Genomic DNA, 273,932 nt, shown 5'->3' on the forward strand with positions numbered 1-273,932 from the left:
GAAATCCAGCCAAATGGGTGGGGTATAATAAATAAATAAATAAATAAATAATAATAATTCCTCCAAACAGCTCACTCTATCTATCTATCTAATCATTCACCCATCTTTAAAATTCACATTCTGCTTTCTCATCATAAGAAAAAAGAGACTTAAAACAATAAAATCAACAATTAAAGCAATGGCCATCAAATGATCAAATCAATAAGAAAAAACAACAAGGCAGGAAGTAATGGAAATAACCAGATAGCAAGACATAGGGTGCCCCTCCAGGCTGGCAGTATTTTGCAAGAGGGATTCAAGCACATACTGTAAATTTAGATTTGCACAATTAAAGTGGATTAAACCGTTCTCTTGCTCTGGCACAACAAATGCAATTTTTTTAAAAAAAATACTGATTTTTTTTTTTTGCAGTTTGGGAAGTGACAGGGAAATGTGTGTGGTGAATGAATGATGAATGGGAGGATGTGTAAACAGCCCGTAAGGAAATCAGGATGAATGCAGAACAAATGTTCCTTATCATCTTAAGTTCCCCACTAACAAATCACAAAGACCAGGCATAGTCTAATGTCAGCATAAGCTTTGTGGAAGCAAACAAGGATGAATGCTGAATAAAGAGGACATCTGAAGGAGGCTACAATCCCATCAAAGCAACACAAAAGAGGGCAAAGAGGCCAGCCATAGAGGTAACAGGGGTACACAAGCACCAGTGTTCTATGCATGTGTTTCTACACATGTGTAACTGAAATAACTTTATAATGCTTCCTCCGCTTCCATCCCTTTCCTCTGTTCTTTCTCTGTCCTGGACTAGTTCAGTGTTAATAAAGTACATTAAGTGTAGGCAAGGCCAGAGAGATGCGCTTCACCAAAGGCACAGGGAAAATGTATTCCATTTGCCTCCACTGCTGGAGTCTCATATATCACATTGCAGGGATAGCCAAGCCAAGGCAACTCAGGAAATGCTTTAAGATCCATTTGATGTTCAAGGAAAGAGAAAGAAAATTCCTGATCTTTATCAGCTCTGGGGAAGGAGGCAAGCTCAAAAACAGGAGGGGGAGAGCTTTTAGAGGCAGAGTCTATAATTAGCAACCCATCAGAGGTGAAATTTGTCTTTCTACTCATTAAAATGAAGACATTTGTTTTGAGATGGGTTTTTTGTTGCTGTTTCGCTCCAGTGGCATTTTTACATCCTGATAGAGTCTTGAGGACTGTAATATTCCCACAACTTTTCTGCCCAACAAACATTTTAAACAACTTCTCCGAATGGAGTTGCTCCAAGGCATTTTGGTGGAAAACATCTAAATGGTATTCCTTTCCTAGGGACAGATGAAACTGTCGTTTTTTTGTTTCTCTTGTTTTCCCAGTCTTAAAGTTTGCCACATTTCCACATCAGTTTGCAGCAAAAAAAAAAAAACCTCACAAATATTTGTCAGGGTTTTACTGTGCATACCTCCTAATATACACAATTTAGATGCAGTTTTGCCTGATACACAAATTTTTGAAAGCAATGTTCCTAATAAAAATAAAATTTTATTAATATAATCAGCTTATTTGTTGCTCACTTTCCCCTAATATATGAATTTTGTACATTTCTGTGGTTGGAGAACCGCATCACAAAATTTAGAAAGGTGCAAATTTGGAAACATATTTGCATTTTACTTCACATATAGTTTAAAAGTGCAAATGTGGGAGGTTTGTATTAAAAATGGAACCAAATCTCACCCCCACCCCAATCCCTCCTCTCCCCTCCTTCTAATTCACATGCGGCCTCATCTATATGTTTTCCAGCTAAAGTCCCAATTGAAATGAAAGGGGGCTTTCCCTTATTTCAGTGGTGTCAATAGATTGTGCCCTGTGTGTCTGATTGGAATGCTGCCTTTAAGGGACCCACAAGGGACAGCTGTGTCACTCTGCCTTGCAGCAGAATTGCCCACTCCCCTCTGCTGTTACTTCTCTAGCACTCTTTTGCTTTACACAACCCAGAGGGATCTTTAGACATGGATTCCACTGGTAACAGGTTTCACTAGTAACAGGAATGAAATTGACTTAACACAGAGAGACATCTATCCATTCAGCAACAATGCTGTCATGAGCCTTAAGGCATGACTCAAGATTTCTATTGATAAGCAGCAGCCTTCCTTATGAACGGAAATAAGATGCAGTTCCCTCTGAGTCTGTCCATATGTTCTGACTCCTTATTGTCTTTTGGGATGGCTGACACAATGGGGTGGCCCATTGTAGGAAGCAGCCTAATACCAGGGTCAGACTCTTTGTTCACATAGTTCAGAACTGTCTATTCTGATAATGGCTAGCTATTCTCTGGAGTATCAGGCAGAGAGTCTCCCATCACCTCCAATATAATAAACTGGCGAAGTTAGGAACAGAACCTGAGACCTAGCTCAGTGGCATGTAGAAGGCATGTAGTGGCATGTAGAAGGCATGTAGAAGGCCTCAGCTTCAACATCCTGGTAGGGCTAGTCCTGTGAACTTCTACATGCAGAGCACTTGCTTTAACACTGAGCTATGTCCCTTCCCAGAGTGAAATAAATCCTGGTTTTGCAGTCTGCTGGAAACTGCAAAAATATCGGTGTGTGTGGTTGTCACACAATGGGACATGGCCAGTGAGTTGATTTTGTCTAGGCCTGCCATTTGTTTGTTGTTGTTTAGTCGTGTCCGACTCCTCGTGACCCCATGGACCACAGCACGTCAGGCACTCCTGTCCTGCACCCATGTTTGTAGCTTCGAGAACACTGTGCTTGATTGTTATTAAAGGATAGATCCTTCTATCCTCTCAGGATCAGGCTCCACCATAGTTGGAAGGGCCACCAGCTGGTGTTGAACTTTAACATTTGAAGAACCTACTAGGGTAGTATTCTATTCTCACAATAGCCAAACACTTCCCCCTCCTGTGGTTTCCAACAACTGGTGCCAGGGATTCTTGGAAAACAAGAAACCTGAATTGCACACTCAAATCAGTGGTCTCTCTCTCTCTCTCTCTCTCTCTCTCTCTCTCTCTCTCTCTGTGTGTGTGTGTGTGTGTGTGTGTGTGTGTGCTCCTTACATCAATTCTTGCTCAAAACCACAGCTTTTGGAGCCAGGTGCACATCCATTTTAATGGAGATGATAGGAATGGGAAAGATTTCTAGGTTAGTAGCTGAAAAACATGATCATAATGAGTGAAGTAATTGAATAAATGCTGACAATTTGATGTGGAAAATGCATAATCAGCTAGCTCTACAAGACGGTTGAGTTATACTTTTTCTCCTTCCTTCCTGCTTTCCTTCCTCTCTCTCTCTGTCTGCACTGGGTTGAACATTTATTCTCTACTGAGCAGGTGATCTGCTCAGCTAAAAAGCAGCCAGGGGCGGGGAGAGAGGAGAAATCTGGATATTTACACACACACACACACACACACACACACACACACACACACACACACACTTCCCTCCAGTGTTCATGCGCCAGTTCCCAAATAATTGACCCAGTTATGAATATATTCTGTGCACATCATGGGAGTGTGTGTGTATATATCACACACACACAAATACACGCCCCCCCCCCCCCCGCTCAACATCCTCCCTAGTTTCTAGGTAAAATCCAGTGGAATACTTTGTCCACAAATTGGCACATGAGAAGAGTAGCAGATTGGGTGGCGGAAGGTGGTGAGAACCCAATCAAACTCTTCTCACACAGTACTAATATTTCAGATCCCATACTTTTGAAACCAGAAATAATCACTCAGTCAAAAAAACGGTTTACAGAACCTATGAGAATGCTTATTCATCCAGTGATCCTGAAGCTGTGTACCACAGAGAACCTGGATGCCCTACGTGCTTGAAAAAGCACATGTTTTGCATGAAGAGGGACCCAAGTTCAATCCTTGGCATCTCCAGTTTGGGAATATGCCTCTCTGGAACCCTGGTCAGTGTAGGCCATGCTGAGATAGATGGGTCTGTGGTCTGGCTCAGTATAAGGCACCTTCTCATGTTCCTAAATGATTTACTAACATCTGAATTAAGGCTGGTCTGTTTGTGTGTTTCATTCCTATATTTTTGTCCTAATCTTCATCCATGGAGCGAGCTAGGGTAGCATACTGTACATGATATTGTTATACGTTTGTGGGTGCCAGAGTTCCTCGATTTAGTAAATGTTATAAATTAATCAATGCTTGAATTAGAATGTATGCAACGTAAATTGTAATATAAGAGTCAAAGTACGGGTGAGCACTGGTGGAGGGAAGACACTAGGTGGGTAAAGTGAGTGTAATCTTTTTTTCTAACTTTTGATTGTAAGTTTGTGTAGTGTCATATCTTCCTTGTTTTCTTTCTGTATATGTATATGAATGTTGGATTTTCCTTGTTTGTAAATAAAAACTAATAAATAAATAAATCAGTGCTTGGAGAGTTAAACTGGAAGTCAGTCTTTTAATAGCTAGCTAGACCAAGGGTCTCCAAACTAAGGCCCAATCGTCTTCTAAATCCGGCCCGCGGACGGTCCGTGAATCAGCATGTTTTACGTGAGTAGAAGGTGTCCTTTTATTTAAAATGCATCTCTGGTGGGTAAGGTGAGTGTAATCTTTTTTTCTAACTTTTGATTGTAAGTTTGTGTAGTGTCATATCTTCCTTGTTTTCTTTCTGTATATGTATATGAATGTTGGATTTTCCTTGTTTGTAAATAAAAACTAATAAATAAATAAATCAGTGCTTGGAGAGTTAAACTGGAAGTCAGTCTTTTAATAGCTAGCTAGACCAAGGGTCCCCAAACTAAGGCCCAATCGTCTTCTAAATCCGGCCCGCGGACGGTCCGTGAATCAGCATGTTTTACATGAGTAGAAGGTGTCCTTTTATTTAAAATGCATCTCTGGGTTATTTGTGGGGCATAGGAATTCGTTCATATTCCCCCCCCCCGAAATATAGTCTGGCCCCCTACAAGGTCTGAGGGACAGTGGACCGGCCCCCTGCTGAAAAAGTTTGCTGACCCCTGAGCTAGACTTCCTGTGTTCAGTAGAACATTGGAGAGATGGGCCATTAACAGAGAGCAAAGGCAGGGAGATAGGGCCATCAGCAAAGCAAAGACACAAAGCTGGAGAGAGGTTGAGCCATTGCTGATCCCAGGCTGAATCCCAGGCAGGCTGCGGTGATGGGAGAAGTAAGACCCTCTTGGGATGTTAATGCCGTGATCCCCTCCATCATAGGTTCAGGTTGTATATACAGTGGAACCTCGGTTTATGAACACCTTGGTTTATGAATTTTCGGTTTATGAACGCTGTGGACCCATCTGGAACGGATTAATTCATTTTCCATTACTTTCAATGGGAAAGTTCGCTTCAGTTTATGAACGCTTCAGTTTATGAACAGACTTCCGGAACCAATTACACCCATGCTTCAGTTTATGAATGCTTCAGTTTAAGTACTCCGCGGACCCGTCTGGAACGGATTAATCCACTTTCCATTACTTTCAATGGGAAAGTTCGCTTCAGTTTATGAACGCTTCAGTTTATGAACAGACTTCCGGAACCAATTACACCTATGCTTCAGTTTATGAACGCTTCAGTTTAAGTACTCCGCGGACCCGTCTGGAACGGATTAATCCACTTTCCATTACTTTCAATGGGAAAGTTCGCTTCAGTTTATGAACGTTTCAGTTTATGAACAGACTTCCGGAACCAATTGTGTTCATAAACCGAGGTACCACTGTATGTGTGTAAATAAACCAGATAGCATAAAGATACCACAGTCTCTATTGTGCTCCATTTCCAAAGGAAATATGAACCCTGGGTGAACTCCTGGACCACTGGAATCTCACACTGCTCAGAGACTAGGGTGCCGTGAAACACTATGTAAGGCCCCGCAAAAGTTTTATTTTCACAACAGTCCTTGGATTAGGCTGAGAGATAATTAGAGGCCTGAAGTTACCGAAAAAGCTTCTGAGCTATGTAGGGGTTTGTTCTGCTTGCGGGGGAGGGAGGTTTACCATGAAATGGGTGGAATGCAGCACTCTGCTGTTGGGGAGGTAGCAAGGTTTCCTCACTTCCCTTTTAATTCACTTTAAAATCAAGTTAAAGAAAAACTGTCAATGCCACAGCAGGATCGAAGCCCTGTCTGCTGCTGTCACCCTTTCTCCCTGGAGATGATGCCACAAGGAGAAAGGAGTGCTGGTGGGGGTGTGGGGCAGCTCCACCATTGTGATGGTATAGGAAGAAGGAGTGAGAGGTGAGGAAGTTTCACTGTGACTACAGTAAGTCATGCTCCCAAAACATTTCAGGACCTGAATCACAGCTCACTAAAGTAGAGATGAATGGAACGGTCTATTTCCAGTCTACCTAAGTTCTAATGAATTAATTCATTAAGTTCATCTAATCATGATTCTGCATCAAACTACCAAAAAAACAAACAAACAAACAAACCCCAACCTGCATGCAAATTTGCATTTTTCATTTTTTAAAAAAACGAAGTGCACATTTTTCTATGCCTTACTGACAGATATGCATTTGGGTTTTTTTTTGGGGGGGGGCATCATTGAAGTACAATTTTTTGTTTGCATTTTACTGTAAAATATAGAGTTTTGTTTGCATTTTTGTACTTTTTCCAACCAGAAATGTGCAGAAACTTAAGGATAGCTACATTCCAATCCTTGTTTTAGAGTGGAAAGTGAAAATCAGACTAGTTCAATTTCTTTAAATGCTGAGTGGAGGGAAAAAAACTTTTGAGGGTTCCTACCGTGCTCTGCTCTGGTTTGCCAGAAGTGGCCTAGTCATGCTGGCCACGACCCAGAGACTGTACGCTGGCTCCCTCGGCCAATAAAGCGAGATGAGTGCCACAACCCCAGAGTCGGTCATGACTGGACCTAATGGTCAGGGGTCCCTTTACCTTTACCTGAAACTGGGCACTGAGACAGCCATAAACTGGGTGGTGAATGCAGGCAGCTCTTTTGACTCAGGTCTACGACTGCTAGCTTTAGGCTCCATGTGTGCTATATATTTTAACAGTGCCATACCACTTTAAATAGGCATGGCTCCCATAGAATCCTGCAAACAGTAGTTTAAGGATACAGTGGTGCCTCGCAAGACGAATTTAATTCGTTCCACGAGTCAATTCGTTTTGCGAAAAATTCATCTTGCGAATCACGGTTTCCCATAGGAATGTCTGGAATTTCTTTTTTTGCCCATAGGAACGCATTAATTAAATTTCAGTGCATTCCTATGGGAAACCGCGATTTGCAAGACAATTTTTTCGCAAAACGAATTCGTCTTGCGAGTCACCATCAGATTGCGAAAAATTCGTCTTGCAGGGCATTCGTCTTGCAAGGTACCACTGTACTGAGAACTATTAGGAGATCTCTATAACATCCACACGTTCAAGTGGTTGAATAGTCAATCCATCTTCCCAGGTAATCTGGGAAGGTCTACCCAATCTGGAAATGCTGGGAAGAGAACCTGGGAACTTCTACATACAGATGCTCTAACACTGAGCTATGGCTCCTTCTGGGAACATGGGAAGCTGCCTTATACTGAGTTAGACCTCCACGGAGCTCAGTATTGTCTACAATGACTGACAGTGCTTCCCAGAGTGGTTGTTTTTGTTATGATTATATTTATCTATACTCTGCTTCCCCCCCCCCCCAACAGGGACTCAAGATGGCTTACAGATAAAATAAGAACAGCTAAAAACATAGAAGGAAAACAATAATTAAAAAATACAACAATTAAACATTAATATAATTAAAAATATATATAAAAATATATTAAGAACATACAGAGAATCACAACAGAAACAGCATGGCATCAACCCACTCATTAAAAGCAGTTCCTAAAAACCTGTTGGAACAAAATGGTCTTAACCTGCTGGTGGAAGGACAAGGAGGGAGCCAGTCTAACTGCTCTAGGGAGGGAATTACAAAGTCTGGGAGCAGCTTGGGTTTCAGCCTGGAGATGCCAGGGGGTGGGTGAACATTGGTTGTTTTGCATGCAAAGCAGATGCCCCACACCACTGAGGTACAATTTTTCTCCAAATATTGGTGACGTAGGAGGGAAGGTGGGAGAATGGGGAAGGTAGAGTATATTGCTCAGGACTGGCTCAGGGTATTTTGCTGCTTGAAGTGAAAGACAAAACAGCACACCCTTGTCATGTTCCAGATACAGAAGCCAAGCCGTGGTTGAATGATAGAATCACGTCTTCCACCACATCTGATGTGGCATGAGAAACTAATCCAAAGTTTATAGGCTACAGTTTAGAACAAACAAACTCTGCATGCCTCAGTAGTATATGTTGGCAGATAGCATACGTTTCCTAAGAAATGTTCACAAGAACCAGATGCAGAAAATTGTGGACAACAAATGCTTTGTTTCGCATCCCTGTGGATCTGCAAATCAAATAGGAACATTGAGAATATTGAGGCAGACCTGGCAGATTTGTGCTTTATAAAGCAAGGGTAGGAGAACTTTTACAGATTGAGCACCACATTCCCTTCTGGTCAACTTTCCAAGGGCCATATACTAATGGTTTGTGGGGCAACAAATGCACAGTGGTACCTTGGTTTGCGACCGCAATCCGTTCCGCGGAGGCGGTCGCTCCCTGAATCGGTCGCTCACCAAAGGCACGCTTCTGCGCGCACACACGCTGCACAGATCGCTTCTGTGCATCTGAGCGCCGCAGAACCCGGATGTAAACACTTCCGGGTCTGCGGCGGTCGGAAACCGAAGCGGCCGCATACGGAGGCGGTCGCAAAGCGAGGTTTGACTGTAATGTTTTTGTTTGTACAGTGTGCTTCTTTCTACACACAACACATACACTCTTCTCTATCCTCCATCCAGACAAACAAGAGGTATTCTCAGAGTTCAAGGACACATTCTACCCAGTCTACAATACCCAGGGTGTGAAGTAGGGCCATGAGAAGTGTGGTCTGGGGAGAATTCTAAGGACCAGACAGAGATCTCTGGAGGGCTGCATTCAGCCACCAGGCCTGGGTTTTCCCATGTCTGCTCCAAGACAACCTGCAAAACCCAGGCCATCAATACAGAGAAGTGGCCATGCCTCAATATTTGGGTTGACAACAACGACATGAAAATGTATTTGTCTCAGAAGGACAATCGGTCAGGATTTAGAGTGTGTGGGATTTTCCTCAAACAAATTCTGTTCTTTGGTGATGACTGAAGCATTAATTTCCAGATCGGCTGTAGGGTAGTGGTGGAGGAGGGGAATGATGAATGTAAAACACAAATAAAAGGAGTTATTTTTCCTTGTCTTGTAACTTGCCTGTCGCTCTGTGCATGAGAGTGTATTGCATGGCAACTGCATTCACACTTCTCTATAATAAAAGATTCTAGCAGATGGGCCCACTATTAAAGTCTATCCCCGTATTTGCATATTTATTATTCATGCCAAGATGGTACTAAGTGCACACAGGGAAGAAACACAGCCGATGCAAACACAGTCGTTGAGATTAATGAAGAGAGGGAAAGGGGTGTAAAACTAGAGTTCCCAAACGATTAGATTAACAGTCTTTTAAATCAGCATCAAGGCATCAAGATAATTCCATGTCACACACTGTACAAGGTCAGAAACTGGCAGAGGGAAGAAGAGAAGACTTCTCTGAGGAGTGGGAATCTCTTCTGGTTGCTGGACCTCACAAAATTTTTGTAGTGCTGGAAAAGGAAAAGAGCAATCAAGATGATCAAGGGATTGGAGCAACTTCCCTACAGGGAAAGGCTCAATACTTAGAGCATTTGTTTTTCTTTAACAGGGCAAAGGTGAGAAAGTGAGGATACGAAAGATGTGTATAAAATTATGCATGGTGTGGTGAAAGTGGATAGAGACCAGTTTATTTCCCTTTCTCATAATACTAGAACCCCAGCGGGGTCATCTAATGAAGGTTAATATTGGAAGGTTTAGGACAGACAAAAGGAACACTACTTCAGACAGCACATAATTAAACTGTGTACCGGTAATTCTCTATCACATGATGGAGTGATAGTTGCTAGCTTGGATGCATTTAAAAGGAGATTAGACAATTTTATGTAGGATAAAGCTGTCAATGGCTACTGGTCATTATGGCTAAATGTTGTCTCCAGTATCAAAGGTGATAGGATAGGCCTCCAAAAAAACAAACAAACAACAACACAGTTGCAGGGGAACACAAGTAAAAGAGATCAATTGCACTTGAATCTTGTTTGTGGGCTTTCCATAAACATCTGTGTGGTCACTGTGACTGTGACTTGATTTCAGTAAGGCTTTTGACAAAGTCCTCCATGATATTATTGCAGAGAAACTGGTGAAATGTGGGATGGATGAGGTTACTGTTAGGTGGATTTGTAGCTGGATGACTAAGCGAACCTGAAGAGTACTCACTAATAGTTCCTTGTCATTCTGGGAAAAAGTGACAAGTGGGGTGCCACATGGTTCAGTCCTTTATAAACTACTTGGATAAAGGATTTGAGGAGATGTTCAGTAGATGACACTAAACTGGTAGCTAATGCCACAGAAGACAGAATCGGGATTCAAGATGACCTTAACGGATTGGAGAACTGGGCCCAAACTAACAAAATGAATTTTAATAGGAAAAAATGTAAGCTTCTACAAAGAACCAGCCACACAAATATAAGATGGGGCTTGCCAGTAGTGAAAAGGATTTAGGGGTCTTAGTAGACCACAACCTTAACAGAATGGTACAAATGCTATTCTAGGCTGCATCAACAGAAGTCTAGTGTCCAGATCAAGGGAAGTACCGGTATTAGTACCACTCTTTTCTGCCTTGGTCAGAGCACACCTGGAATACTGTGTCAAGTTCTAGGCACCACAGTTTAAGAAGGCTATTAACAAGCTGGAACATGTGCAGAGGATGGCGACCATGATGATCAAGGTCTGGAAGCCCAAGCCTTATGAGGAATAGTTGAGGGAGATGGTCATGTTTAGAATGGAAAAGAGATGACTAAGAGGAGCTATGACAGCCATCTTCAAGTATCTAAAGGGCTGTCACATGGGAGATGGAGGAAGCTTGTTTTCTCCAGCTCCAGAGGGTAAGACTCGAACCAATGGATTGAAGTTACAATAAAAGAGATTCTGACTAAACATCAGGAAGAACTTTCTGATGGTAAGAGCTGCTCAACAGAGGAATGGACTTCCTTGGGAGGTAGTGGACTCTCCTTTGGTGGTTTTTAAGCAAAGGTTGGTTGGATATCTGTCGTGGATGCTTTTATTGAGATTCCAGCAGGAGGTTGGACTAGATTACCCTCAGGGTTCCTCCCAACACTAGAGTTCTGATGCTATGAATTCCAAAATGTAAGGTAGACGGGAACCTGGCTAAAAGTTGAATCCAGTAGAAATGTGAGCCACTAGCACTAGCGCTTGGTCACTTCTCAACCCCTCCTCTGGATCAGTCCCCCTGCCCTGTGAGAGACAGAAAAAAAAGTGCAGAAACACACACTTTACTTTTCCAGGTGATCTATATAAAAGTTGGATATGGCTGAAATAATCTCAGCCTTAAAAAGCACATAGAGATAGAAGAGGAAATGGGAAAGAGTGTCAGTCTTCTAACTTCCTCCTTCAGCTCTGTATATTCCTGGAATACATGCTTGCCACACTCAAGCTTAATGAAGGGCAAGACACCAGGCCTTTTCTCTACAGCTCTCACCACCTTATGGCCATGGAGGCAGGAGGAGGAGAGGCTCAGAGAGTGCCAAGGAAAACCTCAAAGGTGCACCGAGCCCTTCAGCACCATGTTGACTACCTCTGCAAGACCCCTCATCTGGCAAATCTCCAGAATGGGCTTATGCCCTAAGGCACTTAACTTTGTCTGGGTTGTAATCAAAATAAACCAGAAAATCTTAATGCCTCATCCCAAATTTTCTGCTTGTATTCTCCCACTTGCTCTGCAAAATTATTTTGTTCTTAGGAATTATTCTAACATTCTCATTTGAGAATTCTGCTTCTGGAATTCTTCCCCAAGGATTTTCAATACCAGCAGGTCATTTCCCACCAGTTATTTATTCAAAACCACCTCCATGAAGCACTTCGTCACATCAGAATCAGTTCTTCCATCTCCCCTTGACTGGTGAGATCGAAGGAAATGTTTGAGTAAATACATTTATAGCTGCAAAAAAATAAACTAAGGCAATGTCAAGTACTGTATATAACAATCTTTAAAAAGAAAATGTCCTCATTTCCTTGCATGCCTTCCTTGCATATATATATATATATATATATATATATATATATAAGAGAGAACCAAGGGTGTCTCCTTAAACTTTGGTAATTTTCACTTTCTCTGGAATCCTGTTTCTCTGGAATGCAAGTTTCAACTTGCAATCACATTTGTTCTATTACATCAAACCTATTAATGGCACCAGCTCCTTTCTGATAAAATAAACACTCCAGTATATTTTACTGGCTAGGAGGTAAGGTGGGGGGAACGTCTCTGTTTAAATATTACTGTGGTTAGGAGAGGACAAGTACAGTACAGGAGCAAGCAGTGGCCCATGTTAAAAAAAACACAACTTATTAGGGACTGCATGCAAAGCTAGGCTGGGTGTCAGTTCTTAGGGTAAGGTAAAGGTAAAGGGACCCCTGACCATTAGGTCCAGTCGTGACCGACTCTGGGGTTGCGCGCTCATCTCGCATTATTGGCCAAGGGAGCCGGCGTATAGCTTCCAGGTCATGTGGCCAGCATGACAAAGCAGCTTCTGGCAAACCAGAGCAGCACATGAAAACACTGTTTACCTTCCCGCTGTAGCGGTTCCTATTTATCTACTTGCATTTTTGACCTGCTTTCGAACTGCTAGGTTGGCAGGAGCTGGGACCAAGCAACGGGAGCTCACTCCGTCACAGGGATTCGAACCGCCGACCTTCTGATCAGCAAGCCCTAGGCTCAGTGGTTTAACCACAGCGCAGTTCTTAGGGTAGGGTAAAGCAAACTGGTCCAAGGGCCACAGGCAAATTTCATGCAGGTGACAAAGAGACGGTATATGTAGGAGAGAGGAATGGAAGGAAAGTAATTAGCAATTGAAAATAAAACCTGAAAGTATATTGTTGTTGCTTAGTTGCTTTCCTCAAAAAGAGACGTACAAGCATAATGTAAACACTACAAACAATTACAACTAATCCATCAATTGCTAAAACTGCCAATTTCAGATTGCCATTATACAAATCTATGGTGCGACCACACTTGGAATACTGTGCACAGTTTTAGTCACCTCATCTTACTTAAAAAAGAAAAGAATATTGTGGAGCTAGGAAAGATTCAGAAAAGGTTCAAGGGGATGGAACTCTCCTAGAAGGGAAGGTTACAACATTTGTGGCTCATAGTTGTTGTTGTTTTTTAAAAAAAGGTGTATATATATAAAAAATAGAGGTGTTTAAATGATGCCTGGCAGAGCTGTAGCTACGGGGGTGGGGGAGGCTCTCTACATGTGTGTGTGGGAAAATTTGTGTGTTGTGGGGTGTGTGCCAAACTGGGTCTTTGACCTGGTTGAAATAAAGCCTAGTTTGGCCCTGATGCATGATATGGATATAAAGTGGATAGATAGAAGCTTTTCCTCATCCACCTTCTCTCATAATATTGGAACTTGAAATCGAGTGTTAGAAGATTCAGAAACTCATATAACAGATCGATGTACCAGCTCTAAATAGTAAAATGCACTCCTAGTAGTCACTGAGGCTACCTGAACTTTAAGTGATAGAGATGGGTCCACAAGCAGCCTCAAACTATAAACTAGTTCTAGGCATAAGAGGCAGCAAGGGAGAAAGGCTGAGTTGTTCCTGGGGGGAACAGGAGAATGTCAGGCAGCTGGTGGTAGTGGAGTTAGGCAAACAAAGGTCCCAGCCATGGAAGTGTTGGGATAACACAGCAGAGAGATAAAGGAAGAGAAGGCATGGGGGAGGTGGGCATTGCATGTAGGAATGAGAAGTTGCCATGGGCAGAGCCAGAATTTTTGATAGGGGGACACAGGCCTTTTGTTGGGTGGGAGCAGCTATGTATTTTTATTGATTTTCATTGATTTAGAGGGGGAAGCTGCCCCCTCTCTGCCCTCCCCCTTGGCTACGCCCATGGAAGTTGCTGTATCTGAGAGCAGACAGGAAGCTCCTGTAGGGATTTAAGAAGGGAGTATTCCATGCTAAGATGCAACAAGAGAGTGGATAATTTTTGCACCAGAGTTCTCAATGGGTGTGGGTACTAACACGTAGAACTGAGTGTGAAAGACATTTGGATAATTCACTACATCATTAGGGTTGCCTCCAACTTAAATTCTACTCAAAATAGATCCACATTAATTTCAACAGTTCTGAGTTCTAACATAGGATGCAACCTTTAATAACTATGTTATTAGAGCAATTTAGCTCTTTAATGAATAGGGAAGGCTTGCTTTGCTAATGTTTTCCAAACGAAGCAGAGTTATTTCTCCCAGCTGTTGCTGAGTTTGGATTATCACTTGACATTAATTATGAAAAATTATAAAGACATGCAGTGGTGACAAATACTCAAATGGTCACGTGGCCTTCCATGGTTTTATGCTTTTGTGGCCTTTTCTTAATTTGTGCTTTTCCCTTAACCACATGCTGATGGTACACAGCATAATCTGCTAGTAACAGCATCAAATTATTTAGCATGCCTAGCCAATGTCTGAAAAAAATTCAATTCAGCTGACGGCTTTGGATACAAGTCTTCTCTGGGGTGGATCTAAACTTGCTGAGGTCAATAGAATAACTTTGCTAGCTTGGTGGAAAATTGTGGGAGGAATTGTAATCGCAACAATGAAAAAATAACACAAAAGTCTATCATGATTGTGCAAGGTAGAGAAGAATCTGTTGCTGCTTTTGCTTTTCCCATTTTAGAAGAAAAATAGGTAAACTTTTTGTGTGTGAAAAAGATAAAAAATAAAGCATTCCTTTCCAGCCTGATCCTACATATGTAACTAGCCATCCTAGGAATGGCACCTTTTAGGTTCATAATGAGATGCCTTATATCAGGTCAGACTATGTGTTCATCTAGTTTTAAAAGATCAAATAGTCGGTGACTGGGAATAGCCCTTGTGTGGAACCATAAACAGCTGCAATAACTCAGAGTAGACACTGGGGGAAAGAATACACACCTAGGAATAAATCTTACTGAACTCAATACATATTTAAAATGTGATTTTTCAGGCATCTTTTTCAAGACCTAGAGATTAACATAGAAACTGACTCGCCCATGCCTACACATGGGTGCATTTGAATATAACAATAAAATGTGGCTATTATTATGTGAGTGAACCTAGGTGAGTTTTGGGTTCATGCATTTCCCTTCCTTGGCCCCTAACCAGTCATGGCTGTGAAGAGGAGGGGAAGGTTTTCCTTCTGTTTGCAATAAACAATGACTGAACTGTGATGGGCTAAGATCAGTCTTAACTGTGGCCTAGCCCTAGCCATCTCTAAAATGTGGTTTATGAAACGGCTTATTGCAATAAACAGTAGTTAAGATTAATCACAGTTTAGGATTTGGACATAACACTAGACTTTGGTTAACTGAAGAAGAAAAAGCTTCCTACTCAGCTTCTCACAGGCAGACCAGAGGATGGGGTTGCCAGACCCAATAGAGGACAGGACTTCTGTGACTTTAATTGCCCTGCTCTCTTTTGAGTCTGGAAACCTTAAAGAGAAACCAGCAGACCCTTTGTTTAATTTCCAAGCTCTCAAAAGAGAGCAGGGCAATTAAAGGCACAGAAGTCCTGTCCTCTATTGAGTCTGGCAACCCTACCAGTGGAAGAGGGCAGACTTGTGTTCTAAAGTTTAGAACACATAGTTTAGTGTTACATCTGAACTCTGCCAGTGGCAATCCCCATAAATTTGTCACATTTAACTCTCAGCAGAGCAGACCATGGAGCAAGATGAAAGAGAAGCTAAGGTGGATTGCCACAGGGAAGAAGAACAAGAACAATCATGTCGCTATGTGGCTCTAATCAGTGACAAGTCTAACTGGAAGATTTTATAGGTGTAAAATACAACACTCACGCTACTCTGGCCTGCTGGTGTTAAGAAGCCCATTTGCTGTTCTAGCTAATTTCCCTCTAATTCCACCCTGAGGTTGAAGTCTGCATCCCTGCCTGATATCCCTCAGGTTCAAAACATAACAGCAGTTTAAGCCTAGAAGAAGGTATTATTACGAACCACTATTACGAACCACTATTATGTAACACTATTTCTGCATGTTGTAGAAAGTAGTTAGTGTACCCAGTCCTCCTTAACCTCATACCCTTTGGCTCCAAAGCACTTGGTGTCACTGTGATACGAGTCAGGAGATTCCAAAAGTGCCAGGCTGCACAGCTACAGTGTCTCCTCCCTGCATTCTCAGCTGTACAAAGTGTTTTCACAGTTGTAAATGTGTTAGAACAGCTGTGAAAAGTAGATGCACTTACTGTTAGGTGTAGAGACCATTATGCAGGCTGCATGTATTCCATCTGATGCCCATAAATATTCAGAGATAGTCTAGCCATGGTTATCCATGCCCCAACTGCCTGGTTGGATTACTGCAAGGCTATACGCATGGAGCTTCCTTTGAAGACTGTTCAGAAGTTCCAGTTAGCACAGAATATTGCAAACAGAATTTTAATAGGTAAAACTCATTTGGTCACATCTCACCCCATCTAGAAGAGCCTCACTGGTTCCTGTTTGCTTATGAACACAATTCAAAGTGCCCAGTTGAAACTCTAAATGGCTTTGGAACTCAGTACATGAATTAGTGCCAACTTCCATATCAGCCTGCCCAAACTTTTAGGCCATTTGCCAATGCTCTTCTTCGGGCACCTCCACCAGTAGAGGTGAGGCCAGGTCAGGTAGGCTGGACCTACCTGTACGCAGAGCAAAGCAACTGTTTCAAGCAGCAAATACTGGGGGGTGAGTAGTGGATGACAGAGCTGCATGTGTTATGTTGTCTGCCCAGCATCTCCAAAGTTAGCATGCTGCCCTTAGATACAGTGGAGAGTGTCATGTTGTTGCCAGTATTGATGAAGTACCGTACTTTTCCATGTATAATACTAGGTTTCCCCCCTTAAAAATCATGCTTAAAAAGTAGGGGTCGTCTTATACGTGGGTAGTACATAGGGTGGACGTTTGATTGGTTGCTGTTGTGGCTGTCAGCGGGTATTGTGTGTGTTGTTGGCTGCGTCAATGGGTGTTGTTGATTGCCCGACGCTGTGGCAATTGGGTGGGTGATCTGCTGCTTCTGCCAGTGAGGGAACAGACAAGAGGTGGATTTAGCAGCACATGTGGGTGAGTGATTTTCGGCATTCCCACTTGGAAAAAGCTCAACAACCCTGGGTAATCCCTCCCCCAAAAAAGCTCAACAATTCTGGGCAATCCTCCCCCAAAAAAGCTCAACAACTTTGTGCCATCTCCTCCCATTTTCTTAAATGTGAATCTCCCAAAATAGGGGGTGTCTTATTCATGGGGGCATGTTATACACGGAAAAGTACAGTAATATTTGGCTGAATAGAGATATCTTTCTTACTTGCAAGTAAGATGCTAGTGTGTTTTGGGGCAGGAGCCAGGACACAGTCAGGCACTATTTCTATTGCACACAGCACACAGAGTGTAGCAAGGACTAAGAGATTGGGGGGGGGCTCATTTAATCTCACTGTAAACAAGTGGTACAGTGACAATAAAGTATTTCTATTGCCTTTTCAGCACCTATTGAAGACCTTCCTATTTCAACAATCCTTTTAAGTGGAGTTATTTTTAAATCCCAGTCTGTATCTGTATTTGATTTTAAATTGCTTTTATCTATTTAATTGTTTTAAGAATTTTTCACATAAGGAATTGTTTTATATATGTTTTAGTACAGAATAGTGAAGAAAGGAAGTATATGACCCGACCGTGCTAAAAGTTGGATAGGGAAGGGAGGGGATCCCATTAAGGGGACAAAAATCTAAATCAATAGTAATAGCAAATAGTAGGAGTTTAAAAGCCTTTCAATGAAGTCAGGCAGAACCCGACTAGTCAAATCAATGCCTACAATGGAAGTGGGGATGAGGGGTTCATCTTAGGGAGGCTCACAACTGTCAGTTTCCTTGATATGGCATAACATGTCCTGGTACATAAGTTGAAAAGCTCACTTGGTTTGATGAGGTAGGAGAAACAGCACAGCCAAATGAGCCATGGTAATACTGATGAGCACAGTGGGAAAGGGGCCAATTGTGTGCCCTTGCCATTTCTTTCTTTTCTTTATAATCCTTTGATGTACAGTAGCAGTCTAAAAAGCACTTCTCAATAAAAATGATACAGCGTGAGCTGGTTTGGACATAACACCAAGCCATAGTTTAGCATTGCATGCACGAACCTGCTCCCCTTTCACCTCTCCTCCTCCAGTGTGGACACAAGGAGGATACTGGAAGGATTTGCTTCCACCCTCAACTAATTTTGTTATTATGTCTGAACATGGAATGGTAAATTTGTTTTAACTATGGTTTATCCCGCAGGTGGAGAACCTGTGGCCCCCCTCCAACGACTCCTATCATCTCTAACCATTGGCCATGGTGGCTGGGGCTGTTAGGAGCTGGAGTCCAACAACATTTGAGGGGCAACAGGTTTCCCATCCCCAGTTTGTCCTACCAAGCCAGGATTATAAACTGTGGTTTGAAATTGGCATGATCGGACACACTATAGGTAAAACCAACCACAGTTTATCCCAGTTCAGACATAACACAATGTTAGTTGAAAGTGAAAGCACATGCTTCCCATCACCTCCTTGTAGCCACATGCAAAGAGAGGAGGGGGGGGTGCATGAATCCAAAGCTTAGTGTGTTGTGTCCAATTGCAGGTAGTGTTTCAATGCATAGCCTGCCCAGAGGTGATGGGGTTGCTGAGTATTCTTGTCTTTTGTCCTGTGCTTGCATCTCTCATAAATTATGTTACGTCAACTTGACTTCTTTTTACCTTTCCTCATTGCCAATAATCAAGATTCTACCGACAGAATGAGGCTGACAATCTTGCTGAAGGATGGAACTGAAGGGAATTCAGCTCGACATCCCATATATGAACCAACTCTGTGTGTGATGAAGAATAAGTCAATTGTATGTCAGGGAGAAAAAGAGCAAAGAGACTCGATTCTGACATCTATGAATCAGGAGCTCATAAGAGACCCTTGTATGTAGTCTCATCTATAAAATAAATGGATCAACTTCAAAATCCATAAAATACTGTTTGGAATTTTTTTAGTTAGTTGTGCAGTCATTTCTCTAATTTAGCAATCAAGCCAGGATGTTAATGAACTGCAACACCCAGCATTCCCAACCACTGGCCATGCTGGTAGGAGTTGGAGTCCAACAACACCTGGAAGGCCAGAGGTTCCCCACCTCTGTTTTAAATGCCAGATTAAGAAGCTAAAGTTACACAGCTGAATCCTACATACCGGTATGTTTACTTGGAAGTATTCCACTGTCTTCAATAACACTTAACTCCTCAAAATGGGGGATGCAACCATAACGCCTTACACTAAGCCTAATCTATCTTGGTATTTCCTGTAGCAGAGGTAGTCAATGTGGTGCTCTCCAGAGGTTGCAAACTACAACTCCCATAATCCTTGACCATTTGCTGTGCTGCATAGGACTAATGGGAGTTGTGGTCCACAACATCTAGAGAATACCACATTGGTTACCCCTGGCTTACACTGACTGGTGGTGGCACTCCAGAGATATGGGAGAGGACATTCTCAGCCTTACCTGGAGATGCTCCAGATTGAACCTTGGACCCTTTGTACCCAAGCATGTTCTCTATTATTAAGATATGATCCCACTAGGAGGAAGATGCCTTCACACAGTGCATAGTTAAACTATGGAACTTACTTCAACAGGAGGCAGCAATAGCCACCAACTTAGATGGCTTTAAAGGAGGATTAGACGAATTCACAGCTATCAATGATGGCTAGCCATGATGGCTATGCTCTGCCTCCACAGCTGGAGGCAGTAATGCTTCAAAATACCAGTTGCTAGAAACCACAGGAGAGGAGAGTGCTCTTGTGTTCAAATCTTGAGTGCAAGTTTCCCATAGGTATCAGTTTGGACACTGTGAGAACAGGATGCTGGACGATGAGCCACTGGCCTGATCCATCTCACCCTTTTAACATTGTTATGCCTTATATTGAGTCAGATCATTGGTCCATCTAGCTATACTAACAACTTCTTAGGGTTTCAGACAGGAGGCTTCCTCAGCCATTCCTAGAGATGCCATGGGTAGAACCTAAGACAATTTCCACGCAAAGTGTATGCTCTGCCAATGAGCTTTGGCTATTGTCCAGTTTTTGGCAATGTAGCACAAACCTAGTCATGCTTAAGAACACTCTTTAAATCAACAACAACAACAACAACAACAACAACAACAACAACAACAACAACTCTGTTCCTTTAAAATGAGAATGAGAAAATAGAAATTAGTTATGAAATAGTTCTTCCTTCTAACAAGGGTTAGTAATTGTGGTATAACTTAGAATTGTTCTTAGGCTTCTTTAAGTATCTCAAAAAGCAATTATATTGAGGTACTATGAAAATTTATTTAAATTTAATGAATTAGATATGAGGCAGATGACCAACTCAACTAAAAATTATTTAATCAAACAATGACAATGAGAAATTTAAAAAAGAATGGGAAACGTTTATTGTATATATACAAAAATATTGTAAACAAATAGAAACATTGGCGGGCTTTGATTAAACATTTACAAGTGTTAAATAATGAGATGAAGTCTAACATAGGCAATTTGAAATATTATGGTATGGTGGTAATTAGTTAAATATTGATAATATAAGGAAAATAAGAAAAAGGTTTTATAATTATGCAGAAAATGTACTTCAATCACCAATCAAGCTTTATTACGGTCGTATACCAGCTATTAAAATAAAAATGCTTTACAGGGCTATGGGGGTTGTCATTCGGGGTGGATATAAGAGTCTATAAGTTTGAAGCGGCTATGTTTCCAGAAGGGGGTTATTTAATGAACCAGAAAAGGAACTGGAAGGAAGTCAGGAGGTTAAAGAGAACCTCCAAAATATGTTTATATATACTGAAAATGTTTTATTTATATTCTCTGTTTTAATTTTTTGTTTTACTTTTATTTTATTCCCCCCCCCCCAGAATTGCATGAAGAATACTTGGTGAAGTTAAAATTGTAAAATCAATAAAAAATATTTAATAAAATAAATAAATTTAAAAGTGAAAAAATAAAAATTATTTAATCAAGTGAGAGCCCTACTGAGTCATTAAGAAAAGTGTCATCAACTATCCAAAGAACCATGGTGGAGAGAGTGTGCATCACTCTGACGCTGCATTTCTATAGGCTTGTATTCATTGTCGTGCAGCAGCTACGTTCAAGTGGCTCACTCGTTGGATCATCACCTTGTCGTCATGAGTGGGTTTGCACGTTCTTATGACCCTTGTGAGTGAAGCCGTCGGGAATCTCGTACTCCCAGCAGGGACACCAAAGGCAGTAAGGTCAAAGGGAAGGATCTAGACAAAGAATGATCCAATTGTACTACCAACCTTACTGTACGTCATCTCCAACTCCTTGAAAGATTCCATCAACGGCGTCTCTGAAAAAATGTACACAACACTTGTGTAAGTGTTGTGTAACTAACACTTGTGTAACTAACACAGGCGAACTTGTGTAAGTGTTGTGTAACTAACACTTGTGTAACTAACACAGGCGAACTAATATCAGTGTACTGGAAGAAGCAAAGATCACCAGTGTTGAAGCAATCATTCTTCAACATCAACTTCGTTGGACTGGTCATGTTGTGCGGATGCCTGATGATCATCTTGCAAAGCAACTACTCTATTCCAAACTTAAAAATGGCAAGTGTAGTGCTGGTGGTCAACAAGAGAGTTTTAAAGACTCTCTCAAGGCAAATCTTTAAAAAATGTAGTATAAACACCAACAACTGGGAAACACTAGCCTGCAAGTGCTGCAATTGGAGAACAGCCTTGACCAAAGGTGTCATGGGCTTTGAAGACACTCAAACTCAGGATGCACGGGAGAAACGTGCTAAGAGGAAGGCACGCTTGGCAAATCCACACCATGATCAACCAATGTCCCCACTGTGGAAGGATGTGTGGATCCAGAATTGGCCTCCACAGTCACTTACGGACTCATTGTTAAAACCGTGTTTATGGAAGGCAATCTTACTCAGCTACGAGTGCTCGCCAAAAAAGAGGAGGAAGAGGAGGAGGAGGAGGAGGAGGAGGAGGAGGAGGAGGAGGAAGAAGAAGAAGAAGAAGAAGAAGAAGAAGAAGAAGAAGAAGAAGAAGAAGAAGAAGAATGTTCAAGTGGGAAAAGTAAGTGCCAATCAAGCTGGGATGGACCAGGATCAGTGCCATACAGTGCCAGTGCCAACACGGATTTGAAGCAGCACTGTTATGTCGCCAAATTATGTCACAGATAGTGATGGGCTTATCTGGTACTTTTCGTTCTTTCACCTTCTCATTTTCCCAATCTTAGATTAGGTTCTCAACATTTCTGCAGTAATGTGAAATTAAAGGAAAAAATTATCATGAAAATTCACCAGCATTTTAGTGCTAATTTTCCCAGATAAACATAATGTTGCATGCAGTTTTGACTAATGAACACATTTGTTCAAGCAATTTCCTCCTAAAGTAATGCATTTGTCTATGTTGTTTTCCCAAGTATCTTCATTTGTATGCATTTCCCCTAATATATGCATTTTGGTAAAACATTGATTGGCTGGAGAACTGCACCTCAAAATTCAAAGAAGTGAGAATTCTGAAGGAAAGCTGTGTATTGGTTTGTATATTAGTTTGAGAAGTGTGGATTAGGTAGCTTCTCATTAAAAAGAAAACAAAAATTGAATTTCTACCCAACCCTAGACACATTATGAGTGCAAATTATATAGTTTCCCATTGAAGTTAATATTTTCCAACAAAACATAATTTATCACCAGTTAAACCACACAATTCATCTTTTTCTCCCATCCCACATACTCATACAGAGTCATTCTTTCCCCCTTCACACACTTACGGTACTTCCCTTCCAAGACTCACCTAAGTGCAAAAGGTTTGCCCAGATCACTGCCTCAGTCCTTGGTCTCCTTTTGCTGAGCACCTGCTACTTTCCAACAAAATAAGGCACTGCACGTAACAGGGAAAGAAAGCAATAGTTTTAGACAGTAGCACTGGGATCTTTGCAGGCTTGTTAATATTCAGCAGACATATCGCCAAAACGTCAGGCCAGAGTTTAAAATATAGCACTGCAAACAGGCAATTCTTCAGATTCTGCTGCTAATTGTGATGCCCCCCCTCACTTTCTCTTTCTTTAAGGGCAAAGAGCAACCTTTATGTTCTGGACTAATGTAGCCAAGTTTCCTCTTATATAAAAAGAAACAGAAACACAGTTTTCTGATGAGAATGCATTGCTGATGGCTGCTGCTTTAGGCTACATTTGCAAGCATGTGAATGTTTGGCATCATATAAAACAGTCCCTTTCTGTGTCTGCCTCCCTCCAGATCTCGCATGCCATTTAGTTTATATTATTTATTATATTTATACCCTGGCCTAGAAGTTTAAAGCGGCATACATAGTTCTTACTCTCCCAATTTTATTCTCACACCAAACCTGCGAGGTAGGTTAGGCTGAGAGACTGTATCTGCCCCAAAGTTACCCAGGGAACTTCACAAGATCGACTGAGAATTTGATGTAGTGGAAGGAACATAGTTCAATGGCAGAGCAACAGCTCTGCATGCAAAAATATCCCAGCTTCATTCCCTCCTATGATCTCCAAGTAGGGCTGGAAATGTCCCCTGCCTGAAACTCTGGAGAACTAATGCCAGTCTGTGCAGATAATATTAAGCTAATTGAACCAACAGTCTCCTATGCCCCCACCACTTTGTTACTGTTTTGAAAAGGGCTGTAACTTCATGATACAGCATATGTGTTACAATCAAAAGATCTCCAGAAGTGGTGTAGAGCGGGCTGTAAAAGATTCTGTCCTGTCTCCTGCCCAATACATGCATTGCAGACAGAGGTTCTTATGTGGAAGAAAGATATTTATTCAAGTAAGTAAAGATAAAAGGTAAAGGACCCCTGGACAGTTAAGTCCAGTCAAAGGCGACTATGGGGTTGTGGCACTCATTTCGCTTTCAGGCTGAGGGAGGTGGCGTTTGTCCACAGAAAGCTTTCCAGGTCATGTGGCCAGCAGGACTAAACCACTTCTGGCGCAACGGAACATCATGGCGGAAACCAGAGCGCATAGAAACGCCATTTACTTTCCCGCCACAGCCGTACCTATTTATCTACTTGCACTGGCATGCTTTCAAACTGCTAGGTAGGCAGGAGCGGGGACAGAGCAATGGGAGCTCACCCCATTGCGGGGATTCGAACAGTCACAATTCAGGAGCAGGGCCACAAGTTCAGAACTGGACAGAAGCAATAAATAAGCTCCAACCAATTTCCTGGATGAGGCATGGCACACTCACTTGCAATACTCTCTCTCCTTGTGGACACGTTGGGATTGCAAGTGAACACTCTATTGGGGTGGGTGGGTCTGCTCCCACTTGCGAAAGTGGAGCCTGGCTCTAGGTGACAGTGTGCCCTCCTGCTCAGTCTCTGCTGCTGCATCTTGCTCAGCCTCCTTCCCTCAGCTTCGCAAAACTCTCCCAGGCACCACTGAGGTTTTTCACTCTGCAGAAAGGTAGGAAAGGAGAGGTGGCATCCCTGCTACCAATGTGACTGAATTTGGGGTGGAAAGGGGATACCCCCTCCTCCAAGACAGGTTCCCCCCATTTCCTGTGTGAAACCCTCTGCAAGACCACAGTGACTGGGTGCTTATAAGGGGAAGGGCCATAGTTCTGTATGTGGTAGAGTACATGCTCTGCATTCAAAATGTTCCATGTCCTATCCCCAGGATCTCCAAGTAGGACTGGGAAAGACTCCTTCCTGAAACCCCCAGAGAGTCACTGCCCGTCAAAAGAATATTGAGCTAGAAAGACCAATAGTATGATGAGATAGCTTTGTATAGTTATGCCACATACTTTCTGACAGATGCTGCAAACTGGATCCTTAGGTCCTTCTGTTGCATAGGCAGTTTTGGGTTGGGGGTTTGATTTTTTCCCTCCTCAACACTCTGTCTTCTGTTAGTAAATGACCTTTGTGGGCGGCACTGCAAAATTCCAGATCAAGATGAGGGCAGATCTTTCTCGGAGCACAGCTCCCTGTGCAAATTGCTGCACTCTTCATGTCACTTCCTCTTTTTTAAAAAACCCAACTGCAAAGCACAGGGGTACACTATCTGCCACTTTTAAAGTGTTAAATGGACATTCTTGTAGCATTTTAGTGTCTCACAGTTTGCAACCACTGCATTTCTTTAAAATAAAAAAAAAGCCTACAATGAACATCCATACATAGAACAATGAGAAGAATCGTAGCTCTTTAAAGATGATCTCTTTGGGATGATATGGTAGGAGGGATGGAGAGCCCCAAGCCCCACTAACTGATCCTAGGTCACAGATCCTTCTCGGGTCTTCTCCCTAGACCACAGCCCTCACCAGCCCTGTTTTGCATCCTCCTTTTGTTCAGCCAGAATATGTCTTTGAGCTGTGATGATGCCCATTGCTTACCTGTGTGAAGAGTTGTGTCTGTGTGACTCTCAGTGTATATAAACCTCTGGCTTTTGTGTGACTGAACTCTCTCATAATACATAGGGTGGTAGATTTCCCCCTCTAGATTATGGTACTGGGTCCTGGGGCTTAGCCAGAGCTTTTATAACTAAGGTGAACTGACAGGCTGAGCTTGTTTTAAAGCCCAACAGAGGGGCAGAGGGAGATGATGGCCCTGCCATTAACCCATCGCAAAGGCCATCTAGATAAAAGACCCTACCTAACAGGGAGGTGTCTGTCACGCAGAAGAATATTTGTCCTTTTTTTACACAGAGGTTTTTGGCAAGGTGAGAGAGCAAGGAGGGAAAAACTGGGCAGAACTCCATGGCCAGAGGAGGCTGCATCGAGAGATGAGGGCTATGACTCGCTGAGAGGAACAACACAAAAACGTGGGGTGTAATGTTCTACACCCCCTCCACTGAAGGTGTAAATATGTATGCATAAACCATATTTTTAATACACGGCAGACTTTGCTGTGCCTTGATTTTGCAACAGAAACACAAGCCTGGGTGAATGCCTGGACCCCCCTGGAATTATGCTACCTATCGGTAGTGATTGGGGATGGCATGAAACAGTACAGTATTATCCCAAGGATGTCATCATGCTGCATTTTGCATGTCCACCAACAAGTGGTGCTATGAACTACAGCGCGGTGGCAAACAAGGCTTTCAGAGTTGTTGGGCCATTGCAGCAGCACCAGAGGGAGAGGGTGAGAATGTGGGAACCACAGGGAGCTCTTCTGCAGAGCCAAACCAAGAAGGATTGAACCCACTGCTCATCAGCTGATAGGAGGGTGTTTCAACCCTGCTTTCTTTGGGGGATCCACTTCCCCCTTCCATCAGCTCATGTCAGCCACTCATGGGGTGATGTCACCCGATTGACAGGCAGACATGGTTTCAGGAATAATTGCCTCCTGGGCCAAACCAGACAGAGGGCCTTCTCGGTAGTGGCACCCGCCCTGTAAAACGCCCTCACAGCAGATGTCAAGGCAATAAACAACTATTTTACAACTGAAAGCGGCCCTGTTTAGGGAAGTTTTTAATGTTTGATGCTGTACTGTTTTTAATATTCGGTTGGAAGCCGCCCAGAGTGGCTGGGGAAACCCAGCCAGATGGGCGGGGTATAAATAATAAATTATTATTATATATTATATAAACTGGACCCTCTCAGGCTAATACTGGCATGTGTGTCAGATATTCCTAACTCCTTTTTTTAAAAAAACAAATCTTTATTGATTTTTTACAGATTACAGAAATAAAACATAAATAAAATTAATAAAATGACATTTGTGATTATTTCAATACACTTAAATCCCCGGTATAATTTTTTTCACTTATCCCTCCCACTTATCCCTCCCCCTCCCCTCCCCTTCTACTCCTCAGCCACTACTGTACTATGTAAAAATTGTGGGTTACCATATTTAACTGCATACCTCCTTTCAAGGTTTGTTTCTCTTTTTTCTCATTTGTTTAATTATTTGAGCCTTTAAATATCTGCCAGGAGATCGGCTTTTTCTACATGTTGTTTAATGTAATTCACAAATAATTTCCAATTTTTTCCCTTCCCTTCCTGCCCTATTCCTTTAATTTCATCGGGCTTAGTCGCCAAATTGTAATATGTAATCATTTTTAGCTGCCAATCTTCTTATTTGGTATTTTTGGGGTTTTCCAATTTTTTGCTACGATGAGTCTGACTGCTACTGTTGCGTAGCTTACTATACACCTGTCTTTGGCTTGGATGTCGCTTTCCATCATTCCTAATAGGAATATTTCCAGGTTTTTTTTTAAGGAATATTTTAGAATCTTCTTTAATTTTTTATAAATCATATCCCAGAAACCTTTGATATCGTCGCACTGCCACCACATATGGATATACGTACCAATTTCCTTTTGGCACCTCCAACATTGATTATTTGTTCCTTTATAAATTTTGGCCAATTTTGCTGGCATCAGGTGCCACCTATACTACATTTTTAATATATTTTCTTTTAGATCATAATTTGGTGTAAATTTGTTATCTCTTTGCCACAAATTCTCCCCTTTTTTAAAAAAGCATGATTGGTTTTCCAAAATGTTGGGCCCATTTAATCATTGTGCTCTTCTTCAGTTTCCCATTTCAATAATAATTGATATTAATTTGTTATAAATTAATTTCTAGAGCCTAATAATATTTTGTCTAATTTTGAATTTTCTTTTTCAAATCCTAATCTATTATCTTCTTGAAACCATTGATTCATTTGAAAATATTTGAATTTTGATTTGAATTTTCTTTTTAAAATCCTAATCTATTATCTTCTTGAAACCATTGATTCATTTGAAAATATTGGAGCCAGCTGCTTAGATATTCCTCACTCCTATGCAACCCAATGACCAGAAACAGATATTAGCAAGAACACATTTTACAGTCACACATTCCCTGGTTCTTTGGTAGTTTTCAATGGACAGAACAAACTTCTAGGTTGTGACTTTTGCAACCTTGTGTTAGCTGCAATGGAATAAGGGTGCAAAATTTCAAATCATATACTGGAGTGACTTCTGTTTTCTGTAGTGTAGTGTTTTCTGTAGTAATCATTTTTGGCAGGGGCGGTGGCAAACAAACAAATTTGCAACAAAGAGCAAGGGGACACCAGCCTCTTCTCTCCCTCCTGTACAGTTAATGGCTAATTAAATCTGTTGTGGGGATAATGCAGGGAATAATATGATGTGGAACCTTCTTATGGGGGTGGGATATTGATTGCAAAGAATCGATGTCATTATTAGAGCACATCTTAAGCATCAGTCTTTGAAGAACTCTACAAGTTTCTTATCTTTTACCCTCTTTTCCACTGCCAGGGCCTTAATAGCTTTAGCCTTGTAAACTAGCAAGTTTAGATATTTACCTATTCTTAATACAGATTTTGTTTTTAATGATGGTGTTAAGTAAAGATTGGCTGTCACTTGCAGCTAGGAAAAAACATGTCTTCCAAATTGCATCTTTTGGGGGGGAGGTCATAGTTTAATGAGACGGGTTCCTCTTTTGGTGCTTTGCAGTAAATAATGGATTGCTAATGGGCTTAGAAAGTCTTTGTAGTCCTGTACAGGGTGAAGGCAAAAGCTCTGCACTTTTCTAGTTACTCTGGGATGGAGAAACTAAGGCAAAGCGTCTCTGAAACACTTTGTAAAACTACTTTTATGTAATCAATAGAGTATTTTGAGACATGTCCTTGTGCATAAATGTTTACACATGTTGTCTTTCATGGTGTTATTTCTCCCGTCTCCCCACCTTTAGGTTAACACAGGGGCCAGCAAACGTTTTCAGCAGGGGTCCTGTCCACTGTCCCTCAGACCTTGTGGGGGGCCGGACTATATTTTTTTGGGGGGGGGAGAATGGACAAATTTCTATGCCCCACAAATAACCCAGAGATGCATTATAAATAAAAGCACACATTCTACTCATGTCAAAACATGCTGATTCCTAGACTGTCCGCAGGCCAGATTTAGAAGGCGACTTGGGCCGGATCTGGCCCCCAGGCCTTAGTATGCCTACCCATGAGTTAACAGCATAAGAACACCAGGGGGATATAAGAACACAGAGGAGTCCTGTTGCATCAGGAAGCAGGACATGAGTGCAAGGAACAGCACTCCCCACTCCTGTGTTGGCTAGCAACTGTTATTCAAAGGCAAGCTACCTCCAACTGTGGAGACAGTCGGATAGCCATCATGACTAATTGTTACTGGTAGCCTGATCCTCCATGAATTTGTTTTATTCTGCTTTGCAGCCACCTGCATCGGTCACCATCGCTACCTCTTGTGGGAGCAATTCCATACACTATTTGAATAAGTACTTTCTTTAGTCTGTCCTGATCTGTCCAGCATTCAGCTTTATTGGATGGCCCCACTAGGTTCTAGTCTTCAGAGGAGGAATAAATTCTCTCTCTCCTTTTTCCATGCCATGCATGAATTTTATACACATCTATCATGTTACCTCTTACTCACCTTATCTCTAAACTAAAAAGCCACAAATGCTGTAACCTTACCTCATAGGGGAGTTGTTCAATCCCCTGGGTAATTTTGGTTGCCTTTTTTTTCTGAACCTTTTCTGAACAACATAGCAGTATATGGGATCTAGATTTTTAATTTAATTATAATTCTGCCCAGAGTGGCTGGGGCAACCCAGAAGAAGAAGAAGAGGAGGAGGAGGAGGAGGAGGAGGAGGAGGAGGAGGATTTTGGATTTGATATCCCGCTTTATCAGTACCCGAAGGAGTCTCAAAGCAGCTAACATTCTCCTTTCCCCTCCTCCCCCACCACAAACACTCTGTTAGGTGAGTGGGGCTGAGAGACTTCAGAGAAGTGTAACCAGCCCAAGGTCACCCAGCAGCTGCACGTGGAGGAGCGGAGACGCGAACCCGGTTCCCCAGATTACGAGTCTGCCGCTCTTAACCACTACACTACACGGGATGTCCTGATTTTCATTGGATAAATGTGGGAGGGTATGGTCGTTTGGTGTGGTATTGGTCTATCCCAGTTTGGCACTTCCTTTTCCCACTTGAACATGGCTGCTGCATGAGACAATAAATACGAAGACCATAGAAATGCAAGGTCAAAGTGGCTTCCACTCTCTTCCCCATGGTGCTTTCCTGTATAATTTGCCACCACAAAGTTGGTGCTGCTGCAGGCCTCACCAAGGTCACTTTGCCTGGAATGCCATGCTCTGAGGAAGGACCCCATGTTCCTCAGGATGAGACAGGGAAGAGAGAGCAGAAACCACCACCAGCAGCAGCAGCAGCAACAGTGCCAAGCAGTGAAGGATTTCTACTTTACCTCATGTGAAAAATGGCTTGTACTGGTCCTCAGGACCCCCACTTTATGCCCTTCTAGCGCTGAACCTTGACAAGTGGCCAAAAAAGGCACCATTCTGTTGTGGCACCAATGTGCTAGAATGCCCTCCACAGAAAGGCCTGCTTGGCCTCATTACAATAAATCAGGCACGTCCAACAGGTAGATTGTGGTCTACTGGTAGATCACTGGAGGTCTGTGGTAGATCACTGGTAGATCAGTGGCTCCCCGCTAAGAAGTTGAACAACTCTGGCTCCCCTTAAAAAAAGCTCAACATTTTGGGCCTTCCCTCCTCCCTAAAAGAAGTTTAACAATTTGACCTGAACCCCACATAACAGGGCTTTACTACCTAAAAAAAAAGCTCAAAAACTTTGACCTGAACCCCCAAAGGGGGGTAGATCATTTCCAGTCTTTAACTCTGTGAATAGATCGCAGTCTCTTGGGAGTTTGCCACTCCTGCAATAAATGTTTCCACCACTTGCTGACAAAGTGCCTATTTCAGAAGCTTATTGCTAATGAGCCTTCTTATGTTTCTAACTTATTTGTACTGTACTTTGTAAGGTTTGCATGGATTGCCGTTTGTTTAAATTTGAGCTATTATTGTTTGTTTCAAAGTGTTATTAGCGTTTGTTTTAAAGATTGATTTTAATTGTTTCCAAACTGGGCTTCATTTGGGTTTTTTCTTTTTTAGAAAGCTGAGACCTATTTTTTAGAAACTAACATTATTTCAGTAATCCTCACAAGGATACACTAATAATTTATTATCTCCAAGTTGCAAATGGGGACCTGAAGCTATGATTTCTTCAAGGCCACCTGGAACATAGGAATCTGCCTTATACCATGTCAGACTGACTGTCTATCTAATGCAATATTGTCTCTTCACATTTTTTCCTGCATTGTGATTTTTGCTGCTGCCTGCTCTTGTAATTTGCTGCCTCTTGCAGGAGGCAAGGGAGGGCAGAGCCAGCAAAGTTAGCAGTGGCTGCAGGAATCAAGAGAAGCATTGATTGACTGATTGATTGAGAAACATTGGCTGGCTTCACAATTTCCCCCACCTTGTGATTTTTGCATAGCATACACACACACACACACACACACACACACACACACACACACACACACACACACATTATGATTCATTATATATTGCCAGGCCGAAAATTATGAAACCAATATCATGAGATGGACTTCAAACTGGTTTGGGATGATATGTCGATATATCGCCCAGTTCCCAGTTCTAGCCGCTGAGCTTTATCAGCCTCCCAAAATCCGTTGAGTTTTTGTGTGAGTTGCCATTCTGACGAAGGGCATCCCAGTTTACCACTATTGCTGCATCACCCCTTTCTTTGCTATAGTAAAACCTTGGCTTTCAGTTTTAAATAAGGAATGAGAATTTGTTAATCTCTTGTAATTTCCTCCCCTTTATGTGTGTGTGTTTGTGCATTTCACACCATCTGATCACTCTCTCCTTAAGTGCCATCTGTGGGAGGCTCCCGTTGTTCTTTTATTGTTTTCAGCTGTTGCCATTTTCAGATTCTTGTCCAGTTGGTGCTCCCCCCACCCCGCTTTATATATTTATATTTATATATGATGACATAAAGTTATGGACATTATTATAAAATGGAATTTTGAAGTGTGATGTATAGCAAGGTTCATGTATGATTATTATGGGTTTTATTTTCATCCAAATTAAAATGAAGCTCCGTTTCCAAGAGATAGATAAAATCTGGATCTTTCAAGGGGAGCAGTTGCTAGTTTATTAAATTTGGATCTCATCATCTGTTTAGGGCAGCCTTCCAAGAAAAATAAGTAGGAATTGATCAGTGCAGGTTATATCTAAATATATTTTTTAATTTTGCTCTTATTTTAAAAGGCAATACCTATTTCTTGCAGTTTAATACTGTATTTAAGGAAAATACTGAGTTGCGGGCATGAGAGTGAAAAATTACTTCCTCTCAATTTAAGGAAAGCAAAATTTTCAGCATTTTAAAAGATAGAAGAAAAGGGTTGAGCATAGATTAGATACTGATTAGATACTGAGATCTGGAAATATATTGTAACATAGAAAATTAAAAGATTTTATTGGACATTTGTGAAAAGGTATGGTGGTGAAGAGGAGTGAGGAGAAAATGAAGTTTATATAATATATAGATCAAATGTTTCCTCTAGAAGTTCATCATTGGATCTTCAACAAAAGACAGGGCTTGTCCACACTTCCGCTTGTCCCGTGTCTAGAAAGCATGTGTCCAAGCGGTTTTCCACTTGACCAACACTTTCTACACATGTTCAAGTGGTTTTCCCCTTGCTCCGCTTTCCCAGGGAAAACCTGCTCTTTGGTGCTAAATCAGAGGAAATGGGAATCCAAAGAAAACCAGAATTGCCATTAGCTCTGATTGAATGCCAAAGAGCAGTTTTCCCTGGGTGAACGCAGCAGGACAAGAGGAAGCCTTATGCCCAGGTCAGACTATTTTCCCAACTAGACTGGTTCACACCCATTTGTAGGCCATGACTTGTCTTGCCAAAGTGTGACTCATGTGAACATCTGAACCCAGCCCAGCTTACTAATCATGGTTTGCTTTCTGGCAAAAAACCACAAATGCAAGCAATGGTTTGTTGTTAGCTTACTAATCAAGGTGTGTGGGTTTTTTCTGTTAGCAATTGCAACTGCAGAGCATGGGACACTTTGGATTAAATCATATAAAGCAAGACCCAGCAATCTTGTTTGTACGGGACTCAGTAGCGATACAAGTCCAAGAGCTTATTACATAACAAGTTGAATGACTACAAGCTTATGCACACACACACACACACACACACACACAGAGAGAGAGAGAGAGAGAGAGAGAGAGAGAGAGAGAGACCTCACCCAAGTAATTTGGTAAAATAAACATACAGTATGTCATTGAAGCCGTTCCCACTCCCATTCATTGGCTGCTGTTTGCAGGGATTGGGGGGGGGGAATACAATGACATCACATCACATTTCTTTTAAGAAAATACTACCTGACAGCATGTGGAGGATGGATATATTGACTGTAGCCATCCACAAAGCCCCAGTAACATGCCATCTGTCCCTTTGAATCTATTTAAGGAGAGTTGCTTCACACCTGAGAACTAGTGGTTATATTCAAGTCCTGCTCATAGCTGACCCACTGAAATGAAGAAATCTAAGTTAGCCATAACCAGTAATGTCAATGGGTCTATTCTGACTAGAACCAGCACTGGTTATCACCCATAGGAATAATTTCCAGCACTCCTTCTAATTGTGAACTTGGCAAATACCAACAGCAATACTACTTACCTAAGTTCAGCTACTGAGAAACAGTGTTTACAGAAGTGTGTGTGTGTGTGTGTATATATATATATATATATATATATATATATATATATATATATATATATACATATACATACACACACACACACACACATATATATATATACAAGCAAAGTTCAGGAGCAACCTCTCCTGCCCACTCGCCCAAAACAGCCCAATGAAGACTAAACCTTTTCAGTAGCCAAGGAATGTAGTACAGCAGCTGGAAAAGAAAAACAGAACATTAGCTCATCAGAACACATTCTCACTGGTTTCTCCAAAGCAGGGTGAAGCAATGTGTATTTTTAAACACCCGTTTCCTAAGTAACTCTTTAATAAGGCACACACAATTACCATTCTTTAAATAATATTTGTGATTGTTATCCTGATATAAAATAGGCCCGGGGGGGGGGGAATGGAATGCCCTGCTTCGCAGAACAGTTGACTGGGGGAGGGTTTTGAAGAGAAGCAAATTTGTTAGAAGGATTATACTACAACATTTAGTTGCAAGTACCATTTTGTCATGTTCTGGGTAAATACCACTGGAAACTTGCTCCAGCAAAGGCTGGAAGCAGACTGAAGCTTTTTAAGCCTGTCTCCAGATGACCTCCACTGGGATCCATCCCCTTGCAGAGTCTTCATGGGTCAACCCTCAGGCCTGCCTCCTCTGATCCATAGCCTCCCTTCCTGGTGAACTCCAGGATCAGTCATGTCAATGAAAGGCGTCTGGCTCCTTAGGCTCAGGAAGAAAGTGACTGCAAGAGTCTGGGTTCTGGCCCTGTAGGACTTGGTGATCTGGGGTATTCCTCTGAAGGATCCTGCCCAACAGCCTTAAGTGCAATGGTCTCTTTATCTCAAGCAGTCAGCTCAGTCCTGAACCAGAGCCAGATCCTGATCTGTTGCCTCTGCAGCTTCTGGTTCTGAGTCTGGATCCCTGCTGGATTCAGGAGTCATGGCACATTTTTAGTATTTTCCTTTTTATTCAAAAAGAAAAATCTCTATTAAAACTTAAATGACAACACTATAAAGTTAGTAGGGTTTCAAAGCCAAATCAGTTTCTAGTTAGTTTTATGATCTCAAATATTATTTAAAGGTTGGTAATGTGACTGGCTCACGAGTTACTTAGGAAACAGACATTTTTGAAAAATACAGAACACTTCAGCTTGCTGTGGGGTAGCCAGTAAAAATGTGTTCTGATGAGCTAATGCTCTTAACTTATACAAGACTGGATGAACACTTTGCTACTTGGTGCCTTGCTAGAGAGGAGGCGGAGGGTGAGTAGTTTTCTGGGCAAGCTCCAAGAAGATATTCAGCTACAGGCTGAAATTAAGCTCAACATTTGATATGCTAAGATAAACAGTATTTAACACTCCAGGTCAAATGTGGTGTTAGGGAGAAGTGCAAAAGGGAGTGGGGTGGGGGAGGCTGTAGAAGTCTCTCCATCATGCTTCTAGTTTTGCTACCCATGTGGTCTGTGAAGCACACGGATGTCTCAGGATCAGTTTAGACACTTCAACAATGTCCACCTTTTGGCATGGAGGGCCTTAGCTTAGTGGTAGAGCGCATGCTCTACATGCAGAAGATTCCATGTTCAACTCCAGATAAGGCTGGGAAAGACTTTAGAAAAATAGTTCAATGGCTTGACATGCTACAAGGCAGCCCCCTCTGTTCCTAGGGTTGTATGATATCATGATTAACAGGAGCAAAATGAAATGCTATGTTTGGGAATCACACTTTTGTCAAAGCAAATGACAGCCCAGCCCCTACCGGCAAGGATCCCAGAGGGTGGGGTGTCACAAGGTGGGCTGCATGTGGGGCTTCCCTTATAGTTGATCTGGAAGCTGCAGTTAGTGCAGAATCATGCTTTGGTTTGAATGCTGGCAGAAGTGAGACCTTGTCAGCATATAACATCTGTACTGAGAAATCTGCACCGGTTGCTGGTTTGCCGCCAGGCTAAGTTCATGATGACTATTAGTATACTATATAATATATAGTCCTTAACAATTTGGGACCAGTTTATCTGTGAGAGCACAAGATGAACACTGGTATTTTCAGCTGTGAAATTTTGGGCATGCTAATGAGCTGTGGTGTATTAGAATACAAAGACGTTAGCGCCATCCCCATTCCTTTTTTAATACACTACCTACTGGTTCCAGTTTTGTAGTAGCTGAATTTCTGCAAACAGTGTAGGCTAGACACACAATCGATATGAGAAAAGATAAATTGCTACAACTGGCTGCGAATTCTACTGTCACTAACAGGACAATGAAAAATGCTTGCTACTTGAATACACTACATCGTGATCCTTAAATCTTTCGACAGACGAGACATCAATATCAAATGCTAAATAATCTCTAGATAGTAAAAAAATAATTCCCCACTCCCCACCACCACCCATGGAAGATGGATGCAGCCTTTCTATTTCTTTAATCATTCCATACTGAAGAGGGGAATTAGCTCTAAGAATCCAAGTTCAAGGTGATCAGATGCCAACATTCTTTTTCTCTATGGTTAAAACTACTACATATATATTTCAACCAATTAAAGGGAGTATAGAGTGCAGTCCAAATTCTGCTTTTCAGGTGTATCATCAGCATCACAGCTATTCCAGCTGAGAGGTGTCTGTGATACAGCGACAGTGAAGTAAACAAAAACTTGGTTCTTACTTTCCCTCTGGGGTCAATGCATCTTCCTGAATGGGACAAAAATGCCAAAGATAGGCAGTCTCAGCTTGTGAAATAGTTTTTGACATTTTCCAAGAATTCCTAACTAGTCAGAGTAACACCCAACACGTCCCAATTGTCAGGACCCCTTTTATTAACTGCAAGACACAGGGGTGAGGAACATATGGCTCTCCAAACATTGTTGGACTGCAATTGCCATCATCCTTGACCACTGGCCATGCTGGTAGGAATTATGGGAGTTGGAGAACAACATCTGGAGGTCGACATGTTTCCCATTTCTGTTTGACAGCACTGCTATCCAGTTAGCCAGCTGGGACCATAAGTGGTTTGTGGCCTAGCCTAAGCTACGTTGAAGCAACACAACTTTTTGTTTGTTTCTATAAAGTAGGGAGATGGCGTGGGGGAGAAGGACATAATAAACTTCCTACCAGTAGTGTGTGGTCAGTGGACTAGGAAAATTAGAGTATTCAAGTATTAAAGCTTAGTGCCTCCTTCCCAAAGCCCAGGAAGCTTCTGCCTAGCTTAGGGAGGAAGGTGCGATGCTCCAAAGGGGTCAAAGAGCTCTCCCGCCACTTTCCCAAAGCCCACTCACCTGGCTTTGGGAAGGAGGCAGCGCCACAGCAAGGCTCCAGCTTCCTATCAGAGGCCTGGAGCCTCCTTCCTAAAGTCTGGGAAGCTTCTGCCTGGCTTAGGGAGGGAAGCATGATGTCCACGCACGCAATGGCAGGACATCTCAATGCCCCCCCCCTCACAAGTTGGAGCATCTGGCCCTAACTGTTCCCCTATGAAAAGTTTCACTGCACGCCACTGCTTTCAATACTTTATCATGTCTTCTCCCAAGGTGGACAGAATTGGGTGGAGAGCCACAGCCAGCTCTTCACTGATCCACATAGATGAAGGTTCAGTGAGGGACTAAGCTCCCCAGAAGCAAATGAATGGGAGAAGAGAGGAAGGGAAAGCTTGAGGTTACCTTATCATCATCTCTCTCCTAACTGGGGATAGGGAAGAAATGTGATTCAATTTGCATTTAAAGGTGAGTCTGTCAAATTTGCACTTTTCAAAGCAATGAGTCCAGAGGGTGGCACTGTCTGCCATCTCCCCCCTTCTCCTTAAGACTCAGGATTGCCCTTGTAGAACTCAGCAGGGAGAAGGATCGGGTCAAAACTACTTCTCTCTGTCTTTCATTGACTCTACCTCTGCCTGGCTATAGCTCAATCTGCTGTTACCGTATTCTCCCTGCCTTCCACCCCACCAGGCCCAATAGATACCAGTCACCAGTGACCGTGCCCCGGCCCTCTTTAGGTAAGCTGTATCAATGCTGGTCTTGGGAGGAGCGTTCTGCAATCCTCCATGGCATCCTCTGGATATTTGGCAAGGAGTGTGTTTCCCAACACTTTTTACCAACTTGCAAGCTATGCCTTTTCCTGAAAACAAAGGACTTGGCCACTGTCAAGTGCTCAACTGATTGATGTAAAATAATATGCATGGGCTATTTCTTAAAACAACTGGCAACATCAACGGGATCAAAATGTAGGAAAACAATTAAACAAACTTTTAGCCACATGGTTCACTGTTCCTTTTTTAAAACGGCTATCCACATGCTTCCCAGAAGGCTACCAGGAAGGCAGGAAGGCAAGAACCCTCCTCTTTCTTTTGTCCCCAGCATCAGGTGTTTTGAGGTACGCTGCCTCTGATCATGGGGGCATAGCTGTCATGGCTAACAGCCACTGGCAGATCTGATCTCAGTGGAGGCTGATCTATAGAAAACAGGCACTGTCCCACCAGCCTCAGTCAGTTGTCAGCCAGATTCCAATGGCCTGCCTGCTTACCTACTTACAATGAGTGCATGGAGTGGCACTGCCTATCACTGGCTCTGGCTCCACCTACTATAGGTCTTCCTGCCTTCTACCCCACCAGTCTCAGGTGCACCAGCCACCACTGCCTTCCCTCCATGTACGTTGCTGTTAATGTTTTGCTCTTGCTCTATCTTTCTTTCTACAGCTGAATCTAACCTACTTGTGTGACAGCTGCTTTTGAAAATATGCAGAAAAGAGAGTGAGATAACACCCTCCCTAAATTTTACAAAATGCAAATACGTATTTTTATATATTTTAAAAATAAAATGCATTGGCGCAGATTTTCAAATCAATTGCTATGTGAATGCAGAGAAAGAACATGATTCAGAGGCTCAGTTCAGTTTAAAGAAAGAAGCACATATGTCTTGGAGCAGGCAACAACATTTGGGCTGAAGGGAGAGAGAGAAAAGCAGAAACATTAAAAAAAGATGTTGAGTGGACTGACTGCAGTTTGGATTTATATCCAAACCATCTGTGAATTTGGTTTCTCTCTATCTCTCTCTTCTTCAAATGTCTTCACAACTCAGTTTTCAAGCAATTATTCAGACTCTAAAATAACAATATATTCCTCTCATTTGGATCTACACCAGATTCTTCACTTGATCCCAAAGTCTTAAGAATTATTTTTTAAAAAAGAACTCATAGTGCAGCTGATCATATTGCTTTTCAAAATGGATATGAAATAGAGCCAGCAGCCAATTATTTCTGCTGATAAAAAAATGGACAAATATTTGGGGACAGAGTGTTACGTACATAAAAAAAACAAAACAAGTACCGGTATTTCTTGGAAATGTTTTTTCCTCTCTCTTCCCTTTGTATTTTTAACTTACACATTTTTCATGTAATTTAGTACTGTATGAGTGTTAAGGTGCTAGGCTGACAGCAATGCAGAATGAAGTCTTTTATTATGATGTTGAGCAAGCCCAGCTGCAGAAGTTATGGTATTTCCTACATTAACTTAAACATGACCTAAAAAAGGATGATGGGGTTCAGATTCATAGTGTTGAAATATGGGCCTCTTAATCCAAACACCATCAAATTCACTTACTGGTATTTGTAAATATTTGTGTCATTTATTTACCCCCCCCCCTCTCTACATCTGAGTAGCTTTCACATTTTTAAACACAATGTGTGAAAGAGCAAGAATAAATGCTCACAGAAAGCATACATTGAGGGCCAAGTAAGATGCGGCCATTAACTGTGTCTTAACCTGCACTTAAAAAAATGCAAATAGCAAATAGTGACGGGGAAGCAGGGGTAATGATTATCAGGTTTGCACCCTTTCTTTTGAAATTGCTTATGAGGGATGCTCTTCCAATGCAAACAGTAGCTTCCCAAAAGGTAAAGGTAAAGGGACCCCTGACCATTAGGTCCAGTCGTGACCGACTCTGGGGTTGCGCGCTCATCTCGCATTATTGGCCGAGGGAGCCGGCGTATAGCTTCCAGGTCATGTGGCCAGCATGACAAAGCTGCTTCTGGCAAACCAGGGCAGCACATGGAAACGCCGTTTACCTTCCCGCTGAAGCGGTTCCTATTTATCTACTTGCATTTTGACGTGCTTTCGAACTGCTAGGTTGGCAGGAGCTGGGACCAAGCAACGGGAGCTCACCCCGTCACAGGGATTCGAACCGCCGACCTTCTGATCAGCGAGCCCTAGGCTCAGTGGTTTAACCACAGCGCCACCTGGGTCCCTTCCCAAAAGTACACATTAACTGCTATTTAACAGCACACATGCTCTACTATGGCTATCCCTCTCCTGCTATTTTTCAAGCACTCCCCCAAGTGGATTTTCCATTTACTTAACAACCTACCCATCTCTCTCCATCCTCTTGACACCCGTGGAAAAGGGCTCTTGCATCTTTTATAGTGATATAGAAGATGGAATGTCAACAGGTGTAGATTTTCCTTGAAAAAAACCCACCTAGGCCTATATGATATATATATTTATGTATCCCCATTCTTATTAATTCTTTATTATGTAGTTTTTCTGCCCAGCCCTTCCTCTAAGTACCGGGTGACTCACAATATAGACTCTACAACAGAATAAGATATAAAAATATACAAGGGGATAAACAAAAATACTAAACACAAATCAGCAGTAGTACATAACCAGCATCATCTTCTCCAGAGTCAGCATCAACTTAAGAACCCACAGGATAAATAAATATGTTTTTAACTTAAGCCGGAGTTAATGTGGAGGTCAGCTGAATGGTACTCAAGAGGACGTTTCACAAATGAGGTGCTACCAGCAACATTGGCTGGTGGAACCCCAAGCAGTGTCCCTTCCAATTGACCATAGAACTCTCTCCAATAGGACTCAGTATTGGGGAAGGGACTTCTTCAAATACCTGGGTTCTACTAATTCAGTGATGGGCAACCTTTTGAGCTTGGTGTGTCAAAATTCACCAAAAAACTGAGCATAACTCGGGTGGTGTGTCACTTCGAGAAAAAAACCATAATTTTGCGATATTTATAGTTTAAATAACAAAAATGTATAATTGTAATATATAACTGTATTTAATAAACCAAAAACTAATTATTTAACCAAACCAAAAACCCCTTATTTATCACAAAGTGCCCAGAGTTGTTGAGCTTTTGGGGGGAGCTGCTGATCAAAGTTTTGGAGGTTTTTTGGGGGGGATGCCCCAAAGCTGCTGCGCATTTTGGGGGGGGGAAGAGAACAGAAATAAATGATGAATAATACCTTCCCTGGAACTAACACGCAGCACCGACATAGTCTGCCAAAGTGCCAAAAAACCCAGCATAGAATGGGTTAAAAAACGAACGCTGTTACACCCAATCATAGTCTGCCAAAGTGCCAGAAAAACAGCACAGAAAGGGTTAAAAAACCAATCTCTGGCTACCAGCAACAACAACAACAAAAGGATCTGGGTTTTAACAGTGGAGACAAGCTCTAGCGGAGGCAAGCTGTAGGAGGAGCGGGAGAACAAATGGGGGGAAAAGAACAACAACATGGGCCAATGGGGCATGTGCCAGCAGTGAGGGCTCTGCGTGTCACGTCTGACACGCGTGTCATAGGTTCATCATCACTGTACTAAGTCATTTAGAGTTTTATGCATTAAAATCAGCATATTAAAGTGGGCTTGCTAGCTCACTAGCAGCCAGTGCAATGCTTTCATAAATGACTGTTGCTGGCAAACTGATATGAAATTATGCTGAATTGGAAGAAGCAATAGAGGCACTTCAGCCATACAATTCTTTAAGGAAATGGTGCTATATAAATAATAAAGTTTCTTATTCCTGGATGCAGCAGACTGTGTTACAGTAGCAAAGAAACATAAGACTGCTTAATACATCCAAGGAATCAAAAGGGAATTTTCATTTTCTCCCCTTTGCTGAAAATACCAAATATCACTTTAAGGTTGCTGTTAGTTTTTAAAAATGATTTTCTTATAGCAACTTCACAAGCACTTAAATGTGTTAGCCTTCTTCTCTAAAACAGATAGTACAAAGTTTAAATGCTCTTTTGACAGCTTTGACGATCCCAGAAGGTATTGTTATCATTTGCCACTGTGACTAAATACTAACATTCTGGAGGTATCATAACATAAATTAATTGAATGAATAACACACATTTTTAAAAGGGGGAGGGGAGCTATTCTAACTGCGTTGTTCGATTTTATACTTAACATAAGAAAATACCTTTTATTTATTAAATTTACCTGAAGGCTGCTCCAGAATTTTCAGACTGCCAGAATATACGACAAATCAGTGCTAGTGCGTGAGGGGAAATTATGGGCCTTGCAGTGGAAATACAGGTTCAGCTCACTGCAGGAGCTCCCTGTGCCTTGAATACAAAAAGGTTAAGTTAAGCAGTTACACATGTTAAGTGGTGTCCTGAAAATATGTATGAGCTTAGACTATTGTGACATAGGTCTTGGCAGATGCGAAACAGATTTAGAGAGTCAGCAAATACTGAATGGCTCTGCAATAATGTTCAAGAGATATTCAACTTATAATGAGCCCAGTAGAGCTAACATCCCAATTTGGAGCCCTGAAGAGGGTATGCGGCACCAGCCACTGTCTCACCATGTTTCATTAGCATTTTGGATACCAGTCTCTTGCCTAGAAAGATCCCCGTGCTTTTAACAGTGGCAGATGCAGCATAAATTCAACAAGAGCAGGTTTTTCCTAGCATGCTGAATCCGATGTATTATGCAGATTTCAAAGATGGAGAAGCCAGGGGGATTGGGGGGGGGGCAGAAAGTTGCCAACTAGATTAGAAATTAATAATTGCAGTGCCTCCCTTCTGATCAAAATCAACATTCAATCTGTACCAATGCTTCTGTCATACCATCATGTTGTTTGTTTAGTCGTTTAGTCGTGTCCGACTCTCTGTGACCCCATGGACCATACCATCATGAGCTCTCCTTAAAAGAGTGCCTTGTTCCAGTATCATTTCCAGCTATGACGCTTCCAAGCTCTGCCCCAACTTTTTGCTTCACAAAACAGAAGCTCTATTTTGAGTTGGGTTTTGGAGTATTTTAAACTCTGGGCCACAACTTCCTCCATTAAAAGTGTTCTCCCTCTAAAAGTGAGAGCCAGTTAAAAGTGAGAGCCAGTGTGGTGTAGTGGTTAAGAGTGGTAGACTCGTAATCTGGGGAGCCGGGTTCGCGTCTCCGCTCCTCCACATGCAGCTGCTGGGTGACCTTGGGCTAGTCACACTTCTGTGAAGTCTCTCAGTCCCACCCACCTCACAGGGTGTCTGTTGTGGGGGAGGAGGGGAAAGGAGATTGTTAGCCGCTTTGAGACTCCTTCGGGAGTAACCTTAAGAATGTATACATACTCAATGAGATGTGTGAGTTTGCTTTTGCTGGGTAATCTCATTTACCATATATTAGGTCTAATTTGAGACAAACTCTCATCTCCTCATCAATACAAAGAAGCAGGGGCAGAACTGGGCTTTATTTCACCAGGGTCAAAGATCCAGTTTGTGCATACACACATAGCTGGGAACCTCTATGGCGCCCCTCTAGAGGCTTCACTCAAGGCAAGAAACCTCACTATCCCCCCCCCTTTCTCTTTTCTGATCTTTCATACTTGTCACTTTAAAAACTTTGATTCTGGATTTCAACTAGGATTGTCCTCAGCATTACTTGATGCTCTTGCTCTCATTTTGAAAAGATATCTATTTATATTCTCCAAACATTTTTTAAAAATACCATACTATTCTAGGGACGCGGGTGGCGCTGTGGGTTAAACCACAGAGCCTAGGACTTGCCGATCAGAAGGTTGGTGGTTCAAATCCCCGTGACAGGGTGAGCTCCCATTGCTTGGTCCCTGCTCCTGCCAACCTAGCAGTTCAAAAGCACGTCAAAGTGCAAGTAGGTAAATAGGTACCACTCAGGCGGGAAGGTAAATGGTGTTTCCGTGCGCTGCTCTGGTTAACCAGAAGCGGCTTAGTCATGCTGGCCACATGACCCGGTAGCTGTACACCGGCTCCCTTAGCCAGTAAAGCGAGATGAGCGCCGCAACCCCAGTCATGACTGGACCTAACGGTCAGGGGTCCCTTTACCTTTTTATTCCACACTGAAATGTTTAAATGTCCTTGAATCTTCGCTCACTTGCCATCCCCTCCTGTCCTGCCACACCATCATGGTGCGCCACACCCTTTGAGAACCACTATTTTAAACCATGATCTCTGGTTTGTACAAAATGGGCAACAATGGTTATGTAGAAAAAAAAGGTTAAAGTCCTCCTCCCAGCACATGCAGGAGAGGGAAGTGTGCATTGCAGCTCTTGCATAAACCATGGTTTATCATGAGGTGCAAATGTCTGCCATTCTGCAAAGTTTTTCATGTTGAACTCTCCAAAGAAAGCAACCAGCAGTGTCTCTACCAACTCACCAAGTTTATCAGTACAGAACCTGCAGGTCTGGTGCTGTTTAAACCAGTGCAAGCTCCACAATGGACCTTAGACAACACATAGACAAAGTTACAACACATAGACAAACCCTGAGTATCTATGAATTCTAAATGTGGGAAGCCTTACATCACAAGACAACAGATGGAGTAAAGACAGCCTGGTTCCCCAGGGCATTATGTAAAACAGACGATGAGTGTCAGCACTTTATTCCCACACAATGTTTTAAGTATTATGTAGAGCATAGAAGAAAAGGGAATAAAGCCATTCTCCAGGAAAATGGTCTAAAAATAAATACAGTGCAAAGAAGTTATGTGGACAAAATTAGCACATCCTAAGGATAGCTTTGTGTTTCTGCAGAATTTCTAAGTGGAAAAACATGAGGAAAAATTGCTGGCGCACTCACATCTTCTCATTCTCTTGTTGAGAATGTGAGGCTGTGTATGTTATGGCTGACTGAGAGGGCTGTAAAAATTATTATAATGTATGGTGGTGGGAGTGAACAATCATTACCTGAACTCCTATTTGCTCAAAGGGATGTATTGAGGAAGTCCTGAGTAGGATTGTGCTGTAAACCCACCAATGGAGCGGGGCCAGTGACTTGCACAGAGCTCATAAAAAATATGGTGTTAAAATATTTCCAATGTCTCAAAAATAAAATAAATGTGCATAAGTTCACAAGGTAAACACACATGTCTATAAACCACATGTCTGAAAAAGTACAGGTGAGCAATCCTGAAGCCATCTTGGCTCTCCTAAAGACTCTATGTTTCCTCTGCAGAAAGAAACACCTTGGAGAAATATTTCCTAGTAGTTCTTTTCACTTACAAATCCTACAAATCCTATCTTAAGGGCATATTTTATATATGAATAGGGTGTGCCTGTGACTTGGATTCAAGAACTAAAGTATTTACCATCTCAAAAGACTGGCTCAAACTAACCTGGTAATGCAATCAGGTGACCATTATCAGGTATCTTGTCAGACAAGAGACAAGCCACACTATCAAATTTCTGTTGTAGATCACCTCTTTCTGTGATGTATGTATAATGCATTTTGGATGGTCTTTGGCTAAGGGGCTGGACAATTGTTAAAGTCTTCAAAAATTCTTGCACACTTTTGCTCCGGGTCCTTGAAAGGGATCTCTCTCTCTCTCTCTCTCTCTCTCTCTCTCTCTGTGTGTGTGTGTGTGTGTGTGTGTAAACTCTGTTGCAGCAGAAAAATAAAGATCTTCTTTGCTTTCACTGGATCCTGCCTCCACTCAATTTTCCCAGACACTGAATCCCTTGATGGAGAGCTAAGCTGTAAACACCAATCACATTTTTTTCTATAACAATGGTAGAATAAGTAGGGGCAGCTGATTGCCTCTCACCCTATGCTACAGGGGGAAACTGCTGTCCTCCACATGTTGGACTCCAACTCCCATCAACTCTTGCCATCAAGGACAATGGGAGCAGGAGTCAAAGAGCGTCTGGAGGACCAGATTCCCTATTCCTGTACTCCTTTGGACAGCAGAATATTTCAATGGCTGTGCAAGACAGTATTCTCTTTCCATCATCCAAAGTGCATGCTGTTCATCTTTAATTTCTGGGATGGGGTTGGAGGAATGATGTGGTGACTGATAATGAATTGGGAGGGGGATCAATAAACTGAAGGGAAATTTATTTTGGAGGTTGGGTGCAAAACAAATTGGGGCAAATTTATAGTAGTGCTGATTTGGGTGATCCAAGCTTGGACTTAACTGAATGATTTATTTGAGTTACAGGTAGGTAGCCGTGTTGGTTTGACGTAGTCAAAACAAAACATTTTTTTAAAAAAATCCTTCCAGTAGCACCTTAGAGACCAACTAAGTTTGTCATTTGTATGAGCTTTCGTGTGCATGCACACTTCTTCAGATACACTGAAACAGAAGTCACCAGACCCTTATGTATAGTCAGAGGGTGGGGAGGGGTATTACTCAGAAGGGTGGTGGGAATGGGTGATTGGCTGATAGGTGTGGTAAACCTGTTGACAAAGCTATACAGTTCCTTCTGGTAAATGACTGAATAATCTTGTTTTTCTTTCTTTTCCTATGATTTCCCCATGACTATTTGCCTTCCTTTCTCATCCCTCACTTAGATATGTATTCTAGGAAATAAAAGTATTGTAGTTTTTAATTGGAGCAATCGAATGACTAAGTAAAATAAATGAAGCAAATATAATTTCAGATTACTAAATGAATCAATAAGAAGGGGAAAATGTTAAGAAAGCTAGGTTGTCTTGTGTGGCTTCTTGTTTTCCTCAGAAAAGACTCCTCTCTTAAACAAAACACACACACACACACACACACACACACACACACACACACACACACACACATATATATATATATATATATATATATATATATATATATATATATATATATATATTGTGTAAAGTGTGTTAGTCAAACAATTAAGAATTAAACACAAGCCGGTGTTAGCTGCCTTCTCCCAACTTTTAATCACACGCCTCTCCATCTCCTGAAAAACTTCCCTCTGTCCCGCGGACTACATCTCCCATCCTGTTTTGCGGCTGAAGCGTCTTTTCTCCCTTTAGAATTCATTCTCCGCGCCTTTTCTTGGGGGGGTAGGAGGGGACGTCTCCCAGGCTGCTTTGCGGCCGCAGCTTCCCTCAGTCTCTGTTGCCCAAGTTCCGTGCACTACATCTCCCAGGCTGCTTTGCGGCGGCGTGCTCCTCTCAGCTTATCCTCGCCCTCCGGCTTTCCGAAAGGAGGTTGCTGGCCAAAGATGGCGGATGGGGTGTTGAGCGCCGGCGTCAACCTGGAGGCTTTCGCCCAGGCTATTGCGGCTATCCAGGCGTTGCGCTCCAGCGTCACGCGCGTCTTCGATTGCCTCAAGGACGGCAGGCGCAACAAGGAGGCTTTGGAGGGCCGTGAGAAGAGCTTCGTCTCCAGCTTCCAAGAGAGCCTCCACTCCGTCAGCCGAGACTTGGGGTGAGGAGGAAGGAAAAGAGAAAAAAAAAACCCCGCCGAGGAGGAGGTTGCCCTGGGCGACACTCCCCCCTCCCTTAACTCCCCTCCCTTTCTCCCATTTCTGGGATGAGGAGATGGTGCCCACAAGGCTAGAAATGCTTGAGACAAGGCGACCCCCCAATTAGATATGGAATTTGATAGTGCAATGAAATGCCAGTTCGCTGTGACAACTGAACAATGGAACTTCCACGTTCAGGAACAGTCCAGTTTTATGAAGGCTATGTGGGTTTGGGCAAGCCTTAAAGGGAGGGTTGCTGCTGCCGTTCGTTGAAGAGTTATGCCGTGGAAATGACCACGGGCAGGTAGAGTCTACCTTCTTAATGCTGCTTCGTTCATAGCAAGCCACAAGGGAGAGTAGCTGCTGTTATTAATTGGAGATGCCATGCCGTCTACAGTTTTGCAGTGGAACCTCCATGTGCAGAGACAATACTTTCTTATGAATACAACTTGGTTTGAGGCAAGCCACAAAGGGTAGTGGTTGATATTTGGAGATGCCATGCTCTCCACACCTATGCAGTGGAACTTCCACAGCAGGGATAGTATACCTTCTGAAAGCTTTGTGGTCTTGGGCAAGGTTTGTTGTTGGGAGATGCCATGCTTGCCACAGCTGCACAGTGTTCTGGAACCATACAGGTTCTGGGACCATCTCTCTTCCGAATTCCGTGCTGTTTGGACAAGACACAGCAATGCTGTTGTTAACTGGAGGTGCCATGCTCTGCACAGCAAAACAGTGAAACCTCTAGGTCCAGAGGCAGTCTACCTTCTGAATGCTACATGGTTTGGGGCAAGCTAGAAGGGAGGATGGTTGTTAATTGTTGGATGTGTTGTGTTAAGAGGTTGGGGTGTTGTTGTGAGTGTCAGGTGCTGGGGAATGACCAGCAGACCCAGGGGCAAAAACTGAAAAAGATAGGTTAATGGGAAAGAAAGAGGATGCTAACCAGAAGTGTAATGAAATGCCACATTCCCTGCTAGGCAGCCTTCTGAGGACCACATGTCCTTGGTGGGTGGGTGGCTAGAGGCAAAAGTGGGTGGAGCAACAGGTATAAATGCTACTTTTGCATAGTAGGCTACTTTCTCAAACCCTCTCTCTATCCTCCATCCACACAAGCAGGAGGCATCAATTTAGTTCAAGAACACATTTCATTTTTTTTGTAAATAAATTTTTATTGATGTCCTTTTCTTCTTTCCACAATACATTCCAACCAGGCGAAAACACTGAGGGTATGAAGTATAAAGAGAGCTTGGAGAATGCATTTACCTTGCTCCCCTGTCTGTACTGAAAGTCTTCAAACTTTTTAGACGCAGGGTCCAAACACTCATTTGGGGATACTATACAGTGGTGCCTCGCAAGATGAATTTAATTCGTTCTGTGAGTCAATTCGTTTTGCGAAAAATTAGTCTAGCGAATCCCATAGGAATGCATTGAATTATTTTTTTTGCCCATAGGAACGCATTAATTGAATTTCCTATGGGAAACCATGATTTGCTAGACGATTTTTTCACAAAACAAATTCGTCTAGCAAGGCAACCTCCACTCGAAAAATCTATTCGTTTCCTGTTAATCTGACAGTTTTGAGTTGGCTTGGGTGAGGGCGTGTGACCTGGTCAAGGGACCTGTTCAGTTGCAGAAGAGTGGTTCTCCAGGGTCTCTGGCTCAGAGTCTTTCCCAGCACCTATTATTTCCCGGTTTGTTTCTTTTTACTGGTGGTGCCTTATGACAATGATTCTCAAACTTTTTTCCTCTGGGACAAACTTTCATAACAAAAAATTGCTTGTTCCACACCAAATTTTTTATTAATGAGAAATACAATGGAAAACAAAAAGGAACAATTCCTAGAAGTGCTTGATTTAGAACACAAAACACAACTACTTTATAATATGAGCATGGGACATCCAGAAAGTATAAAACAATGCAGCTACATAAGAACATGAATCATTCCCAAAATATAATTATAAACAAACATATCTGATGCTCCCAACACTGCATCTACAATGAGCTCCCCAGTGCCTTCTCCTTGCTTCTCTTACTCTTGGTACTCAGCAGTGATGTGCGATGTTGAGAAGCCTGGTGAATGAAGCTGCCCTGCTTGTGCTACTACTGTGTAATAAAATATGGTAAAACCACATAAGAGTTAACAAAATATGCTGTGTTAAATACCATAATTTAATGGCTTTTCATTTTATTTTAGTGAACTGGAACGTCTAAGTAATCTTGTAGGCAAGCCATCAGAGAACCATCCTCTCCACAATAGTGGATTGTTGAGTTTAGATCCTGTTCAGGACAAAACACCCCTCTACAGTCAGCTGCTTCAGGCTTATAAATGGTCAAATAAGGTAAGAAATAAAAGAAGTGCATTAATGTTAATTGCTAGTCAAAGTTATGTTATATAGAGGGGTTTGATATTTTTGGCTATTGCAGCTTTGCTATCTCAGCTGCCTCTTCCTTTGATGCAGAGAGAAGCATCAAGAGAAATTATATTATGGGAGCTATATTTATACCCTGTCCTTGTTTTAAGAGGCTGCTATCAAGCTGATGATGGGGATGAGTTAAGCAAAATTGTATCCTCCATCCTCAACAAATTTGTGTGCTCCTTTTCTACTCATAATTGTTTAAAAAGCTTATCCAAAAGCATAAGGAGGTGCTTTTTCAGTCCTTGACATCTTCTAATAATTGATTGGAGTTCTCTCTCTAGTGACATTCATAGCCATCATGTTTTAAACAGTGTACATGTTTAAATAAAATGCATGATTGATTTGTATAATACAAAACTTTGCTTGTTCTAACGAGTTCAACAGAGTTTTAAACTTTTAGGATTGTGTCAGAGGGTCGTCGTGGCTACTCTAGAGTAACTCTAAAAGTAAAGGGGCCCCTGACCATCAGGTCCAGTCGTGTCCGACTCTGGGGTTGCGGCGCTCATCTCGCTCTATAGGCCGAGGGAGCCGCCGTTTGTCTCCCTCAGCCAGAAAAGCGAGATGAGCGCCACAACCCCAGATTCGTCTGCGACTGAACAACTGTCAGGGGTCCCATTACCTTTACTATTGCTTGTTGAATTTCCATAGCTGTAATTGGTGCCTTGAGGTGTTGGGTTTTCTTGCTTGTTATTTTCGGCGGATGATTTTGTTTTAGAAATTCATCAATATATTCCTGGTTTTGTTTTCCCTTCTGATATAATTCTGTAAAATACTTTACAAAGTTCTTACATATATTATTCGAGTCTATTGTTTTCTCTCCCATTTTCAATTTATTTATAATCCTCTCACTCTGCCCTTTTTTGAGTTGCCATGCTAGCAATTTGCCTGGCTTATTTCCAAATTCAAAATTTCTATGCTTAAATCTTTTAATATTCCATTTGACTTCTTGGTTTACAAGTAAAAGACCTTAATCCTATTGTTCTGCAAACCTATGAATACAGAAACAACCCCTTCAGTGCTAAGTTTCAAGAAGTTCAGTGAATAGAATAGAAACAATATTTTTCTGATTGTTTGGAGTGGACAGTATTTAAGTTTTTCATGTGTAGGCTGGGCTGACAGTCTAAGTTTCTTAATATATATATATATATATATATATATATATATATATATATATAGTTTTTGTTTAGCCAAATTAGTTAACAAACATGGATGTTTGTTTAAGCAAATAACATATGCTGTAATGTTACTGTTTCAGTTGAATAAATCTATTTAAATTGTTATTATTAAGGTAATGATTATTTTTCTCCTTCCTAAGTACAACAGTAAAGTTGTCCAAATATGAATGATTAACCTATTAAACTGGGGATAAAAAACTAATATGAAAAGTTGATATTCTAAAAATCTTCATCTACTTGCATATTAAAGTTATACCATCAAGAATTAGTCTTTATGTAGAAAACTATGATTTAAATCAAGCCTTACTGACTAGTGATTTAAATCGTGATTTAAATCAGTTTGATTTAAATCAAATCCACCCTGCTGACGAGATAAGATCTAATCCCAGCTTTTTCTTTATCAACACCCTCCTACGTTTTCGTATAACGTGTGTTTCCTGTAGACATATTTTGTCTAATTTTTGCTTAATATACGGTATGTTCTACTTTGTTCCTTTTAACTTTGTCATTTAGTTCATTCACATTCCTGGTAATAATCTTTAAATTCATAGTTTAATAACAGTTTAGTATATTAACACAATTACAGTTTGTGAGCTAATCAGGCCGTAAGTATCTAGTCCTCCTCTGTTTCTGTTGTTGGTTTAACATTCCCATCTCCTCCCACTGGCTGCTTTCACCTTCCTAACTCTCTCCAGTATTTCTTCCAAAATTTGTCTGCTTTGTCCGCTGTCACACACCTCTGCCTTTTCCCTTTAAAGAATAAGAAGATTCCCTCCAGAAACTCCCACCTATAAACAATGGAGTATGCCTTCAATACTTCAGCCAGAAATGTATTGTTGTCTTTCTTTCTCAACAGGCATGAAGGAATCTCCTTTAGGATAATAATGTCTTTCTCCACAATTCTGAGTCTTCTTTTATTACTGGTTTGCAAAATTTTATCTCTAATTTGACTTGAGTTGAAAGATATCAAACAGTCTCCAGGCCATTTCTTTGCTTTAGCAACATTTGATTTTACTCTGAATATTTTTTCTGTGCCTTTGATTATTTTGTCTTCTTGAACCTCTAACCATTTGGCTAACTCCTTAATGATTCTTTCATTGATAACCTCCTCTGCCTCTTCAGGAATGCCTCTAAACCTCAAGGTCCTCTCTCACCTCTGCATCTGCACGTGGAAGTATAGTTTTATCTTAATTTAGTGGTCTATAATTTCCTTAAATACTCACTCAGCATTGCCCTTTAATCACCACTTTGTTTTGAATTTAGTAATCTGTTCTCACTTCCATTGTTTACATCAGCTGGCTGACGCTTCAATTGTCTGTTCTAACAAGAGGGCTTGTCACCTGTAACACTTTGCTCCTTCAGAATAATTTCTCTCGCCATCTCTTTCTCTTCCTGGTTGTTTTATGATGCTGTAACATGAGACAACGTTTTACTCTTGCATGTATGCAAAACTGATTTAGTTGGATTGGTTTTGCCCACTCTCAGCAGCTGTTTTTAAATAAGAGCATATGGAGTCAATGGAGTGGGTTTTGGTCTGACTCTTTGCTGTCATTTGGAAGGGGAGAGCGTTTAGTTGCTGTGATGCATGGAAGTACTTTTTGCCTCTCTGCATTTAATTTTTAATTTTTGACCCCTTTGTGGCTGGTGTGTTGTATATTTGATGAGCTGAGAGCCCAGGACAGCTCCCTTTCCTTCTCTGCCCATATTGCTCATGCGTTAACAATTGTACACATAAAACACATCGCTGAGCTAGGATAAAATGTGGACTTAAGGGCAGGAGTAAAAAAAGGGGGGTGGAGTAAAAGAATGTGGATATTTCAGCATTTTTCAACTCATGAATTTACTCCCTATTAATAGAGTCCTGTACACTCATCTGCTCAAAAATATGTCCCATTAAAGATTGGATTGGATTTTTGTTGGTTGCTGTGTGCTTGGATATTACATACACATCATTGGACCAATGCACCCTCCCATTGCAAAGTTGATGATCAAAGGTTTGATGTGTAGTGGTGGTTGAGAAATGAGGCAACAGAATGGGACAGTTAGGGGGCTGAAGTCAGAATACGCATTCCTTGGGGACTGGAATCCATTGTTAATGTTTTTAGCTCATCAGAGGAGAGTAATAATGCCTCCTCATAAACAAACTTTTGGACAAACCTTTAATATATTTTTGGACAACTATCGTACATTTGAAATGTAGCTATGTACTGTAGGTGTGAATTGGTGTGATTTTCTCTTCACAAAAAATGTGTGCAACATACTTGTGGCTTCATTCTTCATTAATGTTTGTTTATCTATGTTTCTAACAAAAAACTTAATAAAAACAGGCTAAAAAAGAATAAGGGCTGTGCTGTTAAATTCAGTGTGACTTACTTTACTGTCAAGTAAACAGATAGAGAACTGCAGATGAAACCAAATTATTAGAAGGGCCTTCCTTGCTGAGCTTGTGATATATAAGTAGTCTGATTATGATTATTTATTATAATCATAATCTGAAGTTCACAGGGTGGTTCACAATATTTAAAAAAGCAAAATGAGAACACAAAGTACATAATAAAACATAAGCAAACCAATAACTCCCCCCCCTTTCCCACAAACATTTTAAAAAGACCATAGAAGGTTAATCAGAGGCTTGATTATAGTGAAATGTTTTCACCTAAAGATATGTAATGAAGGCGCAAGGTGAGCCTCCCTGGGAAGAGCATTCTACAAATGGGGAGCCACCCCAGAAAAGGCACCTTCTCTTGTTGCCAGTCTCTGCACTTCTCATGGAGGAGGCACATGAAGAAGGACCTCAGAGGATGATTGCTGGGTCCCTGTTGCTTCATATGGGGAGCAGTTGTCATTGAGGTATTTACGCTAAACTTGAAAGTAAAACCTATTGAATCCAGTGGGGAAGGGGCATAGCTCAGTACTACAGCACCTAGTTTGCTTGCACAGGGGCAGTCCAATCTGTAGCATCTCCCAGTAGGGCTGGGAAAGATTCCTGCTCGGTACCTTGGAGAGCTGGTTCCAGTCATTGCAAGCCAATACTGAGCTTGATGGGCCAATGAGCTGAATGACAGATGAAGAGAAAGTGGCTGGGAGAGGAGAGGAGAAAATTGACTGAAATAAGAGTGGGAAACTGAAAAGTGCAGCAGGTGGACCAATAGAGTTGGTATAAGATAAAGCTAATTCTTCTGTTGTGGCATGCAACTTTGACTATGTTGGTTGCAAGGGAACCCCCAGCCCAGCTTTAATGTCACTTGCAAACAGATGGACAACAGAAATAGAGGGTGTCTGTGTGTATGAACAAATGTTAAATGAAAAGGGATGGGGAAAGGGGTGTAACCATACGGTGTTTGCTTTGTTAGTTAAACACTTAAGTGGGCTAATTGCCTGTCATAGAGCATATGGAAACATGAATTACATCTTTAAATCTAATTTTTGTGTGTGTGTGTGTTTTTAAAAAGAGAAGCCAAGTTAAGATGCCACACTATCTCTAATCTTCTGTGTATTTTAGTATATTCAAGAGCTAAAGTTGTTATAAAGATAACAGATAAAGAGGCAGTGGCCTGATTTGGATAAGTTGTATGAATGAGCCTAAGTGAACATACTACCGGTACCCACCCCACCCCATTATCCAGTTAAAGGTGGAGACTGAAAATACCTGCTTTTAAACTAATCAGAGTTCCCTATGACATGTGAACTTGAAAACATTGGTTTGTTCAATTTTAAACCCTGCTTGGTTGAACAAGTCAAGATTGTTAAGCTGTAGCTTGATACAGGCTTGTTTAGATTAAGCATAATTTGTTTTTGTTTTTCCTGTTGCTTTTCTATACCACCCAATAACCTCTGGGTGGTTTCTCTCAAGTATGGATGTAACGGCAACACTACTCAGTTTAATGGTGAATGCTTTCAATCTCTACTGTATGGGCTATGCCAAGGAGCAGAGGGGAGTGTGCCTGACTGAGGTGAATGCCAGCTTGTAAATGTAAGACTCAGCCAGGGGTAGGGATTTTTGAATCCTAACCTCCCTTAACCTCCATGGGCCATTTTCATTGTAGAGCAGGGCTTATCACGTGCTGCCCATTTGACATCACCAAAGTTTTAGGTGCAGTGTTTTCACTTGCCTTTGTGGTTTGAAATAAAAAAATGTTTAGTAGAGACTTCAAGCAATCATTTGTAGTGTGCTTTTAATAAAAACTTACAAAATCGTAGGTGGCATCAAAGAATGCACTTTGTTATATATACATAGGACTAATATTAATTAAATGCACATGAGGATCCACTGCAGGAAAACACTATGGTGTCAAAAGCTTATGCTCTGTGGTGTTGGAATGGGTGAAAAAAATCTCTCTGAACTAACTCATTTGCAGCTGAATTCTCGAGTCGTACCATTTTGTTCAGGCTGAATTAGTAGGGGTGGCTGTTTGAGGGCTTAAGTAGTTGAACTTTTTAATTCTAATGCAGTTCACTAAAATAGATTGTCCAATTGTGAGCTTTTTTGCAAGTAAGCAGCTGAAATTCAGATTAGATTCCACCCCCCAGTTCTGCATGGCAAACTTCACTGCTTTCTCAACATCCAGATGGCAGTTTAGTGACATTTTTAGTGAACAGAGATGATTCTATGATGGCCTTGTTATGCTCTGTTGTAGGGTGAACTTTGTAGTTCTTGAAATATGGTGTGTTTACATGAGACATATTTTCTTGTCCAAATACAATAAATTAAGTCCTGAAGTATTAGGGAATGCCACTTTAGCAACACATTATTTCTATGTATCTTGAGGTTAGATTAAACACTGTACTCACTTGCTGCTTTCCTTGATTGTTACTTGTATATTCATGCACTCTTTGCCCTTGACGTGTCTCTTGTATGCCCTAGCCCCAGTGCATGCCTGAGGCTGTGCCTGTTAAGATGTTCCCATGGATTCTGCAGTAGCAAAGCTTTGTGATAACTCTTTTAGTAGGACACCTATCTTAAATAGGTAGTTTGATAATCTTTACTCTAAAATTGCAAATCTTTTTGACACCTTTTCTGTTAATCTTTGCAGGGCTGTTGACCCTGCCATCTGCTAATGCAGATGTGTCGTCCCATTGGTCTTAGTAAAGAAATTTCCCATCCTTCCAGACTGCTCTTACAGCTAGAGCTGAGCCCAAATTATTCCCTGTTTTGCTGCAATATTTGCATGCTGCAAAGTGCTTCTTGTTTGATTTTTTTGGGGGGAAAACAGGAAACAGTCTTTTTATCACTCTTCAAAAATGAATTTTAGAGAACCATTGAAGGTGTGGTACATAAGGTTCTTGGCCAAAGATTTTGAATTATGTGAACTAAATAGGGGAGGGATGAATAATACATGCATAGTACAAGGAATTGAGTTAAAAAGACAAAAAAGCAATCTTAAATAAAAAGTTTTCTCAGTGTATGCAAATAAATTCATTAGCTGAATTAATGTAAAACAAGCAGTTAAACAGATTATTATGAGAAACTAAAGAATAATTAAAGATGGAGTAATGTTGAAAATCAGTATGGAAATTTAAATTCAAAAGAAACCACAAAAGGAAGGAGCGTCAAATATATGTCCATTAGAAATGTACAGTATGTAATCTGTGTTTTTGTATGTTTGTAAGTTTCTTTTGAAAAACCAAAAAATACAATTTAGATTGGAAAAAAAAATCTCAATAGATATAATACTCATTGAAAATATATGGGGGGAAACAAACCTCCAGCAAACTACATACTTCATTTTGCCTGTTGAGGTCATCATATCTACAGTGGTACCTCTGGTTAAGAGCTTAATTCGTTCCGGAGGTCTGTTCTTAACCTGAAACTGTTCTTAACCTGAACTGCCAGAGCACGATTTCTGTTCTCATCCTGAAGCAAAGTTCTTAACCTGAGGTACTATTTCTGGGTTAGTGGAGTTTGTAACCTGAAGCATTTGTAACCTGAAGCGTTAGTAACCTGAGGTACCACTGTAATTGGGTGTTTCACACATTTTGTTGCTGATTTATGGGGTCTTGTTCCTGGTGTTGTGCTGGGCTTTGCAGGTGCCCCAAAGCAACTGGCCACTCAGGGTGGGGTAGAGTGCCTCTTTCAAAGTGATGCCAGTTTATCATAGGGTGTAAAAACATAACATAAGATGGCCCATCTGATCCAGTGGGCCAGTGGCCCATCTGATCCTGCTTTTTGTTCTCATAGTGGGCAACCAGATGGCCCAATGGGAAGTCTGCAAGCAGGACCTGAACACAACAACACTCTCCCCATGTGTTTTCCAGCAGCTGGTCTTTGGAAGCATACTAGTCCTAATACTGGGCTGCATCCAATGCTAGTCCTATTCAGATTACATCCTTTAAAACAATGGACACAATTGACTTAATGGCATTAATTTAATTGTGTCAACTCTGAGTAAAGCTTATTTGGATGCACTGAAGTTTGCCAGTAAGGACTGGTAGCCATTGATAGCCTTATCCTCTAGGAATTTGTCTAATGCTCTTTTAAAATCATCCAATTAGTGGCCATGACTATGGTACATCTTTTGGTAGTGAGCTCCATAGGTTTAACAATTTGCTTTGTGAGAAAGTACTTCCTTATGTGTGTTCTCATTCTTTAAACATTCAGCTTTATTTGATGGCCCTGAGTTCTGGTATTAAGAGAGGGAGAAAAACTTTTTTCTGGCCACCTTCTCCACACAATTCAGAGTTGTATTCATCTCTTACACATCTCCTCTTATGTGCCTTTTCTCTGAATGAAAAAGCCCCCAATACTGCACCTTTTTTTTCATTGGGGAGCAGTTCCAGTCTATCAGTTTGACTGCTCTTTTCTGAACATTTTGTAGCCCTACAATATACTTTTGAGATGTGGCAACCAGAACTATTTGCAGTATTCCAAGTGCAGTCACACCTTTGTATATAGAACCCCCTCCTTAAAAGAGTGCTAACTACCAATAATGAGTTATGATTTTCTGACATTGAAGCCAAGGGAAATAACATTGTGCTTACTCTAGTTTATTAAATTATCTGTTTCATTCTCAGTTATTTGTGTAGGTCATTTTGTTGCATGCCTTTAAAAAAAAATCAATAGGTACTTGTAGGGGAGTTTCAGACTTGTTAGACTGCTTTGGTAGCTTGGTATTGATCAGACACAGATATTGAGTTTAACAGCAATAAAGTGTCATTAATTGTTAACCGTAAGAGTCCAAGAACAGTGTTGAGGTGAACTTTTTTTTGTCTTGTAATAAGCCATAATTCTATGTGAATTTAATAGATAATTTCTAATTGTATTCAAACATTTCTAATTTGCTTTGGTATGACAAGTGAAATTGAAATATGTTAATGGTCTCAGACAACTGCATTTTACCCAAGATACAAGATTTACTCTACAAAATTTCTCTATAACACTTCTTATATTATTACTTCAGGTATCCAGTTTTTTCCAGGGAGATTTCATTCATACAATTAAGGGAAGCATTTTTTATTTACTTCATTAGAGCAATGATGCATGTCTGAAGAATCTTGACAAGTATTTGGTCATTATGATCCCTCTTGGGAATAAGATGTTGCTACTCTGATTTCCATTTTTGATTAGGATCAGAGTGGGAAAGCTATTAGGATTTATAATGTAGGATCTCTTGGCATACCTAAACTGGCTTCAGTAAGTAAACGAAGCATCACATTCAGTTGTTGCTTTGCACAGTTACCCTGCTTTCTAGGTTTGAGTCAAAGGAATGGACGTAGAAGTCCTCACACTTCATTGTAAATGGAAAGATTCCAAGAGAACTAGTTATGAATGGCCCTGCTGTAAGAACTATGCCTCTCTTTGAGATCCATATAACTTTCCCTTATTTTTATTTATATCAGTTTGCAACATCCTAAAAATATCTGTTCCCAAATAGCCCCAGTTGGCTCAAGTCATCTTCTCCAGGAGAGTCTAAGCTCAGTGCTGCTCAACCAGAAGGGCTACTGGAAAATGGAGTGGTCAAATGGAATGAAGAAACCTTTCCTCCAGCCCTAAGAATGTTCCTTTCTTCTGGCAAATAAACACATTCAATGTTTCCCCTCAGGAATTTTTCTCTTGCAGGTTACAGGCAAACAGCTTTTTATTGACAGATAGGTAGCCGTGTTGGTCTGAGTCGAAGCAAAATAAAAAAATTCCTTCAATAGCACCTTAAAGACCAACTAAGTTTTTATTTTGGTATGAGCTTCCGTGTGCATGCACACTTCGTCAGATATGCACACGAAAGCTCATACCAAAATAAAAACTTAGTTGGTCTTTAAGGTGCTACTGAAGGAATTTTTTTATTTAGCTTTTTATTGAACAGTTTTAAGCAATAAACAAATTAACAAGTTGATATGCCATTAGTTCAAGATATTGAAACTTATTTTGCTTGTCCGCCTGTTTCAAAAAGCACAAGCTTTAGCTTGTATGGTGTGTCCAGAATCTATATTTAAATACTCATATGTTTTATTTGTATAATTCAGTGGTGTGCGATCAGTGGACTAGTCCCCTAAATGTTCCCCTGGCTCTCCTTCTTAAAGCCCATGAAGCTTCTGCCTGGCTTAGGGAGGGGAGGCACAATGCTCTGATGGGTCCAAGAGCCCTCCCATCACCTTCCCAAATCCTGCCCAGATTTGCAAAGGAAGCAGGAGGGCTCCAGCATCCTGTCACAGCCCTGGTGCCTCCTTCAGGATGTGTGTGATGTCAGGATGTCACAGCATCACATGTGCACCCCCCCCCCCGGTCATTGCAAGCTGGCGCCTCTGACCCTAACTGTTATTCTACAAAAAAAAACCCACCATGTGTCACTGGAATAATTTTTTGTATAAGTTAGCATATGGTGATTAAAATCCACATAAACAGTGAGAGGGAGAGCAGTTGTAACAACTGCACATGTATAAACAGTCGCATTTGAGAGTTTTGATTTGACAACATTAATCTTTGATCTACTGTCAGAGAATAATGGGAACAGGATTTGGGTGTGTGTTTTATTTGGGTAGGTTCTGTGAGTAGTTTTGCCGTAGTTATCTGTGGTTTAGGAAAACCTTCAGTTATTCTGTAAATGTAATCAGAACATTAGGTAAAGTTACTGTGGCTGACAAGAACCAAGCTTGTTAATAGCACTGACTGGAAACTGCTCATTTATAGTGCTGAATAGAAGCCCCTCAATTAAGTGTAGATCTTTCAGTGATGTGAAGATGCTTACTCAGGTGAGCCCATTTTAGAACTGGCATTCACTGATTCACATGTGCCCTTGCAGAAGTAGTTGAAATCCACAATCCCTTTCACACCTGTTTCATTTGCATTGTACCGTGTTTCTTCGAAAATAAGACACCGTCTTATATTTATTTTTCCTCCAAACCCCCCCACTATGGTTTATTTTCAGGGGATGTCTTATTTTTTTCCTCCTCCTCTTGCCGCGGCTGTGCCTATCACTATTGCTGCTGTGCCTATCACTATGTCTTATTTTTGGGGTATTGCTTATGTTCAACGAATGCTTTAAAATCCTGCTACGGCTTATTTTATGGCTACGTCTTATTTTTGGAGAAACAGGGTAGCTGACAATCTCTTAGGATTTTTTTAAAAAAAAGATGTTGCATGCCAGTCAACTAAACAGCGCCAAATATTCTTTGCCTAAACAATGTAAAACAAAAGAGTGAGATTAGACAAATGGGGGGAAATATCTGTACTTGAAAGGGTTGAGATGCACAGTAGGTATTGTAGGAAATTGCACAGAGCTAATTCCTGTAGGGTTCTGCTCAGCAGGGTGACACATTTATAATAAGAAATTTCCAGCAGGAGACTACCTATGACAATGAAAAAACTCCTTAACTGAGGCTCTTGTCTCTGGGCTTTGCAGAACAAAGAGGGCTTTGACATTGGCGGATAACTATTGAAAGCATGCATTTAATTGGGACATGTAGATTGCTCTATAAACATCAGTGGCTGTGCTTATACCAAGGAAAAAGAAAATGAAAGACTTGGCTATTTATTGTTAAACATGTATTCTGGGATCTGACTGAGTGAGCCACGTGTGTTGCACTGTTCAGGTACAAAGGAGATGAGTTAATGGCAGTCCTTACACACAACAAATACCTTGTCTTCCTTGGGGCCAATTTGGCCATCAATGGTTTCATACCTCTTTGAATGTGTGTGTTAATATATTATGGGTTATAGGGGCCATTGTTGTAGTACAGTAGATGCTTTTGTGCCCCTGCGGATGGGATACTTTTGTGGAACCAAATTATCCCGGTGCTTTCCTTATGTATGCAGGAGCCTGCTGGCTTTGTCAGTTCTGCCTTGTAAGGTTCAGCCTCCTAAGTGATGATGGGGAGGCCTTTGTGACAGTGTTTTGGCTGTGGCTCCTGCTGCTTGCCAGCATAGCCTTTACTTCAAAATTGGCATTTCCTAAGTTGAATGCCCAAAGAATTTCAACCTGAGGATAATTGTTGTGTGTGGGGGGGATACCTTTAAAACACTGCAAGGTTGCCCCAGTCACTCTGGGCAGCTCCCAACAGAATATTAAAAACATGATGAAACATCAAACATTAAAAGTTTCCCTAAAACAGGAATTCATACATTATAATATGTGTATTCTAATGTGTATATATGAAAAAGAGTTGACTAGAGGTTCTCTCTCTCTCTCTCTCTCTCTCTCTCTCTCTCTCTCTCTCTCTCACACACACACACACACACACACACACACACACACACAGTCCTGAACAAAAGCTGTGTTGCTCTTAGAAGATGTTCTGCAGCCTGTGAGGGAGAATGCCAGGGCAACAGTGTAGGGTAGAGATGCCTACATTCTCAGCTGCCCTGCCTCCTGCCCCACTTCTGATTTAGGGATTATTTTCAGTCTACTATGACTATAGATGACCTACTGATATTCAGATTGAAATAAAAAAGTCCAAGAGGAAGGCAGAATCATAGTTCTGGATAAATTTGAGCTTGGACACTTATGAAAAGAAAAGCTACTGTTAACCTTTTTTCTCCCAAGTAGAGAATAATTCAGCCTAATGCAGACTTGATAAATGTGTCATCAGCAGGATTTTTTTTTTAAAGACCCAGAGTGATGAAGCTATAGGTTGTCCCCCTGGAAAGGGCGTTCCAAAGGTATGGTGCACATATGCTTGCCTTACGGGTTTTGCAGTAAAACAGTTTTTATGAGTGGTCTTGTTTTTCTTATCCTTTTCAGAGTGTTTACTCACAGGGCAATCCAACCTGTCAGACCAAGTGGGCCGCAAGAGTTTTTGCCACAGAACCCATGGGCTGCACATTGAATTAAATTTCCATATTGTAAATTAAAGTGTTTGTAATATAGTTAACATTATACACAATATATTTGACTGAATATATAAATTAAATGCAGGAAAATATTTTTTTATATATTTATTTAAAAAAATTAAAACACAGACAGATGTGGAGACCCATGAATAATAGAATGAAAGTTTAAATAAAGTTGAACAGAAGCCTTCTGTTAACAAATAGGATCTGATTCCTTATGGGAGACAAACAAGGTGGCCACTGGAAAATAAAGGTGCCTTAAAACTTTCAATCTCACCAAGAACTGACAAGGTGTTAGTGATTTATAGCACTTTGGGGATATATTAGAATCCAATTTTGCCTAATTAAGGGAAGTGAGAATTGGCATTGCTCAAGTTGCAGCATTGCCAAATATTGGTGCACTTCAGAAAGTGACAACCACAAATCATTTTAATGTTTGAAAGTAGGCCTGTGCTGAGTCAGGCAGTTGGTCCATTTACCTCCATATTGCCTATATTGACTGCCAGAGATTCTCCAGGGTTTTTAGGCAGGGATTCTTTCCCAGCCCCAAGGGAGATGCCAGTGATAGGTCGCGGGACCTTCTGCATGCAAAGCAGATGCTTTGCTATTGAGGTATGGCCCTTCTAGCCCCGAGGAATTTTCATGTTGTACTTGAAACAGTGGAACATTATGGATGCAATGCTCCAGTGTCTCTTAACTGTGTTTAGATTGGGAAGAAACCACAGAACTGTATTCTGTCTTTTCCTTGGTCCCTCTCTTGTACAAATTCCCCTGCTGGCAGTAGTTCTGTGAGGAAGCATATGCATTGAATGCAAAATCTCTTATTTAAGCTGCTTCATCTCAAAGAGCTTCAGTGGAAAATTCTCCATGACAAAATGCAGAAAAAATTTCATTTTATAAAAGTATTAAACCAATGAATAGATATAATACCAGCAAAATTGGACAGTTTCAAAATTGTTATTCCGTTCCCTCTCCCATGTGAGTTCTCCCTGAGAAGCATGTGTATTTTTGTAATTAAAAAAGAAAACCAAACACATCTCCTTCAGTTTGCTAAAATTAGTCCACTTTGTTTTCAGCACCTTAAATTTTTAACAGTGTAATAGAAGTGTTTATGCTACTGAGTTGCCATGCCTTGAAATATTTTAATAAAAATAATTTACAAAAAGAGTTTACCATTTGTTTGAATAGGATTTAAAACAATCTTCTTCCCAACTCCAAATATTTCATTTCTGACAACTTTTGGCAACTGATAAAAAATCTTCTATTTTTTTATATATTGGATAAGATATAAAATTAACATGGCAAAAATCAAACATACTGAATTGGATACCAATTAATGTAGGGTGGTTCAAAAAGCTTCAGGAAAACCATAATACTGGGGCAGATCTGGGAAAGACCCTTGCCTGAGACCTCGGAGAGCAACTTCCAGTATCACTAGAAAGATCAAGGCTAGATGGACCAACCAGCTGTAACATCTTATCTTCTTAATAAGAATATAAGGAGAAACCAAAAGTCCATCTAGACCTGGTATGGGGAACCTTAGGCCCTCCAAATATTGCTGAACTACAGTTCCCATCAGCTCTAGAATACATGGCTAGGGATGATGAGATTTGTAGTTCAACATCTGGAGCTAAATGTTTCCCAGATTTCATCTAGATTGAGGAGTACTTTGGAGGAAGCTTTATGTGGCCTTACTCCTTAGCTACTGTTGGCTAAGAGGAAATGTGAATTAATGTTAGCCAAGGATTAGCAATTGTTGGCATTGATTCTGATGTAATCCTTGTGCATTTGAGAAATCTGGAGCGTGCTATAGTTTAGTGTAGTGCTGTTTCATGAGCTCCTGCCTCAAATGGCAGTTCTGGTTAGCCTTGAATGCAATTAACATTGGTACTGATTCGTTGCTTAAGTGTAGTGGAAGGCAGTGAAAACTTGTACCAGGAGGAGTGGGCTGGTAGAAAGGTGTGTGGTATCCCACAGCTAAGAGTTTTGGAGAGTTGTGCCAGATCCCAGCTTTGTGTAAATGTCACCTATATGTACAGTGGTACCTCTGGTTAAGAATTTAATTCGTTCCGGAGGTCCGTTCTTAATCTGAAACTGTTCTTAACCTGAAGCACCACTTTAACTAATGAGGCCTCTTGCTGCTGCCGTGCTGCCGGAGCACGATTTCTGTTCTCATCCTGAAGCAAAGTTCTTAGCCTGAGGGTTAGCGGAGTTTGTAACCTGAAGCGTTTGTAACCCGAGTTACCACTGCATTGTTATTCTGTTTTTTAAATAGTACCGTGTTTCCCCCTTTTTTAAGCTGTAGTCATAAAATAAGCCACAGAGTAGCAGCAACAACAGACAACACAGCGATGTTGGCGAAACAATGAAAAGGTAAACCACCGTGAGGTGCAAATATATGTATAAACAACCTTCACATATACAAGGAGATTCAAAAATGTGTGTTCAAAAATGATTCAAAATAAAATAAGCCACGACAGGATTTTAAAGATTTTTAAAATATAAGACATACTCCGAAAATAAGACATAGGTCTACCTGCAGGCGTCCAGCAGCGAAGTTGGGAACAGGGCCCGAAGGGGGGGGGTCGGGAAGTTCCATTTGGCGGGGGGGGGGGAGTTGGAGGGAGGGAGACACTGCTGACCGGGCTCGTTGCCTCTTTTTTCACATTGTTTGTTCCTGTAAAATGCCCGCAAGCCGGCTAAGCAGGAAAGAAAGGGGAGAGGACTCACACGTTTTCTCTCCCCGCTGACACCTTTTCCCTCTTTCTCCCCCCCCCCCCAACCACCACCCTGGGAAGCTTCCTTGATCCGGTGCTGGGCGCCGACCCGGCAGGCCGCTTCCTTGATCCGGCGGCCTGCCGGGTCGGCGCTGATCAACGCTGCGCGGAGCACCGGATCGTAGAGCCAGTCTACAGAGTCAGCGCCCAGCAACGCCGTGCTGGATTGAGGAGGCGATGCTCCGTGCGGCGCTGCTGGGCGCTGACTCTGCAGACCGACTTCTCGATCCGGTGCTCCACGCGTTGCTGCTGGGCGCTGACCTGGCAGGCCGCTTCCTTGATACGGCAGCCTGCCGGGTCGGTGCTGATCAGCGCTGCGTGGAGCACCGGATCGAGGAGCCGGTCTGCAGAGTCAGCCCCCAGCAGCGCTGACCGGATTGAGGAAGCTTCCCGGGGGGGGGGGGAAAGAAAGAGGGAAAAGGTGTCGGTGGGGAGAATTGTTGTGTGACGGGCCAATGGCCGTAATAAATATAAATCAATCAATGTCGGCAGGGAGAGAAAACATGTGAGTCTCTCTCCTTTCTTTCCTGCTTAGCCGGCTTGCAGGCATTTTGCAGGAGCAAACAACGTGAAAAGAAGAGGCAACGAGCCCAGTCAGTGGTGTCTCCCTCCCTCCAACTCCCCCCCCACCAAATGGAGCTTCCCGACACCCCCCCCCTTAAACTTTTGGCCAGAGGCGTCCTCCTTGCTGTACGCCCTGAGCCAGCGGGACCCAGCAGCAGCAATGCTGGCTGTGGTAAGGAGGGGTACTTACAGTAATATAATAATAATAAGAAGAAGACGCCCCCCCCCCAAATAAGCCATAGGCTTATTTTCTTGAGTAAAATAAATATAAGACGGTGTCTTAAAATGTGGGGAACACGGTACCGCCTAAAAAAACAAAGTAGAGAATAGCATGCGCAGTTTGGTTTTTTGAAAAGGTTTATTTCCATAAAGGTGAGAAAGTACTACATCATCTCTTCTCACTAATTCATTAAGGAATAGAGTTGTGTTCCTGCTGAGTACAGTGTAAAAACTCATATATAGCATGCATGTTTATATAGACAGCTGGGGCTTACTGATAGAACTCCTGCTTAATACCTGTCTGAAGACTGGGCTTCATCTGAAGGATTTCCACTAATGAACATATATACTCACAGTACATCACTAGTCAATCCTACTCCCTGAAGTAGGTCTTTCCAGCATGTATCCTAATCTGTCACTCTGAGGCTAGGTGTGTGGGAGGTAATTGCCAATAAGAGGTTCTTTGTTTTAGGTTAACACAGATAAAATAAAACAAAACTTAGCCTTAAAACTGAAACCTATAAATCTGTAAAATCCTGTAAAATACAGAAGACTGTGGTGCTGTCAGTGTCTAAAATATTAACGTGGTTGCTTTATTTATTTTTGGCCAACCACTATGGTTCCCCCCCCCAAAAAATGTATATTTCTTTTATGTGTAGAATGTATTTGACAGCTTCTTTTCACTCGTAGCCTAATTCAGTTTGAAAGGACTGCTATTTATCTATTAAAGCTTCCCCCGCCAATCATGACATTAACTGGGATTTTTTTTTGCTATGCTAACTTTTTCCTGTATGAAATATATAGAAGCTGTCAGCTTTCCAACTCCAGAGTGAGTGTGGGGGAAGCTGTTGTGTCTTAGATGAACTTCAATAGAAGAATGATGTGGTAGAACGATTCCATAAGTCTTCTGTAGACAGTCTCTTTCCTTCTGTCTGTCTGTCTATCTACCCATCATCTATCTATCTATCTATCTATCTATCTATCTATCTATCTATCTATCTATCTATCTATCTATCATCTATCTATTATCTAGAAAAAGATGGAACATTGCTTTAAAACTAGCTAGATATTATACTAATATCAATTTTCCCTATCCATTTGCTTACAGTTGGATTCTGTTTAAGAGTTTCAATGCTGTTGTCATGTTGAGATTGTAATTTTGGCCTGCCTTACGGCTCCGTGTTTTATTTTCTGTGTGTGTGTGTACCATTTTTCACTACCGAGTGGAATGTTGCCTTTCTAGAATTTCAGAGAAATTATATAAACTTTTGTTTTTCCCATTTTGGGGTTAGTTGTCAGATTGCGTAGTGTGATTTTTTTTTAAAGGCTAATCTGTCATTTTGAGCAAATCACTTTGTAGGATCTCTCAAGGCTTAGGGCCAAATTGTGGCAGTTTCATGTGCTTTAAACATGACACTTTTCTGACTTTGTAGAGATTTTACACCTACAGTGAGGGGGAAAAGTATTTGATCCCCTGCTAAATTTGCCCATTTGTCCTCTGACAAAGAAATGACCTGTCCATAATTTTAATACCTTTTCTGCTGGTATATCCTGGCAAAGTATTGAGATACATTGTAATCTCCCCCAGGGCCGCACCACGGCGCCGGACCGCCAGGAGGGCGCCCCGAGCTGCGCCCGCCCGCTGGCCGGCCGGTTCGCCGCACAGCTGCGCCCACGGCAACCACACTGTGCCTGCCCGCCTGCCGCGCAGCAGTGCCTGTGGCAGTCGCGCTGCGCCCGCCCACCCACCGCCCTGGGAAACGGGGCGGGGGGGCGCCGGAGGGATCCGTCGCTCCACGGCGCCAGGGGCGCTTAAGACGGCCCTGATCTCCCCCACCCACCAATGCATTTGCAAGGTAGAAGAAGCAGTCTTGACAGCTTTTTGAAAAGATGCTCCTGCTAGTTCCAGCAGAAGAGCTTTCAGACTATTGACAGTTTTCTATTTCCCAAGTCCCTATATCTTCTAAGGAACCTTTTCCATATAAGCATTTGCTGAGAAGCTTCTGCCTGCTGTAGAGGATCCTGAGTCTTAGGGCAGTATGTTGCAGCAACACTTGATTCACGTAGAGTGCTGGCTTTAATTTGTGTTAATGTTGCATTTTAAATTGTTTAATGTTGATTTCAAATTATTGTGACTCACACTGGGATCTTATGGTGAAAGGCAAATTAATAATAAAGCTGTTTGGATGCTCCTTTGGAGAGCTTTCCCTAGAACACATGTTTTGTATGGCTGCATGTTGCAGGAAAATAGAGGTAATGATGATCAAATAGTATTTAAGGAAGCGTCTGCATCATAGCTGTGGAACTTCAAAATTTCCAAGCATACTGTAGGCAAAACCACTCAGAAGACAACTCCAGTGTAATTTGACTTCCCTGGCACATGATCCAACCAACTGTTAGACATAAGTGGCTATTAGAATCAGTCTTAAAAGTATCACTAGCATTTGACATTTCTATCTGGCAAAAATGGTTCAAACACTCTTAACAGAGCTAGGATTTTCCCACAAAGTCTAGATTTGTTTTTATTTAATTAGATTTTACCCTTTTCTGTCTCTCTTCTGTCTGTTTGGTAGTTGAGTTTGCCAAGCTGGAAACTAAGCTGCAGAAAGTAGGTAAATTGACAAAAGTTCATATTGGGATGTTCACAAAAGTGAATTAAGTAGCTGTCCACGGCAGTCCTTTTGTTCCACCTCCTTAATTTATGATACCAACCACTTGTGGTCTAAGGAGTCATAATATCACATTTGCTATTGACTGGTAATGCCTTCTGTAAATGGATCACTATGCACAGTACCCTTCTAGTTTAAGGGTAACTAGAAGAGGCCTTAGGGACCCAGGTGGCGCTGTGGGTTAAACCACAGAGTCTAGGGCTTGCTGATCAGAAGGTCAGCGGTTTGAATCCCTGCAACGGAGTGAGCTCCCGTTGCTCGGTCCCAGCTCCTGCCCACCTAGCAGTTCGAAAGCACATCAAAGTGTAAGTAGAGAAATAGGGACCGCTCCAGCGGGAAGGTAAACAGTGTTTCCATGCGCTGCTCTGGTTCGCCAGAAGCAGCTTTGTCATGCTGGCCACATGACCCGGAAGCTGTCTGCGGACAAATGCCGGCTCTCTCGGCCTATAGAGCGAGATGAGCGCCGCAACCCCAGAGTCGGACATGACTGGACCTGATGGTCAGGGGCCCCTTTACCTTTACTAGAAGAGGCCTTAGTTAATAAAAACAAGAATTATGGTGGAATGTGTAAATAGAAGACACTGTATAATGTTGCAGATCTTATTTATTTTTATTTAAAACATTGATTTACTGCCCCTCATTAAGAATTCCAGGGTGGTTCACTACAGTACAGATGCATAAAAATGCAATACCGTAAATACCTTGGCATCCACAGTAAACCAGATTGGCAAAATATCTCTCTAATACTGTTGGGGAAGGAAGCTCTTGATTTATCAAGGTCATTTTATGGCATACTGACACAAAATAAAAACTGGCTTAGATAATTTCCTTTTCCCAGGAAAACATAGAAATTGTAGTGGTGGTGAAGGGAATAATTTATAGGAACTCTCACCACCTCTGTCAACTATAATCCCCCAACATTCTTTGTGGGAATCCATAACACTGAATGTGATATAAAACAGATTTGCATGTTTAGTGTAACTGTGTTCCAAGCAGTGTTTGAAATTAGCCAGGTGCCAGGTGCATTTTGGCACCTCGCATCCCCACCATCTGGCTGACTGGCACACAGCAGTGTTTTCTTTTTTCTGCTATGCTATAGCGTGAGTCAGATTTTAGCTGGAGCTGACAATATACACAAATAATTTTCAGCTTCGTAATCTAGTAAAAAAAAAGCACCTAAATAGTTTGTTAGTGCACCTGTAACCTAGGTTTAAGGGGCCATGATGAGGAATACCTTTTATATCTCAGTTTCTAACACTGGTTCAGAGGTGGCCATTGGCAGCTAATATCAGCCTTGCAAATAAATCCAAAAAGGTGCTAGCTCACAGAGCCTTTTCCTAGTCTCTTTCCTACCTAATCCCCTTTCTTATTTCTTCTTATTTCTACTTTGGTGATCACTTGTAGCCAAGTAAGATTGTCTTCCTTACACACGATTTTAACAATGGGTCCGTAAGTGACTGTGGAGGCCAATTCTGGATCCATACGTCCTTCCACAGTGGGGACTTTGGTTTCCAGGCAGGTGTAGATTTGCCAAGGGTGCCTTCCTCTTAGCACGTTTCTCCCTTGTGTCCTGAGATCGAGTTTCATCAAAGCCCATGACACCTTTGGTAAAGGCTGTTCTCCAACTGAAGCACTTGCAGGCCAGTGTTTCCCAGTTGTCAGTGTTTACACTACATTTTTAAAGATTTGCCTTGAGACAGTCTTTAAACCTCTTTTGTTGACCACCAGCATTATGCTTTCCATTTTTAAGTTCGGAATAGAGTACAGTACAGTAGTTGCTTTGGAAGACGATCATCAGGCATCTGCACAACATGACCAGTCCAACAAAGTTGATGTTGAAGAATGATTGCTTCAACGCTGGTGATCTTTGCTTCAACACTGATGATCTTTGATCCACGGAGTACTCAACCTGAAGCGTACTTAACCCAAAGTATGAGTGTCATTGGTTCTGGAAGTCTGTACTTAACCTGAAGCGTACTTAACCTGAAGCGAACTTTCCCATTGAAAGTAATGGAAAGTGGATTAATCCGTTCTAGACAGGTCCGTGGAGTACTTAAACTGAAAGTACCCAAACCGAAGCGTACTTAAACCGAGGTATGACTGTACAATAGCTTTGTAAACGAGCATTTTGGTTTCCCTGCGAATGTCCCGGTCCTCAAACACTCTGTACTTCAATTGGGAGAAAGCCGCACTCGCAGAACTCAGGCGATGCTGGATTTCCGCATCAATGTTGGCCCTTGTGGAAAGGTAACTGCCTAGGTAGGAGAAGTGATCTTATTTATAGGGGACTTGAAGGAATAGGAGAGGAGACGGAATAGTTCACAAATGTTCCTTGTTGCTTGGAGGCAATTCTGTTTGCCATAGGTGACCAGGCACTGGTCTACTTTCAAACTTATTAATATGTCCTTCTTTTAGCTGTAAATACCAGGATATAGTTGTCCAGTATTCTGCCCAGTAAAATACCCAAGAATATTTTAAGGGCTTCCCCCCTCCCACTTTGCTTTTTCCCACATTCTAAAGAGCCTGACAGTGCTGCTCTAGGATTAAGTGAGATTACAGGCATCTTCTCTCCATCCCTCTCGTGTACCTTGTATGAAAACATCCTAATAAGTATTGATACAGCATTCATCCTGCAAGAACCTGACCTTTTAGTATCTGCTGATGCTGCAGTTTTGAGGTGGTGGTTTTCTTGCAAGTAAAATCAATGGAGACAAATCTTGGTAACTTCTTCAGCAAAATAAAGTGGTTTAAGCTTGGCAGCCATTTAAAGTTTATCCTTCTGCAGCGAAGTCTTCTACATTGCATGCACACTGTTTATTTTCTCCAGCCGAATTGATTGGTTGGTCCACTGAGTTTAAAGGGCAAACTTGCATTTCAGGACGATTGAAGAATATGTAATGGCAGTCTTGGCTATATACCTTCTTTTATTGATGGCTGCTTTCTACAATGTACCATTTTTAATTTACATGTTGTTTTGCCTTTTTAAAGGGGAGAAACTTTCTCTCCATCTTACAAATGTAGGAATTAGATAGCAGCTTAGAAGTAACATACCTACTTGTCTAAAGGATAATGCAAGGCATAGAGGTTTTTTGGGGGGGAGGGCCTTTTTGTGCTAAGGTAGTAATTCCCTTTTTTAAAAAAGGAAAGCTGAAGTCAGTGTGTATAAAGTATTCTCATGAAATCATCCATGCAGTTCTGGAGTTGGTAGCTAGGTACTCAAGAAGTGAGGGGTGTGGATTTGAATCCAGTAGCATCTTCTGGAAATTGTATAAATGTACTGTATAAATGGTAGCAAACAACATTAACAGTACTCAGATGATAAAGCAATGCTCCCACACACTAATTAGCAGATACACTGGAACCTCGGTTTACGAACACCTCGTTTACGAATTTTCGGTTTACGAATGACTGTAACCCGGAAGTAAGTAAACCAAGGTGTCCGAGGCCTGAAGACTGGGCGGCAGCTGTGGAGGCACTCTCATGGCTCCGCGAAGGCCTGGTGTGAAGGCCTGGCCTCCACGGAGCCATGGGAGCGCTTCTGCAGCTGCGGCCCAGCCGCGGACGCTCCAATGCCTCCGTGGAGGCTGCAACTGCAGAAGCGCTCCCATGGCTCCATGGAGGCCCAGAGCGAAGGCCTGGCCTCCGCGGAGGCATTGGAGCGCTTCTGCAGCTGCGGCTTAGTCACGGACGCTCTTATGCCTCCTCGAAGGCCCGACCTCCGCGGAGGCATCGGAGCGTCTGCGACTGGGCCACAGCTGCGGAAGCGCTCCCATGGCATCGGAGCCTCCGTGACTGGGCTGCAGCCATGGAAGCGCTCCCATGGTTCCGCAAAGGCTTCCACAACTGCCCCAGGCCAAGCCAGCAGGTAGCTTCCCAGCCCCAAAGAGCTGTGAAGCTGTAGAAACGAAGATGAGACTGTAGGAATGCCCTTTACCCTTGCCACACCCCCAGCTGTAGAAAGATGGGCAGCACCTAGCCAGGGTAAGCCCACCCGGGGAGTGGAAAAGAAATGTTATTTTTTTTCACCTAAAATACTGTCTTATTTATTTCATAGTACAGTACATTGATTATTGCCTTCTTTTTATGGATCAATTGCCCCATTAGACAGTAAAATTCGTGTTAAATTGCTGTTTTAGGGGGTGTTTTTCATCGTCTGGAACGTTCGCTTCAGGTTAAGTACGCTTCAGTTTAAGTACAGACTTCCGGAACCAATTGTGGTTGTAAACCGAGGTACCACTGTAAACAAAACCTCAATCCCCTCCCTAATGACACTTGGTTGGCTAACCCCAAAGTCAGTTCAGAAGTGGAGGTTATTTATTTATACATTGATATCCAACTTTTCCTCTAAGAAGCTCAGGGTGGTATAGATGATTCTCTATCCCCCCATTTTATTCTCACATCCCTGTGAGGTAAGTAGGCTGGGAGATGGTGACTGGTCCAAGGTCACCCAGTGAGCTTTGTGGCAGAGGGGGAGATTTGAAGCTCACTCTCCCTGGTTCTAGTCTGGTACTCTAGCCACTACACTACACTGGCTCTTGGTATGAATTGCTTCATAGGTTGTTGCTGCATGTGAGCTGCTACATAAGTGGTAGTAAAGGCCCTTCAAAGTCCTTCAGTTCCAGATGGACCTACCGGTACATACAATTTGGGCCCTTTGTCTGCTCAGTGTTTTCCAGCACAGCACAACATGCATTTACCTTCTAACTGTTTGCCTCATTGGTTATCTTAACGATTTATACACACACAACTGATGTCCACTCATGACTTGTTTTGCAAACACAATGGATGTTCTCAAAATGTCAATATATTCTCAGTCCACCATCAGTATCTCATAATCAATGTTTCTACATTATTTGCCTCATGAAGCACATTAGGTAACTTCCATATCATGCATATCTGGAACCCACCATTCAATCTAATAAAAGGATTATGTGGCACTTTGACCAAGTTGAATTCCTTCCTCTTGAAGTTGGGTATCCAAATTGTAGCACATTAGTTCAAGGAGGCTTCATCAGTGTCTTGCTGAATATTTGAATTGGCCAGGCAATATCCAACAACTTCATTAGTAGGAAGTAGAGTTTAAGGGCAGTAATTTCCAAGTGATGCTAACGGGCATAATGAACCTTTCCATACCATAGCCCTTTGCCTGGGCTTGTGTTTGCTCAGGCTGTGTGAATTCTGTGTGATCGCGATGCAGCAGGCATTTTAGCTCTGACAGAGACAGAACTTGATTCCCTCATCCCACATAATTAGGGGTTCTCTTGGCTTATAAATTGAAGGTATAATATTGAAGTACACATTTTGTTCTGACTTTTTCATAAGCACCAATGACCTTTCAAAGACCAATGCAGGCGTACATTCCACAGTTGAAGGGTGTGCTTGAGTAAGTGGATGGAAAGGATGCTTCATCTTTCAAATGGAGTCTTCCTTTGCTTGGATGGCCTTCAAACTTCCATGTGTCTCTGTGTGCATGTTGCTGTGTCAGAGCTGGAAAATGAATGTCTGCTTTGCTTTGCAGTGAATATAGAAAGACTTAATAAAATGCCTTTTATTTTCTCTCTCCTTTTTTGCAAAGTTTTACGTGGCCTGATAAGGATGTCAGACCATCTTCTGTAAATGATCTCAATTCAATTAGTACCTTTAAACACTCATTTCTTTTTATCTGCCCCCATGTTAACACAATGGCTTGTTATCCATGACACCTCTTCCCATAAAAGCTCTTATTTGAGGGAGAGCTGCTCTTTAATGGAATTAGATGATAATATTGGAACGTGAATGGAACAGAGGATTAATGCTGCCAAAAGGCCATAGATGTTTGGAATTACTAAGAAGGAAAATAATGCAATATGTATCAGTCGGCTTCCTAATAACTTACTCTTTCAAGTACTATATCCTTGTTTTTAGCTTCCAGTCTTGCTTGGGGTCCATCAGTTTGTTTATTTAATATGCTTTGGGGGGAGGATGGTGACGTCATCACTGAAGTTGGTAAATAATATGCTAGCTCCACCCCCCCACTCCACTTATCAGCTATTATAAGCTTTAAAAAATTAAAAGGTACCCAGGAAAGAAGTGGACCCTAAAAGGTCCACGTCACCCCAAATATCTAAAGAAAAATTGCTCAGAAGCAATTTTGACTCAAAAATTAGCAGTGGAAAATCAGATATGAGTCAGGGAGAAATAAGATCAGCTATAAAACTGAAAGCTGTGTGTCTTACTAAAGAAGACTTTGAACCCTTCCAGGATCTTTTTAAAAAGTTCCAAAAAGATTTAGCAATGGAATGGAATGCACTCTTCAAATACTTTAAAGTTGAAATTAAAACAGAATTTAAAGACTTATCTACAAAATTTACTGAACTGTCTGCTTCAACTAATGAAGCTTTGGAACTAGGAATATGCAACAAATCCACCATTAAAATACTCACTTAAACAGTGTCAGGCCTACAACTTCATATGGATTCCTGGGAGGATATGAGTAGACAGGATAATTTACGACTAAAAGGAGCTCCAGAGGGCTTTGAGAAAACAGACATGAAAGCCTTTTTTTGGTACCAGTAATTGGCTAAATCAACAATTTCCAACTTCAAATGTGAATTTAAACAACACACAGAGAGTGTATAGGTAGGGTTGCCATATTTTGAAGAGCAAAAAAAGAGGACAAATTTGCCGACTTCTGTTTTTAACTACCGATCAGACTTTTAACTTGACATATGGCAACCCTAGTATGTGTTGTTATTTGTGTGTATCTACCGTATGCACTCATGTAAGGGAGGGGGGATGTGGGTGTAGAGGAAAGACTAGAATAGAGGATAGATGAAGAGTGGATAGATGAAGATTCAAATTAAAAGAGAAAGGGAAGAGGAAAAGGGGGAAGGGGAGGATTACAGTAAATGATTGAATGGAGGGTAAAGAGTGCAAGAGTGAGAGTACGAGTAGGGGTTTGGAGGTAAAAATCAGAGTTCAAGACAGAGAAGTTAAAAATGGAAGGTGGTTAAAAAAAATCAAAATGTAAATACCCCCCCCTCTTTTTTTGGGGTTAAAAATGAAAAACCAAAATGGAGATTCAAATTAAGGTTTGAAGGAATAAACTGAAAGTTAAAAGTTAAAAGGTTACAATTTTTTGGAGGTAGAGTTTAAGCAGCTGTCATGAGATTCTCCCAGCTCTGAGTCCTAGTATGCAGCTCTCTCCTCGAATTAGCAGGGAGGATGGGAGGGAGTTGAGGTGAGAATTTAGATAAAATAAAATGATAAGAAAACAAAAATAAAAGGGGGGGTAGTTAAAAAAATGAGAGGGAGGGAGAGGGGGGAATCGCTTTTAAAAAAGAAAGAAAGGGGGGAAAGGGGAAAGAGAAAATATATAAGGGGGGAGAGGGGGAAAGAAGAGAATTATAAATCTCACTCTAACTTGGAGCGGGCTGTGCTGAAGGTGGCCTGGCTGCGCCTGGGAACATGCGGGGCTATAGAATAAGAGTGGGAGTGATATCCTTAGGTGGAAGCCGCCATCATTTTGGGTTTCCCTCCTGGGTGCCGCTGTTTTCCGCCCTCCTCTGCTTGTTCCCCTTTGAGCCTGCCATGGGGATGGGTTGCATGGTCCCCAGGGGTTCCCGTGTTCCTCCTCAGCAGGTCAATCCCAGGATCGGTCCTATTCCAGGTGACGTGCCTCCACATGGCCTACTCTGCCGTTCTGATCCCTCTTGGCCCCTCCTCTGGCAGTAGTGACAGCTCAGGGGCTGCTTAGTACAAGAGAGGCTCCCACAGTGCATGTGCTGCCACGGTTCCCCTGGGCAAGTACACCCTGCAGTGGCAGTGACGCTGGTGGCAGCAGCACCAACACCAAAGTGGGCGTCTCCTGTTCACAGGCCTGGCCGAAGGCTGCAGAGCTGCTGGAGAAGCAGGTGGCGGGAGCAGGCTGGCCTAGCAAGCCTATGCTGTGGATCCTGCAGGACTTCAGCAGCAACCCCAGCTGCAATGGGAGCTCACATTCCCCATCCTGACCTGATCTTCCTATATTAATGGCTAGTGATGGTCTTGCTCTGGACTTCGAGCATGCTATCTGCCTAGAAAGGAAGGCAAACACTCCCAGACATGCTGCTTCTCCTTCTGGGGCATAGCTGTTCTACGTTGCGGAACGGCAGTTCCCAACTGTATGCATGCTCCCTTGGGGCTTGGCTTAAGGCAGGCATGTCCAAAGTCCATTTCGGGGGCCTAATCCGGCCCGCCGGTCGATATAATCTGGCCCCTGTGGCAGTTTATTTCCTGGGGTAAAGCCCTTAAAAAAGCTGAACAACTTTGGGGTAAAACCATAAAAAAGTTCAACAACTTCAATCCTAAAAACTTCACTTCATCAAATCTGGTCCTCTTTGAAAAAAGTTTGGACACCACTGGCTTAAGGTACCAAACAAACAAAGAACCAGTTATGAAAACGGCAAAAGGATCAACAGAATTGAATATGGAAGGGAAGAAAGTCCTGATTTATAATGCTTTATGCGTAGAGGCACTACAAAAAAGAAGAAACCTTAAAAAAAAAAGTAAAACCCTGCTACGAGCTGCTGGAGTGAGATACATACGGGGCTTCCCATTTAAACTTACTGTATTTGCAGACAACAAAACCCTGATAGCCACCATTGCAACTGAAGTCAAATTACCACTGGAACAATTGGAAATTCAATATTCAGAAGAAAACAATCAGGAAGAGGCAGAAGAAGGAGAGGAGTAGAGCCAATATGGGTGGCATTGCAAGTCACAAAGAAATAAGAATCCTTGGAGTTCATAAAGAAATCAGAAACAACATTCTTCTGCAAACTGACTTGTTTAATTTTTAATTTTCATAACTATATATTATGCCAAGTGCTAGAATATTAGAATGTAACTGTTGAAGAAAATGGTGAAGGGGGAAAGTGAAGGAAAGCTGAAACAAATATTTTCTTTTTCTTAGCCAGTACAATAAAATATTAATTGTTTGAAGTTTTTTTGGGGGGAGAAAAGAATGTGAACTGACTCATGCCCTGTTTATGCTTCCCACCTGTGGACTCTTAAATGAAATCCACATTGAATCTCTGCAAAGGGATTCTATGGAGAGCAGTATATTAGACTTTGCTTTATTTTTGCATTACACTGCAATGCTAGGAGGGAATGGGACCGGAAGGGAGACTAAACAAGTCCGGAAGAGTTCATAACTTTTTGAAGCTACTAAAACTTAAACTTGACACTAGCTATAGTGAATTGGGCTGTCGGGTGTAAGCCTAAATAACATTTGCAGTCACAATTCCCCCCCCCACCCAATGAGGATAAATGTCAAGTATAAAAGGCATTTAACTCAGACTTTAACATGAGCACTAAAATCTGCTCAAGGCCTGGGAAACCCTATTAAAAGGAGAAGGGTTTGGAATGAATTGAAACGGAAATCCAGATTTTATTTTCCTACAAGAAACCCATCTTTTAAAAAACAATTAGAATTAAATCCATTAATAAATCAATCCAAGGCAATGTGGCGCTCTGCTGCTCGTTTTCTTATTTATTTATTAAAAAAGAGCAAGTATTTGGATTTCCCCACATAAAGGTGAGTGCTCTATTTGCCCATGAGTGTGCCTATGCGTGGTGCTGTGAACCCAGAAAAGGGTAGCACCCTGAAGAACCCTCATGGCTCACGAGGAGACCCACCCCAGAGCCTGAAGAGGATGTTCTCATGAGCTGGAGATCCAGTGGGGCTTGCTCAGGCCTCCCCACCTAAAGGCTGATGTTCAGGATAGTGTAGGATTAGCTGCTGCTGTGCAAGCCCCGCTGCCCCTCCAGGGTACTCCCAATTACACAATTTCGGTTACAAACGGTGAGGCCCGGAATGTAACCCCTGTTACGTTTAAAGAAGGGATTTTAAAAGACACAAGACAACATTTTATTTTCCTGAAAGGCACTTTAAATGGCAAAAAAAATTAACTTTGGGTTCAATTTATAATACAAATTGGGGGGGGGGGGCAAAAAGAATTCATTGAAGTGATATTAAATAAATTAAAGGATTTTCAGGAAGGCAGACTACTTTTAGGAGGTGATCTAAATTGGGCATTAGACCCAAAGAGAGTTCAAAGGGGGAAACTAAGGCGTTCTCCCACACATCCAGGCAACCTAAAAGATCTCCTTTGTCAATAAGCATTAATAGAGCTAAGGAGGGCACTAAACTCATCGGAGAGTGATTTTTTAATTTTTCTAAAATTCTAATAACTCATCAGTAAAACAAAATCAGAACTACTATGTCTGAATGTCCCGTCAGAATATATAAAAATACAAATTAAAGCGAGTTTTAAACTTTGTGCAAAATATATTAAATATTTGGGAATCAACATGACAAAATCGTGGAAACAGTTATTTAAAGCTAACTTTTCACCAATGAGGAAAAGTGTTATAAAGAATCTTGAAAGATCGTTAAAGACATCTACAGTATTTCTTGGATGGGTAGGGTAGCCTCAGTTAAAATGATGATACTACAAATATATATCTATATTTGTTTCAAACCTACAGTGGTACCTTGGTTGTTGAATGGCTTGGCTCCCAAACAAATTGGCTCCTGAATGTCGCAAACTCAGAAGTAGGTGTTCTGGTTTGTGAACGTTTTTTGGAACCTGAACATCGAATGTGGCTTCCGCGGCTTCCAATTGAGTGTAGGAAGCTCCTCAGCCAATTGGAAGCTGCACCTTGGTTTTCGAATGGTTCCAGTCCAGGAGTCAAATAGACTCCCGGAATGGATTAAGTTCGACAACCAAGGTTCCACTGTATATGTATTTGAGCAAAGACCATAAAGAAATGGCAAAAAAGTTGTAGGCTTTATTCATCAGGGCAAGAGACTTAGACTATGATTATTGTATCAGCATTCCTGGAGTTAGGGGTATGGGTCTACCATATTTGCAAAGATACCATGGTGCAGCCCACATACAAAATGTCATTAGTATGATAAATAATGTAAAAGAGAAGCTTTGGATCCAATTGGAATTTGATAAACATGTGCAACACAGAATATCAGGTATTTCATATTTTTTTATTACAAAACTATCTTAGAAATGGTAACAAACTCAATCCTGGAAACAAAATTAACACCACCTATATCACCATTGATTCCCTTCACATTGGACACCTCCTTTTACATACAATAGAGAATTGGTTGATATGAAACGGAAAGAAAAAGGCCTTGTACAGATTGATTCACTTTTATGAAAGTTATATCTCTCTTACAGCAAGGCAAATAATGGAAAGAATGAAAGGATGTGATCTACCAGGTGATACATTTTATCTCAAATTCAGCCATTAAATCTCAAGCAATTAGACAAATGACAAACTAATTCCGAATATGACTGAATGCTCCCTTCTCCAAAATGTACAATTTTATACAAAATACTCACTGGCCTAGTCATTGGGTAGTGCACAGCTATTAAACAAAACTGGGAAAAGGACCTAGGTATAGAAAAAAAACATCACCCCACATTAGAGAAAACTCTTTTAAGTTAATATATGGATGACATCTAACACCTGTAAGACTCAGTTATATAGACAAAGCATCCTCTGCAGCAGGTTGGAGGGGATGGATGCAAGGTAATTGACACAACTTTCCAAATGTGGTGGACATGTGAATTAGTGCAACCATTTTAGGAAAGGGTATTTGCAGAAATGAGCAAAATTAGGAACCAAATGTACAGTGCCAACCCATGTCTAGGTTTATTAACAATGTTTAAAGATACTTAAATTCTTCCACAGGGAACTTGAGAATAATAATTTATTATTTGTACCCCGCCTATCTGACTGGGTTGCCACAGCCACTCTGGGCGGTCTTTCTCTTGTTAGCAGCACAATTAAAAAGGTAAAGGTACCGGTACCCCTGAAACAGAAAGGACTTGATCACCATCTACACATCACACAGTGGAAGCAGAACATATAGACAATTACAGTATCTGAGAAACTAAGAGAGTACAAATCCTGAATGATGCATCCAACAGCATTTGAAACTCCCATTGTTCTAGGCGCATTTTGCAACAGGGAATTTTATTAATGCAAGCAATTTCTGAGCTCTGGACTTAGTACTATGCCTAAGATTTCAGATTAAAACTGCCACTGCTGGAACGAAAGGGGACTTTTTTCTGCCTCCCCACTTCCAGCCACTCTCTGAGGACTGGAGAAGGGACCCTCATAAGAATATTAGTGGGGTGGGCAGGGGGAGTATGGCTTTGTTTTTTGCAGTCTTCAGATGAGGACTAGACCATGTGAAAAATGAATATAAGATGTTAGCAGCAGTTCGTTCATTTTCAGCTTTGTATTCTTGTTATAAAAAAGCATGCCTAGACATTCAGTTGTAGCGCCCATAACCGAGGTCTAAGGTGCCATTTAGCTCCTAGCTCTCAAATTTCAGTTTCTAACACTGGCATCCAGTATGTAAATTTTTCTTGAAATATGGCACCCCTTTATAAAACATTCAAATGAACACCCTCATGACTGGCACCCACCCACACAGAGAGATCTATTGGGGGAATTGATGTGTTAGTCTTCTGTTATGGGGGATTAGGGGGAACAAATGACAGTATTTTGAAATTTTTATGTTAATGCTTATATTCTTTTTCTTGAAAATTCATAAAATATTTTTGAAATAATACATTTTTTGGAGTATGCTAGCTTGTAAAGTACATTTAAAAAGTATTAACTTTCTGCTGAATTTTAAAAGTGACAGATGAAAAAGGGCAATATGCTCTGTAGCTTGGGTTTTGTTCAGTTTTCCTTCCTCTCCCCCCCCCCCCATTCCTTGAGACTGGAGCTTGACTCCGTTCTTGAACTTGGGAATCTGAACAACAGATGGTGCTGTTTCAAATTAAAAAAATTTAAACTAAGATCCATCAGCTGCCAACATGAAACACTCTTCTTTTTTCTGAAGGGAAGGAGCTCATTATCAAGAGTATTTAAGCAAAGTAGGTATTTAATCTTCCTTAATCATTTGCATTCTTGAGAAGAAGGATACCAGTGGCAGCTGTCATGCCAGGCCAAGCCCTGTGAATATGCTTGCTTGTAATTACTTCACAAAATCTATTTTAATTCTGTTCACGCTGAGTACAGTCAAAACTGAAGCCCAAAAGTGAGAAATGTTTTCACAAGCACCTCATTTATAATTAAATTGATTTCTTTTCTATCTTATTCTCTAGTCGTTCAGGAAGGGCCTAACATTTCTTAGGAACTTGCAATAGAAGCTTAAAAAGTCTGTTGTTGCTTTAAAGTTGTTTTTCCTTTTTCAAAAATGTAAGTTCAAGTCTAGGACTCCATATCTAGGCAAACTGTATGCTACCGTGGATCCTGTCGCTCAGTTCCCATGTTACCCATTAATAATAATTCAGTTTGTTAGTCACTTGCCACATAGAAGTCTCCAAGTGACTTAAAACATTTTAAGAGCATGAAGCATAATATAAAAACTCTAAAAAGGACAAGACTTGATGATAAAAGTGATACAATAACCAGTAAAACAAACCCAATAATTCAGCAGCAAAAGTGTACCATCCCTTGACAGCGGAATCATTTTACACCTTCAGTAAAGTCCAAAAGGATTGTAAAATCCAAAATCCAAATGTCATGTAAAAATCAGGGTGCGTTCAGTCACAAGTGCCACCCTCCCTATGCTTAATGTTTGTTTCCCAGTAAATTTGCCCATGCGTTTTACCAGATTAATTTCCCTATCGCTAAGGCTCCGAAATCTTTCATTGAATATGTTTTTCCTCTTGATTAAAGAGTTGGTCAACAAGGGACCCTTTCAGTGACTTCATAAAACATGGAGGTGGTTTATCTAATGAAACTGTGTTTCCACCAAGTGGAGAGAATGAAGAATATATGAAATACTCTTGTGAAATGTATTTAAATGCCTTTATTCCACAGAAGGCAGAGGGCAGGGGAACTTGTATCTACAGCTGCATCTTTATCAGAGTCCCGAGAGTGGAATGTTCTTTTTCCCTAGAGCACTGTTGCCTGATTTTGTGCTCTTCAGTATGTTCTTGGAAACTTTGCATATTCTGTATAGTGCCTAAGCACTCCTCATTGTTGAAATTACTCGGCTGGACTCACACATATAGGTTTGTGGACAAAATAGCTAGGTATTTTGTTTTTGGTCACTCTTTCTGCTCCTTTCCTCCCAGGAGCTGCTAAAACTAGGAACACTTTTATCTTATGTTGTGCTGACCCATGTGGTGCTGGTCTGAAGATTCCTTGAAATTTGGGGTGTTCTTAGGTGCTAAAGTGATTCTTTCCCACCCGGGAAGCCCATGAGCTGCTTCAATGTGGAGAAGTTATAAAGTGCACTGACACTTGCTTTGGGGCAAGCAAGAAGCAGTAAGAATGATTTCATTTCCAAAGCCCAGTGCAAAGTGATGATGAACACCCCCCCCCCCTGTTCTCATCTGAACTCTCTATGGGTATATGCCAGAGGACTTGGAAGGAGTCAGAATTGGAGTCTTGCACTTGACGCATGAAAGAGCACTCTTCCTCTTGAGTTCCGTGCAAAGTGCAGAGAAGTAATGGCAGCATAGATGTAGTGGGCTGGGTGGTATACAAATTGAAAGTGAAATGAAATGAAAGGGTCAGAGATCTGTTACAGTCATACCTAGGTTTAAGTACGCCTCGGTTTGAGTATTTTCAGTTTAAGTACTCCGCGGACTCTGTCTGGAACGGATTAATACACTTTTCATTACTTTCAATGGGAAAGTTCGCTTCAGGTTAAGTATGCTTCAATTTAAGTACTTTGCGGACCATCTGGAACGGATTAATCCACTTTCCATTACTTTCAATGGGAAAGTTCACTTCAGGTTAAGTACGCTTCAGGTTAAGTACAGACTTCCGGAACCAATTGTGTTTGTAAACCGAGGTACCACTGTACAGTACTAGTTCTGCAGCAGGCTCCCTGTCACCAGCGTCCTGGAGCTACCCAGTTAGTGTAAGAAAAACACTGGGGCCTAATTTGATTAGTAGAATGTTTGGTATTTGGTGGGCGGGCCTTGTATGTCATGCTCTGGAATCAGCCCCTCCCTTCAGCTTGTTCCATTAAGTTTCAGTTGAGAGGGACCAATTGCCTCTTTTTGTTTCTTGCTTGCTTAGTGTCCTTAGTTTCCCTCATGTTATTTTGTTACAGTTTTCTTTATTATTAAAGCTTAGTTTACATTTACGTGAGCCACTTATTTTTCTCTAAGGAAAAGAAATGCTGCTGAGGAAAGGTGTGGAATGTCCAAAACTCTGTGTGTAAGGGGGTATTCCCAGTTTGCCAGGAGGATTTATTTTGTTAATCACCCCCCCCCCCACAATCTCCACAACAGTTAGCACAAACGGAGATTTTTAGCCTCAGAAGTCTTCTCATCCTTTGTGCTGACTGTAGTCAGAATGAAATGAAGTGACTCAGTCACTGAGGATTGGCTCCTTGGGCCACTCTAGAGAAGACCTGCTTCAAAACTAAGCACCAACAACACAAGGTTCAAGGAGAATGGTTTGTAAGTTCTGTTACTTGCAATGAAACTTCAAGGAAAACATGAATTAAGTTACTCAGAAAAAAGGATATTGAAGTACTCCAAATGATTTTCCCATACCAAGAAAATAGTCGATCTAGCTGAGAGGCTGCACGTGGATATCTACATTGATCGTTGCCATGCATCCCTATTTATTATTATTGTATAAGATTATTGTATAATCTTAGAAGGGAGCATGGCCATGAGTATCAAGAAGGGACCCTGCACTTCTGAACTTGCCACTGCTGTACTGAATGCTTTGTGCTGGATGACATGGAAAGAGCAGGGAGTAGATTTCTTGCTTGGGTATTACCAACTTGACCCAGGTGGCGCTGTGGTTAAACCACTGAGCCTAGGGCTTGCTGATCAGAAGGTCTGCGGTTCGAATCCCTGTGACAGGGTGAGCTCCCGTTGCTTGGTCCCAGCTCCTGCCAACCTAGCAGTTCGAAAGCACGTCAAAATGCAAGTAGATAAATAGGAACCGCTACAGCGGGAAGGTAAACGGCGTTTCCATGTGCTGCTCTGGTTTGCCAGAAGTGGCTTTGTCATGCTGGCCACATGACCTGGAAGCTATACGCCGGCTCCCTTGGCCAATAATGCGAGATGAGCGCGCAACCCCAGAGTCGGTCACAACTGGACCTAATGGTCAGGGGTCCCTTTACCTTTACCTATTACCAACTTATTTACAGTAGAACATTACTTGTGCCCAGAGGCGCCATCTTCTGAAGAACATTGAGGGGCTGCATGTGATGTCGTGCGATGTCTTCTTGTCACTCTGTGTCTGGCTCCGTGTTCAGCTTTAACAAGGGGTGGGGGTGGGGGAAACGTTTTTTTAAAAAAAGTTTGAGGGAGCCTCAGCCCCCTGGAGCTGGTGCCTATGCTTGTGTTGTTCCTGGTTCATGCAAAAGTCTGCTGGCTTCGTGTAGAAGCAGAAGGGAGCCTCTGACTTGTTCCTACACACTGCTGTGTGTGGAACATACACATTGGCCCTGTGTGTGATTTGGCCCGTTGTCTCTCTCATTTTGGAGTGTCTGTGGCTCTCAATCTTGTATTAAATGTTCTATTTCAGCGATTGAACACTCCACCCTCTAAAGAGTGCAATTGCCATTTCATTATTATTATTTTTAAGCATTGTTTTCCTTCTCTGTGTTTATTTTGCCTGGAACATCATTGAATAACAAAATTAGCCAGATCTAAATCATTTGCTGACTGTTTGCTTGTATGTGTATTTAAACGTGTCACTGAGAGGCCTGTTGTACCTAATTAAGTACAGTGGTACCTCTGTTTATGAACACAATTGGTTCTGGAAGTCTGTTCATAAACTGAAGCGTTCATAAATTGAAGCGAACTTTCCCATTGAAAGTAATGGAAAGTGGATTAATTCGTTCCAGACAGGTCTGCGGAGTACTCAACCTGAAGCGTACTTAACCCGAAGCATGGGTGTAATTGGTTCCGGAAGTCTGTTCATAAACTGAAGCGTTCATAAACTGAAGTGAACTTTCCCATTGAAAGTAATGGAAAATGAATTAATCCATTCCAAATGGGTCTGCGGTGTTCGTAAACCGAAAATTCGTAAACCAAGGTGTTCATAAACCAAGGTTTCACTGTACTTGAGCTGTGAAACATTATTTTCAGTTGAAACAAGCCTGCTACATTTTGGCTTTAGAATGCAGTTGGAAACTTTTATTAGCTAATCCAGACGAGGTATGGGCCCCCCTGGGTGAGATCATTAACTTGTCCCTTGGCACGGGGACTTTCCCAAGGGAGTTGAAGGAAGCAGTGGTGTGTCCACTCTTAAAGAAAACATCTCTAGATCCTTTAGATCTATCCGATTACTGCCCGGTTTCGAATCTTCCGTACCTGGGTAAGGTAATTGAGAGAGCGGTTGCCAAACAGCTGGGTAGATTTCTGGATGAAACATAGGCTCTGGATCCATTTCAGTCTGGCTTTTGCCCTGGTTATGGGACCGAGACGGCTCTGGTCGCCCTAACAGATGATCTCCGTAGACAGCTGGATCAAGGCAGGTCGGGACTGCTGGTTCTTTTAGATTTGTCAGCAGCCTTCGACATGGTCGACCACAAACTTTTAGACCACTGCCTTGCTGACATGGGGATTCAGGGCACAGTCCACCAATGGCTGCACTCCTTTATCTCAGGTCGGGGGCAGAGGGTGGCACTAGGGAGGGAGTTGTCACCACGGCACTCCTTGGTGTGTGGAGTCCTGCAGGGCGCAATCCTTTTCCCGATACTTTTAAATATCTTTATGCGTCCCCTTCCCCAGATTGTCCGGAGTTTTGGGCTGGGTTATCATCAATATGCTGATGACACCCAGATTTATCTGCTGATGGACGGCTGCCTTACCTCGGCCCCGCACACACTGACCAGGTGCTTGGAAGTTGTGTCTGGATGGCTACGTGGGAGCCGGTTGAAGTTAAATCCTTCGAAGACAGAGGTCCTTTGACTGGGTCGGGACAACATGGGGTTGGGGGGCCAACTCCCATCTCTTGCGGGGGCTCAATTAGTGCCACCGCCTTCTGTCAAGAGTTTGGGTGTAACCTTCGACGCCTCCCTTTCCATGGAGGTGCAGGTTGCACCCATGGCTAAGGTGGCATTTTTCCATCTCTGCCGTATTAAGCAGTTGGTCCCTTACCTTTCTCACCCTGATCTGGCCACAGTGATCCATGAGACGGTCACCTCCAGGCTTGATTATTGTAACTCGCTTTACGTGGGGCTGCCCTTGAAGCTGACCGAGAAGCTCCAGCGCGTGCAGAATGCTGCGGCGAGGCTCCTTATGGGGTCCTTGCCGCGGGACCACATTCATCCAGTGCTTTACCAGCTGCACTGGCTCCCGGTGGAGTACAGGATCAGATTTAAGGTGCTGGTTTTGACCTTTAAAGCCCTATGCAGCTTAGGACCCTCATACTTATGGGACCGCCTCTCCTGGTATGCCCCGCGGAGGACCTTAAGGCCCACAAATAACATTTTGGAGATCCCAAGCCATAAGGTGGCTAGACTGGTCTCAACTAGGGCCAGGGCCTTTCCAGTACTGGCCCTGCCTTGGTGGAACACTCTCTCACAGGAGACCAGGGCCTTGCGGGATTTGACATATTTCCGTAGGGCCTGCAAGACAGAGCTGTTCCACCTGGCCTTTGGGCTGGACTCAGTCTGACCCTTATGTTTTCCTCCCTTATGGTTTTGATCTGGCCATTTTAAAATGAGGCTGTATTTAAAAATTTTAAACTTAAATTGTATTTTAACCCGTATTTTAATTAATTGTTTTTCTTTCTCTTATGTCTTATTGTAATTTTATTGGTGTTAACTGCCCTGAGCCTGGTTTTGACTGGGGAGGGCGGGGTATAAATAACAATTTATTATTCATTTTTATTATTATTATTAATTGTTGCCTCCAGTTAATTACCTTTCTGCCGGAGTGGTACCTATTTATCTACTTGCTTTCAAACTGCTAGGTTGGCAGGAGCAGGGACTGAGCAACAGGAGTTCATCCCATCGTGGGGATTCGAACTGCCGACTTTCTGATCGGCAAGCCCTAGGCTCTGTGGTTTAGACCACAGCGCCACCTGCGTCCCTATCCAGGGAAGCTATTGTATATTCTCAAGGTTCTTGTAGTTTGAAAAAGAAGGTGGTGGCAGACCTCCCTCCAGTTGCTTCACACATGCCATGCTTTCTTGCCATGTTGCTTGTACATCTGCTCATGGACCTGCATAAGTTAGTGCTACTTTGGCTCACAGTTCATTGGATCTCAACTAGAATATGTATATCACCCCAACTATTTACAACACCATGTAATAATGCCTCTCTGAATGGCTGGCATAATTGTGTTAATATTAGTGATTTTCCTTGGTCTGAGGAATGTGCCAAAAGAAGCCATTGTGGGTAGCCACATCAATTTAATTTTCTATCTTGCATTAGTCACTACAGATACCTGCAACAAAGATGAATGTTCATTACTCTTTAGTTCATGAATAATGAAGTATAGAAGGGAACTAGAACAATATTTGCTTGCTCAGTATCTTAGACTGACATACTGATGAATCTATGCTTTTCCCCTTACATGTGACTGACTTTGAATTTACTAGCTGTATAATGTGGGAAAGGCAAGGCTCGCTTACATTTTCATTGAGCTGAAGTATGTCTGATGAAAGACTCCTGAGTGTAATTAGGTTACTGCAAAGTGCGTGGATGTTCCTGGATATTACCAGTCAGCTGATGTAAGAGAAATTAAGGATATACTGGTAACATTTAAAATCTCAGTTAAAAGAAACACTGAACAGCTAACCGCTTTTGCACTCTCACTCCACTGTAACTTGAAAATTTAGGGAGTGGGTGGTGCTGTGTTCTAAACCACTGAGCCTCTTGGGTTTGCCAATCGGAAGCTTGGCAGTTCGAGTTCGTGTGATAGGGTGAACCCCTGTTGCTCTGTTCCAGCTCCTGCCAACCTAGCAGTTTGAAAACATATCAGCGTGAGTAGATAAATAGGTACTGCTGTGGTGGGAAGGTAAACAGAGTTTCTGTGCACTCTGGCACTCGTCACGGTGTCCTGTTGTGCCAGAAGCGATTTAGTCATGCTGGCCACATGCCTTGGAAAGCTGTGCTCCCTTGGCCTGAAGTGAGGTGAGTGCTGCACTTCATAGTCAAGTTTGACTGGACTTAACCATCCAGGGGTCCTTTACCTAATTTGAAGACCTATATGCAAAGGCAGTGGGACTGGTATCAGTCTTAGAGCTGATGTGATATGTGGATCCTGAAATAGAGTTCAAGTAATCTTTTCAATGAGTTTCTGCTAGTGCAACTGTTGTCATCTGTTGTACAACACAAAATATTGGATACAGCCCTGTTAAATGTTTATTCTGACATGTTGAGGGGTCACAAAAGACTTATTGTGTCCATTGTTAATGTGTATATATATATGTTTGTGTGTGTGTGTATGTTTATATCTATATATATAAATGTAGGCATTGTGCGCGCGGATGTAACAACCTTTCACCGTAACCGCTGAACCGTAATGTTACAAATTTGGCCACAATGTACCTTGCTCAACAGGGAGGGATCTGGCATAAATTTTGTTCCCAAAAAACCACACCTTTCGCACCTAAAATAATGATTAAACACAAAAAAGTGGCGCCCAAATTAGATGTCACCACCAGAAGCTCTGAAGACTCGAGCAACATCCAATAGAAAGGCAGATCGCACGCTGCCGCCTCCAAAGCTGCGCCAACTGAAAACAGTCCTTTTGCAGCAACAAGGCCCAACTTTTTCAATAGGCTGCAGCATTGCCAAGCAGGAAAACTGAGTAGGCCGCACCATTCAGTAGGCCACAGGCAAAACCAAACCGAATAGGACCTTTCACAACGGGGGGGGGGGCATAGGGATGAGGCACAACAAAGGGAGGGGAAAACACATAGCCATTGGGGGGAGGACCCTGAGTCAGCCAAAGCAGTGGGGGGTGGGTGGGTGGGTGGGTTGGGACAGGGAAAACTGAGTAGGCTGCAACATTGCCCAGTAGGCCACAGGCAAAAACAAACAGAATATGGGCCTTTCACAGGGTGGGGGACTAACAGGGATGAGGCACAACAAAGGGAGGGGGGAAACAGAAAGGCCATGCGGGGGGGGAGGTAGGACCCTGAGTCAGCCAAAGCAGTGGGGGGGGGGGACATTTTCAGGAACTCACATGGGTGGGGGAGTCTTATTTTTGAAACTTACAGTAGGGGAGTCAGGGTTGGGACAGGGCAGGTGAGGGGGGACTAAAGGGAGAATCTGAAGGTCCATTTAACAGAAAAGGGTCCATTTAACACAAAAAACCACAGCAACGCGTGGCCGGGCCAGCTAGTGTATGTGTATGCTCTGGGGTTGCGCACTCACCTCGCATTATTGGCCGAGGGAGCCGGCGTATAGCTTCCAGGTCATGTGGCCAGCATGACAAAGCCGCTTCTGGCAAACCAGAGCAGCACATGGAAACGCCGTTTACCTTCCCGCTGTAGTGGTTCCTATTAATCTACTTGCATTTTGACGTGCTTTCGAACTGCTAGGTTGGCAGGAGCTGGGACCAAGCAACGGGAACTCACCCCGTCACAGGGATTCGAACCGCCGACCTTCTGATCAGCAAGCCCTAGGCTCAGTGGTTTAACCCACAGCGCCACCTGGGTCTATATATATATATATATATATATGGGGACCATTTTTGTGATCCTGGTGGGGAAACACAGAAAACACCTTGATGAATGGAATACCGTATATTCCGGCATATAAGACAACTGGGCGTATAAGACGACCCCCAACTTTTCCAGTTAAAACATAGAGTTTGGGATATACTCGCCGTATAAGAAATACGACCCGGCGTATAAGACGACTCCCGACTTTTGAGAAGATTTTCCTGGGTTAAAAAGTAGTCATATGCAGGAATATACAGTACTTCCCTGTATCAGGAAGTTTTTAATGTTTAATATTTTACTATGTTTTATATATAATACTTTGGCCACCTCATGAGAAGAGAAGACTCCCTGGAAAAGACCCTGATGTTGGGAAAGATTGAGGGCACAAGGAGAAGGGGACGGCAGAGGAAAAAATGGTTGGACAGTGTTCTCGAAGCTACTAACATGAGTTTGACTGAACTGCGGGAGGCAGTGGAAGACAGGAGTGCCTGGCGTGCTCTGGTCCATGGGGTCACAAAGAGTCGGACACGACTAAACGACTAAACAACCACAACATGTTTTATATATGCTGTAAGCCGCCCAGAGTGTCTGGGGAAACCCAGCCAGATGGGTGGGGTATAAATAATAAAACAATTACCATATTTTTCACTTCACAAGACACACTTTTTCACTCCTAAAAACAAAGGGAAAATATCTGTGTGTCTTATGGAGCGAAGGCACTGGACGGCAGCAGGATCCCTCGAGCGGTGGGATGCCTCTGCCGCCGGAGCCATGGCTCCCAGCGGCGGTGGAGGGATGAGCAGCCTGCCAGTGGCTGAGGGGCGGCGGAGGGCTGAGCAGTTTCTAATGTCTAATATTTTACTATTAAACCATATGACAGATTCTTCTCTGTCAGTAGAGCAGTAGGACTGGCATTCAGAGTCTGTCCAGCTGTGGTCTCTGTGGTCATTTCCTTACATGGGGCTGCACACACTCTCACTTGAGAAGAAGCAGTTACAGGTAACCAACTCTCTGTTGCATTGCAAACTATCATGTTTTTCTGAAGATACCATGAAAACAATTGTATGGTGGCAATTGCTTTAGCACAAAGAGGTTTTTTTGTTGATAGGTGTACATTTTCTATAAACCTGAATGTGCTTCTTTTTGTATGCCTTCATTCTTTTTTCCTGTCCCCTCCAGCATCCCATTGAATCAAATTAATGGCAAACTTGGGATCATTTAGCAGAAAAGATGGTGTTATGTTTTTAAATATATCTTTTTGGGTTTTCTGGTGCTAGTAGGGGGATGGCAAGGTTGCATGCCTGCAGGCAAAATATGGAGATTTAAATTGGTCATAGATGGTAAGACCTTTTCTCTTCCTTTCTGCTTGTTAAAAGCTTTGGTAATATATACGTTTCCATTTCAATTCACGTAAGCCTGCCTGTGTTAATGTTACATTGCTGCTTCTGAGTTTGGTAGTATTTTATTATTAATACAACTGGCCAAGCTGAGCGTGTGTCCTTGCAATTTAATATAGAAGAGAAGATAAGAAGGTTCATGTAAGAGAGAGGGCTTGCAGAGAGCAGCCCACTCTGCTTACTTCCACCAGATGGGAGAGCAGCAGCAAGTCTGGGAGTTCAAATCAGGAACAGGAAGGGTTAAGACGGGTCCAGGGCTCTGCAGAGTCCTGGTGGCTCAGCTCCAGGTTGGTAGCAGGGAAGCAGGGGAGGAGCTAGCTTCAGCAGGGGCTGGAAAGGAGGGAGGAGAGAGAACGGCACCTCAGGAGCCTGGTTTGGGACCACGGAGGACCCATAGTGCAAGGAGGAGGGGCGTTTGGAGTCTTAAAAGGGGGGTCAGAGCCCACGAGACGCCATTGTGGGCTTCTGCCCCATGCAGAGCAGACATGATTTGAGACATCTCACCACTGTATATAGCATGCACAATAAAACTATGAAAATCCAGAGGATGTGTGGAGTGCTTACTCGGGACTAGCCAACACCCCATCTGTGACAGTTCAGTTGTATAAAAATCTCAAATGGAAACTGAATAGGGTATAAAAATTTAACAGCTCATATGCAGATAGAACATTTTGACGTCTGAAAATAGTTTTGCCTATTTTACTTGCATATAGACTATTTAAAACAGTAAGACTATTTTAAAGTGCTAGGGATTTCAGTTTTCAGCTTGGTTACCTGACTGAGAAGTGTGTAAATAATAATGACCTCCCACTTACTCTGTCACACACATGCCCAGTCTGCTGCAGATTGCCAAACCATAAATGAACAAACCCGTGTGGATGAGTGCATGGAATAAAAATCACAGCCAATTTACTCCTCCCAGTTCTTCCTGCTGCCACACTATTCAAAAGCTAATCCATGTTTTGGTTTAGTGTTATGTCCAAAGTTAGCTTCATGATTTATCTCACTCCAGACAGACCAAGAACAGCAAGCCATTTTTTTTTGGGGGGGGGGCTAAGCAGAAGAAAAATGACAACACCAAATAAAAGATCAAGCACTAGAATAAAAACAGTGTTCAAAGTAGTTTATTAAGGAAGACAATGGTGATCACAAGCATTTTGGGATTTTAGATGCATGATTACATCTTATTAAAGTGGGGGAATCTAAACTAAATTAGATTTTGGGCCAGAAGTATCCATAGAAAGAAAATTCAGGTGGTGGCACTTTCAGCTTTCCTCGATTCTGTTCAGTCAGTGAGGTTGATGATCGCTCTTGACTCAGTGGGCACTGTGTGAATTTACTGCGTGAAGCGGCACCTCAATATGGAACTGAGTTAGGCATTATGAAGGCAATGAGTATATTCAGATATTCGGTACCTCCTTGGGAGCCAATATGGTATACTGCTTAGAGTACTGGACTAGGGCTATAATGACACTGTTTCAAATCCTTACTCAGCCATGAAGCTCACTTGAACCAATCTCTCAGCCTAACCTACGTTAGGAGACTGGTTGTGAGGATAAAATGGGCTTATGAAGAAGGTGCATGTTAAATATATGGGGACTTGGGATAGGGCCTTCAGGCTCAGAGTGAGTGAGTAAAGGAAATAGAAGCAATTTCACTTACTCACAAATAAGAGGGGCGTGAGCTACCTGTGTCTAGGAATGCAGCTCTGTTTTCTTAACCCCTTCATGCACTAACTAGCATTAATGCATGGTTATGTTTGGCTGCAATTTCCCACAAACCACTTCTAAGGCAAATATAATAATTGAATGTACAATTTAATAAACCATCCAGAGTCCCATCTTGACTTGTAGGTTATCAAAACTGTCTCTTAGTAAGGACTTGAGAATGTCAGCAGTCACCTCTTTGGTTTGGCAAAACACCAATTCAGCAAGTCCATCTTGTATCATATCACACATGTAGTGGTATTTCACCCCAATGTGCTTGGTTCTTGTGTGAAACTTTTTGCTCTGAAATAGTTTCAAACAAGTCTGGTTGTCTTCTATCCGCTAGTTTTTTTCTGAAACAACCCAAAGTCCATAGTCATTTGGTCAATCTGGACTAGTTTTCTGCATATCTAAGTTGCAGCTACGTACTCTGATTCTGTGAAAGACAAAGCTACACATCCTTGTTTAAAGGTGGCACAGGAAATAGGACCATTTCTAAACAAAGAGGAATCCAAATGTTGACTTGTAAAATCTGTATTTTTTCAGCATCGTTTTTCACAGGTTGCACGGATACTGTCCAGATTTTGCATTTTGTGCCATATAATGTGTTATACTGCTGTAGATTTTTTGTTTGAATTTGTGTGTGTGTATGAGTGTGTATGTGTGAGAGAGAGACCACTTCAGGGAACAACAAAATGAACGAAAACCAACCACACAAGGTTCTTGCAAGGTTAAAGTAGTGGTGGTGAAGGGCTGTGTACACTGCCTTGAGCTCCTTTGAGGAAAGGCAAGACACAAATGTATTTAAAAATGTATTCCCCCACCCCACCCAGGTTGTAAATATTGCCAGTGCCCTTGTTTGTAACATCACATGTATAGTTTCTCTACAAGAACTCAAAAGCTATTGCATATCTACCGTAGTTCTTTAACAAGCCATGGCCTTGTATATATGCCATCAGTGTTGTAAACATAATCCTCTTGCTCTTCAAGTTGTTCTGGGGAATTTTGGAGTTTCTTGGAAGTTTATCAGGAGCTCCTTGATGAAATTAGCAATGGTGAGCAATTCCCCAAAAGACCTCTTTGTCTGCAGTGGACATATGGGAAGGCAGAGTTGGCTGTGTTCCACCTGTATTCTCAAGTCATGCATGTCAGTGGTGAGACCCAGTAGAAGTAGCTAGAATGGGTTGCTTGAAGCAGGCGACTTTAATGCTATGTGATGAATCAGAACCCCTAACCTGGGAGTCACCTCTGAGGTATTCCTGAAATGTTTTGGGATCTTGTCCTAGGCTTCCAGGTCAGCAGTCAGATGGATGTTCCTTTGTAGATCTCCTTCTGCTAAATTGCTGGCTCAGGCTTTCACTGTGGTTGCCAGCTGACTTTGTGCTCTGTAAGCTAGAAACACCTGTGATCACAATGCTGACTATTCTGTATTTGCCCTGCAGGGGATATAGTAGAGTGCCCTGTCCTTCAAAATTGGGGTGGGGGTGGAATCTTTAAGTGTTTGCAAGAAAGACAGTGTGTGCAGCAGAGAGAGAATTGAAAGTACTTCATTCCTAAGTATTAAAATTAAATGTATGGTATCTTTTTCAAAAATGTGTAAAATAAGAATCAACAGTGCATTAAGTAGAAGCAGAATGCTGACTTTCCACTTTTTAAAGTCTAAATTCAATCGATCTCTTCAAATACCGGTAGTGCTATATTATAAATAAATAGTAATAATATATGCCTTCATCACATATATAATAATGTCAATGAACAGAGGAGCCAGAGTGCCACCTCATGCTTCCTGGGTTCCCCCCAGGTAGAAGCAGTTTCAAGGAGTTGGTGTGTGAGGGCAAGAGAAAGGAATCAATAATTTCCAGCATGAAGGACCCAAGTAATTGTTTAGGGATCATGGGGTGAAAAATGGCACTTTGGAAGTTTATAGGATACCTGCAGAGATCTTGGAGTGCCTCTGTGCTTAGCCTAGATAAGGGAAGATAATTCTTGTACACCAGCTCCCAAATTGACTTGAGCTGAGTACCCGTTTGGAAAGAAAAGGGGAAAAGTTCAGTATTCTGGAGAAGAGAGTCACCGTCTTCTCAAAGTGGGCCCACTTCTTGGGGACTGAAATCTTCCTTTGGCATTGAATTCACCCACTTGGGGGACCCCAGAGTCTCCTCTTCATAGAAGACATCCTCTCTCTCGCTATCTCTCTGTTTGTGTGCATGCTGCATTGATGCAAACATATAATTATGCATTTTGGTGTAGTGTTAGGGTTAGCTTGCCTCCCTTTTAGTACTGACTACATACCTTTTAGACAGTCACCAGCATTCTTGGCCAAGTCAAGTTCCACTATCATAGTGTTCGTAATCTTGCAACCCTCCAGAACAGATGGTTGGTGTGTGTGTGTGTGTGTGAGTGTGTGTGTGTGAGTGTGTGCGTGCGTGTGTGTGTGTGTACACACACCTGGGGAGAGGGAGAAGTTCTGCTGTACAAGCTGAAATTCTTGCACTAGTGGATTTAGTTGGATAGCACCCTTTGATTATGAAATATATTCCCTGCTGTGGCCAGACAATACATAGCCACAGGTTCCAGGATAACTTTGCAGAGAACATTTAGGCAGATACCTTCTGTGCAAGAAAAAAAGGCTTTGCTTGGTTGTGGGTGAAGAGGGTAAATGAAGTAATTGGTGTGTGTTGTTAGCTGTTGACCAGGTTGTGTGTGGCAGAACTTTCATTTGGTGTGGATTTTAGCACTTCGCCTACAGCCTCCACCTCCTGGTAGCAGAGCTTGGCAGTAGCAAAGCATTCAGCACTTCATTATTTCTATAACCTGAGTGCATTTGCAAATTAATTGACGTGTGGGAGGGAAGGCATCTGCTATTGTAAAAACATTTTAATTATTGCAGCAAAACTAGAAATAAAAATCAGTTGTCGCAATCTGACAACAGGTACAGGTGAAAAAGAATGCCCTCACCCCCCACACCATTTCTTTGGTCCCCTTATTCATATAGGTGCTATTCCCCTCCCCCATTTCTTTCCATCTTTAATGCTGTAGGGTTTGTTTAATGCATGCATTTCTTTTTAAACGCTCACTTTGGAAACAAAGTCTGAACAAGAAAAATATCATTATGTGTATATAGGCTTTTATGTCTCCTTACTCAACTGTAAGATGATAACCTATTTTGCTCTTCACGCTAAAGTTCCATCATGTGAGTTTACCACCGCCCCACCCTGTGTAAGTCCAAGCAGAAGGTTCCAGACTTCTCTGGTTAAAAATAGCTTTTAAATTGTGGTCAAATGTGACACTTTAAAACAGGTATGAGGCAGCTGTGGTCTTCCAGATGTTCTGGGACTCCAGTCCCCAACAATACCCCAGTCAGCAGGATCAGGGGTGATGAGAGTTGCAGTCCAGCAGTATCTGAACCAGGTTCCCCGATTCTGCTACAGCTGTGTTAGCCCATGAGAAGAAAATCCAAAATCCATATTAGGGACTAGAAGAAACTTCCATTGGATAAATCCTCAACAAGTATGTGAGTCAGCATATAACACAAAATTCCATGCACAGTAACTAAAATTTATTAGTGTGCCCATAGTTTCTGTACCGGTACCTATGCTTTGCTCCTTTAAAATTTGAACAATGCAAATTATCTTTAAAATTTTACAAGTATTTCAATTAAAATGTCTACATAATATAAGATGTAAACCACATTAACTGTGGAACCTCGGTTTATGAACACCTCGGTTTATGAATTTTCGGTTTATGAACACTGCGGACCCATCTGGAACGGATTAATTCATTTTCCATTACTTTCAATGGGAAAGTTTGCTTCAGTTTATGAACAGACTTCCGGAACCAATTACACCCATGCTTCAGTTTATGAACGCTTCAGTTTAAGTACTCCGCGGACCCGTCTGGAACGGATTAATCCACTTTCCATTACTTTCAATGGGAAAGTTTGCTTCAGTTTATGAACGCTTACTCCGCGGACCACCTGGAACGGATTAATTCACTTTCCATTACTTTCAATGGGAAAGTTCGCTTCAGTTTATGAACGCTTCAGTTTATGAACAGACTTCCAGAACCAATTGTGTTCATAAACCGAGGTACCACTGTACTTTAGTTTTGCGCCTCAAATATTTCAGGTCAAATATTTCAGGTCAAAAATTAACATGGGGTACTTTAGAAAGATTTGCTTGCTAAAGACAAGTACAGTAAACGTCAATTTAGATCACTTTCTAGGGCACCATAAGTTGTTCTTATGCAAATTACCCTATGCAGATTAGTAGTTTTTAGAGGAAGGTTTTCTGGAAAATTTGGAACAGCAAAATTCACATCACTAGTACTGCCATCTTCCAACTTCCCTGCAGGTTAAAGGGATCAGGAGAAATTTGGGCATGTATGCTCTCTTGGTTATAAAATATAAAATAAGAAAACCTTTGTTAATAGTCGTCGTCCCCCCCCCCCATGTATTTCTTCCAAAGAAATTATATGGAATTTCCACAATAAATTTGTTGTAGATCTAGTGCGTTCCAAGTAGTTCTCTTTGTAAGAGCTTGAGCCCAGCCTTTCCCAGGAGTTTTGGTCGAAATATGTGGAGGCCCTTCCTATGATCCACAGCAATTAGAGTGGACCTGTGACTTAACAGAGCATTTTGGGCCCTGTGCCACTCTGACTGCTTGTGTGTGGTACATTTCCCTTTCTCCATGAAGATGCCTGCATTTACACTGCATGGCCAATAGGCAAAACTGGAGTAGATTCTTCCTTCAGATTACTGGTAAATTCTGCGGCTTCTCCTCTCCATGGGTAATTAGGGAGAGAGAGGGTATCATAAAAGATAAGATGTTGCCATATGTGTTCTAGGCATCAGAATTGTCTTTATTTCTTCTTCAGGAAGCCACATGTGCTTTGCTTTTTCTAGCGAGCAGTTTGTATGGATTATACTGTTCTCAATCCAGTGGAGCAATAACATGTTTAGTTATGGTTTCTTAATCCTTTGCTTGGTGTTCCCTAATTCCTTCCCCCATGTGAGGTTGCAGACATACCAGTATTTCTGGGAAGGCTTGTAAGAATCCTTGGAAATGTTACTATTTCTCCTCAAATCTGTGGTAATGGGAAATCTGTGCTGGATCAAGTGCAGTATGTGATTTGAGACACTTTAGTTTAGACTACTGTACTTTTCTGGAGTTGGTTGCAAATCATATTGATGCTTTTGGATCTTTCTATAATCTGTGTCCAAATAACTTCAGTGGATGGAAAAGTGAAGTGTATCCAGTCTGTCATTTCTTCCCTAAGGGGAGAGGATTCAAGTTAACTGCTATTAGGAAAAGCATGTCAAAATAATTAGCACACCAGTTTAAACTTTTTAGTACTGGTATTCGGCAAAGCAGTTGAGCCTTGAATTCCTTCCACAGTGATGATATTATTCATACTTTTTCCAAAAGTATCATTTTGTGTTAATAGTCAGTTGTTTAAAAATGAAGGTAAAATATAGTTTCAGCAGGCAGGTGGCTGTTTTTGTCCCGAAAGTAGACTGTATTGTGTGCTTGGAACCCCAACTGCTAGAATTATTCTTTTTAAACATCTTCATGCATTTGGTGAAGAGCTGTTTCCAAACTTAATTAACCTCATTTGGATGTTTGAGTTGCCTTTTTCATTTACTCATCTTTCCTAGCCACGTTTTTGTTTCATGTTGAGAATATTATGGAGTCTGTAAATAGTTTTGAAATGCCATTTTGTGATATATGGGCCTCTTTAACACTACTTTGATTTATGTGCACTACAGTGAAAAAAAAGCAAAGGAAGCAAATTATAGTGGGGGGAAATGTTGCCAGTCTACACTTTTTCAGCTTTAGTTAAAAAACTGTACTTTTATCAATCAAATCTGATGGATTTTGTTTGCATTAAAAAAGGCATTCATGGTGTAACTCTTTGAGGAACGTATGGACAATTTTTAACCGCTCAGCTGGTTGTCATAGGCGACATGGAACTATATGTCGTTAAGTGTGAACTGCAAACTGTCTGGCCCTCCAGGAGCTCATCTTACACACCTGCTTCTTATTAAGAGTCTTGTCTTCTGCTGCCAATCCCATGTAATGAGTAAGAGGGCAAGCCAGTTAAAATTTTGCAGGTAATTTACTGTGGAGGGACTTATTTAAAAGATTGTGTCAGATTCCTGCCTGCCAAATTTGACACTTTCATAAGATTTGCTTGTTTGTTTGTTTGTTTTCTATACTGCCCTGTACCCGAAGGTCTCAGGGCAGTTCACATAAAGGAATCACATATTATGCTGGTTACTAGATGTTGTTGGAGCATTAAAACTGACCTAACCCATTATGTGCCATTGAGATGAAAAGTACCTAAAACCTTTAAAATTGATGAAAATGTGTTGAGGAGATTGCTTTGTATATAGACTAAAAAGGATATTTTCATATCATGTATCCAGTTAGTAGCATTGCCTTATACAGGTGAAACTTGGAAAATTAGAATATCGTCAGAAAGTGCATTTATTTCAGGAATGCAACTTAAAAGGTGAAACCAATCTAGGAGATAGATGCATGACATGCAAAGCAAGATATGTCAAGCCTTTATTTGGTGTAATTGTAATTATTTGTTGTTAGGCAGGTCAATTATAAATGGAATGCAATTAATGAAATGTAATAGCGATGTTTATTTTTGTTTATTTTTATATGATTGTAACTATTTGTTTTATTACTGTAGAATTTCCAAAAGAAAGCATTTGTAAAAATTAAAAGAAAATAAAAAATAGTAAGTTACATTACTGAAATAAATGCACTTTTCGACAATATTCTAATTTTCTGAGTTTCACCTGTAACTGGGTCAAAGTTGTATTTACACCACGAAGTGGTTTCAAAACAAAAAGACCCAACTACCGGTACTTAAATGACCTTTTGCCTTTTTGCTTCTTTTATTTATTGAAAATACTGAACCTTGATGTCTTTACTTCTACTTGGTGCTCCATGTCTCTGGTATTATTTTTCTTTTGTCAAAAACAGTAGAAAGTTGCTTTAAAAGCAGAAAGCTCAAATTCTCAGGGGGTTTAAATCTGTACCTTTAACCATGTTTCCAGAGCTGTTAACAACAACAACAACAACAACAAGCCGTCCATCTGACTGGGTTGCCCCAGCCACTCTGGGCAGCTCCCAACAAAAAATAGAAAAAACGCAATACAACCTCACAGACTAAAAACTTCCTTGAACAGGGCTGCCTTCAGATGTCTTAAAAAAAATAACATTGCTGTTTATCTGTTTGAAGTCTGCTGGGAGGGCATTCCACAGGGTCGACACCACTACTGAAAAGGTCCTCCGTCTGGTTCCCTGTAACCTCACCTCTTGCAATGAGAGAAGCACCAGAAGGCTCTCAAAGCTGGATCTCAGTGTCCACGTTGAGTGTTGGAGGTGGAAACGCTTCTACAGGTATACAGGGCCAAAGCTATTTAGGGCTTTAAAGGTCAGCACCAACACTTTGAATTTTACTCAGAAATGTACTAGGAGCCAATGTAATTCTAATAGAAGAATAAAATTGCTGTGTTAAAAATATATGATCAGAACCATTATTAAGGCAGCAGTTAAAACAGTTTCAGAACTTCATACATAGTTCAAAGCAGCATATATCCCCTTTTTGTTCTTGCAGTAGTGCTGTGAGGCTGCTTAGGCTGAAAAATAGTAACTGGCTCAAAGGTACATGTTAAACTTTCTGGCCAAGTAGTCCTTTGAATCTGGGTCTTGAACCTAGTCTCACACTCTTAATCACTACAACACACTGGTTCTCACCCTGCACAGACATCTGGGGGAAAACCTCTGAAGATTACCTTAGTACCTGGGCATGTCAATGTACTATTGCTTCTGCAGTGGTATTTTGGAACTGAAGCCCTAACCCCTTTTTTGGGTCTTGTGGGAATGTTGCTGATATACTAGAACACTTTATATTGAAGATTTTAAAAAGTTGTCATAGTAGCCTTTCTTTTATTTCCCAGGGAATATATAGTTCGTTAGATGCTACACTATAAAGGCCATGTTGTACCTCTGGCCTTGGAGCTCAGTGTTAACATTCGACTAGTACTGTGCAAGCAGCATCCTACACTTTGTTGGTCCCACCCACTCCTAGCATCATCCTCTTCTCACCTACCGGTAGTAAATGACAGAAAATTTGCTGCTGCACTGTGAGTGTGGCTCTGTGGTGTGTGCTCTCACCTGAGAGATGACTCTTCCAGTGCATGCCTTTGCTCATTAGAGCTGGGGGCAGGGACTAGATTTCTTCCCAGAGTTGTTGGAACACATTTTTTGCCCAATCCTGAAATACCATTTCTGTATACCAGAATTGTAAATAGTGACTCACCTGGTTTTCGTGGGGATAAATACAATTTATTTCCAGGCAACTGGAGAGGGGTGTTTTAGAGAAATTTGTAGTTACTTTTATTTATTGAAAAACATTTATAAACCGCTTAATGTTTTTCATATCTCCTAAGCCGTGTGCATTTTAAAAAATAAAAATAATTGAAATGCAGACTAACATCAATAAAACAGCAATATAAAAGCATATAAAAGAAGAATTAGGGAATTCAGTCACCTAAAATAAAGCTTCAACAAAAAGAGAAGTCTTTGCAAGACACCTGAAGCAACTGGTGGCTGTTGCTTTACAAGCAGCAAAGGGAAGAATATTCAACAGTACAGGGGGAACAGTAGAAAATGCCTCACCACCCTTTTTATAACTGTCAGACTAGTCATTTTCAACTGGTGTGTTGCAAATTATCAGGGTTAGAACATGGGAAAGACTGTGCATAAAACCATTGGTCTGACTGCAGCAGCTCTTTCAAGAACCCAGCCAGACTAAGGTCTTTGACATCCTCTGCCACCTGCTTCTTGTTAAAGTGGAAAGTGCCAGGGTTGAAAATGGGACCTTTTAAGTGTGTGGTCTACCATTGAACAGTATTGCTCATTGTGAAGATCAGCAAAGATGGACAAATTTCCCAAAGGAAAGCTTGCATATCACTGTTGAGCTTCTGCAATGATACTGCAAGCCAGCAGGCCTGATCTAGTGGTCTCTAAGATTGCAATCTGCCCTAAAATACCACCTGCCCCCCAATACACATAGCACTTAGTTAAGCTATGGAACTTGCTGCCTCAGGAGGCAGTGATAGCCACTAAATGTGGATTAGACAAATTCGTGGAGGAGAGGACTATCAATGATGGCTGTGCTCTGCCTCCACCACTGGGTGTAGTAATGCTTCTGAATACAGTGGCACCTCTAGTTACGAACTTAATTTGTTCCAGAGGTCCGTTCTTAACCTGAAACTATTCTTAACTATAAGCATGCTTTCTCTAATGGGGCCTCTTGCTGCCGCTGCACCGCCAGCACATGATTTCCGTTCTCATCCTGGGGCAAAGTTCTCAACTCGAGATAACAATTAGTAACAATTGCTGCTAGTAATCTTTGGCTACTTATTTGCAAACTGTGCATATGCACATTCAGAAAGCTGGAAAAGCCTGATTACCTTGGCTGTTGCAGCATTTGTTTTAAAATCTAACAACATAGAATTTTGCTCATGGCTTCATATCTGGTGGCTCTCTTGTGGTCATGTTTGAAGAAGTGATAATCTTATGAAAGTTGATGTCTCTGGTCATTGTTTTGCTTTTCAAGTTTATTTAGAAGATTTGTACCCCACCTTTCAATTTTAGAAGCAAAATTCCAAAGAGAATAAGCAATATAAAATACCATTAAAACTAGCAGATTCCAATACAAAATGAATAAAAAAGAGCAGACGACATTCTTAAAAACTGCATGAAACAAAATTAGTGTAAAACCTGCAGATAAAGCCTAGTAGCAGCAGTAATTGCAAAAAAGGAAAAAAAAATAAAGAATGGCAAGCAACAACAACCCCAGAGCATGGAGGACAAAGGAATACAGATGAAGAAAGCATTTTGTAATGGTGCTCATAGGTTTGACTGCTGAATTTGTGGTCCTACAATGTTGTTGACTAGCTAAGATGGAGTAATGGATTGCTTTTTCTGGCTGTAAAGAGAGATTACAGATCAATGATGTTATGTGTATACTGATACGATTTATTATAAGCAGTATGTTATGTGCCTATGCTAGGCTCAGTTTATTTTCTTGTAATGGCTTGCATGTTAACAAGGATGAAAGTTGACAGATCATGGTGTGTTTGCTTTGACTCTAATCATATTAGACATCTTTATGCATATTGCTGATTTAAAGTCATCATTTCAATGCTCATTTTTTTCCCCTACATTCGGTGGCTATGACCCAAAATTGGTAATTTAAGGGTGTAGTTCTAAATGTGCAGTTCTTTGTTCTGTTTGCTGTAATTGTGCGTGTGTTTGTGTGAGAGGGGCATTTTAACATGTCCTGTTAACTATACTGTATAGGGTTGTATCCAGCTAAATTATACTCTAAGTGGACCCATTGAAATTAATGGATTTCAGTTACTCATATTTCATATATCTATATAAAAAATCATATATTTTAAATGGGTTTGCTTGAGTATGGCTAACACTGGATGCAACCTATAGTCTGTTAGTTTTCATTAGAAAAGAGCCAGCATGATAATCAGAAGTGTTTGTTTAGGACGTGACAGGCCGGGGTTCATTAGGTGACCTTGGGCCAGTTACTGTATCTCAGCCTAACCTGCCCAAACAAGATTGTTGTGGTAATAAAATAAACCATGTACCTGAGCTCCTTAAAGGAAAGGTAGACAGGAATAAATAAATATCCCTAATATAGTCAAACTTGTTAGAACCAAGGTAACCTTGAAAGTGAACAAATGCATCCAGAACTTGTAATCCTGGTGATTAATCAGCTATGGTTTTAGTTTACTGATCTGCTGCTTAAAGTTTGCCAGCTTGCCTGTTGTACATTCTTAACAATAGCGATTTCTGCACCATGTAACAAACTAAGAGTGTGTCCTTAGAAGAATTTACTGTACATCCTGTTCTTCTCCAGGCAGGTGTTACCATTCATCAGCATGCTCAAACTTTTTCCAGTGCATGAATTATGCAAGCAGAATATCAATTTGACCTCACATGATCTTCATGGGATTTTTTTTTAAAAACAAACAAACACAAAACTTTATTAAAACTGCCACAGTAAACAAACTACAGTCCTGTGACCTACATCTGGAGCAATTTCCAAAGGAGTTCTGATGTCGTATTTCTGCTAAATGAAGGTGTTTGTTTTTAGGTGGTTTTAACGGATAATTCTTCAGGAAGAAAGTATCATTATTATTACTATTAATGTGCATGATCTCTGACCCAAAGAGGTTAGAAGCTAAAATCAAGCAAGGGGAGGCAAGGCAATGGGTGCCAGGAAGAATAAAGGAGAAGGGTCATTCAGTTCTTCAACTGCTTCTAACAAAGCAAGATCAGCCAGGTGCCAAATGGCTGTCATTGCCTGTTTATACCGTAACTTGCCACTTTTGTTCTGGTATTGTCAAGCTTATCCCTCTCTTCCCCTTCCCTCTTCTGTTCCCCTTCCTTGTCTCCTTCCCCCCTACCTAGTTTGTGAGCCAGAGGACCAGGACCTGTGGCTCATTTTCATTTATGTACAATGTCTGTCATCAGCACTCCCTTGAATTTTTGATTGATGTGGGCTGCTCTGAGGAACAACATTTTGCCTGAAAAGCAGAATAGCAATGTGCTGGGTTGATCTACATCATGGGTGTCAAACACAAGGCCCGGGGGCCTAATCCGGCCCGCCAGACCTCGTCATGTGGCCCACGTAGCCGCCGCCGACAATAGCTGCTGACAGTAGTTCTGGAGCCTGCGATTGGCCGAGGGTCAAAACCGGGGGCGGGGCTGCAGGCGGAGTCCAGGGCTCTGGAGCCACGCTGACGGCCTTGGCCAGGGAATTCCAATTTCGAATGAGGCTGAGGGAGGCGGTGGCACAGCGGCCAGACGGGGAAGTGAGATGCAGGAGGAGGAGGAGGAAGCCCGCCGAGGAGGTAGGAAAGCCCTACAGGCGCCGCCGGCAAAGTTGGTGCCGGGACGGAGCAGCGCTGGAATTTTTTTTGGCGGGCTTTGCTGTTGTCTCCGAGAGCGAGTGAGGCGGCACTGGGGAGCCGCCGCCCGCCGCTTCCCTTCCTCTCCTCGGCTGCATCCGGGAGGTGGGTGAGCGAGCGGGCAAAAGGGACGCGGAGTGAGCCTGAGGGGGAAGTAGGCGAAGCGCAACAGCCGCTCTCTTGATGGAGCCGGGTTTCTCTTCCCTCTTCACCCGTTTTCTCCTCATAGACACTTGGGAGGATGCCTGGCTTTTGCTCAGTTCCGGCGGAGCTGCTCCCCGGGGGGCGGCCGGGAGGGAGGCGACGGCGGCGGCACGGGTTCCTGCTCTTCCCGCTCTGCCGCTGCCTCCTCTCAGCCCCTCGTGATGTAGGGCTCCAGATGGAGTCGCCTCGCGGTTTGAGTAGGTGGGAGGGGAAATTTTTTTGGGGGGGGGAGGTTTTCAAGCCTCCTCTGCCTGCAGTCCCGGTAGGGAGAGGCGGCGGCGAAGATGACAACAGCGCGGGTGGGGGGGAAGAGCAGCTCTGAGGTGAAGATGCACGTCCGCTGGGGCTGCCGCCGCCGCCTTCCTTCTCGGGAAATCCGCTGCCCTCCCTCAGCGCGAGGGGAAGGGACTCTGGCGCTGAGGAGGGAGGATGCAAAAGCAAAGCAGGGAGTTGGCGCTGCACCGCATGTTCCTGCCCCTCTCCAAAGCATGGGGTGGGTTGCAGCGTGTGGCATCCTGCCTAGCCGGGTTTGGGTGTGCGCAGGGCAGGAGAGGGAAGCCCTCTTTCCATCTGCAGGTTTTTAATCCCAGCAGTGGCTTTCTCCTTCCTGCCGAAGGTTTAGTTGAGCCCCCCCCCCCCGGAAGCCGTCAATCCCCACCTTTTGTTCAAATTTCCCTAGTTTACATCCCCTCCCACACACGCGCCACGACGCAGGAATGTGATCCGCGTGGGGGCGGGAATGAGCTTACCTTATTACAAAAAACAGTAATAATTGAATGCAGTGACAATAATTTATGATAATAAAGAGTAGACACATAGTCCTACAGACACAACCGGCCCTTTGAGGGTGACCAAACTGCTGATGCGGCCCCCGATGAATTTGAGTTTGACACCCCTGATCTACATGTAATAAAAACCCACCCAAAACATGCTTCCTTTTTAAAAAGAAAAATTGGTTTCTCATGAGCTGAATTCTGCACTTTTCCTACTCTGCTGCAGAATCGTGACAAGGCTCATAGACCTGCCTGATATGCTCTTAAGTATTCCTCAAAGTGTGAAGGAAGAACTTTACTAATGAAATACCAATTGGTGTCCTGGGCATTCCTAATCTGGTTCCCTGGGTATCTCTAATCTGCTTTCTTGATGGAGAATAGAATGAATATCTTCCACTTCTCCCAGTCTATGAATCCTCCCCCACCTAAACTTCCCCAAATCTCTTCTTTCTAGATTGTATGTTTTTTGGGAGAACAGAGGATTCAATGAGCTTGCAGTATATTTTGTGTGCATGGTGTGTTTGATGCAGGATTTTTATCTTCCCTGTGGTCTTTGCTTCCAGGCACCTTACAGCAAACTGCTTCCTTGTTTGTTTTTAGCAGAGGTGTCTGGGCAGCTGATTTCCTGCCTTAGTGAGAAGACTCCCGCAGAGCATTGAGAAATGCCTTCATCTGTGTAGATCTCAGCTGTGTCACATATTTAAAAACCCAGCAATGTACGGGTGGATAAGGGGTAGATATATTTAGAATAATAAATACATACTAACATTTAAAACATTGTTTATCATGTGAGATTATTCTAAATGCTTTTCTTTAAAAGCCACTTTGTGCTGCTATGGTACCAATAGAAGGTTTAGCAGGCGCTTGGAATTCCTCAAGACAGAATGTTTTCCAGGAGGGAACTTTAATAAGGTATCCAGATCTTAGGGAATCCAGGTTGCTGCAGCTGATTTAGAATGACAGCATTCAGAGATGGAAAGTATAAGACACATTTTAATCTGAGAGTGTTTTGCTGCTTAGCATTTTGCAAGCAAGATGGAATCCATTGTTGACAGCAGTTTGAGGGAGATAATAGCAGTGTCTGACATTGGCACTATAGAAAGATGGCAGGACGTGTGGTTGGTTTTTATTGGAAGAATATGTTTAAAGACAACCCTTAAATTGCTCCATGTAAGAGCTTCAGTCTTAGCTCCTGTCTTATCAGTCCCTTTGAGAGGAGATGGTATAATAGATAATTGACTTGACTATTTCTTGGAGATGAAAGGGCAGGGGGAGAAGATGCATTGAAATGTACATGGGAGAGTTGTTGGCCTGCACTGCAGGCAGGGAGCCAAAAGCAGTTTCAGTAGTTAAGAATCCAGGGCTGAGTCAAGAATGATTGGAATACCTTCTAAACAGGGCTTACTATTTGTGTGAATTGAGTTATAACAGAAAATAGATTGGTAGAAGGTGAGTATGGAACACTTAAACTTCCCAGGAAGGAAAGTGGCATCCTTTTTCCTGTTCTGATAAAGCTGATATACAAAACAGCACAGATTATAAAGCCATCCATGAGCACAGCACAGCTTTTTTACATATAGATTTTACAGGGCAACTAATGAAAGCCTGATTCTTATACTTAGCAGCAATCAAACACAACACCAAGACATACGGTAGTTTGTTTTAACCATGGTTTGTTGAACATGATCTGGCTTGCAGAGTAGCAAAGAAATGCAGTTGGTTTCACTCAGTGTTGGCTTTTTTACCCCCTGTCTCTTTTGAGAATACTGAGCTGCTAACCCAAATTCCATTACAGTGGTCAAGAGCTGACAGTCTCAACGCACCACCAGTTCCTTTGCCATTGAGTAGCTGCAGAAATAGGGCATGGAAGATGAACACTTTTCTCACTTGTTGCGCTGTATAGGGGCTTGGAGTGATATGTTAGAAACAAGTGGAAGTAAACAGTTGCAGTAGTTCCAATTTGCATAGTTACAGGAATAGTCTCAGAGGTCTGGGGCATAGGTAACATGAAGGTAACTAGGCCCAAATGAATTGGCCTAAAGCACTTCTGATTATCTATGCCTAACAAAGTACAGTAGTAATTATTATTATTATTATTATTATTATTATTTCAGAGTGCAAAAGGTGGCTGGTCCGCCTGCTTACCTAGCACTGACATTGTATTTTTCACATCAACTGGCCAAGGGAAATCTGGGTAATCATCCAGGAGAATGTTTCATTCCTTGTACAGATGTAAGAAGATGCCATAATAACACCAGAAACCATGTTTTCTTCAACGTCCAGCAAAGTGAATGTTCTACCAGTGTATCTGAAGAAGTGTGCATGCACACGAAAGCTCATACCAAAATATAAACTTAGTTGGTCTTTAAGGTGCTACTGAAGGAATTTTTTTATTTTGCTTCGACTCAGACCAACACGGCTACCTACCTGTAACTAGTTCTACCTCAAGTTAGTCTTCCAAAGGTTCTCTCCAGAAGCAGCATGGCCTTGCATTTGTTGCAGTTGAAGTTCTTACCTATGACTATTATTTGATCACAGTCCAACACTACGAGGCAGGTCTGCAAGGAAAACCCATGGTTCACAAGGATGACCCAGTGCAATGGATATTATGGTCAGCGACTGGTGTGCAGAGTGGGATGGGAACACAGGGGCTAAGCTCTGTGGCATGCACCGAGCCTCCGACCAGGCCCTACTCAGCAGTCCCACTAGGCTGGCGCTTCGCTCTCCCGGGCCCACACCACGCTCCTACCCGGCTCTGACAGCCTTTGCAGTTCTGCCTGTTACCCCAATACAGCGGCAGCAGGAACAGCAGTGGTGCAAATGGCTCCTTGTTCAGCAGACGATCATCATTTTTGTGTTGATCGCCATTTTGTCACACCAGAAGTCCTCCATGGATAATCTTGTTGAAGTTTTTGCAGCCTGTGGACTTTCCAGTCCTGAAGGTGATACTGAGAAGCAAGTTTATGTTTTGATGGCACAACAAGCTGCAAATAGTCTTAAAACTGGTACAAAAACTCCCAAACTTCTGTTTCCTAGTCATGCTGGCAGAGGAGGGAGAAACACACACTGCAGTTCATTCAAATAACACTAAACTATGGTTTGGCATTGCATTCGATTGAGGCTACAATCTACTTCTGGTTTGCCAGCTGATAACATACGCTAGGCAATTCTGGCATCATGCCAAATGATGGTCAGACAGAACTGAACCATAGACCTCTGCCTATTAAATATGATAGCACTGGAGATAGGGCCTTGTGCCATGAATGGATTTCATGGAAATCCTTCAGTGTCCATGATTAGAAACATTGCCAAGTCTAAATATCTCTGCTAATCTTGCAGAGATTAAATCATATGTTTTATGTACCATATTAGTTATCTTGGTTCCTCCTTTAGACCTGAAAGCTAAGAAAATGTTTCCAGCTTGGGGAAAAAAGGAGTCTGTTCTGTGAAATACAGTATATGGTGCTTAAATAATGTATAAATCAGGTTGGACAGGAGCTGCCTGTCAGTTTTATTAACTTTGACCTTTTCTCCCATTATAAAGATGGTTTGGTAAATATTTAATGGGCCCTTATAGATCTTGACAGTCGGATCTCTGTTCCTGGAAGCAGAATTAGGTGGGCAGGAGTGCCTGTATTACATGCAATTAACAAACACAGTTTAATCAGAAAGACTTGGCCTTCAAAGGCAAAAAACGTGTTCTGGTTTTGAATAATAATACATTTTTTTTATTTAAAAAAATCACAATGCTTTCAGATAACGCCCTCCAAAGCAGAAATCCTACAAGGTAGTTTCAGCATGGGACCTTACCCCCACCCCTTTTTAAATGGCACAATTCAAAATCTAGCTCTGATTAGTGCAGATGTTTGTGCCATATCCATTGTGCACACTTCTAAATTGGGCGAAGGCACCCCATCCTGTGTTGCTTGGTCTATAACAAGCCTTCCTCTTCCAGACTGGTGCCGCCAGGGTCTAAATGGCTGAGCTTGCATTGGTCTTAATAAGATGTCATGAAAGGAAGGGAAGGGTAAGTGTATACAGTCAGAAAAGGGTCTCTTGCCAAGTTAGCGGTGCCTTTAATTCCATGAAAAGGTGGTGCATATTGCTCTCACTGCAAATTCTAGTAGCAAAGATTGAAAATGGGATTGCTTGACATTTTGAAACATTGTCTTTCAAACATGTACTGTCCCTTGCATTCATTGATTTTTATTTAAGGAATCTGTGGGAGAAAAATAAATTTTAGCAAAATTCATTGGCCTAAGATGAGCATGCTAGAGTGAAATGATACCCAGTCCTCTCTAGCAGAGAGTAACTCCACTTCTATTAAGAATGCTATACATCTTTGTATCATTGTCTAGATCACATGGTACATGGGTCAAGAAAATCAGAAAGTTGTTATGATGCAGAATGGATGTTCTAAACACAGACAGTTTGCTCTTTGCTAGATGGTGTTATTAATTTGTAGAGTGTTTTCTGAAAACTCCCAACTCCAATCAACCCTGGCCGACAGCACATGGTTACGGATGATGTTTAATACAGCAACATCTCGGGGGCCACAACTTCCACCCTTGACTTAATAGGACCATATCAGAGATACAATATACAGTCATACCTCGACAACCAAACGCTTTGACTTCTGAAGGTTTCGACTTCTGAAGTCGACAACCCCCGGAAGTCTTTTCTCCGCGCGCGCTTGGCACATGCGCCAAAGCACCGCTTCGACATCTGAAAACCTAGACTTACGAAGACGGCCGTGGAACGGATCGTCTTCGTAAGTTGAGGTACCACTGTAACTCTGAATAACAGGTGCTGGATAATAACACACCTTGCTTCCCGGAGGCACCTGTTCAAAGCATAGTGCTGAACTTGATGAACCCTTGATGGGATCCAACAAGCCCCTGGCTATTTGGGACACATTGGATCGACAGGCTTACGGTACTTGGTCTCACAACTCTGCTGCTATACTGTATATGAAATGCATGATTTTGTATATCTTCTCCTTAATGTTTCTGTTCAGCTTTGTCCATCTTCCTTTGTCCCCTTGGATAACTTTTTTTTTAAGGAAGGTAACCATATTAGAACTTATCAATTACTTTAATGGTACAGTTATTTAATGTCATTATTTCAAATGTCTATCTTTTGTGATTAAATAAGAGTGACCTGCAAAGTATCATAACTGATTTTGGTTGTTGTGGGATTTTTTGTGTTGTACAAAATGTTCTGAAACTTGACCAATCAATTAATTTTCTTTGGACCAGTCAAATACCCAGCCCTTATTTCCTTATATGATTGAGCTCTCTAGGCAAGAAATGTGCAGTGATCTGCAGAAAGTAGACTCGTAATTGGCATGGTTTTCTCAAAATTTGGGACCAGAAGGCCTTTAAGATGTCCAGCTCTGCTAAGCATTTTGCAAAGAGCAGCACAAGGGAGGGAGTTATTTCCCCCCCCCATTGGCACGTAAAATACTGCCAGAAAGGAAGTTGGCCATGCTCAGATGGTTGTGGCAGCAAAGGTACAGTGCACATTCCCCTGATTAGTTTGTTACTTTAGCTTATGGAGAACACTGTCACTCCTTCTAATTGTGGACTCACCGCTGACAGGATTGGATCCAGAGATTGGGTCACTGAGTACCTAGAGTGTTGGTATTGGTGGGCTCAGGAAACTCCAAAGTTTGCCAGAGTATGCTGGAAGACATTGCTAACATGTGGGATGGCACTTCCCTTTGAGTGGATTAGGCAGAGGCCTATCAATCTTCTGCCTCCTCTCCAGGGCAAGGAGCCATCCCATACCCCAGACCAACCCCCTCTAAGACTGGATTAGGTTGGGACCAACTGAGTTTCTCAGGATTCTTAGCTTTGTTAGTCTTTCTGTAGTGTAATTTCACATTTTGGTGGTGGTACTGTTTTTCTTTTATTTTCAGCTGTCCTCTTCTGTTTACTTTGCGGTGCTTACTGTCCCCGTTTTTACTTTGATTTACCCCTCACAGTTTGCTTGTTTGCTATTTCTCTATTACCTGTTTAGTTTTATTTTCCCCATCTTCCTAGTGAGGTAAGCGATTTTGCCTATAGCAGAGAATATAAAGTAAAACTAAAAGTTCGCCTGGACTTCTTTTCTCTCAGTTTGACTACAGTGATCACCATTTAGGTGAACACAGCATTTTTGGCAGGTCCCATTGATAATTTAGCAAAGTGGTGGTGCCATTTTGGATTGGCCTTTATCTTGTGTTTTTAAGTGCTTCTTCCCCTCAACTTGGTTGTCCTACTGAGTCCTGTGCCAATTAAACCCTATATGATCACCTGTCTCCCCTCTTATACCACTTCAAGCATCTGAGGTGGTGGACTCTAATCCATGACAATATACATTCTAATAAATTTGTTAGCTTTTAATGCACCCCCGGAGACTTTGTGGGTTTTGCTGCAGCAGGCTACCACTAGCCCTCAGAAAATTCTTGAGATGTCTTTTCTTTTTTCAAATTTATTCTATCCAAAATAATTAATACTTGTAGCAAATCTATGCCAGGTAGCTGTATAATCCTGTATCATAAAGCTGGGCTGGTTGGATAGGCGGAATGCATGGCTTAGTCCAATATAGTTGGATTTTTGCTTTCTAGAACCTAGGTTATTTTCAGCTGTAGAGCTCCCCTGTGTCTTGTCAATGCCAGCTGTGGGTTCATTGTCTAAGAATAAAAGAATTGACTTTTACAGTGTAAGAATCCTGAACTGTCTTTTGATGACTCTCTCTGTGAAAAGCATGAAGAGCATTTGGATAGATACTTGTGAAATATTTCATTGCCATCTCCTAACCTGACAGCTGATATCCCAGGCATGTTCACACTTGTGAAAGTGCTGTAACCTCCAGACAAGTGTAGGAGTGTTTGCAGTAAATGATCATCATACCCACCACCCCCACCCCTGTCACCGCCACTGTGCTTTATAAAGGAAGAACTTAGAATGGCACAAGCTGTGCTTTTGTTGAAGGAAACGTTTTGGTTCTGGGCTCAATCATGTATGTGTAGCATGTAAAGTCCAAACTTATGAAATGTTTCAAAGAGAAGGGTTATTAACTGATTCCATATCCTCTCTCCCTCTTTTCTAGTTGCAGTACCATGCGGGGCTGGCATCTGGTCTTCTGAATCAGCAGTCTTTGAAACGGTCAGCCAACCAAATGGGGGTGTCTGCCAAGCGGAGACCGAAAGCCCAGCCTACCACCCTAGTGCTTCCACCTCAGTAAGTACCGGTACTAAACGTGTAGTGTGTGTGTGAGGGGGGCAGGGAGGAAGAGAAGAGAAGAGAAGAAGAGAAAAGGAGAGAGAGAGAGAGAGAGAGAGAGAGAGAGAGAGAGAGAGAGAGAGAGAGAGAGAGAGAGAGAATTGCAGTACAATATCATTCTGGGACTTTCTATTTAAATACATTTTTTAAAAGAATGAGAGAGGAGGGTGGAGTGTAAAAGCTGTTCTGCCAAGTTTACTTACTTAAGTTCAATATGTGTCTACCTGCTGCTCTTCTGTATGTAATTCACTATTTTTATCCCTAAATTCTACAAAGAAAAAAAAGAATTTCTGGAAACACCCAGGCACCTTGGCAATCTTAAATGATTTTTAGGGAGCTTTCAAAAACATTGGAATGTGTTTAGGATCATCCAGCACTTTCCCTGAAAGGTTGTGGAAAACCCAAGACCCACCCCACCCTAAAATTCAGCTTGGGGCAAGAGAAGGCAAAGATGGTAGACCTTCAGGCATATCAGCCTTAAGTCACACTGGATTTTTGCTGATCAGATGTCCTCTGAAAAGGAAATATATACAGAGCATTGCTTTTCTGGTGAGGTTCCTGGGACTTGTAGTTCCAGTCCAGTCTTTGATGGTAAAAGTTCTCGAGATGAGGAACGGGACAACTTCTGCTTTTAAGTTTTTGAGGATGCTTTGGATCACATGGAGATGGGAAGCTGTTCATGGGATTGTGGCAAAGAGCTGTGCTGCCTCCAATTCTGCTCTGGAGATCTTGAAAGCAGCTTTGATCAAATGCTTGAGGCATTCAGTGAGGAAGGAGCATGGCTTGGATCTGTTATTTGAATCACAGCCTTTGCCTTTACTTTTGGTGGGGGGGGGATCCACAATGAAGCAAATAGGATGGGAAAACCTCTTTTTTCACTTGCTGATCAGAAACAAGAGGCCTGAAGCTGAATGTATGGTTCTGTTCATCTAAACAGGTTGGGTTTTTTAAAATAATAATAAAAACCTTTATACAGTTTATTGTATGTTTATTTTATATTAGAATGCAGACACTTTTTGCAGGCTACATGCAATTAAGTTCAGCAACTATAAAGACACTAGCAATCAGCAATTTGCGTAGTCTGGTTCTGATGCCAAGCACAAAAAACCCCACCACCATGCAACAAAGCTTATAAATTAATCAAATTCTTAAAATATTCAGTGACATATATAGAGGAATTATCACAATAAGAAATGATGCATAAGACGTTAGTGTGGTGCTCTGAGCCCCCTTCTCTCAGAAGCACGCTTTTTCATTCAGGTATGAAACCTGTGCTGCTGAGTATCTAGTTTTGAGATAATCAGCATCCTCTTTGCCACCAGTCTACATAGTTATGTGACACAGGAGACCCAAAGGAAAAACTAAGTCCTTGGCACCACAGCTGCCAAGTTTTCCCTTTTCTCGCGAGGAAGCCTATTCAGCATAAGGGAATTTCCCTTAAAAAAAGGGAGAACTTGGCAGCTATGCTTGGCACAAAGACTAACAGAAAGAAAAGGTAAATATTGCCTCCTACCACCACCTCTGTTGCAACAGAAAGCAATTGCATATGGATATTTGGATATCTTACCAATGTATCTATATAGCTGAACTTAGTGAGCCAGATAAATTCTTGCAGAGATTGAGAAAAGGGCCAATTGCACACTTGAAATCCTAGCCCTTGTTGTATTTATGAGTGTTAAGTAAATTCCTTATAATCAGTAAAACAAGGAAGTCCCATCTAATGTAAGGAAAGTTTGTGCTATTGAGTTATCATTAAAATGGTGTTGGCCAAACTTTTTCAACTGGAGGGCCACATTCCCTGTTGGCCAGCCTTCCAAAGGGCTGCATGTCAGCATTGGCCATGGCCAAAGGAAAGACGAGTGTGGCCAAAGTGGGCAAGCTGACCCCATACTCTCTTGTATACTACACATCATTTGTGCACCACAGACCTCTCATGCATGCTTATGTACATTCATTGTAACCTTTCCTCCCTGCAGTCTCTTCCTCTTGTTGCACATCTGATTAGAAAATGCTGGAGCAGCAAGGAAGAGAGGGCTGTAGAGGGGACACTCAAATATACACATGTGTGGGGTTGACTTCCTTCACTTCTCACCTTCCAGTTCCTGATTACTTTGCTTATTGATGATCTCACTGGACCTTTCCAGCCAGAGAGCTGTTCAAACAGGTTAATCAAGGAGTTCAGGTGAACTGCTTGTGCTTACTGTCTCTTCCCTCTGCTCCCATAAGTGATCAGTAGAAGAAGGAAGGATACCCCCAAGCACAGTGGGGTGCTTCCTAATAACATCTACGGTATATCTCTTCAGCCACCAAATATATAACCTCAGATTACAGTACACTGTTAATGCCACTTACCTTCCCTTGCCTTGTTTTCACTGCTGCCACTGAATAACTGTTAGTTGTATCTGGTAGACTAATCAAATCCAAAGAGTACTCCCTAATACTTCCTCATCATCCTGGAAAAAGTGACAAGTGGGGTGCCACAGGGTTTTCTCCTGGACCTGTCGTTGCTCAACATCTTTATAAACAACTTGGAGGAAGGAATTGAGGGAGTGCTTATCAAATTACACCAAACTGGAAAGGGTAACAAAAGGGCCACAGAAGATAGAATCAGTATTCAAAATCAGATTGGTGAACTGGTCCCAAACTAACACAGTGAATTTCAATAGGGACAAATGCAAGGTTCTGCACGTAGACAGGAAGAACCACCTGCACAAATATAAGATGAGGGACACATGGATTGCAGTAGTGTACACGTGAATAGATTCTAGGAGTCTTAATAGCCCACAAGCTTAACATGAGTCAACAGGGTTGAATAGAATCATGGAAGTGTAGAGTTGGAGATGACCATAAGTGTCATCTAGTCCTACCCCCTGCAATGCAGGAATCTTTTTGTCCAATGTTGGGCTTGGACCGACAGCCCTGTGATTAAGAGGCTCATGCTTTACCAACTGAGGTGATACAGCAGCAGCAGGGGAAAAAAAGCTAATGCTATTCTGGATTGCATCAACAGAAGTATAGTGTCCATAGAATCATAGAATCATAGAGTTGGAAGAGACCACAAGGGCCATCCAGTCCAACCCCCTGCCAAGCAGGAAACACCATCAAAGCATTCTTGACATATGGCTGTCAAGCCTCTGCTTAAAGACCTCCAAAGAAGGAGACTCCACCACACTCCTTGGTAGCTAATTCCACTGCCGAACAGGCTCTTACTGTTAGGAAGTTCTTCCTAATGTTTAGGTAGAGTCTTCTTTCTTGTAGTTTGAATCCATTGCTCCATGTCCGCTTCTCTGGAGCAGCAGAAAACAAGGGATGTACTAGTACCACTCTATTCTGCTTTGGTCAGACCCCACCTGGAGGGGGACCACAATTTAAGAAGGACCACAATTTAAGAAGGATATTTACAAGCTGGAACGTGCGTGGAGGAAGGCAACCAAGATGATAAAGTGTCTGGAAACCAAGCCTTGTGAGGAATGATTGATGGATTGTGTATGTTTACCTGTAGAATTGAAGACTGAGAGGAGATACGAGAGCCATCTTCAAATATTTAAAGGACTGTCCCATGGAAGATGGAGCAAGCTTCTTTTATCCTTCTCCAGTGATTAGGACCCAAACTAATAGCTTCAAGTTACAGGAAAGGGGATTCCAACTAAACACCAGTAATAACTTTTTTGTCAGTAAGAGCTTTTCAACAGTGGAAAGAACTCCTTCTGGGGATTGTGGACTCTACTTCCTTGGAGGTTTTTAAGCAGAGGTTGAACAGTCATCTGTTATGGAATCTTTAGTTAGTCCTGCATTGCAGGGGGTTGGACTAGATAACCCATAGGGTCCCTTCCAACCCTATAGTTCTGTGATTATCTGATACTACACAAACAGGTTGAATTAGATGACACTTGGGGTCTCTTCCAGTGCTTCAATTCTATGATTCATTTACAGTGCCTTAATCTATTTTAATTTGTTCCAAAGGAAAAATCATTTAGAAATGGCACTTGGCTTGATATCATATCTGTTCGTATAGTTCAGGTCAAAGGGATCTTCTGCAGCCCAAGAACAAAATTATGTGGGAAAGCCATTTGTATATGGCTTTTCTGGCAGCTGTTAACTCTTTTACTTGAGTGGGTGGTTCTGATCTCTTGATCTGAAAGAAGAATCCAAGATTCCCATCACATTTCATGCCAAATCATCCTTGGCAAAACTGCCTAGTTCCAAGTCTGTTAAAGACTGGTTTTCTTGACAGTAGTATAGCCCACTATCTTTTTAAGTATTAAAAGTATTAAAGTATTAAAGGATATACAGGGAAATAACATATAGAAAGTTTGTGTGAAGACCATTGCACCATAACTCCAGACTAAAACTGAATTGGCATATGCAAAGGGGATGTGGTTCTGAAGGGAAAGAGAAATAAAAAATACCAACTGCCAGGAAGATCAGTTAGTGCAATGGGCGTGGGTAACAGGGCAATTAACTTATCAGCCAGAGGCTTGGAAAAGGTGAGATTGTGGTGCAACCTCAATTTATGGATGTGATACTTGGGACAGAGGGCCTTATATGCAAGGGTTGATGATTTCACATGATATGACAGATCAATAGATAACCAGGTATAGAATGCACAGCCATGGTGATGAGAAATATATTAGCCAGTGTATGATAGAGTTGTTTTTCTTCTTGTAAAATGGGAGCAGTAGATTTCCATAGCAGAGTTAACCTTCAGTGCCCTGTTGGATCAGGCAGGCCAAAGACCCTTCTTGTCCAACATCCTGTTCTCACAGTGACCAACTAAATGCATCTGGGAAGTCTACAAGCAGGTCACAAGTGCAACAGTCCTCTCCTGCTTCCCAGCCACTAGTATTCAGTGGCATATCACTTCTCATATTGGAGGTAACATAGCCATCATGACTGCTAGCCATTGCAAAAGCCTTACCCTCCACCATTTTTTAATGAACCGTATGAGCCTTAGGAAACCTCTTTTACACAACCTGCACTAGATGAGAAGTCTTGTTTTGAGAATTGTAGATGTTGAAAATGACACTTCATCCAGCCTTATTGATTAAGGCAACATTGTGTGCCAGAAATTTAATTCCCCCCCTTGTGAAATTGGCTTTATGAGTCCTTCCTAGCATTGTGCTGTGCATACTTCAAAGCCACTTTGAAGCTGTTAACCTTGAGTGGAGACTTTGTTCCATTGTCTTGACCTTCTGAGATGTTTCAAAAGCTACAGTTTGCTACCAGGTAATAGCTAGGGGAACCAGTAGAAATGCCAGGATAGGTTAAAAGTGAATGTGATGGGAGAGAGTTTCGGAAGCAACTTTTTATTGTTGTCTGGCTTCCCTTTAGCTTCAAACACTTGGTTGCTGAGAGATTGCCATTAGTGGGACTTTTCTTGGAGTCCTGGCTGCAGAGTAGGCTCAGTGGGTCACATAATTTTGTTAGTGGTTTTCCTTTCCCTCCAGTTTGCTCATTATTCTTTATCAGGCTGTCAAGAAAAATAGAACAACCACTAAAATTAAATAATTGCTTAAAAATGGGGGAGCGCTTCTTATCCCTTTGGACCATCCTTCTTTGAGAAAACATATTTTTCAGTTGCTCAGGGTTCTCTGGTTGACAACTTGATTTACTGCAGGGGCCTAAACACATTTTGGGGAAAGGGGGGAGGACAGAAACTTTTTATCATGTGGCTTTCCCCCATGCTGCTTAAATTTTGACATTGCCAGAGTTCCTGTTCCTGTTAGTATTACAAGGTACATCCAGTGTTCTACATTCCCCAGTCGCCAGCCGTGTTTTGCGACTGCTCCACTTGTAACCAAGCAGTCACGTCTTGTCACCAGGTTTGGTGACTGACATATCCACCACCTGGCTGTTAAGCAAGTAAGCTGGCTTAAGCCAAAGCATGGCAACAAAAAGTAAAATAGGGGGAGGGGGAGGAGCACATGGCTCCAATAAGGGGCTTGGGTGGGGAGTAGGGCTGGGCGATGTTAGGTTTTCAACATCACAATATATCACCAGACAAACATTGCGATCTGACGATACAAAACGATGTTGAAACAAACTGCATTGGCCCCAGCCCATGAGGCGCTGGGTGAAACTGCCACAGCTCTGACCACAGGAGCTGAGGCACTTTCACCGCAGCGCTTCGCAGGCAGGGACAAATACAGCTTGTTTGCACTGCTCAGCTTCCTGCCCCCCAGCTGAGAGAGCCCAATGTTGCTGTTGAGGAGCAAGCAGATGCGTGCCCCTGAATGAAGAAGTTTAAAGGAGCCCCCACCCATCTTCAGCTCACACAAGCCAGAGGTGAGGTGAGGGTTCTAATTAGTGTGTGGGGGGGAGCTGGGGGGGGGATCACGTCTCCCAACCAATATTCCGCTTTGGTTTCAGATAGTACATGGGAAGATGAATCTAAAAAGCCTGGGACACAAATTTTCACGGCCTTCTAGCTCATTTACCAGAAGTAATGTATTTAACATTAACTCTGGAAGCATATACTGGATTCTGGTGAAACTAAGCCTCCTAGAGCACAATATACATCAAGATTACCACCACAAAAAGACAATAGAATCATAGAATTTGTAGACTAAAGGTCACCTAGTCCCCGCTGCAAATATGACCATGAAACCTTCCTTCCCTCCCTTATTTGATTTAACAGTACAGTGGAACCTCAGTTTATGAACACCTCGGTTTATGAATTTTCGGTTTATGAACACCGCGGACCCATCTGGAACAGATTAATTCGTTTTCCATTACTTTCAATGGGAAAGTTCGCTTCAGTTTATGAACGCTTCAGTTTATGAACAGACTTCCGGAACCAATTACACCCATGCTTCAGTTTATGAACGCTTCAGTTTAAGTACTCCGCAGACCCGTCTGGAACGGATTAATCCACTTTCCATTACTTTCAATGGGAAAGTTCGCTTCAGTTTATGAACGCTTCAGTTTAAGTACTCCGTGGACTGTCTGGAACAGATTAATCCACTTTCCATTACTTTCAATGGGAAAGTTCGCTTCAGTTTATGAACGCTTCAGTTTATGAACAGACTTCCGGAACCAATTGTGTTCATAAACCGAGGTACCACTGTATCAAGCATGAAAGAAAAGAAAATGCTCCGAGTGTACTTCACGTTATATAGGTCTCATGATTCACACTGTCACTAAAGAAAAAAATATATAGATGAACTGTCTCATCTGGGCCTGAGTGTTACATATAATCGAGTGCAAGAAGTATCAACCACAGTAACAAATGTACTGTGTGAACAATACATGGAGAAAGGTGTGTGCCCCCTCAAGCTGTGACATAATCACAGGGTCCCAAACTAAGGCCCCAAACTTCTAAATCTGGCCCGTGGAACGGTCTGGGAATCAGCATGTTTTTACATAAGTAGAATGTGTTCTTTTATTTAAAATGCATCTCTGGGTTATTTGTGGGGCATAGGAATTCATATATTTTTTTCAAAATATAGTCCGGCACCCCACAAGGTCTGAGGGACAGTGGACCGGCCCCCTGCTGAAAAAGTTTGCTGACCCCTGCATAATCATAACCACAGTTTTATTATTTATACCTCGTCCATCTGACTCGGTTGCCCCAAGCATTCTAGGCAGCTTCCAACACATACAGTATAAAAACATAATAAAATGCCAAACATTAAAAACTTCCCAATACAGTGGAACCTCATTTCCCGAACGTCTCCATTGTCATACGTTTGGTACTCGAATGCCAAAGACCCGGAAGGAAATGCTTCCATTTTTGACTGCTTTTCAGAACCTGAACGGCCTCGGTCCGGTATACCTGAAGGAGCGTCTCCACCCCCATCGTTCTGCCCGGACACTGAGGTCCAGCTGCAAGGGCCTTCTGGCAGTTCCCTCGCTACGAGAAGCCAAGTTACAGGGAACCAGGCAGAGGGCCTTCTCGGTAGTGGCACCCACCTTGTGGAATGCTCTCCCACTAGAGGTCAAAGAGAACAACAATGACCAGACCTTTAGAAGGCATCTCAAGGCAGCCCTGTTTAGGGAAGCTTTTAATGTTTGATGGATTTCTGTATTTTAGTGTTTTGTTGGAAGCCGCCCAGAGTGGCTGGGGGAACCCGGCCAGATGGGCGGGGTATAAATAATAAATTATTATTATTATTATGAACATGCGACGCAGCTTCTGCTGACTGCAAGAAGCTCTTGCAACCAATGGGAAGCCGTGCCTTGGTTTTTGAATGTTCCAGATGCCAAACGGGCTTCTGGAATGAATTTCGTTTGAGAACCAAGGTGCCACTGTACAGGCCTTCAGATGCCTTCAAATGTCTTCTATAAGTTGTGCAGTTCTTCATCTCCTTGACATCTGAAGGGAGGGCGTTCCACAGGGAGGGTGCCAAGAAGGCCTTGTTCCCTGTAACTTCACTTCTGGCAGTGAGGGAACCGCCAGAAGGCCCTCGGAGATGGATCTCAGTGTCCAGGCTGAATGATGGAGGTAGAGACGCTCCTTCAGGTATACCGGGCCAAGGCCACTTAGGGCTTTAAAGGTCAGCACCAACACTTTGAATTGTGCTCAGAAACATACTGGGAGCCAGTGAAGAATCTTTAGGACCAGCGTTATATGATCCCAGTGGTCGCTCCCAGTCACCTGTCTAGCTGCTGCATTCTGGATTAGTCTTTGTTTCTGAGTCTTCTTCAAAGGTAGCCCCACGAAGAGCATGTCACAGTAATCCAAACAGGAGATAACCACAGCATGTAGCACTCTGGTGAGACAGTGAGCAGGCAAGTAGGGTCTCAGCCAGCGTACCAGATTGAGTTAATGCTAAATACATTACTTCTGGTAAATGAGCCATCACATTGGCTGCCAGATGTTAAATATTTCGGCATTAATTTCAGCTCTCCCACCCCACTAGTTACACTTGAGGAAGCCCTGCTTCTTTGGAGCTTTGCAAAGACTGAATTTGGGGATGCAACCATAAATTAGTTTTTCCAGCGCTCCTGAGGCTGTATTTCCACTGTTGGGTTTGTTGTAAGCACTTCTGCCTTTATACATCAACCCTCAACTCCTTTTTTTCTTTTCTTTTTCCACATATCAGGAGTCACTTCCTTCCCATCCTCATAGGATAGTGGTTTTAAACTGATGGGCCGTGGTGCCCTGGAGCGACATGAATGATGGTGGGAGAAGCCATGGGCAGCACCTGCCTCCATCCCTCCTTCTTTCCCTCCCTCCTCTGAATAGATAAATTAGATTGCATAGATTAGATTAATAAAAGTGGCCACGCATGGAGAAAGCGAGGGCTGCGTCACCTGCAAAGCATGCCTGACAGGAACTCGAGTTCCTTGCCCTTGCTTTGGAGGGGGCTACACTGCTTGCAGACAGGCCAAGGGGGAACTACAGAAAGAATGTAGTTTGTCAAGGCAGCTGTGGATTCAGAAAGGTTGAAAACCTCTGTCTTAAAGTGAAGTGGAGAATCTTTGTAGTCTTATGGATGTAGTCTTATGTATGGAAGTGGACAGTGCAGTAAGATTTGCTGTGCAGCAAGAAGGTGGTCAATTAATACTAAGCAAACCAAAACTTTTGAAGAGAGTGAGTGAGGTGAAATGTACGTAGCAATAATTTCAGCTGCTTCGAATTTCCTTAGTATTACGCAAATTTTGCTCTTTCCCCCTTACTGGCAAATGCTGCATTAAGTAACAATATTCATTAAATACCATAGAGATGATATGCAATAAAGAAATAATCCAGAGACCTGGGTTTGTGCTTCTCCCTAGAAGAGTTAATATAATTAAAGATTAAAATACTGTGTGCATTCTCAAACATAGAGATACCTTTTTGTACATGATGGGAATTGCATTAATAAGGAAGAGATCATTTTCCAATAACTTTCAATACAAGAGACATCCCCAATATCCTCACTCTTGCTAGTTTATCACACGACTCCTTTAGTATTACTTTTTCAAGGTAATGAATTAGCAACTGGCTCTGCTCCAGAAAAGAAATACAAGCTGGAAGTGTGTCTTTTTCTGCATTCAATCTTGTGATGTCATTGTTAGGAATGTGCAATACATCTTTTTCTTCCCAGATTGCATTTTGCTCATCTCAGATTTCCTTCATTTTGTGTTCCTTTCATTGCTTCTCATTTCTTTTGGCTTGTTTCAATATTATTTTATATTCTTACATTTATATTCCACCTTTCTTCAATCTTAGAGCCCAAGGTGGCATACAGATGGTTCCCAAGCAGTCACCCATTCTGGCACTGACCAGACTCTGACCTGCATAGCTTCAGCAAAGTGGTGGCCTCACACACCTTCAGACTGTATCCAAGACTCATTTTTAAGTTTTTGCCTCTTTTTCTTTTAAAAAGTGCTTTGTTGCAACTGCCTATATCAGCAGAGGGGCAGAACTCAACAGCTACCATTCTGAGGTTGGGGAGAGGGGAGGAGGCAGCTGCCGTAAAAAATGTGTGAGCTCCTATTCTTATTTATTTGCTTGTTTATAAAAATATCTATATACTGTTGTATCATAAAAATATTTCAAAGTGGTTTACAACAACATAAAAACATAAAGTTAAAAACAAGTTAAAAGCAAAAATAATGTAAAACAACATCAATAGACCATGGTGGGTGAGAGATTCTTAATTGCCTGCATAGGCCTGGCAGAATAGAATTTTCCCCAGCAGGTTTTAAAAAGTTAGCACAGAAGGCACCTGCTGAATCTCCATTGGCAGGGTGTTCCACAGGACTGGGCCTATGAAGCTAAATGCTAAATTTCTTGTTGTCAAATGTGTCTCACCAGTTTGGAGAATGGCTATAGACCAGGCACCCCCAAACTTCGGCCCTCCCGATGTTTTGGACTACAATTCCCATCTTCCCCAACCACTGGTCCTGTTAGCTAGGGATCATGGGAGTTGTAGGCCAAAACATCTGGAGGGCCACAGTTTGGGGATACCTGCTATAGACACTCCTGCAGATAATCTCAGTGATATATTCCAGTTTGATCACTGGATTCAGGCAATCCCTGACACTTTCTCACCAAGTGTCCCACAGCAATGCTGTGCTTGGACTCTGGGGGATAATGGTGGCCAGAAGTAGCATTAAATAAGAGCAGAAGAGCCCTGTTGGATTGGGCCAGTGGCCCATCTAGTCCAACATTCTGTTCTCACTGTGGCCAACCAGATGCCTCTGGTACACTCACAAGCAGGACCTGAACACAAGACCACTCTCCCCTCCTGCAGTTTCCAGCAACTAGTATTCAGAAGTATTAACTGTCTCCAAATGCAGAGGGGAGTTGCACCATTCTCTCTATCGTTTTGGTTGCCCTCTTCTGATCCTCCTCCAAATGTAACTAATAGGAGTGTTCCTTCATTCAGGATGGATGCAAATTTGATCAAATAATTCCTGCTCAATTCAGTTTTCCATTGGTCGTGAAATGAATGCACTTCCCTAGCACTGATACTGGTTTAACAGTATTATATTTGCCTTTTCAGGCCCTTATGTTAAGTTAGAGTGTCATGACAAAGGATGCATGCACACCATACGCCAAGCCATGCACTTTCAATGTATGGTGTATCTGCAGCCAAAATAATGAGGACTGTATAAATGGTGTAAAAACCAGGATTGGCAACTGGTATCCTAGAGACCAAGTCTGGCTCTCCAGCCCTTCTGTTTATCTATCTTCCCACAGTATGTGCATATACAGGTGAAACTCGGAAAATTAGAATATCGTCGAAAAGTGCATTGATTTCAGAAATGCAACTTCTTATTTTTTATTTTCATTTTGACAAATGCTTTCTTTTGGAAATTCCACAGTAAGAAAACAAATAGTTACAATAATAGAAAGCAAACATCTCTATGACATTTCATTAATTACATTTCATTTATAATTGACCCACCTAACAACAAATAATTACAATTACAACAAACCAAGGCTTGGCATCTATTGCTTTGCATGTCATGCATCTATCTCATATATTGGTTTCACCTTTTAAGTTGCATTACTGAAATAAATGCACTTTTCGACAATATTCTAATTTTCCGAGTTTCACCTGTATATGCAGTGGTACCTCGGGTTACATACACTTCAGGTTACAGACTCTGCTAACCCAGAAATAGTACCTCAGGTTAAGTACTTTGCTTCAGGATGAGAACAGAAATCACGTGGCGGCAGCAGGAGGCCTCCATTAGCTAAAGTGGTACCTCAGGTTAAGAACAGTTTCAGGTTAAGAACGGACCTCTGGAATGAATTAAGTTCATAACCCAAGGTACGTGTGTGTGTGTGTGTGTGTGTGTTACCCCCCATTTATGCACCTGTCATCATCAATAACGTAGGTGAATTGTTGGTAACACTCTCACCTTCCCTCGTGCTCCCTATGGGGAACAAGAGCAGTGGCTCAGCCTTAGTTTTCAGTTGCTTGCTGTTACGTTGAAGTCAGAAAACCTGCAAACAGATGTAAAGTAATAGCTTGGAGAACTCTTGCTGGTGATAGCATTACACCTGTATCAAAGCTGATTGGCTAATGTTCTCATTCATAGTGGGCAAGAAAAGTTTAAAGAGAACTTTCAGTATTTTGCCTCATCTCAGTTGCCCTCCAGCCCTTTCCCTATTCAGAATTTGACCCCCAATGAGAATTAGTTCTTAACAAAGAGCAAACTTAGTTCCTTTTCTTCTAGTACCCTGTTTCTCCTAAAATAAGACGTAGCCATAAAATAAGCCATAGCAGGATTTTTAAGCATTCAAGGAATATAAGCCATAGTGATAGGCAGTTTAGCCTTGTAGGTTAAACTGTACCATACTTAATAAAAAAATAAGACACCCCCTGAAAATATGCCATAGTGTTTTGTTTTGTTTTGTGGAAAAATAAATACAAGACGGTGTCTTATATTTGGAGAAACACGGTAATACTAGAAATGAATATCTACACTTAAAAATTCATCTGGCCTTGTGTGGAATGTTGTTTTGTTTTGTTCTGCAGAGATTGTGAAATGCACTTCAGTTGCCAATCAGCAGTTTTTTTTGTAGATTGCTTTAACCTTGCCCCAGCAAGCTGCAAGGTTCAGAATACATTGTGGCTTTTTTGGCTGTATTTTCTTCTGCAGCTATCAAGAAGGAAGTTGTCTAGAATTTGAGAGAAGGGTAGTGATGAGCCTGGTGTATTGAGTGTGGATTTCAACCACAAGTGATTGTTTCTTTTCAGGGTTTCTTTTTTAAAAGAAAGGGAGTGGGGGAAGAAGACTGTTTCAGCAGTAACCCCACCGCTGTTCCATGAAATTAAGGGGTTTGCTACTTGCAATCCCCGAAGGGAATGGGCATCTGGGTCATTCCATATTGAGTGATCCATATTTTTTACCTCATGTCATCCAATTTTCTTAATAGGTTCTACATTTGTTGAATGATAAAAGCTAGGTGTATATCTAAAGTTTATTTTACCGTATATTCCGGTGTATAAGACGACTAGGCGTATAAGACGACCCCCTACTTTTCTAGTTAAAATATAGAGTTTGGGATATACTCGCCGTATAAGAAATACGACCGGCGTATAAGACGACCCCCGACTTTTGAGAAGATTTTCCTGGGTTAAAAAGTAGTCTTATACGCAGGAATATACAATATTTTTATCTCATCCCGTTTTTGAATGTGATTGCATTTTTTTATGTGATCCCATTCAGATTCCAAGATGAAATTTTGCAGGTAGCTCTTGGAAATATTAAATAATCAAAAAATGGAAATTTGAAATCATATTATTATTTTTAATAGGATGAGATTAAAAAAATTAAAATATTAAGAAAATTGGGTGGCATAAGGTAAAAAATATGGATCATTTGGTATGGAATCACCCATCTCTTTAATCTTCTACTTAATTTTGGTCAGCACATTTCAAGCCACACGTAGAGTATTTGGGAGTGCTGCTCTAATACAAACTACATTGTGTGTTCATTCCTTGGAGCAATATAGCTACTCATTCTGTTGAGATCAGGCAACATCACAGGTCTGAAGAGATAGGCAGCAGCAAAAGCCTGAGTTTGCTATAATTGGGGCTAGAGACCTCCTAACAGTAAAGCAAAGTCCTGCTGCCTGTACCACAGGCTTGTTACTACTTTAAAAAAATGTGTTTACTCTCTACATAGTCGTATAATTGGTAAACTGCAACACATTACTTAAAGATGAAACTGGCATAATGGGATGGCCCAGTGTAATGTTTAACTCGGGGTTGTCAGCCCAACACCCACAGGAACCACAGCATCTGTAAATGTTTTCACTAGTACTCCTGAGCAGGTGCCCCACACCATGAGCTTTCATTTTAAAAAATGTCTCTAGCCCTCATAGAAAGAAAGTTATAGGGCAAAATGTGCAGATGGCTTCTATGTGATTTGTGTGAAATGAGAATGAGTTTGGTATGAGTACCTTGCATTTTTTAAATGGCACCTTCATTAGAGGTTTTTAAGCAGAGGTGAATGGCCATCTGTCTTGGATGCTCTAGTTGAGATTCCTGCATTGCAGAGGGTTGCACTTGATGACCATTGACCACTTGATGACCCTTGAGGTCCATTCCACCTCTATGATTCTATGAATACTTCCTATTGTTACTAGACAGCAACACCGTCAGTGTGTATGTGCATGTGTGTGCAAAATCAAGAATGTGTGGTCTCAGTCAGGACCATCAGGGCATAGCTGACTTGCCATGGTAAGCATAAGGTTGTTGTGGGGTGGCTTTCTCTCTCAATTTGTTTTATGTCACACTCCCACACACCCCATAGCAGCTATCTGATGATGGCACCCCCAGCACTTCATCAAAATTTGAAATGTGCCCACTGATCCAAAAAAGTTGGCAACCTGGTTTAACTGGTACATTTGGGGTGTGTGGACACTGACAGAAAATGCCCTTCTAGGCAAAAATTACTTTTAAATGAATAAATAGATAATAGAACTGTGTTAACATCTATGCAAATAATAGCTTTTTCACTATGGCCAGCTGCCAAAGAACTATGAAACAAGTTATGTGAGCAACAAACAAACAAAATAATACTCATGGATCTCAAATGGCAAACTCCCCATGGAATATGACAAAAAGCATTTGAAATCAAGAGAGGCCAGTGTGTCGTCTGGTATTTGAAAATAAACTGAGACTGCAAATTCTGCTTGGTTCACCCCTTGTGTGACTCTAAGCAGCGGTTTGGATTTCTTGAGTCCCGTTTCCGTTCTTAAAATCGTTCTTGTTACCAGCTACTTACTAGGTGGCGTAATTTCATTACAAAGGAGAGAAAAAACAATTGCAGAACCTGGCTTAATCTGAATTTCTCAGGAGTTGTGTTCAGCATCAAGCAATTGATTTTCATTATCACTTATTAATCCAAAGCCATAGCATTCACTTTAAAAAAAAAACCTTAAAGAAAAGCCATAAGCCCTCACTACTAAAATAAATTACTATTTATTTCAGAATAGTCTTAAGAGGCTGATTCTGATAAACAGTTACTCATCCATTGCGCTGCACTTGGTGGTGACCCTGGGGAAGAGCCTTTGAAGGTGATCCCAAGGTCCAAGCAGGCAAGGGACAAAGTAAAAGACACTTAAAATGAAATACCAGCCTGTGGAGGAGTGGACAGTTCTGTGAAACAGGATGAGGCTCCTGATGTGTTCACTGCTTGCCTGCATCTCATGGATTCCTTCTCATAGAGTAGTTGATAGTAGAGCATTATCATCTGTTTGCATGACATTTTTTCAAAAGGCTGGGGCCCAGAGCAATTTACAACATATCACACAAGCAGTAATATTTAAAAAGGAGACAAAAATAGCAAATCATCTTAAAAGTCAAGAAATAAATACAGCATAAAACAGTCCACACAGCACAGTATAAAATAATGGAAATAAATGCACCTAATTTAATAGTTTTAAACAGTGGAAACAAATTGGTTGTCCCATGGCACATACCTACCAACTGTCCAGGACATCATGTTTTTGAGGGCTGTGCTCTCACATAGGTCATGTGACTCATATGGGAGCATGGCCTGCAAGATGTGCACCCCAGTTTTGCACTGGGACATGTTGGAGGGTATGGTAGCACCACTCACATAACAAAAACTACCACAGAGATATCATCATTTTCAAAAATAGGGGTTCCATGGCTTACCTTTTGAAAAACGGGGTTCACAGTACTTTGCTAATTGGAAACCACTGGCTTAAAACTATTAGGAGAGTTAAAGCTGTTAGGTGAGAATGAAGTATAACACAGAACATACATGGTAAAAAATATGTCCATTCTACAAGGCAGCCATGCCACTTCCTTGTGGGTGCCACTTGGTGCTTTTCATTGTAGTAGCAATGTTATTCCTTAATGCTGCTCCTGTTAAATTTTGTCCTTTGACCTGTCCTTCAGTTGATTCTAAAGTAAACACAAGAACTTTAAGAATGTTCCATATTTAGACAGGTAAGTGCATGGGACTTGTCAGTGCAGTATCTTAGTCCCTGGTTACCTCTAATGTAGAAGTTACTGTGTAGCTGATTGAAAATGTGGCCTCCAGAGATACGGGCCATCTTCATTCGGCATGGTTCCTAGGATCATGCAGGCTGGGGCTGATGCAAGTTTTATTCAAAACCACTTGGTTGGAGGGCATCAAACTGGCAAAGACTTATTTAAATCTTTCACATCCATCTACCTACCTGCCTCCCTACCTCTCTCCCCTGCCTCTTTTATTCCTGCTACCCATGGTGCCTTATTGTCACATTTTTATCCTGCCCTCTTTTGAAGGAGATCAAGACTTAATTCTATCTCTACTCTCCGATCTCCCCATGCCATTTCACTCTCACAAAACGCTCTGAGGCTAGCTTAGTTGAGAAGGGACAGGCCACAGGCAACAAAAATGAATCAAGCTCTCCCAAGTCCAGAAATGGGGAAACTGTGACTATTGTAACAATCCATTAGCCCCAGTCAGTGTGGTGAGGGACATTTTGAGTGGCTTGGGCTTCCCAAACTTGCCCTAGCCCAACACCTTCCACTGTACAACACTGGCTCTTATGATTGCTGACTTTTAAAAGGGGATTAGATATATTCATGGAGGGTGAATTAATGGAGGATGACCATATATTGCCTCCAGTACCAGAGACATTGTGCATCTGAATACCAGTTACTTGCAATTGCAAGTGGGGAGAGTGCTCTTGCACTCAGGTCCTGCTTGCAGGCTTCCTATTGGCATGTGGTTGGCTACTGCGAGAGCAGCATGGTGGACTAGATGCACCTTTGGTCTGATCCAGCAAGGCTCTTCTGAAGTGCTTAAGAACAGATTACACCCTTTTACATTATGTTTTCATAGTTTATTCCAATTGCAGCCTTCAGAGGAAGCCAGACTGCCACTTTCATCCCTTGGGCTTCATAGCTACAGAATACTATGCAGAACCATTGTGTAGGTCTTCCCACTTGTGGCTCTTTGATGCTTTAACACTCTACCAAGCCAACCTTCTTTTGCTATATGAGACTTTTACTAGTTTAAGATGATGATGATGATTTTTACTATTTTTATTTAGGGTGTGATTAATCTCCTTACAAAAATCTCAGTGTGTGGGTATATATCTGGTGCCAGAGATTCTTCTAATCCTCTTTTCCCTATTACAGAATAATACTGATCTTCAGCCATATTCACATTTCATTTTTAGACTTCCATTCACGTATTGCACCACTACACATTTTCTTACAAAGTGGGGTTTTTTCATATAAAGAGCCATACCTAATCAATCAAGATTGATGGGAGAGGAGTCTGTGACAGTTGCTGTAGCTTATGATTATCTCTAGTAAAATAAACATTTACTGTTGTCCTGGGGGCGGGGGGAGTTGGAGGTGAAATCTGCAGGAAAAGTACATTAGTTCCAATACCTGAAAATGAGACCTGTTTTTCTTGAAGGGACCATAGCTCAATGGCAGAGCACATGCTTTGTACACAGAAGGCCCTTGGTTCAATTTCCAGTGACATCTCAAGTAGGGCTGGAAGAGACTTACTGCCTGAAGCCTTGGAGAACCTCTACCTGTCAATGTAGATCAGCCCTTCTCAGCTTTGGATCTCCAATATTGGACTATAGCTCCCATCATCCCTGACCACTGGTCAGGCTAGCTAGGGATGGTGGGCATTGTAGTCCAACATCATCTGGGGACCCAAGGTTGAGAAAGACTGATGTAAGCTGTACTAAGCTAGATAGATCAAAGCCCTGTTTCAGAATAAGGCAGGTGTTCCTAAATCACAAATCTAGTGCATTAGCAAATACTTGGAGCAACAAGTTGTAACATAATAATAGAAGCTAGTCGTGCATAAAGTGTGGGAAGATGGCTAAAAGCAGGAGGCCCTACTGGCCCTTAAAGGACTCAAGGGACATGCCTCTGATGCAAATTTGCATACATACTGTCAGGGGTTGTTGTGGCTACTCTTGAGTAGCGACTCTCCACATCTGCTTGTCTTTAAGATGTTTTTATTGTGCATATTATTCACAGTGCAAAGTGTCCACAAATCATGTCTGCTTAGTCTGAGTCAGAACCTCGCAATGCCCTCTTTCTGTTTCATGCCCAACATAACAGCTTGGGAACGCCAAAGTGCCTCCCCCTTGTCCTACGGGGAGCCGTTCGTCTCGATTCAGGCGTTGGGGGGGAAGGGCCTTCCTTCTGACTGCTCTCCGGTCCCTTCCTCCCCACCTTCCTCCCCCTCCACTCGGAGGAGAGGCTGTCTGACGCTGCTAGAGCCTTGTGTCTCCCCTTCTGCTTCCTGACTCCTGTAATCTGATCCGCTGCTGGACTTACTGCTCTGTGAGGAACTCGACCTGATGGGGGGGGGGGCTGTTCCCTATAAACTTTCCCCCTTACACATACATATATGTGGATGCAAAATTAGGCTGGCTTTCAGAGGGGAAGCTGCCCTGTAAGCAACATAGTTGTTGTTGTTTTTTTTAAAAAAAGTAAAAATAAATAAATAAATAAGAAAGGAAAGGAGTTCTTAAGCCTGGTGTAAAAGACCCTGGGGCTGTATCCAATGCTAGTCCTACACGAAGCAGATGGCTAACTAAGGTCTATTAATTGGAGAGGGCCTGCTCTGAGTGGGACGCAGGTGGCGCTGTGGGTTAAACCACAGAGCCTAGAGCTTGCTGATCAGAAGGTCGGCGGTTCGAATCCCTGCGACGGGGTGAGCTCCCGTTGCTTGGTCCCAGCTCCTGCCAACCTAGCAGTTCGAAAGCACGTCAAAGGCAGGAAGGTAAACAGCATTTCTGTGTGCTGCTCTGGTTCGCCAGAAGTGGCTTTGTCATGCTGGCCACATGACCTGGAAGCTGTACGCTGGCTCCCTCGGCCAATAATGCAAGATGAGCGCCACAACCCCAGTCGGTCACGACTGGACCTAATGGTCAGGGGTCCCTTTACTGCTCTAAATACAACTCCTTGAGTTCAGCCCCCCCTTCTAACACTGCCCCTGGCAGGAAGCAAGAAGGAAATTGCAGTATGAAGGAGTAGTAGGCATGGATGGATTAATAAGAAATTCTTGGAAGGAGTTAAAAAGAATACAGAGCAAGAGAATAGTAAATGCATTAGTTGTAAAAGAGCTTAATAAAGACATAATAAAAGCAAGTCTGATAACAGTTGAGGAAGACCCCTGAAGTTTTCCATTGAGTCTTCTCTGTCTCTGCCTTGCTGAAGCCTTCATGGTTCTGGAAATGCCATGTATTGCGCTTGCCCCTTAGATTTTCCATACCCTATTTTATTTAGATATGCTAGTGATTACATATTTGTACACATAACCAGGAGTGCAAATTTACACTGTGCCAAACTAAAAAGTTGGCAATTATTTTAAGAGCTATTTGGTGCTCCAGCTTACCTACCCTCTGATTTAGGATCCAGAATTAGCATGGTCTTCTTATGGATGTTCTGCCTTGGCTAATGGTTCTTTCCTTACTTCTCTCCTCTTTAGAGTTGTCCCCCGGGAAACCTTAGCAAAAATTGAGGCCATATTATGGAGCCCATCTATTGGGATAAAAGGCATGAATAAAAATGGAAGTAGAAAGCACTAAAAATTAGGGCAAGGAGGATTGGGGTAGCAAATAACAGACTGGGGAGGGGTTGAGTCCAAGTAATAAAGAAAAGACAAAAAGAAGCACGTGTTGGGGAAAGAGAATGTGAGGAATGAGACGTTGATGGGTTGGAGGATTGTGCCAGAGGAGAAGGTGAAAGGAGTGTGCCAGGATTGGAAAGGGAGGAAGATGCCAATAGAAAAATTTAATGAGTAAGAAAGGGCTCATGAATAAAGAATGTAGGGAAGGAAAGAAATAAGGGGACCTAAAAGAAGGGTGAATTTTAAAGAAATTATTATGCAGACATTGGGGATTATCTGACTGTTTTATCATAAAACTATCTCTTGAAACTCCCTTGTTATTGTGCTTTAATAACTGGGCTTAGAAAGAATGTAGGGGGAGGAATAATAGAAAGAATCCCTTGTATCCAAAGAAAAACATTGGAAGGTAGAAATGGGAATGGATGGGGACACAGATGCCAATGCAGTAGGCACAAAGTCTTTCAAGATAATACCAACCTAGCAGTATTTTCCCTGGGGCATTCCAGAATCCAAGACATCCAGAATCAAATGAGATTCTGTCTTTCCTCCAGCAGCTATTTCTGTCAGAATTCATCTGGACCTAGGGCCACTAAGGAAGAGAAATCCCACGATACTTCAGTATGACTAAGAGAGCCAACTGGACTAGGGAAGAAAGGAAGAAAGCAAGCAGGGAGTGAGAGGAGGCAGCCACCAGGGAGAGAGAGCACAATGTTACCAGCATAGGGAGGAGAAAGCCCATTTCTTGCCTCCTTCTAGCTATTAGGTGACTGTGATTAATTGAAGCAAGCAAAGGTTTGGAATTGACTTGTTCAACCTAACCATAGTAAAGACTAACAGCAGTTTGTTTGGCTTCACACATCACAAGGAACTGGGGTTAGTCTGAAATAGAAATGAAAGCTTCTGAGTGGGAGGGAGACAACTACAAATGACAGGGGTAAACCTGGTACTGGAGGTAATGATGCACAGGAAACTAAGACAGTGTTACAGATGCCTGTTAAGGGCAGGAAACTACAAGAAGGAAGGAGCTGGAGAGACTGACTCATGGTTTCACTTGTCTTTATACTAATGCACAGAGTATTGGAAACAAAGATGAATTAGAGCTTTTAATACAGGATGGCAAATCTGATCTAACAGGCATTACTGAAACCTGGTGGGATGACACTCATGACCAGCATGTAGAAATTGAGGGTTACAACTTATTCATAAGGAATAAACCAAACAGGAAGGGGTGAGTATATTAAGGATGTGTACACTTGTGAAGAGATCCATGACCTGGAGCATGGAAGGTAGATTGAGAGTAAATGGGTAAAAATGGTAGGTAAGAGTGGGGAGCATGACCTTACTGTGGGTGTTTGCTATACACCTCCAAAATGGATTATGCCTTCCTAGAGCAGATTACCAAACATTCAAAAAGAAGAGTTATACAGTGGTGCCTCGCTAGACGAATTTAATTCGTTCCACGGGTCTTTTCTTATAACGAAAAATTCATCTAGCGAATCCCATAGGAATGCATTGAATTTTTTTTTTTTTTTTTGCCCATAGGAACGCATTAATTGAATTTCAATGCATTCCTATGGGAAACCACGATTCACTAGACGAATTTTTCATAAAACGAATTCGTCTAGCGAGGCAACCTCCGCTCGAAAAATCATTTCATTAAGCGAAAATTTTGTTAAGCAGGGCATTCGTTAAGCGAGGCACCACTGTCGCAGTCATGGGAGACTTCAACTGCTCCAATATCTGTTAGAACTCTGCCAAGAATATAAGGTCCAACAAATTTCATTTCTCAGAAGGTGGAAGAAGCAACAAGGGGATCAAATAAACTATAAACAGATTAAGACATAGGCTGGATCATTGTAAAAAAAAACCTTGCAGTTTCATAAGAGTAAATAATTAAAGCAGATGAATAAAAGAATAAGTTAATTTAGAATATGCAGGAAATGATAAATATAAATTTAAGGAACCATAGAAAGAGAAGTAAGCAAGTTGAGTTTTGAAATGTTAAAATGACTGTAAAACTGTTGAAATGTATATAACTGAAAATCACAAATAATTAAAGAGAGAGAGAGAGAATATGGGGTGGAAGCACACAACCCAAAGGTTGTTCTCATAACAAGCCATTGTTTATTTTGCCATCCACTAAGGCAAATGTCTTTCATTAGTGTTTTGGTAAGATGTACATCTTAAATTTTATCTTCAACTTTGGGGAGTTTTATTTGTTTCACTAAAGCAACTTTTTTCTTTGATTGCAGCCCTAATGTGTAAACTTGTTGTGATTTTTAATTTATTTTTTAATAAAGGAATTAGTGCTTGGTGTTGATGTTTAGGTATCTCATTCTACAGATTAATCTAGGAAATAGGATCTCCAAGTCTTAGATGCAGTAGCGTGTGACTGTGAGGAAAATGCTGATACAATTCCCCTATGCTTGGCTGGAAGTCAGTTGGAATATTTCACAGGGGTGTGTGTGTGTGATATTTGGAGGTTGTTTTTAGTAAGGTGTTCTAACTTTGGGCCATGTATTTTTAATCTATTGTACATACTCTGCCCATTGAACAAATCTAGGGCAGTAGGTAGTGCTTAATGAGCTTCAGCAGCCCAAGAATTTCAGTTGCATTGTTGACAAGCATAATTCTGAGTAGTAATCCTTTTAGTCCATTGTAGCAAAAATGGTACTTCAACGGTAGCTTAAAGGCTACGGTAGCTGCTTTGTGGCGGTTGATAAACCTGTTCAAGGTGCCAGAATATTCTGTTGTAAAACAGCAGTTCTTTGATACACGTTTTATTTTAAAGCTTGAGATTTTGTTGCTGCGTTCTTAAGAGGTGACAGTTGTTCCATCCCCCCGCCCCTCACGATTTATGCAACACCTTGGAAATCCCTAGTCATTTAATCAAAGGGACCTAGATAAATTGTTTCATTCAAGATACACTAGGGATTTCTAATTATCTAATGAGCACGGTTTGATATTCTGTCCCTTTGCAATAAATATTGGCGCATGCATATCTAGTAATTGGCCAAAGTGGACAAAATGAAGAGGCAGTTTTATAAAATATATTTTAGCCTTCCCTGTCTACTGGCTTCATATTGTATCACTGCCAGACAGGGATCCAAATAATTATTTAAGGTGTGCTCAAGGATTTCAGCATGCCCCGGTGGAACACATGTCTTTTCCCTTTTGCCCAGCCTGCCCTCATGCCATATCACATGGTTTTGGATACTCTACCCATTTTAAACTGGTTTGTCTTGAAACACCAAGGTGGAAATGCTTTCCGAAGCCCCCTTGGGTGTGTAGAGCTTTGGACTGATGTCTCAGTGATGGTTTTCAAACTCTGTCTCTATTCCTGCCTTCCTGAAATCTAACAGAACCCTTTTACACCTTTTATTAGACAGAGTGTATTGGCAGAATAAACCATTTCTGTGATGCTTAAAACTTCTCTGCATAAATCTACCAGAGGTCAGGAAGCTTAAGAAAATAAAACAACCACCTTGGAAATGCTTGAATTAGATTTCTGAAGCAGACTAAGATAATCATAACCCCAACTCAACTTGCTTCTTGCTCCTGGAAGCCTAGCTACTCTTGCAAAAGACATTAGAATTTTGTGGCAAACTCCCATCAGCCACAGCAAGCAATGTTAATGGCTAAGTATGATGGGAGTAGAAGGGCTGCAGCTCAGTATTAGAGTACATGCTTTAACTTAGGATGTTTTATATCCCAAGTGTGTGTAAATATTTAAATATTTAAATAAATACGGTAATGGTTTTCCGTTTAAAAAGACCCAGGTTCAATCCCATTTGTCTCTAGGCAAGGCTGGGAAAGATTCCCCTGAGAGCTGCTGTCAGTCAGTTTAGACTAGGGATGTCCAACAGGTCGATCGCAATCTGGTTGATCATGGGGGGGGGGTCCGTGGTCGAGACCCCCCCTCAAAAAAAAAAAAGTTCAGTAACTTTGGCCCCGTAGAAATAGCTCAACAACTTTGGTAGATCACTGCCAGTTTTTTCATACTGCGAGTAGATCACAGTCTCTTGAAAGTTGGGCATCCTGGTTTAGACAATACTGAACTAGATAGACCAGTGGTCTGGTTTGGTATAAGGGAGCTTTCTGTGTTCCACAGAGCTCATGGCCCAGCCCTGCTCCGAAACAGGTCAATTAGTGACTACTGGCACATTGACATGGCGACTTTCCACACAGATGTTGTGATGCGTTCAATACTGTCAGCTCAGCAAAAACGACCACAAATCTTAGAAGCCATGCAGAGTGCCACAATGTTCTGTATTTCATAAATACCATTTTAGCCTAAGTGGTGTTGGACTGCCAGTGTCCCAGCATGTACTCAGGATACTGCTGTTGAATCTGAAGCAGGCCTTAGATTATTCTCCATTTTTGGTAAGGTTTCCTCCGTCTCTCTTCCACTGGTGGGTGAAAAGTTCTGGAATGCAGTATTGAGCTCCTAGATCTTGTGATGGCAATAAAACATGAGCCAGAGTCAAAGCCAATTCCAAGGCCTTTTATTATAAGGAAAGTCCTTTTGCAGTTCATACAGCTTTGAAATAGAGGGATGTGGTTATAAATAATTAACTCATGCAAAAAGAGAATTTGTAATATACTGTACTTACAACAGGATAGGAAGGGGAGAGAATTACATTGCTGTGTTCTTCCCTTTGTCAACATTAAAAATAACTCTATTACTATTTTATTTTACTTCAGGGTGTTCTCCAGGCATTTGTGTGTTTACAGCGAACCCTGTGGGTGGGTTAAATCAAAAAGCTTGGCAAAGCAAATTCTGTTCAATGACTTCATGAGAATGTTCTCTTTAATTGCCCTCCTTAGAAGATTACTTGTAGCAGTTTAAAACGTTTTAACTGCAGAATACTCCCACCCCATCTACCCACGTACACAATCTCAAGGGGGGGAGGAATTACACAGAAATCTGCATAATGCCATTGGTAAGAGAACCACTGAATCGCTGAAATGTGTGTCTCTCTCCACCCCCCAATGGTACATTAGATAATCCAGACCATGTTGGCTGGGACTGATGGGAATTGTAGTCCAGCAACATCCGGAGGCCATCAGTTTGGAGAATGGTGATACAGGATGTTGGGACTGAGGATAATTTTGTATGTGACAAGAGCTGCTCAGCTAGACTAGTGGTGACTCCAGGATTCAAGACATCAGTCTTTTCCTGACCTACCTGGAGAGGTTGGGGCCTTCTGCATGCAAAGCATGTGCTCGACCACAGCTATGCCCTACCCATTGTTGCAGCTAATGTCTGAAACAATAAACTGAACCAAGATAAGCAGACACTATGTGGTGCTGGGTTGTTTGACCTTCCACCTTGCCTTTGCTATCTAAAGTGTTAATGTAATGTTCCTACTGGAGAAGCAGCAGTGATCAATAGCCCTTTGGATTTAACATGTGCCTGGTCCCCTGATTCTTGTGGTTGCACTTCTAACACTCTTCTATGCAACTGGTGCTAAGCATATTAAATGAAATGTGAGGCACATCTTAAAGCCCAAAATCTTGTAAAAGCAAAGATATGAAGAATACAGATTAACCCGGAGTTGCTAAAGCTCAAGCATTTCCATCTCACGTATGTGTAGGCTTCTGTGGCATATGAACTGAACTTTATTATTCTCTGACTGGAACGGGTAGGAACTGCTCTGCTATGTACTTTCACACATGTTACCCAGGCAGTTGTGAAGTGGGCAGTAATTATGCAGACTGGGGTTCTTTGAGGACTAAGATTTTGATTTTCCTTAAATGAAGATTTGTTACATGGATGGGGAACCTGCAGCTCCTGTCATCCCTGACCATAATATTCCTACTGATATGTATATGCATTTATTTCTGCTTCTTATATCAAACTTCAGTAGCAGGTATTTTAGTATTTATATGAATATTATGAAGTATGGGTTTAAAGGTAAAGGTAAAGGGACCCCTGACCATTAGGTCCAGTCGTGACCGACTCTGGGGTTGCGCGCTCATCTCGCGTTATTGGCCGAGGGAGCCGGCGTATAGCTTCCAGGTCCTGTGGCCAGCATGACAAAGCCGCTTCTGGCAAACCGGAGTGGCACATGGAAACGCCGTTTACCTTCCTGCTATAGCGGTTCCTATTTATCTACTTGCATTTTGATGTGCTTGTGAACTGCTAGGTTGGCAGGAGCTGGGACCAAGCAACGGGAGCTCACCCCGTCACAGGGATTCGAACCGCCGACCTTCTGATCAGCAAGCCCTAGGCTCAGTGGTTTAGCCCACAGCGCCACCTGGGTCCCTAAGGCCTCTTCTAGTTACCCTTAAACTAGAAGGGTACTGTGCATAGTGATCCATTTATTGCCCAAACAGAACTCTTCCACATCGGGCCCTGAACGAACATGGTGCCCAACACATAGGTATAGCCAGAAGGGGAGGGCAGCACCGGACAGTACATTCCCAGTCTTCCATTATATGTAGATATTGATGTTACAGGACTTGAGATAATGCATAGGAATTACTTTGAGCAAATAGGTTGAATGCTTTGACAATAGGTACTCATTAATTACATTTGCATCCCAATTGTTCCCTTAGGGCAGTGGTTTCCAACAAGTGTGCTGTGGCACCTTGGGTGCCTTGAATGATAATCAGGTGTGCCGCAGGCAGCACTGGCCTCTGTCCCTCTTTCCTTCCCTCCCTCCTCTGATACCCCCTTGCATCACTGCCTTCCAAAGGCTTGCATGGCTATTTGTGCAGCAGCCCTGTGTACAAGCTCCCCAGGCAAATGGTGCCTCTGGGACTGACTGGGAGGTTGGGGGGGGGGGTTGTCAGGAGCTGAGGCAGCCTCAGAGTAAGCAAGCAATCAGTGAGGGAGCCCAGCCAACCAGTCTGCCAGCCCTCGCTGCTGGGAATGGATGAACAAGTGGGAGGCCAGGCAAGCAGTCAGGTGCTGCTCTGGCCTTTCTTGTTGCTGCTGTCTACAATGCCTGCCTGAGAGCTGATTGTCTGGCACTGAAGGGGAACCTTTCCGACATGCAAACCTGGCAGTGCCCACTGCTGCCACTGCTGTCTCCCAAGGTGAATAAGGAGCTGGCCTCATGTTCACCTTTGGCCAGTCTCGGTTGGGCTGCTAAGACTGGGGGAATCATCTTCCCAGGTCCCTGCGGGGCAGCGTAAGGGGGCACCTCTATTTGGGGCAGGGGCGGCTGCTCAGTGGTGGTGGAAGCTGCTGCCTAGATGACTCCCAAGGAAAGGGTAGAGGAGAGGAGGGTGGGGTAACTTTCCACAAGGGCAGGTGTTCAAAAAGGAGTGAGGGGCTGCCAGCTCTGCAACCGGGTGATATAAGTGGGCTTCTGAGGCTCAGGGGAGCTGCAGAAAGAATGTAGTTGATCAAGGGAGCCATGGAATCAAAAAGGTTGTAAACCTCTGCCCTAGGGGAACTAAGGGTATGACATATAGGTGGTTATTCATATCATATGTCACCCGGGAGGTGACTTCAGTTGTTGGCACCCATCTGTCTCAAGAGACAATGGAGTGTGCCTCCAGGGGTGAAGTCAAACTGCTGTGTTGGCAGCACCGAAGTGAGCACCCCAGGCCACAAGCCTGGACAGTGTGCATGCAGGTCTCGGGCTGCCCATCTGATGTGGTCCCGGGCTGCCTCACTGATGTGGTCCAAAGGAAAGCAGAAGAATATGCTTGGCACCAGCTTGTCTGCAGGAGTTGCCAGAAGAAAGCATACAAAGTCCCATCCAATTTGGGACTGTGCTCTGGATTTGTGTAGGGTTTTCTCTTTAGCCTTTTGATTCTCCTGAGGATATCCTGCAAGGCAGCAGAGGTTTAGGACCAGAGCTTTCCTTCTCTCCTTCTCTCCTAACACCCCATACACCTCCGACTTCAATTGAATGATTTCAGTTGAATTGTAGGGTAATAATAATTTTAACGAAGTAAGAGTTGTATCCAATGTTAATCTTACTCAAAGCAGACCTATTGAAATTGATGCACATTACTAACATAGGTCCATTAATTTCAGTGTGCCTTCTCTAAGTAGAACCTTGCCCAAAGTAAGGTTAGGTGAGAGAGGATGGCTGTTAGCCAAGTGAATATTTCAGCCTCCCCTGTCTATAAGCTTGCTCTGCTCTTCTGGTCATTGTGCCCACAATTCCAAAGGTTTGTATCCAACCAATATTTACCCAGAGTAGACTATTTGAAATTAATGACCTCAGGTTAGCCATGTTTATTAATTTCATTGTGTCTACTCAGAGTAGGACTATCACTGAATATAGTCCAGATGGGGTGCCCTTCCCATTTTTGGTCATGGCAACCATTGCCAAGTACAATGATTCCTCAGTTAGGGATTTTCTTTTCTCATATCCAGGAAACATTCAAAATTCATAGCGCATTAGTGACATGTAAGAAATTATTGGTGCTCTTCTCTCATTATTTCTTTTAAGTCTTTACTGGGAAGGTTATCTACTTGCTGTCAGGGCCCTTCCTGATAAGTGAGCCATGATGTATTATTGTGTATCCCTTGCCTTTTTGCCCTTAGGTATGATTTCAGTAACAGAAAGACAAAGTGCAGACGAAATCCTTACGCAGCAAGCTTAGCTGGAGCCTGTCAGTCTGTGTCAAACTCCCCTGGCTACTTGAGTCTCTTAATCATTGAGCTCTTCTGCTGAGTGTTACATCCAGTGTTTAGTGTTAAAATCAAGTGAGCTATAAAAGGTGTAGGGGGAAGAATCATCTTGGTGCTTCAAGTTTTTTCAAGTCAAAATAGAATATCACCTTGTACAAAATAGCCCTGTAGAGCTACAAACCAGTTGAGCCAAAGGCTATGCTATCTCTTTTTTCCTTTTCACTTTTAGATGCTTTCCCTTTTTTTTTGCTGGTAAGCTCAGCAGGGAGAACTTTTGGTGATAATTTTTGTACATGCCTTACAGACTCTGGAGGTTTTAATGAAAGAACTGTTACTGAAGAATTGAAATATAATTGTTGTTCTTGGGTCTGTGGGTTAACTGGTTTTTGAAATGAAGTGGAAATGATCCAACTTTGAAAAATCACACTCGTCTGATTCTGCTTGCTCCATGTGCTTGATACAAGCAACTTCCAGAGGCCACAACAGTATATGTGCGTGAACTCATTTGTATCCCAGGAGGATTCCAGCGAATAGGTTTGTGGAGGATTGCAGCCAGAGAGAGTTTGAAGGGCTGAGGGAATAAGCAGTCCATTAACTTTGTGAATTCATACAGTTTTCTCTGTGCACTTCTTAAAACAGGAATCCAGAATAGCCACTCTCCATGGACCAGTTTGATGCCCACTTGACATTGTATGATATTAGCTGTTGTAAATTTACTTGCTGCAGCTGCAACAAGAAGATTGGGAGTACACTATAAATCAGGGCAGGGTGAGAGAGAAAGGTACTAAATTCAAAACACAGCATCTAGAAAGGTGTAATCAGGTGCAATGAGGAGCATGCTTATAACGTACTCCCAATTCTTTCTTTGGGAAAGAATTGGGAGCTTGCTTTGGAATTTGGCATCACAGTTTCACAAACCCAGCACCTGACATCAGGTGATGGACAGATGAGCACTTTTTTCAACTACATCGCAGGCAAAATGGGCAGACCATAGTTAGGCCCTATAAGTCAGCAGTTCCATGCCTTGTTAGGGATGATTTATATATTATATAAATCTTATTAGATTTATTTATATTATATATATATTTCCTATGTAAAGATCTATGCAATAGAGACTGTTTTTGTTTTTGGATTATACATTTGTCACATTGAGTGAGGAATATTCTGTATTAAATTGTCTGGCTTAGGTTGCAATCCTATACATGCTTCCTTGGGAGTAAATATCATTGAACCCAATACGGCTTACTTCACTTGTTGAGTCCCATTTGAGGGAGTTTAGTTAGAGACTTTTTGTGAACCCTGAAGGGTAAGGGCTCCCTACAACACTGCAGGGACATCACAACATAGTTAACTATTAAGGTTTGGTCTTCAGCTGCATGTGCTTTCATCTTTATTCAACTTATTTTGGTCACAGGAAAGATGATTAAGGAAGCTTTTATTTATTTTGGTAGGAGGAATATATCTTTGAATTATTACCTATAAAATTGTTTGGCTGGCAGTCCTTGCAGTATCAGCAATTTCACAGAAGCAAAATAACTCATCTAGATGTCAAAAGTCTTAACTTTTTTTCTGCTTTTTTCCTAATAAGTCTTCAGAGCTACAGATGTCCTAATAGGATCTTGCAAGAGAAGCTATGGATCTATGGGGAAGATGTTCTTAATTTGTGAACCTATATACGATGGCAGGGGGTGGGGAGTACCCTAGACTCCATGATAAAAGGGCACAGAAGAAAGAATTTCAGCACACCTATGGGGTGTGATGTGATAAACTGTAATGATTCTGGGTGTGAGTTAGGCAAGTAAAAGATGAATGTGTATGATCTGTTGTTGCTGCCATTAAAGAATTCCTCTTACATTGGCCTTTACAATTGAACTTGCACAACTGCTGCTAGAATTCTGGCAGTTTTTTAGCTTTTGCAATGGGATCTTTGAAAGCAACATTGTGGAATAACCTTGTTGCGGGCAAGATTAGTGGCAAAACAACAAAAGTGAGATGTATTTCTGTAGTAAGCAGTTTTGTTTTTTGATTGTCAGGTGTCTAGCAGAATGGATAATTTCAAAAAACCCTCATATTTATGTGAATTACTGGTTAAAGCATTTTAAAAAATGCTTACTTTGATAGAGCTTCCGGGGGTGGGGGGAGTATTGCTGCTCTTCATTTTATCCTGTGGTTCATCCTCACTCCAAATTATTGGCTTATCGATACAAAGACTGACATTTTTACCAACCTGATTTCACATCGTGTTGGCAGATAAATCAGGCCCCACACTTAGATAAATGTAGAAAATGTAAATGTACATGTAATGCAGAATTATCTAATTAGAGATACACATCTCAGTAATATAATATCTAGACCATCTTTCTGAACAGAAAACATGTTATAGAAGCCTTGGCATTTTGAGGATGATTTTGAATAGAGGATTTTCTTTTTTTCTCTTTTAAATTCTGGTTTCACACAAAATATAAACTGCCCATAAACCAGCAGTCTCTCTGTAGATTATGTTACAATCAGTAAGCGAGGTTCCAAACATTTAAGCTGCTAACACTTTCTAACATTATTTGGAGACTTTCTATTTTTAGGTATACAGGCCTGCTATCACTTCTATTACAAGTTATCATGATCAGCAAAGGGTTGCTTTTGCTGCCATATTGATTAACAGATGGTTGGTGTGGCCTTGGCAAAAATCTTAATTCAGACTATGGTAGCGCCTCTAACTTCCTCTTCACAGAAAACTTTTTAATTGCTAATATAAACTAAAAATGAATGGTCATCATTAATCAGGTCAAGGATTGTGGCTGCTGAATGTCACATCAAAAGTCCATCTTATCTAAGGAGCATGCAAAGTTAAATTCAACTTACGGTAGTTTGTCTATTTTAATGGAAGCACACTATTCCAATTGCTATCATATATGCCTCCTTTCCCCCTTTATTTTCTCCCTTCGGCTATTTATTTTCTTTGGTGCTTTTGCAGAAGTCACACCACATGTTTAGTGTGTGTTTCATCTGGTTCTCTGACCTTTCATTCCAATTAAAAATCGGAGAAAAGTTCTGGTTGTTGTTGTGGCACAGAATGCTCCATGCACACTTTTATTCCCCTATAATGAAATCTCCCTTGATCACTTCTCTTCAAAAGCTGCAAAGGGCATAGGAGGGCACTTCTTCCACAGCCCCTTTTTGCAGTGTTCAGATTGAGCAGGGGGACATTGTGGAACTCCACTGAGAGTCAAAAATGAACAAACACCTTAGTTTAAGCAAGGGGGCTATTGGTTGTCAGTCTGTCACATGATCTCTCTCCCTCTCGCTCTTGCTCTTGCTCTCCATCTACCTACTGCTTTAAGATGGCATGTAAATTTATTACTATTCAGTCAGACTGGCAATAGTCCCTAGGATCTTGGGCAGCCTCAAGTTTCATTCGTTGTTGATGCTGTAGATTGAACTGGAGATCTGAATCCTTAGTTGTCAAGTAATTTACTGGTTGATTACTTGTTGCGTTCCGTGTTGGGAAACCCACTTTCCTATAGTGATCTATGTACAGGAAAGCTCAGCCTCCATTCTCCTACACATCTCATTTTAGATAAAAGGCCCATGACATTTCAAAATAGATTCAGGAATAGTTTGGGGGTGGGGTCTGAACATAAGAAGAGCCCTGCTGGATCAGACCAAAAGCCTATCTTAAAATGTCTTCCCTGCATGTAATTATTTAATTTGTCATTATTGATGGCGGTGATTTGTGTTTGCTGGTTTGTAGATACTTGAAATACTGAATGTAAAATGTACTCTTGATTTAGTTTGGCGAATTTCTATCTCACCCTTCCTAAAGGAGCATAGGGGTGGCAAAACTTTGAATTTTGTTAAATTGTTGTTATTTATAGGATGATGTCATTAAACCAGAACCCAGCAGTGACCAGGGCACTTGAGTTGCAGGCTGCTGTATCAATGACTATGGAGCCAGACTGGGTTCTTGGCTCTCAGCCTGGTGTTGGTGACCAGGAGACTGCTGAACCACAAACCACAGCAGCAACGGGGTATGATTAATGGGAGCTAGAACCATCACAGATGCCTTCTAACCATGCCTGAAGAAATTAGTGCCTCCCCCAGTGCCTCAGCCAACCAGCAGTGCCCCAGGCAGGAGACTGTGGAGCACAAGAAAAGCATTCCATATCCAGGTCTGAGGTCTTGCAGAGGTTTCAGAAATGGGATGGAGCCTAGGGGAGTAGACCTGGAGACAGAGGCTCAAGAGGCATCAGTTTGATTCCCAGCCTCTTGAGATCCTATTCTGAACTAGGAGCTGTTTGTGGTATTGCAACAACTATGGTGCCCTTTTCCATAGGCTTCTGTGTGGAATCAGAACAGGATATCTAGCAGTATGTATTTTCTTGTCATTCCTGTGGGTCGTAAACAGTAATGTAGGAAGCTGATATACAGATTAAAAAAGTCTAGTCCAGCATTCTGTTCCCACAGTGGCCAAGCATCTACTTAAAAGAAGGCATCCTATCTTACACTGCTACCTCAATCCCAGTTCATTTGGTCCAGCATTTCTATTCCCTGGCAGCTTCCTCCACCCCCTTGGCATCATAGCTCCCCCCACTCTTCAGTTCGCCAGCTTGTACTTGCCACCATGATTTCTCCATTCTGGTGTTTATCGGCATCTGGGGAAAGCATGAAACCTGAGTAATAATTCAACCTGCTTGGAATGAGAACAAAAAACACTTTACTTCCTTTCTATGCCATGCAAGGACTTAGATGCAGGGTGAATATGGAGATTGGGGGGGTGGAGGAGCCTAACATTATAAGTCTGCATGGCATCTTTGAGTGTGCAAGACAGAGAAAGTTAAAAGCTAGGGGTTTGTTTCTACAGAAAGCAGATGGGCAGAAGAACCGTGTCAGTAATGGAGACAGCCTATTTTGAGTGTCATGGGAATGCTTTCATCAGCTTTACTTGAAATGGCTGAAATCTTTAGATTAGCATGGCTCTGGAAAGATGGTCTCTAAGTGCTGCAGAATACACACTAAACCAGTTCTGACTTTCCTAAATTTAGCTATACTGTGCCGTGCCTGCAAGACTAGCTTTTCCTCTTACCTCTTCACAGGTATAGCCCTCATCTAGGCAGCAGTATTCCTTTCAATTTGGTATGTCTTCTTGAAACTGATCAATCCCCACACAACCCAATTGTGTTTAGAAGCAAACCTTCCTCGCTCTGACAACTTTATCATCCTCCTTTCGTATTCTGTGCAGGAGTGCAAGTATTTCAAGGTTCATTATTTACCATCTACTGTATTTTAAATAATGCTATAGTCATGCAGCAGGTATGTTCCAGCTGCCAACTGAAAGGTTCTTGAAGCAAAGCCAGGATACAGAGTGCTGTGAAGTACACTTGATTGATGAAAGCCTTGACAGAGCCAGCTTCTCCTTTCCTGTTCCTCCTGCTTCCTCCTGAGATGTATTCATGGGATGTTTCCCTGCTGTACAGAGTAGTCCAATTAGCTGTACATTGCTTGCAGTAGTCATATCATTTGTCATGCTAATCGGATTCCTCGTAAAAAGCTATTAATTACTTGTTCCTGTACTTTATGAACATAGATGCAATTACTTGTGATTTTGCACGCTGGAATGCTGTTTTTCCACAGTTCTCCTTGAGCTTACTGAACACAGGTGAGCAGGCAGGCTTGCAAATGTGGTTGCCAGAAGTGGCCAAAAATCTTCTAGGTGACTCTGTATCCCTTATACTGAGTCAGACCATTGGACCATTTAGCTCAGTACTGTCTGCTCTGACTTAACAACAGCACCTCAAGTTTCAGCCTGAGGCCTCTTCAAGCCTTATCTGGAGATGCTGGAGAGTGACCCTTCTGTATGCAAAGCAGATGCTCTACCCACAAACTACAGACATTCCCCCAGTCAGATGCGTGGGATATAAGCATGCTGTCATTGAAAAATATGGTTGGCAATTATCAATAATAATACCAATTTAGGAACCCATCTTGGACATTTTGTGGGGGAAAGAAATGAATGATTCTGAGACTTAAAAGATACCGTATATTTCCACGGGAGTGGTGATTATTGATGTTAGCATGAACTGAATATCTTAAATAATCATTTTTTTAATGTAATCGACAGAAGAAAGATCAGAAAGTTTTTTTGTATCTTTAATGTATTTTTTTGTCTTTATTATTTTATTTCTCTCATTCACTTTTCTCTGTTTCATTTTCCTTTTTTGTCTCCTTTTTCTTCTTCTTTTTTCTCTTTTCTTTGTAGTCCTATGTCTGGGCCTTTATTAAGGGCCAGAGACTGTATACTCATGGGGGTGGTGGATGCTTAATGGAGGACCCTGGGTAAGAGACAGAGAATGTTGGTCTCCCAGCGTGAGAACCTGGGAGGAGAAAGGAAAGATCCCAGGTGGGATGAACTGCTATCTTCTGTAGGTTGTAAGGGCTAAGAATTACTTTAAAGAGAGGACTCTGTATTCTGTATTCTACTTAGAATTTTTGTAGCAGCTACTTTATTGTATTATGAAAAACTTTAATAAAATATCATTACTAGAAAAATAGCATCAGCAAGGACCCTGGCTTCAACACACACACACACACACACACACACACACCCCTACCTACCTACCAACCAACCAACCAACCAACCACATTTTACAGAGTATCAATAAAAACATAATAAGTATAATAACAACAGCATAATAATAAAATAATCATAACATTCCCCCACCCACCCCTCCACAGCTCTAGCAAGCCATAGATTATTTAATAGTGAAAGGCCTAGGTAAAGAGGAATGTTTTTGCCTGGTGCCTAATGACATGTAATGACAGTACTAGGTGAGCGTCTCTGCGGAGAGCATTTGACAGTTGGGGAGCTATCATGGAAAATGCCTGTTCTTGTGTTGCCACCCTCTGAACCTCTCAGGTAGGAGGGACATAGAGAAGGTCCTCAGATGACAAGTGCAGGGTCTGAGTCAGTTTGTATGAGGAGAGGCAGTCTTTAAGGTATTGAGGTCTTGAGCTGTGCATGACTTTATAGGTCAACACTAAGACTTTGAATCAGGCCTGGAAACTAATTGGCAGCCAATGCAGTCAAGCCAGGATTAGTGTTATATTTTCAAACCATCTTGTTCTGTTGAGCTGTCTGGCCATTGAATTTTGCACCAGCTGAAGTTTCCAAACCATCTTCAGAGTCAGCCCCACGTACAACACATAGCAGTAATCCAAAGCATTAAAAAAAACCCCACATGATTTGAGGTTATATATTTCAACTACTAACAGCACACTTCTTCAACATTTTGTATTCTCTTGTAGTATATATGAGAAAATCCTTCTTTTGCAGACTTTGTGGTACTCTAATTGATATCCTCTTTTTCTGCTGTGTGTTTTCCAGAAATATCTCCAATTTGTAAAACTTCTGCCTTAGAGTTTATTTCTTTTGTAGTAGGAGCATCAAACATTCAGTCTCTTAGTGCTAGTTTCAACAAGAGCATAGTCACATTCTTGTTCTTCAATTTCTTTCTGTATATGAAGGTATTTCAGGTAGAACTATAGCTCATTAGAAAAATTAATACATTTTCTAAAAAAAAGATTAAGGTGTGACTGAACCTGCACAGTTTTAAAACTTACTGTGTGTGTGTGTGTGTGTGTGAGAGAGAGAGAGAGAGAGAGAGAGAGAGAGAGAACCTCTAATCAACTCTCTTTCATATATACACATTAGAATACACATATTCTAATGTATGAATTCCCGTTTTAGGGAAACTTTTAATGTTTGATGTTTCATCATGTTTTTAATATTCTGTTGGGAGCCGCCCAGAGTGACTGGGGCAACCTTGTCAGATGAGCAGCATACAAATAATAATAATATTACTACTACTACTACTACTACTACTACTACTACAAAAAGATAACATCCTTCAATATATAAAATAAAAGTAAAATGTTATCAAAAATTAATAAGATATAACAAAAGCTAATATTTATAAAACTGTACTCCACAAAGGTCAGTATTGCACTCCTCTGAAGTCTGCATTATAGGCTGCTGTCTAGCACCAGCTCTGGGGAGGGCAGCTGGGTAGACATGGGTTTGTCATGTTTTGATAAAAGATTCCCCATCCCACCTCCAAAAAGTAAGAGTGGTTTCTGCTAGGGGTTGGTGTTCACTCCTGAGCCATAGAAGAAACTACTGAGAAATCCTTAATGGCTGCCTGATCTTATTTAAAGTGAATTTGGGCAGTTGGGGTGGGGACAGAGAAAACTATGTCCAACTTATTTGGGTGGAGCTTTTAATGACTCCAAATGATAAAGAGTCTCACTTCATAACATGACTACTTTATCCTGATGCAGTAGTTAAGATAAGGAAGTGTTAAGAAGTATATATTGGTGTGAATATGTCTATGTATATTCATACCTCCTGGAGGTTTTGAGTTGAAGGGTTGATTTAGAATTCTGAACTCAGTTTTCTTGGGGGGGGAGGGGGGTAATAATCAAATTCTGCAGTGCTTAGCAAAAGTGAGGGGAAGTGTATTTAAACAAATTCGCTGGAGAATATGCCTAAATATCAGTATACAAATATTTGTTTCTTAATTCCTTCAAGGTAAACTATCACCTTTCTCCTGGGTTTATGGTCTGCTTTATTGCATATATAGTGTTTTTGTTGGAGGTGATATGAATAACAGCTGTCAAAACTTATTGTTGACTGTGAAACAAGGTCTGTTTTGAAAAACAGACAGTTTAATAAACAAGTTTTAACAGGAAAGTATGTGTTCTTAAAATCCCATTACCACTTACAGCTGACAATCTTAGATAGGGAGTTTTTTTCCCTTTCAAGTTCTTTCTCTAAAAGAATGAATATCAATTTTCAGTAAACACACAGATAATAGTTAAAGGCTCAGACAAGTTTCTGGTAATTACTGTAAAGCAGCTTTATGTTTTCCTGGATAACCACTTTTTACATTCTCATATCCATATTGCTGTATTGCTGTATTATTATAACATTTGCTGTGCTGATAGCAATAAGTTTAGATGTGGGATCCTAGAAGAGAAGTTAATGATGGACTGAGAAGAACAGAAATGTTGAGATTATTGCACATAAGCCTGATTCAGATGAATGCTTGCAACTTCATAAAATACAGTTTATGAAACCATAAGCAAGTGTTGGGGCCAAGGTCTCCTACTTCCCCCTTGTATGCCAATTTTGGCATGAAGATCATGGCTCATATTAAGCCAAAGTTGCCTATTCTGTCTGAACCAGGGAGCTCTTGTTTAATGCAGTGTTTCTCAACCAGTGTGCCTCCAAATGTTTTGGGACTACAACTCCCATCATCCCTAGCTAGCAAGACCAGTGGTCAGGAATGATGGGAGTTGTAGTCCCAAAACATCTGGAGGCACACTGGTTGAGAAACACTGGTTTAATGTAATCGATTTAACAAACCAGAAAAATCCAAAGCCAGAATGTTGGAGCAGGAAGAAAGGGCCCTCTATTCAGTCCCTTGTTCGTGAATCTCTAAATTTAAAGCATTCTAAAAAAAATAATCAGCACCATATATGGCTTGAACCCCATGATCAGGAACTAATCTTATAGGGAAAAACAAACAGTTCAGGTTCTGATTGGATGTATGATCACAAAATGTGATGATATGCATGTGGAGTTATAAAATTGTGAGAATGCAATAAACCCTCAGGAACTAATCTAGTCCCCTCCCTCTGGATGATGTTTTTGTTTTTAGTTGTTGGTAGTTTATCTTTTTAATTTTTCTTGTGCTTTTTTACATGTTCCTTTTGAATCATTTGTAAGGATGCAAATAAAAACAAAATGTTGACAACAGACCCAGAAAGCTATTTCTGCCTTTCCATAGAGGATGCCATTTTAAGAGAAGTGCGCACACCAGGCAGCCTGAAGTGGGAAGAGCAAAGAATCACAATTTTGCAGGATTTGTGCTGCAACGTTTAATCATGAGAATTTAAGCCATTTATTTAGATGGGAGTACCCCTTTCATCTGATTGTTCTCTCAAGAGGAATGTAACACCAAGTCTCCACCCACAAGGAGGGGAGGCATCTTTTGAATTCGACCTAGACTGGCAAAAGAAGCAGGAAGCTCAAAAAGCATCTATAAAGCACCACTTTGAATGCATCAAAATGAATTATATTGCTGGACTAGGTAGAGGCCGCTGCCTTAGCAGGCAGCTTAACTCTTTAAAGAAAGAAAACTTTTGCTAACTAAGTACGCTGCCTATCTCAATAGTTAAAAGAGCTCCTTACCACAGTGGCCAGAGATTTATATAACCACATTTCCCCATGTGTAATATGATATTTCCCCCAAATTTTTAAAGTTTAAAATTGGGGGTCATCTTATACACAGACTGTTGCAATTAAATATATAAATAAATACATACTGCCATCCATTCTCTCCCCCCCCCAGCCTCCCCTCACTATTGGCCCCACGACAAACCCTGGTCTGGTACTCTCCCCCAGCAGCCCCCACTCTGGACATTGTCCCTTCCACCTGGTTCCCTCAGCCGCCTCCTGGCTACCCAGACTCCCCGTTCCCCAAGCGCACTCAGGCAGCACTGGTAATCGCAGCTCCTCAATCAGCATTCACATCTGCCGGCGCTCGTGGAGTAAATACGGTACATACTGTAAATACCAAGACAAAAGTGCAACACACAGGCGGGAGAAATGGAGCTGCAGCTACAGTGGAGTTACACTGAGCTGACAGGAGCAGCCTCCATTACACAGCTTGCCTCACTGTTTGATGTTTAAATATACGGTACTAAATACACTGGTGTTTTGAATATTTAATAAAATATCAAAGCTGTTCTGTTTGGTGTTTAAAATATTTATTTCTTAATTTTGGGCTCAAAAAATAGGGCTCGTCTTATACATGGGGGCGTCTTATACACGGAAGAATATGGTACTTAATGAATCTTATAAGCACAGGATGAGTGAAAGACACAGATTTAAAACCTCAGTGGCCCCTTATCTGGTATTTGAAACATGGATTGGTGTTAAGTATTGAAGGGGATCTCATTCCCCTTCTAAACAATTCTCAAAAGTAGTTATCGTGGCAGCATATGCCGCTACACTCCATTAGATGCATACTATTACCGTTGTTCTTGACACAAACTGCATTGTTTGCCTCCATGCTGCCATATGCAACAACAATTCAATAATGAATAATGGATGATACTGGAAAAATAAAGATATTCAGATCAAATGTCAAGAGGTTAAATTCTCCTGTTAAGAGACGTAGGGTAGAAATGTCACTCAAGAAGGGGAAACCACTGATTATATGCTTGGAAGAGACACACTGCAAAAGTTAATTAGATGCGCTCCTATGTCTGAAAGGCCTTGCCACCTAGATCTCTTCAACAGGATTATCATCTCTCCTCTTGTTCCTATCTGCTCTCATAACCTGGACAGGAGTGGATGGGTACAAGCTGGTCTCCAAACTTACCGCACTTTGGGCCGGTGCCTGCAGTGCCAATTGCGCGGAGGGCGGGGGAGCACGCCAGAGCGTGCGTCCATACACGTGCACACTATTTCCGGAGCACTGCCGGGTCGCAGGAGCACCGGAAATAGCTTATGCGCATGGGCCTCCGACCCGGAAGTGCTCCAGAAATGACGCTTGCGCATGTGTGCAAGCTATTTCCGGTGCTCCTGCAACCCGGAAGTGGGCAGCCGCGCCGGTAAGAGCGGGGGGCGGCGGGCGCTGCGGGCTGGATAACTGTGTCCTTCGGGCCGTATCCGGCCCGCGGACTGTAGTCTGGGGATGCCTGATATAGACTGTGAGATCTTTCTGAGAAAGGCATCTCCTTACAGAGAGAGCAGATCTTGGCCAAACTTCCTACCCTTAATTGTTCTTGATTTCACTTTAGCCAATTGATGAGCTTCTTACCAGACTCTGAAGTTGCACCTCAAGCAAATAGAAAACTGACTGAGATAGAAAGCATTGTTATTAGTACTCCACCATCCTCTAGCACAGAGGTTTTCAACCTGTTTGAGTCCACAGCTCCCTTAACCAACTACATTCTCCCTGCAGCTCCCCTGTAGAAAGTCTGCAGTGTGGCCCTATACCTATTTACTCAGACTTGTTCAACTGAGTTGCATGAGGTTCACTCTTACCATACAACAGATTGCAGCCTTTTTTTAAAGTCAGTTGTAGGGAAGCAGTAAATAAATAAATAAATAAATAAATAAATAAATAAAATTTGTGATCCACAAGAGCTCCTTGCAAGACAGAAGGTTGATGGAGGGGTTGCGCAGCAGTTTGCACCAAGGAGGGGCTTTTTCGGAAACAGCCGCCATATTATGTGGCAGCAGTCCTGTCAGCCTGTTCACAATAGTCATACCAGAATCTGATCCCCCTAATTGCATGTTTGGGTGGTGCAAAGTGGTCCCACTTGCCATTGTGGAGCTCTGGATTCCCAAATATTTTCATCTTTTGGTAATTAACTAACCTCATAATTTTAATTATAGCTTTAGTTTTTAGATTAATCCAGCCAGCCAGGCAGCAGTGGGTGCTGATGGTGTAGGTGACGAATACTATATGAGGAGATAACTTGTCTATGTGCCCCTTTCTCCAACGTTAGATTTGATGACCTGGGAAGGGCCTTTCCTGTAGTAGCACCCCATTTAGGGGAGTCTTCCTCCAGAAATATTTGGTGCCAATTCTTCTGTTTGCATGGTACCAAGTTAAAACTTTTACTCTACCAAGCCTTTGATGGATAAATGTATTTGCTAGTCTTGCTGCTTTTCATTTTTTATATGACATTTCTTTGATTTTTGGTGATATTTGGATACGATGGTTCTGTTGGTTGAAAACTGCCTTGAAGACTGCCTTGAAGAGCAGGAACATGGAGTATGACTCTCTTTAACTAAATGAATAAAGATAATTTTGTTGGCTGCTATAAAGTTTAGAAATGGCAAGATGTCGATGTCTCTGTACGAGCAGATGTTAATACAGCTTGATTTTTAAAAAGAAAAACCTCACTCTGGTAGAAAATGTGTCATTTTTAGGAATAGAAATCAAGTTAGCTTTGAATATTTAAAATTTTGACATGTGAGCTCTTAAAAATTCAGTGTGGGGCTAGTTTTATTTTATTTTTTACCAAGGTATTGTTTTAAAAGGCCCTTAGCAGGATACCACAAGGACTGCCTGATCCCTCTGAAGGCAGCCCTGTTTAGGGAAGCTTTTAATGTTTAATAGATTATTGTATTTTAAACCCAGCCAGATGGGCGGGGTATAAATAATAACTTCTTCTTCTTCTTCTTCTTCTTCTTCTTCTTCTTCTTCTTCTTCTTCTTCTTCTTCTTCTTCTTCTGTCTGATCATGTCACTCTTAGTGGTCCCTCATGGCTAATACCCATCATGAACCTTCTGTTCAGTATTGTGGGAGCAATTTTTTGGAACTCCCTTCCAGGTGAGGTCCAACAGGCCTGCTTGGTGTTGATTTTCCGGCACCTACTGAAGACTCTTTTAAGAACATAAAAAGGGCCTGCTGGATAAAGCCAGTGGTCCAACTAGTCCAGCATCCAGTTCTCACAGTGGCCAACCAGATGCCTACGGGTAACCTGCAAGCAGGAGTTGAATAAAAGAGCACTCTCCATTTGTGGATTTCAGCAAACCGGTATGCAGAAGCATCCCTGCCTCCCAACGAGGCAGAGCATAGCCCTCATTTTAACTGGTCTAATTCTACCATTTTAACCAATTTGTACCTTATCTGTATATAATTATTTATTGTACTCCGCTTCCTGGCTATTCTAGTTAACTAGTATATATAAATTGTTTAAATAAACAGGTGTTGTGCAAGATCTAAGTGGAACCAAAAGACAGTACTCTGGCAGCTGCATCTGGTGATGTTGGGACAGAGTTGGCTCTGGGGAACCTTCAGTTTGTAAAGCATGCATTCCAGCACCGGGAAGAAACCGGTGTTTTTTAGAAATGCCATTGATCCAAATATTTTTTGTGATATGGAGCTCTGCAGAGAGGTTTCAGTCTTCAAAATGCACATTCTTGGCTGATATTCACATCTGGGAGAGGCTTTCACAGCCTGAGAATTCGTTGAAGATCCTTTCACTGCTTCTCCAAGCATGAAGTGTCATTTTGCAAGAGGTGGCAGAGATCACTGCTTTAATAACTATTGTTAATTCATGTCACTGGAAAACCTGCTGCAGAGCCGCACTTGCAAACATGCTTGTGCTTGCTTAAGAGGCACTGTTTGAATTAAATTCTTTATTTTCACCCCAGGAATAATAAACTATATCTGAAGTTTTCAAATTGGCATTACGAGAATTGTGACAGTTTTGTTTATGGCCCATTTTTAGTACCAGATGCAGTAGGTGCTGTTTGGGGCATCAGTTCATCCTCTTCAATGAGCATTGCATTGCTTCTCCTTGCCCACCAGGAATCAGTATGTTGTAAATAAAATAATATTCCTAATAGAAACAAGTTTGCCATTAAAATACCTTGGCACTGAGAATGGTAGTAAGTGGCAATAGGTCTCCCACATGCTGCATGCATTTATGAGGATAGGAAGCTCCCTTTTATTAAAATAGACCATTCATCCCTCTAGCTCACTGTTTGTCTATATTGACTATATTCCGTGTCGGGGGAGGCTGGCGAGAGGCGACGGCGGGAGAAGGTCTTCCCCCGTCGCCTCTCGCCGCACACAGCCGCACACAGAGTTGCACTCCATGTTGGGGGAGGCAGGCAAGGCGGTAGCTGGGAGAAGAGAGCTTCTCCCCCCACCGCCTTGCACACAGCCGACATCGGACGGGGCTTCGGAGACCTTCTCCGAAGCCCCGTTGCATGCCGCTGCCAGTCCCCCAGAGCCTATAGGAACGCATTGATTAAGTTTCAATGCATTCCTATGGGAAACTGGGACTCGCTAGACGAAAAATTCGTTTCACAAATTGACCCGTGGAACGAATTAATTTCGTCTAGCGAGGCACCACTGTATATCTTTTCCCTCAGCGGGTCCAGGTGAGTTAGTTTGGTTCTCCCAACCCCAGCTGTTTTTCTCCCTCCCTCCCTCTCTTTCTCTTTGCCCGTCTCTCCTATAAAGCAAATTCTTAGGTTTTGTATGTGGAGTGGAAAAATGAACAGCATGTATTTTACACACTGTGGGAGAAACTCTATTTAAACGATGCCTGAGCTACTAAACATAACACTAACATCGGATCACTGGATCTAATCCAGTTTATTTTAAAAGGTCATACTGAAGAACTAAGCCATCTGTCCAGTGTAGAACTGAAAGGCATTTAAAGTGTTGCCTTTCTGCATTCTCTTTGGGGACAAGTTTATATGTGTGAGAGAGGGGGAGATACCATGTTACCAGTTTACAAAGCTGCAGCTTCTGAAATAGTCCTTAACTTTTGATTCTTGATTTTTCTCTGTACTAATCCCAGCCCTCCACAAAATGAATTGGTGGATTCCACACTTTGGCCTGATATAAGCCTTCTGAAGCACCTTCTGCCTGCTAGGTGGTGCCTTTCTCATAAAAGCTGTCAGGTATTTTAAAGATTAGATAGATAGATAGATAGATAGATAGATAGATAGATAGATAGATAGATAGAGATAGATAGGGCATCCAGTTCTGCTCTGCATTAATAGAGGCACCTCCCACAACAGTGAGATATTGTTGGTGAAGGAAAAACAAGGATGATTGAGGGTAAATATTCTTGCAAATTACCCCCAGGGACGTGGGGAATGGACTTCACTCGCAGTTTGTCTCGGTATTTGGCTCTCTGGAATACAGGGGGCAGGTAGGCGCTAAGTGCAAAAGTACTTCACCTGCTGAAAACTCTCCAATGCCACTATTAACAAGCAGAGCTCCTCCTGTTATTTAGAGCTTAATTGGACTAAAGTACAGGCATGTGCTAGAAGAGATGAGATCACAAACTGCGGAACAAACCAACTGCAAGGACTTTAAGGTTTGAACTTGAGAGAAGACTTCATTCAGAGCAAAAGACGGTGAGGGGGATAGGAGCCTACAGTTTCTTTTTTAAAAAGTTTTATTCTCTACATTTATGATTCGGCAACCCTCTGAATGTTAGTTCAAATGATATTCGTACAAGCAAGGATGGAAGAAATTGGATTATAAATATGGAGTACAGTATAACGGAACTGTGTGGGTAGAAAAGGGGGGGGGAGCTCTATTTTGCAAAAGGTTTACGATGGAAACTTAGAGCTGACTCTTCCCCATCCTTTGTTACCGATATTTACGAAGTGAACTGAATAACACTAAGAGGACTTGGAATTGAATTTAATTGGAAGTATAATTGCTCATATATCTTCAGTTGGAAGGAAGGATGAAAGGAGTCTGTCAACTGCCAAGGAACTGATAAGGTTCTGTAAAGAGTCCTCTGCATTTCGACAGACCACTCTTCTTCCCAGGAAAAATGGTAATATTTACTGGGGCAGGGTGACTTTTGCAGCTGTTGTTAAAGTTGCAAAACAACGAAGCACAGGATGGAGCAATGGAGAAATCTCTGGAACAACAATGGGATATCAGCTCTGCCCAAGGCATGAGGATAACAGCAACAACCGGGGGAAAGAAAGACATAACATCTTACAAGGACAGGGAGAACCACCATGGGCAAAATAATTGCCACACACAGGAAGAACAAGGATATAGTTTGAGTTCATCACTTGTAGTTTTATAAATCATTTAATGTTTCAACATGAATAGAAGTTATTAATATTACAGTTGTTGTATGAGGGGTTATTATGAATGTAATTGAAATTAATAAGATTTTGGAACACAGAAATAAAGAAAATAATCAAATCTAGCACACTGGGCACCACTTTATATAAATTCTATAATTCGTATTTGAACAATTGGTATTAATAACTTTATTATAAATTGGTCTTGTTATGTGGCTATTATTGGACTGTAATTTAATATAATAATTATTAAAAATAGATAGATTAGATAGATAGATAGATAGATAGATAGATAGATAGATAGATAGATACAGTAGATAGATATAGACACACTGCTTGAAAAACTGGTGAGTTCTGCAAAAATTCTTCACCTTGCTAAGTATGATTTTAATTATTTTTAATGGCAAAATTTAAAAATTAAAGCAGGATTACTAAGAAGTAATCTTGGGATCCTCTAGGCTTCTGAAGGAGTTAGCTGGTTGGCTGGCTGGCTAGCCGGCTGCCTTCCTGTGAATTTTATGGTTAATGGAGTGTTATGATAGCGGGATAAACTTTCCAACCCTTAAAATGAACACTAAATTAGGGCTAAAAATGTGTATGTTTCCTGGCACAGCATTCCTGGAGGATTACTGCTTTGGGCAAGATACCCACAAGTCTTCTCATCTCTTCATTTTATTTTACACCTTTTAACTAGGAGTTAGATAGTTGCTGATTGGGCAGGTGCTAAAATAGTCTGTTGAGGAGCTTTGCTATATGTGCACAATGATAATTTGTGTGTCAAGGCATGTAGCTCAGAAAGATGAGACACACTGTTCCCATCCATTACTGGGCCAAATGTTTTACTTGGAATTTTGATTCAAGGGCCAATCCAGATAACTTAAATGTGTACACAGGCAATAGCCAAATAATCTGCATCTGAATGTTGCACACAAGCACAGTGCCAAACCTGTGGTGACCTTTAAAATGTCACTAAACTGGGTGGAATGGAGGCAGGGTGGGGACGGGAACAGAACCCCTGCGCAAACTGGTCCTTGACTGTACATATTAAAATGTCTTACACATGGCAATACAGTTGTCCATGGGCTGTATCCACTGTTGGACCAATTCAGAGTAGACCATTAAAAAAAAAAAGACACAGGGAACTTAGGCCTGTTAGTTTCAGTGGGTCTACAGTGAGTAGAACTAAGTTGAATATACAGTGGTACCTCTACTTAACGAATTTAATGCGTTCCGAACACACATGCGTAAGTTGAAAAAAATTGTAAGTCGAATCCCATAGGAATGTATTGGGAGAAAAAATTCGTAAGTCGAAGCAACCCTATCTAAAAATTCGTAAGTAGAAAAAATCTTATCTAAACCGCATCCAAGATGGCGGGCGGAGCTCCGTTCGTAAGTAGAAACATTCTTAAGTAGAGTTATTCGTAAGTAGAGGTACCACTGTAACCCCTGTTTTGAAAGCACCTTTGCAGGCAGCTTTGACCACAAGGTTGCTTAGAGAATCTTGATTGTTTCAGAACAGCATATGGTGGGGGTGGCTTCCGTACATGCACATCATGAAGCGCTGCCATAACTTTTGTTGGTCTCTACATATGAACTACAGGTGTACAGTAGCATATCACAATTTAGAAGAGCAGTGCTAAAGAACAGAGAGGGAATATGAGAAGGAAGGGGCTATAAGGAATGTTCCAGGGAAGGAGAAGAAATAATATTTGTGCTTTTTTAGTTCATGTAGTGCAGGTAAAACCTAAAAAGTAGCTGGCAAAGTAGAAAAATGTGTTGGGAATTTGTATGACTCAATTAAAAAAATGCAAGGGTGTTGATGAGGGGATCTTGATAGAGCTGTTAAAGAATAGAGTTAGCTTACCCATGTACAAAGCTACATTCTCAAGTTTAGACTTTTCGTCTTTTTCTTTTTTAATGCTTGTGATCATTTTATAGGTACGTTGATGATGTGATCAGCCGCATTGATAGAATGTTTCCTGAAATGTCCATCCACTTATCAAGGCCAAATGGGACCTCTGCAATGTTACTGGTATGTTAAAGTTTTATACAAGCAAAACTGGTGGTACACACACACACAAAGAGGCAAGTTCCTGGGTGGGAGATGGGGAAAGCATGTGCTTTAAAAAATTTTAACTACTAATAATTGATCAGAAAATTCTGGCAAAAGCTTAAAAGTCATCTGTCAGAGTAAAGGTTCAGATTCAGGTTAATGGTCTATCTAGCCTAGCATCCTGTTCTCACAATGGCCAGTGGGAAACTTGCTAGCAGGTCAACAGCACAACAGCGACCCATTCATCTGCAATTCCAGTAGAGCATTACCATTGTGGCTAGCAGGCATTGATAGCTTTGTCCCACATGAACTTGTCTAATCCTCTTCTAAAGATGTGTGATGTGGTGGCCAACACTACCTCTTGCAGGTGGAAATGCCATAGTTTAACTATGAGCTTTGTGAAAAAGTACTTTCTCTGGTCTGTACTTAATCTTTCAATATTTGGGTTTCTTGGAGGTTTCTTGATTTTCTTGATCTTTCCACGGCTGCCATGAAAGCTTTTGCTACCAGAGACAAGCGTCGCCTACTCCTTCTCCCCACCACCACCTCCAGTCACACGCACCGCTCTTTCTTGCGCACACACAGGTGCTGGGTTGCCAGGCTGCACCAGGCTGCACCACAAACCATGTAAAGTTAAGGGCACCAAGTGGAGCAAGGAAAGTGCACCCAGGGCCTTCTCCACCCTTCAGCTTGGCAGGCAGCATCAGTGCCCTGGAGAAGGAAAGCAAGTGTACACAGCTGCATAGGGAGACTTCAGGCTCTCCAGCAGTAAAGCACAGTGTCCCCTCAGTGCCGAGCCACAGGGACTGCGATCGTCCCCAAAAGCTGAACCACTTTGAGGGTGATGCCCCCCCCAAAAGCGGAGTGACTTCTTAATTTCTCAGCTTTGGGTTCAAAAACATTGGAGTCGTCTTATACATAGGGGCGGCTTATACATGGAAAAATCCAGTACTTTTTCCACAACATGACTAGAAAGCCCCAAACATTGTTACTATTCCTCATTGGGGAGTTGTACCAACCCCTTGATTATTTTGGTTGTCCTTTTCTGAACCAAATGTATTTTAAGGTCCTAAGCTGGAGAGCTGCAAAGTTCATACACAGGACTTGCAGCAAATCTATTGACTTCTTGACTGCAAAGAGCTGACTTCTACACGGCATCACAAATAGCTTCTGATTCCACCCTTTCAGATTTAATAGCGGTTTGCTGTGTAGCATTGAACCAGAAAGCAGATCTTCCACCCCCAGTGTGACCTCCTGGAGTTCATTGCAGAGTTGTTTGGCTCTTAACCAATGTAAACGGCTAAGATTTTTGTGGGTTGCATATGGAGATTTGATGGAAAATTCTAGGGAACAAATAACTGCACCAAACCACAAATATTTTAATCTGAAGAGGAAATAAAGCCATAGAGTTTGAAGGCAGTTTCCTGTCTTCCTATGTGTGTGGCATCAAACTAATGTACATAATCTATATTAATTTTGGAGAGCCAAAAACATATTTTCATAAGAGATCATGGCTGCTGGCCAAATAAATAAATGATTTTCACAAGCATCTGAACGCAGGAGGCATACAGCCTAGATGAATCAAACCAAAAGAGAAGCTTCGTTTTAATGTCAAATTGTAGTGTAAATGAAAAACTATAAACACATTTATAGCTTACCAACTGCTTAGCTTCTCAGCAACTTCAGTTGAGATTTTAGCATTTTTTTATATGAACATATTCTTAGTACAGCTCTTGAAGGAAGCAAGTTCCTTTAGTCATAATAAAAATCAGTTGTCATATTTCATTTATTTCTGGTCAGATGTCTAATATTCAATTTTTTAAATACTATTCCAGGATTGACTGAACTGGAGGGTTATTTTTTTTAAAAAAGCTTGTTTTCCCTGGTATATTAATTTGTGATTTAATGATTCACCAAGAGGAACAATATACTACATGTAGTGAATTATGTTAGTTCTGGAGCTTCCTGCAAAACCATTCACTTTCAGTTAGCATTATATTCTTTTAATTGTCCGTCTGTCTGCTAGTATTCATAATGCTTTTGTTGTAAGCTCAAATTTGACTTCCTCTGTATTTATTAGCAGGACCAAAATCTGTCTGGAATTTTGTATGCCTGGTGAGTTAGGAGTAATAGCACAGCGTTTTGCACCTGTGCTTGTGTGTACACATTTGTATATACATACAAACAGACATGCAAATAAACCCCAAGGGCAGGCTGGGCAGGCATCCTAAGGATCTTGTACTGGCATTAGGGATGCTATCCAAGTTTTCACAGCAGATTTTGGCTGTGCCTATCTAATATTTATTTAGCACCAGTTTTGGCAAGTCTCCATAGCTCTGTTCTCAATTAGTAATGGGTGCTTATAATCTCCATTTTTCTTTTCTTTTAGAAAATCCAAGTGTAGGACCACAAATGTCTGAAACCTTAGTTTCAGGGATGAATCCAATTCTACCTAAAAGAGACTCATTGAAAGAATAGGCATGATTGGTTTATTTCTAGTAAACATTGCAAGCCACCTTGAATCACAATTTGGGAGTTTTCCAATTCTGAATATTATTTTGCTGGCCTGTAAACTGAACATTTGTATTTGTATGATTGAAATTTAGTGGCTGATCTGTGTATGATCATAATAAAAAAGATTTGTGATTAGGAGAAGGTCAGATAAAAAATATATTAAATAATAAACAATAAGAATCAAATAAATAAATAACAGAAGCAGCAGCAGAAATAAATATAATTCCCAGTGCATATCTTTTGTCACATTGTTGATACTACTAAAATTATCTCCTGGAGCTTTTCTTTTCCACCCCAGCTCACCTAAGATGCAAAGCCTTTTTTATAACAAGTATTAAATATTTCCTTTGATGAAGAGTTTTATTCAGAAACCAAAAGTTTTGGTGCACAAAGATGTTTTAGGCAGAAATCATGAAGTTGAAAGAAAACAAGTTTTTCGTTTTAATTGCTCATTTGGCACTTTATTTTCTTATAATAGCCATGACTGGAATTTATCACAGGGACCTTTTCCTTTCAAGCTGTTCCACAAGTTCACTCCAAGGAACTTTCAATTAACTAGTGCCACCCCAAACTCCCCTGCAGAGCAAATACTTTTGCTTCAAGATCCTGTCATCTCTAGTACAGACCATAGAGCACACCAAGTGTGCATAATTTCCTGCAAGAGACTGTCCGTATTAGATCATTCCGTTAAGCCTTAAGGTAGATTTTAATAGTTCAGTACAGGTATTTCAAATTGAATGAAGAGTGAGGGGTTATGGAGAAGAACTGCACTGTGGTGTAGTGGTTATGTTGTTGGTCTAGGACCTGGGAGACCAGGGTACAAACCCCTACTTGGCCATGAAACTCACTAGGTTACCTTGAGCCAGTCACCAGCTCTCAGCCTAACTTACCTCACAAGGTTGTTGTGAAGATAATATGGAGAGGGTAAAACCATGTGTTCTGCCTTGAGCTTCTTGGGGGAAAGTGGGAAATAAAGGTAACAACAACAACAACGATATAGTAGAGGTAGGAGTTTACCACCATGGCCAGACTCTCTGGCCTTCAAAATTCCTAACAAAGCAGTCTAAAGAAGAGGCACAAAAGGTTAAACATTTCAGCCTTCAGCTTTGGGCAGCATTCATATAAACATATGCCTACCAAGGGAAGGCCTTTATGCACATTACAACCTCTAGCTAGTACAGAAGCATAACGAAGCTCATTCCTAAGGGTATTTGTTGGTTCTTAGTAGCTGCTGTATTGCGATCCTGCATGGCCAAGGTTTCCTCTAGACAATCCTCTCTTTCTGTGTTTCTCAGATTTATACATAGTGATTGTACTTCATTAAGCTGGATTTACAGTGCATAGTCTAAGCACATAAATAATTGAAACCCCTTTCCAGAGCTCTGTGGAATCCTCAGCTGATTTTAAAGTAGTCTATCATGGTAGTTTTGGATAGCAGTTGATCCCATTCCACCCTATTGATTTATCAGTTAATCTTTTAACTGCATCCACACATGAAAGATCGCAAACCTTCTAGGATAACACAGCCTTAATAAAAAGACTATGCAAAATTCATTGTCTTCAATTCAAAAACTTTGTTGCACGTTTTCCCAATTTGGCATAAATGGGAATTATAAGTTGGATGTTAGGGAAAGAGTAGTACCTCTGGTGGAGGACATGCCATGCTCCTTCTGGGGTAGTTTGTCCACCTTTGGTCCCCACCCTGCACTCAGCTCTCACCTGTGGCTCCTAGAAGCTGTCAGCCTAGGAAACTGCTTTGACTGGTCGGCTAAACCACGTGAGTAGCTGGATGGGTTTCAAACCCTCAATGAGTTAAGGACTTCTCCTGCATGCAAATACAGGCTCCGGCAGATTGAGAGAAGAGAGCAATAGTGGGTCCAGCAATCAAGAAGGAAGCTTCTGCATGTGCTGTAGAGAAAAGTGAGGGGCAGATGGGGTTTGTCAACCTGGGAAGGTTGCTCATCTCAGAGAAGGAAAAGTCTGATCCTAAAGCTCTGCTGCCTTGCAACTATACTCATTCATGAGAATGGCTTTGGGAGTAAACTCAGAGGAAAAAATTTGTGCCCACTGTCTGGTGGGACATTGTTGGGAGAGAAAAGGCTAAGGAGTAAACCCTACACAAATCCAGAGTGGAGTCCCTGAGGTGGCTGGATGGCGCCTTGTACACATCTCCTTCCGGCAACTCCTACAAGCCCAGCTGGTGCTCTGCTTTTCTTTGGAGGCTGAGTGAGGCTGAGAGAGGGATCTTGTAATCTGGGCAGCCCAGGACCACCTTACACACAGCTCAGGCTTGCACCCCAAGGAGGTCCCCTTGGTTCTGCTAACTCAGGGGTTTCACTTCACCCCCATAGATGCATCAAATGTTTTTCTATGAAGAAATGACAGGAGGAATGCTGAAGGCCTAACCCATGCAGGCACATATTGACCTTGTGAACTCCATCAATAAAATATAAATCTCCGCATTTAAATGTTTATCCATGTGAAGCCACTAAGGTTCTAACGTCTTGTAAAAATTTCCCCTCTAAAATTTGTGTGAGTGCAATACACGTGTGTCATTATTTCTGTCCTTTATAAATCTTCACCAATTTAGTTTGATTCAATTGTTGTTTAATCGTGTATTTTAATTTGTATTGTATTGTTTGATTTATAAGCCATTCTGAAAAGATTTTTTACTGAAGGATGGCATATAAATTCTTTTTAAAAATGAACTGAGCCTGATATTCTGGCCAGTCGTAGACTTTCACAAATTGAATTATTTGATCATTTCTCAACAAAGTGTATGCTGTGGGCAACAAACTATCCCCTTGATAGAGCAACTTTTTGTTCTAAAAAAAACCCTGAACCTCACATGAGTTTGATTATGTATTAATGGAGATCCATTGTCATACAAAGACAGGTTTTTACATTTTAGCTGCTGTGCATCTTCAGTGCTATGATATAGTGCTTTTAAGATCCTGGCTATAAATCATGCTTTACATGGGTTGTTTATACCTGTCCATAAAACTATATTAAGTTTGAAAATGTTTGTTTCAAGGCAAAGCTTTTATTGTTGAATTGAATTTCTGAGCAGGTCGGAATGGACATAAACTTATAACAGCTATAAAAGAGAAATCTACTAGCTAGTTGGCACGAAATTCTTCAGGGTTCAGCAACCCCTTGAATTGTCCCTTGCTACTGTATTCTTCCCAGATTTATCAGCAACTCAATTAATTTAGGTTGTCATTGTTCAGCTACACAGTATAATTAGCACTTTAGTGGCAATTCTTTACATCTGTTCTTGTTAGTCCAGCTGACTGATGTGATTCAGGCGTAAGTATAGGCAGCTCTGAAGGCTGCAGGTGGTGTTCTCTCTCTATTCTAGAGAATATTCTGGAGTTGCCTATTTTCTTTCAAAACCATGTTGTGATTCTGTTGGAGCTCATGTTAGGATGACCACTGTCTAAACTGAAATGGTCACCAGTGTCAATTTGTATTTCCACTGCATGGTGAAGCAAACACGATGTGTAAAATGAATGCTGTATATCATCTTGTGTGCCTTCAGGTGGAGAGATTGTGCACATCTTACAAAGGTACTTTCACATTACTTATTTAGTAAAGGTAAACTGGCCAGACTGGACATGCTACCCTCCGCTGTCCTTGAAGGTCGATTCTCAAAAACACCATACCAGAATAGACTATGTCCCTGCGGAGTTGGCAGCGTGGAGACTGTATCACATGTACTCCTGTTCTGTCCCCTATATAAAGACCTCAGGGATGAGATCATCACACCTCTGATATCCGCCATTTCGGGCCGCCCATCCGAGGATATACTGTTTTTCCTCCTGGCAGACCAGACTGCCCAGACAACAGAGAAGGTAGCCAGATTTACTGAGAGGGCCATGAGACTGAGGGCCGCCAGCTGAAGGACAATAGCGCCTCCTGTGTGAACATATAATTAAGATCTCATCTGTTCCATTTTAATTGTGTTATGCTGAATCCCGAGACAGCACATTTTATTGTTATATATAGCATTTTTCTTTTTTCTTTCCTTTTTACCAGGTTATGTAATATGAATCCTTTGTTGCAATGGCCTGCAGGCCACACAAATAAATAAAGTTTTACTTACTTAAAGGTAAAGGGACCCCTGACCATTAGGTCCAGTTGCGGATGACTCTGGGGTTGCAGCGCTCATCTCGCATTATTGGCCGAGGGAGCCGGCATACAGCTTCTGGGTCACGTGGCCAGCATGACTAAGCTGCTTCTGGTGAACCAGAGCAGCACACGGAAACACCATTTACCTTCCCGCTGGAGCGTTACCTATTTATCTACTTGCACTTTGACATGCTTTCGAACTGCTAGGTTGGCAGGAGCAGGGACCGAGCAACAGGAGCTCACCCCGTCGCGGGGATCGGAACCACCGACCTTCTGATCGGCAAGCCCTAGGCTCTGTGGTTTAACCCACAGCGCCACCCGCGTCCCTACTTACTTATTAGTTGCCCTTATATACCACATTTTTCTCCAATGAGATTAGGGTGCTGTTCACAGTGCTCCCTCTCCTCATTTAATCCCTACAACAACTCTGTGAGGTAGGTTAGACCAGTGTTTCTCAACCTTTTTTGGGCCACGGCACACTTGTTCCATGAAAAAAATCACGAGGCACACCACCATTAAAAAAGTTAAAAAATTTAACTCTGTGCCGCCCTATATTGACTATAGGAAGGAGGAAATTAATCTCCCTCCCGCCGCCCCATGGGAGGGGAGAAGCCTTCAGACCCCCAATTCTCCTCTCCTGCGCCCCGAAGTGGTACAGTCCAGGCAAGGCTCTGCCTGCCCCCGGATTACAAGGGCGCGCACACTTCCAGGGGAGCTGCGGGGCGGCTCAAAGGCGAAAGGTTACCTTGGCTGCTGCTTGCGAGTAATTCCGGACCGTGAAGCCCAGCGTCCGCCACGCAGCCATGGCGAAGGACGGGCGAAGGAGGCAGGGGAGGCGGAGCAACATCGATGCGGCTTAAGGGGGACCGGTGGCGGATCTGGAGTGCGCCTCCCTAGGGGGCCTCCCTAGATTCTAAAACCACCCTCCAGTCGTTTGCACTGAACTTTGGGAAAGAGGAGGAGAAATATTGCTTTCCGGCGGGTGAGTGTCGTGTATTGGCGGCCGCCAGGCACGTGATAATGTAAATCGCCCTTCTCGTCGCCGCACACCAGCCACTAGTGTGCCGCGGAACAGCGGTTGAGAAACGCTGGGTTAGACTGCGAGACAGTGGCTGTCCTAATGTCACCTAGTGAGTTTCATGGCCAAATGGGGATTCAGACCATGGTCTCCTAGATCCTAGTTCAGGCACCCCCCCAAACTTCAGCCCTCCAGATGTTTTGGACTACAGTCCCCATCATCCCTGACCACTGGTCCTGTTAGCTAGGGATCATGGGAGTTGTAGGCCAAAACATCTGGAGGGCCACAGTTTGGGGGTGCCTGCTCTATTAGCTCAAGTTTTCACAAGCTGATGCTGAATTCATGGTGCATTAGAATCTTCAGTGTTTGGTGATATTTAATAAATTCTTCTGTGAAATCTTCAAGAGTCATCGTATTAGTATAGTATCCTAAATAGTTAGTAGAATGTAATCTATCATGCCTACCAGTATAACTGAAAGGGCCATTTTGATTGTGACATACACTACAATTGGAACAGCTTTGTACATCTCTGCCAGGTTTGAACAGCAGGGTCTCAGAGAGGGATTCTGTGTCATTCATCTTCATTACAGTGGAACTTTCCCTTACCCCAAAATAGTGACCTTCATATGTTGCAGACTGCAGCTGCTCTCTGGCCAGTGATTAGGGATGATGGGATTTGGAGTCCAAAACTTCTGGAGGGAAAGCCTACTCTAGAGTTCCATCTGGAAGAGCTATGGGTTGTTCTATTTTGGGCTGTGGTGTAGATGACCAGAATTATGTGAGTAATTTTTAACTTGTGTATTTTAACTGGTTGTTGTTTGGTGGTGTTTTAATTGGTTGAGGTTTTAACTATTACCTGATCTAATCTCTTAGGAAGGGCTGGAGAGAAGGGACAGTATAAATAATGCAGGATCATTATTGGTTGTAAAATAATGCTTGTAAAAGGACTGTATGGTAAGAAGGCTTGTACTTCAGTTGTCAAGTCCAAATCTTTGCTTCCATGGATTTTGATGAGGGCATACCCTTGTCCCATGTAAGCCCCACTGAAAGGAACAGATGCTACCCAACACCTGTGTATTGCCCCATTTCATCACTCATTTGTAAGATGCATGTAGAGTAAAAGCCACTGTTATTTTTTGTAATGTTCTAAATAAAAAGCTTGTGGTTTCTAAAAATATTGCAGAATGGATTAACAAAGAAGCACTGCAACTCATCATTTTAAAGCAGAGTCTTAAAATAATTTGTATAATTTTGGAAAATATATTCCACCCCAGAAAATGGCTTATTTTAAGGAACTGTTTTTCACATTACTTTTACAGCTCAGCCAATTTATTTCCTTTATATAATTGTAATATTTTATATCTCTAGGCTTCTTCACCTAATCTTTTTCCTCTTCTACTGTGAAATTGGGGAGTAACACCCCCCCCTTCCCAGTGGCTTCCATTCTTACTAAATTACATAATTTATCTATTAGCTTCTTAAATCTCCCTTTAGCTACTCTAAGTAGTCTGGCAGTATAAAAGTGGGCTGTATGCTAAATACAGACAAATTAGACATCTTGATAGTATACTTGCTGCAGTTTTGACTGCTGTATTAAATTTATCTTAGTTGCAGCAGTTTAGTTAAGAGAGTTCTCTCCCTATTTTTCCTAATGTGATTGTAGCCTCGAGCATTTAATTCCTGCTCTCCAGCTTTTAATTTGAGTAACTATTTCATATATTCTCCTTAAAGAGTTGAGGTTACAGTGTTGATGACAGAATTGAGAATCTAACATCTTAATTTCAAGCTATGTATATAGAACATCTGTACCTTTTGGATAGGGGGAAACATACAGACATCATTTGTTTCCTAAAGGGAAGTCATTGTAATGGATCACTCTTAACAGTCTATACAGCTCCTTCCTTTAAGAAACATTGATGTGGTTTAAATGTTTAATGGTGTGAAGGCTCAGGAACATGCCACAGATTTTCTCACTCCTTCCTCTTTTCTGGTGAATGGGTCCCCTTCATTTCCTGGTTTTTTATAATAATGATTGGATCCAATAGTAGCCTTACTAAGAACGTTGTTGCTGCTTGTTAAACCTACAACAATAAATAATAATAATAATAATAATAATAAATAATAATAAATAATAATAATAATACATCTTCATCCAAAGATCACAGGATAGTTCACAACCTAAAAATAAAAAAATGAACACAAAACACATAATAAAACAAAAACAAACCAATAACCACCACCTCCCACAAAAACATTTGAAAGGCCATAGAACTTATTGATCAGCCAAAGGCTTAGTTACAGAGAAACATTTTCACCTGGCACCTAAAGATATGCAACAATGGCATCAGGTGAGCCTCCCTGGAGAGAGCATCCCACAAGCAGGGAGCCACTGCAGAAAAGGCCCATTCTGGTGTTCCATCCTCCGGGGCTCTTGTGGAGAAGGCACACAAAAAAGGGTTCACATGATGATCGCAGGGTCCAAGTCAGGTCATATTGGAAGAGTTGGTCCTTGACGTATTGCAATCATGAGCTGTTTAAGGCTTTATAGGTCAAAACTAGCACCAATGTCAGGATTGTATTATATGCTCAAACTGTCTTGCCCCAGTGAGCAACTTGGCTGCTGAATTCTGCACCAGCTGAAGTATCCGAACCATCTTCAGAGGCAGCCCTACATATAACATATTGGAGTAATCTAACCTAGAGGTTACCAGAGCATAGACAACAGAAGTTAGGTTATCCCTGTCTAGATGGGGGCATAGCTGGGCCACCAGAGCCTCAAGCAACAGCAGTGGATCCAGAAGTACCTGTAAGCTACACACCTGCTCCTTCCATAGCTGCCAAGTTTTCACTTTTCTCACGAGAAAGCCTATTTAGCATAAGGGAAAATCCCTGTAAAAAAGGGATAACTTGGCAGCTATGGCTCCTTCAGAAAGGGGTGTAACCCCATCAAGAGCAGGCAACCTCCCATCCATCTGGTCTAGGGAACCACCCACTAACAGTGCCTCAGCCTTATCCAGATTGAGCTTCAGTTTACTGGCTCTCGTCCAGTCTATTACGGAGGCAAGACAATGGTCCAGCACGGAGACCCCAAACTAAGGCCCGGGGGCCGGGTGCAGCCCAATTGCCTTCTCAATCTGGCCCCCAGTCGGTTTGGGAATCAGCATGTTTTTACATGAGTAGAATGTGTCCTTTTATTTAAAATGCATCTCTGGGTTATTTGTGGGGCCTGCCTGGTGTTTTTACACGAACAGAATGTGTCCTTTTATTTAAAATGCATCTCTGGGTTATTTGTGGGGCATAGGAATTCGTTCATATTTGTTTTCAAAATGTAGTCCGGCCCCCCACAAGGTCTGAGGGACAGTGGACCGGCCCCCTACTGAAAAAGTTTGCTGACCCCTGGTCCAGCACATCCTCTGCCATGTACTTACAAGTGTAAAGGAGAAGTAGAGCTGTGTGTCATCAACATATAGCTGGCAATGTACCTCAAAGCTCCAGATGACCCCATTCACTGTTCCTTGTTCATTATTCCAGAGTTCTGTAAACTTTTGCCAGTCTTGTTCACATTTCAAAAAAATTTCTTGCCCATATTTAAACTATGGAATCCAGGTAAGGGGATTCCTAAAGTGGCCATTTCCCATAGTTTAATATTTCATTATCTAATATGTGATTTCCCCTCCCCAATGTTTTGCATATAGAATCCTTGCTGTCAATCCCAGCATTTTTTTAAAAAAAAGTAAAGTCATTTTCAAGAGAATACTGCAAAATACTCCCTATAGTTGGCATTGTTTTCTGCCAGTAATTTTAATAGGTCTACTCTGAATAGGGCTTTGTTCGAGACAACCACTAGCTTGCTCTGTTGCTTAGACTGGCAAACTATGGTTAGCATCTTTCCCTCCATACTACATTTTGAAATCTGCTTATACAATATGGTTAGAAGGCAGTACTAGCCAAAAGTGGTGGAAGAAAATGCTATTATGGAAAAGTGAAGAGAAGAGGAAGGAGATTTAGGACCACATGGCATATTTGAGGTGTGGCAGCCTTAGCTGCTGCCTCAGACAGCGGATGCTGGCTGACAGGGTGGCAGCAAGATCATGGAGGACAGAGCTGTGTGTGTGACACAAAAGCTTGTCTGCAGTCTGGTTGACTTATGTATGTGGAATTTGTTTATGTGTTTGGGGGTGGAGGGAGTCTTCCTTCCTTCTTTCCTTTTGAATTTTATTGGTTTTCTAGTAATCCAAAATATACAAAGTCATTTACAAAACATTTAGTTGCAAATTAAATAAAACAGAATATAACATTTATCGATCTCAAGAGAATATGGCAATAATAAGTTTTAGCAGTGCAGGAAGGTATAAGGTAGAATTATGATTGTTAACAATAACTTAATTATCTTTGTGCAGTTTTAATTATGGCCATTAGTTACAGACTACCTACATTTATTTTGCAAAATAAAAGCAAAAGTAAATGAGGAAAAGAAAGAAAAAACAAGAGAAGAGGAGCTGTCTGTAGATGTCAGACTGTGTTATAAACAGTAAACACCCTTCTTCCATGTATATCATCATTTATGTAATAAACAATTTCATAACAAATAGCATAAAATTTATTATGCTTTTTTGCCCCCTTACTACTGGGCACAATGGTTTTCCTGCCCTTCAGAATACCTTGTGCCAGCCCTGATTCCAGAGCATTCAAACCATGTTTTGAAGAACCTGATCCAATGACTCTTTCACAATAATTCAACTAGGGGTCACATTTTCATGGAAGCAGAGACCTCTGGGGTGTATGGGGTGTTAGGGAAGGGGTAGTACTTTGGTAGGAGACATGTGCTCCTTTTGGGGTAATTTATCCACTTTGGGCCCCACCCTGCACTCGGTTCTCCCCTGTGGCTCCTAGAAGCTGTTGGCGTGTGGCAGCAGCCACACCCCGGGAATGGCTTCAACTGGCTGGTTAAACCAGGTGAGAGTAGTTGATGGGTCTCAAACCCTCAATGAGTTATGGACTCCCTTGCATGTGAAGACAAGCTCTACCAAATTAAGCAGACAAGACCAATGGGGGGCCATTGGTCAAGATGGTGGTTTCTGCACATTCTGTAAACGAAGGGCAGGTGGGGCTTGTCAACCTGGGAAAGTTGCTCACCTAGGAGAAGGAAAACCCTGATCCTAAACCTTGTGGGATTTCTTGAGGAGAAGAAAAGACTAAGGAGTAAACTCTGCACAAATCAGGAATAGAGTCCCTAAGATTGTTGGATTGCCTGTATGCTAATTTTGAGCAACTGCTGCAGCCAAGCCGGTGCAAAACATATTGTTCTGCTTTCCTTTAGACCACACCAGCGAGGCTGAGAGGGGAGTATCTTGTCATCTAGGCATCTCAGGTCCACCATGCACACTGCCCAGGCTTGCACCAAAGGAAGGTCTCTTTGTTGTTGCTTACGCTGCAGTTCGACCTCAACTCTGGAGGCACACCTCATTGTCTCTCAAGACAGAAGGAGGCTAGCCAGAGACCTCTGCACTATCCTTGCTGGATAGGTAATTGCATCCTTAAATCATCTGTGTCTTGAGTTCCCCTGTCCAGCCCACAAATTGGCAGACAGCCCCCATATATAGAGACAGACTAAGAGCATCAAACTGGATTTAGTCCCTCAACCACCAGGAAATACCTTTACAGCCTTGATTCAGGACCTCTTTGCATAAAGTTATTGTGGGGAAATAGGAAAATATCATAGTGTGCCTTCTAATAGGAATGGTAATTGCCAGATGTTTAAACATCTTAGAGTTTGAGTCATTTCCAACTACTGTCTCCACTAATGAGGAGCCTGGTATTTGGAACATAGAAACCTGTTTTTGTTCCAGCTAGCTCAGTCTTGCTAACACTGACTAGCCGGGACTCTCTCCCAGCCCTTTCTAGAGATACAGTGGTGCCTCGCTAGACAAAATTAATTCGTTCCACGGGTCTTTTCTTATAGCGAAAAATTCGTCTAGCGAATCCCATAGGAATGCATTGAAAAAATTTTGATTTTTTTTTTTGCCCATAGGAATGCATTAATTGAATTTCAATGCATTCCTATGGGAAACCGCGATTCGCTAGATGAATATTTCGTAAAACGCATTCGTCTAGCGAGGCAACCTCCGCTCGAAAAATCCTTTCGTTAAGCGGAAATTTCGTTAAGCAGGGCATTCGTTAAGCAAGGCACCACTGTACCAAGGATTGAACCTGGGATCTTCTGCATGTGAAGCCTATGCTCTACAACATGACACAACTATGATGTACAATCTATTCTAACCAAAGCCCTTTAGTTCCCTTACATACACACCCAGAACAAAACCATGGAACAAATTATCCATGAGGCCTCATCAGGATTGTAACATTAAGTGGCAGCAGAGCAGTTAACATCTGGTCATGGATATGCTTTTCTTGAAGAGTGTAGCTCTGAAAACTCCCCATCAATGCCCTGAAGGCATTTCTGGCACTCCACAGAGCATTGATAATTTTGGGCTTTATTGGATTCTGTAGCATCATGGATCCAACTGATGCAGTGACAGAATTTGGGCATCCTTCATATCCTGCTGCTAACTGAATTGATTTGTAGGTTTTTAAGATGCTTACCTCTTTATCGCAGTGAGGTAATTACATCATAAATGCAACTAACGGTAGCAAAACAGTCCCCTTTTCATTTTGGTACAGTTGTTTGCTGTTTACACTTCCTTAATAAGAGGCTGCCATTTGTTATCTGGGTGTGGAGGGATTTTCAGGGGAGAGGAATTCACCAGATCATCTTTAATACTGGGGAAATCGTTTAAAGCCTTTAATTTATGTTGACTTTTTAGCGTATGGTATTGCAATTAAGTCAGATTAATGAAAGGTAAATTCCAGCCTCTCTATTAAAAAAAAGCCTTGTAAAGAACCTAATTAGCATGTTTGTTTGTTTAGCCGCTAATGGCTTAATTGCATCCTATCTTGCTATTTACAAATAGGCATCATTAGAGAAGAATGAGCATGAAAAGCAAAGTGTAGCATTCATACCAGCAGAGGAGGAAGGAAGTGGAGGGTCAGCCATTGAGGGGAACTGTAGAGGAAAATAACTAGTAAGAAATTTCTTTTCTTTTTTCATTCTCTGTTATTGTTCCAAGCACATACAATATGATTTTCAGTTGCTATGCTGATTAATGAGGCATGAAAAAGTGGGGCGGGTGGGGGGGGGGACCTTGCTGTTGCTCCCACCATTCCTCTGCATCCAACCAATCAATGATATTCCATCACCTCTCAGTCAGCTCCCTACCTTGTGTGCTGCCTTCACAGGAGAGCATGCACTGGGGAGCATGAGGCCTCTGGTGAAAAGGGGGTGAGTTCCTCGGGAGGCGGGGTTCTCCTTTAGGGGTGGTGTGCCAGTTTGGGGAAATCTGTTTCATGGGGTTCCTGACTGACAAACTCAGGCTATGTGTCAAGGATTCAGTACCTCTACATCTTGTGCCACTGTTCTTCCTGATCTAGCAGGTTCCTCCTCCCCTGTGTCAGAGTCCTGGCTGAGATTCAAGGTTGGAATCATGACACAAAGGGGACCAGTAATGTACAGGCAAGCCGCTTTTCATGAAGGTTTAGCTGCGATTGTAGGCTATCAATGGCTACTAGCCATGATGTCTAAACATTGCACTCATTGTTGAAGTCAGTAATGTTTCTGAACACCAATTGCTGGAAAGGAAGGAAGAGTGTTGTTGTGCTCAGATTCTGCCTGTTGTTGTTGTTGTTGTTGTTGTTGTTGTGTATTAATATTTTATTGAAAAGGTTTCAGCCATAAAGGGATAAAGTGATACAAAGAAAAAGAGAAGAAAAATAAAAAGGCACAAAAATGTGTAGAAAAACATATATGAATATATACGAAAAATACCTTAACCCTTATCTTATTTTATAAATTTGATATTATTACCCTAATACATATGTAAATATTAATAGCCTGCTACATTTTGTATAAACTCATTCCAAATATTGTCATATTTACAGTGGTACCTCGAGTTACAAATGCCTCAGGTTACGAACACTTCAGGTTACAAACTCCGCTAACCTGGAAGAGTTACCTTGAGTTGAGAACTTTGCCCCAAGATGAGAACGGAAATTGTGTGCTGGTGGTGCAGTAGCAGCAGCAGCAGCAAGAGGCCCCATTAGCAAAAGCACACCTCTAGTTAAGAACAGTTTCAGGTTAAGAACGGACCTCTGGAACGAGTTAAGTTTGTAACTAGAGGTATCACTGTATTTGTGTTGTGCTCATTTCCTGCTTGCAAGCTTCCCATTGGGCATCTGGTTAGCTGCTGTGAGAACATGATGCTGGACGGGATGGACTACTGGCCTGATTCAGCATTGCTATTTTTCTGCTTTTGTGTTTTCCTCTGATAATTTCTAAAGCTCCCCGGGATCTCCCCAAACACAGTTTGAAAACTACCGCTTTAGAAGTTCGACATTTTAAAAATTGGGCGCTGTTCCAATGGCATTTAATCTGCACATCAGTGATATAGCTTGGAATGTTTTCCATTCCTTTATCTTTTCTACTAAACCTTTCCACTTTTAGAAATACATTGTTTTATAAAACTGATTAGTATTAATTTTTAGGCTACAAATAATAGTGAAATTTTACCACTGGAATTGATACGTAGCCTGTCAAATCTAAAATAAAAGTTTAGTTCACTTTTTCAGATGAATGTCTTTAAGAAGCATATATATTTATATGCAAAGGCATTCAGGTGTCTTTAAAAATTGTCATATTAGTTAAAGTGCCACAATTTCCCCCTTAAAATTTAATATAATGGTAATGTGTACACTATTGAATTGCCATGTTTTGCAATATTTACAGGCATTCCAGTAAATTAGTTTCCAAGTACATATTTGAATATAACATTTAAGCTGCCCAAGTGCATTTTATTCAAACTCTTATCAAATATTTCAGCGATTGGAAAAGGTTTATAAGTAGCATATGGCATGTAAAATTGACTTGACATACTGTTTGAATTTTATTTAGTAAATATAAGTCAAATCAGCATGCCAAGATAGTTCCATCAAGTTAAGGCAGCATAAATGTTTTTGGAAAACCTACATCACCACTAAGCATATAGAAGGACCTCTTTCTCTTTTATACTCTCTCTCATGCTTACATGAAATTGTGCATGAATTGGGAAAAGTAGGTAGAAAGCATTTTCATAATACTGGAACTTGATAAAATTGCTGGGTGGTGGGTTCAAGACATTTGTCTATTTCCTCACAAATGTTGTAACTAATTTTTGAGATTCACTGCCACAAAATTTGGCAATCTCTGCTGGCATAGATAGCTTGAAAAAGAGCAGATCATGGAAACTTCCGGTCTACCGCCATTGCCGAGTGGCAAGGAAACCTCAAGCTCTGAGGTTCCTGGCGCTGTGAAGGAGGGGGGAGCCGTGAGATCGCCGCGGACCCCCAAAAGAACCCCAGATTGAGCTTTCTGGGGTCGTGAAGACTCAGCTGAGCCCCAGAACGTATCCTTCGCTCCCCAGCAAGCTCTATTAGGAGCCCCGAGAGCGAGCGAAGTTGAGACGTGGGTGCCCTGAGTGATTTTGCTACCTCTGCAGCGTAAAGTTCTGAGCCGACAGCATGTTGAGCGGAGGATTCTTCCAATTTTGAAAGAATTGAGGACTTTGGTTACCGTGAGTAGAAGAAAAGGGATTTGCAATTTGAAAAAATTTGGCCACGGGAGGAGATTTAAAAATGGAAGTCAATTTCCCCCATTGAGTGAACTGAGATGCAGTTAATTTGCCCAAAGCCGGAAAGATTGACAGGAAGCTTTCAATTTCCAAAGACTGGACTTAAAACCTTCCCCCTGAGGCAGGGTAAAGGGGAGAAGGGTTGAACTTAGTAAAATCCCTGTTAAAAATTTCATTTTGGACTGGGGAAAGTCCCCCTGTAAGCTGGAGTCAGGTCCCTGGAGGAATCAGCAAACCGCCATTATGACGTCACAATAGGAAGGAATTTGTTTACCTCTTTGAGGTCGGGAACTGGCAGTATTGAAGAGAGTATTGAAGAGAGCGCAGAATATAAGGCTGCAAATAAAGAAGTTTGATAAATGCTCTTTTTGCAAATGGACATAAGAATTTTAAGTTATAAAGAAGAACTGAAAATGCTAGTCTGCTACCGGTTCGGATACAATATCTGTCTTTGAAGTCTGGAAATACAAACTGCACCATTTCCTGTCTTGTAATCTGTGCTGTTCCCATGAAATTGGAGACGAGCAAGATGTCAGTAGACATAATATCAGCTGACTTCTCAGATTTTCAAGAGGAATTCCTGAAATTGCTACGAGATCTAAGAAGCGAAGTACATCAAAATACAATACAGATTGGAAAAATAAACCAGAAGTGTGCGGAAATTGAAGAAGGACTAATTTCAGCAGAGACAGTAGAGAAGAAAGAGGAAAATTCATCAGTCCTGGACAATGCAATTGAATCTAAAGAAGAAGAGGAAGGGGCATGGAACATTGTTCTCCCAGTGAGGGGTGGGGGGGGGGAAGACCCATGCTTGATTCAAAGGGTTTTTAAAGAAGAACCAGCATGGAATGCTGGGGTCAGAATATAAGGGGAGCAAAAATTGTGAAAGGATTGAAAAGTGGAAATCTAGATGGATGGTATCGTGTAACAGAGAATTGGGGAGACAGCAGGGGATGAAGAAGGAAGTGTGGTGGATAGGCTGTGATAGAGTGGGAGTGGGGTAAGGAGTAATAATGGATGTTATTTTCTTAATGATTAAGATGGTCCGAAACTGGAATGACCTAAGGAACTGGCTGAATCATCAGGGAGACCTCAAGTCCAGGGGGGGGGGGCTGAATCAGATTTAAATGTATAAATGTTATTAGGACAGAAGAACCAATATCTGAATTTATGGAATATTTTTGGGAATAAATTATAGGCTAAGGGGTGAAATAGAAGATAGATGGTTGGGGAAATGATTTATGATTTGGAATAATTGATGAATTATAGGTTTAAGGATAGTTGATGTTTATAGATTAGGAATAGTTGAGAGATAATGAAAAAAATGTGTTAAAATGATTAAAGATATAATATGAAAATTGCGTGTTGGATTTAAAAATGGACCCAGTGAGGAGGGAATTGAGGAAGTCTACAATGTTAAGTAAAAATGAAAGATTTGCTGTAATTGATATTTCTTTTTAATGTGTTTTTTGTCTCTTTGTTTTTGTTGTATTTTTCTTGAATTTTTTGTATTTTGTATGTTTTAAAATGAATAAATATTATTTGAAAAGGGGGGGGGGAGAAAAAGAGCAGATCATGGATGCTAAACCAAACCAGTAACATGAACTTTTCTTCCTAACTATAAAGCTATTTTGGCACATAAGTGGTGTATTACTTAATTACCATTAATAAAGAGCTGTTAAGGGGCACCATTTTTTATTTTTTCATAAACTTACTTAACAATGAAAATGTATTGTTAGTGGGCTTCTCTATTACTTTTTAATACAGTGGTACCTCGGTTTGCGACTGCAATCCGTTCCGCGGAGGCGGTCACTTGCCGTAGTGGTCACTCCCCGAAGGCACGCTTCTGCGCGTGCGCAAAGCGCCAATAGAGCGCATCTGACGCCGCAGAACCCGGATGTAAACACTTCCAGGTCCGCAGCGGTCGCAAACAGAGGTAGACATAAACCAAGGTTTGACTGTACTATAAATATACAAAAGGGAAATACTTTTATCCTCAAGTTGGTCTTGTGGGCTCCCTAAAAGTGTTTGATCAACCACTATGGGAAAGACATCGGGTCACCTGGTTTTGCCATGCAGGTGATCAGCTGATATACAGGGCTTGCATAGCACTACAGCTGGGTCTTTACCTGCCCCACACCTGATGTCATAGACAATGTCGGGTGTAAGGCAGGTGGGCAAATTAGGCTTACAAGATGGAGGTTTTCTTGCTTTTTGATAGGAATATGCCAGTTTGAATTCTTGCTTTTTGCTGGTTCAGATCTGTGTATGTGAATATATTAGCAAGCTATTTGGCAAAACCAGAAAGGCTTATCAAATGCTAAAGTTTTACGTCTTTTTTAACATGCAGGTGGGGATATTTTATCAGAGCTAAAATCCTTCAATGTACATGATCAGCCAGATGCATAGAAATGCAGTGCAAACTCACTCCAAAGAATCAAAATATTTTTTTAGTTCCACATATCTGATTCTGGTTCTTAAAAATTTGATGCTGGTGCCTTTGAGTTTAAAATATATTTCTTGACTTCATTTCATTCAACTCTTTGGTATGCCAGCTATTTTGCAATTGTTAACTCATTAAGTTGGATAGAATTACTAATTATTGGAGGAAGGGGCCCTTTTTAAAATCCAAGATACCTTGGGGGATTTTCACTAATTTTTGTCCGTAAAGATTTAAGGATAACGCAAATTTTATCACATTTTGTCCTTTAAAAAAGCTAGAGGCTTTGCATCCTGATAGTCAGAATCAGCACTGTAGTATTTAAAAACAGGCTGGGATTGTAGTAGTATTAGACAGAGGGTTACATGCATGTTTAACCTGCAGCTGTTCCATTTTCAGCTCAAAGAACTGTGGGGCATTTTCCCCCATTCATATTAATTGAATTTTAGAGTGACCTTGTTCACGTATTGATTTGAATTAAAATTTTCTACATCAAGGTCGAGCTGGCACATATCCTACAGGCAAAATATTAAAAAGCCAAGTACTGTGTCTATCAGGATATCGACAGAAGAAGTTGAAATTTAATAGGGAGAAGTTTGCCTCAGAAGGTAAAAAATAATGTTGTCTTTGTAATGCAATTTAAGAAGTAGACAGTCTGTCCACTGAAAGGAGCTGCCTATTTTCAGAATCTCTTCAAATTGAGGCACACACTTTATGGCTTTTTATGGAGCTTAGCTTGTGTTTCTGGCAATGGGGAGCTGTGGATGAGAGAGCCTATATGCTGCTATCAATTTTAGAAGTTGCTGGCTATTAGACTCTAGAAAACAACTAGATAGCGAGGAAAGCATATTGCAGAATTACAGCTGGATACGTGTTTCTCCTTCTGAGCTTCGAAGAACAGGGTCAGACCAAGGGACACAAAGGGTGGGTTCTTGTGTTCAAGCAGCTGCTTTGCTTCTCTCCCAAAGATGAGGGAAGATGAGGAGCAAAATAAGAGCAGCACCAGGTGCTTTCCAGGGGAAACCCCGCCAGATGGGTGGGGTATACATCGTCATCATCACCCTAATATTATCCCTACTCCAACCAAGGGGAGGAAAGGTTACTGACTCAGGGCGGCTCTATTTTCAAGGTTGGGGCACAACAGAACCATGGCCCAAATCCCAAAGTGCCTCTCATCCCCAGTTGAAATGAGGCCTCTCACCCACAAAAGAAATACCGTAACCTTATAAAGTAAACTTCAAAACGGAATTGTATCCACTTTAATTCAAGTGGTGCCAGAACTCTGTTGCTACAAACCGTGCGGGAACAGCAATGGCGAGTCTAGGGGAGTGGTACCAATGTGGTTGCACCGGACAGAGTTTCTAGGATGTTGCTGCAGGCACAGCAACTATGACATCCAATGGAAGGCAAGATGTGTGGGGCGCCAGATTTTGACGTCACACAGGGTGCCACTGAAATTTGAGATGCCAAGGTCCACTGGGAACAGTCTTAAGAAGCTACTGCCATGGGTGCTTTACTTGCTGAAAGGGGCTCTGGCTATCAACCAGGAGGCGGTGCTACCCAGAACTAAAGACTGTTCCACCATGGAACCATTACAGTATTTTCCATGCTACTGATCTGGGGCTACAGTCCCCATCATTCTCAGCTTGCCAGAAGATCTCACACTGTACTCGTGAGCCTTTGTTTACTAGAGACCCATCTAGTCCAGCATCTTGTTCTCACAGTAGCCAGCTGAATGTGGAAAGAACACAACCAGGACCAAACAGCAAAAACATTCTCTCCAATTATGATTTCCAGCAACTGATATTTTTTTGGAGGCATACTGTCTCCAAGAGTAAAGATAGAGCATGCTTCTATCCTCCACAGAATTGTCTAATGCACTTTAAAGTTATCCAGGTACTCGCCTTGTTGCATAATTTTCACTCATGGGTCATTCCATGCCAAATCACCTGATTTTAATAGTCGACCATGCTCTCATGACTCAGATTTTCTTGAAAAAAAATTTATGTGTAGAAAATAATATTTTAAGATGGTCAAAGCTATTTTGTTTCCCATACATGTAATATAGTCAATGATGCTGGAGTTGGATAGAGTTGGATTTTATAATTTAATATTCAACCAAATAACACAATGTAACATTTGTCATATAAACAAAAAAGGAAAAAAATTCTTCCCATGACTTCCCTCAACTTCTCCTTCTGGTTCTTTAAATATTTAGTACTTCTGCTTAGTTTTTGTCTTATTATTATGATCTTATACCTCAATATACTTAATTTCTTACCATTTTTATACCAAATTTTCTTTCGTAAGTACATATTGCACTGAATTACATTCCATATTATTATTTCTTGACCTTTAAACTTATTTTCTTACTTGTAAATGTTTAATCAAACCCTGCTAGTGAGGCCATTTCTTTACAATATTTCTGTAGATACATCATAAACGGTTCCCAGTCTTTTTTAAAGTCTTCATTATCATTGTCTCCGAGTCTTCCTGTGAGTTTCGCGATTTCTGCATATTCTATATATAAATCTTTATTGCGGTCCAAAGACCCGTAAAACAATTTCAGAACAAAATACAATTGAGACAGCCAACTACACAAGAGAGAAAAACAAAGGTGGTCGTTTTGTTTTGTCTCATACATCATGATCTCTGATTCTTAAAACTTCCAAAAGAAATTTTGCCATGGCATTGGCCAGTGTACAGTGGTACCTCTAGTTGCAGACTTAATCCATTTTGGGATGCCGTTTGCACCCCGAAAATTCTGCAACTAGAGCACCTCTTCTGCATGTGTGTGAAGCGCACAGATCTCTTCTGCGCATGCGCGGGTAGCGAACCCGGAAGTAAACACTTCCGGGTTTGCTGCATTCGTAAGCTGAAAGTCCGTAACAAGAGCAGAACACAACACGAGGTGTGACTGTAATATCATTAGACCTATCACCCAAAAGATATTTAATATGGGAGGCTTCAGATTTTCCCAGCAGATTTGCCAGTAGGGGATTGATCAGTTAATCCCTTGCTTGCTCATATTGCCCATAATGCAGTAATATACGCTTTCTGCAATCAACGTCCTGAGAACATAAACAAAGCCTATTCTGATAGGGGATGCCTCTCAGTCTTCCATTTAGCACTGCCAATGGAATTACATATAGTCTGGCTTTGGTAAATAAATACCGATAGGTTGGTACAGACAGGTTCCTAAGATATGAGGATATCTGAAAGTTGTACCCATATTGGATTCCTGCTGCTTCCGGGCCACAAATTACATGAGATCTAGATCTCAAGTCGCTATGTGAGATGTCCCTATGTGAGATGTCCCAAAGCTTTTGCCTCAGGGATTCAAGGGCAGTATCATAGCCCAGATGATACAAGAGAGATGGTGGCAGTCCAGTCGAAGTGGTTTTTCTGGCCATAGTTTTCAGCCATGGGATGATAAACTCCTCGTTGGTTAAATGTAGAAATAATCCCTTCCCCGGGCCAAATACTGAGATCTTGAGCCAGTATCTCAGGGCAGCCCACCATGCTCTAGTAGAGAATGGGCATTCATCTGTTTCCAAAAATAGAGATCAAGTGTAGTATCTGCATATTCCATAAGTTTGGCTTGGCATTCTTCTTTCGTTGGTATCTTGTCCTCTTTTCATTTTGGGGCTAGGAGAGTCCTGGCCCCCGTTGTAGCATAAATGAACAGATTTTCCCACTCTTTTGGTAATTCCTGTCCTATTATACCGAGCAGAAATGCTTCTGGTTTTTTAAGAAAAAATATTTTAAACATCTTCAATTCATTATATACCATTTCCCATATATTTTTGATTTGATTTGATTTTTGATTCCAGCACATATGATAAAATGTACCTTCTTTCTCTTTACACTTCCAGCATTTATTGGAACTAGTTCTATACATTTTTGCAAGCTTAACAGGAGTTAAATACCATCGGTACATCATTTTCATATAATTCTCTTTCCAAGTTGTGCAAGCAGTACATTTTAAATTGACTTTCCATAATTTCCCCCAATCTTTCATTTCTATATTGTGTCCTAAATCTTGTGCCCATTTAATCATTACACATTTAACCTCTTCATCTTTGATTTCCCATTCTAACAAATTATAAATTTTCTTCAATTTTTTAGTGTTATCCTCTACAATTTCTCTTTGAAATCTAGAAAAGTGTATAGCTAAATACTTTCTTTTTATCTTCTTTAAAAACCTCATTTACTTGAAAATATTGCAACCAATCATTAACGTGATCTCAAATCTCTTCAAAATCTTTCAATTTTAATTTCCCTTCTATTTCTATAAAAAGATCTCTATATGTAAGTCATTTTTCTCTCCTGTTTTTTTTTTTAATTGATCATAGAATCATAGAGTTGGAAGAGACCACAAGGGCCATTCAGTCCAACCCCCTGCCAAGCAGGAAACACCATCAAAGTATTCTTGACATATGGCTGTCAAGCCTCTGCTTAAAGACCTCCAAAGAAGGAGACTCCACCACACTCCTTGGCAGCAAATTCCACTGCCTGACAGCCCTTACTGTCAGGAAGTTCTTAATGTTTAGGTGGAATCTTCTTTCTTGCAGTTTGAATCCATTGCTCCGTGTCCACTTCTGTGGAGCAGCAAAAAACTTTGATATTGCTTCCGTTGGTGACAACCACCATGGAGTCTTTTGTTCTAATAAATCTTTATATCTTCCCCATACTTTTAAAAGTTATCTCCTGATTATGTGATTATAGAATCTTTTATGCACTTTCCCTTTATCATACCACAGGTATGCATGCCATCCAAATCTGTTGTCATTTCCTTCAAGATCTAACAAATCTGTATTTTCCAATTTGACCCAATCCTGGATCCAAGCAATGCAAGCAGCTTCATAGAATCACAGAGTTGGAAGAGACCAAATCTGTTGCTGGGGAAGGAGGGGAAGGAGCTCAGTGTGAGCATTTTACAATGGCGTTTAGATGGAGCTGTTTGCTGGATTTGCTGAAATAAAACCACAAAACACGAATTTATTTCTTTTATTTGATCCTTGAAGGGGGAAGAGAGAAACCTTTAAATATTATTTTGAGCTTATCTCATATCTACACATAATTTTTTTTGAAGAAATTCTGAGTCATGAGAGCACATGGCACCAGGTGATTTGGTGTGGAATGACCCTCATGACTGTTTTTAAGAGGTGTAGTATCATTGGTGACTTTTGCTCTCAGATGCTCCCCGTCAGATAAAGCACCTCCCACCAACTGCTGAATCATTTGGGAAATGCAGTAAACGGGTCAAAAGCTAAGTTTAAAAGCTCATTTGGCACAACACCATATTCTACAATGGGAACAATATTTTTGCAAGCCATTAACACCATTTTAAAACTCTGGTGAACCCTCAATCCTATTTTGGTACCTAGTTGTGACTACAGATCTAACCTGAGTCATTTTTGAAAAGCTAATTGCAGCTGCTCAACATGCTAACCCTTTCAAGATTTCTGCATGTCAGAGCTTCAGGTTTTCTCCCTTCTGTCACCTGCCTTTTGGAAGTGGCATCTATAATCCCAGAGGACTGCTCCTCATTTCCAAAACCACCATCATTTGCTGAAATGCTGTGCCTCTGCTTTTCCAGTCAACATAACAGCTGCTGGAATTCCAGTGTCAATACAACATTGGCACAGATCTGGAAGCTTTTAATATTAATAAGCCTGTTGTAAAAACTTTAGAAAAAAACTGTGTTTTCATGCACAAATAGTGCTTAAGTGTTCAGCAGAAATGAATGCACATTATAGAAAGTTATTTCCTTCCTTATATCTAGGAGTATAGGTCAGGTTGTGCTATTACTTTTATCAAGCAAAATTCCCCTGAAAGAGTGTTGAAGGTTTCAAATTAATCTGCTTGTCTTTTATTTTCTCTGCACAGCTACAGCTGTCACTTCTTATACTCCAAAACAGTATAAACTTCAACACATTATATTGTGGTAGAGAATACCACACTGTTATCACTGTGTTTATCAAGTGAGGTTTTTTGTATATCTCTTGTTCTTCACCAAACCCTCCACTCAACTTTATCATTTTCCATCTTGCTCTTGAGCAGCTGAGCCTAGAGGCTTCTGGCTATTTTGGCATTTATCTTGGGCTCTGTTTTAGTTTTATTTATTCATTTTGTGAAATGCAGAAATTTCACAGCCTTTACTTGCCAGTGTTTTTCAAAATCAAAAGACATGATTTAGTAGTGCTTTATTTCCAGATTAGTTGCTGTTCTGGTTTTGGTAACCCAAAGCTCAACTTTAACTTTGGCACTCAGGATGAGGTTGCTTCAGTTCTGACCCAAATATGACATCAGCATATACTTTTAATAAATCCATGCTGAATGCTATTTGCTATATCCAAACCCATAGTTGAAGGTTCAAGAGTGGGATAGAATTGATATGTGGAAAGTAATTGTGACATAAGTTTTCCCCTCCCCGGCTTGGACGTCATCAGCCTCCCTGTTGGAAAGGAACTGTTGGAATCAGAAAAACTTGCAAAATGGTGGTATTTAGGAGCTAAAAAGGTAAAGGTAAAGGACCCCTGACAGTTAAGTCCAGTTGCGAACGACTCTGGGGTTGCGGCGCTCACCTTGCTTTACTGGCCGAGGGAGCCGCCGTTTGTCCGCAGACATTTTTTCCAGGTCATGTGGCCAGCATGACTAAGCCGCTTCTGGCAAAACCAGAGCAGCGCACGGAAACACCATTTACCTTCCCGCCAGAGCGGTACCTATTTACTTGCACTTTGACATGCTTTCGAACTGCTAGGTTGGCAGGAGCTGGGGATAACCCTAAATATTGGTGGGGAGGAGGGGAGAACTCAACATGGGGATGTCATTTTGACATGCATAATATATAGTTCAGAACCTAAACACTATCAATAAAGGGTTCTTCTCTGATGCTCATATAGAAAATCCCCCATTTGCTTTTCAGTCTTTTAAATTATGGGGTATGTGTTTCTTACCATTGTCTTTTTTTTGTCACATTTACTTCCCCTTCACCCCCTGACAGGTTACATTAGGAAAAGTGTTAAAAGTCATAGTGGTAATGCGGAGCCTCTTCATTGACCGAACAATTGTCAAGGGGTATCATGAAAATGTATACACTGACGATGGCAAGGTAAGTGCCTCTTCCATATTTCCCTTTGCTATGGATGTTTATATGGAACATGGTGCTCAAACAATTACAGAAGAGCAAATCTCTGGCCCAAGAAGCTGTCCTAATGTTATGTAAAGCATCCCATTTACATAACATTTAAATGTTATGTAAAGCATCCCACTTTTAATTTTAGATAACTTCTCTCCTGATTTACTATGTCCTCAGCCCTTAGACCAGATGTGAGGATCCTTGCCCCCCCCCCGATGTTGCTGGACAGCAAGTACCATTACCCATGCTTGCTAAAGCTGATGGAAATTATCATTCAGCAGCTTCTGAATGGCCAAAAGTTCTCCACATTTGCCTTAGGCCCATGTTGCATCATTATTAGTATCTACTATTGCTGGGGCACATCAGTTGCCCAGGCTTTGGATTTCTCTCCCCCCACCACCAAGCCACCAGGAAATTGTACATCAATTTTCCATTCAATAAGAAAAACCTCTTTCTGATGAGAAATCAGGGACTTGTCCCGTGTTGGTTTAATCTGATGGTAACCACAGCATTCTGAATGGCAGCTATTAAGGAAGTGCAACCTGCTTCCATGAGTGATCTGCTTTATGGGGAAAAAAAACATCACCTGGTTTGAACCCCTAATTTCTCTTGACTGCATGCACTCCATATGGCTTTCTGTGGAGCTTTAGAGGATGTTAATGGGACCTGACAGCCTTCAAGTTGGTTTCTTTCTCTCTTCAGAGTGGAATGGGCTCTTGCTGAGACACCCACCTAGGCTCACCTTTTTGCCAGTAACAAGTACTAAGCACTCCTGTCTCTCACATTATTCCCCCGCCCCTCTGGACCTCTCTCTCCTTATTACAAAACCCATTAAAAATACAAGGTTCATTATAACCAGACAAGCACTTGGCACCCATAGGCCATGTTATAATGAGGACAGAATTATTTTTCAAAAAAGCGAATCTCTTGTAACATACAACATTGTGTTACGCACTGACCCCTGAGTTCCTTAGCTGCTTGCTCTCCTTAGGATTTAAAAGGCAGTGGGGGGGGGTGGATCTGCTCTGCTGGAAAGAACATATAATTCCATTTTTCAGGTAAAAGATTCTCCCACTAGAGAGAAAATAAAAGGTGTCCAAAGATGGACTTGGCCTGGCTTTAAACTGGGTTGCCTAGTAACACTCACAGGCTGAGGTAGGGACACGGCACATGTGCAGAAGCTTCTGGAATGTCCTGAAAGGAGGGGAAACTTGTGCCACTCTTCTCCTGGAACTGACTGACAGCATCAGTGCATGTTTCTCCTGGAAGCTTTGTCAGGTGGGAACCTTAAGGGATGCATTTCGCTTCCACACAGAACACACAGTTCTGGTTCTCACCCATCTAAAGAAGGTTCTTCACTTCACTTCCTTTGTAAGGGAGCATACAAGTGAAGCAGACATTTAAGATACCAGTAAAATAAAATATAAATGACTGTCCAAAAATCCTCTTTTTCTTTTCAATGTGCAAAAGAGATAATAATCTATCTGGCACCTCAAAGTGGAGCTGGGGTATCTCATGAATTTAACACACTTGGATCCCTTTTTACCAGCAAGTGCTTGAGGTGACTTGCAATCAGTCATTTTTTTTTAATCTTCACAACATTGTACTTATTGAATTTTTGTGTTTTCAATCTGGAAGCTGCTTTGGGGTGGGGGGTGGGGGCAGGGTATGCGTGAGCATACATGAAAGGCAAGGTAGAAATGTCCTAAAATAAAATAAAGCTTGTGAAGGAGCTTGTAGCAGAGTATTTGAGTAGTGCCATCTGCTATCATTTTTCCATACTGGGATCTTTTCGGAGTAAGGGCAGAATACACATTTAATAACTTAATTAGTAAGATTACAAAAGCCTACCTTTCCAGCTGCTAAAGACACACACATACACCAGTCAGAGAGCACGCAAGTGTGGTGTAGTGGTTAAGAACAGTGGATTCGTAATCTGGGGAACCGGGTTCGCGTCTCGGCTCCTCCACATGCAGCTGCTGGATGACCTTGGGATAGTCACACTTCTTTGAAGTCTCTCAACCTCATTCACCTCACAGAGTGCTTGTTGTGGTGGAGGAAGGGAAAGAAGATTGTTAGCCACTTTGAGACTCCTTAGGGTAGTGATAAAGTGGGATATCAAATCCAAATTCTTCTTCAGTCTTCATTTAGATTTGTAAGTGTTTGAGGGCAGAGACCTTCTTTTACTCCATAAAATGCCAGACACATGGATGAAGCTATAAATATTATTATCATAGTATAGGAAAGGGGCACAGAATTCGAAAGGGGCACAGAATTCAAAAAAGCTCCAATGGAAATCAAATTCATGTGTGCATAAGTTTGTATTGCAGAGTTATCCTGGGTCAGGCTTATATGGGGAGTCTCAGATCCTTACAGAGGACTCATGGTGACTCATTCAGTAAAGCATATGACAAGGGTGAAGAACCTTCTTCAGCCCAATGGCTACATTCTCTTCTCATCAACCTTCCATGGGTCATATGCCAGTGGTGGGCAGAGCCAAAGGTAGAAGTGGGTAGAGCAATGAAAATAAACTCTTACCTTGTGCAGTAGGTTAGATTCTACACAACACATACTTCTGTATCCTCCAGGCATGCAAGAGTCATTATCAGAGTTCAAGGGCACAGTCCAGCAAGGCAAAAACACTCAAGGAGGGCACAAAGCAAGGCTTTGGAGGAGAGTGGCATGGGTGGCTGAGGGTAGCTGAGCAGGGACTGTGGCATGTGGTGAGGGAATTCCAAGAGCCAGGGCTGAAACTAGGCTTCCTGTCACCCAGGGCAAAGACCCAGTTTGTCACATACACCTCCACGTGTGTTTGCGTACTCAGACACACACATCTCTCAACACATTTGTTCATAAAGGGCATAAAAGTAGCTTTAAAGAGTCTGGAGAAGAGATAGTCTCTCCAAGTAGTAAAATTGTTTGTGTATCTGGCTTTCATTCAACCTTAAGCAGATCTCATCAGAGAGTAATAGATCATTTGACAAATTCTAAGTATTATGACTGTATGATAGAGGTGGAGATGGAGATAGAGAGATAGATAATGGAAACTATGATAATTTCCAGTAGGACTTACTTCTGAATAAAAATGCTTAAGATTGCAGTATAAGACTGCAGAATCTTTACACAGTTTCCTGGGAGTAAGCTCCATTGAATTCAGTGGGACATTCTTAGCAGTAAAGGCTTGCAGTTTAAGGCTCTAAAAGCAGGCATGGCCAAACTTGGCCCGCCAGCTGTTTTGGGACTACAATTCCCATCATCCCTGACCACTGGTCCTGTTAGCTAGGGATGATGGGAGTTGTAGTCCTAAAACAGCTGGAGGGCCAGGTTTGGCCATATCTACTCTAAAGAATAAAGTAAAAGAAAAATACTCCACAAGTTTTCTTTAAAAATTGCTGGCTGCTGAACCACTGCAATTAAAGAATTTAGAGTGGATTGGCTACATTTTCCTTCCAAATTACAGGAAGGGATACCGGTAAATGCAAAGTGCTTCATATTCAAAGGGCATCACATTTCTTTCATTGCAGGTATTTTATTTTCAGTATAAAGACGACTCATTTTTTGTAGCTGATTGTATGCAGCAGTGCACTCTTTATGTATACACATGGTGTAAACATGTTATGTTGTCCTCTAGATCCAACACACACACACACACACACACACACACACACACTGAGAGACAGAGACACAGAGACACAGAGAGAAAGAACACCCAAGTAAGCAATACTCAAAAGTGCTTATCTTGTGAACTTGACATGTAAATTTTTTAAGCATGACAAAAGCATCTGTCCCCAGAAAGGACAGGAGGTGGTGTTCTGATCTCTTTAACTAATCTCTGAGACATTGAGGAAAGCAATGAAACTTCCCCTTTTCAACTTTGCTTGGCGAGCAACCTTCTCAAGGATTTCTCTTTCGTACACAGTTCCAAAAACAGAGAGGGGGAAAGGGGAAGGAGGATCATTTTCCAAGATTTCCTGCTTCCCCTTGCAAATCAGCATCCCTCTGGTGCTCAGCAGCTTGAGGTCCACAGGAGGATGCTGAAGGACACTTGGCACTTTTAGACTCTGGAGCTGCAAGGAGGAGGAAGCCCCCCCCCCCAAGCTGGGAGTCTCAATTGAGCTCCTCTAGAGGCTTCACCCGGGGGCTGAGACTCCAGCTAGCCCCCCCTCCCAGTTACTTGCAAAAACCAGATATAAGAGCCAGATATTCCCGGGGGGGGGGGCCAACTGGCCCCCTGGGCCTTGATTTTATGGCTTTGTTTCAGTGCTTTTTGTAGCACTGAGTTGGAATTTTGCTGAAGATCCACACATCATTTTTCAGCTGCAGTGACAGTGAGGAGAGGTTTGGTTGAACTAGTGCAGTATTGCTTTCTTAACTGCACCTTTTTGGGACTGAGTGATTGCCATCATAGCTGGGTTTTCTTCTTGCAGACCTGCATTGGGGAAACCACTTAAGTGATGTTGAACAAGCTTGTTCTAGTTTATCCACTCTCGCTGCCAGTGGTTGAGAGAGATGTCCTAAGAGAAAAGAAAAGTAGATTATAAAAAATCAAAACTCTTGTCTTAACCATGAAAGGGGCCTGTTCTTCCTATTGAAAATGCAAATAGAAACGAAGAAAGATGGACAGGAAATTTTCATGCCAAAGCGAATTGCTTCTTGCCTTTTGCACTAGGTGGGTGTTTCATCACAGTCTCACTTGAATTACCCTGTTAAGCAACCTGTGTTGTGGCAGTTACTCTGTGCTGCTGCTGCTGCTTCCCCCCCCCCTCTTTTTGGATGCAAACTGGGACCTGTCAGTCTTCACTTTACAACCAGTTCTGGCTCTGATTCTCCTGCAGTTTATCCTGGCCCATCGCTCCACCACAGACTGATGCATTTTAATTGGCCACATAGCAGCACAAGTGGCTTCATGCCACCCATATTTTCAGGCATACTCTCCCCACCTCTGCCAGTGGCACAGTCCAAGCATGACAGGCAATTAGCTGGTACCATTCAGATACTTGACTAACGGACTTCTTGCAGCTCATCCTTTTGGGACAGACTTTGACCCGAGCCATTAATTTGCTCACCCAGCTCTGCTAATCAAAACAAAAACTGCATTAGTATTTCTTTGGCAGTCGTGACTCGCTGCATTTGTACAAGCGCTGGAAGTGGGGAAAGAGCCATGACTTGACAAGTTTGGAATGGGCAGTGCTACCTGGCCAAATAGGTTTTTTTGCACCAGGTAATGCTTAAGGAATGTGAGGAGGGGGTGTCTCTGTTGAATTGCCCTGTTAAGCCACCTGGGTTATGGTAATGTTCTGACTTCGTTAATTACCCCATATCAATAAGAAAAGGCAGCTTTTTGCCTCCCAGCATAAGTGAGGAGAAGAAATAGTGGTATCAAAGGAAAGCTTCAAAGACAGCCAGAACCGTCTCTCGAGTAATTTCTGATCCCGGCATTCTTTCCACTTCAAAGCAGGATGTGTGTGTGTTTGGGTAAAGGGGAGGGGGGTTGAATCCGATTTCTCTAATAAGAGTTGGCATCAGCCCTGTTTGATATTAGATGCAGGGAACATTTTGATTTGTTATCGCCTTTGAAATCGTTCAGACGACCTTCAGAAAATGGCCTCTTGTTACTTGCGCTGGGGGTGGGTGGGGAGAGTAGGGCACTGGGAGAAAGAGAGAGAGTGAATTGAGGCCCAATTTAATTCACATGCAGAGGATGCCTTGAAATTGTGCTCTCAGCAGCTTTTTAGTTACAAATGTGTGTCTTGATTGAAAGTGAAAAGTTGAAGAATAATAGACCTGCAACAATGCATTGTTTAGCACACCCACCTCATTCGTCTGGTTTCATGGTGGTGGGTTTACAGGCCTTGCATATGGCTCCGTTTTATTTTATAAAACCTTGGTGAGCATTAAAAAAATGCAATAATTGAATTACATTAGGGTTCTTCAGCTCCTATGCTAAGGAATTACCGTTCAGAACTGATTTCAGTTGTTGTGACTGGCATTGTGCTTTTTCTGTGTGGTTCATTTTTTCTTTGTTTTTTTAAACAAAAGAACGAAAATAATCCTTTATGAAGCCATGGTGCTCGTGTTGGCAAGTGCCACCATGACATGAAAGGAAAGGGTGTTGGTTTTGAAACAGCCTGTCTTGCTCATTGGATCAGATAACTTTGATCCAGCTGCATGGTTTGATTTCCACTGCCTCTGCAGTCGCTTCTGGACTGATCCAAGTAATGTTTACAGGTAGGTAGCCGTGTTGGTCTGGGTCAAAGTAAAATAAAAAAATTCCTTCAGTAGCACCTTAAAGACCAACTAAGTTTTTATTTTGGTATGAGCTTTCGTGTGCATGCACACTTCTTCAGATACAGTGAAATAGGAGTCCCCAGGCACTTATGTAGAGAAGGGGTGGGGATGGGGAGGGGAGGGGGGATCACTCAGAAGGGTGGTGGAAGTGGGTGATTGACTGACTGATAGCTGTTGATGACCGAAAACGACTGCAAATGGTTTTGCATGAAAAAGCAAGGGTTGAGATGGCTGAAGATCGCATATCATGTATAATGAGATAAGAATCCGATATCTCTGTTCAAACCAGTAATGTTGTTGGGTTTTTTTTCACCTATGTGTGGATCACAGGCTGACAATGCTAGCCCCATGGCTACCTGTCTGTTTCTACACACATAATTCAAAGTGCTGGTTATGACTTTAAAAGCCCTATACAACTTAGGCCTAAGTTATCTGCTGGACCATATTCTTCTGAATCTGCCTGGGCTCTGAAATCTTTGGGAAAGGCTAAGTCCTGCCCACACTCACAGACATGTTTGGCGGGTGCCCTCTCACCTTGGTGGCTGCTCCCAGAATTTGGAACTCCCTCCTTAGAGAAGCTAGACTGGCTCCGTCCTACAGTATAGGTTGCCAACCTATTTAGGCCCATGGTCACATTTCTCCCCCACCCCAATGGAATAGCCTCTCCTAAAGAGAGTGAGTGTCCACTTTTGCAAGGGATCTGGGTAAAAGTTGGATCAAGTAGAATTAATCTGAGCCTTGAAAAACTCACAGAGCTGAAAATGGAACCGAGAAAGAGCACGAATCCTCCTTTGGCAGAACCCTCTAGTTCCCATGGTTCAACCATGGCTTGATCTTAAATGCCAGTTCTTCCATGTTTACCTCTCCCTCCACTTCTGTTGTCTCTCCTGTGCCAGATTTATGGATTTCAAGCTCCTCTGGGCAAGGGCTTGCCCTCCTGTACTCTCTAAAGCACCTGCATATTGATGGTGTCATATGAATAAATAATAATGATATTTACAAGAATGTTAAATGAGGCGGGGTGTGCTCCAGACAGGAGAGGAAAAACAGAGCTATGTGGAATTGAAAAGGAGTGAGCCATAAATGCCATAAATTTGTGATTGTTTGGGTGGGCTGCTAGAACACTGCAAGGTGTTCATCTTGATCTACCCCCCAACTTTACCAAGAACATAGCAACCATCTACATAAAATTGAACTCAGTTACTTAGTGGCACATTTCATTAATCCATGCTCTCCACAATCCTTTAAATCCCAAAATCCAGTTGCAAGACTTTACTGTGTTTTAATATTGAAATGTATTGCTTTTGCTGCTCTTGAAAAATGTAAAAGGTATCTGAATCTCAGGTGTGTGCATAACATTACCCTGTGACCTTAACTTCTGCTTAACAAAGGTCTCTCCTTCCGAGGAATCTAAATACAGTATTCAGGGGGGGGGCATTTTATTTGGTCCCTGTAGGCCAGTTTTCTGGCTTAATTCAGCTAAATGTTTTCTGTGTCACTTGTCACTGAATTGCTTATGTTGTGGACACAAGACTGCATCAAGGCTTTATATGAGATGCCCTTGTTACAGACACAGTTCTGACACTGTTAAATATTCACATCGATCAGCACAACCTGTTCCAAATGAATTGAAGCGATTGTGCTGTCTAGGTGGAGGGTGAAGTAGCCCAGGAGGACTTGTTTGTATGAGTTTATATTGTGGCAGTACAGAAATAGGTAATTGCAGGAAAACGTCTATAGATGCCCATGCAAAAGTTCATTCCTAACTAGGTCTACTTGGAAAAAGTCCTGTTGAATTCAATAGAGCTTACTCCTAAGTATGTGAGATTAGGATAGCAGCCTAAATTATTACAGAAGAAACAACAGAAGATAAACCAGGCTTTTGGTTTATCTTCAGCAGTGCAGCCATTTGAGCAAGATTGGCACTCAATCAGGTATGTGAGGACAGCATTGCATTTAAGCTCTAGCCTAGTAGCAAATGGGAAAGTCACCCAGGGATGTGAATTGAAGCATCAGCAATATACAGATGGCACTGCTGTGTCTCCTTTTTCCACCTCTTCATCCCAGGGAGGCTGTTGAACTCCTGAACCGGTGCCTGGAAGCTGTTTTGGGCTGAATGAGGGAGAACAAGCAGAGACTTTAGTCCAGACAAAATAGAGGCACTATAAGTAGGGAAACAGACTGCTCTGAATAGAGGTTTTTTAGAGGTCTTAGATTGAGGTTGCACTCTCCCCTGAAGGACCAACCAAGTTTGCCCAGATGATGGCAGCCAAGAATGCTTTATAGGAGTTAGGGAAGGTATGCCAGTTGTCTCAGTTATCCATGCACTAGTGCAGGGGTCAGCAACCTTTTTCAGCCATGGACCGGTCCACTGTCCCTCAGACCATGTGGTGGGCCGGACTATTTTTTTTTGAGGGGGGGGAGAACAAATTTCTATGCCCCACAAATAACCCAGAGATGCATCTATATATATAAAAATGTAAAAAATCATGAAAGTGCAGGATCCACTTTTCTCCGTAACCGCTTGACCGATCGTCCTGAAATTTTGACACAACGATCCAGGCCACTCCCCGAGTGTTGTTAGAAAAAAAAATCCCTCAAATCTCACACCTCTGCAGGTACAAACCTCTTTTTCAACAAAGTAAAATAGCGCCCTCAAATGGATTTCCTCCCACAGTACACTCCCTCCCTTCCTGTGAAATCTACACCAGTGTTTCTCAACCTTTTTTGGGCCAAGGCACACTTGTTCCATGAAAAAAATCACGAGGCACACCACCATTAAAAAAGTTAAAAAATTTAACTCTGTGCCTATATTGACTATAGAGAGAGAGAGAGAGAGAGAGAGCGCCCAGTTTAGTTTGTGGGGTAAGTCCTAAATCTCAGTGAATTATGACTGTAAGAAACACTTGCCAATTGCTGTGTTGGTTGCAATCTCCTGTAATAAGGCTTCACAAGCCGCTGATTTCTCTGCCAGCACGTGCTCCTCGCCGAAGAGGCCGCTCACTCCCTCGTAGACGCTGCTGGCTGCCCTCCGGAGGCTGTTCTGCTTGTCGGCCCGCGGCCTCGCGCCGATCAAGCCCCGGGCGCCGCCAGCAAGAGCAGCGAGAGCAAGACAAACAGCAGCAGCAGCACCCGCCGGCCGCCTCTCATGTCCGAGGCCTTTGTGGTGGCTGTTGAGAGCTGTGCTCGCCCCGCGTCGTGACCCAGCCGGCTTCCTTTCCGGCGGGTCAGCGCTGTCTATTGGCGGCTGCCAGGCACGTGACAATGCAAATCGCCCTTCTCGTCGCCGCGCGTCGCGGCACACCAGCCAGCGTCTCGCGGCACACTAGTGTGCCGCGGAACAGCGGTTGAGAAACGCTGATCTACACCACACCCACAAACCCCGCCTCCACCACGAGATTCACCACTCACATCCATCCATCCGGCAGAGGTGTTGAAGACCAAACCAACTGAAAACGCCTTTTTCAGCGCAAGGCCCAACATTGCCAAGTGGAGGTAGGGTCCTGCCTGGGGGGGATGGGGGCCCCAAATAGGGACAGGGATATGTGATGGGTCAGAACAGGGTGGGGGGGGAGACACAGGGATAAAACCTGCCCTCTCCACAGTATCTCGCCTCGACTCAGGGGGACTCTGAGGCTCAGGGGGATCTGAAGGGGGGCTATTACCCTCCATTTCACAGACTAACGCACAGCAACGCGTGCAGGGCCAGCTAGTCTTAAATAAAAGGACACATTCTACTCATGTAAAAACACACTGATTCCTGGACCGTCCGTGGGCAGGATTGAGAAGGTGATTGGGCCGCATCCAGCCCACAGGACTTAGGTTGCCTACCCCTGCACTAGTGGGATCCTGACTATTGTAATGCTCTGAGGCTGCCCAGACAACATGAGGTTGGCTTTGAAGACTTTTTGGTAATTTCAGCTGGTGCAAAATTGTGGCCATCTAGGTACTGTTCAGTGCCAGGCAGTCAGTTCACATTACATCTATATTGTACTAATTATGCTGTTTGCCAGTATATTTCCAGTCCCCATTTTAAAGTGCTGGCACTCAGAGTTACAGCTCACAGGGACAGCTGATACATGTTCAGGAGGTTGTTCCACAATAGGCATATCTCTAGCATGTAGGCAGCATTTGTGACGGAATGGTTTGGGTGTCTAGGCAGGCTCGACATGCACAGACCCACTCTCCCACTCAGGGCTGGCCCAAGACATTTTAGCACCTGAGGCAAGTCATAAAATGGCATCCCCCACACCAGGGAAGAAGGGAGGAGTGAAGCTATACATCAGGAACAAGGGTGAGGGTCAAAGCAACCTTACCTGATGGTAGAACTGGTAATCGAAGGCAGGTGCAGAGTCCAGGAGACACCAGAGGGCAGCCCCTGTGATTTCCTCCATAGGAGGAAGGCTAGCAGTCCCTCCTATTTACCAAGAGGCCATTGTGGAGGCAGCATTGGGAGCAGCTGCTGAGGCAGCAGAGGCCTCCAAGGAACCCTGGCACTGCAGCAGCAACAGAGGGCAATGCATTCCTCAGAGGCTGGATTTGCTGCTTCTGTGGATCCTGCTGACAGAGGCAGTTCCCTCACCTTGCTTTATGAGTGGGCCAGCCCTGCTGCTACCTCATGTGAGGCTGGATGCCTGAATAGGCCTTGTGTTGCATGTGCACTGGACCCCTTTAGGATTCCAGTTTAAATTTGGTTGTCAGGAATAATGCCAAGAGGAATCAGTCTAATAAAAAAAGGTGGAATGAATCTGTGTTTCTTAATATTTCATGTATGTTAATCTTGCTTGCATCTGCCAGGACCTTGACTCTACTGTTACAGCAGATGAATTTCAAGAGATGTACAGAGTACTGTTATGTTGGAAGAGTTTCAGTTAGAACGTCTCAAGGATGCAAACAAGGTGCTTGGATTGGTCAGGGTGACAGTTTGTGTTCTGGACCCATGACCCTCTTGGCTGAGAAACACTGACAGGGAAGGGACAGCTGTGAGGGGGAGAGGGCCCTGTTCGCTTGAAGAAGGCAGTAGCAAAACCACTCATCAAGAAACTCCCCCTGAATTCAGAAAATTAAGCAATTACCAACCACTTGCCAATTTCCCATTCTTGGGCAAGGTTCTTGAGCAAGTGGTCATGGGTCAGATCCAGGCACTATTGGAGGATCCAATATCAGTCAGGATTTAGGCCCAGTTTTTGCACAGAAACCGCTGTATAATGATCTCTGTCAAGAGGCAGGCAAGGGAAATGTGTCCCTGTTAATTCTCCCCAACCTCTCAGTGTATTTTGATACCATCAACCATGGTATCCTTCAGAAACGACTGACCAAGTTGGGGGTGGGTGGCACCACTTTGTGATGGTTTCGGTCCTACTTGGATGGTCCAGAGGGTGATGCTTGGTGAGTGCTCTTCGTTTCCATTTGGGGTTCCTCAGGGTTTGATTTTATCCCCTGTGTTGTTGAACATGCATTTACATAAAACCTCTGAGTGAGGTCAACTGGAGTTTTGGAGTATGTTGTCAGCATTATGCTGATGACACACAGCTCTATTCCTCTTTTGCATCTGCAGGTGTGGCAGTGGATGTGTAACGGACTGGATGAGAGCCAGTAAAGTGAAGCTTAATCTAGATAAGGCTCAGGCACTGTTAGTGGGTGGCTCTCTGGACTGGATAGATTGGAGGTTGCCCATTCTTGATGGGTTTGCACTCCCTCTGAAGGAATGGGTACACAGCTTGGGAGTACTCCTGGATCCATTGCTGTCACTTGAGGCTCAGGTGGCCTTGGTGGGGCAGAGTGCCTTCCATCAGCTTTGGCTGATGGCCCAGCTGTACCCCTATCTGGACAGGGCTAACATAATTTCTGTCATCTGTGCTTTGGCAACATCTATGTTAGATTTCTGCAGTGTGTTATACATAGGACTTCTTCTGAAGAAGGCTGCTGCAAAATTTGTTGGTCAGGTTGCTCACCAGGGCAATGCAGTTTCAGCATATAATGCCAATCCTAGCCCAACTACACTGCATGCAAGTGAGTTTCTGGGCCCAATTCAGAGTACTGGTTTTGACCTATAAAGCCTTAACCAGCTCAGGATTGCAATATCTCAAGGACCACCTCTCCCTATATGCGCCGTCCCAGACCCTGCATTCATCTGATACTCTTGCTTGTCTGCCTCCATGATGAGAGATCTGGAGGGCAGCAAAATGAGAATGTCCCTTTTCTTTGGTGGCTTCCCACTTGTGGAAGGCTCTAACCAGAGAGGCTCGCCTGACGCCATCGTTGCATATCTTTAGGCACCAGACAAAAACATTCCTCTTCTCCCAGGCCTAATTAAACAACCTAAGGGCTTTTAAACTGGGGAGGGGGGTATTGTTTTTGTTTGTTGCTATGTTACGTATTTTTGTGTTTTTATATTGTAAACTCCCCTGAAATCCTCAGATGAAGATGAAGATACACATTTGATGATGATGATGATGATGATGATGATGATGATGATGATGATGATATGGGACTTGTTTCTTTTTTTGCAGCTTGACATATGGTCCAAGTCCAACTATCAAGTGTTCCAAAAGGCAAGTTTCTTTGTTTCTTAATGGTGTCTGCTTTATGTTATGTTATGTTATGTTGTTATGTTATTTCATATTTGAATATGACCTTATATATACACCGTTTTCAAAATGTGCTCATACTGTCTCTTAGCTTGCATATGCATGCTGAAGTAAGTGAATGCTTATTTAGTTAAATGTTCTGGCAACTGTTCTGGATTCCACCTTCCTCAACACACTTGGAGCTTCACAGATGTGCTAGAAGGCAAGGTGACCATTTTAAGAACAGGTTGAAGTAATTATCTGCATATGCAGAGAGCTCACAATTTGTTTTAACAGAAAACACTCAATTTCATTCTGTCTTCTATATTACGTCTGTGAAGTATCAGGATGTTAAGTGTATAGATCCATAACATGCAGGAAAATAGGGATTGTCAAAAGCACCATTTATTAAGGAAGGGTGTGATAAAATATAGGAACTTGTCTCAATGGGTAATTAACACATTTAAAGTAGATTTTAAAAATAATCATGGATTTACAGTATTTTTTGATATAACATTTATGTCGAGCTTAATTTTGGTTAATCTAGCAGGTAGCCTATTGGAATGTAGTCTCAATTGTTGGCTATATTATCATTTTCCCCATGAACTTCGTTTGTAAACATAGACACATAGAATTATAGAGTTGGAAGGCATCCCAAGGTTCAAGTAGTCCAACCCCCTGCAATGCAGGAATGTAATACAGTGGTACCTTGGTTTATTAACACAATTGGTTCCGGAAGTCTGCTCATAAACTGAAGGGTTCATAAACTGAAGTGAACTTTCCCATTGAAAGTAATGGAAAGTGGATTAATCTGTTCCAGACGGTCCGCGGAGTACTTAAACTGAAGCGTTCATAAACTGAAGCGAACTTTCCCATTGAAAGTAATGGAAAGTGGATTAATCCGTTCCAGACGGGTCCGCGGAGTACTCAACCTGAAGCGTACTTAACCCGAAGCATGGGTGTAATTCGTTCCGGAAGTCTGTTCATAAACTGAAGCGTTCATAAACTGAAGCGAACTTTCCCATTGAAAGTAATGGAAAGTGAATTAATCCATTCCAGATGGGTCCAGCATTCCAGCATTCGTAAACCGAAAATTCATAAACCGAGGTGTTCATAAACCAAGGTTCCACTGTATGTAACAACCAGGATTGGTTGGATGTTTCAGTTTTCATGTGAATTTTCATTTTAAGCTTCTGTAAATTTGGGGCATGAATTCTTGTTGCTGTTCTTATACTTCATATGTAAGCTGAGCTATTGATACACACTCTCTAATACACACACACACACACACACACACACACACACACACACACACAAATATTACAAGACATTTGGTCCATTATAAGAGCTATTGAAACTAGTAATTGTATTGTAAATGGCCACTTGCTTGGCAGGGTCACAGTTGGTGTCAGTGGTGTTGAGTAAAAATCACCTCCATAAGGACACCAGGTCAAAGATGGTAGACGCTAGCAGATTTGCCTCAACTGCTTTAATCCCAATCCCAAGGGGATGACTTGACATTCCAATATTAAGCTAAACCCGTTTTCGTTTTATGGGATCCAAGCCTTAAGTTGAAGGAACTTAAAAAGTCCAATATACTTTGCTTAGTTTCCTGTCATATTTCTCCCCTCTGGTACAGTGGCTTACAAACTGTTCTGAGGAACCTTGTGATATTTCAGAGTGTATTGATGGTTTCTCAGTAGGAAGATCAAGAAGATTACTGATCTCTCCCTGCAATATATGCCTGACAGGCTCAGGAACCTGGTTCACAATGAATGACATTGAGGGGCTTAATAGGACCTGTCTAGCATCCTATGCCATGGGACACGGGTGGTTCTGTAGGTTAAACCACAGAGCTTAGGGCTTGCTGATCAGAAGGTCGGCGGTTCGAATCTCCGCGACGGGGTGAGCTCCGGTTGCTCGGTCCCAGCTCCTGCCAACCTAGCAGTTTGAAAGCATGTCAAAGTGCAAGTAGATAAATAGGTACTGCTCCAAGCGGGAAGGTAAATGGTGTTTCCGTGTGCTGCTCTGGTTTGCCAGAAGCGGCTTTGTCATGCTGGCCACATGACCCGGAAGCTGTACGTTGGCTCCCTCGGCCAATAATGCAAGATGAGCGCCGCAACCCCAGAGTCGGTAACGACTGGACCTAATGGTCAGGGGTCCCTTTACCTTTTAGCATACTATGCCACATCCTAGAATGCCACATATGGAGAAGTTCTTCAACAGATGTGGAAAATAGTTTCTTAAAAGTTGAAAGTTTTGAAAAGCCATTGCTCAAGTTTGTCAAACAAATACCAGCAAGAGACTCTTTAGCTTGGGCCTGGCCTGGAGGCATGCCACTACAATTCCTGTATAGATATCTCTTGAAACTTTTGGTGCCAGGGTTTTGTGTTTACCCAGAAGTAAATAATTTTGACCTGTGATGCCAGCTTCCTCCAGATCAAAGAATAGCTTCAGGGAGGTAGATAGCAGCCCATTCCCTGACTAGCATTAAGAGGCAGAATAACACAGTAGTTAGTCTGTTACCCAAGAGACAAGTGAGAATTAACGGATTAAGCAAACCTTTCTCTCCCTTCTGAAAAATATATTCCTTGTGTCAGGCAGAGAGGAGTATAATGCAGAGCAACTTAGGACAAAATCATCCATGATAATCCTTCATCAATAATGCTTTAAACTAATTATAGCCCATGGAGTAGCTTTCATTCTTGCCATTAAATGGGTTTTTACATTATAAATGGATCCAAGCTGTAGGCTTGGCTCTCTTAACGCTTTAGGATTCCAACATTAGATACAGAGTGAGTGTGAGTGTGTGTGTTCATACACACAAACATATTTATAAATGCTTTCTTTTTCAAATGCTTGATGCAGAGGAATTAAAAAGCCAGTAGTAAGATATAACCTGCCTCAGGTTCATTGTACACAGCCCCATTCACAGACCACATAAACCAATGTGCTTAAGCTGAAGTCCTTCTAATCCCACAGTGGTCAATGACATTGATGAATTGTAAAGATCTGGCTGTATTCAGCATTCTCATTCCGCTACTGCAAGAGCCCTTGCGGTAGCAGATGGCAGTGTTCAAATGTTGTACAACAGTGGAATCCAATGCAACACTTGTGCTAATGGAACCTGGTTGCACAACAGATGATTCTTGTTATGCTCTCCGTTTCACATCAATATTTGGTAATTTACTGTTTTTCCCCTTGTGCAACAACGTTCCATAAGTGCAACAACAATGCCCCAAAGTCACTTTACACACAACTTTTTGTCTTTCTGGCTCTGTTTTTTATTCTGTAGCCTAATGCTAGAATTAGGTGGCCCACCTCCTGTCACTGCCATTATTTTACTGTAAAAGCCTACTTAAACCTGTGGCCCGCCATGTTGTTGGACTACAACTCCCATCAGCACTGACCATTGGCCATGTTGGCTGGGCTTGATGGGAGTTGGGAGTCTCCAGGTGGGTTCCAAGCCTGGAGAGTCTAAGGAGGCTATGGTCTCACACTCAGTATTGCCAAACGATGTTAGGATAAGTCAAGCATGCAAAGTCAAAGACCAGTCAGGATCAGGTATGAATCATTCTGAGTCCAAAATGTGGTCTAGAGGCAACATTAGAAAGTCCTGAGGTCAACAACAGAGAAGATCCAGCCTAGCAGTGTGAGTCGAGAATTCTACTTTTAGGGTCAGGAAGCTAAGGACCTGTGATGGTGTTCCAGCAATGGAAAAGCTCAACATGAAGACAAGGCCATTCCTAATCCCAGCTGAGAATGCTTTCCCATAAGGGATTCTTTATTCCTGTCACATGCGAGTTTAGTCTTTCAGGTACACGCTTTCATGTGGGCCTGAACATCTGCACTCTCAGATGTTGGCTGAAGGTTGGCTTGACCTCCCTCTCAAACTCTACTGGGAGCTCATCAGCCCACATTCACCCCAAAGGCTCTCAAGAGGGTCCACTGGAGGCAGCTTTTGAGGGGTTCCTCCCCAGACTAGGGAACTCCAGGGCTGGTGATGGAAGACCAGGGGTGCCAACTTGAATAAAATATTTGGGGGGCAGGCAAGTAACCCCCGCCCCACGTAATTGATCACATGATGTGGCACACACACACACACACACCATATGAATGGCAATGCCCATCAACTTAGGGAGGGGCTCAAATATTTTATTGTAGGGGCAAAGACCCCTTGGCCCCTAGGAGTTGGCTCCTATTTGGAGGACGCTGTTCCCCCAAGTGTATGGTCAGCCAGAGGTCTTGTTCATCCTTTGAGGAGTTGGTGTCCAGATTGGACTGGGCAGGGAAGCCACATAAATATTTCCTTGACTGCAGGTGTGTGAGTACGGTTTCTACCTATCTGTGTGCTATCCTTCTTAAGCTTTGCCCCTCTCAATAGCAATGCCATGTTTCCAATGACTCCTTTCTGTGGTAGCCCCTTGGAATATCACAACATTGATTTCCTTTGAATGGCAGGTTTTTCAAAGCCAGACTGTTTTTTACTCTCTCTTCAGTGGCAATAAAGCAGCATCTGGAGCTTGCAGAGCTACCTGCTCAATGTAGCTGCCAACATGTTAATTTCTTAGACAGCCACAGCACGGCCCTTTTGGGTTAAAGAGCAAAGGCCTCCGTCCTTCCCAATCCAGCCCTGTCATGTGGAGCTTAATTCGTCTTGACTTCTTTGTTTGCAAACTCTGGCTGTGTCAGCAAGACTTGTGCCTTCCCCTGATTAGTAGGATCCCCGAGTGTGTTTAATTTGATGGGGGAAGAGTGTTCCCAGAGGGCCCATTACAACTAAAATGTACAGGTATTTACAGAGGTTCCCCTGGAGATTTTCTTGAACTCCCTTTCTGGGGTGAATGAGCTTTTATGACCATCCAGCGAACCAGCAGGGTGAGTCTCAGAGAATAGAGCTTAAAAATACAGGGAGGAATCTCTGAAAGGGCAGAAACACAAAGAGCCGAGGAAAGGTTGGCACATCTCCACATTTTTCTGACATTTTAAACTCTGCAGGTGCAGAGACAGCGCCGATCTTTAACCTTTTTATTAGCTCCTCGAGCATCTCCAGCTAGTAAGGAAAAGTAAGAGCTTTTTTATTTTCCTTTTATCATCATCATTGAGGGTCTTTGTTCCCACCCTTTTTTCAAAGGCTGATTGCAAATTTTGCAGTATAAAAGCAAAACCCTAGAAGAACATCACATTCTCATTGTTACAGCTATTTTGTTAAAATAAAATTTAATATAGGTATATATTTTGAAAAATGTGTTTCTGCCCCCCTTCCCCCCTTTCTCTAGCTGCTAGCACTTTGGTGTCTGGCCATGGTTTGGAGGTTACCTGAAGGAATGCTGTTCCCCATAGGAGCCTACCAGTTGCTTCAGTTTGGGAGGGGAGGGCCCTGCTTAGTCTATTCATCAAGAAAAGCATAATCTAAATCAGGGGTCCCCAGAGTACGGCCCGCGGGCCAGATGCGGCCCAATTGGCCTCCCAATCCGGCCCGCGATGACCGCGGCGCCGCCATTCCGGATCTGAACAAAATCGCCGAAAATCGTTTCTACACATGCGTATGGGCCTCGCCCAACCCAGAAGAGGTCATTTCCGGTGCACTTCCGGGTCGGGGGAGGTGCACTTCCGGGTCGGGGAGGCCCATACGCATGCGCACAAACAATTTTCGGCAATTTTTTTCGGCCTGGAAGCGCGCCACCGCACCAGTAAATGGGTGTGCGCATGCGCACTGGCGCACACTCCCCCACCGCCCCACTGCGCACGCACTCCCCCACCCTCCGGCCCGCCGCACGATCGGCGCGGCGGGCTCCGGCCCAAAGGCGGGTAAGTCTGGGGACCCCTGATCTAAATGGACCTGAACAATTTGTAGAAGACCGTCCTCAGTGATGGCCACAGAGTACCCTGATCTGGTGAAAATCAGGAGGAAAGTATAAGCTTCCTGTTTCATGGAATATTTTCATCAGTAGATTATATCTTTATTCTGTTTTCTATTTTTACTCACCACGTTTGAATTACAGAAGAAAAATAGTATATGAACACAACAGGAATGATTGAGAAGAATGATTGGTCAGGCCATAAGACTGAGAGAGGGTGAGAGCTTAGCAGATAAGATGGAAACTCTCGAGTGGAAGTAAATGTTGTGCTGGTTAGAGTGTTGGACTAGGACCTGGGAGACCAGGGTTCAAATTCCCACTCGGACATGTAGCTTTATGGGTGATCACAATTACTCAGCCTACCTATTGCACAAGGCTGGTTGTCGGGATGCCATGGGTTTTCTTTTCTTTTCTACAATGAAATACAAAAATACAGACAAAACAGACCAGGAGCATAGAAATTCAGCACAACAACTAAAACCTAACCAGCCACTTTGCATTGGAAAGCAAATCAGCTGCAGCAGCATCTTTGCTTAAAACGCAGCATACCGTAGTTGACACTAGGCAAACCTTCTTGGAAAAGGGAAATAATTTTAACAGTGTTTCAGTGCATAGTCAGAGGCTGCAGACAACCACCTCCCTTCAGGGTTACACACAGCAGCTGCCGGGTGCTATATGAATCACCCCTAGAAACACAACATGGGAGGCAGCCCCCATTCTGCATGGTGGGGTCAACACATGTCCAGACATGCTTTGCACGAATGAGAATAAGCTTCTTACATCTTTCTCAACAACAGAGGACTAAACATTGGATTATATAGAAAAACCATGCATTTAAATACAACCATTATTGTGGGTGGGTGTTTTGTTTGAGGAGGAAACCCAACAGTACATCATAGAATCTTTGCAAACTCCCTTATTTTTTTGTAATAACATAATTTATTAATTATTGTTTCCCTTCCCATCCCAAGAGCTTGGGAGCCGGAATTTCAAAGTAGAGGGGCTGCCACCACAAGCCACCCTCAACCCCTTATTATCCTGGCCTGGTTTTGCATCTAGGTTGTCTCTCTGTAAAGTCTGCAGTCCTAAAGTACTGTTTTCTTCCAGTACAAGGGCACATAAGTATTGTAATATATGAAGATGTATTCCTGTCATTAATCTCTGTGAATAGGTGTGTGGAATGAATGCATGTATGAGTCAAGTACAGAATATTGACAGTATCTGCTCAAGGACAGGTGATGGGCAGTTCCAGGGTCAGCCTATTGAATTGGTATCCTGCATGGCCAAATTGTGAAATTGCAACAACTGGATTTTTTAAATTTTTCAAAGGTTGTTGACTAGAAGGCTGGTGGTTCAAGCCCATCTAGATATGTCTGAGGGCATAATTCATGCATTGCAGGGGGTTGGACTTAGATGACCCTCAGGGGCCCCATCCAACTCTACAATTCTGTGGTTCTAATTTTTATTGATTGCAGCCAATGGCCATTACAATATAAACATAAAACACATGCAGTAAGCCCACAACTTGCACTCGGTTAATTTACACATTCACAACTTTACAGAGGGAGTGTGTGGGGAATAAATAAACGATGATGATGAGCCAGGGAAACCCTCCACTCGCTATTTGCAGTGGTGCCTCGCTAGACGAATTTAATTCGTTCCACGGGTCTTTTCTTATAACGAAAAATTCGTCTAGCGAATCCCATAGGAATGCATTTTTTTTGCCCATAGGCATTAATTGAATTTCAATGCATTCCTATGGGAAACCGCGATTCGCTAGACGAATTTTTCATAAAACGAATTCGTCTAGCGAGGCAACCTCCGCTCGAAAAATCCTTTTGTTAAGCGGAAATTTTGTTAAGCAGGGCATTCGTTAAGCGAGGCACCACTGTATTTATTTATTTCCCATATCCTTACATCCAGTGGATTTTTCTCACTTACCAGGGTCTGGGAAGGTTGCAGAAGGGAAGCTCTCAGAGCTCTCTCACAAGCTTCCCAGACCCCAGTTAGCAGCCCTTCAGTACCACACAGGGGGACAGTTCTGGGGGTTCCTGACTTTGCATGATCTTGCATTTGCCCATGAATCCCCAGAACTGAACCCTCTCATAAGGGGCAGGCCCTCTGTATGTGTAAAACATAGGGTAGCAGTCATTGGCCCAGTAAGACAGGCAGAAACGCTAAAAAAACAAATAGGCAGGTTTCAAAACATTCATTTAGTTTAGTTTGGTGATTCTAAATTTATCTCAGAGCAGTGAACTGGATAGTAATCATAGGCATCAAATAAATAATGTGTGTGTGTTAAATTTTTTGTCAGGTTGTTTTTAATGTTTACATTTATCTGTATTTTTAAAATGAAAATTATATAATGTTCTATGTACATAGAGTGCCAGTTGCTTGTACTTTTTTTTTTGTTTAAGCAATATCTAAATGTTAAATAGGAATCGACTTGATCCATGCATGTGGTAGCAGTAGTCTCCACAATCAGTTAGGTATTTCCTGCGCTGTCATGATTTTGGAATTTTATGAAATCTATTTCCAGCACAGAAATGGAGAAAAGCATGATCATAGGAAACACCATTTAAGAATCCCAGCTTAGTATTGTGTAAACCAGGATTTACAATAAGCAATGCTTACATGCTAAAACGAAACAATATTCTACTATTAAATAAAGTCAATCCTTTTTAATCAGCATATCATTGTAAATACCTGCACCTGACCTTCTAAAGTTTGTCAGTAGGGACTGTGATACCTGCAGTTTTCAGCCAATTGTGTCAAAAAGAGCAAAGGTAATAGCCATTTATTTATTTCCCCATGATAGCCCATGGAGCAGCACAAAACTTCAATTTTTCTGAATTGAAGTTCTGATTTGGACATGAGGCAGGTAGCTTCCAAAATATTCCAAGCTGAACTGAGCCAGGTTCCAAAGTGCCAAACTCAGTTCCAAATGGATTCTTGTGCATTATGGATCTCTTAAAGGAGTTTTCTGCTTCCCAGAGCTGCAGTAATCCAAAATGTTCATCTTTGAAACTCTTCTTCTCAGTAAAACTTAAATCCAAGGAAGAAGAAGTTTGGCTTAGATGGCAAAATAATGTTTAAAATGAACGGCAATTGTGGGACTATGCTAATAAGTGAAATCGAGAAGTATTACAGGATGTCAGTCATAACATCGCAGATAAATGTTGGAGAGGAGAATGAAACCTCCCCATGGGACATACACATTAATGAAACCTTTGCAGTCTGGTTATTTTTTTATCCTTTTGTCAGAGAAAATGTGTATTTGAAAGAGTTTTAATTTGAGGAGCACTAGTGTGAAGTTCCTACTCCTCTAAGCATAGCTGCCAAGTTATCCCTTTTTTAAAGGGATTTTCCCTCATGCTGAATAGGCTTCCTCGCGAGAAAAGGGAAAACTTGGCAGCTATGCCTCTAAGTCAGGTTGAGTTTTTTCCTCATCACTTTGCAGCACTCGACCAAACACTGTTTGGTGCTACTTCTGTGGGGTTCGGGGCGTTTCCACCCCTTCCTCCTCTTTCTGTTTGGAGCCCACTTTGATCTGTGTTCGAAATGCTTTCTCCCCCCCCCATTTGCTTCTGGTACCAATCACCTGCTTTTTCATTGAGAAAACATTATTAGTATTCCAGCAGTCCTGGGATGGCTTTTATCTCCCAGCGGAATCTCATTAGCTTTGCATTACAATAGGAACAGCATATGTCTGCTATGCCCAAGTAGCCAGTCAGTTTGAATTTGTTAATGGCAACACTTTATTTTCCCCCACAGCAAAGTTTTCCCCACATCTTCAATGCTAATAACACCCCCAAAAAGCAACTTTGTTGTGGAAGCGTTAAAAAGAAAAAAAGAAAACGCCACAAAATCAATTCGTTGGAGGTTGAAATGTAGCAGAAGGAGAGCTGTTGCTAACGGTTTGCTTTTATGTGTGCCTGTTACGTAACTAGGAATCTAAGCATGCTGTGTGAAGGGGGAAACTAGGGCATGATAGATAGCTTGCAAGTTAGAATGGGAATAAGCTAATTACTGGCAGTTGGAAGAAAGACAGTGTGCAATTATACTGTGGCTTTTTATTGTGCGTGTCTGTATATATCAGCTTTTCTCAACCTGGCGCCCTTCAGGTGCTTTCAACTGCAGCTCCATCGTCAGGATCCATCCAAAGCATCTGGGGGGCACCAGGTTGTGGGAAAGCTAACACACATGCTAGAGGTAGTATGCATTTTGTGGATGAGGAGGTGGGTCTTGTTGATCTCATCTAACTTCTATAGTAAGGGAGGGAAACCTATGTAGGAATCGCTAAAGCAGGAACAGAGCAGAAGAGCCCTCTCCCCTCCCACAGTTTCCAGAAACCGGTTTTCAGAAGGATTACAGCTTCCATCCATGGAGGCAGAACATAGCCATCATTTCTAGTGGCCACTAATGGCCTTCTCCATGGATTTGTCTAATCCTTTTTTAAGGTCCTCTAGGTTGGTGGCCATCATTGCTTCCTGTAGGAGTGAGTTCCATAGTTTTAACTATGCACTGTGTGAATATGTCCTTTCTTTTATCTGTCCTGAATCTTCTATAGTTCAGCTTTATTGGGTGTCCACAAGATCTAGTCTTGTGAGAGAGGGAGAAAAACTTTCCTCTACGCACTTTCTCCACGCCATGCATAATTTTATAAATTTGTTATGCAAGTTTCATCCCAGTAAAACCATTAGGAGGGGGAATTGTCCCAACCCTAGCGGGTGGCTAGCTCACCACCTCTGTTTCTTTAAGATATCCATACCCTGGCTTTTGGGGTATAACCCTGGCAAGGCAGCTGACAGCAATGAATAAATACAATGCATTCTGGCATTGCCAACCTGCTCTCCCTCCTCTTCTATTTGCATTGAGAGATTGGCGGTGACTTGCACCTATCCCTGCATGGCATCAAGTCCATCCTGACCAAGGCCAGGCCATAAGTGCTGTAGTGCAGTAGCTGTCAGTCATTCAAGATACTCCTGCCTCCCTTTGCTAGCATATAGAGGGGTAGTTTACACAACAAAGTAGAGACAGAAATCGCCTTTGCCACAGCATGATCACAGCATGGAGGAGACATATAGCTTAGTGGTAGAATATCTGATTTGCATGCAGAAGGTCCCAGGTTCAATCCCCATTGACATCTCCAGGTACAGCTGTGAACCTTGGAGAGCTGCTCCCAGTCAGTATAGGCCAGGGGTATAGGCCAGAATGTGTCCTTTTATTTAAAATGCATCTCTGGGTTATTTGTGGGGCATAGAAATTTGTTCACCCCCCCCCCAAAAAAAAGTCCAGCCCACCACATAGTCTGAGGGACGGTGGACCAGCCCACGGCTGGAAAAGGTTGCTGACCCCTGGTATAGGCAGTACTGAGCTAAGTAGACCAATAGTCTGTTCAGTACAAGGCAGCTTCCCTTTTTTTAAAAAAAAAATGCTTTTTATTAGTTTTCTTACTTAACATATACATCTAAGAAATTAACATAACAACAAAAACAAAACATACATAAATCCATATGTTCTTACAAAAGAACTTATGCCGCCATGCTCTTAATGCCCAATTCCTTATCTTCCCCAATAGACTTCCATCTTCCTCAAAGCGGGTCTTTCTGATCTGTTTAATAAACTGTTTCTAAGGCAGCTTCCTATGTTCCTTTTCTTTCTGGAAGAGGCCAAAGACCAGTGAGAAACAAAGCCCTCCTAGTGCAGTGAGTCAGGGCTTATCTAGATACAGGAAAATAAAAAGGATAGGGAAACAATGGGACAAAGAAGATGTGTGTAGCAAAAGTCCCAGCCTTGTGATGTAAAGGAACAAGGATCCACCCAGCCTCCTCCGAAGTCTGGGATTATTAAGTCTGGGATTATTAAGACTCCTGGGATACTCAAGAACTGTCCTTCCCACCTCAATAGGGAAAAGACCCCTAAGACAAGGGGAAGAAACGATGCTATTCTAAGACAAGCCTTTGGCCCTCCAGATGTTGCTGAACTGCAGCTCCCATTATCCCTGGCCATTGGCCATGCTGCGCTTGTTGGGCATTGTAATCCACAATATATTTGATGTACACCAATATATGATAGTCCCTCTTCCTAGTCTGTAAAGCAGATTGAGGTGTGTGTGTGTAAATCCATTGCTCTGGACTTTATTGCAGCTGGTCTCATTCACAACTGGCATGCAACTGCCAACCTGCCACAGTGTCTCTCATGTCAGCTTGCAAGCAAAATATTTTTTGAAGGAAATTACATGTCAACCAACTGAAACACCAGGGGACTGGTTTCCTCCTGTTCTCTTGTTGCATTACATGGGCCAACAAGAATATCAACTTCATACCTTTGGCTCTTCTGTGTGATTTTTGTTTTTAAGCAACAGCAATTGCTGGTTTTTCCCCAAAGAAACAGCAATTCAGGGGGATGTGGAGTGTAGGGAATGTGACAGAAGAGAACTTGCAAAAGCTGTAATTGTGGCAGAGCTGAGGATTTTCCTCTGTGATGCTTTTTCCCACTGCTTGTTAGTGATTCCACAAAGCTGCACTGGGCTTCATTCATGGAGCCACAGCCAAGAGGGAATTAATCCCCTCTTCATTGCTGTCATAGCCTAAAATACAAAACCCTTGATGTAGCTGCTTTCTCAATATGCCATTGTGTGCTGCTTTCCCCTTAGTAGTACTTAATTGTGCTAACAACTATGTTGGAATATCTTTGGTACTCCTAATTTTAGGAACTTTGTTGGGGTTTTTTAAATAAAAAAAACTGAGTCATTAGTCCTGTAACAGATAGTTACATAGATTTTTATGCTATGAGCTGGGTTAGGAGTACATCTTTTTGAGCTTCCTTTCCTTTTTGTTTTTAAAATCGCAGCCCAGTGTATGAAAGGAAGGGCCATAGCTTAGTTTAAGAGCATTTGCTTTGCATGCAAAAAGTCCCAAGTTCCATCTCCAGCTTCTTAAGTTGGGCTGGAAAAGACCCCTGTCTAGAAAACCAGTCCCTGTTAGTGCAGACCAGGGATGAGGCATTGGCCACGGTGGCTGAGGCTGATGGGAGGTTCCCCTTCCCTCTTGTAGATGGCACTGAGATAGATGGACCAATGATCAGGCTTCGTATAAGGCAGGTTGCTAGGTAACATTGGTTGATGCTGAAATGCCCAAGCCTCCTTGTGCATTTTGTATCTGAGCTGCTGTAGCTTACTAGGTAATAGTTTAAGCTGTGAACTTGCCATATGCCTTTCCTTATCCCAATCCCACCTCCACATCTGTAACATGGGAATGATAATACTGGCTTACTGTATTGGGTTGGGTGGTTCTGAATGATTGCTGACCTTTTACGTGAAGTGCCTCATGTATTTGAAATTTGCTTGTTTCTGAAAATTATTGTTTTCCCATGGCTTCTAGAAAGCATTCTACACCCAGGGATGGCACCTTCCTCTGATCTGGAGTAGTCAGGATCCACACCAATCTCATGCTCTACACCCACCCTCCAGGCCAGCCCTACCTATGACTAGAGTAGAATAGGTCTCTTGGTACTCCAAAAGAGCACAGTTGATGTCACTATTTTTTGGTAGTGTGGGGGGGGGGTTGCTTCTTTGTCTCCTTGTGTTTTGCCTTCTGTGTTTGTGATGTGCCTTGGTTCTCCATTCATTGTTGCTTTCTAGTCTGTGTTACCTTTGATCACGTGTTCAAGGGGGTAGGGTTTCCAAATTCCCCCTTCCAGCTGCAACCCCACATGCTACATCATCCTAAGTCTATCTAGAAAATCCAATGGACCTCAAGAATAACTTGGGGGGGGACGACACCACTGGCTTTAGCAGTACAGTTGGGCACAGGAAAGCCCAATACTGTGAACATTTATTATTCATTAATATTTTGTAATAACATCCCCTGTCCCACCACCTAGCTGTTGTTGTTTAGTCGTTTAGTCGTGTCCGACTCTTCGTGACCCCATGGACCAGAGCACGCCAGGCACTCCTGTCTTGCACTGCCTCCCGCAGTTTGGTCAAACTCATGTTCGTAGCTTTGAGAACACTGTCCAACCATCTCGTCCTCTGTCGTCCCCTTCTCCTCGTGCCCTCAATCTTTCCCAACATCAGGGTCTTTTCCAAGGATTCTTCTCTTCTCATGAGGTGGCCAAAGTATTGGAGCCTCAGCTTCACGATCTGTCCTTCCAGGGAGCACTCAGGGCTGATTTCCTTAAGAATGGATAGGTTTGATCTTCTAGCAGTCCATGGGACTCTCAAGAGTCTCCTCCAGCACCATAATTCAAAAGCATCAATTCTTCGGCGATCAGCCTTCTTTATGGTCCAGCTCTCACTTCCATACATCACTACTGGGAAAACCATAGCTTTAACTATACGGACCTTTGTCGGCAAGGTGATGTCTCTGCTTTTTAAGATGCTGTCTAGGTTTGTCATTGCTTTTCTCCCACCTAGCTATTTGACACCAAAATACTTTGGATACCTGGAGACATGCCCTACTTCATTGTGACTGCTTCTGTTAGACAAGTCAAGAGAAGGGCCAAGTGGAATATACATGGAAGGAGTTGTACGTTGTCAAAACATCACTGACAAGTCTTCCTCTCTCCCTCCCTCTCCCCTTTCTTGTCACCTCCAGGTAACTGATCATGCTACTACTGCCTTACTGCATTACCAGTTGCCTCAAATGCCAGATGTGGTGGTTAGGTCATTTATGGTAAGTTTGATACAAACTCTCTCAACTAGCATAACTTTGCAGTGTAGTTAATAATGGCATGTTGAGTTTTTATGAATGTATTGGAAGGCCGTTTTCGTCAAGGCAAGAGTCCATCACAAAAGGGAAGCAGTATTGTCTGTTGTTCATCCCCACCCCAGGATACTGTCGGAAGATGTTGGAAATCTGGACAGGTAGCATACTGGAAATTACAGTCATTGGTGTTTACCAGAGCATGTCTGAAAGTGTATTGGTGGAGCTGTTCAACAATGTAATGGGGAGAGAAAACAAGGAGCACAAGCTAATCCTAGCTAGAGCAATTACAGAATGATGCCTTTTGCCCTTCAAAAAGTCCTAGTGTATCTGCTGAAGAATCCTACCCTGGATCCTGTGTTTTACAACAGCTGTCACCTCATTGTTTTAATTTACAAGGCCCTTAACAACTTGGGTCCATGATACCTCACAGATCACCTGAACATTTATATCCCATGTAATCACTGAGGTATTGGTTAGTGGTCCCTCATGGCTCGGATGCACCTTTCATATCCACCAGGAGCCAGGCATTCAGTATTGTGAGCCCAAGTCTGTGGAATTCCCTCCCCCTTGAGATCAGCAGGCTCCTTTCCTGCTGAAGTTCAGACGCTTGACGAAGATTTAGTTATTCCAGCAGTGTTTATAGTTTTAACTCACTTTTAATCTTATTGCCTTGGGTTCCTGTGCACCTCTTAAGAGACCACTGTGATTAAGTGGTACACAAAGTATTGAAATAAATTAGTAACAACATATAATAAATGGCAAAACTCACTGAGCATCTGACTAGCTAAGTTCCATGTAAATGATGTGCCTTCCTCAGTGTGCCTTCCTTTGAAGCGTCCATTAACTGACAGTGCACTTTTGATGAACAGCAGCCAATCATAGCAACTCAGTTCCCTCGCTGTAGCATGCACCTGAAAATTAATGTGCAGAAACTGTGTGGGGCACATTTGTCTGAGCCATAAGGTTTGCCGTATTGATTCACTAAAGCAGTTCTGATAACTTTTAACAAATCAACGTCAGGATGTTCACCCCAAGTGCCAATAACAGTAGGCATTCCGCATATCAGGTGTGCAATCCAGTTGACAGGATGTGGTGAAGTCTTAATTGTCCAGATAAGAATGAAGGACTTCCTTTTTAACCTCCTTTTCCTTCCAGCAAATGTTTTAAGCACACAGTTTGACCCGATTTTCCTTTTTTAAAAAAAGAATTTCAATATGGTTAAATAATGATAACCAAGTCCAATGAAGCCGGTGTAATCAGCAATTGCCTTGTGCCCTTGTGTTCACTACTGGCCCTGTCTTGACTTCTGCAGCCAGAGAAGGCCTTAAGGAAAGTTATTGATAGGCCACTACTGTATATACAAAGAGAGAGAGAGAGGGAGGGAGGGAGGGAGAAGAGAGAGAGAGAGAGAGAGAGAGAGAGAGAGAGAGAGAGAGAGAGAGAGAGAGAGAGCGCATTGGATGAAGAGAGAAGGATTCGTTTCAATAAATGGAGCCAGCCCCTTCTTCAGAGAACAGTTTTCTCTTATTGACATAATTCAATAGGATTTCAGATGACGAGATTCATGAGCATCCTTCACAGCACAAGTCTGTCTGTCTTGAAGGCTTTCTTATTTCTTCTTTAGCTGCATGTCTCCTTGAGATTCGAATTAAGTTATATAACATTGCTTCTTACTTAGGGCTATGGGGATGACCTACTTTGGGGGCAAAACCTTCCCCTGGAAACACCTTACTCAGCATTTGATTTCCTTTGCCCTCCTCCTTCGCCACCTAGCTTGCTGTCTCCTAAGGCCTGAGGGCAAAAAGTGTAGTTTTAAAAATACAGTCTAACCATTAAAAAAAAGCAGCAGTTGAAGTAGAAAATGTTACTTGCCTCCTTGACCTTGACCGTCCAGCTTAAGGCCAAGCTGGGTGGAGGAAGAGCACATCCTGTGCACATAGAAGAGAGGGTGGGGACTGGCTCTGTTGTTGCTGTTTTCAGAGAGGAGATATTTTGCATGCTTTTAATATTTACTGTTATAAACATTTTCTTGTTAGCAAACATTTGCATGATGAGTGTGGCACTCCTTGCCTGAAGAAGTAGAAGGAAAATAAACATTGCATAATTTAATTTGCTGAAATGTTTGGGTTCCCCACACACACACACGCACACATGGCAGGCAGTTCTCATTAAACAAATGCTCCATCCTTGTCTAATGGAGAGCTGATTTAGAGATCTGCTGGCCAGATGTCCAGGGAATAGATGGAAAATCTGTGACACTTTGGACGTTGCTGGACTTCCACCTTCCCTGACCCTGAAGCAAATGGGAATTGGGTTCCACATCTAGAAGGCCCCAGGCCTCCCAATGCTGGGTTTGCGGGACAAGGCTGTATTCCTGCAGAGTGTCGGGTCTCTCATAATGGTGTCCCAGACTGAAATATGGGAAGTTGCTGAGTCACACCATTGGTTCAGTATTGTCTATACTTACTGGCAGGGGTCTCTCCAAGCCCTACCTGGAGATGCCATTGAGTATTGAATCTGGGACCTTCTCCATGCAAAGCAGATGATCTAATACCAAGCTATGGCATTTCCCTATATACTCTGCAGTCTAGAATATATTATTTGTATGAATAAAAGTTTATATTTAACAATCTCTTGGCTTTTGTTTTTGTCTGTCCTAAAATTCAGTCTGCCCACCTGCAAGTAGGCATTTGGGGTCAATATAGTAAAAAAAAAAGTATCTCTGTAGAGATAAGGCTATGAACCAGAGGCTTTGCATACAGAAGGGCCTTTGTTATCCAGCATAACCAGCTGAAAGTGCAGAAAATACTCCTGCCTGAAACATTGGGGGGGGCAGCTGCCAGTTTTTGTCGGCCAATCTTCCTATCCTGGTGCTGTTGGACTCCAATTCCCATCAGCCCTGGCCAGTATCACCAATGCTCAGGGATGATGGGAGTTGTAGTCAAACAACATCTGGAGGACTTCAGGTTCCCTGTGACAACAGTGAAACATACAGACCAATAATGTGATTCAACATTAGGCAGCTTCATGTGTTTCTGTTCCCTTCTGTACCCCGGGAGTTGCAGAAACTAGTGTGCTTTTTATCACTGCAGCCAAAATGGACCTGATCATATTTATTTATTAAATTTATTATATCCCGCTTTTCCTCCCTAGGGTGGCAGCCAAGGGTGGCAGACACATGAGTGATAAACAGTTTAATCATCTAAAAACATCTCCAATACAGAAACAGACTGGAAAATACAGTGGAACCTCGGTTTACGACTACCTCCGTTTACGAACGCAGCGGACCCAGAAGTGTTTACATCCGGGTTCCGCGGCGTCAGATGCGCAGACACGATCTGCGCAGCTTGCACATGCGCAGAAACGATCTGCGCAGCGCACGTGTGCAGAAGCGCTCCATCGGAGCTTCGCACAAACACAGAAGCGTGCCTTCGGCAAGCAAACGCCTCCGCGGAACGGATTGCGTTCGCAAACCAAGGTACCACTGTACCTCTGTTTTAAAAGGTTGTTGAAAGAGGATGGTTTTCATTAGGCACCAAAGACAACAGAGATTGCATATATCATATTATGTATTTCCCCAACATAGGCAGCGTTGCCAAATAGACCTGCCCTAAAATTGGCAACTCTTCCTGCTTTCCCAGATTTCTGCTTAGTCATGGCCTTCTTTCTGAACAAGATTTAAATCCATGTTGGCCATGAACAAAATATATCTGCATATATTCTTGCTGAGACTTAAGGCACGTGTTTGAAAGGATAGCTGTGAAACTGGTTTTAGAAATGTTTCTGTACGATTTCACATTTCTGAAGCATGTGGCTCTTGGATAGATGACGTTTGGATGCAAGAGGCAGACTCCAGCATCTCATAATGAAAAGGTCACTTTTTATGAGCTGAATGGTCAAGCTGAATTTGATTTTGATCTAGCTGCAAGGAAGTCCTGAATGTCCATGGTGACCCTTTAGTTACAAATACCTGCTTGTCACTGCAGGAATTTCTGTTTATGTTGTTCCTTATTGAGAGAGGACAGGCATTCCTATAAAGTATACTATCAGCTATACTGTGACCTTGTGGGTTTTTGGTATACTTCCTTCTAAAGTCTGCCTCTCTCTGGGCTCAAGCCAAGATACATTTCCCATCCTCTGCATCATTGGTCTTGACAGAAGTGATGACATTGGGAGTGTCCGCATTAAGTTTCCTCCCTTCTTTCTTTTTCTTTCCAACTTTTTAAGACCTGGTTAAGAAGTTACATAAAGCTGTTCCAGGCTCCATGCCAACGCTGCGGAAGGTTTCTGCAAGATGGTCTACCACCCACATGGCGGGATTTTCGGACACTGGAGGCGTTCCATGACACCTGTAGGCAGTAGTGCAACCTGGAGGCTGACAGAAGTCTGTGGAGGAAACAAACTCAGAAGTTGGGTCCCAAGAAACACCTCTTTACTGTTTTTCCAAATATCTGTATGGACAACTCACAACTTAATTTGTACAAATTCAGCTTTATGCACTTGGCTGGGGGAGAAATGTAAAAATAAGCACAGGGTAGGTGTTGGGGGCTGGAGGAGTTGGCAGTCTCACCCATCATTGCACTCATCTTAGAGGAGCATTTGGAGGTGCAGGGAGAGAGAGTAGTGGCCTTTGTAGTGGCCTAAATTATTGGCAAATAATTTAGAATTTTGATTTCCTTTCTCATATTTATTTTTGTTTCAGATACAGCAGACTTTTTGTTATTTGTTGAATTTCTATAGTTTCCAATTTATGACATGTAACTTTGATTTGTTTCCTAATTTTTATAGAACCGGTTGGTTTATGGTGCTGTACTAATTTTTTCAATGCCACATGTAAGGATGTTGCTATTTGTTCATGTTGTTTACATATCTTATTCTTTCCTGCCACACTGCTGCTTTCATAGTACCACACATCATTTTTTCTGGTAAATCTATATCTGCAATAGGTTCAAAATGTCCTGAGATGGTTGTGGAGATGGCTTCCACAGCTAATTGGCTGGTTAGTAATGTGGCGTCAAAATGCCATGATTGTGTGGTTCCATGAATGTTGAAAATAGGAAAAGTAGACTAGATTGGAGAAGGATTAGGTCACCAGGAAGGTGTCTATTTTTGCTTCTTGAATTTAAGTGACGTGGAGATAAATATATAATCTGTTCTAAAACCTCCCCCCCCCAATGCCTTTGTGAGTAGGAACTAAAATCCCTTTCTTTATGAATAAATCACCGTACATCAATCAAATCATATTTCTTAAGAAATTTCTGAAGAAAAATAGTTTTTGATTTTGTTTTCTTAACAGTTATTTATAATGGTGTAGATCTGTCTCAATCAGGATCAGCAGCCCAGTTCAGGTTTCTAAATAGGATTGCTTAATCCACCTTCTGCAAAATTTTGATACTGTTTTAAGTGTGGAAGTCAAAATTAACTGAATTTTATTTGGGGCATACATAGAAGCTAATGTGAAAGTTAGAGGATCTGCATTCTCTTTAAGAAAAATAAAGCAGTGCTCTGTTTCTCTTTTAATTTGCTTGCAGAAAAAGGGGAAAGATTTTGAAATAAAATCTGAAATCCATCTTCTCCTTAATTTGGTTGCCCAACCATTTAGAATTCAGGATAAAGACTTTTACAGGTTCAGACATATAAAAATATATAACTGAAAATGAGATACATTCTGCATCACTACATAAGTAAATATCAAAATTAAACATATAGTAAAAAAGATTACCCAACTCCAAATGACGAGCTCATAAATATCGCTCCCAATATACTTGTGTCCCATCAAGGTTCCAAACATGCTAGAAATTAAAAACAGAGAACATTAACAATGAACAATACATAAATTAAAGCAGAATTCCATCATAATCATAGAATTCCGTAACACAATAATTTTGTTATTTTATAAAAGCCCAATACTAACATGAAGGGGAGAAAGCCAGTAAGACAGGGAAAATGATCACTTGCCCTCCCACAGTCTTGTAAGTAAATGACAGTATTATTTCAATGAATTGCATTATAAATTAACAGTATTACATAAAAACGTAACTGATCTATAATCAACAAAAAGTCTTATTAACCATTTGCTAATGAAATAAAAGCAGTGGAAACACTTTTTAGGATTTAATTAATTCAGTATTTTGATTACAGAGAAAAAGGAAAACATAAATTATTATTCTTCCTCCAGTTCTTCCAAATTCCATGATGTTTCCAGATTGCGTAGCAGTAGAATATGATTTGCTTCTTTTTTGGTGATGGCAGTGTGAGTAGCACCATCGTGCTTCACACAGAGACAACATGGTAAGCCCCAATGATATCTGTACTGCCTACAATTTCTCTGTAGCAGGTTTCAAGGCCTCTCTTCCCCCCCCCCCAATGTCTGTGCACTAAGATCTTGCAGCACCATAATTTACTTATTGTAAGTTAAGCCCCCCTTTTCTCTGACAGTTTTCATAAATTTGTTTGTAATGAAAATTTTGTCAAGACAATGTCACGAGAAAATGCTGCAATATTTTTGGTTTAGGAACTAGCGTGCAATAAGCTCTTTTTGTGTTAGAGCAGACATGTCTCACACGTTAATTGCAATCGACCAGTCGATCATGGGGTGGATTTTGGTCAATTGCCCCATGGCTCATAGGAATTGAAAGAGACAATGCCAGCTGGGAGGGCAGCGCACAGGGAAGCCCATGCCGCCCTCATTGCCTCCGCCCGCTGCCCTCTGCCATGGCCGCTGAGCGCCCTAGCGCTCGCTCGGCTGCGGCTGGAGCGACTCCACAGCTGAAATGGCCGGTCAAGGCTTGGCTTGACTTAGCTGGGCTTGCTCACCGCCGCAGCAGGTGCTCTGGCTGGCGCTGGCACCGCCTCCGCCTCCTCGCGGCCACCTCAAGCACCTCCTTCCTGCTCCAGGTGCTACTGATCTTCCATGCCGGCGGGCAGGTGCTTTGGTGCTCCCTTCTCCACTCTGCTGCTCTCTCCACACCCCATTCCAGCTGCCGGCTTTGCCTGATGCCCAGCTAGCTGGCTGGCCCAAGAAAGGCGCAAGGCACCTGCCCTCAGAAAGCCGCAGCCCCAAGCAGGTGTTGGCAGCGATGAGGCGTGCAGACTCAACATGGGCTGCAGCACTGTGGAGGGAGCTGTGGGAGAGAAACAATGATGCCCCTCCTCCCTCTGCCCCCTCTCGCTGGTTCTCGTGGAAAGAAAAGGCCAGGTCCCCCACCCCTCTGCTCTCCCTCCTAGTTCCTTTGGAACTGATCTAAATCTTTAATTCTGGTGTCTCCCCCTGTTTTCCCAATCATCCACACAGTCAGATATCATAGAAGAGTTTGGATTTTTCCCCCCTGAGTTTTTCAAACCCAGTCCCATAGTTTCGTTTGCAATTATTTCTATTGTTTGTGTCTTCTGGATAATTTTTCTAGTTGATTTGATAGTGTCAAAGGCTTTTTGCCGCTCTGCAAAAAGTGGTATGCAGGTAGTGTACTTTGACATTAGTGCCTCCACGCTGTTGGAGAAGCAACATCTCCTAGTACAGGTTTCCTTCGCTTGGCAGCCATTTTGCGTACTTTGTTCCCACACTGTTTTTATTTCTAAGATTGTAACAAGCCTGAAAACGAAGACTCGCAGTTCTGGGGGATGTTGTTTGCTGCTTCCGTCTGCAAGATCAAATATACCTTTAGAAAGATTTAAAGTCTGGTTTAATCCATTGAAATCAGTTGTAAAGACTTTGTAAGATCAGAGCTGTTCCTTCAAGCTGCTTTTTTTACTCTGTGCATGTATGACCCACCATGATGATACTGTTTGTGGTCATCATCTAAAGCTTTGAGCTTTCAGGACTGAAACTTTGGGATCAATCACTGTCATCTTGATTTCCAGACGCCTGCACAGATGGACTGTGTAGGTTTTGTCAATAAATTACTCATATTTTTGTATGAATTAAAGCTGGCTTTCAACTTCTGTCTTGGCTTCTGTTTTCCTTTTTGCCTGTCACCCTCTTTGAAGAGGGTCATGGCAGGGGTGCCAACTCATGCAGGCTGAGCCGTTTTTTGGGGGGAGCAGTGTTTTGGGGGATGGGGCCCTCCAATGTCCCAAAAAATCAGGGGGCAAGTGAGGTCGAGCATGGAGCCGATAACAGCACTGCTTCAGTGGCTGGCTCCTCACCCTCCTCCTGCCACAGAGGAGAAGGAGGATCAAAGCAACCCCCCACCAGTGGCGGTGGCAGGGGGAGGAGGAGGAGGAGGTGCTGACCATAGATCCATCCTCCAAAGAATGCATTGCTAGCTGCCACTGCCATGGTCCAGCCATGCCACTTCTACAGCAGCCTCTTAGCAAATAGGAAATGTCCTCAAGGAATGGTCAGGGTGGTTGCAGGGAGGTTGCTGCTACATTTCACGGGAATTCAGGTGTCATTTTTGAAACGGAAAGCTGCTCTCCTTGACTTACAATCCAGATGTTGAGACCTGTTTGAGACCCTCTCAAAGCCCTGTTGGCAGAGATAGGTAAATTTTAATTGGAACCCCTTCCCGTTGCAGTGAGCTGCTCCAGCAAGGAATCTTCCTGCCTTTCAGATTTCATCCTGAGAGATTCTAGCTTCCAACCTTTTCAATTCATTCTGTTTAACTAGATCAAAAGCCCAGGCATGCAACGCTCGAGGCATAATAAAAGTACAAGGTGGGGGCAGCAAGCAAAGGTTATTGGAAAAAAAATCGTTCCAAGCAGCCCTTGCCAAAAGTGTTGCTTTTTCTTTTTTAAGTAAACGAACGAAGAGAAAGTACACATCCTAATAATATGTATCCACCGAGAAACAGTTGGCCTTCTGCCATCATTGGCTATTTAGAGGAGGTCAGCCCATTTTTCACATTTCAGTCTCATTAAAGCATGAGAAGTGTGGAACTTGCCATTGCCTACCTAGTAAACCATGGCTTGGCAAACCAAGAGTTCACCAAGTGCCACTCCATGACAGTTGAGACAAAAGACAAATGAAACCTCCCAAAGCAGAAGGCTTGCACTTTGCTCTTGAGCGTTGAGCTTAGCCGCCACATCTCTTCTGAAATGCTGGTGCCTGATTGGGGGTGACTTTGTGGGGACCAGTCCAGAACAGGGAAATGGGAGCTTAATGCTTTCCTTGCAGCTTTCCTCCCCACCTTGGGATTCCAGGCAAAAGTGTGTGTGGAGCATTAACCTGGGGGGCATTCTCAAGGATCATAGCCCAGTGATGGAGCATAAGCATTGCGTGGTGAAGGACCCATGTTCAATCCTCAGCATCTCCCAGTACGGTTTTGAATGTCCCCTGCTTGAGGCCATGGAAAGCCGCTGCTAGACATTGTAGACCAGCAGTGTGCCCCCTCCGTTTGGCCAAATCACACCTATCTGCTCTGTAGGTGGGTCAGGTAAAGATGAGGTAGGGTCAAAGGGGATTTGCAGGCACTGCTTATCAGCTGGTCAGTGGCACCTGAAAACCCCCTAGAATTCAGAGGTGACTAATCTGAGACCTTCCAGACATTGGGATTCCCAACTCCCATCACCCGTGACCATTGGCCATGCTATCTGGGGTGGTACAAATTGGGAGTCTCAGTAATACCTGGAGAGCCACAGCTGCTGGGGTAGGTGGACAATGGTTTGACTCCATGCAAGGCAGTTTCCTGTGCTCCTATATGACTCCTGCATATCCTGTGTTAGGGGGCTGTGCTATTTCCATTATATGATAAGGGGGAAACCTGTTAAAGTTGACCCAGATACTAGCCCAGTAAAGCTCCCCCATCTGTTCAGTGTTGGCTCTACTAGTCAGAACACAGGCATAAAATTGATTTTCAGTAGGTTCCCGTTAAAGGAAGACATATTTTGGTCTTGTAGACCTTGCAGATTTCACTAGTTGCAAAATGCCTTTTTAAGGAAGCAACTTAATTAACTTAAGGCAGGGGTGGTTTGTTTGTTTTTGCAAGCTAGGAACCCTCAGCAGGTATACATATTTCTGCTCCTTTTCCACCTCCCCCCCCCCAGCAAGTCTGAGAGTTCCTTTGCTCACTCACACACACTACAACCCACTTTAATTTCTCTGCTGATATTGGACAAATGTAACAGGCTGGCTTTTTAATTTTCTGCTCTCAGGTCTCCCTTCACCCCTCATGCATTTTTCATACTGACTTTCCGCTCCTTCCCTGCCTGCCCTGTGAACAATATCGATTGGCTGATTAAGCCATCAAGCCACGGCAAACAACTTTTAATTTTCTAACCGGAGGCCTTTAAGTTTGTACTTCTATGGTTGCTGCCCTTTTGGTGTTTTCCATTTGAGGGAAGAAAAATAAACCACCCCAAAAACCTAGAAGTCTGAGGATCAACAGAATGCGGAAGTGATAGGATGCATGATAGAAGTATATAAAATGCATGGATAGAGCGAAGTTTTTGCCCCTCATAATATTTGAACTGGGGGAAATCCGATGAAACTGAATTTTGGAAGATGTGATTCTATGAAAGTACTGTACTTCATAACACAGCTCAGAATTAAACCATGTCATTTGCTCCCACAAGGGACAGTGATGCTAACCAACTTGTGAGACTTTAAAAGAGGATCGGACAAATCCATGGAAGGTAAGGCTAGCAATGGCACATGGATAGTTGCTCCCTCCATGATCAGAGGCAGTATGCCTCTAAATCATTGGTTAGCAACAGGGCCAGCTCTAGGGGTAGGCTGGGTGGCGTGGGGCACCGGACCGGCAGGGGGGCGCCGCACGGAAGCCCGCCCACCAGGGCGGGGGCACCGGAGCGATCATGCCACGGCGCCAGGGCGCCCGACATGCTTGAGATGGCCCTGGTTGGCAAACTAAGGCCGTGGGCCAGATCAGGCCCAATTGCCTTCTGGATCCGGCCTGTGGATAGTCCAGGAATCACCGCGTGGATCGCCAGAGCACACGTTCTTTCCCTCTCCCTCACACGGTGGTGGCGGTGCACCTCCTCCCTCCTCCTCCTGGCTTCTCCCTGCCCTGCCTAGAGGAGGAAGCAGACTGGGCTTTGTTGAGCTGCGGTTGGCTGAGCGCAATTTTAAGCAGCCCCTCTCCAGAGCCCTTTCACACGCTGCTCATCGTCCCCCTACTGCTCGCAAGACACAGGTAAGCAGCCACCTGGGCTCATGGTGCTCTTGCATCATTCCCCCCCCAAAAAATATAGTCCAGCCCCCCACAAGGTCTGAGGGACAGTGGACCGGCCCGCTGCTGAAAAAGTTTGCTGACCCCTGCTCTAAATAATACCAGTTGCCACCAGTCACAAAGGGGAGAGTTGCTGTTGCACTTGGGTCCTTCTTGCCAGCTTTCGTTTGGGGCACCTGGTTGGCTACTGAGAACAAGGTGCTGGCTAGATGGGCCACTGCACCAGACAGGTTATTATTATCTTCTTCCTCCGCTGTTGGAGGCAGTATGCCTCTAAATGCCTGTTTGATGAGAACCACGGGTGGGGAGAATGCTGTGGGCTTCTCATAATGGGCTTGACCACCATAAGAACAGGGTACTGGACTTGATGAACCACTGACCTAATCTGGCAGGCTCTTATGTTCTCTACTTCTCTTTTTATAAAAATGATTATATACTGCCCACTCATATAGAACATAGAGGCAGTGTGCCGCAATATACACAAATAGAATGAAACGTAAGAGAGCATAAAGCCTTGCAAATCATTGTTTAAGCTAAGCGACTGTCTCATCTTGTTTCCTGCTAAGCAGCTAAATACAGTGGAACCTCAGTTTTCAAGCATCTTGGAATCCAAACAATTCGGAACCCGGAACGCCGGAAACCTGGAAGGAATTGTTTCCATTTTTGAACACACCTCAAAAGTCGAACGGCTTCTGAGGCGCGTTTCTCCATTTTTTAAAAGGAATTTGCCAACTGGCCTTGGTTGTCGAATGTTTCGGAAGTCGAACCGTCTTCCAGAAAGGATTACGTTCGAAAACTGAGGTTCCACTATAGATCTAACCTGATACATGAAATCGGGGCTCACTTTAAAGCTGGCGCCTTACCTGACGTACTCCGCTAGAAGCCATGTTCCTTGATCAGAGTGGAAATAAAAGAGAAGACAACCGGGGAAATATCCAAAGTGATGCGGGCTCTTAAGGCTTTTGTCGTTTATTTGTCGCAACAAAGATCCAACCTCTCTAAAGGTACATAAAGGAGAACCCCAGACAAAGTGTGGTCTGCCTTTTAAAGGTTTACATTTCCTGCAAGACGGCAAGAAATCCCACCTCACAGACATCAGTGACACGTACGAAAAACATCAAGGATACATCACCAATCTGGGGTGTACAGTAGATCAGTGAGGTCAAAATTATAATGCGTCAATCAGGACAGTTATGGACTGGAGGTCTTGCGCTCTTCCAGATAGAATTTACATGAAGCATTGACATTCAGAACAATTTCTGCAAGTTGCATTCAGAAGACATTGTGAACAACCAACAGGATGGGTGCATCCTATTCATCGGAGCGTCTGCAAACATTGTTACATATCTTATCAGTCACCTCCATCAATATCCTTTGTGTTGGAGAAACCCTGCCCAAACGCTTCCCCTGACAGGTTGCAGCCTACCTGCTCCCATAGGTAGCATAATAATCAGGGGATTATTATGACGGCAGCCATTTCCCAGAATGCAGGAGTGTGCATGAGATTTTGGAAGTTATACAGAATAAAGCATTTACAAACCGTTTTAAACAGCATGTCATTAATATACAGTATACACAATTTCCTCAGTTAAACAAGCTTGACTAATTGTTTCTGGTTAAGACAGACAGTATCAGTACCCAGCTGGGCTCCTCGCTACATTTTCGAAGCGGGCAATCCCATTCATGGAATTCAGCAGTATTGCCTGCTACTTCAACGGGGCAGCCACAAGAGGCGCTGTGGTGCAACAACTTTTAACAGCAGAGGTTTTGACAGCTTGTCCCTTTAAATTTTAACCTTATTACACAGTAACCTTATTGCACAGTTGCAAAGGAATTCAAATGCAAAGGGACTGATGGGGACCCATCATGAATCTAAGCCTTAGATGCAGCTTCATTGTTGAGTTTAGCACATTGGAGCCCTTTCTCTGATTCAGGTATCCCTGACAAAAGTCCACACATAGGTTAAATGCAATTTCCTCTTGGAGGTATTTTAAATTCCCACTGCGTTTGTGAACTTGGCTGGAGAAGAATCTCCTTCTCCCTCTTGCATTCACCTGGTATTCTTTGAAACAAATGATTATTTGAAAGGAAATGAAAAGGAGAAAAGGGAGGGGTGTTTTATTTTATCCACTTGCATTGAGAAAATGCATTCAGTCACTCCAAGAAGCCTGGTTTAGATTTGGAGTCCTGCCCATTGCCTCTAAAGTCCCATGCCCATTGCCTCCCCATTTCAAGCTCATGAAATTATTTGATGTTTTCCTATTCCCTTCGATGCTGCAATTCTTGACCTGTTTGGGGTGTATTTACAATTTTTACTGTGAGGTGGTTTAAATAATAATAATAATAATAATAATAATAATAATAATAATAATAATAGGCATGCAGGTATGTCATATGCAAAACCTCTCCCCCCCTAAACCAATCCAGATCCTGTGATCCTCATCTGAGGCCCTTCTCTGTGTGCCTGTTCCATATAAGGTCCAGAGGGTGGCAGGACAAGAACAGGCCTTTTTGGTGGTGGCTCCCCACTTGTGGAATGCTCTCCCCTTTAAATGCCAGGCAAAACATTAAAAAAAACCAACAACAGGCCTTTGGCTTTTAATTATCTGTGGCCTCTTTCCGTGTGTGCCAGGTTTGTCTTTGTAAAATATGAATGTGATTTAGATTTTTCTATGGTGTGTTTTGTGGTAGTTTTACTGTATGTTATTTGTTGTTGCAAGTTGCTTTGGGTTGCCCTGGCAAAACAGTGACTAATAAGTTTAATAAATGAACCATAAGTAAATATAGCATTCACAAAACTGTAAAGCTGAGTCTACAAGGTCGAAAATGGATTTAAGTCACAAAGGATCTCAAATTATGGAGTCTCACAGTCAAAAAACTTTTGTCCTCTACCACTGAGGCAATATCTAAAAGTAGAAGCTGGTGAGCTTCCTCCAGATCATGGGTGTCAAACACAAGGCCCGGGGGCCTAATCCGGCCCGCCAGACCTCGTCATGTGGCCCGCGTAGCCGCCGACATTAGCTGATGACAGTAGTTCTGGAGCCTGCGATTGGCCGAGGGTCAAAACTGGGGGCGGGGCTGCAGGCGGAGGCCGGAGCGCTGGAGCCGCGCTGACGGCCTTGGCCAGGGAATTTCAATTTTGAATGAGGCTGAGGGAGGCGGTGGCACAGCGGCCAGGCGGGGAAGTGAGATGCAGGAGGAGGAGGAGGAAGCCCACTGAGGAGGTAGGAAAGCCATACAGGCGCCGCCGGCAAAGTTGGTGCCGGGACGGAGCAGCGCTGGATTTTTTTTTGGCGGGCTTTGCTGTTTTCTCCGAGAGCGAGTGAGGCGGCACTGGGGAGCCGCCGCCCACTGCTTCCCTTCCTCTCCTCGGCTGCATCAGGAGGTGGGCGAGCGAGCGGGCGAAAGGGACGCGGAGTGAGCCTGAGGGGGAAGTAGGCGAAGCGCAACAGCCGCTCTCTTGATGAAGCCGGGTTTCTCTTCCCTCTTCCCCCGTTTTCTCCTCATAGACACTCGGGAGGGTGCCTGGCTTTTGCTCTGCCCCCCACCCCCGAGCCGCCCTTTGGCTTCTCGGTTCCGGCGGAGCTGCTCCCCGGGGGGCGGCCGGGAGGGAGGCGGCAACGACGGCACGGGTTCCTGCTCTTCCCGCTCTGCCGCCGCCTCCTCTCAGCCCCTCGTGATGTAGGGCTCCAGATGGAGTCGCCTCACGGTTTGAGTAGGTGGGAGGGGAATTTTTTTTGGGGGGGGAGGTTTTCAAGCCTCCTCTGCCTGCAGTCCTGGTAGGGAGAGGCGGCGGCGAAGCCGACAACAGCACGGGTGGGGGGAAGAGCAGCTCTGAGGCAAAGATGCACGTCCGCTGGGGCTGCCGCCGCCTTCCTCCTCGAGAAATCCGCTGCCCTCCCTCAGCGCGAGGGGAAGGGACTCTGGCGCTGAGGAGGGAGGATGCAAAAGCAAAGCAGGGAGTTGGCACTGCACCGCATGTTCCTGCCCCTCTCCAAAGCATGGGGTGGGTTGCAGCGTGTGGCATCCTGCCTAGCGGGGTTTGGGTGTGCGCAGGGCGGGAGAGGGAAGCCCTCTTTCCATCTGCAGGTTTTTAATCCCAGCAGTGGCTTTCTCCTTCCTGCCGAAGGTTTAGTTGAGCCCCCCCCCCCCGAAGCCGTTGATCCCCACCTTTTGTTCAAATTTCCCTCGTTTACATCCCCTCCCACACACGCGCCACAACGCAGGAATGTGATCCGCGTGGGGGCGGGAATGAGCTTACATTATTACAAAAAACAGTAATAATTGAATGCAGTGACAATAATTTATGATAATAAAGAGTGGACACATAGTCCTACAGACACAACCGGCCCTTTGAGGGTGACCAAACTGCTGATGCGGCCCCCGATGAATTTGAGTTTGACACCCCTGCTCCAGATGGTTAAAGGTTGCTCTTTGGTGCCCTCTGGCCAAAAAGGGAGGTGCTGCAGCTTGCTGCTGCCTGCCAGGCTAAATCCTATTAGCTGGCGAAGCAGCTTGTCAGGTGACACAAGGGGCCAATGGCGTTCTCCCCTTACTCTATAAAAGCCATGATTTCTGCTGCTGCCTACTAACCAGCTTTGTCTCCCAGAGTAGCAAGACTTCTGCTTCCCATCCAGCATGCTCTTTAAAACAGCAGTTGCTCCGATTCTCATTCCCGAGTTGAAATAAAATAGCTGTGTGGGCTATTTTTCTTCTTTGACAATTGCTATACGTTCATATGAAGCATCTTGGAGGGTGGGAATCAATAATGCCCACCCCAGGTTATCTGAAGCCATGAAAATGCTTCTTGATAAATTAGTGGTATATGAACAAAAGGCCACACCCCCAGTCACTGGGCACTTAAAAAGGCATTTGCTCTGCTTTCCTTAAAAACATAGTTACGACATCAGCAAGCGTGGGGAGGGAAGAAATGTTGCATGTTGATGTAAAGTGTCATTTGATAGAGCTGTAATATTAAGAAGCATGTTTACGGGTAGAGGGAGAGGGAATTGTTTGGCAAGTAAAGTAATTTAAAACTGACTGACGGAACTATAACTCATGTGTGTTGCTTAAAACTCCTGCAGCTGGGGGGAAACGCACCACTTTCCCCCCACTCCATTTTTTCATTTAGTAATTGCTTCCATTTAGTTATTTTGGAAAAAAGATGGAGGGTGAGTGAGAAGATAGAAACATCTCTCTCTCTCTCTCTCTCTCTCTCTCTCTCTCTCTCTCTCTCTCTCTCTCTCTCTCTCTCTCTCTCTCTCTCAGAGAAGCTTGTTTATTGTGTTTATTTATTTATCTCCTTTATAGTAATAAAATAAGAAGTGCCCTGGTGGATCAGGCTAATGACCAGCAAGTCTAGCATCCTGTTCTTTCAGGATTTGTAGAGAAGCCATACATGCAAATGAAGTGCCGTGGAGCATTGTGGGGCAGCACTTTCTGTGCTGTGCTCACTGTGACTTGAAAGAGTGTGGGCTGAAGTTAGGCCAGGTCCAGGTCTAGGTTTCCTTCAAAGGAGGCAGCTGCTGCCTCGTTTTAGTCACTGCTGCCATTAAAGGATCGGGCAAGGCAGGAGTGCAAGCGTGGGTGGCTCCGTGTGCTGCCTTGCAAACGGCCCCCTTTCCTCTGGGGAGTGTGGATGTTGACCATGCCTCCTGGGGGGATCCTGGCCTGGCCATGTCATTGCCAGCTAGCCAATCAGGTGGCTGGGGCACATGGCTGGTGTGCCCCCCCTAGCTTTGATCCTGGGTACACCCATGCGGCAGGCCATGCAAGGGGGTTTCTAAGCAGCCTCACATTGTGCTTTGAGTGCATATTGTAGAGGGTGGGGGAAGGGATGGAAGAGAGAATTCGATTCAGTGTAAATTCATATCTGAGGCAATATGTGAAGTGGGAGATTTCTGGTTCACAGATTGTGCTCATTCTACACAGACTTTCTCCTTACCAACTTGCCTCTCTCTGCTTCTTTGACATGAGACACTTCTATGCAGATTCTTAATTCCTGCCTTTCATAATGTTACAATCTTAATGTTCCTGAACTGATTTCCTATTAATCTCAATGCCTGAGCCCTCACAGCTTGTTATGGAAGACAGAACCACACATGCTTACTATGTGGAATGGGAGTGAGGAGCCAAATCTCTCTCTCTCTCTCTCTCTCTCTCTCTCTCTCTCTCTCCCTCACACACACACACACACACACACACACACACACACACCAGTGATTTATTTGTTACTGCCCTGCCGCATTCCTTTTAAGACATGTGTCATAATAAATGATTAAGGCTTGTACTCTGTATCCAGGCACTAAGAGCACATAAGAGCTATTCCACCAAGCATAATGAAAAATTTAAGCAACTAGTAATTATTAGGACTGTCCACCAGTTTAAGATTCTCCCCCCTGCCCCTCCAAATCAATTAGTCATCTAGCTAGTTTTCAATTAATTTAGGCTCCAATCCTATATGGGAATGTACCTATAGTTTGTGTCTGAGTAAACATGCATAAGGCAGACAGTGGGGTATAGTGGCTAGAGTGTTGGAGAGCAGGGTTCAGATCCCCCACTTGGCCATAAAGCTCACTGGGTGTGACCTTGGGGCCAGCCCCTGCCTCTCAGACTATAGCCAACCTCACAGGGTTGTTGTGTGGATTAAATCGCCGGTGGGGATGGGGAGAGAGAACCGTGAACTCCACCTCAAGCTCCTTGGTGAAAACGGTAGGATAGGAATGCCATAATAAATAGTAGGATTGCAGGGTTGACCAGTGAAATATCAGCCACTTCCTTTGATAGACAGCTGTCATTGAGAAGGCCATCAGGAGGGCTAATGCCAGGCACCCCTCTCCACATCCTGCCTGGATCCAACTCTAGCTGAGAAATGCCTCCCATAACAGCTTGGTAGCAGAGCATCTACTTTACATGAAAACAGGTTCAACCTCCAACATCTTCAGGTAGAAGTGTGTGTTTTTGCCTCATAATGTCCCTTCCTTGCCTGGATGGAGGATAGAATGCATGAAGCCAGGCTACTGTACAAAGGCAAAATCACCTGGCTTGAGAGCAGTACATGTGAAAAGGATCTAGGAGTCTTGGTAGACCACAAACTTGACCTGAGTCAGCAGTGTGATGCAGCAGCTATAAAAGCCAATGCAATTCTGGGCTGCATCAATAGGAGTATAGCATCTAGAGATCAAGAGAAGTAATAGTACCACTGTATTCCGCTCTGGTCAGACCTCACCTGGAGTACTGTGTCCAGTTCTAGGCACCACAGTTCAAGAAGGATACTGACAAGCTGGAATGTGTTCAGAAGATGGCAACCAAAATGGCTAAAGGCCTGGAAACGATGCCTTATGAGGAACGGCTTAGGGAGCTGGGTATGTTTAGCCTGGAGAAGAGAAGGTTAAGGGGTGATATGATAGCCATGTTCAAATATATAAAAGGATGTCATATAGAGGAGGGGGAAGGGTTGTTTTCTGCTGCTCCAGGGAAGCGGACACGGAGCAATGGATTCAAACTACAAGAAAGAAGATTCCACCTAAACATTAGCAAGAACTTCCTGACAGTAAGAGCTGTTTGGCAGTGGAATTTGCTACCAAGGAGTGTGGTGGAGTCTTCTTCCTTGGAGGTATTTAAGCAGAGGCTTGACAGCCATATGTCAAGAATGCTTTGATGGTGTTTCCTGCTTGGCAGGGGGTTGGACTGGATGGCCCTTGTGGTCTCTTCCAACTCTACGATTCTATGAAAATCTACAGTTGTTGCTCCACCCACTTCTGCCTCTGGCTCCACCATTGGCACATGACCCCCCTGAAGTTTGCCAAGAAAGAAATGGAGTCCTTGGACTGAAAAAGATCCCCCACCCCAGATCTAAGCGAAGAGAAAAGGTGGGTGCTGAGCATGCATGGAAATAGTTTCGGTGCAAGCCTCAAACAGAGAACTGGCTAAACTAAAAGGAGGATCAAGAGGAAAAGATCAGACTGCAGTGGGTGGCGTCCTCTATTTTTACATTGAACTTTCTGGGCTCTGTGTGAAAGGACAATCGCTGACTTCCAAAGCGTCCCTCTGGTTCTCACCTATCGACTCAGAGACATTTAAAAGAAAAGGCTCCCTATTCTTCTCTCTCAGCTGTGCTTTCCTTTCAGCTCCTCACAATTGCTAGGTTTTGGTTTATAAAGCTCTCTAAAGGAATCTTCTCCCGAGTTTTGCAATAAGTGTAGGCTGCTGCTTACACAAGGCAAGCTCCACTGCTTCTCAATCAAGGAAACCCAAAATTCTGCTAGCGAGCAGGAGCAAGGGACCCATCCTGCAAAGGGAATGTAATGGAGAAGAGCCATAAGTTCAGTGGCAGAGCATCTGCTTTGTATGCAGAAGATCCCCAGTTTTAGTTCTCGTGCAACAGCATTTGGAACTGTGTACAATCCTGGTCTCCTCACCTCAAAAAGGATATTGTGCAGATGAAAAAGGTTCAGGAAAGGGCAAACAAAACTCTCAAGGGGATCGAGTGAATCCCCTATGACAGGCATAGGCAACCTTGGCTCTCCAGATGTTTTGGAACTACAACTCCCATGATCCCTGACCACTGGCCCTGTTAGCTAGGGATCATGGGAGTTGTAGTTCCAAAACATCTGGAGAGCCAAGGTTGCCTATGCCTGCCCTATGAGGAGAGGTTGCAGCATTTTGTTGTTGTTGTTTATGAGTTTTTGTGTGCATGTACACTTCTTCAGATACACTGAAACAGAAGTCACCAGACCCATATATATAGTCAGAGGGTGGGGAGGGGCATTACTCAGAAGGATAGTGGGAATGGGGATTGGCTGATAGGTGTGGTAAACCTGTTGATGACTGTTAACGACTGCAATTGGTCTTACAGGAAAAAGCAAGGGGTGAGATGGCTAAAAATAGCTTTATCATGTGTAATGAGATAAGAATCCAATGTCTCTATTCAGACCAGGTCTCTCCATGGTTTTAAGTTTGGTTGTTGTTGTTTAGTCGTTTAGTCATGTCCAACTCTTTGTGACCCCATGGACCATAGCACGCCAGGCACTCCGGTCTTGCACTGCCTCCCGCAGTTTGGTCAAACTCATGTTCGTAGCTTCGAGAACACTGTCCAACCATCTCGTCCTCTGTCGTCCCCTTCTCCTAGTGCCCTCAATCTTTCCCAACATCAGGGTCTTTCCCAAGGATTCTTCTCTTCTCATGAGGTGGCCAAAGTATTGGAGCCTCAGATTCATGATCTGTCCTTCCAGGGAGCACTCAGGGCTGATTTCCTTAAGAATGGATAGGTTTGATCTTCTAGCAGTCCATGGGACTCTCAAGAGTCTCCTCCAGCACCATAATTCAAAAGCATCAATTCTTCGGCAATCAGCTATGGGAAAACCATAGCTTTAACTATACGGACCTTTGTCGGCAAGGTGATGTCTCTGCTTTTTAAGATGCTGTCTAGGTTTGTCATTGCTTTTCGCTTTTCTCCCAAGAAGCAGGCGTCTTTTAATTTCGTGACTGCTGTCACCATCTGCAGCATTTGGGACATTTTAATTTAGAGGTGACCTGTGGAACGCCCTCCCACCAGATGTCAGAGAGATAAAGAACCACCAGACTTTTAGGAGACATCTGAAGGCAGCCCTGTTTAGGGAAGCTTTTAATGGTTAATAGATTATTGTATGCGGCAGCTAGACTGGTGACTGGGAGCGGCCGCCGAGACCACATAACACCGGTCCTGAAAGACCTACATTGGCTCCCAGTACGTTTCCGAGCACAATTCAAAGTGTTGGTGTTGACCTTTAAAGCCCTAAACGGCCTCGGTCCGGTGTACCTGAAGGAGCGTCTCTACCCCCATCGTTCTGCCCGGACACTGAGGTCCAGCTCCGAGGGCCTTCTGGCGGTTCCCTCACTACGAGAAGCCAAGTTACAGGGAACCAGGCAGAGGGCCTTCTTGGTAGTGGCACCCATCCTGTGGAATGCCCTCCCACTAGAGGTCAAAGAGAACAACAATTACCAGACCTTTAGAAGGCATCTCAAGGCAGCCCTGTTTAGGGAAGCTTTTAATGTTTGATGGATTTCTGTATTTTAATGTTTGATGGATTTCTGTATTTTAGAATTTCTGTTTTGTTGGAAGCCGCCCAGAGTGGCTGGGGGAACCTGGCCAGATGGGCGGGGTATAAATAATAAATTATATTATTATTATTATTATTATTATTATTATTATTATTATTATTATGTAAGTGTCTATTGGAAGCCGCCCAGAGTGGCTGGGGAAACCCAGCCAGATGGGCTGGGTATAAATAATTTATTATTATTATTATTATTATTATTATTATTATTGAAGTTTATGAAATTATGCATGGTATGGAGAAAGGGGATATAGAAAAGTTACTCTCCCTATTTCATAACACTAGGATTCATGAGCATCCAATGAAGCTGAATGTTGAAAGATTTGGAAAGGATAAAAGGAAGTACTACTTCATGCAGTGCATAAGCTATGGAACTCACTTCCACAGGAAGTAGTGATGGCCACCAACCTAGATACAGTAGCTTTAAAAGAGAACTGCATGAATTCATGAAGGATAAAGCTATTGGTGGCTTCTCGCCACAATGGCTATGCTCTGCCTCCACAGAGGTGCTCTATTGCTCAGGTCCTGCTTGCCGGTTCCCCCCACAGGCACCTGGTCATTGTAAGAACAGGGTGCCAGACTAGATTGGCCATTTGCCTGATCCAGCAGGCTCTTCCTATGGTTGCCTCAACTGGACTTAACCGCCCAGGGGTCCTTTACCTTTCTTGTAATTTTTTTTAAAATTAGTTTTACAATATTCTCCCAACAATAGCCAATCTATAACAGCATCAATCAATGATATTGAGCAGGCTCTTCTTATGCTCTTATGTTCCAGTGCTAAAGTAGCTGGGGAAATTGTGTTCCTTTCCCAGCCTCCAGATCATCCTGGTCAGACAAAGATGGAGAACTGATAGCCAGCCCAGATGTTGCTGGCTTCAACTGTTCTCATTCCTAAGCACAGAGGCTGGTTGGGAGTTGGGCTGCATATACAGCATACATCTAAAGCACATGGCTTCCCCTATAGAATCCTGGTAACTGTAGTTTACCCCTCAAAGAACTGCCACTGCCAGTACCCTTAAGAGAACTATAGTGACCGGGATTCTCTGGGGGAAGACGTGCTCTTTGAATGTTCTTTAAATGTATGCTTTGCGTGCACTTATAGAGCCAAACAGCATCTGGTGTGGCCACAGGTTAGCCACACCTGTCTTGGGTTGGTGGGGGTGATGTAGTGCGACATTATGTTGCAGGTCTCACTTGATTATATACAAATCGATCTGGTGGAGGAGGGGGGGGGAAAGGATGCTAGACAGCCCCTTTCATCTCATTTCATGGAGACGTTGCTTTTTCGTTTCTGTGCTTGATGAGGTGAGAGTATTTAATCCCACCACATTGGAAATCTTTACATGATCAAAGAATTCTCCCGTACAGAAAGACTTCAGAAAGAAAAGGATAGGAGCCAAGAGACAAACCAGTATAGAAATAGATGTTTTAAAAAGGGATGTTGGACTCATTGTGGTAGCGTCCAGCAGCGAAGGTTGTAAGGACATATAAGAGCTCTGCTGGATCAGGCCAATGGCCCCTCTAGTCCATCCTCCTGTTATCACAGTGGCTCACCAGGTGCCCCTATGGGAAGCCTGCAAACAGGACCTCAGCACAGGAGCCTGCAAACACCACCACCCCCCATCCTGGGGTTTCCAGCAACTGGGATTCAGAAGCACTGCTGCTTTCGTGTCTAGTAGCTAACTAATGATAGCCCTCTCCCCCATGAATTTGTCTAATCCTCTTTGAAACCTTCTAGATTGGTGGCCATCACTCCCTCCTGTGGGAGTGAGTTCCATAGTTTGTGTTCATAGGTAAGCGAAGTGTGCACATACACACACTATTCAGTTGTCATCTTCTACAATATTTATAAGTGTGCCATTTTAAAAAAAAAAGGTTTCCAAGCTTTAAAGTCATTTGAATATAACACTTTAAGCCACACTAAGTGCACTTTATTGATTCCCCGCATCCCAATCAAATATCTCAGTTCAGCAACTTTCAGCCATTGGGAAAGGTTTTCAGGTAACTTTCATATATACTGTAGCATGTTAAATTGTCATGACACACTTTTACATTTTTGTTTACAGAATGTAAATCAGATGAACATGCCAGGTTAGATCTCCATCAAATTAGGGCAGCAGAAATGTTTCTGGAAAATGCATGCTACTGTTGGGCCATTTTCTCTCTTATCCCCCCCCCCTACACACACACACACACAGAGAGAGAGAGAGAGAGAGAGAGAGAGAGAGAGAGAGAGAGAGAGAGAGAGAGAGAGAGAGAGAGAGACATTTTCACACCCTTGCACTGCTGAACCAACAGTGGAGCTTGGTCTATGAGGACAAACAGGGCACTGCCACCATAGCTGCCAAGTTTTCCCTTTTCTCGTGAGGAAGCCTATTCAGCATAAGGGAATTTCCCTTAAAAAAGGGAAGAACTTGGCAGCTATGACTGCCACACCAACCCATGTGCCCTCAACCAGCCCTCACCTGCTTGCCTTCTTACTTGCAACCTGTGCAAAGGGTGAAACTGCCTATGAGCATCCTCCTTCTTATGTTTCAGCAGGGAAGAGAATGGGGAACAAAACTAGAAGTAGTTGTCTCTGCCTCTCATTGGCTCTAGCTCTGCCTGTCATGGGCTCTGGCTCCACCTGCTGTTGGTTTTCCTGCCTTCAGCCTCATCCATGGGCACCAGCCCCCAGTGTGGGAAAAAGCAGCCCCAGGAAACTCTGAGAAACTGCAGAAGTATGATCACAGTTTATAAAACTGTGTTTAATCACCAGGCGTCTACATGGGAGAAGGGAGAAGGCCAAGCTGCAAGCAATGACCCAGCAGAGGAGAGGAGGAGATGGCGGTGACTCTTTAATTCTCTCAGTCTCCTCTGGACATTTGCTGGGTTATTAGCACCCTTTTGAGTGTATTGTCAGCCAGCTTTGGAAATGATCAGCTGAGCTGCAGTTCTTCCTGGCTCCGCTTACAGGGTTCTCTCTTGGCTCAGCTTCTGCTGCAGCTCAGGCTGAAACCCCTAGCGCCTGGTGCTAGTTGGCACATGATGCTCTCCTTCAGGCACCTGGGTCCACTCACCATTTAGGACTATTAGCAGTCACCTCCCACTTCAAGTTGGCTTCAGAAGCAGACAGTTACTCTTAAGAATTCTTAAGAACAGCAAGATGGGACCTGAAATTATCTGTTTCAGTTTTTAAATTCTTGCAGCTGTGATCTGCAGTTTTCGAACTACATCTTCAAAGGCAGCTCTATGTTTAATTCACCTTTTCCAACCTAAGGGCTGCATTCCCTTTTGGGGACCACATGCCTGTGGTGGGTGGAACAATATGCTTGAACTTGCCTCCAACATTTTTGTCCCCCAAATCAGGATGTCTAGAGGGAAACAGCTTGTTGTCTGGCACTCTGGGGATCACCAGGAGGGTCGTCCCAGAGTGCTGGACCAGGAGGCGTCCTGGCCCCACCCTGCTGATGATCACCAGAGCACCGGATCAAAAACGGGCAGAATGTTGGGAGAGTGGTATAGGCCTATTCCAAACTGTGTTGTGTATGGGCAATCATTTCTGCTGAGTCATTCTTTCCCTGCTTGATTTGATGACCCTGCATCTTTCTTCCTCCTGTCTGCCTCTGCCCTGTCCATTAGCTTGCTTTTCAATAACAAAAGGCTAGTATTCAATCAGGATAACTGTGTGTCAGCAGAAGTTGCACAGAGCACAAGTAACTGGCTTGATACGGCAAGTTCCGTTCTGACCACTTGTGAAGTGTGCAGCTTCTGTTCAGTAGACAGTGTTGTAAAACACTATCACTTACCTCCCCAATGCCAGCTTTTCTTCCGAAGAGGAAAAAACCCGGAGGCTTACAGCGCCTTTGGAGGGTGGGGTGGGGTGGGGGTGGAATCCAAGATTAGTAAGAGGTGACATGATAGAATTTTATATAAATTATACATGGTATGGAAAACGTGGTCAGAGAAAGGCTCCCCCCCTCCCACTAGAACTTGTGGCCATTCAATGAAGTTGAATGTTGGAAACTTCAAGACAGAAAAAAGGAAGGGCTTCTTCGTGCAGCACAGAGTTAAAACTATGGAACTCGCTCCCCCAGGAGCCACTTTGATGGCTTTAAATGAGGAGTAGACAAATTGATGGAGAAGAAAGCTGTTAATAGCCATGATGGCTATGCTCTATCTCCATGGTCAGAGGCAGTTAAATCTTCTGAGTAGCAGTTGCTGGAAATCACAGGAGGGGAGAGTCCTCTTGTGCGGGGGTCCTGCTTGTGGTCTTCCACTTGGGGCATTTAGCCAGCCACTATCAGAACAGGATGCTAGACTGGATTGGCCATTAGCCTGATCCGGCAGGGTTGTCTTTTGTTATTACAGTGGTACTTCTGGTTAAGAACTTAATTCATTCCGGAGGTCCGTTCTTAACCTGAAACTGTTCTTAACCTGAGACGTCACTTTAGCTAATGGGGCCTCCTGCTGCCGTCGCACCGCCGGAGCACGATTTCTGTTCTCATCCTGAAGCAAAGTTCTTAACCCGAGGTACTATTTCTGGTTTAGCAGAGTCTGTAACCTGAAGCGTTTGTAACCTGAAGCGTTTGTAACCCGAGGTACCACTGTATCTGATTAAAGGCTTGCAAATATGTGTCTGCAAATTTGTCCCTCCTGCTTTCATTCATTACCTTAAGTCTTTGCATACGTTTTTCAGCTAGGGCAAGAGACCAGTCTTTGTATCACCATCGCTGCAATGAGAACTACATGGAGTATTTCCAGTGATGCATCTAACTGAGCAGCATCTATCCAATACAAGTTTAGATCTTTGTACAATAAGCCATTTGAGATTTCCAGAAGTATCTAAGGAAGCGTATGCTGTGCTTGCTTCACATTGGGGCTCCTCCACGCGCCCTGATTATTCCACTTTAACTGCTATTTGCTTGCACAAAATTTACACAGAGGTTAGATGATGTCCAGTCAAATGGTGAGCATTTTTTCTGCTTTGTTTTCAGGGCAGCTCTACAATAGTAAATATTTGTCCCACATTTATCTGGATTTGCTTGTGCAGGGTTTACACATCTTCCTGTTACCTTCACTCATTTAAATGCATTTCCCTGTCACTTTCCTAGCAGCAAATACCTAAATGTCCAGTATGCTCTTGAATCCTTTCTGCAAAATGCTGACAGTCTGAAAGTGACCTTCGTATGTCCTTGAAACAAAATGCAGTATAAAAATAAGGTGGAATGAATGAATGAATGAATGAATGAATAGCATTCCATGCAAATGAAGCTTTAAGCTGAGACAATTCTAGGCCATCTTGAAGGTTAGGTTAAATATACAATCTGCAGTGGCCCAACACTTTATCCCAGGTGCAAAAGTGTCTATTCCAGGGGTCCCCAAACTACGGCCCCCGGGCCGGATGCGGCCCAATTGGCCTCCCAATCCGGCCCGCGACGACCCCTGCCGCCCGCTGCCGCCGCCCGCTCTTACGGCGCGTGGCGTGGCGACGATCTTCAAAATCGGCAAAAAATCGCCGAAAATCCTTTGTGCGCATGCGTATGGGCCTCTCCCGACCCAGAAGAGGTCATTTTCGATGCACTTCCGGATCGGGGGAGGCCCATACGCATGCGCACAAGCGATTTTCGGCGATTTTTTTCGACCGTGTGCGTGTGCGCATGCGCACGGGCACGCACTCCCCCGCCCTCCGGCCCGCTTCGCGCGCACTCCCCTGCTCTCCGGCCCACCGCGCGGTCGGCGCGGCGGGCACCGGCCCAAAGCCCGGTAAGTCTGGGGACCCCTGGTCTATTCCCTTCCTTATTCAGGCTGTTCAAGCAGCTCTGTGTTTAAATAGCGAACTTGAAGCAAGGTCCCAGGATGAACAAGAAACTGGGAATCAGGAGTCTAATTTACCAAGAAACCAGGAACCAACTTCAACCTCATCCTGTCACAATATATTTGTTTCCTGCTAAATTGACAGCAAGTGGAAGAAAATCCACATATGTGGGTTTTTAATATGGTTTTGGAGTAAGCTGACATTCACCTAGAACACAGGTTATCAATATCAGGGGTGAGAAGCATCAGGAAGGGCATGTAAAAGGGAATAGGTCCCCCACCCCTGATCTAGCAAAAAACATAGGAAACTGCCTTATACTGAGTCAGACCATTGGTCCATGTAGCTCAGTGTTGTCTACACTGACTGGCAGTGGCTCTCCTGAGTTTCAGGCAGGAGTTCTTCCCAGTCCTACATGGAGATGCATCGGGGATTGAACCTGGGACCTTCTACGTGAAAGGCAGGTGCTCTTCCTCTGAGCTGAGGCCCTTCCCCATAGATGCTCCATGATAATCGTACCAAACCCCACTGTTCTCTCTTCCTCTCAGCCAAACTTTGCCAACTTGGTGCCTTCCAGGTGTTTTGGACTACAACTGTCAGCACCCAGCCAGCACTCTCTCCTGTGACTCTGAAAGCAGCTCCTGCGGACAACTTTTCTGTACTCTGCCCTCGTCCTGTCCCAAGGGAGCCATTGATAGATTAATTTACAACAAAGATAGATCAATGATTTATGCTGGGGTTTTCACTCACAACAGAACCCAGACAGACTTTGATGCACTTTGACATGGCCGGGCAACACCGCAGCTCGTAATTAAAACCTGATGCTGAAAATTAAAAGGTGGGGAGGGTGTGTGCGCTGCAGAATGCAGTATTGGCCTATCAGCAATGGAATCAATCTATGATCAGCAATGATGGATTGAATGCTTAAAATGCTGGGGGGGGGGGTGCTCAGTGAAGAGAAAGCAGAGCCTCAGCAGCCCAAGTCCCCCAATGACCAGATTAACAGGGTACATTAAATGTTAATACATTTATTGGCATTTGTGGCGTGGCCTGCCCTTTTGGAAGCAAGTGTTTTGTACAGTGGTGATGAATATGCTTGCGACCGGGCGATGTGGACACTGCAGCTGGAACCTTGTGTCGCATCCTGTCTCAAGAGGAGTGAAAGCCTTTGTGCTGAGTGGACGCCTCTGTGGAATGCTTACAGTGCAATCCTGGGCATGTCTACTCAGAAGTAAGCCCTACTTACTTATTTCCTCTCTCTCTCTCTCTCTCTCTCTCTCTCTCTCTCTCTCTCTCTCTCTATATATATATATATATATATATATACACACACACACAGCTTGTTTTCTCTGGCTCCAGAGGGCAGGACCCAAACCAATGGATTCAAGTTACAAGAAAGGAGATTCTGATTAAACATCAGAAAGAACTTTCTGACAGTAAGAGCTGTTCAGCAGTGGAACCAGCTCCTTCAGAAGGTGATGAATTCTTCTTCCTTGGGGGGTCAAATCCCTCCCTCCCCCAGTCCACACTCATCTTGCCCGGCCTCCCTCTCAAGTGTGGTAATGTCTCTTGCTGGATGAGTGTGAGGGGACATGTTGTCAGAGCATCTGACTGAACTATATTCAGTACATAGGTTAGGATCCTTCTCTTGCTCCCAGTTTTTGCTTCTGGCCATGTCCAACAGCCCCATGTGCTTCACCTCTCCAGAACCTTGGGCTGAAACTGGTGGGAGGAAACAGCTGGGAAACCCCCAAAGGTAGAAGGAGGCCTGAGGAGTGGTGGTGGGACAGCAATGAGTTGTCAGAGGGGAAAGATTGGGAGGAGGAAGTGTTGGAAGCTGAAGAGGAACAGGGCTTGGTGAGAAGGGAGAGTCTGTGGCCAGCGGCGTAGTTAGCCTCCTGGCCGCCCGGGGCTGCAAATCCGAACGCACCCCGCTGGGGGGCGGGGTGTGCGTCACGCATCACGACGCATGCGTCCTGACGCACGATGCATGCATGCACAGGAGGGATACTACGCAGCGACACAGCAGCTCTCCCTGTGGCCCTCTCTCTGCCCTTCCTTACCGCGCTCAAGGCGGTTCTCCTCACAGCCAGTTTGTGCTGGCTCCGCAGGGGCTGGTCCTGCTCACCTGCCACCTGGCTTTCTTCAGGGGCATCGTGGAGGCGGGCAAGGGCTGCACTGCCGGCGGAGGGTGGCTCCTCCGGCAGGGAGGAGACGCCATGGAGGAGCCGGGCTCGAAAGATGCCAGAGCTCTTTCCGCAGCGCACCCCGGGCTCGTCTCCATGTGGGTGGCGAGGGGTGCTCGCTGCGGCAGCTGTTGGAGGTGGTTACCTCTGTCCAGCCTGCTGCCCCCCACCCAGCCTGCCGTCTGGGGCGGCACGCCCCCCCCGCCCCCCATTACTATGCCACTGTCTGTGGCAGAGAAAAGTCAAGAAGCAGAAGCAGGAGAGTGGGGTGAAGGCCAAGAGGCAGAAATGAGTCAGGCAGGTGAAGAAGCACAGGTGTTTCTTCCTCCTGCTGTGACAAGGTTCCCCTCTCCCTGGTCTTCTGGAATGCAGAGAGACATGAAGCAGGAGAAGCAGAGACAGGCACTTAGGCACAGTTACAGATTGCTTGGGGAAACCCCAGGGCTTAGGCAGTTGTGGGAAGGCTTCAGTCTCTGCAACTGCCTCATAGGGGCAAGACCTACCAAAAAAGAGTAGGCCTAACACTCCTGCACAAATCCTGTTTATTCTAATAAAGACACTGCCAATTCCATCATCTGTGAGTTGAAGCTTACCTAACCCGTTTCATCTTTTGAAGCAGCTTCCTGTGTCTTTTGTTTTCTAATCGAATGAACGATTTGTGGAAATGGCAGAGTCATCCCAAGGTTTGTGCACACAAACACAAGCACGAAACCCTGTCTCTTTTTTTTATGGTGTTGGTGGATGTGGAGAGTGCATAGCTTACACACTCTTGGATCGTAAAAGCTGACCTCAGCTATCTCTAGCGGAGCAATTTCCCTATCAATATTTTAGTTTGAAACTGTCACATTGCCACAGTTGTAACTCTGCTGAGTCACTTGGCTGCTTCTAAACTTGGCAGCTTACGGTGGGATCCTCTCTTCATTTCCATGTGGCTGAAGGGAAATGTTGGTTGAAGTATACCCTGAAAAGTAAGTATACTTTGCTTAGGGGCAAGTGGAAGGGAGAATACATTCTTCCAGCCCCAGCTGTTGGCTTTCAGGCGTTTGGTTGGCCGGATCTGAGAACAGGATGCTGAACTAGATGAGCCTTTGTTCTGATGCAGCAGGGCACTTCCTATGTGATTGCAAGCAAGGGGTTGCTGTTTTCTTCCAGTCCTGCCTGTGGACTTCCCTCAGGCATCTGGTTCACCACTGTGAGAAACAGGAAGCAAGACTGGATATGCCTTTGGTCTGTTTCAGCAGGGGCTCTTCTTACACATTTTGGGGGCCTCAATGAGAAGTCAAGTGCTGGGAAGACAGCCAAAGCCAGTGCACTGGGAGAGACAACGGTTCAAATCCTGCATCGGCTGGCAAAAACCCTCCAGCATTTCAGAAAACGGAACATTCCTAGCCCTGCCTAGAGATGTCAGGGATTGAACCTTCTGCATGCAAAGCAGGTGCTCTACCGCTGAGCTACAGCCAGGAGCGGCCCATCCCATCTTTGCTGCCTAAGGCAAAGCAGGGAAGTGCCTCCCTGTGTGCGTACCAACCATACACTGCCCCCCTCGCCACCCCCACCAAAGCCTCACGTACCAGAGCTGCACAGCTGCAGTTATTGGTGAGATTGCACAAGAGTCCCGTGACATCTTGTGAGGGGCCTCCAGAGGCCCCTGCATGATTTCACTGGGCTATGCCAGTGTGGTGTAGTGGTTAAGAGTGGTAGACTCGTAATCTGGGGAACCGGGTTCGCGTCTCCGCTCCTCCACATGCAGCTGCTGGGTGACCTTGGGCTAGTCACACTTCTCTGAAGTCTCTCAGCCCCACTCACCTCACAGAGTGTTTGTTGTGGGGGAGGAAGGGAAAGGAGAATGTTAGCCGCTTTGAGACTCCTTCGGGTAGTGATAAAGCGGGATATCAAATCCAAACTCCTCTTCTTCTTCTTCTTCTTCTTCTTCTTCTTCTTCTTCTTCTTCTTCTTCTTCTTCTTCTTCTTCTTCTTCTTCTCCTCCTCCTCCTCCTCCTCCTCCTCCTCACAAGATTTTGTGGGGCTCTTGTGAGATCTTGCCAGAAGCCACTTTAACTGCTTCTCCTCACTTCTCTGGCAGCAGGGGGCACACTCGGATTCTTCTACCTGAGGCAGCTGCCATGGTCTGCCTCATGGACAGGCTGGTCCTAGCTACAGCTCTGTTTCAGATTCAGCCAAGGCATTGTTGTAGAGGAGAAGAGAGCCCAAGGACTATTGTACATTCCTTGGAGGAGTGGGAAGGCCTTGCAAGGAGAAGGCAAGGTTGTTTCGCATTGCCGGCCTTAATGATTCCCCGCGTTCCTCGTTTCTTCCCCAATGAGGTAAACAGTGCATTGAAGTAATACAATGAAGCAATACCTTTCTTTAAACTTATCTTTCACAATACAGTGATCAGAAGCGGAGGGGATGCAAATGGAGACAGGCATTTTGCCGTAGCGTTCCGGCCCTCCCTATTAGAGCCGCTACCTCCTCCTTTCAAACAAAGGCAGGTTTGAGCTTCCTCCTTACTTATTTATTTCCACCAACCCTTTCTCCACCACGAACAAGGTGACTTCCTCCCCCCCACCTTCTTTTTTGAAAAAGAGCGAGCAAGCTTTTTCTTGACATCAATTATTAACAGAGAGAGAGAGAGAGAATATTGGGATGAACTTGGAAACAGTTGTTATGTGTTGGGTATCTTTTTTCGTGTGTGTGTGCGTTCCCCCCAAAAAAAACTCTTTCCCTTTTCTTCTTTAAATTAAGGGCTTCCGGCAAAGGCACGGATGTTTAGAGTGAAGGGTGTGTGCGTGCGAGCGTGTGGGAAGTTGGGAGGGAGAGAAAGGAAGGAAAGGCTTGTGTGTGTGTCTGTGGGCGCCACGGTGCTGCTTGCCTCTGTACGGGCATCTCGTTAAGGTTGTATGCAGAGGAATTTGAAAAGCTGTTTCCTCCCCTGCCAACCTTGTTCGAGCTTTGATTCCTAACTGACAGTGTGCTGAAGGATTGATCTGAGCGAGGATAAATAATTCATGAGCTGCTTTCCTCTTTTTCACCACGCCACTTGTGCCTGTTTTCTTCCTTTTCATTTCTGTCCCCCACCCACCCACCCTTTGGAGCAGCTGCGAATGTTGAAAAGCCACATCCCGTTTCAGCTCTTGGCCATTGGTGGTGGAAGTAAAAGACAGGTTAGAGCAGAAACTGTATATATAGAGAGAAAGGTATAGGTCAATAGCCCTGTCTGGTGACTCTAGCGATCTCTAATCTCTTACCACCACCCCACCCCTCTTGGACCTGATGTGTTCATCTTACCATTTGCAGGTAGTGGCCTTGACCATCTGAATGTCTTTCACTTTGGGTCCCAGGTAGGTATTGGTATGCCATGGTCGAAACAAAACAAAACAAATCCTTCCAGTAGCACCTTAGAGACCAGCTAAATTTGTTATTGGTATGAGCTTTCGTGTGCATGCACACTTAAGTATCTGAAGAAGTGTGTTGTTGTTGTTTAGTCGTGTCTGACTCTTTGTGACCCCATGGACCAGAGCACGCCAGACACTCCTGTCTTCCACTGCCTCCCACAGTTTGGTCAGGCTCATGTTGGCAGCTTCGAGAACACTGTCCAACCATCTCGTCCTCTGTCGTCCCCTTCTCCTTGTGCCCTCCATCTTTCCCAACATCAGGGTCTTTTCCAGGGAGTCTTCTCTTCTCTTGAGGTGGCCAAAGTATTGGAGCCTCAGCTTCAGGATCTGTCCTTCCAGTGAGCACTCAGGGCTGATTTCCAGTGAGCACTCAGGGCTGATAGGTTTGATCTTCTTGCAGTCCATGGGACTCTCAAGAGTCTCCTCCAGCACCATAATTCAAGAAGTGAATTATGAATTACTGAAGAAGTGTGCATGCACACAAAAGCTCACACAAATGACAAACTTAGTTGGTCTCTAAGGTGCTACTGGAAGGAATTTTGCTTTGGGATGCAATATGGTCCTTCCAGAAAGGACCACTTTTCAGCCCAAGGGCCATGCCCCCCCCCCAGGAGCTGCATGCAGGGGGTGTTGTTGTTTAGTCGTTTAGTCGTGTCCGACTCTTCGTGACCCCATGGACCATAGCACGCCAGGCACTCCTGTCTTGCACTGCCTCCCGCAGTTTGGTCAAACTCATGTTCGTAGCTTCGAGAACACTGTCCAACCATCTTGTCCTCTGTCGTCCCCTTCTCCTAGTGCCCTCAATCTTTCCCAACATCAGGGTAGGCTACCCCCTGCATTTCCCAATGCAGGGGGTAGGCAGGGCCAGAGGCTAATGTTGGCAGATCAATAGGTGCAGCTCTTTTATTCAGTGGCAGACCGTGGGGTCTCAACTTGTACCCTATGCAACACCAAAATTCGGTGCTGTCCACCTCTTGCCTTCCAATCTAAATCATAGTTGCAGCACCCCCTGCTGCACCCCCCAGGCCCCAGGCCCAGTCACACTCCCCTAACTGTACCTCTGCTTTTTCCAATAAAAGTCCACCCAGGCACTCAAGAGACTTGATCACAGTGCAAATGCACAGTCATAGCCACATACAAAGAGCCCAGGTGGACGGGGCCAAAGGGGACCCATGCCGTTTAACCTCCTATTCTCACATTGGCTAACCAAATGTCCCAAAGTGAAGCATGTGAGCAGGGCCTGAGTGCCCACCAGCAACTGTCACTCAGAGGCAGACAGCCTCTTTGAGTGGAGGGAATGCCTGGTAGCTATTGAAGGCCTTGTCCTCTATGAATTTGCATAACCCTCTTTTAGAGCCAGCCAAGTGGGTGCTCAGGCAAAATCACTTGATCCTGCAAATGGGGGCATGGACTGGTAAGGAACATGGCTGTCAGAAGAGTCCTGAGAGCTAGATAGGCCTGGAAGACTGCATTCAGCCTCTGGATTTTCCTGGACATAACCAGGCAGAATTGACGTCTGGGGGGATTTTTTCAGGGAGGGAAAGCTCAACAATTTTGGTGGTTTCTTAAGCTCAACAACTTTCGGGGTGTCCTGGTAACCTTACCTTACCTTGTCCTGCTATAGCGCAGTGACACAGTTTACAGCATTGCAGTGCTGAATACTCCGGCTGCCAGCCATACCATTCCATTTTCTATCCCGCTATTGTGTCTGCAGCCCACAAGCAGAACCTGAGCTCAAGAACCCTCTCTCCTGCAGTTTCCTTTTTTTTTTTTATTTTTTTTTAAAAAATATTTTTATTAATTTTCCAATTAAAACCAATTATATCACATTCAATATTTCAAATTATACACATATATATATCAATCAAACCGAATGTTATGCCAAATCATCTAAATAATTTATTTTTGGGTTCCCATGCTTCAAGAAATTGGGAATTCCTCGCAACTGTCCACTGCCGTCTTATTTCTAAAGTTCAAATCGTCCTCCAAGCTCATAATATTCCAAATCTTCCCCTTACAGTCACATAGGTGTTTTCCACTTTCATCCGATTGTTCCAGCTGCTGAGATAAATATCAAACGAAGTTTCACAAATGTTCTTTCTCCTGTGTGAGTTAATCAGTCCAGCCTCCCCATAAATCTTCTTAGTGGAGCTCCCTGTTGCGACGAAGTAGCAGCGCCATCTTGAAAGGCTCAAATCACTTTCATTTTCTCTCATAGCCATGAAGATTTACGATTTATTTATCTTTATAGAATTTACAGCTTTTTCAGGCAGGAGACCCAAACATCCAACCATGAACTCTTGGTAAATTAATGGATCTCCTTGCCCTATAGCTGAACTTAGCTTCAGGTCGCTGCTCCAATTTAAAGTGCGTCACAGCTCATAAATCCTCCGAACGCGTCCAGAGCTCCTTCCGTCTGACTAGGGGGGGGCTTTTCTCATCGGCAACTTCACATCTTTAAGAAATATGCTCAGTAACAACAGCTATAGAGTTCAACTCACACAGTCTTTTGCTTCTCTTTCACTCCAAACAAGCCAGGACATCGCGTCCGGGAAGGTACGAGGCAACAATATGAAGAAAAAATAAAAACTTGCTTCCCTTATCGCTCCGTCCCCATCAATCCTTCTTCCAGATGCCGTACATTCTTTGACTCCTCTCACTCAGCAGCTTAAAATTCTCAGCAGTAAACAGCGCTTCTTCCCCTCCTTCTGAAGTATGTCCATAGATTTAAGCCTAATTATCTTCTTTAACCATGGAAATCCCCGCCATGCAGATTAGCGTCCGGGAGTCCTGGCCGTCGTAAGTGCTCAGCCCAAGCTCCCCCCACTCCAAAAACAGTCGGAGTGGGTCTGGGGGCATCGCGGGCCAGCGGCCCCTCTCCGTAACCCCCGGAGAGGGTAGGGGGTTGCCATTTACTCCCCTAGCAACCGCCAAATTCCTCACGAAGGTCAGAGAGATGGAAAACAGGTCCGCCATTCCTGCAGGCGGAAACCGGAACCCCTCTCCTGCAGTTTCCAGCAACCGGTATTTGGAACCATTCCTGCTTTCAAATGTGCGGACAGAGCATAGCTTGGATGGTTAGCCCCTCCATAGCTTGGTCCTCTGTGAACTTGTCTAGTTCTTTTTCAAAGCCTTCCAAGTGAATGGCTACCGCTGACTCCTGCAGGAGTGAGTTCCAAAGTTTAACTCTGTGCTGCATGAAGTACTTTCTTTTATCTGCCCTGAACCTTCCAGCATTTAGCTTCATCGTACGTCTTCTACATCTATGTTACATGAGAGGGAGAAAAACTTTTCTATGCCATTTTCTCCATGCATTGCACTAATCTATAAACTTCTGCCATGTCATCTCTCACCTTTTCTCTAAACTCCAAAGCCCCAAACACTGCAATTTCCCCCTCACATCACAGTCACTCCACCCCCTTGATCATTGCCCACCTGGAAAAAATAAGTGAATTCCCCCCTCCTCCAAAAAAATAAATAAATTCTCTGCCGACAAATTGTGTGGTGAATTTTAGAGGCCGTTTTGCAAGCACATCTAAAAATCTCTAGAATATTGTTTCAGTCTGTCCTTTTAAATTTTATTTTATGTTTTTTTACATGATGGCGTCATCTTAGTTAACTGGGTTTTCTGTGGTGGTGAACAGATGCCTTGCCTGTGGATCTGAGGCTTTAAAAAAAAATGAGATTACAGCCCCCCACTTTCAAGAAGCCAGGCAGATTTCCACTGTTGTTGTTTTTAATTTCTGATCTTCCATGGATGAGCTGAAGCTTTGTTTATTTTGTTTTTCTTCTTTCCCCGCTCTGGTCCTTGCTCTCTGAAGCAGACTCTGCAAAGAGCCCTGTCCAAGCAAACAACTGCTCATTACTGACAGCCAAGGAGGAGGTGGGCTGCAGGAAACACAGCCCTATGGAGAAGAAATGTGTGTTTAGTTGGTGGGGGAGTGAGAAAGGGGGGACAATGATGTTTCTCTGTCTGTCTGTCTGTCTGTCTGTCTCTCTCTCTCCTCCTCTTTCTGATCTGACTCATTAAACCCTGAATCCCAAGTATGTGTTGCAGAACTGGGTAGAACTGTATCAAACTAAGTGTAGACCTACCAAAATTAGGAGGCCTGTTTTAAACCACATCCATTCTATACTTTTAAAGCAGTAGGATACCCAACTTTAAGTACTCATTGCTTTCCCAAGGGGCTTGGGAGCTGTCCTTTGTTATGGGTGCTGAGGCTCCTATTCCCCCCCCAAAAAACATGGCATTCTCAGGGTGGTTTGAACCACTAATCCCTACTCCTAGGGAACACTGAGAAATGTAGCTCTATGAGGGGAATTGGTCATCCTAATAGCAATCTGTGCCCTTAGCAGACTAGGGCTCTCAGGATTATTTAGTGGAAGCTATGACTGTTCTCTTTCTGCCCCCCACCTGCTTCCTTCTCCCCCTCTCTCACTGGGGTAGCAACCTTATTGTTTTTCCCCTTTTGGGGGGACGTTTGGATCGAATCCCTTCCCTGTTCCACCCCTCCCACTGGTGAAACAGTGATTTCTTCTTCATCCTATTCTGTCTCAAAATTCAGTTCTGTTAGGTCAGCAGTCTTCTCTCCCATAGTTATTGCATTTCCTTCAGGATTGCAGTTCTCCTCTGTCATTTCCAGAATCTTCCCTGGAATCAAATCACAGCATGCGTCTTCTTCTAGTCCTTCCCTTAGTCCTTCTTCCTCTTCTCCCTTTTCTTCCTCTCTGAGTTCATATGGATCATCTATTTCAAAATTCAGTTCTATTAATTCATGAGTCCTCTCATCCATGCTTGTTGCAACACCTTTAGGATTGCGGATCTCCTCTGTCATTTCCGGAATTGTTATCAAAATCAAGTCCCACTGTGTACTATTCTTCTCACAGTCCAGAACCTTCTCTCCCTTCCTGTTGGTGCTCTCCGTCTCCATAATTATGGCAGAGCAGGAAGTGGTATTGTTATTGTCCTTGTTTTGTATTTTCCAAATATAAAAAGAATAAAATCCTGTCTGAACTGGATCCAACCTCTATTTCTTTACTTTTTCACTTGTTATTCAGTCTCAAATTCAGCACTGAGCAGCCTTGAGATTTATTTTTAAAGCTTCCTCTTTTACTTGTCTGCAGCTCTCAGTCTCAAACTCATACCAACAATCACATTCTTTTCTATTGTGACGCCATAAAGACGGCTAGCCGGTTCTTCCTTTGACCCGACTCCAAGTTCACAGGGGGTTTCCCCTTGTCAAATCACAGTCTTTTGCAGAGATTTATACACACTTTATCTTTTTTCCCTTACTCTGCATCAGGTAAAAGTTTTTAAAAAATAAATAAATTCTGAGCTTTCCATAGCTTTACTGCATCATCCATTACTCAAGTGGGGGGGCTGACTTCCCTTTTAAGCCTCCTCCCAGCGCCAATTACTCAGTCCAATTCACAAATTTTTGACTTACTTGATCCAAATCTCTTCTTTTTAAAGGAAAGAATCCGCCGCTTGCAGGCTGCAGGCAAGGAGCTTCGCTTCGTGGAGGTAACGATGGCGCCCAAAATGGCTCCCGCGACTACCACTCCGCTGGCTCTCGGGGCTCTAACGAGCCTACCGGGCAGCCGAGGAGTCGCCCTGGGGCTCTGCTGGGCTATTTCGCCCCCGGGACGCTCTACCCGGGGTTCTTACGGGGATCCGTGTCGCCCCCGTGGAATCCCCCCCCCTCCGCGGAGCCAGAAACCTCAGAGCTCGAGGTTTCTGCGTCTCTCCGCCAGCGCGGCAGACCAGAAGTCGGAGATACATCCATTTCTGCCTCTGTGGTGTTAATATGATACCCCATTCATTCAAGTGAGTCCTCTCTTGAGGTTGCATTTATCAAACAATGATTGTGCATATATACAAATTAGCCCTATTGCTGCATCTTAATCCTCCCCTCTCCCTGTCTCTGTCTCTCCCCCTTTCTTTCTTTCTTTCTTTCTTTCTTTCTTTCTTTCTTTCTTTCTACTGTTGAGTTCCCTCTCTCTCAATCTGCAACAGTCTGCAGGGAAGAAGAAACAGCTGTGCAGAAAGACGAGAACTTCAAAAAACCCTTTTCGCTGCCTCTTGCAAAGAGATTTTTTTTTTTTTTTGGTTTAGCGCCTTTTCCCCAAGAGTTGCAAAGATCACACAGAGAAGTTACCAAAAATAACATCTGTCTGTCTCTGTCTGTCTCAGAGGTGCATTTCTAAGTCAAGAAGAATGTCGTCCTCTACCCCACAGATTATGATAACACATTATGTCAAATTAGGACTCCTTATGGACCATCCTTCAGCATGAAGCAAGTAGGCTACAATGCAAGGCAAACAAACATATGAAAACTATACTATTCCTCATCCTCATCTGGGGTGGTTTGGAGCTGGCTGTAATAATGGTATGACTGAACGAGACATGGCAACGGATGGGGTGAATAGATAAATGTCCATATTCAAAGCATGGTACAACAAAAACAGAGATAATGGGCTAATGCTGCCAATTTCTTCAAAAGTCCAATACAAAACAAGCAGCACGCAAGGGCACCAGATTCAATTAAGTTTCAATCAAGTATTATTAATCCAAAGGGAAAACAATAAGAGAACCATATACAAGTGCTGACACAGAAGCCAAAATCAAACGTTAAACAGATAGCATGTACAAATAAAAGGCAAACCAGTCTTTATAGTCCTTGAGGCTATATAGCGGTCAGCAACGTGGCAGCAGGTCAAACGAGGTATCAATGGTAGACAGGCTGCCGACGTTTTTTGCCTGTTTCGCTCATATGACGGGCTTCTTCAGTAGTTTCTCCTTGTGCTTTTATGTTTAGTGCATTCAAATTTGTATGAAACCACTTATCTTGGCTTAGGCCACAATGCTCAGGTTCTTTTTCAAAAGGTTCTCTCATTTACATATTCACTGGTAATACAAATCAAATTCAAAGCATGGCTTTGTGAGAAAGCACTTACCGATCTAGGCATTACAGCAAACTGGTTTGCCCACAACTAAGTTCTACACAGAGTGCACCTATTGAAATGAATGGACCTAAATTAGTTGCACCCATCAATTTCAATGGGCCTGCTTGAGAACTAACATTGGATACCACAAAAAATGAACTTAAAACTGTAAGTTATTTGTCATATATATATATATATAATTTCCTCCTTTTAAAAATAGCTTAGTAAGCCGGGTTCTCCCCCCATCCCTTATGGTCTGTCTGTTTATGGCAAAGGAAACCCCATGTGGAAGAATCCCAAAGCAACAGCAAGAAAATCTGTCTTTATTTCTTGAAAGAAATATTTAGTTGAAAGAAAAGGAAAGAAAATGTTGGCTACAGGAAGCACAAGTTCTTTCTGCTTCTAACTGTAACATGATGACAAAGTGCAATAGCATACCATATACAAAGCAAGCAAGCAAACAACCAATAAATAATAAAAGGAAGAAATGGTAACACACCAATATAAACCAAGACATCCATTGCACAATTTCTGACCTGGAAAATCATACCCTGAGTATTAGGTTGCAAATTACCCATCACAGTGAAGAAAATGCCCTCTGCACAAGCTCAGAGGTAAGATGTTATTATTACATGGCAAGCTCTTGCTGCTGCTTTGAACGGGCTTCAGCCCATTTTTGTCCAATAAATTTCGCATGAATTTGGCATCGCCCCAAAGCATCTTCGGTTTTCAGGCATCCTCCCTCAGAATACTAGAATTGGAACTGAATGGCCAAAGGCTCAGGACAGACACATTATGCACTTATGCAAGTAGTTAAACAATGGTGTTTGCTGCAATAAGATGTGGTGATGGTTACAAACTCGGACAGATTTTTAAAAGGATTGGACGAATTCATGGAGAAGGGTAAAGGCTATTGATGAATACTATGTTCCAGCTCAGTTGGTTAGAGCATGGCGCTGATAATGCCAAGGTTGCAGGTTTGATCCCTGTATGGGGCAGCTGCATATTCCTACATTGCAGGGGGTTGGACTAGATGGTCCTCGGGGTCCCTTCCAGCTCTGTGATTCTATGAGCCTACCTCCAGGTCTCTGGATGCCAGTTGCCATGAATTGCATGTGGGGAGAGTTGCTGTTGCACTCTGGTCTTATTTGTGGGCTTCCCTTGCGAGAACAGGAGGTTGGGCTAGATCCAGCAGCCCATCTCTTCTTATCTTTTAATGGTCCCCCTGTGCAGAGCATGATCCTGCCCTAGATAGACCTGAGGTCTGATTCAACAGGGCTGAATGTATGTTCTCATTTACAACTACAAGGTTTTTCCTTTCTTTTTCTTTCTTTCTACAAAGACATACAAATTCTCCAGCCTTCTCTGGATCTGTCTGTGGCTGGTGGAGGAAGCTGGTGGGGGTGGACTAAATGGTATTCTGCTAACCAGACATTGCCTAATTGGCTGTCTCCCAGGGCTGCTTGTTGCTGCTGTAACTGCTTTATTTAATGTTCAGAAGACCCTGTGCTAACTTGCTGTGCACATTTCCTTGTTGGGGCCTCAAAGGCTTCCACATCAAACAGCCTGCCCGGGCACAGAAAAACCAGCCTTCAGGAAAACAGCATCTCATGCAATGCCTGGTGCAACCTTCCTTGAGGAGAGTTGAAAGGTATGGGAAGCACTGACCCATTTTGGAAACCGAGGGTGGTCCATATGTGAAGGTCAAATGAGGTGGAGGCTCTCAGATAGAAAGGAATAGCACATAAATTATTGGGGAAGATCTCTTCCCTGTAATCTGGCTCTATTCATGTTATCTGGAAAGATTTGCCCACTAAAACATCATTTTTTAAAACAACAACATTGTTTTAGGTTTCTAGCTATCCTGGCCACAAGAGAGCTATCCAAATGCAATGTCTTGAAAATGGCAAAAGAAGTGGTGAGCGTTTTTCAAGGATGTATTTGATTCAGAGCAGGTCATTCATTCTTTTATTATCTTACAATCTTAATGAATTTAACTAATGTATTAATTAATAAATTTATATCCACCTCGCTTCCTCCAAAAGGAGCACAGGGCAACAAACTATAAAGGATACAGCAGTTGTTGTTTTTCAAACAACTTTAAAACAACTTATTGTACAGCACCATATATTTGCATATGAATGAGTTGGCTTGTAAACGTTCTTATAAATAAATAAAAAATAGCAAGACAAATAGAGGCTTAGCTTCTTGCTCGGTGAAAAGAAGCTTAGCCTGCAATTTTATGATCCCTGGGAAGGCCCATAGGAAGCATCAACAGGCATAAAGGATGCCAGGGCAAAAGAACTCAAGTTCTCGCTAGACGGAATTAATTCGTTCCAGAACTCAATTCGTCCTACGAAAATTTCGTGTAGCAAGGCACCGTTTCCCACAGGAACGCATTAGAAGTCTATTAATGCGTTCCTATGGGCTCCGGGGGCCTGGTGGCGGCAGCGGTACTTGCTCTCTTGGCTCAGGGAAGGCAGGCAGATGCTTGTTCTCTTGCCTGGCTGCCTCCCCGAGCCAAGAGAGGTTTGTGCCACCGCCTCACCCGACAGAGCCGGCATTTGACAGGGCTTCCGAACCCCCGTCAGATGCGGGCTCTGTTGGGTGACGGGGGGGGGAGAGGAACGAAGGAAGAGAAAGCAGCCCTTTCTCTTCCTTTCTTCCTCTCCCCCTGCCGCCGCCAGCTTTCCCCCCACCCCGCCCGACACAACGCGGATCGACGGAGAAGCCTCCTCCGATCTGTGCTGTGTCGGGCGGGGTGAGGGGAAAGCGGGGCTTTCGGCAGTCGGCGAAAAGTCCCCGCACCGGCGCGCTTTGGCGCCGGGTGATGGGGCCAAAGTGCGCGGGTGTGGGGGTGTTTTGCTGGCTGCCTTCCCTTGGCTTGCTAGCAGGCTCAAAAAGCAGGCTTGCTAGCCGCCGTTCCAACGGTGCCTAGCAAGCCTGCCCAGGTGAGGGGGTGGGCGGCGGGAGCAGCACCCGAAAGGGCTCCTTTCGGGCGCTGCTCCCTCCGCCGCCCCTCACAACAGCAGGCTTACTAGCCGCCATTCCAACGGCGCCTAGCAAGCCCGTGTCGGGCGGTGGGGGGTGGGAAGCGCAAGATCCTCCACTTTCCCACACATACTGCACGGGGATCGGACGAGGATGGAGACTCCAGCGACCCTCTTCAGCTCCTGCTGCCCCAGGAGCAGGCAGGCGGAGCAAACTCGGGACTCGCCCCTTTTGTGAGCAGGTCCGCGGGAGGCGCACCTCGGACGTGCAGGGCGGGGTGCTCCACTTCGGCACGGAGGGGCTGCCCGAGCGCACCTGCGCACGCAGGCTGGTTCAGACGGCCGGTATGGAGGCGGCATGGGAGCAGAGCATGTGGCGATAGGGTGGGGAACGGCGGGGACGTGAACGCATGTGCTCCGCTCCATCGCGCACTCATGTCACAATCCCTTGCGGTCCCTTTCCCTCTTCCCCTCGCGCCGTTAGTCGGGAGGCGAGGCACGGAACGGCGGTTTGGAGGGGAAGCCGTTGAGGGAGAGAGAACCGCATTCCGCCCCGCCCCCACTCGAGGGCGCGAGTGAGTGCGCGGGGACGGGGAGTGCGCGGAGGCAGAGGGGTGGGGGGAGAGCGTGTGTGTGTGTGCGTCGAGTCTCTGAGTCCAATCCCTGTGTCCATGGGGCACATGCGCAGTAGTGCGGACACAGGGACTGCACGCAGAGACACTTGCACTTTATTATATAGGATTATCGCCATTGCAAAAGAACAAGAGTGCAGGCATTCTGGGTGGCATTCCTAGCAAGGTCAATAGACATTAAAGTGTGACAGGTATTGTTCTAAAGAGGCACAAAGAGCGAAAACAGATCATACAATCATAATATTGTAATACCGTATTGGCTCGAATATAAGTCGCATCCGCAAATAAGCTGCACCTTTAAAATTGAAGGCTTTCCCCCCCAGTACTATCGCCTTCCAAGCCGGCAGTGCCCGCCCCCCCTCGTCCCCCATTCAGAGTGGTAGTGTTGGGAGGCGGGTGTGCAGTGCTTGGTTCCAAATATAAACCACACTTTTCACAGCTGGAATTTGGGGGGTGGAAGAGTGCGGCTTATATTTGGGCCAATACGGTATCATGCAATCATATCATTCCACAAGCAATCATGATATAGGCATCATGAAATCATACAATCAATAAATCATGATTGTGTGATTTTGTGATATTGTATCACGCAATCACAACATCATGATTGCGGGAAACTCACTCCCTAACAAAGGTCAGACTGAGGTCTTTAAGCAGAGGCTTGACAGCCATATGTCAAAAATGCTTTGATGATGTTTCCTGCTTGGCAGGGCGTTGGACTGGATGGCCCTTGTGGTCTCTTCCAACTCTATGATTCTATGAAACACAGGGGTCCCCTATGAGATGCTCTCAGCGATTGCTGTGGAGCGAATGGATTAGGCGGTTCTTATGGTATTACGGGCCCAAGTTGTTCAGGGCTTTGCTTATTAAAGGGAAGGAATTTCTGCAAAAATAGGAAGCTTCCTTACACTGAGCAGACTCACTGGTCCATCTTGCTTGCCGTTGCCTGCAGTGAGTGGCAGAAGCTCTTCTTGGTTTCAGGCAGGTGATGTTCCCAGCCCCACTTAGAGATGCTGCCAGGTCTTGAACCTGGGACCTCCTGCATGCAAAGTAGATTCTCTGCCACTGGACTACACCCTTTTGCCAGGCCCAGCTGAGAGAGCATAGCTATGTCTGGGAATGTCCCCTGACTGGTGTCTGGGAAGCTGTTTTCATTCAGAGGCTTTAATAAGGAGCTAGATGGCCTCATGGCCTGTCCTACTGAGACAGCTCCCTATCTTCATAAACCGTGTATATAATTGTGTGTGTGTGTGTGTGTGGAGGAGAGAGAGCTACAGCAGAAGCAAGTTAAAACTCTTTTGTGTGTGTGTTTGGGTTCTGAATTTGGACAGAAGCCGAATGCCACACAGTCTGGCAAGGTCTGCCTTTGAGCAGATGGAAATCCTATATGAGGCTGGTGATTCACTGTACTAAAAAAGAAAGCAGAGAAAGAAGAGGAGAAGAAAGAGGAGAAGGGGGGGGGGAGAGAGAAACAGCAACATGCCTGTTAGTTAATGTGCAAAAAGTGATGAAGCTGGGAGGGGGAACGTTTCCAAGTGAAGCAGGTAGCGCTGCTCGTCTCTTGAGTGGTGACCAGATGCCAAGGAGGATAGCAGAGCTCCTACAGATTTCGTAGCTGTGTAGAAGATGGAATTTTGGCAGACGCTACTTGTCAAGGAAAAATCTTCACTTGCTAAGATTCTGCCCCAGCACAGATGCTTAAAAGTGCAGGGAAACACAGGGCTCTGCTGGATCAGGCCAGTGGCCCATCTAGTCCAGCATCCTTATCCAACCAGATGCCCCAAAGGGAGGCCCACAAGCAGGATCTGAGCATAAGAGCGCTCTGCCCAGCTCTGACTTCCAGCAACTGGTACTCAGAAACAGGCTGCTCCGACCATGGAGGGAGTGCATTATAAGAGCCTTGTAGGATCAGGCCATTGGCACATCTTGCTTGGCCATGTCATGTCTGCAGTGGCTGGCAATAGTCTTCCAAGGCTGCAGGCAAGGGCCTCTCCCAGCTTTACTTGGAGATGCCAATGAGGATTGAACCCAAGACCTTCTGCATGGCAGAGCAGATGCTCTGTCACTGATCTGCTGCCTGGAGATGCTAGGAATCGAACTAAAGTATGTCTGCCTGCAGAGCAGATGTTCTGCCACTGGGCTATGGCACTGTCTGTTCTAAATTCTCCAATGTTCAGCTTCACCAGATGCTCCAAGAGACAGAACAACTTCTCTTTATCTATTTCCTGCATGTCACACAAACATTTCCATGCACTTCCATCAGGAGACTTAAAGAATCCTCATTGGTAGCAGACAACTTTGTGTGTGTACATGTGTGTATGCATGTGTGTACCAGCATACATGTGTTCTTCTTGAGGAGAAACAGGGCACAGAGCTGCCTCCAGAAGTGTCACGTGCTGGATGCCTTCCTACCTTGCAATTGCAGGCTCCAGTTCTATTTCATTTTTCTGTTTACTTGTGCGATACTCTACCGTGGTAGACTGTGCTCAAAGCAGCTCACGATGACATCGGGGAAGTTAGCATAGCAACATATCGAGATTATTCCCTAACAACTGCAAAAAAGCAAAGATTAATGCAGCTATTAAAAGGCCAAATAAGCGTTTCCTATTAAGGCACACTAAGATTAGACAATCCACAAATCACATTAAGGCATAACAGTAGAAATACAAAAACATCAATGCAAATAGGAGCTAAAACGGTACAGCTTAGGGGAGCACAGCAGGGGCTCAGTGGTAGATAATCTGTTTTGCAAGCAGGAAGCCCCGGATTCAGTCCCCAATGGCATCTCCAGATAGGACTGGGAATGTCCCCTGAAACACCAGGAGAGCTCCTGCCAGTCAGTGAAGACAATACTGAACTATATAAAGCAATGGTCTTGCTCAATATAAGGCAGCTTCCTAGGTCCCATCAGAATTAAACATTGCCTCTGGCAACAAACCCTGGCTGAGCCAGATGTGGCCTTCATCCTCATCAAGCCCACACTCTCCCCTCCTGTAAGCAGACTCCGATAGGCTCCAATGACCTTGTCTATATAGGTGTGTGGGTGGATGTGTATGGATGTGAATATCTGTGTATGCATGAGAGAGTGGGGTGGCACCACCCACCACTGCAATGCAGCCCCCTGCAAAGGTTAGCTGCAGGAGAATGCATCTGCCTGAAAAAAAGAAGTTCCATCACCACCTTGATTTAAAGGTGAATGAATACACCTTTCCGATCCTCGTGTCAAAATATGAAGACAATCAATGCGTTGAGCTCTGCACCTTGCCAAAGCAACACATCTGCTGCCTGACAGCTGTCCGTAATCCTAAAGACTCCTCTTTTCTTACCCTCCCCTTGTCTTGCCTGCCTGCCACTCTGCCTCCTTCTCCTGCAGTGACCTGTGGTCCTTTCTCAGTGATGCTGATCAGCTCCAGGCTACCACTGCACACTGTCTTAATGCTGCCAAAAAGGCCATTTAGGGCTGACCCCTGCACCCCACCAAACCCAGACACCAGACGCTTAAGATTCATGGGTGTTGCGCAGGCGTGGGGAACCTTTTTCCACTCAAGGACTGCAATCCCCTTGTGGATGTCCTTTTGCGGGTGGATGGGGACAGAGGCAAAACATGGCTGGGGCAATGAATGTGATTCCTACCTTTGCAATAGGCAACATTCCAACCAGGCAAAGGCACCCAAGGAAGAAAAAGAGCAGGGCCAGAGAGGGGGGGTGACTTTTGGAGGGGGTGTGGTGAAGTGAGAGTCCCCAAGGGCCACATAGAAGGGCGCATTTGTCCCCTGGGGGCCTGATGATCCTCACAGTTGGCATATCCCAGAGAATTTCAGCCTCTATCGGAGGAGCCATGGGTAAGTAAGTTCTGCTCAGAGTTGTTATCCTGAAATTAATGGGCCTGAGTAAGCAATGCCCATTATTTTCAGCCAGTCTGCTCTGAGTAGGACTTATTTATTTATTATTTATTTTGAAAACAAATAAATAAAAGCAGTGCAAAGCAACTGGCACTGGATAAAAAACTGTGACTCTTGGGAAATTCTTGTGAGCTGTTGGCCTAGTGCGAGCCTAATAGAGTTTGGCACAGAGCCCTTCAAGGATCAGCGCCTCCATGACAATACCAGCTTGTGACAGCAAGAAATATTGGGGCTGGGGTAACTGGGTGGGTGGGTGGTAGAATCCACAAGAACCCAGGGAAGATAGGAAGGCCTTAGCGCAAGGCTCCTCTGCTGCCAGTCAGCAGTTCTTCAAACCTCAGCAGGCTAATAATGTGCATATAATCGATCTAGCTTTTTACAGGGAGACATTTCCCACCACTGCCACCCCCTTCCCTTTACAGATCCTCCCATCCTTCTCTGACGCATTGCGCTTTTTAATCCATCCAGGTCACCACTTCCTCATCTCAGGCCAGCCACAGGGTCATTGCTAACAATATGCTAATGAGGACAGGCCAATCAATCCCACCCTTAATCAGGCAATCAATCAACACTGCAGGTGTTTCTGATCTCAGCCAACGAGGGGGAATGGTGGTGTGTTTTAATGCGAGCTGTGCTTTTGAACTGTGGTTGACGTTGTTGCACTGTGGGCTCAGGGAGGCAGCCTGAGAAATGGGAGGGAAGCTGGGAGAGGGAAGGATCTTTTGAACTGATTCTAGCACCTGTTGACAAATCAAAGGCCTTCGTCATGGATATAGTGTTGCGGCGAAGTCCTTAGATCTCTCAAATGATGACTCAGAAGAAGAGCCCGGCTGGTGGATCAGGCCAAAGGTCCATCTAATCCAGCATCCAGTTCTCTCAGAGGTCAGACAGATGACCATTATAGGTAGGAAGCCCACAAGCAGGACATGGCCTTAATAGCGCTCTCTCTTCCTGAAGTTTTAGAAACTAGTACTCAGAGGCAACCAGCCTCCAACAGTGGAAGTAGAAAACAGTCATACCTCAGAATCCAAACAGAATCCGTTCTGGAAGTCCGTTCAACTTCCAAAACGTTTGACGTCCAAAACGTTTGACTTCCAAGGCATGGCTTCCAATTGGCTGCAGGAGCTTTCTGTAGCCAATCAGAAGCCGCGGAAGCCCTGCCGGATGTTTGGCTTCCAAAAGAACGTTTGAAAACCGGAACACTCACTTTTGGGTTTGTGGCATTCGGGAGCCAAAACATTCGACTGCTAAGGCGTTTGTCAACCAAGGTATGACTGTATAGCCATTGTGCCTTGTAGCCAATTGCTAGCCTTATCACAAATTTGTCTAATCACCTTTTGAACCCACCCAAGTTAGTGGTCATCACTGCTTATTGTGGTAGTTTATAAAATTATGCAAGGCATGGGGAAAGTGCATAGAGAAGAGTTTTGCTTCTTTTCTCAACACTAGACCTCATGGATATTCAGTTAACCAGAATGCTGGAAGATTTAGGGCAGATAAAAGTATGGAACTCGCTCCATGAAGCAATGAACTTGGTCCCAACTTTTTCCCAACAGTTGTCACGAACCTCTTTTAAAGATGAGGTGGTGTGAGTTTCCTTGGGAAACTCCCTCACCAAACATGTGCTTCATTGGGGTAGGTGTGTCTGATCACACCTATGGAGCAGTGTTAGAAATTAGGCAGGCATCAGGTGTGCTTTGTGACTGGTGTGGGTCAAACTGTGGCCACATGAAGGTCTCTGGGTGCCAGTTGGCACCTGACATCTCCACCTGGCTGGCCCCACCAGCTTTCTTAAGCTTATATATGGCATTTACCGGTATATCCCACCCTTTTGTCCAAGGAGTACATGGTTCACCAATAGTTGGCCTATTGGTCCATCAAGCTCAGTACTGTTGACACTGACTGGAAGCAGCTCTCTGGCATTTTGAGTAGGAAGTCTCTCCCAGCCCTCCCTGGAAATGCCAAGGAGTGAACCTGGACCTTTTGCAGGAAAGGCAGAAGCTCTACTCATACAGCCCTTGCCAAGAGGTGGGAAAAGGTTCTGCTGCAATCAAACAACAAAGCAACGGCACAGGTTTTAAATGGTGGGAGTGGTGAAATTGCCGAGTGGAAGGAAGCAGAGCAGGGATATCCTTTGGATCTCAGTACCAAGGAGTGGCGTCCAGTACTCAGATACTCAATTTATACCCGGGCTAGCCATACGGACATAAACAGAGCCCTGTTGGATCAGGCCAAAGACTCATCTACCACCCCCCCACCCCCCCACAGAGCTACAGCTCCCGGAGTTCTATGCATTCTCGGCATAGAACATGATAAACTACAACTTACTGAATTTGTTGATAAAATTGGTAAGTTTGAATCCAAAAAGAGCTCAAAAGAAACTGCCCTGACTTTGTAAATAGTGTAATGTTAAAACATATAGCTATGATTCCCCTATGAGTGTTCTGTGTGATCGTCTTCATTAATTCCAAACTTAAAGGTAAAGGTAAAGGGACCCCTGACCATTAGGTCCAGTCATGACCGACTCTGGCAGAGGGAGCCGGCGTCCAGCTTCCAGGTCAGGTGGCCAGCATGACAAAGCCACTTCTGGCAAACCAGAGCAGTGCACGGAAACGCCGTTTACCTTCCCGCTGTAGCGGTACCTATTTTATCTACTTGCAGTTTGACGTGATATCAAACTGCTAGGTTGGCAAGAGCTGGGACCGAGCAACGGGAGCTCACCCCGTCACGGGGATACGAAAGGTTATAAATTTATAAACCATCTTTTAACCAGTGTTAAAATTTCAGCAATGTTCTACTTCCATGGAGTAGATAAAGAAGAGAATGAGGTTTTGTTTCTCATGATCAGATGCTATTAAGTTTCCTAGACTTTAATCTAGGCCTGCCTTACAGTCTTAACTAATGTCCATACTTGACGGACCTGGACAGAGGGATGAATATGTTGATTCAGTTCTCTTAACTGTTCAGTCTCAAGGTCAGCTCGTCTTATTTCTGCATCAGTTTGTTATTTGGGTGGTATCCTGATATATGCTGGAAGCTGCCCAGAGTGGCTGGGTACAAAATAATAATAATAATAATAATAATAATAATAATAATAATAATTATTATTATTATTATTATTATTATTATTTAAAGTTTGTCAGCTTTTTCATGTGCATTTCTCCGATTAACATATATTTATGTAGACACTGTTGCCTCATCAGCACATTTTTGCAAGCAATTTTGCATTATCATTAAGTATTATTAGTACTATTATTACTATTACTACTTCTACCCCTACTCCTACTACTACAATAATAAGAAAAACAAAAACAAATTATTTATATACCACAATGCCAAAATAGGCTCCTAATGTAAAAACTCACGGCAAAGACAGTAAAATATAAACACTGAAAATTAAAATATGTAATGAAACATCCCCATTAAAGTGTAAGCACCCATAGTTAAAATGCGCAATAAAGCAGCCCCATTAAAACAGCACAGCAATTAAAATGTGCATGTGAGTTGCATTCACTATATATGCATTTTTACGAATGCTTCCTCCCTGAATAGACAAATTTCTGTAATCATTTTTTTCTTCACTTGGACAGGTATAGGGCAAAATCCAAAGGGCAAATTTTGAAGGATAGCAGCCTTTCTCTCCAAATATACATTAGTTCTGGAGAGTGTGGATTAGGTATGTTCACAAAATGAATCAAATTTTCTCCCAGTTCCCTGAAGACTGGACTCCTGATAATATAAGTGCATCTTCCCCACCCACAGGCTGCAAATGTTTCCTGATAAATCCATTTAATTTGTGCAAAAAAAAACAACACACCAAAAAAAAAACCCCACCACCTTTTTTATATATAGGATTGCTGGTACCACTGGTCTTTGAAAATTGCATTGCCTATCCGAGGCAATTTGATATGAGAGGCCTTGTGACTTCTCCTCGTTAGCTGATTTAATTGCACTGAAGGCCAAGTGTTAATCAGGCTGTGGATAAGGGAGCTCTTGGCCTTGGCAGAAATGGCTGAAGATGCATGTCCCTGGTGGGAGTTTAATTAAAAGTCAGGCCCTACCATGAGGCAATCTGAGGCAGCCATCCCAATCAATGGACTTCGTTGTTGTTTAGTCGTTTAGTCGTGTCCAACTCTTCGTAACCCCATGGACCAGAGCACGCCAGGCACTCCTGTCTTGCACTACCTCCCGCAGTTTGGTCAGACTCATGTTCGTAGCTTCGAGAACACTGTCCAACCATCTCATCCTCTGTTGTCCCCTTCTCCTTATGCCCTCCATCTTTCCCAACATCAGGGTCTTTTCCAGGTAGTCTTCTCTGCTCATGAGGTGGCCGAAGTATTGGAGCCTCAGCTTCACGATCTGTCCTTCCAGTGAGCACTCAGGGCTGATTTCCTTAAGTATGGATAGGTTTGATCTTCTTGCAGTCCATGGGACTCTCAAGAGTCTCTTCCAGCACCATAATTCAAAAGCATCAATTCTTTGGCGATCAGCCTTCTTTATAATCCAGCTCTCACTTCCATACATCACTACTGGGACAACCATAGCTTTAGCTATACAGACCTTTGTCGGCAAGATGATGTCTCTACTTTTAAAGTTGCTGTCTAGGTTTGTCATTGCTTTTCTCCCAAGAAGCAGGTGTCTTGTAATTTTGTCTTTTTAGAAGCAGGCGTCTTTTAAATAAGTTTCAATGGACTTAGGGCACCATTAAAGGTGGCAGAGTGGGAGCAAGACATCCACTGATCAGTTTTCCCTCACTGACCCCCAGGGAAATGAACAAAAGCCTGTTTCTCCCTGACATGTAGTTACTGCAAGTGGACCTCTGTAAAAACCAGTGTTTCTCAAAGGTTTTCTTTCTGTTGTTGTTGTTGTTGTTGTTGTTTGTTGTTTTAAAGCTTCAATTGTCCTGCTGCATTCTCAGGAGACTAGAATATCAGGGGGCATGGGGTTCTCAACTTAGTTTGTCGTTGTGAGGTGACAAAATAAAATGGGAAGCTAGCTTGTTCCATCTAGTGCAGTATTGTCTACATTGATGTTCTCATAGTTCAAGAGCACTTTCCAGAATTGGTATGACAGAGTGTGGGAAATGACCCTAACCCTTAACACAACACTGTAGAATCATAGAGTTGGATGGGGCCACAAAGGCCATCCAGTCCAACCCCCCTGCCAAGCAAGAAACACCATCAAAGCATTCCTGAGAGATGGCTGTCAAACCTCCGCTTAAAGACCTCCAAAGAAGAAGACTCCACCACACTCCTTGGCAGCAACTTCCACTGTTTAACATCTCTTACTGTCAGGAAGTTCTTCCTAATGTTTAGGTGGAATCGTCTTTCTTGTAGTTTGAATCCATTGCTCCGTGTCCGCTTCTCTGGAGCAGCAGAAAACAACCTTTCACCCTCTTCTATATGACATCCTTTTATATATTTGAACATGGCTATCATATCACCCCTTAACCTTCTCTTCTCCAGGCTAAACATACCCAGCTCCCTAAGCCGTTCCTCATAAGGCATCATTTCCAGGCCTTTGACCATTTTGGTTGCCCTCCTCTGGACACGTTCCAGCTTGTCAGTATCCTTCTGTGATGCCCAGAACTGGGCACAGTATTCCAGGTGAGGTCTGACCAGAGCAGAATACAGTGGTACTATTACTTCCCTTGATCTAGATCAGGCATCCCCAAACTTCGGTCCTACAGATGTTTTGGACTACAATTCCCATCTTCCCCAACCACTGGTCCTGTTAGCTAGGGATCATGGGAGTTGTAGGCCAAAACATCTGGAGGGCCGCAGTTTGGGGATGCCTGATCTAGATGCTATACTCCTATTGATGCAGCCCAGAATTGCATTGGCTTTTTAAGCTGCTGTATCACACTGTTGACTCATGTCAAGTTTGTGGTCTACCAAGACTCCTAGATCCTTTTCACATGTACTGCTCTCAAGCCAGGTGTCACCCATTCTGTATTTGTGCCTTTCATTTTTTTTGCCCAAGTGAGGTACTTTACATTTCTCCCTGTTAAAATTCATCTTGTTTGCTTTGGACCAGTTGTCTAATGCTTTGGACCAGTTGTCATTTTGAAGTGTGATCCTGTCCTCTGGGGTATTAGCCACCCCTCCCAATTTGGTGTCATCTGCAAACCTGCTCAGGATGCCCTCAAGCCCATCATCCAAGTCATTGATAAAGATGTTGAATAACACTGGGCCCCCACTAGTGGCACCCCACTAGTAACTTCTCTCCAGTATGAAGAGGAGCCATTGAGAGTCATGAGGGGTGAAACTGACAAAGATAACGCCCTTAAGGACTGGCTCCCTTTTATTTCGTTCATTAATTCTTACCCAGAGGACCTCTGCCCATGTACTATTCAGAACTCCCTGCCGGTTGAGATCTGGCAGGGACCCTGCAGTTAGATGCCTACTAACAAGCCTACCCAGATATTTGGAACATTGACCCATGATTTAATTTGTTTTTTTTTTACTTTTTTGAACATTTACAATTATTGTTGTTAACTCTTCTCATTGACAAATTCATTTTTATTTTTATTTGTAAACTGCTTGCTGGTTTTGTTTTGACAATTGAGCAGTATATAATTATTACATTTTTTCTAAAAAAAACCCCAACACGTTTTGGATAGGTTTGGTGTCTTAATTCTCGACATATTATCTCTTTCATTAATACAAGATTAATTTTCCAATATGGATTGCATCTGTCTTAGTGTATTGCAGCTTATTATAGGTACATCCTTTCGTTTGGCCTCCTTTTTTAAAAGTGACACAACAAGCCCATCTTGCCTGATAAAAACTAGCACACATTCCAAGCCAAACAAAGGCTCCTAAGGAGAGTGCTGAGAAGGGCTGGGCACAGGGCACGGGGCCAAGGGAGAGCTCAGAGGGCCAGGTAGAATGAAACATAAGGCCACATTTGTTCCCTGGTGCCTGAGGGTCCCACCTTGCCTTAACAGGTGAGCTATAGGCACCCACTCCACATGAGTCAAATGAATAACTCTCATTTGTTCTTTTCTTGTTTCACTTCTGTACGGTAAGCATTTTCTGAAGCCAGGGAGGGCATGCTTATTACAAGCGCACAGGCTCGTCAGAAGGTTTATGGGCAGGAATTACTCATAAGCCTTCAGGACGAATCTGTTGAGCTGTAGCCTGGAGGTGTAGGGTGGTGGGGAGAGCAGAGAGGCAGGGGGAGGAAGGAGACAGTGGAGAGATATTCAAATCAGCAGCAGCTGGCGCAGCTGGGTTGCAAATCCTGATGGGGTGGGTTTTGGTCGGCAGGGTTTTCCAGTGGAAGCACCCAGAATCTAAGGAGATGCAAGAGGCAAAAGGAGACCACAAGGCGCCCGGGGTGTGGGGTGGGGAGAGAGGCAGGCGTGACAAGTTTGGTTAGGCCAGACAAAATGTTCTTAAGTGGCGAGGCAGCCAAGCTGAGTCAGAGAGAGGAAGAGCAGAAGGTCCTGGGTTCATTCCCAACTGGCATCTCCAGGTAAGGCTGGGAAAGACCCCTGCCCGGAATCCCAGAGTCTCACTGCCAATCAGTGTAGATAGCACTGAGCTACATGGACCAATGGTCATACTTTGGCTTCCTGTGCTCCTATATCAATCAGCACTTTATTAATAATAACTAGAATCTTAATTCATTTTTAGGGGAAGGGGTCACAGCTCAACAGCAGAGCCCCTGGGCTCCATCCCCATCATCTCCAGGTGGGGCTGGGATGGTTTCCTGCCTGAAACCCTGGAGAGCGTCTGCCAGTCTAGATAGCAGAAGACAACTTCTTATGTTTCTCTTAGGTCTGCTCAGGCCATTTCACATAAAGGAATACTTAAACCATGGGAATCACTGGAAGCTCTGCATTTTTATGGAAGAAAGGAAATAAGCTTGGACCACCCGACTTACAAGCACTTTGCTGGTTCAGTAAAGACATTGAGGGGAAGGGCCGTAGCTCAGGGGAAAAACAACTGCCTTGTGTGCAGAAAGCCTCAGGTTCAAGTGTAGGGCCTGGGGCAGCTCAATACATTTTGGCACCTGAGGCAAACCACAAAATGATGCTCCCCTCCCTGCCAGGGAAAGTGAAGATCAGCATCAGGAACAAGGGAGGAATAAAGATTGACATATATAGGGTTGCCATATGTTTGGAATGCCTTATTGGGTCGAATTCCCAAAGCTCAACAGCTTTTGTGTCCAGATTTTTACCTCTTGAAACCCTACCCCTATAGTTCCTGCTGCCTGAGACGGTCACCTCACCTTGCCTCATGGGTGAGCCAGCCCTGTACTGGACGTCTTGCCTTGAGAGGAGGAGAGAAGCAGCAGCAACAACTTTTTATAAACAAACAAGCTGCCTCTTCCATTCTTTTATAATAAAAAATAAAAATGATGCTTATTGCTGTAATCTTAGATCAGGGGTTCCCAACAAAATTTTCTCAAGGACCCCTCATCGAGCCACTATTGTGACAAGGACCCCCATTAATTCCTAATCCTAAAATTAAAAAGTGAGAGCCAAATTAAGAGTCTTTTTATATTTTATATTTATACGTTTTTTACAGTTACAACAGAGTACTCCATCAGTATACAGTTAGTTTTAATTTTCAGTTCTTAATGAGATGAGTTAAATCTGTCCTTTGAGTCCATTATTTCTGAAATATTAGGTTCCAAACTTGAAACCAACGGTCCATTTATAACTACACGAACTGTAGCTTCCGCGAAAAACAACACTTTGTTTACAAACACTACTGTTTTGCAAAGAGGCAGCGCGCACCAGGGAGGAGGGAGGGGAATGGAGAAGACAGGGTACCTGCGCAGTAGCGCACAAATAAAGCCGACGCGCGCAAAGCATCTTGGGGAAGTGAGCGTTTAGAATGCGTGCGCTGCCTCTTTGCAAAACAGTAGTGTTTGTAAAGCGCCACCTAACGGCATACAGCAGAACTACTGCCTCTATCTAATTCTAGTTTTGCGCTAGACTCTGCTCATGCAGGAAGCAGCCAAAACAAAAAATCTGTTATCATACGAAATATATTTAATATATTTTTTATTCTAATAGCATCTTGCGGACCCCTCTGGCATAGCTCACGGACCCCTGGGGGTCCGCGGACCACTTGTTGGGAACCACTGTCTTAGATAAATGGCTTTGTGAGGTCCACCTGAAAAGCAGCATATAAATACTGTTATTAATTAATGGGAACAGAGAAGGCTACCTTGTAGCAAGGCACACATTTGTTTATTTATTGCATTTATATCCCACCTTTTTTTCTCCAAAGAGCTGAAGATGGTGCACATGGCTCTACCCCATCTCAACTAATCCCCACAAAAAGCCTTTTGGGTTAAGCTGAGAGGCAGTGACTGGCCCAAGGTCACACCCAGTGAGCTTCATGGCCAAGTGGAGGGATTTGAACCCTGGTCTCCTCCAGATCTCTTCCACTCAACTATTACACTGCACTGGCTGTCATTGCTCCACCCAGCTCAGTATTATCAACACTGACTGTCTGCAGTTCTCCAGGGTTTCTGGCAAATAATCTTTTCCCAACCTTACCTGGATTGAACCTAGGACCCATCAGGGATTGAACCTAGGACCTTCTGTATGCAAAGCAGGTGCTCTACCACTGAGTTATGTAACTTTTACCCATTCTGGAAAACTCCAGTGAATCGCTGCCGGATCAGGATGGTTCCCTTGCAAAGTGGTGCTCGTCCTTTTGCTTAGAAGCAGTTGACTTTCTCCAGGCCCACAGGAGGAGAATGGGCCCTGACCGTCTCCCTCATCATGCAACCACGCAACCGTAGTTTGCGCCTTGGGTCCATTGTTCCCGCTTCAGCTCTTCATCTGAAATACGTGAGGCATTGTTCAGAACAATGTCAGATTTGCCAGAGGAGGGATCGCAACTCTCGAGTGACTTCATTAGCTCCAGTGCCTCCAGTCAGTTAAAGTCACCGCGATTCATTATCTCGCAACAGACTGACTTCCCCCCCTCGCCCTCTCACACGCAGGATCCTCATTAGCTAGGAATACAGCACCAGTTAATGGTTCTATTAACTTAAACTCTTTGGACTTGTTTTTAACTTTTTGCTCTGCCAGAGGTCTCCTCTTTAACCTGATCAGGCTGCAGGTGGAGACTCTGGAAGGGAATTAAGTTGTCCTTAATTGCACAATCTAAGCCTCCCCACCCCTCCCCCTCCTGCCCCATGTACACCCCATTCCCCCGTCAAAAGATTCCTCTGAAAGTTGGTGGTTTTTGGTTTGCAAGGATTGTTGGAGTGACTTGCAAAATACTGTTACACTTGGGTAATGCTGTTATAGCACTTGGAATGAAGGTCAGCAGAGCCTGTGGCGTCCTTAGGATATATGGTCAAATAAACAGATATAAACAACCTGAGCAAAAGGGGGAAGGGCTTTCAGCATTAACATCCCAACAGAACTTGCATCTCCATTTGTCACAGTTTTGCATCCATCACAGATCGAGCATGTATCTGTGTCTCTAGCTTCCATCCTGATTCCAGCTCAGCTCATGTTCTCCTACCTAGCAGCTACGTGGAGGAAAAGACCACCCATTAGCCTGGAGGGCACCATCACTTAGTTGTAGCTCTTGCAACCTAGTTCATCCTTTGTGGATGCTGGTTACAGGTAGGTAGCCGTGTTGGTCTGGGTCGAAGTAAAATAAAAAAATTCCTTCAGTAGCACCTTAAAGACCAACTAAGTTTTTATTTTGGTGTGAGCTTTCGTGTGCATGCACACTTCTTCAGATACAGTGAAATAGGAGTCCCCAGGCCCCTCCCCACCCCTTCTCTACATGTGCCTGGGGACTCCTATTTCACTGTATCTGAAGAAGTGTGCATGCACAGGAAAGCTCATACCAAAATAAAAACTTAGTTGGTCTTTAAGGTGCTACTGAAGGAATTTTTTTATTTTACTTTGTGGATGCTGATGAGGACCCTTAATTGGCCAGGTAAGGCCATGTGTCTTACAAAGACCAGTTCAACAACTTCCTCTCTTAGATTCCAGCCTCACTGGGTACAGAACCTCAAGAATTGGAAGGGACTCAGGCCATCATCTGGACTGACCTGCGACACCCAAAACAATGCTCACCCATCTTGCCTGTGAAAAATATTGCTGTTATATGAGCTACTTCCCAGCCCTATGAGCCTCCTGACCCTATAGAAATATCACTTGTGATAATCCAGCTTTGCTTTTAGGGTAGCCTACCTGGCTACCTCCATTCTTAAGGAAATCAGCCCTGAGTGCTCACTGGAAGGAAAGGTCATGAAGCTGAGGCTCCAATACTTTGGCCACCTCATGAGAAGAGAAGACTCCCTGGAAAAGACCCTGATGTTGGGAAAGATTGAGGGCACAAGGAGAAGGGGACAACAGAGGACGAGATGGTTGGACAGTGTTCTCAAAGCCACCAACATGAGTCTGACCAAACTGTGGGAGACAGTGGAAGACTGGAAGACTGTGCCTGGCGTGCTCTGGTCCATGGGGTCACAAAGAGTCGGACACGACTAAACAACTAAACAACAACAACAACACCTGGCTACCTGGGATACGGGTGGCGCTCTGGGTTAAACCACAGAGCCTAGGGCTTGCCAATCAGAAGGTTGGCGGTTCAAATCCTCGCAACGGGGTGAGCTCCCATTGCTCGGTCCCTGCTCCTGCCAACCTAGCAGTTGAAAAGCACGTCAAAGTGCAAGTAGATAAATAGGTGGGAAGGTAAACGGCATTTCCGTGAGCTGCTCTGGTTCGCCAGAAGCAGCTTAGTCATGCTGGCCACATGACCTGGAAGCTATACGCCGGCTCCCTCGGCCAATAACGTGAGATGAGCACCGCAACCCCAGAGTCAGTCACGACTGGACCTAATGGTCAGGGGTCCCTTT

The 273,932-nt window shown here is 43.0% G+C and overlaps 1 protein-coding gene across 2 annotated transcripts; it reads left to right on the plus strand.

The window, feature by feature from the left end:
* The first annotated feature begins 46,903 nt into the window (after window positions 1-46,903).
* MED27 (mediator complex subunit 27) lies at window positions 46,904-222,953 on the plus strand. 2 transcript variants are annotated; one of them, XM_035112590.3, is made up of 8 exons: window positions 46,904-47,147; window positions 49,376-49,520; window positions 113,123-113,253; window positions 160,503-160,596; window positions 187,449-187,556; window positions 200,384-200,425; window positions 214,902-214,979; window positions 219,240-222,953. In XM_035112590.3, the coding sequence occupies exons 1-8, from the start codon at window positions 46,942-46,944 to the stop codon at window positions 219,372-219,374; spliced, it is 939 nt and encodes a 312-aa protein (XP_034968481.1). In that variant the 5' UTR covers window positions 46,904-46,941; the 3' UTR covers window positions 219,375-222,953. The 2 variants fall into 2 exon arrangements, with proteins under 2 accessions (XP_034968481.1, XP_088520918.1); XM_088664792.1 differs by lacking the exon at window positions 187,449-187,556.
* Window positions 222,954-273,932: the final 50,979 nt, after the last annotated feature.

Source organism: Zootoca vivipara, chromosome Z2, assembly GCF_965207765.1.
Source record: "Zootoca vivipara chromosome Z2, rZooViv2.hap1.1, whole genome shotgun sequence".
Classification (NCBI taxonomy): domain Eukaryota; kingdom Metazoa; phylum Chordata; class Lepidosauria; order Squamata; family Lacertidae; genus Zootoca; species Zootoca vivipara.

Excerpts from the sequence above, each read along its gene's own strand:
- MED27 (XM_035112590.3), top strand. The coding sequence starts at position 46,942 with ATGGCGGATGGGGTGTTGAGCGCCGGCGTCAACCTGGAGGCTTTCGCC. Across the intron at positions 160,597-187,448 it reads GGACCTCTGCAATGTTACTG|GTTACATTAGGAAAAGTGTT; the intron begins GTATGTTAAAGT and ends ACCCCCTGACAG. Across the intron at positions 187,557-200,383 it reads TATACACTGACGATGGCAAG|CTTGACATATGGTCCAAGTC; the intron begins GTAAGTGCCTCT and ends CTTTTTTTGCAG.